Source organism: Barbus barbus (assembly GCF_936440315.1).
Source record: "Barbus barbus genome assembly, chromosome: 15".
Taxonomy (NCBI): domain Eukaryota; kingdom Metazoa; phylum Chordata; class Actinopteri; order Cypriniformes; family Cyprinidae; genus Barbus; species Barbus barbus.
In genome coordinates this window covers 24881532-25152044 of record NC_136743.1, presented here as the reverse complement: position 1 = coordinate 25152044, position 270513 = coordinate 24881532, and the positions used below count along the sequence as shown (strand labels likewise).

The window sequence follows — 270513 nt, the reverse complement described above, 5'->3', positions numbered from 1 at the left end:
TCAAATCAAAAAATATTTTTCCACATGACAAATATAACAACAACTTCAGGACAAGGAAGTGTAAAACCCTGCAGATGAAAGAGCCAAAATAAAGTCTTCCCTCAAACTCAGAAAGTGATTCACTACACCTTTACTAGAGGACAACAGCAGTAACAGTAGCTGTCTCTACTGTTAAAGCTCATCTGGAAATGTCATAAACACAAAAGACATGCTTGAACACGGCTTAAAAGACAACACATGCTTCTGTTTAATAACAAATCACATGGTCCTATACAATTCAGCTTTGTAAGTGATACTGAATATGCCGTTCAATTCTACAGCTCTCAGCTTTTAAGATGTGAAAGACATTCGTGAAACACATTTCACGAACTCATAACTTCTCTACAGTATTTCAAAGAGAAACAATATTCTGAGGGAAATAATGTAGAGCACTACATGATTTTATCCACTAGGATTTGTTCGGTCTGAGCATATATAGTGTCTATAGTGGCATGGCAAAAGAAATGAGTTAGTTTTCAGAATTTATGTATTTTAAGTATTTTGGCATTGCATAATTTTGTTCATTTACACGGCCAGTGCTTCCCTGTGTTTTCACCTTCCTGGACAGTAAAGACACATTGACATCTAATGTACTCATCAATGCTCTTTCATTTTTGTGTTATCCTCCCATGAACAACTGCACTGCATATATACTACTACTGTATATGGCTGGTACATTTCATCATCCGAATGAATGGCGAGTAGTTCCCTGGTCATATTTTTACCTTTTGCATCTTTGTCTGTATAAAAACTTTCTCTTCCTTTCCTATTAGGTTGTCACATACAACTAAGATTATCACTATGAAATGCATCTTGCATAGAATAAAGCTCTTGTTCTGTTTACACATGCATTCTGGGGTTAATCCCAGTAATATTATTAAATTTTTTCAGAATTTCTACCTGCATTCACACAATGTATTCAATACAAAGAAAGTTAAAAGATAGAAAAGAGGTCAGGGTGATATTTTAAATAGAAATAGCCAAAGACAAGTAAGTGAATTAAAAATAAAAGACAGAGAAAAGGAGATACTGAAGTGTGAAGTCAGTTTTGTTTCTGTAGGACTAAAACATTATCTGGATTTCTCAAAGGGTGGATGAGGTCACAGTGCGGTGAGAGAGTGAAATGCCACCAAACACAGAGAAACCGTGTTAACACACAAACAAACACACGCGCACACACACACACACACACACTTACTAACCTATACCCTAAAGGCAGAGCTGAGATGATTCACAGAACCCCAGGCTGTCATGAAAAGATCTACAGACAGCTCTAAAACATTCATTAAGTATATTTACATGCATTTTAAAAAGATTTATTTCAATCAAACTAAAATAATAATTTGTCCTTTTAAAATGTTGTGTAAATACATTAGTCTAACTGAAATCATACCAGTCTTAGATAAAAAAATATTTTTACTTTAACCATTTTTGTGGAGTTGCTAAGCCAAGGCTTCAAATGTCATGTGTGGCGAAAAGAACCCCATACCAACAGTGAAGCACATAAGAGTTGTTTGGGAATGAGTGTCACATGATCCTTCAGAAATCATTCTAATATACCGATTTGGTGCTCAACAGAAATGTCTCATCACAAGTTGTGTGGCCTAATATATTATTGGAAACCATGATGTTTTTTTTCAGGATTCTTTGAATTACAAGTTCAAAATAGCAATATTCGTTTGAAATCTACTTGTTATCTTGTGAACAAGTCAACAATTTACTGTGGCACTTCCGAATAAAAGTAATTTCTTCAAAAAAAAAAAAAAAAAAGCACTGACCGCAAATTACATCACACGTCATAGCAAGCATAGTTGTAAATACCAAGCATACCATGTAAATACATATGCTGACGAACAGACTAATGAATGACAATAACAGTAGAGCACAGCCTGGTTAATGTGTGCAAAGTATGAGGAAATTTAGGACACCCACCACCATGCTAATCAGAGTACCGCGCATCACGTGATGATTCATCCACATGTGGGTTATTGTACCGTCTTACAGACACACTGACACACTTACAGACTCACATTTCTGGCGTGGTTACCCACTGCTGAGCAAGTCATTCTTACTGTACACAGACTGAATAAGCTATGTGTAATGGACATTAAAAATAAATGTCCACAATACTCATGATAAACATTTAAAATAAGTAGCACACCAATAAAACGCTGATCAGTTATCTGGATAGCCTGTAATACCTCATCCTCATCGCAATCGCTGGGCAAACGCTGGTATTCTGCTGTGTCCCCCATTTTAAGGTCAAACGAAGAGTCCAGCTCCGTTGCTCGTCCACTATGCAGTTCAAACAGACATGGATGTGGCCTGTTCTTCTGTGCACAGGTGACACCACTGATTTTTCTGATGGCTGGTCAGTGTGTATTTGTGTGTGATGCCACACTACCAGTTGAAGTCTATCACACACATACACATTTCCTAATTCTATTGTGTACCAAGCAGATCGCACATCCTCTCTCGCTGAGCTGTTTTTCAATCGGGCTCCTTCATCTGAGACACTCCATCCCCTCCCTCTCTCCCTTTCACAAACATCTGTGTGCGGTGGGAGTTTTTTTTTTTTGGAGTCCTGATGGTTTGGCTGATGCCATAGGCTAATCCCTTGTTATTGTTGTCATTTTTTCCCACTAATTACTCCCTCTTTTCTTTTCCCTTGTTTTTTAAGCCCAGGCTGCCGGTCTCTGCTGCTGTGGTGAGTGGTTGCCCCCGACAACGCAGTGGCTACCTCGTCAAGTGCACTCACCAGTGAGCAGTGGGCTTGAGGCTCTCAGCCAATAAGAATGCTCACCGGCTCTGCTTGACGAAGAGGCTTTAATCCAGCAGGCGAGTGCATTCGAGAGAGAGAGAGAGAAATCGACAGAGAGGGAGAGACAAAAATCAGGGCCATCTGGGAGCCCATAGTCCATGCATTTAGATGGATAAATGCAGAGGGAGGTGAAGGGTAGTCTGTTTTAGTGTTGTCAAAAATATCGATATTTCGATAAATATCGATACTGAAATATCTGAACGGTACCAATATTAATTTCCCTAAGTATCGATACACCGATACTAGCCGAGCTGTCACTTTCACTTCTCTCCAAAGGCGCGTGGACCAGCACCACACGTGACCGCACTCGTCTCCTTCGCTCTGGTTAAATAGCAAACGTGAAGTGAATAGAAAGATGAGTGCTCTGGTTGTTAAAGAACACAGCAGGAGCGCTATCTGTAGGGATCTATGATCTCCGCGATGCAGAGAAAGCGCACGGAATCCTGTCATAAAAACGGAATTTACAGTTTAACGCGGAATGTCACGGAATTTGTCAAAGTTTGGATGAATTAATCAAAAGTAGGTCATTACACTTAAATCAAATCGCGATATGGACTAGTATCTGTAAATATTAAGCTGCAAAAGTCGATTTACCGTAAATATGAATCCTGCATGTTCTGCGCGTCTCTGTGTGAATGTGCTGCACGTGCGGTTGTGTTTACTAATGTGGCGCTCGCGGTGATTTCAGCGTCTGCCGTCTCAATGAGGACATAAATACATAAACAATATCTCCAGAACTGATCTGAAAGGCACTTTACGAGCATTTTACCATTTAATTTGAGTAAAACTAGCGTCATATCATACACACACACACAGAACGTTAGAAGTATTCACGGCAACCCGTCAAAATAAAAGTTCGGTTTAACAGCCTATTAAAGACCGTGTGCCAGAAATAGGCTATATTACTATTATTTAGTAGAATGTACATAATACTACTACTTACTACTACTGTTAATTTTTTTAAAGAAATAATCACAAAATATTTTAATTTTAATAGTAAATCCCCTTCATTTGCCAAAAATGTAAATGTTTAATTTTCATTCATTCAAATATAAATGAATTAAAATTGTTTTATGCCTTCATCTGATATCCAGTACAATTTAAATACACAACACAGAATTTCTGAGGGGGAAAACACGTTTCATAAGGCTACTGTAAGAATAAATAAAAAAAATTGTATGCATTCAAATAGCCTAATAGACATGCTAAAACACAGAATTTGGTAACAATAAAACATAAGGTGAGAAAAAAATAAAATATTTCATACGGCCCTAAACGTGTCATTTTTGTTACACTTTTAATAAATTAAATGTTAAATTGTATAATTTTCATGATTTTAATGAATTAGACATGCTTTTAGATTAATAGCATTTAATTTGACCATTAAAAAAAAAGAGTCCAGAAAAATTAAAACGGAAAAAAAACGGAATCCAGAAAAATTTTAATGGAAAAAACTGAATGTAGAAAAAAATAAAACGGAATTTGGGGAAAAATAAAACGGATTTCATAGGGCCCTATATCTGGAAATATTTTGGTTATGAAGCAAATGAGAATATCAACAAATAGAACTTTGGATTTTAATTAGCAAATGTATTAGTAAACATTAGTTTAAATTAACATTTAACTAAGATTAATAAAAGATTAATAAATAAATCAACAAATGCAGTACCTCAAGACATTTTTTTGTTCATGTAAAATATACCGCATGTTCTCGACTTGTTACATTTATCTTTAAATTAAAAAAAATTACCCCCTTAATATTGTGGCAGTTTTTTTCTCCGTGGTATCGAAAATGGTATCGAGTATCGATATTTTTCAAGGTATCGTATCGAAGTTAGAAATTCCAGTATCGTGACAACACTAGTCTGTTTGCCGTCTCGTGTCTCCTGATCTCTCCATACTCTCTCTGAGCAGGCTTAATGTGTGGACAATCTGCTGTTTTTTAGCCCACCCAACCAACGGTCTTTGCTCTTCTGAGCCTGTGAGGCAAAGTCTTAACTAGGATGCCAAAACAACTGCTTTGTCAGCTAGGGATGGCTTAAAACAAGAATTCTGGCTTCAGCACGAAACCATCTGATGCCTCGGTACTGATATTAAATCAATTATTGAATTATACAAAAAGTGCAATCTTCCTATGAAAAAGTAACGTTACACATTACGTAGAACAAGTGGCAGAAATAAAAGTTTAAAACCCTCGCTTTTACATGTTTTGATGTCCACATATTTAAAAAATTACAGTGCTTGTAGCATTTCTGTCGTAAAGAAATGGCCAAATATTAAAGATTAAGTAGACATAAAATGTTTAGTCAATATTAAACAAGGATTAGATTTTGCAGTAAAGTGTAAAAACAATCATCAGGCTGTTGCCACCCTCTGCAGTCATTTGTTATAATGCGAAATGTACATTAGCTCTATTGTTTATAATACATTATGCATTTTAACAATTGTGTTCAATAAAACCATATGATTACTTGCCTATGATACTTTATTTGAACTTTATTTTATTATTGGCTAATTTTAAAGGCTATTGTTCACTTAGGTCTATTTTTGTTACCACAGAAAAACTTAATTATAATTATCTGATTACTCAACTAATCATCAGAATAATCACTAATAATTACTTGATTACCAAATGAATCATTAGTGACAGCCCTAGACAGATGTGTATGACAGTTGCACTTGTGTCTTTTGCACCATCTCACACATGACACGCATTCTGTGTAAATGGTGCCTAGCAATATGAGTGCATCACACTTGACTTGAGCGGTTATTCATGTGCGCCGACATGCGGTTGGATCGTTCTTCTCTCTTTACTGTTATCATTGGAATATTAATAAGTTATTTCATCTTGTGTGATGTTTTCATCCTAACAGAATTGTTGGTTCCACATGAACACTGCAGTCTCTGTGCTGAGAGAAGCATTTTCCACCCAGGTGTGAACACAAGACAGTACACTCGGTTTCTCTGACAACCATCACAGTCACACTGCCAATCATTCTCTCTCGCTCATGTTCCCTCTCTCTCTCATCCATCCAGAAGTTTTCATATGCAAATATCTGGGCCCTGCCTTTCCAAGGAAAGCTCACTTGAAACCACCCCAACTATCCATTCAACAATTGGTCAACAGGATGCCAGTAAGTGCTTTTCAATGGCACTCATTCCTATGATTCTTCTGTGCATTTTATCTACCTCCTGCTCTCAAGGGGTATCAAAGGGTTGTGTTCACTAAAATATGGTTAAACCAGTTCAATGGCCCTCTTCGTTATTGTTCCTATCTACATTCTAAACTACATAACACAAAACACAATTTTTTAGTATTTCAAGTCAGGATGTATAGGATATAGTTCTATCACAACTACATCAACTTTTTGCACAATATATGGACATAATAAATGACAACGAAATTTTAGCCGATCGCGCTGCCTCTGTTTTGTCACTTTTGCTCTGTGTAAGAGGTGGAGGCAGGGCTCAGGAAGCTCCTCCACAACTCCACACTAATGAAACAATATGTCTCATCTCTGCTATTTGCTCTCATCTTCCGTCATAAAAAGAACAATTTATTCCTTCATATGTTTCAATGAGAAATAAAAACATTAAATAAGACATACATTTTTAAATGTAGAACAGGGAATCTACTCTAAGGTAATGTTATACATGAACAAATTCCTTCTTTAGAATAGGGACCGTGCTTAAATTACAAATAATTTGTTGTTGTTAGGCAAGAATAGAAAAGCGACCAATAAGAGTCTTTTCAATTTCCTATAATGACATATACGTTTTTTAAGTAGTTACTATTTGTAGTCACAAGTGTAGTTATTAGTCATGAATTAATAGCGGTCTCGTTTCAGATGCTTAAAATAGTGTTACCCAAAAAAACAGTAATTTTAATATTGACCATTTATTGGTTACCAGTCTTTTCTGTATCGACCAGAATTTAAGTATTAAACTGTTTACTTACTTGAATTAACGATTAAAAAAATTATAATTATATAATAGTATATATTATATATAATTATTATTATATAATAACATTATTATAATATTAATAAAAAATAAGACTTTTGCATATCTTTAACTACATCCATGTAAACACTTTGTCAGTGACAAATTCACTAACTGCTAATGGATTCAAAGATTCAAAAATATAACTGAACAATAAATTCATTAATTTATTCTTTTTTCTTTTTTTTCAAACAATTCAATGCTGATATGGCTACAAAAAGATTTGTTGTTTACATAAACAAAATCAATTCAGACAATTGAGTTGAAAAATTTAAAATTTCGGTGCCCGTTTTGAACAGGATAAAAGACAACCAAATAAAAAAAATAGACTGAAAATATACAACAATAAAAGCTAGTACAGATATTTACATTAAATCAAATCTACTCCGTGTATCCTGGCCAACCCCCTTTACTTGCAAATTAAAGAAGAGAGGCTGTATTAGTGCCAGGTCACTATTCTCATCTGTCTCTTTCAGTGTGTTTCTAGGCTTTGTTTGACTCTCGCTCGGCCTCTGAGCAGATGGCTAAAACATCAACAGCAATGTCATTAAATCCCACTTCACCCACATACACCCCTCCTCCACCCAATGTTAGGAGATATTCTTCTGCTGCCGCACCATAACCGCACGTCAACGTAACACACAGACCAGCGTTCACCCCTACACTGTCTTCAATCATGTAAAAAAATCATGACAGAGGCCAAGTACCATGTTTCACTCTCAATCAACACACTGGGTTTAACTAGACTGATTTGGAATAGCATGTGACCATACAGAAGAAAATCGTAATTACATGATCTAGTTCACAATTATTAAACAAAAAGCCTAGTTGTTTAATGACATGAATTCCTTACCCAACACCAAGAGTGTAGCTGCTGTAACAAAGGGAAAAGATGAAAAGAGACGAAAAGAGAGCAATGGGAACGAGAGAAAGCTGGTTTATGTTACAGTCCATCACCATGGTGCTTCTAAAGCATTCTCTCAGATCAAGCTTTAAGGCAGGGCTATATGATATCCCATATGACCACTCTCACACAGGTATGGAAAATGGATTTAAAGCCTATAGCCTGACCTGCATACTAAACAGGGACTGTTATAACTATGTAAAGTCTAATACATCATCATCCACACTCATATGCAGCCTAGAAATCTGATTTCGAGAGGTTGCAAGTTACAGTGGAGAGTCATTCTCTGTATGTGCAAAAGTCATCTTGTGTATTAAAATACAAACATGCAAAATAAACCACAGAAGGCCACTGGCCAAATTATTTGATGATAATGCTCATGCTAGACCTGACCTGTGCCTCAGTCTCCTCGAAAAGCAAGACTGTTAAAATAAACTAAACCCTGTATACATGCTACTAAAAAGCAAGTGCAGGGACTGAAAATTGTCTCTGATCATCACATACTGTATAAAGGGGATTTATCCTTTCTGTCTTTGGGGAGGGGGTGGGGGGAGTGCAGTTCAGTATATGTGTGGAGATTTATACTGATGCAAAAAAAGTCTATACATTAAGTATTTTTAACATCAAGCATTTAAAAAAAATACATTAAGTATTTTTAACTGATCAGCGGATCGGTCAATTTATCTGCGCCGATGACAGGTCAGCGTGGCACGAACTATGTAACATTGTGCTGTTTCGTCCCACTTTCAGTGCATTTGTCTTCCCATATGTACGGCTAAACACCAGTTCTCTCGCTCTCAGTTACGTTGCTTCTACCGGCTGTTTATTGCTGTAGATATGCAATGCAGAGAGATGTATACGCGACGCCCTCTTCTGGAGACGGGCAGGAATATGCAGCTCATTTGCATTCAAAGCGATACACTCCAAATCAGCTCTTTTTTTAGACACCCCAAAAAATTACATTTTCCAGCTGTTATAATAAACTATCCTGACAGATAACAAAATTGACCATCAACAATTACTTAAACAGCTACACTTACTAGTGATCAACAGAAGAGAAAATTCTTGGACATACTATGCCAAAAAGATAAACAACAATGCTTCAAATAAAACTAAAACAACTAAAATTCTATTTTGCACACATCTTTTTTGTTCAGGAATTACCACAGCAATATGTTAGCTCCCACATTTTCATTTTTCTTTTTTTTTTCAGTTTTTCAGTGTTAATCCCCATCAGGATTTAAAGGTGCCATATAATGGAAAACTGTATTTACCTTGGCATAGTTGAATAATAACAGTTTTGTACAAGGAAATGACATACCGTGAGCCTCAAACACCATTGTTTCCTCCTCTTTATGTAAATCTTGTGAATGCAACAGCCCACTGAAAAATAGGCGAATCAGAACATAACACCGACTGTGATGTTACAGTCGGGATCACTAATAGTTATGAAAAAACAAGCGAGGACAACAGGTTTCACTTACCACATAAACAGTAAGGAGAGATGCCTGAGGACAATGACAAATGATTTACAGAATCCGAGCACCACTGACAAGCATCCGATTTTGTAAAATGTGTGGCAAGTACTGCCGCTCCATAGTATAAACAGAGTATGTGCGATCACGAATCTCGAAAGTGAAACTAAAAAGTGATCGTTCATTCGAAAGCAGTTTCAATGCCCCGCATATTAATAGTGGCTCCCTGATGCCCACATTTTATTTACAATATAATTATCCAACGATATAACTGTGCGAGAAAGTATTGAAATATATATTTTCCCTGTGTTTCCTTCCTGCTGTGTGAGCTACTGAAATGAGCCGCACTGTGAATTATTATTCATGACCTATCCAAATAAAGTAATAACAGACCATTTCATTCTAGGGAGAAATCCTAGGGTTGTAAATGGACATGTAAAACCGTTTCTGGAGAATTTTTGCCCTTACCTAATCCACATCCCTTCTATGTAGATATCAGAGAACAATTTAAAATATTGTATCAATGCATTCTATGGCACATTCAAAAAAAAAAAAAAAACTTTAAAGGCTGATTAAAGGAGAAGTGGAGCAATGTGTCAGTAAATTTACTCCAAGAAACAGAAGGAATCACAGAATGCATGCAGTTAGCTAATGTTTATCAAGGAGCAGCTCTCATGTTTTTAAAGATATGCAATTTTTTACATGGTTGGTCTAGGTATGAATGTGTCAGACATGTATTGGATATTAAATGTCTTTTTTTTCAACATCTTGCATCAGAATCAGAAGAATCAGAATGAGCTTTATTGGCCAGGTATGTTTACACATACAAGGAATTTGTTATAGTGACAGAAGCTCCACAGTGCAACAGAAAGACCACAGGACAGGACACAGATAATAAAAGAATAATATACAAATATACAAATAGTGTCATGAATCTGGCCTACGAACTTCTGTTAACTCACCACCAGAGGTCACTCACTCACCACAGGGACTCTTGCACTACACTAACTGTTGAACGCCACCTCAGACTACAATTCCCATCATATTCCCATCATCACTTTCATCACAGCTGATTGCACTGATCACACACCCTACATAAACCATGGACTTCCTCTTCCTCTCTGCCGAGTATTGTTTAGCATATATCCTAGCAATAGCTACTCTACAGAGCCCTCTCAGTTGTTATAGTTTTGCCTTGTTAGTTTTCTCGTGTTTGATACCTGCCCGTGTTTCCTGGATTAACCCTTTGCCTTGCCGTTCGGACTTTGTTTGCACCTCGTTTGGATTATTGCGGTGTACCTGGATTATCTCTCTTGCCTTGCCCCTGTTGGATATTGTTCGCCAATCGAAGACCCACGCTTGCCCTAGGACTACTCTTTGTCTTGCCATTTATATACCTGTTTGCCAATGTTTGACCCATGTCTGTTTGATGACCTTGCCTTTGAATAAAGCTTGCAAATGGATCCGCACGTCTCACGTCTTGTTCACCTCATAACAAATAGGCAATGTACAAAACAGCAAAAACACAATATAATATAGACAATTATGTGTGTACAGGTCTGATATGTGCAAATTTGAAATGAAAAAATAAGTATGTGGGGTGAATAAATAATGTATAATAGAGTTGTGCGTTCCACGTTTAGTGTCAAGTGTTCATGAGATGGATTGGCTGAGGGAAGAAACCGTTTCTGTGTCTTATCGTTCTCGTTCTCAGAGCTATGTAGCGTCGACCAGACGGTAACAGTTCAAAGAGGGAGTGTGCTGAATGTGAGGGGTCCAGAGTGATTTTGCCAGCCCTTTTGCGCACTCTGGATAAGTACAGTTCTTGGAGAGTGGGGAGGGTTGTATCAATGATTCGCTGAGCAGTCCGGACTACCCTCTGTAGTCTTCTGAAGTCAGATTTGGTATCTGAGCTGAACCAGACAGTTATTGAAGTGCAGAGGATGGATTCAATGACGGCAGAGTAGAACTGTTTCAGCAAGTCCTGTGGCAGGTTGAACTTCCTCAGCTGGTGAAGGAAGTACAACATCTGCTGGGCCTTTTTCACAATGGACTCAATGTGATTGTCCCACTTCAGGTCCTGAGAAATTGTGGTGCCCAGGAATCTGAATGACTCCACTGCAGTCACAGTGCTGTTCATGATGGTGAGTGGGGGGAGAGCAGGGGGGGTTTCTCCTGAAGTCCATGATCATATCCACAGTTTTGAGCGTGTTAAGCTCCAGGTTGTTAAGAGTGCACCAGACAGCCAGCTCCTTAACCTCCTGTTTGTAAGCAGACTCATCACCGTCCTGGATGAGGCCGATCAGTGTGGTGTCATCAGCAAACTTCAGGAGCTTGACAGAGGGGTCTTTAGATGTGCAGTCGTTGGTGTAGAGGGAGAAGAGCAGTGGGGAGAGAACGCAGCCCAGAGGAGCTCCAGTGCTGATGGTGCGGGTATTGTATGTGAATTTTTCCACTAGCTGCTGCCTGTCTGTCAGGAAGCTGGTGATCCACTGACAGACGAAGGTGGAGAGCTGTGTCAGTTTATTCTGAAGGGTGTCCGGGATGATGGTGTTTAAAGCGGAGCTGAAGTCTACGAACAGGATCCTCACATAAGTCCCTGGTCTATCCAGATGCTGCAGGATGAAGTGCAGTCCCATGTTGACTGCATCAACCACAGACCTGTTTGCTCTGTAGGCAAACTGCAGGGGGTCCATTGGAGGCCTTCAAATAAGCCAAAACCAGTCTTTCAAATGATTTCATGGCCACAGATGATAGAGCCACAGGTCTGTAGTCATTAAGTCCAGTAATTTTGGGTGTCTTTGGGACGGGGATGATGGTGGAGTGTTTGAAGCATGAGAGGACTTCGCACAGCTCCAGTGATCTGTTGAAGATCTGTGTGAAGATGGGGGCCAGCTGGGGGCCATACCGTCTGGGCCTGGTGCTCTGTTTCTTTTGTTCGTTCTGAAGACCTGGTGCACGTCATCTTCGCTGATCTTTCATACCTTTCCACACTGAAGCAGAATCACTGGAAGAGAATTTGTTCTTTAGCTTGCCAGAATAATTCCTCTTTGCCACTCTGATCTCCTTTTCCAGTGTGTATTTGGCCTGTTTATACAAGACTTTATCCCCCTTTCTGTAAGCATCTTCTTTGGCCTGACGGCGCCGTCTGAGTTTTGCAGTAAACCATGGTTTGTCGTTGTTGTAAGTTAGACGAGTCTTGGTAGGAATGTACATATCCTTACAGAAATTGATATAAGATGTTACAGTCTCTGTGAGCTCGTCCAGATAATTTGCAGCATTTTCAAAAACAGTCCAATCAGTGAGAGAGAAATAGGCTTGCAAATCTCGCTGTTTCATTAGTCCATCTTTTAACAGTTCTTAATACAGGTTTTGCAGATTTAAGTTTCTGCCTGTAGGTCGGTATGAGATGAATCAAACGTGATAAGAGTCCTAAAGCTGCCCGTGGGACAGAGTGAGATGCGTCCTTTATTGCTGTGTAACAGTGATCCAATATATTACTGTCTCTGGTGGGACATGTAATGTGCTGTCTGTATTTTGGCAGTTCGCGGGAGAGATTTGCTTTATTAAAGTCCCTGAAAATGATTAAAACAGAGTCCGGGTGTTTTTGTTCAGTGTCTGTGATCTGATCAGCGAGTTTCTGTAAAGCTGAGCTCACGTGCACTTGCGGTGAAATGTAGACACTCATGAGAATGAATGAACAAATCTCCCGCGACAAATAGAACGGCTTGCAGTTAATGAAGAGCATTTCTAGATCTGAACAGCACATCTTTAACACTGTTACATCTGCACAACACCTCTCATTGATGTAAAAGCACATACCGCCGCCGCGCGATTTCCCCATTGATTCCGCGTCACGATCTGCTCTGATCAGTTGGAAGTTAGCCAGATGTAGCACGCTGTCCGGTATGTCGCCATTCAGCCAGGTTTCCGTGAAACACAGAGCAGAAAGAGTTGGAAAAATCCTTGTTTGTCCGGGAGAGCAGAAAGAGTTCGTCCGTTTTGTTGGGTAGAGAGCAGAGATTCGCCAGATGGATGCTAGGCAACGCCGTTCTAAATCCGCGCTAACGAAGCTTCACAAGCGCGCTGGCTCGCTTCCCCCGTCTGCGCATCCTGAAGCGGTTGACCAGAGCTACGGCTCCGCCAACTACAATGTCCAGCAAAACGTCTGAATAATCAAAATCCAGTATAAGATTTTGTGGTGTGTTCTGCCGAATGTTCGGCAGGTCATCCCTGGTAAAACTGGTAAAAATATTTGAGAAACAGGAAAAAAAACAGGAAAAACAAACGAAAACAGTACAAACACTGAAGAGCAAAGCACTGTAGCTACCATCTGCGGTGCCATGTTAGAAGTGATCAGGCACTTCACTGTAATGTTTTCATACTGTGCATCATGGTACTGCCATTTGTAAAATACTGCCAGTATTTTGAGACTTACTACAATACTACTGTAGCACTAAAGTGCAACAATCATTCAGTTTTTTTCAGTTCAAATTTTTCTGGACTCCTTTTTAATGGTTAGATAAAATTTTATTAATAAAAAAGCATGTCTAGCTAATTAAAATAATGAAACTTGAAGTTACTCTCAGACCAGTTCTGGAGATGTTCATTTATGTCCTCATTAGTGAGACGACAGACGCTAATATCACCGGAAGCGTCACGCGCGCTTCAGTACAAGTAGTAAACAAAACCACGCGTCTGCGCCATTCATAACACAGAGACATGCAGAATTCATATTTAAATAGTCTTTTGCGGCTTAATATTTACAAATATGAGTGGGAATGTGCTCACTTGTGTGTGCGTGTACGTTTGTGTACGTGTGCAAACTCCACTGTGCGTGATACAGAGAGCGTGACTATGTAATGTAGAGACCGAAATGACATGCCGTCGTGGAAATAAGATAAATAACATAAGGCTATTTAGTTTGTTTAATAAAAGAACAAGGTATTGACCTGTTCTATAGGAAAGGTAACTTTAAATGACTTCTGTTGTGATCTGGCGCTATTATTATTATTACTTACTTAGAAAAAAGAAAATTAAAAGAAAATTAACTTGACCTTCAAGGGGGGCGGGGGGTGCCGTTGGGGGGGGGGGGGTCGCCCCCCTAAAATAATGGTAGGGGAAACACTGAATCATGTAGCATTTGGACCAATCAGACACACAATTATTTATTATATTTAACAAATAATCTCTTATGCCCCCTCACCTAACCAAAGGGCTAACTATGAGGGTCTGTGGACTATGTATCTAACACCTAAGAAAGGCAGAACAGGTCTCTGGTTCCATGGCAACCCATCTGATAACACTTGTTTTATTGCTCACTTCATTTCCCCTTAGGAAAAAGACATTATGCCATAAAAATGGACTCTTCTCTAACTAATTCAAAGAAAAACCTTTCTTTGAATGAACACACATATATTCAGGTCATTGTGTATATTATTACTGTTCTTGTATATGTTTTTGTGTATTGTATACTGTTTTATGCATGCTTATGATAGAACATTAGTTAATATTACCTCACTTATACCATGTTTGGTCTCTATCAGTTCATCTTCGGATGATCTAATTGAAAGTGTATATGTCAATACCTATACAACATATAAGACTTTCCTTTCAACCAAGGATCCCCAGATCTCAGCAGATCTCTTTCTTAGCTCTTTTGCCCTTTCTGCTTGGGAAGAAACTCCCAATTACCACAGAGCCAGAATAACAGCTTTTGGAGTTCATCACCCTTCAAACCCGGAAGATCTTGAAGAATTCCAACACCACCAAACCTTCAAACTAGGGCTGCAGCTAATGATTATTTTTATTGTCGACTAATCTATCGATTATTTTTCAATTAATCCATTTATTATTTTCTTAACAGTAACTTCTGCTATTAATCTTTTATTTTATTCAATTGTTTTCTCATAATTAATACTTTATAAAAATAAAACAATTAACAACAACAAAGAAAGAAATAATAACAAAAAGATAATAAGAAAAGAGAAAAATAAATAACAATAAACAATTAATAAAAAATAAAAATGAAAGAAAAACAAAAAATAAGAAGAGAAAATAAAAAATAATAAATAAGAAGGAAAGAAATTACAGTGATACGATCAATAGAAATGCACATTATGGATAGGACAAGCCCAGTCGAGGCTTGTCCTATCCATCACACAGTTAAACAACTAACAACGACTTTACATGCTTTGTTAGCGAGTGCAGAGAGCGCGTTTGGTGCGTGCGTCTCAGAGCTTGCGCGATCGCACTGACAGCAGCTCCAGTGGCTCTTAAGATGAACACGAATCATTTCTCCTTCTCCGTCTCTGTGGGTGAATTAAACCCGTCATGATTATACAGGCAACTCGATGTCCCGTGCTGTTCCGTTCATTCAGCGCAGCTTTGAATGCGGTTGTGAATCCTGACAATGTAAAGGCGTCAGTTTGGCTATATAGCCTACGGTTCTGACTGTCGTATAATAATAGAATGCTCTATGAACACTATGAAGTGAAGTGATGTTGCCATACTAGCCTTTACCTTCTGCTCGAGAGTCTTGTTTGTGTTAAACATGGCAGAAAAACAGTCTCAAGTAGGGATAACTGCAGGCTCGCGCAATGGGCATGGCTAAAGGTGCGACGCATCGACACACTCCATGCTAATCATCGTATTGTTATAGTCAACGTAATCGATGATGTTGACGAATCGCTGCAGCCTTACTTCAAACCATCAGAACTTTCATCCGAGACTGCATCCGGACACTCGTTCAACGACCAAAGGCATTGCAAGTATCGTACATTTAACTAAACGAAACAGATGTTTAGTATAAGCTATAGACCCCGTTATAAATGGCGCTGATGATTTTATTCAGGTGGTTAACTGACTCTCTTCATAGCTTCATTCTCTGGTTTCCTGATGGTTTCATCCATCAACTCTTACTTGCCCTTTTCCCCATGTATGAGCGATTGTATGTTTGTTTGTTAGACTAGTTTGCGTTAGTGTTTAGTTAATAAAAGTTGTGTGCACAAAATACATGAGTTTCTGGTTCTGCCTTGCAAATTAAATGTCTCTTTACAATTTTGACCCTCGCTACATGCTCCAATACATTAATAGGAAAGTATTTTCTGTGGCCAAGGAAATATCCTTTCTTAAAGTTGATATGAACTTACACTGAATGTTCGCTGGACGGACAGATCAGTTGATGGAAATTTAATTCTGCTACAGTTATTACTGTCAGCCGATATAAATAATTGTAATTAATCATAATTAATTGTAATTATTTATATGCAATTCCCTTTTGAGCTATAATTTGCTACAATCAAATAACCACAAAATGTTTTCAGTTTTTCCCCACATACCCTATTTAATCAAGACCTGCTATAGTGTTGTACTAATATCAGCATGGCTGTGATTCATGATTTCGGTCACATCCAAACCCCGACAACTCAACACGCAGTCACCCATCAAGAAATGTTCAGACTTCAAAAAAAAAAAAAAAAAATGTCTGGATCTGATTGCAACAAACAATAAAGCATAAGTGATTTTTGTTGCTTTTACAGCATTATGTTTTTCAACAGTTCCTTGCTGTATAAGCCAGTGTGTTACTGTAGATTCTGTTGTTTTTACTGTATTATTACTGTATTATCAACAGTTCCGTATTGTGTACACAGCGTACATTGTTACTGTAGATTCGCAATGAATTCTGGGAAATTATTAACAGTTTTAAAACTAAATCTAACGCAAACTGACTGCAAAAAACACCCAAAACGACAATTTTTATATATGAAATTATTTCTTTTGGTGGAATATTCAGTTATATTTGGAGCTCAGGTAATTGTTTGCATCATTTTATGAGTGTTGAATCTTAATATTTTCATGGAGACAGAATTTCCAGTGTAAAAAAAAAGTTTAAATTGTCATTTTGCTTATCAAAGATGAGTTTGAAGGGATAAAATTAGTGATTTCAGGGGGACTTTAATAAAAGTTAATGAAAGATATTGAGAATTCATTATGGGTCATTATAGAAACTTCACATTAAAAGTAGTCACACAGTAAGAAAAAAGTTGTGCTTGGCAACAATTAATCGTGATTAAAGGTGCAATAGGTGATTGTCTTCAGAAACATTTTTTGTTATTCTGGTTGAAAGTCTCTTCACATCCTGATAGCAATCATTAAATTAAGTGGTCTAAATGTATTTATCTGTATTTATATATTCTGTGGAAAGTGTAGTACCAAGAAATGTTCGTCCAATAAAAACGCTCGGTCCGAGCGTTTTAATTGGCTTTCCTACCTGCCTATCAACGTATGTATTTGCATACCTCTGCGCAACCTGTTCACGCAGACAGGATACGTCATCAGCGCGTTCACGCATGCTGTGCAGACAGAGCGAGAATGGCAGGCAAACATCAACAACCCAATCTTCCTTCCTGGTATTTGTAGTACTTTTACTAAGTGTGCTATAAAAATCTCTCACTGGTGAATGACACATGATGTAGCCCAGCGGTTCCCAATTCCAGTCCTCGCACCCCCTGCTCTGCATATTTTGCATGTCTTGCTTAGTTAACACTCGGTTCAGATAACCAGCTCGTTAGAAGAAAGCTACATGCATGAACTGTGTTCCGATTGACATGCTCCCTACACAGTGTTCATTGCTTCCTACTCCCTGAACAGGGAAAATCTGTTGAAGTTTATTTCACTTCGGAACATTCACTCACGGACTGCGCTGCACAGCGTCTTCACACACAGATGAAACTTACTAGAGAAGTGTGAAGTGTGACATAATATACCTCTGTAAATAAATACAATTTAAATTCACGTCTCGCACACTTTGCCCTTTGTATGGAACATATACGCTCGCTTTGAACTGAAATCATGGCGGAATATCTGATGATGTCCACTTCGCAGGACACTTAATGATTTATGGTCGAACAGAACAACCATCGGATGTGATAAGATATGCATATGAAATGTGCAGAGCGGGGAGGACGCGAGGACTGTAACCGTTGATGTAGCCTATTGTAGTAATTTAAATGTTGTCTCTGGTATTCTGCTCTGCGTTCAGGGGGCGTGGCTTTGGACGGCGATTGCAGGGAGGGTGGGACATTCGCTTTCAGTGCTATCAGGCTAAAGTTAGCATTTTCCGAGATGATCTATTGCACCTTTAATTATTGCTCTGTACTAAAAAAAGAAATCCTTATTATAGGGGTCATATGATGCGATTTCAAGTTTTCCTTTCTCTTTGGAGTGTTACAAGCTGTTTGTGCATGGATAAGATCCCTGAAGTTGCAAAGACTAAAGTCTCAAAACCAAAGAGACATTCTTTATAAAAGTTAAGACTCGATCACGCCCACCTAAAACGTTTCATTCAAACACACCCCCTCATGTCTACATCACGGTGTGGGAAGATTTGCAAAACACCGCCCAAATGTATACGCAAAGAAAGGAGGTGTGATTTTTATTCTCGCTGTAGTATTGTTGCTGCCGCCGGTGCCATATCCTGGAGATGGTGTTTCTCGTTGTGAAAGCAAAACTACTTTGTTTGGGCTTCCAAAAGAGGACACAACTAGAAATCAGTGGTTAAGTTGTATTTACAACACTGTTCCAGAACAATTCAACCCAAATATTAGAGTCTGTGCAGCACATTTTATGGAGGACTATTTCCTGAACCTGGGAGTAGCCTACCAGCTATGCAAGAAAAGCCTCGTTTATAATGGGTTTCATTTCAGTCTCACGCTTGAGGTATTTGGCCAAATCACAACGCACTGGATAGCTGGCCAATCAAAGCAAGCCTTGCTTCTCAGAACAATGAGCTATGTAAAAGTTGGCATGTTTCAGAAAGGCGGGGTATAGAGGAGTGACAATAATGTACAATATGTGGAAAATAATGTGTTTTTTGAACCTTAAACCGCATAAACGCATTACATTACACCAAATACACTAAATAATGTTCTTTTTAGCAATGTCATATGACCCCTTTAAAAAGAGATGCATATGCAAAAGATGCATGTCTTATCGCATTGTAGCCCTCTGAATCATAATCTAATAGAATCGTGTGATGCCTAGAGATTCCAACCCCTAATCGTCATGTCTGTCTGCATATCTGGTTAGTGCTGAATCTTAAGATTTTATACAAACCAAAAAAGTAAATAACTCAGCATTAACATTAGTTTAGAACAGTGGTTCTCAACCTTTTTTGGGCCAGTACCCACCATCCATGTTCCAGGTCCTTTAGCACCCCCAACCAAAAAAAAGGGATAAATGTTTTTCCTGGGTGGTCACACTCCACTTTTCGTTACCCTTACTTCCATTCATACACATGCGAATGTGGGAGTTGCAAAGTTGTTACGCATTTTACTACATTCCATAGTTCAAGTTTGGTGAACATTGACCAGCAAATTCATATCACATTTAACCAATAGTGTGACCAATAGCAGATCAATAAGTCATGGCATGACCTTGAAGCTGAATTAAAAGAAACTGCAGCTCTACAGTAAAGTAAGACTCTGCATGAAATGCTGGTTTGGAAGAATGATGTTTCCACCTACACCATCAGTACCATCCTCATCTGGCCCCCACCACCTTCATCCTCACCCCTCTTATTTTTTTCTATTCTAGTGTGCTTTGTATGTTTCTGGTTTACTCATTCCAGAAAACTGCAGCATTTGATACAATTGTTGACTGATTTTAATTTTTAATTACATTTTCAAATGGTCCTTAGTGTTTTTTTTATATATACAGTGTTTGGGGTGGGGGGGTTATTTGATCCCCTTCTGATTTTGTACGTTTGCCCTCTGACAAAAAAATGATCATTAATGAAGAACAGTGAGAGACAGATTAACAACAAAAAAGTCCAGAAAAACGCATTTTTAAAAAAGTTACAAATTGATTTGCATTTTAATAAGTATTTGACCCCTTCGCAAAACATGAGTACTTGGTGGCAAAACCCTTGTTAGCAATCACAGAGGTCAGAATTTTCTTGTGTGCAAACCTGGTGGCCAACTACATCACAGGAGGGATTTTGTCCCACTCCTCTTTGCAGATCCTCTCCAAGTCATTAAGGTTTCGAGGCTGACGTTTGGCAACTTAAACCTTCAGCTCCCTCCACAGATTTTCTATGGGTTTAAGGTCTGGACACTGGCTAGGCCACTCCAGGACCTTAAAGTGTTTCTTCTTGAGACACTCCATTGTTGCCTTGGCCGTGTGTTTTGGGTCATTGTCATGCTGGAATACCCATTCACAACCCATTTTCAATGCCCTGGCTGGCTTCAATGCCCTGGCCCCGTCCATCGTCCCTTTGATGCAGTGCAGTTGTCCTGTCCCCTTAGCAGAAAAACCCCCCCAAAGCATAATGTTTCCACCTCCATGTTTGACGGTGTGCGTGGTGTTCTTGGGGTCATAGGCAGCATTCCTCCTCCTCCTCCAAACATGGCGAGTTGAGTTGATGCCAAAGAGCTCGATTTTGGTCTTGTCTGACCACAACACTTTCATCCGTAGTGTGTTACCAATTGTATTCTTGGTGACTATGGTGACTATGGTGCCAGCTGCCTTGAGATCATTGACAAGATCCTCCTGTTCAAGATTCAAGAGTTTTTATTTGTCACATACACAATTATACAGAGTATAACCTGTAGTTGAAATGATCATTGAAACTCCACAAGGTGAGATCTTGCATGGAGCCCCAGTCCGAGGGAGATTGACAGTTATTTTGTGTTTCTTCCATTTGCGAATAATCGCACCAGCTGTTGTCACCTTCTCACCAAGCTGCTTGGCGATGGTCTTGTAGCCCATTCCAGCCTTGTGTAGGTCTACAATCTTGTCCCTAACACCCTTGGACAGCTCTTTGGTCTTGACCATGGTGGAGAGTTTGGAATCTGATTGATTGATTGCTTCTGTGGACAGGCTGTCTATTATACAGGTAACAAACTGAAATTAGGAGCACTCCCTTTAAGAGAGTGTTCCTTACCTGTATAAAAGACACCTGGGAGCCAGCAATCTTGCTGATTGATAGGGGATCAGATACTTATTTCAATTATTAAAATGCAAAATCAACAATTTTTTTTAAATGCATTTTTCTGGATTTTTTTGTTGTTATTCTGTCTCTCACTGTTCAAGTAAACCTACAATTAAAATTATAGACTGATCATTTATTTGTCAGTGGGCAAACGTCCAAAATCAGCAAGGGATCAAAAAAATAATAATTCCCCACTGTAATTACAGGGTATTACAAGGTTAAAGTTAAGATTTAGGAAAGGGGTTCATTTTTGTCTCCGTGAATGGCACGACCAAAGAAATCTTTAGAATGACCTGCAGTGTGGGGTTTGCACACGTCCATGATTTGGGCATAGCACTGTATTTGACAAAACAATAATGCAATGTTTTGTTTTAGATTATACTGTGAAGCTCCGTATTGAAGAATTTTATTTATTTATTAATCAAAGTATGGGACAGTCGTGACCTAATGGATAGCGCGTCGGACTTGTAACCCGAGGTTGTGGGTTCGAGTCTCAGGTCCGGCATTAATTGTCGGTGGGGGAAGTGAATAACAAGCGCTCTTCTCCACCTTTAATACCACGACTGAGGTGAGACCCTTGAGCAAGGCACCGAACCCCCAACTGCTCCCCAGGCACCGGAGCATTGGCTGCCCACTGCTCCAGGTGTGTGTTCACTACTGTGTGTGTGCACTTCGATGGGTTAAATGCAGAGCACAAATTCTGAGTATGGGTCACCATACTTGGCCACACAGCACTTCCCTTTCCTTTTAAAAAATAATATGGGGAAGTCGTGGCCTAATGGTTAGAGAGTCAGACTCGTAACCCAAAGATCGCGGGTTCAAGTCTCAGGTCCGGCAGGGATTGTAGGTGGGGGGAGTGAATGTACAGCGCTCCCTCCACTTTCAATACCACGACTGAGGTGCCCTGAGGTGCCCACAGAACCCCCAACTGCTCCCCGGGCACAGCAGCATAAATGGCTGCCCACTGCTCCGGGTGTGTGTACACAGTGTGTGTGTGCACTTTGAATGGGTTAAATGCAGAGCACGAATTCAGAGTATGGGTCACTTGGCCGTATGTCACGTCACTTTCACTTTCAGGGCCCAAAAATACAACATCAGAAAATATTTGCAGTTGACATACTTGCTATGCAAAACCCAAAGAATATACATGCAGCTTTGAAAAAAAAATTAAGAGACCACTGCAAAATTATACGGTTCTCTGGTAGGGCTGCACAATTAATTGATTTTCTAATCTTGATTACGATTATGGATGCCACGATTACATAATCGTTCAAAGCTGCGATTGCAAAAATAAATAAACAATTAGCTTATGCATTTATTACAGTGACCAGTCGAGATCACGCGCTAAACAACGCTGAGAAATCCAGTAAGAAGCACTCGAGTTCAGCGCTGAGTTCTCCAGTACAAATCAAGTCTCTTTAATTTAAACTAGTTTAAAGCCAAATAAACACTAATGCAGAAACAGTGCAATAACGATCCAGTTAGAAGACGTTTCAATCCACAAATCACCCACATTTACCATAGTTTTACTGTAGTAACACTAACGGTAACAATGGCACAGTGGCAGAAAAGTAGGATATTCATATTGAGTATTATTAGATTATTAATATAGGCTACTAAATCTATTAAAGGAGTAATGGAATATAATTACATTTTTTTTAATAAGTTTTGGGGGAAAATGTAGCTGAAATAAAGCAATAAAACCCATACTGAATAGCTCTGAATAACACTTGAGTAATCAGTCTTATAGGATAGAATATTTACTTCAAAATGACGTGAAAATCATCCTTCATTCACAGAAAACAATATATTGATTTAAATTTTGTAAGATGTTTTGTGCTAGAAAGGCTGTATGCGAGGGAGTGTCAACAGCCATGAATATTTAGTGGTTCACACCTGAGAGACAAAGGGCCTCCCATAATCGACCATCTGTGTGACTGTAACTTTGAGGCAGGTAAGAAAGAATGAGAGGAGATTGAAAAAAATGGGGTTTTTGATTATTTGTATTTAAATTTACAACACAATAAAATCAAAACATGCATACATACATACATAAAGGTCAAAGACACATTATTGAGCACACTGATCTAACCACATAGATGTGAACAGACTTTGTCATTCCTGAAAACAGATTCTGTTCAACAAGTGAAACAAGTAAACCATAGCTTTCCAATGTTTGCTGCTTCTTTCCACGGATTCAAGAAAAAAAAACATCATCAGTAGTCAAGAAGCTTGTTTGTGTAGAATATCAGTGTAGTTAAACATCTCATGTTGGTACAGCGCTCTCAGAGGAAAACAGTTTGAAGAGACTCAAGTTTAAGTCAGCAGGATTCATCTGTGCTGCAGGTACAATATCTGATCACTAAAAAAAGCAACAGCAAACAACAACAAAAACTATATACATATAGTATGATTTTGTAGTCACAGACTCACACATGCTTTGTACCATCTTAAAAAAGGACATTAATTTTGTTTAGCATGTTATAAACATCTATTCACGAACAGAGTATTAGTCAAGTCAAGTCACAATTATTTGCATAGTGCTTTCAACAATGCAAATTGTGTCAAAGGAGCTTTACATCAGCTTAATATAAAGCCGGGTGGCTTTCAATTAGCTTTACAGTATTTAGACAGGGAAATAGTGTGTCAAAATAGTGTAGGGTTACAACAACTAATCGATAAAATCGATTATTATCGATAATGAAAATCCTCGACATCGATTCTCATTATTGATTAGTCGGGCCTGCCCACAGTGCATATCCAACTTCATCCTGTCGCGTCAAATTGCAGCACTGAATAACGCATTTCCATGGACAAAATGCATCTAAAAATAGTGGAGGAAACGGAATGAGATGCAGCGGGAGAAGTACATGACCCAAGCTACCCAAAACATGAGAATTCTTTATTTTAAGCTTTAAGCCCATGCATTAGTGTAATGGCTTGCCCTGTCAGGCGCTTTGACAGATGCGTGTGCGTCCTCAGCGCAAACACTTTCAGTTTACGGTCACGTCCTTATCTGTAAATGTCACAAATTCACATGAGCATTTCCATTTTTGCATAAAGTTCCGTCCAGACAGTCTGTGTTAAGTGTAAATCTTTACTGAATGAGCGCCGGGTCGGTGCAGCGGGTGCCTGAACGCACGTCAGAAAGGGAGACAATATTTAGCGCAAAAACATTCATTGTGCTGAAATATCTGTTGTTGAACATTAAATTAATGTTTACAAGTCAACATGTAGTGCACGTATTTTATGAATAGGAACTGTAAAGGGATAATTGCATGTAATTGTCTGAATATAAATATCAGACGCTTCAAAGCTGCCTTTTACAGGATAAAGAAATTACAGCATGTGACTGTGATCAAAAAGTCAACATGTGTTCCTGCAGAACAATACTCTTACCTGTTGGTTAACAACACTGAGTTTGTGTTTTTATTCTATCTTTATTATTATCTTAATTTTTGATGAAGAGATTTAAACGATAGGCCTATATACAGGGCTTCATTTATAAACCTTTCATAAATTTGTTTTAAGAAATCTATGTAAGGTCTGTGCCACTGCTGCTCTAAACTATCTGTATTGGTGTTTACTAAAATCATTTTTTAGCTATCTGTATTGGTTAGTCCTCCAATATGCGTAAGCTCTTTAGTAAGCGTAGGCTATTTCTAATGCTATAATATAATTATTGCTGTTATCTATGAAAGAATGAAAGATCTATGAAAGATTTTTTTCAGATACCCAATTACAGTCAAAAAGTACCTAAACAATGCCAGCAAGAATGCCTGCTGTTATGAAAGGCAACAGGCCATTTTTTGTTTTATTATGTGAATAAATACTATTTAGTTGTTTCAGTTTGTTATTTGCCAAATAAATGACAATAACAGTTTTAGATTTAAACGATTTTGACAAATTCCTAAAATATTTGTGTTTTCTCTTTATTATGACAGGTGGTCTTAATAAATTGTTAAGCACTGTATGTTTTCATAGCATTCAGTTGGCACGTTTGTTTGAAGGACATTGGGCAGAATGTGGAAGTAGTATTTTGTCAATAAAATAAAAAAAGAAAATGTAGCGTTTTTTAATCCGATTAATCGAAAAAAATAATCGGCCAACTAATCGATTATCAAAATAATCGTTAGTTGCAGCCCTAAAATAGTGCCATTCTCCTCTGGCCAGATAAAATCAGCAGTTTAAATCTAGACTGCAGCAGAGTCAGATTGTGCAAAGGACTCATCTGGTCCCTGTGGTCTTGTCCCTATGACCATCTAGGAGACGGTCTTCACTGGGGATCTGTCTCTGGGGCTCATCTAGTTGTCCTGGTCTCCGCTGACATTCAGGGCTGTAGAGGTCATCTCTAGGTGCTGATCCACCATCTCATCTGGATACGGACTGGATCCGGGTGGCTGCAGGGACCATCTGACCTGGATACAGTCTGGATCTGGATGGCTACGGTGACCTCGGAATAAGAAAGAAACAGACTAATATTAGTGTAGATGCCATTCTTATAACGATGTAACAAGTACATAGGGTGTTTTGGGAAGTGTTCCTGGTTCCGGTTGACCTAATTAATGCAGCCTAACAATCCTTTTATTGATTGTATATGTGTAAATATGTGTATTATGTGTAAGCCAGGTTAAAGAAATGGGATCTAGATTTAAACTAGATCTAGATTTATTAATAATAAACATTGATTAAACATGCTTAATTCATGTTACACATGTAAACACTCGTATTACTTTTATATCATATTGTTTTATATTATATAGAGCACAAAAACATCCTCGCGTCATACAAAATTTACATACAATGAATTGCATATCATATTCAAAATGTTTCACTCGATTTCAAACATTTTAGTCTGGAATTATAATTTGGGAAAAACCCAACTAGTAAATGTGTTCAAGTTTGTCACAATAACACGTTAACTAACGCAAAAAAGGAACATTACTTACTCATCAGAATGATCTCCTCTGCTGGATCAAGCCACGCATCACATCTTGTTCTTTTTCTGAGGTAAATTCTGTCTTATTCCTCTCAGCGCATCTTCTTCCAAAAACGAACAGTAGTCGAGATAAACTTGACTATCCTCACACTTTGTTTACGGAAGTGATGTGGGCATTTACATGTTCATGCATCTTATGTGGATATTTAAGGGCGCAAACTGCTCGTGGGCATGATCACATTACATATAAAGACCTCAGACGGGAAAGACTGTACATCATGTTGGTAAAATATGGATTACTTTATCACAGAATATTTGTTTTCAATATGACTTCATTTAAAAGTAGACACTCCAAGCTTCCTACAGATATATCTCTCATGTCTGTGTATTAAGTATTTGCTGAGTTTCAGTTAATTTTAGTGACATTTCAGAGAGCAGTTCGCAGACACACCATGTTATATTTTCTTTATTTTACAAAAGCACAAAGTTTTGTTTTTGCGAGTGTACACAAATAAAAGTAGACACTTAACAGTTTCAAATGAAGTATAACACTTATCTGTGTGACAAAAACACAAAATATGACAGTATTTTGGAGAGTATCCCAAAACGTAATCAATGTAATGAGCATTGTTTACATTCAGCATGCGCGCGCTGTCTACTGAACGTAAACAACGCTGATTACGTTCAGCGAAAACAACGCTCATTATGTTGATTACGCTCTGGGGTACTCTCCAAAATGGCAGAAGACGGTAACTCGGGGAGAAGAACTACTGAATAAGTTATGTTATTGTTTTTTTTGCGCACAAAAATTATTCTTGTAGCTTCGTAAAATTACAATTGAACCCCTGATGTCACATTGACAGTTATACCGATGTCCTTGCTACGTTTCTGTGTGTTGATTGTGGTAATATCATTGCTGTCTATGGAGGGTAAGAGAGCTCTCAGATTCCATCAAAAATATCTTAATTTGTGTTCCGAAGATGAACGAAGGTCTTACGGGTTTGGAACGACACAAGAGTAATTATGACGGAATTTTCTTTTTTGAGTGAACTAACCCTTTAATGTAAAGTGTGACCGAACAATAAAGAATCAAAACATTTTCAAACAATATCTAGGGCATGTAGTAGTCCAGATTAAAATGTTAAAAACATTTGAAAATAAATAGCCTATTAAGTCTAAATATTAAGTATTTGCCGCTGTGATAAACACCACTGCGAATACAAAAATTTGAATGGCTATTCAAATAATTTAAATAATACCAGCACGTCTTGGCATGAATCATTGTCCTGCTGAAAAAAAACAGTCCTCAGAGTTAGGGAACATTGTCAGAGCAGAGTTTTCTTCCAGGACAACCTTGTACATGGCTTGATTCATGCACCCTTCATAAAAACAAATGTGCCTGATTCCAGCTTTGATGAAGCAACCCCAGTTCATCACAGATTCACCACCAAATGTCACAGTGGATGCGAGACACTATGGGGCTTGTAGGCCTCTCCAGGTCTCCATTTAACCATTGGATGACCATATGTTTGGCAAAGCTGAAAATTGGACTCATCAGAGAAGGTCCAATCCTCATGGTCTTTTGTAAACCTCAGCCTGGCTCTTCTATGCTGCTTCTTTGTTTTTTTTCTAGCTCTGCACGACTTCAGATCTGCCCCTAAGAGCCTGTTGTGACCCATCCTCATCGTGCACTTCATCCCAGCTGTCATTTCCCTTTCTTTTTGTAGATCTCCTGATGTCATCCTACATGTGTTGAGTGACATTTGAATGAGTTGGTGGCCATACCGTTCAGTGGAGAGTTGTTTTTGCCCTCTGCCGGGCTGTAGCTTTGTTGTCCCCAATGTCTGCAGCTTGTCTTTGAAATTTTAAGAATGGAAGCAATGTGACGTTAACTGTATCCAGAATTGAACCTTTCTTTTCTTCACTCAGAACTTTTTTTTTCAACTCTTTTGGCAAAGTCAATAGTTATTATTTGATTCCAAATGACCCTTTGCAAAGACTCGCCCCAGACTGCTGTAGCAACTCAGTTCAAGCGGCACGTAAACCAATCATCTCTTCCTCTTTTCTAGTTCTAGCATGAAACATGAACGAACATCAGAAGGTATCTTGTTTCAACCACGGAAAGACGTCAATACACACCATTTTTCAAGTTCAAGTCCAATGACGTTAATCTACTTTCCTGTCTGGTGTGTTTGTTTGTCAGACAAAATGGCAGATTTGGTGTTACGATTGGTCAGATTGCCTGTCAATCAAACTCCCAGCAAAGGGTCAATTACTTCTGAGGAACTATTAGCACTGATTTTGCTATCCAGCTGGTCTACTTCAAGAGGATAGTGATAACCACGGGAGCATTTTTATACTTTTCCTCGTTAAATAAGATTTCTCTTGACTTTTTCCAGAGCTATATAATACAAGTTGGTGTCATTTAATTTGCACTTCACTGGTGTCATGTTTTGACTGTCTATATGTGCACACAACGTTGAGAAACTACAGATGTGTGGACACTAAGGCTGCATTGACTACTTTGATTTCTTAAATTTTAATCTATTTTCATTTTGATGAACTGACAGTTTAAAAAATGTTGTTGATCTGTTCATTATTAAATAAATTTAATTCATTAAATTATTCAATTTGTTATTTTCCTTTTTCTGCTAAATGAAAACTTGTGGTGCACCACTAATTAAGAAAAAAAAACAGTGAAAAATCCACAAACGGTAAAAATACACTAAGTATACTGTATTTGTCTATGCTACAAACACAGCATATAATTAAACACAAAAGTGTAAGTGACAAAAGAATGCAGAAAAATACATGTAGGAGATAAAAATAGGTGATCATGGTATGAAATCCAGTCTTAAAATAAAGTATTAAAAATGCACCCCAAAAAAAAAAAAATCCCTGCAGCCTAGCATAGTCCTAACATGGTCTATTACTCCTACTTCCCAGAAAGCTTTACAGTTACCTTTAGTCACAGACAGGGGCACATGGGGTGACAATCCAGGATAAATACACACATCGTGAGTGAGTGTGCAGGCTGACTAATCTCTGCTTTTGTGGCATCTTTCTAGGAAGCCCCGTGCAGCCATGTGAGCCAGACTGGCATCAAAGCAGTGTATGTGTGTATTTGACAGGTGTGGTTTAAGAGGGGATGCGAGGCGAGAGGATTACTAATCTCTAGTGAAGAGTGGAGGGGACAGGGTGACCCAGGTGTATCCTGGGGTCATCACACAAATCCACTGAGGCTGGAGTGATGGCACCCAGCTGTATCATGCTTGAGGGCAATGAGAGAGTAAGAGTGACTGACTTATATGAGGTGATCTGTACAGATCAGAAAGAAGTTTCTATTGCAAATTAACTTTCTGATCTTAAATTAAAAGAAAATGCAGTGTGATTTTAAAATGCTACTTAAAAGTAATTGTTTATCCTATTGTAAATCTTTAGTCACAGTGTGGAGCTGTGCAACACCCATTGTTCCTGACCTGAGAAAGGTTGTCTGCCCTAACAGGAATGAAAAACCTTCAAAGAATGCCTCATGTCTACAGGGTAACATACAAACTACTTGTTGACTGTGGTTGTTCATCAAAATTGAGAGCTGAAAGATTTTTAATTCAGCTGAGAGATATTTAAGGGAATCATGTCAGCAATAAAATGTGAAAGTCAATCTCTTTTATAACCAAACAATGTTTGAACATAACTGCTTTTAGCAATACAAATAAGACTGATTACTACACTGTAAAAATCTGATTTGTAAAGCGCAATATAAATACTTGACATGAAAATACGATACTGTTTGACCGTAGCCTCTGTGATTTGTGCAGTTGTTAATGATGACTGCTGTAGTTCAGACAACTGCCACCGGAGGCAGCAAAGCACTGAAACTAGGATAAAACGAGTAGGGCTGTCAATTTTTTTTTCGAATTTCGAATATTCGTCAAATTTAAAATAAAAATCCACATTCTAATGCAAAAACGCTGCATTCGAATTTTAGATGTGCGTCAGGCAGCCTTATATGTGGTACACAAGATGCGATGACGATGTAGGTGTCGTTGCATTTTAATGTTTTTGTAGCCTATCCAGTTGAACCCACTGGATGCGGCGTTGCTCATTCAAATTATTGCGCAAAATGAGAACATCAGTGTGGAGATGATGTTGTTTACCTCAAAACTGGAACCAAGCCATTCACACAGAGCGCATATTATCGCATTTTCTATAGGGACATCTATCACCGTTGCACTTGCGTCTCGCACAAGAGAGCCGCATGTCTAGAAAGCCATGTAAAATTAATGTAAGTTCAACTTTTAAAAAACATGTCTCGAGACTTTATGGCGGTTTTTCTGCATCCCACTGCATCTCATATTTTTAAATGAAAAACGTAGGCAACTCTTTGTGATTGTGACACGATGCTTGTTGTTTCTAATTGTTTAAGCAATGTAATTATATATGGTTTATAAACATTATTTTAAACATTATGCACTTTTTTCAAAGATAGTCTTGTTTTTTATTGCTTTGAAGAAACGTGCATTAGTACGTTAATATTTTGCTCGATGCGCCCTCTTGTGGCTTCAGGAGAGAAGCCAAAAGCTTTTTTTCCCCTAACAGAAACTATGCCTTTTAAATTCGAATATAATTCCAATATTGATAATATTATAGTACAAAATTCGAATTTAGTTTTTCAGCCAATTTGGCAGCCCTAAAAACGAGCAAAAAGAAGCCCTGAGCTGTGAAGAGTTTTACAGGAAGTCAAGGAACTGGAAAGTGACTTTCCAAAAAAACTTCTCGCAAATGTTAAGATGTAAAATAAGATTAATCTAACCAAATCTATATATTTATATTTATCCATAAACAACATATTTATAGCTATATAATATTTCACAGTTTACAAATGTATTATTCATGAATAGGAGGATTAATTTATATTTAAAGGTTTTAAAACGTGATTTGGTGTACTTTGTGATGGAATTGGCCAGATTTTAACTGTATAACTTCTTTTTCCCATATAGCAAAGTATTATTCTGTGCTGTTTCACACAGAATAAATATATATGTATATACTCACACCTGTAAAACACAATGAATCACATCTAAGCCTGTTTGTCCTAAAGTTGGGCAACCAGGCACCTCTGATCACTTGAGACTGTCATTGTCAAAAATAGATCCTCAGTAAGACTGAGCATTAGAGTGTGTTGCTCTAAAATCTCATTTCAAGGTTGTTAAGAACATGAATAATATGCATATTTTTGACTAAATTAACAGGCAAAAACAGCACTGTAACTATGCGTGAGTGTTAAACACACAACTGTTTATTATTATTCAACTATGTTAATCTATGGGATGTTGTTCTGTCGACCCTTGCCTTTCTAACTAAACCGGGATTTCATATAGACACTGATGTGCCTTCAAAAATGTTTTTCCACACTGAAATGTTTTTTTTTTTTTAAATTTCATATACAAATTAAACCAGGTCCTTGGAGACGCACCAAGCCAGGTGAGCAGACAGTCAGCTGACAGGAAGTGAGGGTGATAGAGACATAAAAGGAGAGAGACACAAAGTGAAGGACAAAACATACAAGATTTTCAAGATGAAACCGAAAAATAAATTAGAATTTTTGGTTTGTTTGTTTGTTTGTTTTTTACTGTATGCTTTCAGTACTGCAACAGTGATTTTCTCTATGGTGCATAACCACACAGGAGCACAGCTTTTATGAATGGATTTTTGGCCATGTGGGTGGCTATTATTGGCATGCCACACTATATATGAAGTGACTGTGTATGTGTGTGCTCTTCTGAAAACAGTGGTGTTCTCTGTAAGAGAAATATCTTATTGCATCATCTCCTGCTCTGTATTATATGACACACAGGGGATAATCTTGTCATTCTGTAACCTGCTCTCTCCTTCTGACATGATGCTGAACTACACATTGCAGAGAGCTGTGAGCTATTCAACATCTCAGCCCAGTTTTTGAATCTTCTGGCTGGTGTCCTCCGTCTTCAATCCCACAGTCCCAGTCTGCCAAGGACCACATTAGGAGCACTCCAGGAAGCCTCATCACCACTGACATACGTCCTTGTGGTGCGAGCACTGTAAGGCGATGCTGTTCCATTTGAAGAAGTGGACAGTGAAACGGAGAGGGGGGTAGACATAGGCGACACAAAGGAAGTGACAGATAGAGTGGTTAAAATAACATAGTACTCCAAGCTCCCTCCTCGTACCTCTACAAAGAGGCCCAGAGTTGTTGGTCTTGGCTCTCCAGTCTCTCCAGGCATTCGCGACACCAGTCCACAAGAAGCACGCTCGCAGCTATTTCGGCACACACAGACATACACTTCCTATGAGGTAAAAATAGTCACACTTCCCCTGATGGGAGCTAACCCCCCCCCCCCCCCCCCCCCCAACCTCTGCAAGCCTCCCTTCTGTTCTGACAAATGCTCATACACATATTCTTATCAACAGTCAGAACTGGTGTGAACTTGACTGATTGAGTTTACCACCTTGTTAAAATAGGTACCCTGAGACCACCAAATCAAAATTGAAAGCCTGACAAAAAGATTTCCTGAATACACAATTCCAATAACAAGCCGAGACATAAACTGCACAACATATGAACAAAGTCACTAACACTGACACATACAAAGGCATTTTTAAGCAGGTGTATGTGAGAACTGCTCCACCTCCAGATAAATGTGTTGGTAATGAACTCTTTAAAACCCTGTTCTAATTATAGAGCTGTTTAACTAAGATTGGAGCCGTGCAGAGAAGATAAGTGTACAGTAATTACATTTAGCCTGAGATAATTTCCTCCCAGCACATAGTGCTGAATGCTGAACGCACACACAGATGTTTTCACTGACTCCAAACCTTTGTACCATGCCAATATGCCAGGCACTCAGACAGTCACACATATATGCGCTGAGCTTAACTCAGCCCAAAACAGCACTGTGCAGTCTCTGTGGTGTTTTGAGAAAAAAATAACTCTCATCAGTTAGATATATGAGACTGACGTGTTTGCCTCCTATTTATGAAGGAAACATTTGACCAGTGTTTTTTGTATGACCCACAGTCACCATTACGGTCTACAATAACATGACAAGCACAAATTTTCATCATGGAATTTAGTGTAGTACATCCAAATCGGGTAATGGAGCCGGATCTCGAAGCAACTGCAGGGGGCTACATTAGGAAGCAGATCTAGGCTGCGGACCACACAGAGGGTGCTTGATTCTGTCTAACACAGATGACAGAGAGTCGAATGACGGAGTTCCAGGCACTGGAGCGCACAGAGTAATAAGATACAGAGCGCTCACCTTTGTTGTCCATTTGACCCTCCACACAGCTAATGATGGATGGGACAAGGGTAGAGAGCCATGTGGCATGTGTGCAGTGCAGTGATACATTTGCAAGAACACATGCACATAGACACACAATAGTGCCTGCTGCATATGCCCGCTCTCTCTTAAAGCTGAAATCAATTTCCAGCTTTCATTCAAAAGCATAAAATCGCTACAAAAGAAAACATACACATTCCCCTAGACAAAAAGACACACTCCAACTCGTTTTCAGGTACTAACACACCTTCATGATGACATGAGCACAACGCAGTATGAACTTACCAGCTGTCTGATCCGTAGGAGGACTGTTGGTCACTTTAGTTTTATGGCCTGTGTGTGTGTGTGTGTGTGTGTGCGCGTTGCACAGCAAAAGGTTCACACGCAGCATGCAGGCAGTCTGTCTGTGCAGTGGCTGACTTCACAGGCTGCTAAGTCCATCAAACCATCATGCACATCTCCATCCATTGGGGTCCACTGCAACTGTAAAAAAAAAAATTATAATAAAAAAAAGAATAATTACATTTATATTGAAAATGCATTCAAAATAAAACATACTGATACTGTTTCTGGAGGCTGCCCCTAAACTACGATTTATCATTTTTACCTACACTGAAAAGTTAAGCTTTAACACTGAATCAGAGTACAGCTGCACAGTTCAGTGGAACAAACTTCTACCAAACCTAAACTCACCATTCCTTGGAGGTGAAAAAAGAACGAGTGATTTTTTTTTTTCTTCCAAGCTGGTTAGGACAAATACTCTGATTAACATGTAGGAGATACCTCCATTTGTTGCATACTGCATCTGGTTAGGGCAGGTATAGGACAAAAAGAGAAAATCATCCACAGGTTGTTGTTTATTTTCTTCATTTCTATTATTTCTACCCTTTCAAAAGACCATTGGACTGGTTCCAATTGGATTCTGTTCTCTGATTAGGGCTAGATGCAAGCAATGTACATGCAGGTTCAGATATGTAATTTACAGTTAAATTAAGTCAGAGCTCTCTCTGGGCATTGTAAGCATTTTTAATATCACTCCTTATCTATAACGGAGATAGAGATACAGAGATTCCATGCAGGATATTACACCAAACAATTTACATCATTATCCTACACCACTCTGCAATCTTTTATTTTTATTTAGGCCTTTTTTTTCTTCTTCTTTTTTGATGCACTGAAATGAAAATTCTTGGCTGAAACCTGTGGCCTGTTGCATGAAGCTAGCCGAACAAACTTGAGTTTTAGTGTTTGTTACGAGTCGACAAAACCAAACAATTTCAACCTGGGTTAGATCAGGTTCACAATGCTCAATTTAAACATTCCATCCAGAGTTTGTGATTAGTAACATGTGCCACATGCATCCAATCACACAGAACAGCTGAAAGAAATTGTTATACTGAAAGAACTGACTATATCAGTGCAAATTAAATTAATCAAATGAATGAACGAGTAATTTAATCATTTATATAGGTTCAGAAAGAGCAAATAAGGTTTGTCATTTTACAAGTTTTATTTTTTAAAGCTTATTTGTATGTATTTATTTATGGGTCAATGACGTGACGCCTACATTTTCTGTTCGATTGCATTTTTTCAGTTCAAAATAGAGTGGCCTTTTATTGTGGCCAGCCTAAAGCACACCTGTGCAATAATCATGCTGTCTAATCAGCATCTTGATATGCCACACCTGTGAGGTGGATGGATTATCTCGGCAAAGGAGACATGTTCACTAACACAGATTTAGACAGATTTGTGAATGATATTTTAGAGAAATAGGCCTTTTGTGTATATAGAAAAAGTCTTAGATCTTTGAGTTCAGCTCATGAAAAATGGGGGCAAAACCAAAAGAGTTGCGCTTATAATTTTGTTCAGTGTATATTTCCATCACAATATTCAAACAAACTTTGTCCGATAATATCCATTTGATGAAATATCATGTGGTGCAACCATCAAGAAACTACCATTTTGGTACTTTTATGTTGAAATACATTCAAAGATAAGACGTTGCATCATATAACAATTTGCCAAGGACCCATAGAAGCATCAAGCAGGTTTGTAACTCTTTTAAATTTGGAAAAAAAATTAAAAAATTTTAAATGGCTGGTATGTAGTTACCATCTTGTTATCTTGTTTCAACTGTGAAAAGATGTCAATAAACACTATATTATTCAAGTTCAAATCCATCGGCATTAATCTACTTTCCTGTCTGGTTTGTTTGTCAGACAAAAATAGCAGATTTGGCATTATGATTGCTCAGATTGCCTGTTAATCAAACTCCCGGAGAAAGGTCAATTGAGCAGCCAAGGTTGGGCAAAGTTTAGAAATAACTGGGTTTAAACAAAATGACTGCAGTTAATGCCATATGCTGAACTTTTCACACATTTCTTTAAATAGATTTTTAATGATGGAATGTCTTTGTGTCATTTGGAGCGACCACTCGTCATGTGGTGCGACCAATAATAGCAATAACTGTATTAAATTAAAAATAAATTATCTAATTTCTGTGGCTGAAATATGAATCACTGCTATAGTATGCTTAAGTGAATGGGATTTTAAAAATATTTCTCAGTTTCATGCAATTTACAGAAAAAATAAGTCTGCTAACTAAAATTAAGGTGGCAACTCTGGAATTATAGAACAAAATGTGATATATATGATATCATTATGTACAAAAACTCAAAAAAATGCACATACTTAATTTCTAAATACTTCAATTACTGAGAACATCTAAATAAAATGTTAAGCGTGTTAAGGAAATTAATTAATTTTAATATAAATCATGGTCACACCACATGACACTTTAAGGCTACGGCTGATTAATCTAAATGAAAAAACACTAAAATCACTTAATATGAATTTAAGTGTACACAACCTCCTTAATGTTTGAACAACTACAAAATATATGATTTTTTTGTATTTTAAAATTTGCCTGTCGAAAATCCTTATACGTCAATGACCCTTATACACATAAAAAAATAATTGTATGAATATATGAATTATATATTACTGTAATCCACGTAATATAATAATTAGCCAAAGATGGTCAATTTTGGCTGTAAAATTCTTTCATAGTAAACTCCTAGAAATATAGGGGAGTGACTTTATTGCATCCTGTGTCAGAGCTGTTGTGAACTCTAACCCAAAGTAAAACATGCTCCAGATCAGGTTAACAGTGTAGCCTAAGTTACCATGGCAAAGAACACCGTTAAAAACCATTCTACCTAATTGAGCCTGAAAACAAATGCTCAAACTAATCTCAAATGTACTCTTCTACTTGACTAACAAGCTATGGACATTGAATGGCTTTCCTGAAGTAAATGTAACATTACGTGACATGATTTACTGCCGTCTTTCTGTAACTGAAAGACTGATTAAGTGATTACATAAGACATGATACATTTCAGTAAGTTGTATTGTTTCTTTCATAATACAGTACTTCTGATGTTCATTCAGGTTTATTTAGTGCTATAACTAGAAGTAAAGAGAAAGACATGATCTGTTCACTAAGAGGCGGCTGCCCTCAAAATCGCTTTGCCACTTGAATTTGAACTGCTGATTGAAACTACTTGAGTTAAGACTTTCCTTCATATTTAAAATAAGTAGAAAGTATATTACGATTACTGGGCGGAAGACATGCTACAAATAATGTTTAGTGAGGTTATGTGCACACATCAACGAAAAACATTAAAGACTGATTCTTGACGAAGGGTTTAACCTGTTAACCTTCGCCCCCCATTTTGGGCCTCACAGGTGAAAATAACCTACCTAAATTAAAACGGTAACAGTTCCTGACAAAGTGTGCTACACAAACAAATTAGGTATCTTTGGAAAGAAGACACTCTAGGCTTTACTATCCATCATCCAGAGTTGGTAATGCTCAAAAAGATAAAAAGTTATAGACACTGACATGCCTTGAAAAATATTTTTCCACATTGAATGTTTTTTTTATTTCATATACAAATACATGAAATAAGTCCTGGAGCAATCCAGAAAAGTAATGGATTGAAAGCCACATGTCTCATGAGTTTATATTTCAAATTTGAAGATACCATGAAAAATTAGATTCCTGCAATATTTTTTCTGAAACTATTTATAGTCCTCCCACCCCCCTGTTTGAGGAAAAATAACCACCAAATGGATTGCAGAATTATACAAACTATTTTAGTCATTATACATATTCCTGCATAGTTTTTCAATTATAAAATAAGACAGAATTTTAGACATCATATAAGTGATTTATTTGAGCACTAAAAAATAAAAAAATTATTATTTGAGTAATAAAAAAGGAAAAAAAATTAGAAAAAAATGCTTTGTATATAGTATGTATACTGAAGTATTCTGATTGCCAGACATGAAGTGATATTGCCAGACATGGTCATACAGTCAGTAATCGCACGCTGATGTGCTTCCATTCAGATGATAATCATACAGATGGGCCATATAATCAATAATAGCTGATCACTGAATCACAGTGATAGTGGTCATAGAGTCGGTAATAAACACACTGATGTCCGTCCATACATATGATAATCATGCAGATACGGCCACATTCCCCACACACACATAAAAAATGTAGAATGTAGAAAAAAAAAACTTTTTTTGATAAAGCAGATCGCAATGTTACGCCCCGCTCAGATGACAGCTGCGTCACAGCGTGCGTCACGCTTCCAGGAGAGAGCGCCAAATTCAAATAAACTATATTCCTATTTTCTGAGACTTTTTTTTCCGTGGACGGTCATTCTGTTTGTAAAACTGTATGCTACAGCACCGTGTTGTTTTTTTACCACCAAGACGCTGTTTTTGAGCGTAATTTATTCCATAACGGACGCGAACAATAACTCCCGAAGAAATGAAATGTAAACAAAGGAATATTCATCCTTATTACAACGTTATTGTTTCGCTGGACTAAAAGTGCTCGCTGGGATGTTGTTCTGTAGACCCTTACCTGTCTAACTAAACTGGGATTTCAGCAGTGGACGCGTTTGTGACTCGTTATTACAATGAATCTGGTATGTAGTGCTTTTTTATTCTGCATGTTTTGATGTGTACTGCTTACACAAATGTAGCAACCTAAGCGAGCACATTGAACACGCAACACAAACACATTGAAAAAAGATACTTTCATGAAATTGCAAGGGGTTGATACTATTTCCTACGCAATGACATTAGCAACTCATAAGCAAAATGCACATAAAATGCATGCATCGTGGTACTCTCCAAAGTGGTGCTAGGGTGACGCGAAGAGGAGAATTGTTGAATAAAGTCATTAATTTAGTTTTTTTAAACAACAAAAAGTATTCTCATAGCTTCATAAAATTATGGTTGAATCACTGATGTCACATGGTCTATTTTGTCAATGTTCTTGGTACCTTTCTGGACCTTGAACATGGTAGGACCCTTGCTGTCTTTAGAGGGTCAGACAGCTCTCAGATTTCATCAAAAATATCTTAATTAATATTCTGAAGACCGAGACTATATATAGGGTTTAAAAATAAATTTGACTTAATTCTAGCTCAGAACAAACAGAAAATGAAAAATTATAGTAATTATAAATTATAGAAATTATAGTTTCAACAAATATAGACATCTACACTATGACTTGAGAAGCCAGAGAAATATAGTATCCATACCACATCAGGGCTCCAGGCTGCGACCACATGGTCACATTTTGCGACCATTTTTTCTGCCAGTGCGAGTAAATTTTGTGCGTGGTCGCACTGGCGCGACCATGTTGTTCAACTCGCGCTGCCATTTCTGTCGCATATGAGAAAGAACAAATGGCAAACAAAACAAAAGTGTAACAAAATCCCGCTACTCGTTTGAGCTGCGCAGTGCGGACCATTTAACAGCTCGGACTGCGACGCAAACAAACTAGTCCGAGCTCAGAAGAGCTTTACTCTTTGATTGATTTCGCAGCACTGCTACAGCACAGATGCAAGAGTACTGCGAGATACAGTGAGAAGCATTTGAATTAGCCGAAGAATGAATAAAGGTTGCTGCGACATTTACTGAGAAGCATTCAAATTCTGCACAGAAATCTCTGTTATAAACAGATCAAACTGCACTAATGTAGAAAACCAAAAGAAGTAACGCTAACTGTACCCATGGTGTTGTGGCAGAAAGAGTCGTATATTACTACATTATTCATTTCAGTTTTTGTACAGCCTTTTGAGAGAGAAATTCAAGCAATTTTCAATGATTTACAAGCATTCCACACAACTGTTTCCAGCACTTTAAAGCTCCTAAATGATCCAATTTGAATGTTATTTTCAATGGGATGACCAAAATATACTGTACAATACTTATGTAAAATTAAAAAATACATCAAATCACCATTATAACCTGTAGATGCCAGCAGAGGAGCACTTAGGCCTATTGGCTTATTAGTCATTCATTTATACTTTTTCCTTTATATTTTGAAATGATAAAATTATAAAATCACTATTATAAAATATCAAATCAAGAAATCAGATTTTGTCAAAGTTTCACTTTTTTGTTTATGAAGTAAAAAAAAAGTCACAGAGTGCTTTGAAAAACAAACTTTTCTTCAATTTGCGACTAAATCACACAATCACTGAAGGTTTCGGACAGTTTAATATAAGATTATAGAAGAATAATGGTACATTTAATAACAGTACAACACATATTTTCTACATAAAAATTAATTTTGCACGTTACTGTTGTTAATAAAATACATTTTGTAAGCTTCCCAGCTTAAGCTTAATGACATTAAGTCAAATGTGTATAAACATGAAATAAACAAAAAATGAACATGTAATATTAGTAACTGCACTTAATGCAAAACAATAGTAATTATCATATCATATATTTATATATTGTCATCTGTCTGAAATTAAAAGAATACTGCACATTGTAATCTCTATGAGTTAACTATTTATTATCAAAGCGTTTGTCAGTCATACAGTTAAAATGGGGAAAACATGTGAATGATTGCATTGCAAGCTGATTTGCCCATAAGATGTGCCCCTAAATATTCTGTTTGTGCTCCTAAAAATATTCAATCAGGGGCTAGTGCTCCTAGTAAAAATAGTTAGTCTGGAGCCCTGCACATGGATTAAAAGGAGGAACTCCTAAAAATGACTGTGTAGTCTGGAATAAAGGTGTACTGCATGCTGTATGTGTTTCTATGATGTCAGACATGACATAGCAGGCGGGCAGTGGCATGGTTGGGAGGGCTAGTGGTCAGTGGGTGGAGTCTTTGCCCAGTCATCAGTGGGAAGTTTAGGAATGTGACCAGGCGCCATGCCTTGAATCAGTCTGATTCACATGGCCACCAAACCTCCACCTACAGCAAGGAACAGGCAGTTCAGACACACCACCTCATTCTATTCTCCTGCACACAAAGAACACTTTTGTCCACACAAATATACACAGTGGTACATTTCCTCTGCAGTTCTGGGTAGCCAGTTGTGGGGACTGACAGCAGATGACTCTTCCAGCCGAAATACAAACATTATCCAATAAGAGTTCAGAGAAAGTGCTGTGTTTGGGGATGTTGTAGGAGGAAACTGTCTTATCAAACTATCACTAATCATCTCATCACAGTGGGCGATGTTGGTTCCACTATTGGTTCCAACCTCTGAGCACAACCTCTGGACAAAATGACAGCACATAGGGATTGCGTGCCTGTGCACATTTCAAAGCACGGAGTGCCATTGACATCATGGCACCACAGTGAGGGCACGGTGCCATGGTGCTCTGCTATCTGCATTCAATGTGCCACAATAACAGCAGTCATTCACTATACCATAGAGAGTTATATGGTTATTTTCATGGCAAGATCAATCTGTTTTAAAGAAACAAACAGTAGTAATGAAAAAAAACAGATTTTTCACTGCAATATCTGATATTAAATAAAAAAAATAAATAAAAAAAAAAAAAACATTAACAGACAAATAAATTTTCCTTTTATAAATAAATTTTTATTTTACTATTTAAAATGGGTAAAATCCTACTTCAGTGTAGGGCTGAAGTTCACGTGCTGACTGGCTTTGCACATCTCTCTCACATGACAGCAAACAAATTAAATCATGGGGGTGTTTCTTATAATTTCTCTTTGTACTTGCGTTCCCATGGAAACGTCATTACCAGGGTTTACTAGGACTTCACAAAATGGTTAATATCATGAACGTCACCTGTAATGTTGTCAGAATATCCATTTTTCAATACATATCAATACTGAAAAATCTACAATGTTTCAATACTCTTTTTCGCAGTATACACAGATACTACCAGCTGCGCTTACTGTCTCTCTTCTCTCAGACATGAACACTGCAGTGTAATGATAACATTTGTAAACACTGTCCATCAAAATTAAGTTTGTTTGGCAACCGAAAAAAAAAAAAAAGAAGCTCTTTCAGTGTTCAGCTGAATAAGCAAACAGACCGAATAAATTGTACACTCTTGAAAATAAAGGTGCTTCATGTTGCCATAGAAGAACTTTTTTTGTCTAAATGGTTCCATAAAGAACCTTTAACATCTGAAGAACCTTTCTGTTTCACAAAAGGTTCTATGTGGCAGAAGAAGGTTCTTCAGATTATAAAAAGGTAAGAAATCAGAATCAGAATCAGAATGAGCTTTATTGGCCAAGTATGTTTACACATACAAGGAATTTGTTGTAGTGACAGAAGCTCCACAGTGCAACAGAAGGACAGTAACAGGACAGGACACAGGTAATAAAAACAAAATAACAAGAAATAGCCAATAACCAATGTATAAAGCAGCAGAAAAAAAAGAGATGGTTCTTTAAATAACCTTTGATTGAATGGTACTTAGTGGAACCAAAAATGGTTATTCGGGTAGCGATTTCAACTAATTGTCGGTGTCCCCCCACCGACAATTCCTGACGGACCTGAGACACAAACCTGTGACCGTCAGGGTTACAAGTCCGACTCTCTATCCATTAGGCCACGACTGCCCACTAAACTAGGGTTGTTTTCCTCAGTGCAACTTACATTTCACAGGTAGAGTATCTCACAAAAGTGAGTACACCCCTCACATTTTTGTAAATATTTTATTATATCTTTTCATCTGACAACACTGAAGAAATGACACTTTGCTACAATGTAAAATAATTCAACACACAGCCATTAATGTCTAAACCACTGGCCACAAAAGTGAATACACCCCTTAGTGAAAATGTCCAAATTGGGCTCAAAGTGTCAATATTTTGTGTGGCCACCATTATTTTCCAGCACTGCCTTAACCCTCTTGGGCATGGAGTTCACCAGAGCTTCACAGGTTGCCACTGGAGTCCTCTTCCACTCCTCCATGACGACATCACTGAACTGGTGGATGTTAGAGACCTTGCGCTCCTCCACCTTCCGTTTGAGGATGCCCCACAGATGCTCAATAGGGTTTAGGTCTGGAGACATGCTTGGCCAGTCCATCCCCTTTACCCTCAGCTTCTTTAGCAAGGCAGTGGTCGTCTTGGAGGTGTGTTTGGGGTCGTTATCATGTTGGATAGGACTGTGCAATTAATCAAAATTCAGTTTTGATTTCGATTTCGGCCTCCAACGATTATGAAAATACAGTAATCGAGATAAAACGATTATTGTGCCCCATTCCGCCCCCTTTCCAGCGGTGCCCTTTTGTTCCTCCATAAAAGGCCAATTTCACGTGCAAATCAGTAAAATCATGTAACGAGACTTTTGCAAAATGGGACGTGCTTGATTTATTTAAGTTGATTAGATTTATTTTTGTTTTTAAAAGCGTGACAGAGAACATGCGCTTCCTCAGGAAGATTACTGTGTATGCGCTCAGAGACAAAACATAACATGGACATGTAGTCATCTTTTAGTGCCTAAACGGTCAAATACTCGCAAAAATGTGTCAAAATGCAGCACTTGGTGATTATTCATGTAAACCCTCGTCTGTTATGTAATAAAAGAACGTAAAGAGTTGAGAATGAAAATACTTGTGTAACAGTAAATTGGATCCGTGCGGCTCTTAAAGTGACAGCGGGCTATATTCCTGCTGCCGACTGTGTGCTTTATATTAATAATCAAACAACAAAAGACAAATTCCAAATCACTCACTGCTCTTGACTACTTTTGTAACTTTAATAAGAAACAAAGGAAGTTTAATTCCCACAGTGAAGACTATGCTGTTTTAATTTACATTAGGTTATTCAATTTCTCTAGTAGGCTGTTAACTGAATAGCTACTTTAGACTTGCATTAAAAAAAAAAAAAAAAAATTGTCTTTTTTACTCTATTGTATTATTTTGCTTTTTTATTACTGACATTGTATTCCTTTGCTTTTTTATTACTGGCAGTTTAATTATTTTCGATAATTTTGAGGACCTTTTTTGTTGTTGTTGTTTTTAACAACAGCGTGGAAGAATAAAAATGCACCATGCTATATGCCTAATATAAAATAACAGATAACTTACAAATTTTAAATATGCATGTAGGCCTATACAAAACTGAAAATCAGTAATATAGTATAGTTGTCTATATTATATACTGTGTTTTTGCTGCTTCTTACATTGCCTATTTGGATATTTGCATATAATTCCTTTATTATCTGTGTCCTGTCTTGTTGCTGACTTTCTGTTGCACTGTGGAGCTTCTGTCACTACAACAAATTCCTTGTACTGTATGTGTAAACATACTTGGCCAATAAAGCTCATTCTGATTTTATATATATATATATATATATATATATATATATATATATATATATATATATGTCACAGTACATGTTGGCATTGGTTCCCTCAATGAACTGTAGCTCCCCAGTGCCGGCAGCACTCATGCAGCCCCAGACCATGACACTCCCACCACCACGCTTGACCGTAGGCAAGACACACTTGTCTTTGTACTCCTTACCTGGTTGCCGCCACACACGCTTGATACCATCTGAACCAAGTAAGTTTATCCTGGTCTCATCAGACCACAGGACATGCTTCCAGTAATCCACGTCCTTAGTCTGCTTGTCTTCAGCAAACTGTTTGCAGGCTTTCTTGTGCATTTAGAAGAGGCTTCCTTCTGGGACGACAGCCATGCAGACCAATTTGATGCAGTGTGCGGCGTATGGCCTGAGCACTGACAGGCTGACCCCCCACCCCTTCAACCTCTGCAGCAATGCTGGCAGCACTCATACGTCTGTTTCCCAAACACAACCTCTGGATATGACACTGAGCACATGCACTCAACTTCTTTGGTCGACCATGGCGAGGCCTGTTCTGAGTGGAACCTGTCCTGTTAAACCGCTGTATGGTCTTGGCCACCATTCTGCAGCTCAGTTTCAGGGTCTTGGCAATCTTCTTATAGCCTACGCCATCTTTATGTAGAGCAACAATTCTTTTTTTCAGATCCTCAGAGTTCTTTGCCATGAGGTGCCATGTTGAACTTCCAGTGACCAGTATGAGAGAGTGAGAGCGATAACACCAAATTTAACACACCTGCTCCCCATTCTCATAACGAGTCACATGACACCGGGGGGAGAAAATGGCTAATTGCGCCCAATTTGGACATTTTCACTTAGGGGTGTACTCACTTTTGTGGCCAGTGGTTTAGACATTAATGGCTGTGTGTTGAGTTATTTTGAGGGGACAGTAAATTTACACTGTTAAACAAGCTGTACACTCACTACTTTACATTGCAGCAAAGTGTCATTTCTTCAGTGTTGTCACATGAAAAGATATAATAAAATATTTACAAAAATGTGAGGGGTGTACTCACTTCTGTGAGATACTGTATATTCTCTATCTGTAAATGTTAGAAAGACTGAGATATTTATATTTTCCTATAAGGACTAGGTTAGCCTTTTGCATGTGAACTTCACAGACTTTAGTGAACAAGCTCCACCATGCGTATACACGGCAAACAGACGAAGGGCAATGAAATAGGAGCACAAGAATTTGGAATCTGAGGGTACAAAAAAAAAATCAAAATATTGAGCAAATCGCCTTTAAATTTGTTCAAATTAAGTTCTTAGCAATGCATATTGCGAGAAGTTAAGTTTTGATATATTTACAGTAGGAAATTTATCAAATATCTTTACTTAATATCCTAATGATTTTTGGCATAAAAGAAAAATCTATAATTTTGACCCATACAATGTATTTTTGGCTATTGCTACAAATATACCTCAGCGACTTAAGACTGGTTTTGTGGTCCAGGGTCACATATTATATAGCCTACATGGTTACATTCACTGTATGTTTTCATAGCCTTTATGACCATTGTTTTATTGGACAACATTGGTCAGGATGTAAAATTTTATGACATAAATTTTTTTTTTTTTTTTTTAAATAAAATACAGATTTTTTTTTAATCCAAATAGAAAAATTTAGAAAATAGTGAGATATATTGTATATTGCAAAATACAGATTTTTCTTTTTTCTCGTATTAATTGCTTTGGAATATTGGAAGAAAAAGTTGAGACAAAAGATGGGCTTGGGCCTGCTTACGTCCTACAGCCCTATTAAGTACAAAGCAGGATTATATTTGTGGGAAAATATAAACTTGAGTTAGTTACTAAATATTTCTATTTTAATGCACTTTAAAGTTGGAAATCACGTTAAGAGTGTTATTTGTACATTGTGAATTATTTGTACAATTAATGAACTGAAAAAATTAGTTTTACAGTCTATTTTCATAAATTGCAGATGAAACTGAAAACGGGGTACTATTTCACTGGTTGGTGGCACTGAAAAGAAAGAGCAAACCAATGTCCTCTAATTTGCAGTGAAAAAAGGAAGATTACATTGAAGAGAAGACCTTTGAGTTGAGCAAGTAAATTATTTATTAGTTGTTAGGGATATGTATATTTCCTTTTTTTTTATTGCAGTCATCTCAACTAAATGTTTTTACAATTTATAAAACTGATTCAATGATTTGATTAATTAATGATGCTTCAAAGTTTTACACTAGATTATTAAATGTTTTTTTTTTTGTTTTTTTTTTTCCTTTTCTGTATGGTGGACACTCCTAAACGTCACTGACCCTTTTAAAGAATATCACATTAACTTTTATGCTTCATGTCATACTGCCGTAGGTGCTGAACTGTGAATGTAGTATATTTTCATCCAGATCAGGTCCCGAAATTGCATCATGCCAGTGTACTGTGCTAGCAAATCACGGCCCATAAGACTCAGCTAGGGCTGCAACTAACGATTATTTTGATAATCTATTAGTTAGCTGATTATTTTTGATTAATCGTATAAAAAGCCTTTCTTCTTTTATTGACAAAATATACTATTCCACATGCTGCCCAATGTTACATTTACATTTTACATTTACGCATTTAGCAGACGCTTTTATCCAAAGTGACTTACATTGCATTCAAGTTACAGTTTTTACATTTTATCAGCTCTTTTTATCAGCTCTTGCTTTCCCTGGGAATCGAACCCATGACCTTGGCATTGCTAGCGCCATGCTCTGCTATTTGAGCTACAGGAAACAACAGGAATGTTGCTCTTCGAACAAACGTGCCAACTGAATGCAATAAAAATACTGTATGGTGAATATATCTATATTTATGCTATTAAAATGTGCAAAAATAGTTATAAAGCACAGTTTAAATGGAGAGTTTAAATAGACAAATGGCAGTTTAAATCCCTACACTAGAAATTGAGATAATAATGAAGATAATAAAGAAAAACACAAACTCCATGTTAACAGATGAGAGGAATGTTCTGCATGAATACACACATTCACTCTGAATACATTAACCTGTTACTGTCATTTCTTTATTCTTTAAATGTAAGGAACAAATTTCAATTACACACTGTTATCCCAGTTAATATCATAAAATGCTTGGATTACATGTTGACATTTAAACCAAAATTTAACATCCAATAACATTTCAGCAAAATTAATATTTTTGCGCTGCATAATTTTCTTCCTGTCTACTGCGTTCAGTATGTTTGAAGTGCTGCCACTTATTCAGTTTAACGCAGACTGTCAGGACGAGCCTTCATGCAAAACAGAAACACTTGCATGAATATGTAAAATTTACAGATAAGGATATAACCGTAAAATGAAAGTTTTGCGCTGAGAAATCCTATCACACATTAAACACGCATCTGTCAATGAGCCTGACAGGATGAGCCACGTTAAACATTATACGCTAATGCATTTCAGTTCAAAAAAAAAGCAATTAAAGCATTCGCGTGTTTTGGGCAGCTAGGATCACGCACCTTACCCAAAGCAGCTCACTGTTTCTTCCACTATTAGATTTATTTAGATTCCTTTCGTCCATAGAAATGCTATATTCAGTGGTATAATTTGACATGACTGGTGGAAGATTTCCATGCATGGTGGGCAGACGAGACTAATCGATAATGACATTAGTTGTTGATTTTCATTATCGATTATTATCGATTTTATCGATTAGTTGTTGCAGCCTTAGACTCAGCCCTATAAATTAACACTTTCAAAAATAACATTTAAATAATTTTAATTTTCAGAAACAGATCGAACAGTCACAATTGACAAACATGAATCATATGAATCATTCAAGTAACAACAGCCTCAACAGCCATGTTATAGTGTTTGAAACTATTGATTGAAAGTGTTTGAGTGTTTGAAAGTGCAGACAAATAAGGAGGAACAGAGCCAAAGGCAGGGAGTTGGTTGAAAGGGCGCTCATGTATCTGAAAAACTACAAGTCCTTAGGCAAACACAGAGTGAACGCACATTCTGTAACTGTATCATGAACAATGGGCAGCTACGCGCTGACTGCTCCGAGACTGCGTGGGACAGCAGGAAATTCATCAACTCCTTTTGGGAGAATGATGTTCACACAGTACACACCTGCCATCAGCGCTGAATCATAAGGACTTGTGCGGAGTAATTCTTTTCATCATTACATATGCAATCAGCTGCATAACGTCATCTTTACAAGAGAGGAGGACCATTCTCCTTAGCCCTCTTTCATATGTCAGTTAATGGAAAACTACTGTAACAGACTAATAAATCTATACCTACATCAACCTTTAGGTCCAGTTTAGACAAAAGAATATTCACATACTTATACAATCAGTTAACACCATTAATTCTGTATTAATTCTAATACACAACAGAGAAACAGTAAATAACTAAATGTAAATACTCTTTTTTGCAGTTTAATATTCACAGACAATAGTCCATGTTGCCGTTTCATTTAAGTGTACTGACTTGCTTTTGATTTATTCAAAATTTGACAAATTCTATAACATATCTTAACATACAATAACTTCCATTATTATGGCTGCATTCCGTGATTCCATCCTTATTTTTCCATAATGAGGAAATCATAGGGCCCTACTTGTGCACAATTTTCAAAGCCCAGTACTTATCAGTGGATCCAATATTACAAAACTGATATCTAGTTATAGAAAAACTTTATATATCAGAAGAAAAGAAAAAACATGGATTAAACAGATTATCGATCAATCGCATTCCATTGAGTTATAGCTTTTTTATGTTTAATAATCACATTAGGTCACAAATCCTGTTTTTCCATTCCTGAATAGGAAATCTTAAGACCTCCTAAAAATGATAAAATTACTTTTGATAAACCATTTAAGATAATAAATACATTCATCACCTACATTTATTTGAACAATTTAAGAAGAAAAAAAAGGAAAGAAAGGAAAAGAAACGGGAACACTGGTTTTATAGTTGAGTAGCCAGTCAACAGACTGGAAGTTTTTCTCCTGCTACCATATCATCACCTGAATTTAATCAGGGTAACTGTGGACTAATCTGATAAAATAAGAAAAAGCTTATTCAACATCCTGGTTACACTGCTGATGATACAAAGAGGTATTGTACTGAATGCCTGAAGAAGAAAAAAAAACACTTCCATTCACAATACAGATGTGTCCCCATGATTAATCAGTCAAAAAGTGACATAACAACCAAGTGTAAAGTGGCAAATCAAAGCATTGCCTCATAGCGCAACAGGATATTCATTTGGAGGCACAACACAACACATTTTCTAAAAGCAAAACCCACCTCATAATTTTGGTTAGCTATGCACACCAAGCTCATCCTTAATTCACCTCAATTTGCTCTTTGTATTTTTTTTGTCTGTTAATTAAGTAGTCAACAGATGTTCTACTTCCTACCAAAAAAAATACAGCATCTGCACTATAGGTTGTAATTAGGTCTTGTTAAACTAATTACACCTTAAAGAAATAATTTCAGCTTTGTGGTTGTAAAGAACATTTGCAACTGAGGATGATAACTTGATAATTAGTCTAAATTACATAAAATGTAACTTACTGTAGTACTACCCATATGAGTTTTTCTAATCCCAAACAAACAGGATTTTGAAATCTAAACTCAAAAGACCACAGGGCTGTGGGAGAAAAGGATCCTGGTTTGGAAAAACTGGATAGCACCTCATCATCTTTCATGCCCTGCCATTACTGGCCAGTACCACACAACATATGTCATGTCCACTGGCAGTGTTCAGTGCCCACAACTGAATATTATCTATGAAAATAAAGATCAAGTGAAAGCAGGATTGGAAAAAATGTTCTTGGCAGTAATGAGTAAACATTGTGGGGGCTGAGAGCTAGGAGTGGGCACTGCTAAACCACAATTACATCATGGGCAAAGCCTCAATATTAAACATGATATATAAAACTGGTGGTGAATAAATCAAACTTCAGACTCAGAGGCAGAAAAACAGTCACACTCATCACAACGAGCCAATACATCCAGTAAGGCATTGATCTGTACTGGATTCTGTGCACAAGTCAATGAGCAGTAAGAGTACTAACTGCTGTGAAATTGACTGGTCTAAATGCTTCACTATAGTAATGCACCAAAATTTCAGTATTCGGTACCGATATCAGTGAAAATCCACGGTTCTCGGTAACAAAGCAAAACACAAAAACATGCTAATTACAAAACACTATTTTTATTAATAAAGTGAAACAAAAATAAAATGTACAAACATCAGTGCCATTCTTTATACTTATTTAAAATTGTGTTTCAAGTTTTAACGGCGACAACAAACTAGAGGGAGAATGTGAGCACTGTGTGCTCAGGCGCTACCGCTCTCAGCGCTGTCAAAATAAAAGTCCCGCCTTGAACGCACAGGCCAAACAGGAAAAGCTTATCGGCCTTGGCGATATATTGGTTGACCACTAGTTATCAGTTTGCTTCCTGAATTTCTCAATCAATTTTTCAAGCTTCTCTCTTTGTGATTGTCTTTTTATACTTTAAAGGGGTCATGAACTGCCCTTTTTTTTATAAATTTGTACTATTCTTTGATGTCCACTTATAATGTTAGCAAGAGTTTTACATCAAAATACTAGAGCCCGACCGATATGGGTCTTCTGGGGCCGATGACGATATTAGGGAGTAAAAAAATATCGATATATCGTCCGATATTCTTTGTGTGTATTTTATAGGACAGTACCAGTCAAAAGTTTGGACACACTTCCCATTCGTGTGTTCAAACTTTTGACTGGTACTGTATATACAGGTGCATCTCAAAAAATTGTAATATCCTGAAAAAGTTTTTTTTTGTAACTTATTTAAAAAAAGTGAAACTTTCATATTGTCTAGATTCATTACAAGTAAAACATTTCAAAAGTTTTTTTTGTTTTAATTTTGATGATAAGACCTTACAGCTCATGAAAGTAAAAAATCCAGTATCTCAAAATATTAGAATATTTCCTAAAATCAATCCAAAAAAAAGGATTTGCAAAACAGAAAAGTTCAAGTTCTTTAAAGTATGTACATTTATGCACTCAATACTTTGTCAGGGCTCCTTTAGCACAAACTCCAGCATCAGTGAGGAATGGCATGAAAGCGATCAGCCTGTGGCTCTGCTGAGGCACTATTGAGCCTTCAGCTCGTCTGGATTGTTGGATCGACTCTCTCATCTTTCTCTTGAAAATATCCCATAGATTCCATATGGGATTCAGGTCAGACATGTTAGCTGGCCAATCAAGCACAGTAATATCATGGTCAGCAAACCACTTGGAACTGTTTTTGGCACTGTGGGCAGGTGCTAAAGTCCTGCTGGAAAAGGAAATCAGCATCTCCATAAAGCTTGTCAGCAGATGGAAGCATAAAGTGCTTCAAAATCTCCGGGTAGATGGCTGCATTGACTTTGGACTTGATAAAACACAATGGACCAACACCAGCAGACGTCACAGCACCCCAAATCATCACTGACTTCAGAGACTTCACACTGAACTTCAAGCAGCTTTGATTCTGTGAACTTTTTCACAATATAAAAATTTTTTTGAGATGCACCTGTAGAATACAGTATGTACATAAACAGAATATATAGGCTACATAAACACATTTTTAGCAATGATAACTGAAATGTGGTGATCAAGCACTTATAATGATGTGACAAAAATATGTAATGGAGGCAGGGAGGGTATTTTAACAATTTAACAATAAACTACAGTTGGGCCGATAGACGATGCCATCGTCCATCGCCGATGGCTGATAGACATCACGATGTTGAGCCGGCATCATGATTCCACCCCCCCCCCCCCACCACAATCTGCCGCATCCCAGTACCGTGTTCGGAAAGAAAATGCCATGTAGCCTACTACGGGACCTCAAAATGGAAAAAATACATGATGGGAGGAAAATATATATTTCAGTAGCCTAATTGCTCTCGCAGTTATATCATTAGGTAATTATACTGTATATAGCCTAAATTATGGGCATCAGGAAGCCGCTATTATGTCTGGCACTGAAACTGCTTTTTGCGCGATCGCTTTTTAGTTTCACTTTCACTTTTGAGATTCATGATCGCACGTACTCCGTTTATACTATGGAGCGGCAGTACTTAGCACACATTTTACAAGATCAGATGTTTGTCAGTTGTGCTCTGGATCTGCAAATCATTTGCCATCATCTCAAGCTGGACGCACACTGGATGAGAAGCTCAGCGTGTCGTGCTACGTCTTTACATTGTTTTGAATCGTTGCTAGGAGACGCAAACAGACGCCGAATGGCACCACCAGTGTGCGTACGCTCATAGAAAATGTGTTTGAATTTTAAAGATGAGGCGCAACACTGCTCCTCTCGTCCAGTGTGCGACCAGATTCAGTCATCTCTCCTTACTCTGTCTGTTTATGTGGTAGAAAAGCTAGTTCATGCATTCATGACCTCTAGACTGGACTATTGTAATGCACTGCTAGGTGGTTGTCCTGCATCTTCAATAAACAAGCTACAGATAGTCCAAAATGCAGCGGCTAGAGTTCTTACCAGGTCAAGAAAATATATCATCATATTACCCCAATTTTACAGGCTCTACACTGGCTACCTATTAAGTTCCGTATCATTTACTAAATATTATTACTTGCCTATAAGGCCCTAAATGGTTTAGCTCCTGCGTACCTAACTCGTCTTCAACCACGCTACAATCCAACCCGCTCCCTAAGGTCGCAAAATTCTGGACTTTTGGTAGTACCTAGGATAGCAAAGTCCACTAAAGGAGGTAGAGCTTTTTCACATTTGGCTCCCAAACTCTGGAATAGCCTTCCTGATCACGTCCGGGGTTCAGACACACGCTCTCTGTTTAAATCTAGATTAAAGACACATCTCTTTAGCCAAGCATTCACATAATGCAACTTATAATCTTGTACTGCAGTTATATCTGATCAAATGTACATTATTATTATTATTCTTTAGCTTGGGTTGAACAAATAATTTTTGCTTTTTGCAATATATAAATATATTGTGGAAACTTAATTTCCTGTAGAGCTGCTTTGCAACGATTTGTATCGTAAAAAGCGCTATACAAATAAACTTGAACTTGTAAGTGAAATTTTATGTACTGTAAAAGGGAACTGTTGGCAATCGTTATTTGTTTTCCTTGCCGTTCTGAATACAGATTTACGCTTCGGGCACACCCCCTAACTCCAAACCCCACCCCCCGATGTCATCGTCCATCGTGATGTTTCACTGCAGACATTGTCCGATGCCAATTTTGTAGACATTGCCCAACCCTAGACATCAGTGCATTTAACAGCACACTTCACATTACTTATTATAAATAACTTTAAAATACAAATAGAACTAATATATATAAAACTGTGTTGTGTATTTTCTGGTAATCAAATGAACATGCAGAACATGAGGATTTGTATTTGTATTTAAATAGCCTAGTATTTTTGCAGTTTACTATTCAGACACTATATCGCGATTTGATTTAAGTGTACTGACCTGTTCTTTATTTATTCATCACAAATATGACAGATTACGTGAAATTCCGCTTTTATGACTGGATCTGCGCTTCCGTCCATGTTTTCTGCATCGAGGTTGAGGAAATCATAGACCCTACTAATGAGCAAACGAGTATGATAAGCTCATTGTGAGAGTAAAAGACGGGGACAATGTCTATTTACTTTATAGCATTGCATCTCACCAACTAGGTGAACGTAGTGTTAAATCACCATTCAACAGACTCAAGCCACCACCACACTAGGGGTGTGCGATATTGAAAAATAATTATATCTCAATATTTATTTATGAGTGTTGAGTGTTATTGTGCTGATATCTGACTACTGTGGACAGCTGCAGTTTTTGATATTCTTCATATTCTGTGTGGTCAGTTCACATCAGTGATTAATTAATCTTTTCATTTAAGTTTAAATTGATTTTTACCTTTAATAAAGCAATTTTTTTTTGTTAAAGTGTACATCTTTTCAGTCAAATTGTTACATTTAATCAGTTCATTATGATAATACACATTTAGGCCCCATCCACACGAAGACGGGTTTCTCTGTATACGCATACATTTTTTACCGTATAGGCGTTTCGTCCACACGAAACCGGCATTTTCGAAGAGTGAAACCGATCATTTTTGAAACCGGGTCCCAGGGTGGATAAATTTGAAAACGCCGGTTTCATGTTTTCGTGTGGACGGCGAATCCGTATATTTTCTGAAACGATGACGTCATCAGCCCACGTCTCGCCCCTAATCGGACACCGCTACGTCACATAACAACAGCGACAACAACAATGTCAGACTACGTGCCTGTGTTCGTGCTGCAGAACCTACTGAGCTCATTAGTTTTATTAAAGCAAAATCTTCTGCTTTGTGTGTTAGTTTATATTCAGCGCGCAAGGTTTACGCACATGGTCCAAGTCTTCTTCTCTGTTTTTTGTGTATCTCTGTGGCAGAATTACAGCGCCACATATTGGTCTGGCATGTGTACTACATCGTTTTCAGTCGGTTTCAGTGATTCCGTGTGGACGCAGATATTTCCTGAGACGACTCCGTGTTTACGGAATTTGAGACAAAAAAAAAGATCGGATACGGAGAAACCCGTCTTTGTGTGGACGTAGCCTAATGGTGCGTTCACACCAGACGCGAATGAAGCGTTAAGCGCGAGTGATTTAGATGTTAAGTCAATGCAAAGACGCGAATAGACATCCTGCGGCGCGATTCGCGCGAATGAGGCGGCGCGAATGACGCGATTCGCGCGGCGCGAATTGAGCGTTTTGAGCGTTTGACGCGCGATTCCCGCAAGTTCAAAAATCTGAACTTTGGCGGATATTCGCGCCGTGCTAACCAATCAGGAGCTTGCTCTAGTAGTGACGTGATTACGAGAGAGGCAGAAATCAAAACAACAATAGAGGACTAAATCATCATAGCTGTATCCGGAGCTGTACTATAGACCAAAGATTACCTGTTAGATTTACCCAAAACAAATTATATCTTATGTTTATCCACTACAGAGACATTAGAGCCAGCGGTAAATGTCAGAAGGACTAGCCGAGGTTATGCTCCTCTCTTCGGGATACATGACCACGAGCGCCCGGTGATCGCCTGGAGCTCACGGCTCCGAAATCGGCGAAGCACATTTTCAAATAGGGGCTGTTTTTATAAATAAACCGCAGATTTGAGTTTTAAACAACTACATTCTCGGCTGAAATACACGCGTCCAGTGTTTCCATAGCACATAAAGGGCTGATTTTATTTGTCAAATTCTGTGGCAGTCATTGTGCCCCCTGGCAGAAGCCCCGCCCATGACGCGAATTCGCGTCTGTTGTGCAGTGAATTTCACGCGCGAATGAAGCGAATTTCACGCGCGAATGAAGCGAGTAAACCCAAAATGTTCACGCGTCCAACTACGCGCGAATAGCGCGATTTATTCGCGCCAGTCGCGTCCGGTGTGAACGCACCATTAGGCTGCTACCAAACAAATGAAACCAGTATCATCAAAATGAATCTTTGCAGAAATAGCATCTGAAGTGGCATTTAGATTTAGTATTTGCACACTATTTAATGCAGCTCAGAGGGACATGCACCAGTTAGAAATGCATCATTTTTTGACATTTTAAACATAAAACATTGAATACTGATATTTAAAATTATTTAAAAAATGAAAATAGACTTTAAATAGAGGACACTCTCCTCTATGTGCACTATGGACACTTTACACTATGGACACTTACACTTTACACTATGTGCACTATGGACACTTTACACTATGTGCACTATGGACACTTACACACACTGCTGCGTGTGCACAATCTCACAAAAGACTCAGCAATATATGTATGTTATGTTTACATGCTCATGCACTACAAATCATCCTGCACTGTTCCCCAACCAGCTGCTGACTCAAATGTCTCTCTTTGCACATGTACAGTATTTGTGAAGCATTCGTATAGTTTGTATTTTTTATCTTCTATTTTTTAGTTTGTATAGGGTAATATTTATGTGAAGCATTCGTATAGTTGTATTTTTTATCCTTTATTCTTTTAGTTTGTATAGGGTAAATTAGGGGTGTGCGATATGACGATTTTTGATCGTGGACGATAAAAATGTCTCCACGATCTGCTTTTGAAGAAATATCGTAGTATCGCGCTACCGCGCACATTGTCAAATACAGTTCTGGCGCCTCCGTCTCTATATACTGTACAACACGACATACAGCAGTAGAGTTACTCAGACAGGACACTGCACTTATTCGCGATCGCAAAAGTACATTATTTGCATACAAGCCTTGCTGGTTAAATGTTTAATTCGCGCGCTGGTCTGACGTGCGCTTGTTCTGAGCGGATACACCTGAAGCACGCGCACTAAAACGCCTGTCTAACAGCGCCTGATTACTCAACTAAGTTATATTTTGCGCTAATACTGTCAAAACACACAAGGTTTACATACAGACTGAGTTGGTTATCTCTAAAATGAAAGTAAATAGTTAAGAGAGAAACGGATGCGTGTCTGTATATTAGATGCGTGCAGCTCTTAAAGGGACAGGACACTAAACGTGCTGTCGACTGTCATTAAAGGGATAGTTCACCCTAAAATTGAATTTCTGTCATTATTTACTCAGTGGAAAACCAAACAGTTGCTGGTCTACATTGACTTTGATAGTAGGAAAGAAAAATCCTATGGAAGTCACTGAGGACCAGCAACTGTTTGGTTTTCCACCTTCTTCAAAATAGCATTTATAAATGTTCAGCACAAGAAAGAAACTCATTCCGGTTTAAAACAACTTTTGAGTAAATGATGATATAAAAATACAACATTATGACAGAATTGACAGACAGATGACAGAATATTAATTTGTGGGGGAACTATTCATTTAACGTTAACAAAATGCAAAGAGAAAAATCACTCACTATTCTTGACTGAAAAACTTTAATACAGTTGCTTTAGGAATCAGTCTATCTAGTGTTTTATTTTTATATTTGTTCATTCAATTTCATTGAATGCTCTGCTAAATACACCTATTGTACCTGGAAATAAAGCACTGTTTGTTTTATTTGTATATTATGTGTATCTTTGTTCTTATTTTTTAATAAGAAAAATAAAATAATGACAAAGATTTTTTATCTTCACCCACTTTGGCCTAAATATCAGCCATGCATCTTTGTCTTTCTAGTTTGGCTGTAATGCTCAGACAACTTGTAAATCCAAAATAGTAAAACTAACAAAGAATCGGGATAAAAATCGTGAATCGTGATATTTCTATAAAAAATCGTGATATGATATTTTTCCCATATCGCCCACCCCTAGGGTAAATACTTATAGTTAAATCTGTCAGTAGGTTAGTAGTGTATAGGTTTATAGTGTTTTTTACTTCATTGTTGTATGTCTGTATTTATGTAGCACCGTGGTCCTGCGAGACACGACATTTCGTTCCACTATATGTCCCCACATGTAGCGGAATGACAATAAAGCTCAACTTGAACTTGAACTTGAACTTAAATGTGAAATTAAAACCAGCAGTTAGGTGGCAGAAAGTCACTGGTAATAAGCGAGTCATTGCGACTGAATTGAATCATTTAGCGGTTGATTCATTCAGGAACGAAGCACTGCTTGTTGCTCAGAGACGCAAAACAGTGCTGTAGCTGTTTGGAATTATTTTTTGTCGGCGAAAAGGAGCAAAAACAGGCAATATGGTGTCTAAAACGTAAGTCTCTTAATATTAACGTATTGTTTATTGAACTGCTGTATAAAATCAATATGATATTTGTAATCATGCTTATTTTTGAAGAAAAAAAGGGCATGAAACGTAAATATATACATTTTCTGCCCCCATATCTTGAATTTTGCGATCATTCTTAATGCATTTTAATAGACTGAATCATGCAGTGAAAGAACACACTCTAAATGCGCACGTGCACTGTTTAACCCGCTTCATCACCACGTAGGCTAATGCAAGCATGCACTCCTTAGGTGTTTTGTTTGGTTTTTGCAAAATACTCAATATTGTCAAATTGCACATCGTTAAAACAACAATTACGATATTATCGCAGACGATATATATTGCACACCCCTACACTGCACTGCCATCTATTGGACTGCAGAAAGATATTAACTTTTCAATCTGCAACGTTACTGTCAAACTATGCTGTGTAAGCATGAGTGATATCATGATGTGATAGGCATGAGTTCTGGGACACAGCGGGGCAGATATAAACAAGCACTGACTGCTGTTATCAGCTCCGGTGGCCACAAACGCGTGCAGTGATCTAACATCTGCTGTTAAAAATGAACCATCCATTCATCATATAATCATGCTAAACTAAGAATTAGAATCATTCTAATGTGAGGATCAAATATAGGTACGGGTGGGTGACGGACGGATAATTTGAAGCAGCGGACTTGCGTGAAGTTTGAGCTCATCTGCGCATCTCTACACTACACTAACCTGGGTCACCAGTAGCAAACAATGGAGTGCGCTCTGCTGGACAAACTAAGTAATTACACCATTTAGAAGCATTTCATCTGTGTAACGGTGCTCATCGTTTACTCAGGAAAAAGGTCTATATGTTCTGTGAAAAAAAAGTAGTAGTTCATATCGGCGCCACATTCACCAATACCGATATATACGCAACAGACTCATATCGGCCGATAAAATAACGATATATCGGTCGGGCTCTACAAAATACATCATAATTTAGAAGTAATAGGATATTTTCTGACCTGTTTTGACCCCCTCATTGGAATTCTATACTTGAATAGGTGTGATGGATTGTAGATTCAGAAGTAAATGCCTAATGCTATGATTGGCTAACAGTTGTGTATATTTGAAAGCCTACCTCCTTCACAGACGGACGCTGCTTTGATTTATGCTAAAAATGCTGTACTCAGTACATATCAAACGATCTGTAATAGCAGACAAATCAATAGAGCTCACATAATAAAACCAGTTACTCACCCTTTTGTGTGGTGCGACATCAAATCCAATATAGATATCACAACATCGTCTTTTAGTTTCAATCTTTCTGACAATCCTGCGTTGAACTGCACCTTATTTGTAAACGAATCCACGGTAAAATGAAGTGAACAAAGGACCAAGCTCTTATTGGGGCAGCCTGGCACTTCATTAAAAATAAAGTTTATCAAAAAAGTTTATCATTTGGTTTCTGCGTAGACCTGCGTTTGTCACCCTTGTCATTTACCTACTATATGCATGAATCAGTGGGCGTGGCTAAACAAGCGGTGATGTAGAAGCAGACGTTGATTTTCTTCTGCGGAGGCAGTGTTTAGCTGCAGTATTACGTGCGTTTTGGCAGATTAGCTTCAATACAAGCTGTTTATAGACTAACAAGAAAGTTTTGAGTTCTGAAACTTACAGAATGTTTTTATAGCACAATGACCTCTTATATCTCAAAAGATCAAGGGAATTTTGATTTCTCAGTTCATGACTCCTTTAACATCTGGTGCTCAGTGAAGTCAAAGGTACAACATAGACCGAGCTGGTCAAAAGTGTAAGACACTAGTAATGACACTGAGGGAATGGTCTAGCTCCAGTTAAATTTAGATGTAATCAGAAGGCTGATCTGCAGGTATCATAGAACAAATCTTCCTTGGGGCGAGAGGATGTATCTCTTCAGTCCGCTTGTTTCTTCACAAGTAAAAAAGAAGAGCCGAGCAGCAGTGGGTTTTGTGGCCTGGCTTGCCTTTACATGCAGGGATACTTATCACAACTAGACCAAGATACAGGGCCTTGGGGCAGCACTTATTGAACAAGTCTTCATCTTTTACACACTGAGCGCTAGTAGGAAAGGCAGCACCCTACACTACAAGCACACAAACTAGAAACTAACTGCACAGACGGACTCAAACCATTCATCACCTTGCAAACACACTGAAGGTCTGCAGCAGGCATCTTCCTCTCTTAGAAAAACACACACCCCTACCTGCAGGCCTGGATGAGTCACGCTGTGTGCCATAATACAAATAATGACCCTTTTATGCCCGTCATTACGCAACCCACTCACATTTACATGCTGCTGCAATGTAGGTTAAGAGCAACAGCTGCAGTTATACGTGTGACCCTGAGTTCTAAAGCAGCCATGCATTCTCCATCTGAATCAACCTTTTGTCCTGCTCGACTGTAATTCAGCATCCATCACAAGTGAGTCTTTCTTTGCTCACAATAAGAGGCAGTAATGCAAATAACAATGGCTGGTGCTTTTAACGTCACAAATTAATGAAGATGCAACAAGCATTACTGAGACTGAATCATTTTTTTAAGCCTTTAAGGAGCCAAATTCCCGCCACTGACTTTCCTAACATGCAGGTGAAATCTTGAGATCAGCTCGAGGACCGAGATATGAGGAAACATTGATATGCTCTCTTAATTTGTGTTTATCTGTTCAATTCCACGCCCTTGTGAAACTTATTTTTACAGCAGTGACAGGTAAGGTGTTATAATAGCCCGTGATAAGTCCTACCTGTTCACTCGATAACGCCAGGTGTCTGGTGACTGAACAAAACTTCACTCTGGGTGCTTCAGTCCTGGGTGTATACGGCAAAGTTCAACGGAGTTCTGAAGTTTTATAAATTAGTTTTAGTGAGTAATATGCTTTGCTCTATAACCGCTGTCGCGTTCTCACTCATTTCTGCCTCGCGTTTCTGTCGCTAAATGAATTTACAGCAGGACTCTACCGTCATTTCTCAATCTCACTCGCGCTCGTGCTTCTATTGACAACCCACTCTTAAAGAGACAGGACACTTTCATTTTGACGGCAATAAACTATCACATATGTGATATATATCTGAAATCAGCTAACTCTAAACTTAATTTTAAACTCTACTCTATATTTTTAACGCTGAATAACTGGTATGGTTTTAAGTTTGTATTTAATATAGTATATTTCTGCAGGCTTAGGGGAAGACGTATTTTGCTTTTAAAACGCACATATTATTATGAAGCCTGTCGCCATCAGGCGGTTTAAAGAAAGGGGAAAAATCAATTCGACAGCTGTTAAGATGCGAGCTAAATTTGCAGATCCTCTCGCTTAATTATGGCAATCATAAGATATTCAAAGTCGAATTCTGCCAAGTACTCTAGCTCCACCATGTGGTCATATGAAGAATTGCAAACAAGTCCGTGGGACACACAAATACGGTCTTACGATTTTATAATAGCACAAGGAAACATCATGTGTGCATATTTTAAAATCATAGACATGACCTAGGACGTCACTGTCTACTATTTGTACATATTTGTTTAGACTTAGCTGAAAGTAGCCAGCTTTTAAATTATTTTATTTATTTTTGACTGAACTCATGCCAGTTTGTTTTGAGGATAATTTTTTAAAGAAAAACATATTTAACTTATTAGTACAACGCATTTGTTTTATTATTGTGGCATGCCATTATACATACCAGCTATGATTACAAATTATAAAAATAAAAACATTTAGCTATTATTTGCTTAATTGAGTCACATTTGAGGTTCAATAAGTGATGAATAGAACAATTTTAGTATAATTTAGTCAGCAATCTTGGACGAGAATTCTGCTGTACTATACGCCACGGTTAGGTAACTTAAAAAAAAAAAGAGCTTGCACAGGTCACAGTAGAGACTTCACAGTTTAAATGAGTTGTTCAAACTTTTTATTAATCACTTGCAGACTTGTCATAAAACTGAGAATCAGTGCACATGTAATGCCATAAATCAATTATGTCTACAACAAAACTACTACTGACAGCATTCTTCAAAATCATGTTTTAAGATATGGATATACATAGACAATCACGAAACTGCAAGTCATCCATTTTCATCTCTTCCACATATATGAATGAATGCGTGTATACGAGAGATATATATATAAACAGGACCTGCACAAGACCTATTTCAAAGTCTTACACGACGTGTTTCCCAGCTGAATAGTTTTGTAATTTAATCTCACTTTGATTTGCAAGTAAAACAGCAAGAATTAAGTTAAATACAAAGAAAAGAACAAAGAAGAGGAAAAAGTATTTTAAAGGCTTTATCATAATCTACAAGGCACAAATAATAATACACCAGAAACAAAAGAACTATGAAAACCGAATAGGAGAACAGGACAGGATCTTACAGAGAATGTTTTTATAGTTTTTCATTTCTGCGGTGATCCTCACCCATTCCATATTTGATTAATCCAAGGCTAAAGAAGGTATCAGCACTTCATTGTGTATGAAAAACTGACAGATTACGTGACTTACAACAGATAACTACTATGGTAAGAGTGTGTGAATATAGATGATTTTGTACATCATCATGGGAAACACAGTTCCCAATAATTACATCCACATCACAGTGAAATATGAGGGGCACTGCCCTCGATATCAACACATCGGTAGGCAAAAACTACCATCATCTTCGCATTATGGAAGGCACTGCTCCCGATAATGATTCTGGATCAGGTATAACATTGATTCAAAAGGAGGATGCCAAAGACTGATACATACCAGTAACTTACTGATTTTTTTAAATTATAATTTAAGAAATACAATGTAGTCTGTGGTCATAGCTTTTGAAAACAAGGTTATCTCCATAGCAGATGCTGCTTTCACATTTCGACAGTATAACTGCCATAATTATGGAAGGCACTGCTTCCGATAATTATACATTTGTTAAAAAAAGTGTTACAAAATACTATTTATAGTGATCCCTCCCAGACAGCAAGCAGTGTTGACCCAGATCCAGCCCGCATGGATTTTACACGGGCCAGATCTCGGCCAACACTATGTTACTCTCTGGGCTGTCACTGATAAATAAAAAACTAATAAATAGAATTTCAGAGCCACATAGGAATTATTTCTATTATTTGACAGAAGTGATCTGAGGAGCCCTTGAAAAGTGTATCCAACCTGAAAATTGGAAAAATACTGTGCTTTACGAGGTGTTTTATGATCACAGGTAAGTTAGGGTACAAACATTAAAATGTCAGTGGCTGATTGTCTAACTGGAGTCTGTTAAAAAAAAAAAAATCTAAATACAGACTGTTCAGGTATTATGCAAGAAGTTCCTAAAAGGAGTCTGAAAATTTTGAAAATAAACCAGTAACACATTCCGAATTTGTATAATCTAAACTAGATCTCAAAGAAAAAAAAACTTCCTCCAAGAACAGAAATTCTGGGTTATCTACCTTGATGTCAATCAAACCCCTTATGAATTTTGATCTGTATGGATTCAGAGGACGAAGTATAGCACATGAGTGATATGAGCTACCTTTATATTTTATGCCCTTGTGTCTTTTTTGAAGTTTGATAGCTCCAGTAATTTCATGGAAAAGATTGACTAGAACATTCTTCAAATATCTTCTTTTGTGTTTCACAGAAGGGGTCTGGAATGACATGAAGGAGAGTAAATGATGACACAATGTTCAATTTTTGGATCAACTACTGCTGTAAATACTGATGTAAACCACTTATCCTAAATTCATGTTAATAGAGCACCAAAATCATTTTCTGCTTTAATTTTCCTTTTTTTTCCTTGAGTGATGGTTCACAACTATCAAACAGCTAAAGATGTCAGCTGAATCTGCTTGTCTAAATTTCATTATCCATATCCCATACTTCCCCTGCCAATGCATTGGCACAGCCCTGGATGGTCCAAGTGGCAAGAGCAAACTGATTCTTGAATTGGTCAATGTCAGCAGATTCAAGCCCTCCTTTAATGGCTTCAAGGTGATCCACCAGAGCTGCCAGTGTGTGTGATCCAGAGCCCAGCAGAATGTGCCGGAATAGATTTTCCCGCGGAGACACAAAGGGAGAAAGAAAACTGCCTTCCACCTTCAAACAGACACATCATGTCAACATACACATTGTAAAACAGCAGAACTACAGACAAACTACAGCTGCTGCTGTTTCTAAGGTCGTATATCCCAATAATGCAATATGAAAAACCTTTCAAAGCATTTTAAGGCTGGCATTTTGCTGCTTTTAGCCCATATCTATTAGCTTTGAGGTACTATGCTGTTGCACCCCAGAAGTTGACATGCTTAGCCATTACACTCATTTAATATGCATCTAACACAATTAGCAATGATATGCATTTAAAATGTATCTTTCTGTTCTGAGAAAGCGAAACAGAAATATTGATGATTTTTTCCAATAAAATGGCCCTCTTCCTAAAACCACTTGCTTCTAATTATCAATAGCAGCAAAGGCTAATGAATATTTGATATTCATTATTAAATATATTCACTTTGATATATTCCATCTCAATTTCCTTTTTCAACAGGAAAGAATGAAACGGTTGACAATTTTTACCCTCATAATGCGATTGTTGATTATGCGACACTGCTCCATATCATCAAGATCACTGTTCCGGATGGCAGAAATAAGAGCGCTGGCAGCACGATCATATGACCCATGAGCTGAGAGAAGCCACTGCATCGTCACAGTGGAAGGAAGGCGGCCCGACTTCAAAAGAATAATGCAGAAAGTTAATTACATCTCCCTGTAGCCTTTACAGAAATTCATCAAACATCAAGCTTAAGTTCTTTGGGAGTCGCAAAAAGACATAACCACAGACTCACCATTTGGCGTGATTCAACTTTAGACCTGATTTGGGACACATAGTTGCGGATGACACTGGTATACTTTGCCACGTTTAGCTTGAGCAAGTGGTCGTGTACCAGCCGAATCGTAACCAGTCCGACCACCTCACCTGCTGTCTTGGCAAGTTTCAGGGTGTTGTAGGAAGTGTACCGTTCCAGATTTTGATCTGTATCCTCAATAGTGCCAAAAGGGTATGACTTTGTACTCTGAAACACATCAGGAACATTACTTCCTTATGAAACAAACTCCACCTGAATTTATTTTACTTTATTTTGACAGCTTCAGTAAAACCTTGATACTTACCGAAGTAAATCGAAACGAAAGTGACGGGATGCCTGAGAAGGTCTGGAATGGATAAGCAGAGTGAGACAAACCCATAGGCTCCATTCTGTGGGGAAAAAATTTAAATATATATATATATATTAGTGCTGTCAAACGATTAATGTTTACATAATGTGTGTACAGTGTATATTTAATATGTATATATAAATACACACATGCATGTATATATTTAAGAAAAATGTGTTACGCTTATATTTTAAATATATATAATTTGCTTGATCAGAATATTTAATAGCTTAACAGTGTTGTTATTGTTAAACTAAAAGGATTAAAAACACTTTTAGTTAACTGAAATGAAGCAATAATAACATAAAATATAAATATTAGCTGAAAAACGTCATTTAAAATGCAAGTTTTTAGTTGAAGCATTAGCATTACTAAAATTGAAAGAAAAGTAAAAGATAAATAGAAATATTTAAAGTAATAAAATAACAAAAGCACGTAAAACATACAACAAACTAAAAGTTCATTCAAAATATGAATACTAAAAGTATAAAATAGTAATAAATATAGTATTTAAATAATAATAAAAATAAATAATACACTGGTCCTTCACCACATGAAATTACAATCAAACTGTGGAGCATATAAGCAGTGAGGGACGAACTTACACAGACTTCTCCCAGTTGTATCCAGCAAACTGTTCATGCAAGGATTTGGTTCCATCAACTGGAGATGAGACCTGTATGGGGAAAAAGGTTATTTTTCTTTTCAGGACGGACAAAACAGCTTTCTTGCAGATTATAAGAAAATTTAAGATGAAGATTTAGTATTTGTAATATAGCACCTGTTTCATAGTGCTCTCAAGTAACTCATACAGCAGTGGACTGGCAGCTGCTTTGAAAGTGTCAAAACCTAAAGAGAATGTCAGATGATCAGCATCAACTCAAGATCAAAGTTCCTTAATTCTTGAAATGACTCTTTACAAACCTGAAATAACTTCATCAAGGCTGACGTAAGAAAACATTTTCAAATTCAGGGAAGTCAGGTAGCCCTGAGGGTACAAAAACACAAATATATTCACAGACTTACAGTAACTGCTGAATGCACAGGCTGTTTTAAATACTAACATACTACAGTACTCTTACTGTTTCTGCAGTGTATGTGTATTGTGCACGGATATATTCTGTATATTCTGTTTTTTATTAGATCCCAAATGAGATATTTTGCACAAAATGCATTATTTCCAAGATGATATAACTATAATGCAATGTGACGATAGACCAGTTTATTGTTGAACAATCCCCAATTGCTGTTCAAATATTTTAATTGCTATTTTTTAAATAGTAGGCAGTGTACACAATGCAGTTTTTACTAACTAGTACTCCATTAAAAAAAGTAATAACCATATACACACTGCAATTAAATAGAGTAATTACATTCATAATTAAAACAATTCTTGTTATTGTTGTTTACTTTTATTTGTGTTGTTCTAATTATTTGTTGTTGTATCATACAAACACAGTATTTACTCCCATATTTAAAATGGTTATTGTTTAACAGAAGGCAGGTAAAAATGCATTCATACCTCCAACCACTCAGTGGCCCCAACACTCCCAAATTCACCAGCACTCCAGCTAGCAAAAATTATGCTCCTCTTTGGCTTGAATCCATCTTGGAAGAAAAGAAAGATGCACTTGAAATCAACAAATTTATTCTTAATTAAAAGTTAACATATATTTCATTATATAATGACATTTATCTACGCATTTAAAAAGACATCACTGCTTGTACTTAATGTACCATTCTTGATCATATCTGTGATAGTTCTGGCCAACTCCACTAGTAAACTAGTGCCAACTGTGCTTCTGGCATATCCAGGGCCCCATGCATCTCGCTGGGCGCCAATCACCATATAACGATCTAAAGCACAGGACGAAAACCAAAATTAAGAGATCCATGACCAGGACCAATTAATTGTTTGACGTACACAGCTGTTTAAAGCAGAATATAACAGAATATAGTACCTGTATCCGTATAACCTTTAATGACTCCAAACACATTGTGGATTTTTTTCTGAATAAGGACATTCTTTACTTCCACTGTAATAATGTCACCATCATCGCCGAGTTTGTACATGGTATCCCGAAGCATCCCATCACTCCAGCTATCAGGGGAAGTCCGACCACCTAACTTACTGTTTGAGGACAGGGGCAAGCAAATGTGACAAACACATAAATACAGGAAATATTGACAAACCTCATTGACAGGACTATTGAATTGATCTGAATCTTCTGATTAAAATGTGAGTGGTGCTTAATAGTAATAATAATAATTATTATTATTATAAGGACGGTTCTTGTTGACAGTATAGTGTCCCCATAACTACACTGGGGTGCTAGGACACACACAGACCACAGGGTGAGCACACCCTGCTGGCCTCACTAACACCTCTTCCAACAGCAACCTAGTTTTCCCAGGAGGTATCCCATCCAGGTACTGACCAGGCTCAACCCTGCTTAGCTTCAGTGGGCAACCAGTCTTAGGCTACAGGGTGATATGGCTGCTGTGCTTGCAGATGCAAAAGTTGCTGCCAGGATGCTAGGGTGATCTGGATGAGTTCCAAAACTGAGTGTTTTAAGTGCATTGTTGCATGGGGTTGATAGACAGATGTTTCGCGTGGTTGCTGGCAGTAGGTTGTTGCTGGCTCAAGTCAAAAGCCCAACATTAAGCCCATATTACACTCTGAGGCTCTTGATTTACATTTACATTCTTAAGAATAAAATTCTTCTTAACAGCCTTTTTCTCATTGTTTTATAACTAAATAAAGTTAAGAATATTTTGTATTCCCAAAAACATTTCTTAAGAATGGTCATATATATTCTCTTAAAATTGTTCTAAAGACAAAACATAAATTTAATTCCTAAAAAAAATATTCTTAAAATAATTGTAAATAACTTCTTAAAAGCTATGATAACCTCCAACTTGTCTAAAATCCCAAATGGTATGTTCAATATAGTTCTATTCAAATATTAAACATTACAACTCTAGGTACATATATATTACTAAGGATGTGCATAAGTACACTGACCATTAATGTAAACAACAATGATCAGTCATGATTGATCGTGATGTGCCTTTCTGCTGAATTCGGATTTCAGTAACAACTCTACAAGTCAAATAGGGACATATCAGTAACGGCAACAGTGATAGTTAATAGCATTTACCATCATAAATGCTATTTACTACCATTCATTTTGATAGGAAATGAATGGCAAACACAACTGCACCTCATGATCTCAGCAGCCTGTCTTATGGTTATAGTTTGGGCTGGAATGCTGGGCAAGCCAGAGGACTGAGCCGGGGGGAACTGGGTATGATTGAAGGAAGGGAATCCTGGAGTGTAGGGATCACCAGTGCCGAGATGGACCTATGAAAAGAGCGTTTTAAAAGAGCAGTGAACATGAACTTCTAAATGCACAAATATTCTGATAAAAGAAAGTTTCCACAACTTACATGGCCAAAAAGAGCAGTGTCGTCTTTAATATTGTAGTTAACAGGATCTGGATAAATTAGCACAGCACTAGCATTCAAGCTAGCAGCATTAGCAACCTTTATTAAGCAAATGCAAACAAAAGGATAAATAAGTAAATATCAATAATAACGGTCTTAAAATATGAACATGTGAGAGAACCAACCTTTTCAGCAAAACTTGAGAATCCAGCTCTAACCAAGACGACCTTTCCATTTATGTCAACATTTAGTTCTTTTAGGCGCCTGAAGTCTTCTGCTCGTCCATAATGGGCATACAGAGCTGCACCCTATACAACAGAATAAATAATACGGAACAGGCTGAAATGTGTCATTATACACCGAAAACTTTTCCTTCTATTTCTACTTGTATCTCAGTTATATTCACATTTGAATCCCGGGAGTATGAGTGGAACACAAACTGAAAGTTTTTGAAAAAATAATCCATCTCTGTTAGTCCATATAATGCAAGTGGATGGGCCCTCAAAGCTGACACATCAAAAACTAATCAAAACACGACCATACAACCCCACCTTAAGAATCAATGTCTGCTGAAGTGAAACAATAAGTGTGTGAGAGAAAACTGCTTATGTTTTAAACTTGTTTTTTTTTCAGCACATTGTGAACCATGATGTAAACTTGTGATATGATGCTCCGCACATGTATAAACTAATTTTATTATACTTTTATGGTGTTTTTTGTCAGTTGGTTGTCAACATACATTCCCTTTCAAAACTAACCTGCACTGCTTTAAGTGCACTGTATGCCAAATAGCCCTCGGTTGTTCCCACAACGTTACCACGGAACAGGACTCTGTTATTTGAGGAACCAGGCTCATGGACTTTCACATAGTGCTCATCGGTCCAGGTATTCATTCCAAAAGTTTTGAATTTCCCCATGATTTTATTAGCAAGTGCCTCATCTCCTGTGCTTCCTGCCTGGTGACTGGCGCTAGAGAATTCTCTACGAGGAGGAAAAACAGAAAGGCAAAATAAAACATCTTTAATTTGAATACCTGCACAACTTACAGTATGGAAAAAGCAACAGTGCAGTTGTGTGTATTTACTTGAGGTTGCGGTTAATGTTGTCGGTTGTCAGTTTCTTTTTCAGCAATGCCCTGAGATCACTCCAGTCCAACGAATAAACTGCTTCAACTGGGGCAATCTCATTAAAGACCGGACAGTCTGACTTGATTTCTGTTTTGGCTGTGCTTTTATTAGACAGGTAACCAATGAGGTATCCTGAAAGACAAACATACGAGTTGTTTTTGTGCACAGAAATTATTACAGTTTAGTGGTCATTGTACAAAAACATTTGACCAACCAGAATAAAGAATTCCAGAGGGCCACATAATAAGCTTGACTATATACCAGCATATTGATTTACCAATAATGAAAAGGAACAGAATGCCAATGACATATCCGCAGATGGTTTTGGGAGAACGCTGGTTCAGTTTGCTGGGGTAATACGGATGATTATGTTGGTTTGTGTTTTCCCCAACACCGTTAGCCTCCACTTCATCATCCATGTCAGATGACAGCTTCATCTCCACGTGGCTGTTGTCACCCTCCATGTTCTGGGTCAGGTTAAAGCGAGTGTAGGAGCGCGGCTCCCCATTGAACTGGAAAAATACAGTTACAAGACACCATGATAAAATACTGTCCTTGGTTCTCTTCACTGTAAGAACACTTAAAAGGCTGGTCGTGTTTAAAGTCATGAGGTTTCAGATTTTCTCTTGAATATTGAAGGTTTTCAGCACAAACGGTAAAACCGATATCAGGAACAAATTAAGAAGGTTTCAGTTAAAGTGCTTAAAAATCTTCTCAGCTGAAAATAAACATTTAAATCTCAGCAGTCACAGATCTCGTCAAAAAATTTGCTTTCTTTGTTATCTCTCAAATGGTTAATGATTGGTTCAGATGATTAATATGTATGAAAAGTATGTCTTACGATTTTTGAAATTGTTGTCCTGGCTTGATCCATCATGCCCTCAATTAACTGCTGCAAGAGAATGAGAATTGTTCGTATTGGTCATATTGATCATATTTTTAGGGCAGGATAAATGTGGTCACTATGAACGGTCAATAAATGATAAAAGAACTGCATGAAGATTATTTTTTGTAGAATTTTTTTTTTTTTTTTTATGTAGATAAATTTATAAATGTGTGTATATATAAAAAAATGAAATTATATAGTTTGAAAAACATGACTATGGACTGAAAGAGATAAGGACTAAATGTATTTTTTCAGAGGTTGAAGGTTACAAATTAATCTAATAATCCAAAACACAAAAGAAAAACACTGCAGGCAAGATAAACATGCATCCTTGAGACAGTCTCATTCAAAAAATGAACAAAAAGAGTAACAAACACTACATTTTAAATTTGTTCAGCAACTAAAAGGCATTAAACATAAAAAAAAGTCACACTGAAGCAATGCACCAAATGTGCTCTGCTAACTAGCTTGGACACATGCAAGCTAGAGATAGGAAAATGAATTCAGGCTACACCCTACCAGGAAAGAACTTGCACACAATCAGATCAAACCAATCCCCATGTCCGTTGGGGCCTGACATGTAACCCTTACTGTCTTTTCCTGAGAAACTGTAACAATATTCTGGGATCCTTAAGAATGGCCCACAAATCTTCATTCCTTGTCTGAGCAATTCTATAGGTACGTAAACAATAGTGCTTACCTATTTACTTCTACATGTTATAATGGGAACAATGAGAGCCAAATAAACCCATCAAAAAAAATTGCACTAGGAGAGAAAGTAAGTGTTCAAGGACCAAGGACAAGCCAGTCAATTTATTTATTTTTATGGGGAAGAAAAAAAAAAGAAAAGAAAAAACACTCTCCATGAGTGGCTTTAGAATCCCAAATGATTTCATAAAGTGCTGGTTTAATCCATTCATGCAATACACCCAGAATTTAAATTACTATCTAAAGCTTCTTAATCATGTGACTCTGCCACCATCTCTTCAATATTTTTTTCTGAGAAGTAAATGGATGAAATAACCTTGTGCCATTTACTCACAATTAAAAATAACCTCTGTACTAGATGCACGCTATAAATGTACAACTTTATTTTTCTGGCCATCAAACTATTTTGGTTCATAATCTACATTCCCAAGAATTCCAGACATTGTTGATTAATCTTTACAGAACTGGCAAAGAGGATTAAAACTTCACTGTAGCAAATCATGTGATGGTCACAGTGTGAAAACACGGTAAAATGATTTGCTAGGTAACTCAACATCTAAACTGTTTTTATTCAAGTTAAATTAAATATGAGTGCAATTAATTTTATAGGATCAGGTCAGCTACAATTAACTTCATTAAGTAACAACTGCACATTTTTGCACAATTTACAAGCAACACTAAAAAAAAAAACTACAATGAAACTAGTGATAATTAATTTAGACAGATGAGCATGGTAACAGGTGACACGCACAACCCAAAAGGACTTGGGTTAACTGAGAAAGACAAGAGTTCAGAGCTGACCCTGAAGAAAATGTCACATCCATCTGCCAGCAAATCACAATGCAAAAATTTCAATTTAGTTATAGCTACTAAAACAATAATTTGAACATTTAACTTGAAACACAACGAGATCACTTCAATTATTAAATACTGAAATTGTATTAATATTGAAACTAAAAATATTTGACGTCTTTTAAATTATCACAAAAAAGTACTTTGTTATTAATCAAATTGTTCAAGTGAAACGATCACTATCTAATATCAGTTTGACAGAATCTGCGTGAAGGTCAGCAAAGCACGTGCATCTCACTGGAGTCAAATAAAGGCTAAGTCTAGTCCGCACCTGCTCTGTACAAGACGCTGCCATACGAATTAAAAGTGATTATTATTATCATCATTTCACTTATTATTTATTTATTTTATTTAGTCATTTAGCAGACGCTTTTATCCAAAGCGACTTACAAATTGTTAAACAAACTGTGCGGAATAATCCTAACTAAAGTGGTTCAGAAAGCAAAGCACCGCTACTCTTAAAGTATACATGCCCCGCAGTCTCATTCAGAAGCCAATGCATTTACATTAGCAGACCATGAAGTGTATGAAGATCTTACCAATGCTCTCAAGCTCCTGTCTTACTGAAGGAGAACGTCACGACCACCGCGAGCGCTGCACATACACATAATAACCTTGGAGACCCTGAGAGATTGTGAAGTGCTCCTATAGAGGGAGGCGGGTGCTTTGGTGTCACTTCCTGTTTTCTATATTAGGAAATTATTTATTAAGTATGAACATCAGTTCAAGTGCGACGAAAATTTGCTTTGTATTAAATGCTTGGTTTTAAATTTAGCCTCAAATTTGCATTTACATTCTGAGAGTTTTTAGAATAAAATGTGGGATAGTTATGCTACATAAGAACTGAGTAATACTGGTTATTATTGTGCATTGCGTTTTTATTGCTATACAAATAAATTACAATAACATGTACTATATGCAGGGTAATGTAAAGTGTGGGGTTTTTTTAATCGTCTACCCAATTAACAAAAACAATACAAAAAAAACGTAAATATTCTCATTTTTTAAGTAATGAAAAGATTGCTTTATTTTCAAAGTGCCTGCTCAGCAGACTCGCACACCAACATCTGTAACTGAGCAGGCAGAAGAAGAACATGTGGGCCAAAGTAATCTAACTCGGGAGACATTTTCCAGGAGCAGCTCAGGAAAGTAAAGGACACAACCAATGTGGGTTTTCTTCAAAATTTACCAGCACCTGTGAAAATACTGTGAATAATATGGTAATTCAGATTTAGTTTTAACTGCGTGTCCACATGTTGGAGAGGCTTCAATCTCTGACTGCCGAAGCACATTTAAGTAATGTTTATGTCTATCACTGCTGAGATTAGCTACACATGCAGGAACACAGCAGAAAACGTGACGGTGTCATGTTCATCAATACACTATGATTAATATTTGAAATTTTAAAATGTAATCAATTAGCAATAAGCATCTGTTTAGACAATTAAAGAAAATATATGCTGTAAAATTGATTGTATTGAAATAATCACTACTCACACTTTTACCAGTTCAGACTGCCCCCAAAACAATTCCCTTTTCGGTTGAAACATCTTATGCCAGGAACAGTCACCATGATGTTATTAGGTCTAGCTCAAGGGCACAATGATAATATGAGAACTGCAGCCGCATTTTTCTTTATTGATTTGTGTGCATTTATTTTTTGTGGATATCAATCATTGATTGATTATTGTTTAGAGTGACTTATGTGTCATAGGTCTCTTTTGTTGCTAGTATTAAGGTAAACCCCATTTTTGCAAGACTCCAAAGCAGGTTTCTTTACAATCTCAGACACAATGGGTGGTCTATGATTTATGTCTCTATAATTAACTATTGCTGTGGTTTAGAGTGAATCCTTCCATTTCTGGTGCTCAGCTGAGCCATTTCTTCCAGCTTTTATAAACAACCCATGCACAAACTTATTTTTTCCTTCATGATGATAATCACAGTAAAGAGATTTTTTCAGTGAAATGCAAGAAAGCTGTAACATATGTTTGGTGAGCTTTCAGAGTGCTTTATTTCTTTCCAGCAAGTCTCCACAGAAGAAAAGGACACTGAAATGTTATTTATGTGTACAGCAAACCTTCATTACCTTGGTCTTTTCTTTTACCCAGACTCTGAATTAGTTTCAGTAAATCACTGATATACAGAGTGCATGTGCTGCCCTGCTGTTCAGCACCAAGCTGGTTTGCGTTTCTCATTTCTTCACCTTTTCCCATGAAATAAAATGCATGTCCACGCAAGCACTGCTGACGCTCTCACGGTACTACTGTAATTCTTCATTCTAGAAAAGTTAATTCCATGTCTGCCGTTAGACAAGCAGATCAATAAATTCTCAAAAACAAATACTCCCACTGCTCTGTTTGATAGTAAACACTGCTGCAGAATACGTGAGAGTATTGAGGCAGGATATCAGAGGATGTACCAGTCAGAGAAACTCATAACAAGTCTCACCCTCGTCCACCTGTGCAACATTCACACATGGATCATATAAACATCTACCCACAAATCCTGGACCTGCAGAGCAACACATAAACGGTTTTCATTCCTCATCTGAGGTCATCTGCAGGTCCTGAAACAAATAGTAATTAAAAAAAATTAGGAAGTATTCATTTTCAATGCATACAGCATTTGAAAGAATATATTATTATAAGATTATAGCAGAGAAATCAATCAAATATATAATATAATACTGAGTAAAATAACAATATAATATAAAAACATCTTTATGTCTCTTGTTCTTTATTAAAGGGATAGTTTACGCAAAAATGTAAATTTTGTATATGAAAAAATTATAAATAAATTAGGGGTGACCCCGAATAGTCGACGATTCGATGCTTTGATATGAGGAGCCTGATTCGACTCCCAATCTCATAGTCGAATATTCGCGGGGTGTTAGGATCATGCCATTTTGGAAATATGGGGGTGCTCAAATCTTTGATTTCACATAAAACTACCAGTTTTCTCCCGGTAAGTTAATATACTGCCTAGTAAAATAATGCTGTAAATAAGAATCTGAAAAGAAGCAAGCTTCAAATAAATATTTTAACATGCGTGAATAAATCCAACAATCCAGATTTAAGCTTCACTTTCCAAAATCCGTGACCGACAGAGAAGCATTTTGGCAGCAGGGATTTAAAACTTTAACAAGACTCAAATTGACACAGGCAGAGTTAAAGACTGGATTTTTTCCATCAGGTAGGGTACAATTTACCGATTTCAAAACATTTCAGCCGGTTTAATCGTGATTTTAATCGAGTTGTCCTGCAGTAAAGCGCTGCATTGAGGTATGGTGATGATCCCTTCAGCGAGCAGGACAAACAACAATGAATGCAGAATACAGTGCTTGAAGTGGAAAAAAGAAGTGCCCCCCCCCCCCCCCCCCCATTTATTTATTTATATTAAATAAGTACTTTTTAATAATTCACAATGTACGTATAGTGCCACAATCAATCAATCAATAATTAAATAAAAGTTTTCAATACAAATTACCACAGGTCAAGCTGCAATACCAATCATGACCACAGGGAGAGCCAAAGAGCACTAAATCGCCTGCCTTTAATATACGGATCCATTCAGAATAGCTAAATCTCTGACCACCGCATAATCAGCATTCATTATAAAACACTCTTGCTTTTAAGCCAAATACACGCTGAAAATAATAATTTTACTGACATCTGGAGGTAAGTCACTATTCTCTCCGTAATCGCTGATGAAATCGGCTGTGTTTTCTCTGCATTAGCGCTGTTTTGAGTTTACTGTTTGAATTCGTTCACTGGATCCTTGGACTTTCCAGGAGTTTACGGTTTAAAATGATGTGATTGCAAAAGCCTGCTTCTTTTCATTTTGAGATATGATTTTCGTTATAAAGTACTGATTCAAATTAGTAATCAAATTATTATTCTACTGCTCCGTGCACCTCCCCTGACATGCTCTTGCGCACCACACAATGAAGTAGACCGACTCTGCTTGCATTCATTCACGTGATTGGTCGAGATGAGAGGTGATCCCGCCTGAGTAGTGTGATTTACGTAGTTTCTATATAATTTCTAATCATATATGCGATCATATAGCTTAATCACCCAGACCCTGACGATTTTACTCTGAGTACCGGCAACATGTCAGAAGTGCCAGTAGCTACGCACAAAAAAGTGCAGGTACTCTAAAGGCTAAAATATAGAAGTGACCGTACCGGTGCGTACCAACCCACTTCAAGCACTGCCAGAATATTAATAACTATGACTGCAGGGGAGTGCGGTGGGTGCTTGAGCACCTGCCCCCTTTTTTTTGTAATTAAATGCCCTTTTGTGAAGACCTGCCCAATCTAACTATTAGTAAAATTAATTAATAATAGTTTAGCCGTAAATTAAATTATCCACATGATGACCTTTCACCTGACGATCTCATCCAGGACGATCAGACACCTTTAGGATGCCTTCAATAACGTCCGTGGCTGCCTGTAAGTTGATGCTTGTTTTAAGCTTATTTTAAGAAAACGGTGTGAAGAGATCATGCACAGCTGTTGTTTATATTGCTGCGTGTAGCCTGTGGAAGCATGGTTAGCTGCAGCAAGGGGCTACAATATTTTTGTTCAATGTTTTCCTAATTACAATTTTATGATTGGTTTATAAATGCTACTATGAAGACCCTTTCCCCATTTTTATCACAGAATAATTCAGGAAATATATTTTATAGTTTCTATACTAAATGATATGTCAATCAGTACTGCATTTTTCATATAGTTTATTTATTTATTACCTGAAGATGAAAAAAAAACACATAAACCATATATTTTCGCAATCGTGTGTTTATTGTCTTCACTTTTCATCAGTAAAAACGTTTCTGCTTTTTATTCAGCTCAGCTACAGATAGCCCTGTGAGTTTGTCCATATTAGGGATTTCCTGCACGCCAAAAGTTTCTGCTTGAGAGCGCCCTCCGGCTTCGAGTATGAATGAAACATGCACTGCACGAGAGTGTTCAGCTCATTTTGGATACGAATAAAACGTCAGGTCATGTCTCTTTTAATTTAAATCTAGAAACCTCTATGTGAAAACACCTGCTCGAGCTCGAATAAAGTGCGGGGGACGAAATTACATTTTATTAAAATTAATATTAAATATTAAAAATGCAGCTAACGTAGTTCTACAGCAATAAAAACAAAGGTGCTTGTTCTCTTTCGTTCTTGCTGTTTAATTGGGAAAGGTTTAAAGCGCGTCGAGGTGTCTTGTCTTTATTTTATCTGACTAAAAACTATTCACACTTTGAACTATTATTATTACTGTCACGAATCCTGACCATGCACTTCCGTTCACTAGCCACCAGAGGTCACTCGTTCACCACATGGACTCATACACAGCTGTTCACAATGATCACGCTCACACCTGAGAACCATCTCGCAATCACCATCACCCAAACACACACTATATAAACCATGGACTTCCTCAGCATCGGGTCCGAGTACTGTTTAGCGTTTATCACTCACCCAGCGATAGCTACTTTACAGAGCCATTGTTATAGTCTAAGTCCTAGTCTTGCCTAGCCTAGCCTGTTTACCTGTGTTTTTGATACCTGCCTTTGTTTCCTGGATTTACCCCTTTGCCTTGCCGTTTGGACTGTGTTCGCTCCCCGTTTGGATTATTGCTCTCGACTCTGGATTATCTCTCTGCCTTGCCCCTTTGGATACTGTTCGCTGATCGTCGACCCACGCTTGCTCCACGGATTGCTCTGTCTTGCCCTTGCCATACCTGTTTGCCACTGTCTGACCCTGCCTGTTTTCTGACCATGATTGGTAATAAAGCTTTGCAAATGGATCCGCACGTCTGACGTCTCGTCAGCCCCGTAACAGAATACTCGGCCACACATGGATCCAGCGGCTTTTCAAAAGGACATTGGCCAGGTATGGAGTCTGCATGGATGCTATTAACCCTCGAGCAGGGCTCGCGACCGCTCGAGGATTATATTCAGGAGTACTTAGACCTCGCCTATTTTTCTGATCTGCCGGACTACGCACTTATTGACTTTTTTTGTGAGGGCATTAATCAGCCGCTCCAGTCAAGGTTAATCCGCGAGGGTCCCCGTTCATCTCTGTCAATTTATGGACTATGCTTTACTGTGTGTGGGCTCCTCTTTTACTGTGGGTGTCGTGGAGGAACGCGACACCTCACTCACTCGCAAAATGGCGGCAGCAACAGCACCCCTTCACGTCGTCGCCGTCAAGCCAGAGTCTGCTCACGTCATGCCTGCCAAGCCAGAGTCTGCTCACGCCGTCGCTGCCAAGCCAGAGTCTGCTCACGCCGTCGCTGCCAAGCCAGAGTCTGCTCACGCCGTCGCTGCCAAGCCAGAGTCTGCTCACGCCGTCGCTGCCAAGCCAGAGTCTGCTCACGCCGTCGCTGCCAAGCCAGAGTCTGCTCACGCCGTCGCTGCCAAGCCAGAGTCACACCACGTCTCCGCTGTCAAGCCAGAGTCACACCACGTCACAGTGCTCCAGCCAGAGTCTGTCACACCCAAGGATTTAAGGTCAGTCCTTCAAGTTCCCTGTCTGATATCCAGTGTGATGGACCCACCACTGATGTCAGTGCGAGTAGCTGGCATTCCCAGGGCCTCAACCCTGTCTGTTACAGAGACTGTTCCCCTGACCTCAGTACTTCCCGTTATGGCGGTTGCCATTTTGAGTGTGTGGGCTGCACACTGTGCTCCTGAGGCCTCTCCTGTCCACGAGTCTGCTCCAGTGCCTCCAGAGGTGGCGGCTTCCGCTGCAGAACCTCCCGAAGTGGTGGCACCCGTCCCTGAACTCGCTGTCTGCCCTGTCACGGCCACGGAGGCCGTTCCTGACCTCATGGTCTGCCCTGTCACGGCCATGGAGGCCGTTCCTGACGTCACTGTCTACCCTATCACGGCCACGGAGGCTGTTCCTGAACTCACGGTCTGCCTTGTCACGGCCACGGAGGCCGTTCCTGACCTCATGGTCTGCCCTGTCATGGCCATGGAGGCCGTTCCTGAACTTACGGTCTGCCCTGTCACGGCCACGGAGGCCGTTCTTGAACTCACTGTCTGCCCCGTCACGGCCATGGAGACCGTTCCTGAACTCACTGTCTGCCCTGTCACGGCCATGGAGACAGTTTCTGAACTCACTGTCTGCCCTGTCACGGCCATGGAGGCCGTTCCTGAACTCACTGTCTGCCCTGTCACGGCCATGGAGACAGTTTCTGAACTCACTGTCTGCCCTGTCACGGTCATGAAGGCCGCCCCTGAACTCACTGTCTGTCCTGTCACGGCCAAAGAGGCCGTCTGTGAGCTCACGCCCTGTTTTGTCACGGCCAAGGAGGCCGTCTGTGAACTCACGCCCTGTTCTGTCACGGCCAAAGAGGTCGTCTGTGAGCTCACGCCCTGTCCTGTCACGGCTAAAGAGGCCGTCTGTGAGCTCTCGCCCTGTCCTGTCACGGCTAAAGAGGCCGTCTGTGAGCTCACGCCTTATCCTGTCACGGCTAAAGAGGCCGTCTGTGAGCTCACGCCCTGTCCTGTCACGGCTAAAAACGCAGTCTATGAATCCTCGTCCTGCCCTGCCACGCCCCCTGAGATCATGAATGCTCTCCCTGTATTGTCTGTCTCTGCTCTCCCTGTGTTGTCTGTCTCTGTTTCCCCCAGATCTCAGACTCTGCCATGGTTTCCTGCCCAGTCTGCTTCCTGGCGAGGGTCTTCTGCTCAGGTCTGGTGGTCCTCTGCCCCGCCATGGTGGTCTTCTCCTCGAGTCTGGTGGTCGTCTGCTCCGCTGTGGTGGTCTTCTACTCCGGTCTGGTGGGCTCCTGGTCCGTCTACTCCGCCCTGGTGGGCTCTTACCTCGGGTCTGGTGGTCGTCTGCCCCGCCATGGTGGTCTTCTGCTCGGGTCTGGTGGTCGTCTGCTCCGCCGTGGTGGTCTTCTACTCCGGTCTGGTGGGCTCCTGGTCCGTCTACTCCGCCCTGGTGGGCTCTTGCTCGGGTCTGGTGGTCGTCTGCCCCGCCATGGTGGTCTTCTGCTCGGGTCTGGTGGTCGTCTGCTCCGCCGTGGGGGTCTTCTGCTCGGGTCTGGTGGTCGTCTGCTCCGCCGTGGTGGTCTTCTACTCCGGTCTGGTGGTCATCTACTCCGCCCTGGTGGGCTCCTGGTCCGTCTGCTCCGCCCTGGTGGGCTCTTGCTCTGTCCTGGTCTCTGGTTCCGCCTGGGTGTCCTGCTCTGCCGGTTCTGCCTCAGTCCCCGGTCTTCCCACTTCCTCACGGACCTGGCCCTCCATCCCTCCCCCTGTTCCGCCTCCGCTCCACCGCCCTCCTGGACTATATAGGAGCGTCTGGAAGCCGCTCCTTGGGGGGGGGCCATGTCACGAATCCTGACCATGCACTTCCGTTCACTAGCCACCAGAGGTCACTCGTTCACCACATGGACTCATACACAGCTGTTCACAATGATCACGCTCACACCTGAGAACCATCTCGCAATCACCATCACCCAAACACACACTATATAAACCATGGACTTCCTCAGCATCGGGTCCGAGTACTGTTTAGCGTTTATCACTCACCCAGCGATAGCTACTTTACAGAGCCATTGTTATAGTCTAAGTCCTAGTCTTGCCTAGCCTAGCCTGTTTACCTGTGTTTTTGATACCTGCCTTTGTTTCCTGGATTTACCCCTTTGCCTTGCCGTTTGGACTGTGTTCGCTCCCCGTTTGGATTATTGCTCTCGACTCTGGATTATCTCTCTGCCTTGCCCCTTTGGATACTGTTCGCTGATCGTCGACCCACGCTTGCTCCACGGATTGCTCTGTCTTGCCCTTGCCATACCTGTTTGCCACTGTCTGACCCTGCCTGTTTTCTGACCATGATTGGTAATAAAGCTTTGCAAATGGATCCGCACGTCTGACGTCTCGTCAGCCCCGTAACAATTACAGTATTTATTTAAAAAACGTGCCTTAAAAATAATTATCACATCACTGGTAAAGCAGGCTTATACTGATTTTCTCATCCTCCTAATTATATTTATCAATCCTGTTTTTATAATCATTATCATTCAAAAAATGAATAAATTCAGAGCAGGATTAGAATAGAATTCTATTTTAAATAAGACAGGGATATTTTTTTCTACAACAACAACAGTAGTGTTTATAACAGCAAAACCACCATACCCTGTAAACTCAATAACAACAACAACAACAATAATAATATCATTCCAGAGTAATTAAGAGGTGCAAAAAATGTCTTTAATATTTAAACTTAAAATGGTCTTTTCTGTTCTGTGTTTCTTTTTCAAACCTGCGTCATGGCATTTGCTGCTGTATCAATACAGAAGCATCCATTTCGATACACATATCAGCAAGGAGTACAGCCCTATTAAAAGCCGTGTTCCATGTGCCCCTTTTATACTTTGAGCACCTGCCCCTCCAAAGGTCTCTGCACGGCCCTGTATGACTGGGACTGTCATATACATAACATTATGATAGCATAACATTTTCCCTGTGTGTTAACGTCGGTAATTATGACTGTCTGACTTGATTCTTGGTAATGTATTTTGCCCCGCCCCCAAACATATGATTCGACTATCAGTTGAATATCGGCAAGATTCGAAAATTCTGATTCAACTATGAAAATCCTTAGTTGGGGATTAGGGACCCCTAAAATAAATACAGCATAATTATATATTATTTTCATGTATGACAACTTACTTCCTTCACGTTTGGTTTTGATGTCTGGTACTCTGACAAACCACTCTTTCTTAACTAAGCCATAAATAACACTCTTTTTTTTTTTACTGTATGATATGCGGCTAGTTAAAGGCTAGCAGTCAGACTGTTGTCTCTTGTCCTGCATGTGATGCACAGCTGTGGTGGACTCTTTTCAAGGCCTTTGTGTACTGGATATGAGCACCAGACACAGCTGACCTTCAGCTTCAGATACCCGCCATGGCCGCACACCTCAAGTATGAACTTTTCCAACAGCAGCTGAACACACACGTTTTTGCACACAATCCTTTCGCTCGTCTTTCTGGTGAGGCACACACCCAAGGCCTGAAAGGACTTCCTCATTTTCTCAGAAGATCCTGTTATCAGGGTCCCACATGCGGGGGGAGAGGTCTGGCATAAAACGAGAATGAGATCAGAGAGAGAGAGAGAGAGAGTAAAGGAAGATATCTGCTTTGCCCTTCTCTGACCCCTTGATCTGACCACCTCAACTGAAGTTTTCTCAAATTGTAATCTAATCTATTATTTAAACGGCACTAGCAGATGGAGCAAAGAACAATGAAGGTCTGACTAAAAACTATGCTTACATGCTACGAAAATTAAAATTAATTTATGTTGTGGTGCTTTTGTGTCCTTTTTGAAGTTTGAAAGCTCTAGTAATTTCATGAAAAAGAGCCACTGGTACATTCTTCAAAATATTTCTTTTTGTGTTCCACAGAAGAAAGTGAGTGATTAATGACAGGAATTTTAGGGCCTATAAGTGATAAATTAAAGTGTGGGAAGTTCAAGCACATAATTCTTTGACATTAACATCTTAGTCTGTGAAAAAAGATTATGGACTTGAAGAAACAGTGTTGCTCAGTCAGTGTATAATCTGATGGGAGCGATTTCATTAAGCGATATTTTGTTGTTAAGAACATTTCAATTTCTTTATGTTTGGTTTGGTCAGAGGTGAAGCCATATGAGTGTTTCACTCACAGCAGAAAGTGTTATTGTTACAGTAAATGTGAGCCCACAATGACATGCTGTAGCTTCACATGGAGTTCATGGAGTTTAATGGAAAATGCATGTGAGTATGTGAATACAGCATTGTTCAGTGGTAAAATTATTCTTATTTAAAGGTTTTCCTGTTTGGCTGTGGCAGCTAAGTAGGCAGAAGTGCACCTTAAGCATTCAGTCATGTTCAGTCAGTTGATTCAGTCAGTCTTGTTTTTCCTTGCACATGTACACTCGTTTTTACACTGTTGCTTATAATGTTAGGGATTTTAACAAACCCTTAACCCTTTAGCACATAACCCGTCATGCTCAATGCTAACTTAAGCCTTGTTGAGGACAGTGTGGTATTACTTTAGGTGATCAGACTGATATACACTCACCGGCCACTTGTTCACCTGTTCAATTGCTTGATAAGACAAATTGCTAATCAGCCAATCACATGGCAGCAACTCAATGCATTTAGGCATCTAGATGTGGTGAAGACGACTTGCTGAAGTTCAAACCGAGCATCAGAATGGGGAAGAAAGGGGATTTAAGTGACTTGGAACATGGAATGGTTGTTGGTGCCAGACGGGCTAGTCTGAGTATTTCAAAAACTGCTGATCTACTGGGATTTTCACGCACAACCATCTCTAGGGTTTACAGAGAATGGTCCGAAAAAGAGAAAATATCCAGTGAGCGGAAGTTGTGTGGACGAAAATGCCTTGTTGATGTCAGAGGTCAGAGGAGAATGGGCAGACTGGTTAGAGATGATAGAAAGGCAACATTGACTCAAATAACCACTCTTTACAACCAAGGTATGCAGAATACCATCTCTGAACGCACAACACGTCGAACCCTGAAGCAGATGGGCTACAGCAGCAGAAGACCCCACCTGGTGCCGCTCCTGTCAGCTAACAACAGGAAACGGAGGCTACAATTTGCACAGGCTCACCAAAATTGGACAATAGAACATTGGAAAAACGTTGCCTGGTCTGATGAGTCTCGATTTCTGTTGCGACATTCAGATGGTAGGGTCAGAATTTGGCATAAAGAACATGAAAGCATGGATCCATCCTGCCTTGTCTCAACAGTTCAGGCTGGTGGTGGTGGTGTAATGGTGTGGGGGATATTTTCTTGGCACACTTTGGGCCCCTTAGTACCAATTGAGCATCGTTTAAACGCCACAGTCTACCTGAGTATTGTTGCTGACCATGTTCATCTCTTTATGTCTACAGCAGTGCTTCCCAAACCTGTCCTGAAGGACCCCCTGCCCTGCACATTTTGTATGTCTCTCTAATCAGACACACCCAATTTATTTCTTGCAGTCTCTACTAACGACCTGATGAGTGGAATCAGGTGTGTTAGATAAGGGAGACATACAAAAGGTGCAGGGCAGGGGGGCCTCCAGGACAGGTTTGGGAAGCACTGGTCTACAGTATACCAATCTTCTGATGGCTACTTCCAGCAGGATAATGCACCATGTCACAAAGCTCAAATCATCTCAGACTGGTTTCTTGAACATGACAATGAGTTCACTTTACTCAAATGGCCTCCACAGTCACCAGATCTCAATCCAATAGAGCACATTTGGGATGTGGTGGAACGGGGGATTCGCATCATGGATGAGCAGCCAACAAATCTGCAGCAACTGCATGATGCTATCATGTCAATAAGGACCAAAATCTCTGAGGAATGTTTCTAATACCTTGTTGAATCTATGCCATGAAGAATTAAGGCAGTTCTGAAGGCAAAAGGGGGTCCGACCCGGTACTAGCAAGGTGTACCTAATAAAGTGGCCAGTGAGTGTAGTCACTTGTATTTCAAATCTTAAAAGTACATTTAAAAAAAGATTTTTACTCGCAGATAATAAAATATAAAATAAGTAAAGAGAGATACTTTTTATGACTATAAAAAAGGGCACACTGAAAAAAAATATTCATTAAATTTATTAAAAATGTTAAGATAAGTGGTTGCAATCATTTTATTTTAGCTAAATTTGTTTATTTATATGTAGCTAAAATACATTTTTACAACCACTGACCTTAAATTTAGTATCATTTTTTTTTCAGTGCACTTTTCAGTAACGTTAAATACTGCATGGTGTTGCCCTCAGGCTACGGAACGTTTTTCTTATGCCCCATGTTAAGTGCATGTTTTTTTAAATGATTGCAACCAATTAAAATGTTTGAAAAGTATCAAAGAATAGTCCAATAAGATGTAGGCGTCACAATCAAGCACCATTTGAAGGTGGAACATCCTGATGTGACGCATGGTCACAAGAGCACATGGTGTGAGATGAAGGCAAGATTATTTTCTTTAGTAATCTTATTTAAAATGACATGAACTGTACATAAAAAATATGCGTGCGTGTGTGTGTGTGTATGAAGGTGTAGAGAAGACTTTTGTCAGGTTTTATGATTTTTATTTTTATTTTTTTGCATGTTCATAAATTCAGTTTTTCTTTTCATTGTGCAATAAGGGGTAAGGAAGCAGGGGTCCACAGCTCCCATCCCTAACCAGGATTTCCCATTATGTGTGACAAAAAGGGAAGATGCAAGGTTCCTAAGGAACACCAAAAGTGATGTGCAAAAAGTGTAATGTGCACCTCTGTTTCACAGCAGAGAAGAAGTGCTTCTTGAAGTTTAACACGGAGTAAAATCTCATTCAATGATGTACATTATATGACACGACACGCTACATCAGGGCTGGAAAACTTTGGTCCTGGAGGCCCACTGTCCTGCTGAGTTAGCTCCAATCTTAATCAAACACATCAGAACAAGCTAATGAATGTATTTTAAGATCCCTAGAAAGCTACAGACAGGTGTGTTTAATTAGGGTTGGAGGTAACTCTGCAGGACAGCGGCCCTCCAGGACCAGTTTCCCAGCCTCGCACCACCACACAAGCCTACGTCTGAATCAAATTCAATATATCAATGTGTTTTAAGAGTTTTTCCCTTTTCACTTAATGATTTCTTGACATTTTTTGACAGATTTGTGATTTTGAATTGCTCTCTGAACACTGTCTTATGATAAGTGAATGGAGAATTTCCTCTGTAATTCTGTACCATTGTTGCCCTGAGTCAACGAAAAAATATTTTGGGATGGAGGGTGAGGGGTGGTCAAAAAAAATGTTTTATCAATAAAATGTTCCCAAATAAACCAAAATATGATGTGGAATAATTTTTTATCATGTACCATCAAAATGCATGCAGTAGAGGGTTCTTTTAAACTGTTTTAAGAATCATTTATCATGCTTTTAAGTGTACTTATTTGCTGTGCTGACTAACCTAAAAGGCCTTGCAGTATATTCTCCTAAGGCATAGTTATTTCCATAAAAAGTTAAAAGATATTAAAATGTAAAAAAAAATTCAAACGCAAAGTTGAGTTGCAAACACAAATTAAGATTTTTTTTCTTTTTTTGCATTACGCTGTATGGAAAAACTCTTCTTTTGTGCTCCACACAAATCATCTGGTGGATATTTTCATAAAACAAGTGAAAAAAGGCCAAAGCCATTGTAATGCTGTAAGGCATGAAGAGCACTGAGCATGAAGAAAACTGTGAGTGGAATGACTTTTATATAAACAGGTTATAATTTAAGGACAACTGCACAAGAACTGTCATGAGGTGAAAACCTCAAAATAAAGATGGAGGATAAACTCGGCTTCTGTCAAGGCTGAAGAAGTACGTTCCTTAATTTGGCCCACCTCAATGTAAAAAGACACCCCCAAGGATGATGCAATTCCCATTAGAAGTGAAGCACACTTGGACGTGTGTGGGTCGTGCTGACAAGTGTTTCTAGGAGATACACTATCAGCTCTCTACAGACCAAGATCACAAAGACAGCTTTTTTATCAATTAAAGTGTGGTCCTCCAACGCCAAATGAAATGCTCGGTGTTCACAATAATTGTATTGAATGGCTAACATATATATACATATTTATGTATATGTGTGTGTGTGTGTGTGTGTGTGTGAAAAATGGGTTTAAGCCAGTTATTTTAATCTTTTTCTGTAGTGTGTCAGTAGGAAATATCAGTTTACATTTCGAAGCATCTTTGAGATGTTGCCACAATTCTTCTGGATTTAGTCTGTCTCAGTTTGTTCTGTTTCTTCCAGACAGACTGGATGATGATGGGATCAGATCTCTGTGTGGAGCACTGGCTGGTGTCAGATTATTACAATTAATGGCAAAATCAATGTTTGAAAACGCAAACTTATATTTCCTACTGACACATTACAGCAAAAGATAGAAATAACTGACTTAAAACTATATTTAGCTGGTGAAAATACTACAGTTCTAATAATTTGGGCCATCAGTGTATGTAGCCTATGTATGTGTGTAGCCTATGTATGTGTGTAGCCTATGTATTGGCCCATAGTTTTATCGATCAAAGTAGTTCTAATCATTGTAAAGTCAGCATTCACGATACGGTTAAAGTAACGGTGAGATTGAGAGAACGATTAAAATATTGAAGATATTGTTTATAGCACAACCTGCACGGACACGCTTAGAAACTCTTCTTTAAATTAAAATGCATCACTCTCCACGCCTGTAGAGGACACTGTGGTGAGGGCACCGTCGAAAAGACCCGCTCAGTCGCGCGCAGAGTAGTCGATTGGGGACCTTGGAAGGTAATGTATTATTTACCTAAGGAAATATATACCAATTGTAAACCTGATTAATATCAGTGAAATCTAACGTAGATATTTGTGACAGGTTCAAAATGGTGCTGCGACGGATCTTTCATGCTTTGATAAATAACGCTCAAGTGGTGGAGAAGCTCTCGGAGTCTCGAGCTATCAGACGCGCGGCGCAGATCACGGCCTTCGCCATCACTAAAGCACAGATCGCCGGGAAACACGCCTCGACCAAGCTGCTCGGATCCCAGACTGCTCGCCAGATACGCGAGGAGACGTCGACTATGCCCAGGGATGTGGACGAGTTGGGTCGGAGAGCTACTAGACTGCGAGAGACGTTTGTGAAGGAAGTGAGAGACGCCAACAGACAGATAAAAGACAGAAAGTGACTGAATGAGTGAACCTTATATTAATAGATTACGATTCCACCTGTGAATACGAGGACAGCGTTATTAAAGACTTCATTACTGTAAGACTGGGGTTTTATGGCCCTCAGTAAACTGAATTAAATATCACTGTAAATCTAGAATATATGGAAATGATGCTTGACTGCATGTAAGTGCCTTGCGTTTAGTTATGCCACCTTGCTGACAACATTTGAAGCCAGATTATTAAATGAAAACATTTGAAATCTACACAAATTGAGCTCCAGCGTGACTGTACTGCGGATATGACATAACCATCAAGAATATCTGAAGCTTTGTTCAAATCAAAACAGAAATACAAGTAAATGTAGTGCGCTTTAGAGTAAAAGGGTAAACGTGACATTATATCTCACAATGTGACCTTGTTTTAAACGTTCTATGCTCCTCTTTTTTTAGCTCTGAAGCGAAAACGGGTTTCCATAATACATAAAGCATTAAAAAAAATATTGGAAGAATAACTGCATGTGCTGTCAAGGCAATAAATAAGTGGACTGAAACAAAACTATTTGAAACACTTATCTAAACAAGCCAATACCTAAACAACTTCCAAATATTATTTAACTGGACAAGATGCTTTCTATTAGAGTTGATATTTTGTAAAAACAAGCACTGGGACGTTTTACTATGTTTGTTTTACACACAATTACAATCACATGGTTGAAAATACTGTTAATAAAAAAAAATCCAGCCCTAAAATGTAACCATGAGAAAGAAACTATTTTATGAGGTGGCATGAATACATATTATTTGATTTATATGGGTGGGGTGGTTCAAGAAGGTCCACCCCAACTCATAACCATCAGTGGGGAGTGAGCAGATCTCCAACTCTGCTCCTATAGAGCTACTGTCCTGTAGACTTCGGTTCCAACACACGGCTGTAATTTTCAGATTACCTTGATTATCAGGTTCAGGTGCATTTGATTAGAGTTGGAGAGCCCTGAATGAACCATTAATTCAACACAAAATAGTTACAAAATGTCATGAGAGTGTTTTGGAAAATCACCCTCATGTCAATCCAAACCAGTATTACTTGCTCTTATTTGAAAGTAAAATAATTTGAAGAATGTAAGTAACCTAACAGCTTTAATGAGCACTGACTTCCTTTTATACAGCATTCCGTTCTCCAAAAATTCTAAAAATTATCTTTAATGTTCCACAGATGAAAGTAAATCATACAGGTTTGGAATGATATGAGGATGAGCAAAAGACATAATTTTATGTTTTTGAGCCAACTATTCTTTTAAGGTGCCATAAGGCCTCACAAAATAACATCTGTGATATAACATGACAACTTTTCAGAAGTGCACTGATGTGTACAGCTAGACAGAATAATGTGTGCCAATAGCACACCTTATAAAAATCCTTAAGCCCTCCATCTGAAGGAATACTCACACCAGCACTGTGCTGTATGAGAAAGATTTTGTTTTATTTTTCTTGAATTAGCCATTCTCTTGTTCATTTTGATCAATGAAATGAATCAGATCAGTAGGTTATTTACATGTTTCTTTTTTCCAGTCCCAAAATGTCCCCAAAAAGCAGAGGTGGTGAGGTGGTAGAACAAGCAGTCTTAGTATACAAAACAATCATGTCATAGGAAGAGCAGGCAAGACCCCCGGCACGGGTTTAGAAAAAAAGAGTCTCGGTGGAGCTTCTAGCTGGATAACATCAGCCCTGCGCCAAAGCTTCGTCAGCCCTGTGAAGCTCTTCTTCCAGCTTGAGACGGTTTGTGTCTGAGAGGGGGACGGATAGATCGTTCTTCTCCACACAATGACTCTGATGTAGCACACTTGGAGCAGATGATGTTGAAATGGTGGGCAGAGGGGAGGAAGAGGCAGAACTAGCTTCAAATAGCACGTTAATCATGCGCTAGGCTCTGTTTTCTCCGCATTCCCCGCACTGCCCTGCATATTGTCATTTGTTTGAGTTTAGGAAAATAAAGGGTGGTAACAGAAAAAGGGGAAAATATATATTCACACCATTTCATTTTTTTTTCAAATCTCTTGCTCTAATATACATTTTACGATGTCAAGAAAATAACTCCCATCATAATAGTGCTTAAGTAAAGCTCAATATAGACTTTTATTATAACAAAATAGGCAGTTTATGGAGGGTTAAATATCTGTTAAGATCTCATTGTACAATAAATTTCTTCCACATATGCGGTGGCATTTTATTGCCTCTTAAAAATATCAGTTCCTTACAAATAGCAGACTTTCCTAAATGTAAATCAAAGTGTTGAAAACACATACTCTGTGTAAGACACTGATAGTAGACTCCGACATTCTAACAGTGGCGGCACACGTCTCACATCTGTGCAGCGGGACATCATCTAAACACAATGGCTCCATAACGCAGACAATCAGAACGAGGAGAACAATACGCATGCCAGTACAACAGTCAAGGGAGAAGTAAAAGAAGAAAATCAATAACGTGTGGAACATACGGGACTATGGTGGAAATGAACAATGAGAAAAGGGCTGAAGAACACCTGGTCTTAGAAGCTACAACGTGCAAAGTTTTGCTTTTTTGTGTGTTTCTCACCATTTTAATGAATCCGATGCCTGAGACTTGAGCTCCATGTTACCATTTCCACAAAAAACAACAATGGGTAAAATGAAAAGAGACTTGTCAGAAAATCCAGATTGCTGTCTTTGTCCTTACAAAGTAACCTCCCTTAAACATTAAGGAACTGTACCGTTTCCAAACCCCTGGTAAACAGATGCTGGTCTGGCATAGCTTTGCTTTCTGTAAGCATGGAAGCAGTAAAGATCTGAGGAGGTCAGATCATCTTCTCTTGAAATAGCTACTGAGGAACTAGAAGTAGGAGGTGAAGATATAGGACTGAACAGAGACTGAAGTATGCTGGATTAAGGAATTAATCTGTTGAGTGAATTCTGTCAGCTGGAGAAACCCAACTGAGATTACCAAAAAGAAAAAAAAATACAGAATCAATAAATAAACCAGGCAGCGAAAGGGGATGATAAACTCCTGAAGGTGTTCATAGTTTCTCCTTGGACTGTACCCATATGTATGGTCCAGACTGTTCCTCAATTATCTGCTTGACTTGATCGTAGATCTCTTCCAAAGTGTCCCCCTGAACAAGAGCTGCAATGCAGAGATGATCACAGTGAGGAGACAGCGGTGACAAGAATCAAATAATAAACACAAACAACCCAAGATTTGATCTTCTAAATTAGGGTTTACAAATACAAAATATGTTATACTCAGTCTTTCAATCTGCATTGTTTATCCTCATGATCTTTCATTAAAATTCAATTCGTCCAGGCATTTATACTCCTGTTTGACAAGAGTATAAATTAGTGCTGTCAAGTGATTAATCGCATCCAAAATAAAAGTTTTTGTTTACATAATATGTGTACACACTGTGTATATTTATGTATTTATAAATATACACACATGCGTGTATATATTTATAAAAAACCGTTGTTTATATATTAAATATATATATTTATAATATAAATTATATTAATGAAAATATATACATGTAAATTTTCTAAATATATACTGTATGTGTGTGTATTTATATATGCATAATAAATATGCACAGTACACACAAATGTTATGTAAACAAAAACTTTTATTTTGGATGCGATTAATCGTTTGACAGCACTAATATAAATAAGGTAACACACAGTTCAAATTCCCTTAGTCATCCATCACAATGAGTAAAACCAAAAAAATTGTTCTGATGTGCAGCAAAAACGGTGGAGCTTCACAAAATAAAACATGGCTTAAAAGAAAATAGCTAAAGCATTGAATATTCCCATGTTCACCATCAGGGCAATTCACCTTTATTTCCTTAGCACTCTATACAAAAAGATAAACAGGAAATAGCAGAAGCAATTCTGGAAACTTATCTATGGAAACAGTTCACATTCTGCTGTAAAGCAGCTCTAAAAGACAGTACAGTTGTTTTATTATTTAGCTCAAGTCAGTTCAGCTCAAAAACAGTGTGAAATTAAACTACTGTATAGAAATCACCTATAGGCAGTTCTACAAAAATGAATAAGTTCCAATCAACTGGATGTGTTACAAAATCACCCTGGAAATGGATGTGTGTTTATGTTGTCTTAATGCACGTCCACTTAGGATCGTTTGAGTGGTCAAAGATTCTCCAAGGATCTTAGGGTCAGAAAGTCATATATCAATGATTTTCTCTGCTAGAAATCGTATAACGGGATGGATGGTTGGATCAACATCAAAATCAACAGAAAAATGGGTGAGTGAGCAAAAAAGGAAGATTCTGCCATGGTCAAATGAAATTTCTGTGAATATTTTGAATAACAGAGCAAAAGGATAAACATTGCAGATTTTTCACAGCCCTCTTTGCTCATATTTACCAAGTAGCCTGATAATTATGACCACAACTCTCTCTCTCTACAGTATATTTTACATACATATACATATATATATATATATATATATATATATATATATATATATATATATATATATATATATATATATACACACATATACTGTATGTGAAGAGTTAATTTGCAAAAACAGACAACTCAGTTTTTAACAATTCTCAGAAATCATGATTTTTCATTGTGCATTCCGATTAATTTCAATCAAACTGCAGTTGGGTTATTTTGACTATAGGTTAAAAAATAACAACAACAACAAAAAAAGCTAATTACCACAATAAAACCTAACATTAAAAAAACATGATTTTTGAAAATAAACAGAGTTATCTGTTTTTTCAAATAAACTCTTCATATATATATATATATAACTACATTCAATTAGTTTGTGTTTCCTGGGGAAAACCCTAACCTTGTCATTGCTACATACAGTGGTGTGAAAAAGTGTTGGCCCCCTTCCTGATTTTTTATTTTTTTGCATGTTTGTCACACTTTAATGTTTCAGATCATCAAACAAATGTAAATATTAATCAAAGATAACACAAGTAAACACAACATGCAGTTTTTGAATGGAGTTTTTTATTATGAAGGGAAAACAAAATCCAAACCCACATGGCCCTGTGTGAAAAAGTGCTTGCCCCCTGAACCTAATAACTGGTTGGGCCACCCTTAGCAGCAACAACTGCAATCAAGCGTTTGCGATAACTTGCAATGAGTCTGTTACAGCGCTGTGGAGGAATTGTGGCCCACTCATCTTGGCAGAATTGTTGTAATTCAGCCACATTGGAGGGTTTTCGAGCATGAACCGCCTTTTAAGGTCATGCCACAGCATCTCAATAGGATTCAGGTCAGGACTTTGACTAGGCCACTCCAAAATCTTCAGTTTGTTTTTCTTCAGCCATTCAGAGGTGGATTTGCTGGTGTGTTTTGGATCATTGTCCTGCTGCAGAACCCAAGTTCGCTTCAGCTTGAGGTTACGAACAGATGGCCGGACATTGTCCTTCAGGTTTTTTGGTAGACAGCTAAATTCATGGTTCCATTTATCACAGCAAGTCTTCCAGGTCCTGAAGCAGCAAAACAGCCCCAGACCATCACACTACCACCACCATATTTTCCTGTTGGTATGATGTTCTTTTTCTGAAATGCTGTGTTACTTTTACGCCAGATGTAATTGGACACACACCTTCCAAAAAGTTTAGCTTTTGTCTCATCAGTCCACAGAGTATTTTCCCAAATGTCTTGGGGATCATCAAGATGTTTTCTGGCAAAACTGAGACAAGCCTTTATGTTCTTTTTGCTCAGCAGCGGTTCTCGTCTTGGAACTCTGCCATGCAGGCCATTTTTCCCCAGTCTCTTTCTTATGGTGGAGTCATGAACACTGACCCTCTTTTTCACACAGGGCCATGTGGGTTTGGATTTTGTTTTCCCTTCATAAAAAAAACCCTTCATTTAAAAACTGCATGTTGTGTTTACTTGTGTTATCTTTGATTAATATTTAAATTTGTTTGATGATCTGAAACATTAAAGTGTGACAAACATGCAAAAAAACATCAGGAAGGGGGCCAACACTTTTTCACACCACTCTATATAATCAGGGTTTAAAGCAAAAAAAAAATCCTGAGCCTGAACTTTTTTTCCGGGGGCGAGGTGGGCCGGGGCTGGCGGGCAGCACATGCAAAGCATGCAATGACTGTGGCAACTTAAACATTTGAAAGGATACTATGGCATAGTTATTGCTTTCCTTATTCAAACTGATTTTTTTTTTCCGTGAATATATGGTTGACCTGAAGAATGAAAGCTCTATAATACATTTTGAAAATTATGAGCTATATCACCGCTTATCGACACTAGGGGTGTGACAAAGCACTTGAGACAAAATACAGATACTTGGTTCACTAGAATGAGACAATATTTTAATACTATTTTTAAGAAATTTTCAATAAAAAATTTGTCTTTTAATTACAAAAAGTCAAATAATGCAGTTGTAATTTGAAATATTTTAACTAATCTAGGGCTGTAACTAATGATTATTTTGGTAATCATGTAATCTACTGATTATTTTGACAATTGAGTAATCTGATATTTTTTAGTAACACAAACAGGCCTAAGTGAAAACCAGGCTTTTGTATGACTATTTACTATTTATATATAAACTAACGATGAAGCAATAATATAATATCCAAATATAGTAACTGCATAGTTTTACTGAACAACACTGTTAAAATACATAATGTAATATGCCTATACATGTGAACCAAACAAACTTAAGTGCATAATGTATTATAACAAACACCTGCAGAGGGCGCCAACGGCCTGGTTCACTTTACAGTGTGATTTAAATCCATTAAATTGTAATATTTGGCCACATGCAGAAACTTTTATTTTGAAATCTCGATGTACAATAAATGGCATATTTTGAAATAGGTTGATGTATGCATATATAAAGCACCAGGACTCTGTTTTGGCAAAGGTTTATAAATGATTTACGTTACAAATCTAGTGAGATAATGCACACTGTTTTCCAAGATGAATGTTGAGCAATTCAAATTCACAGCATATATAAAGGAAGAGTTTAGCCCCTTTCACCCATAACGTACAGTCTTTACTGGTAAATTACCGGCAAGTTACCATTAAGAGACCGTGTGTGAACAGGACCTTTTCAAAAATCCCGGTAAATATGTTTTGGGAATCATATCGTTCTAATAGAGATGACATGATTACCCTGAGCTGTTTACAAAGCTCCGCTGCTTTCTAGTTTTCCATGTAAATATGCGCTAGATGGACATCTTTGGCCATTGCGCCTTGCAGCTTTTTCAACGTGTCGCGCTTCTCCATTCATAAGGGTTGCGACTCTGCAGGATACTATTATGCGCGTTTCGTGTTTATAAGAGCAAAAAATTCTGATTGGCTAGTAATGTTAGTTTGGTTGAGAGTGAAAGCTGTGCCCCTCTCATACCATTGGTAGGCGAACTCATGGACTCGAAAGTGATATCAACTATATCAAGTTTTTTTTAAATGTAGGATGTTGTTTTTTTTCACAGCCAAACACTGTACACCGGAGACCCGGTCACCGCGCCGGAGAACTTTAAGCCCTGTATAATGTATTGAAAAATCAGAAATGTGATGCCTATATGAGAGCCACAAACAGACCTGTGAAGTGCTCCATGAACTCCTGTTCCAGCTTCATGGCTCTGTCGTATGTCTTCCTGCCTTGTTCCTCTGTCAGTCTTTTATTCATCTCCCTGAGGAGAGAGCAAAAAGCATTACAGCATACTTATATTATAGTGCTCGCAGGGGACAAAAAAAAAAAAAACTTATGTATTAGTGATCCTTGCATACTAAACTATTTTAACTTCTCCCCAAAGAGTTTGACTGGGTACAGTTTATGTAATATGACACAATGGTAAATACGGTACACTGCTCATTGATAGCGTGACATTGTTTTTAATAGACAATGATCTTTGTAAATACTAGTTGGATTCCTTGTCTTTTACTCACATGATGTTCTCCATTGATTTTGGTTTGATGAAAATAGCGACGGGGTAAAGCACAGCAACTTGCAGTCTCTTTATGGCATTGCCTGATACATCTAGAATGCAATGTTTGCCCTGAGGAGAGCAAAGACAGTGTTTCCATACAGTAAGAAATAAGGCTGCATGTTATGCATTAAAGTCCCATGTTGTCAGCAGTTGTGCAGGTGTATCATGCTTATCGTGCCTATTTCTCCTGAAACAATACTTAGCTCCTTTCCTCAATAACACCTTATGTAAACATTGGGTAATGGCATTCAAATCTTTGCCTTGTATGTAATGTTTGTAGACTAAGTGTTTCCCCTAGATTTATGGCTTTTGGGGGGGAAAAATAAAAAAAAATAAAGAAAATAAAATTAACTTAACCTTTAAGGGGGGACGGGGTGCCCCCCTAATATAATGGCAGGGGAAACACTGAGACTTAGTGTTGTTAATACAATTCACTTCTTATGATGAGAAATAAATCTGGATCTCACCTTTTCCGCCACCTCTTTGACAGACTGCACACTGGTTCCATACAGGTGACTGTTGTACTGGCCTGCCTCGATGAACTTGTGCTCCTGTATATCTCTCTCCATCTGCTCTCTGGACACAACAAAGTGGTAGTCTCTCCCGTCCACCTCATAATCTCGCTTCGGCCTTGTTGTATCTGAGACAGAGAGCAGCATATGCTACAGGCTTAATTTCTGTACTAAACTCATGGTTGTAGTAGAATTACTAAATGCAGTTTACAGGTGTTTGACAATACAATACAAATGTATATGTGTATTTAAATGCATAAAGCATTAAATCCTCATAGCTACTGCATCTATGTTTATTCTGCCCTATGACTTTTCCAGTTTTTCAAGATTTACTGAATAAGGATTAGGAGAAGGATTTTTGAAAATATTTTTTTACTCACAATCTCTACCCGATTAAATTTTTCAGAGCTTGTCATAACTAGAAAAATTAATATCTGGATTTGCCTTATCTTTTTAAGTGGCATTTTGCTTTGGCTGCCTGGTTAAGAACCACTGATTTTTTGTAAGCTATAGCTGTCAGTACATGGGATTTCTTCTCTTGTCTACTATCGGCTGTTCAACAAACATGCTTACAAACCTGTTAGTATGAACAGATTAAAAAATATTTGGAACTGTGAATTTTTTTTAAATAAAGAGAACATGGGGTGTTTTCTGTATTCTAAATGCACATTTAATTTAAACCACACCATTAATAGTCTGAGTCTATTATATTTTGGAAGGCACAGCACACACTTACTTTTAATTAAGTAACAGTTATTCACAGTTTAATAACCTCACTAAACCATATAGTCAGATTCATTGCGCAGCCCTATCAAACAGACCCCTGGGAAAAATACAGTGAATTTATATCACTTACTGGAATTATTCATTATTTAAATCTCAAAATAATAAAAGATATTCAACCATGTCAATGCAGCCTTAAATGCCTTTTTATTTGACATGCTTGCAACTACACTGTAATTTTCAATGTAGCAACTGTAATAATGTGTCCCTCCCTCAACATGTTATCTAATCAGTTCATATAGTGCACAGATACTTACGAGGAACACAGGAACCAAATTTGTCAGGGAACTCCGAAATCAGGTCATCGTTTACTCTGTCTTTCATCGGACCCAAGATAATCACTGGTCGTGCATAGTTCACTGTTGAAAGACCATTCATGAAATCAATTACATTTTCCTAAAAAGAATCATTGATGTGACTTATTCAATGAAATCTTATGGGTTAATGTTGCTGATATGGACAATCGTTAGCCTTTTACCTTCCTGCTGACAGACTGGCTCATAAGACAGCACATATTCCTCTTGACCACCTGATATAGGAACACACATACAGTTAAGCTTAGAAAAAAATCTCTTGTACAATTCATCATTTTATGTTATGTTTTATGATATCACATCCAGTCAAGCATATTAAGACCCTGAAATCGATGCAATACTTTCTGCTCATGCATTATTATTAAATGTGTGAAAGAGACAGCAATATGAGATCCACTTGTGGCCACTAGAGGTCCTGTATGCCACACAAATGAATAGTGAACAGCAATGGAGTTCTCCTTCATGGTTAGTATGAGACTGTCATAATGATTAAAGTGGAGCTCTTTCTGTGGATCTCAGTAGTGCGCTATGAGTTAGAGGCGAAAAGCGTTGATCCCACAGATTCAGGTGCCCTTGCGATGTTGCAACGTATAGAATAGTGACACAAAGTGTACCGTACCATGCAGTAGCTGATAATAGCCTGCACTAATGCATAGTCTGTTCTGCTGATCACAGCGGTGTGTAGTATCTGCCCCCCGTGAGACAGTATATATCTTTAGTGCCTTTGATATAGCACCACTGTGACTATGACTGTCTCTGACAGAGAGAGGGCAAGGGCTGGGAAGTGATGGGGGGGGGGGGGGGGGGGGGGGTGCACTGTTGCTATGGAGACTGAGCCAGGGGCTGGCAGAGGGCTCACTGATTGATTTTGGTATTGTATCTGTGTGGCTTCTGGAACATTACCCAGCCTGTCTCACTGCAGTGCAGCTCAGTTGAGGGGGCAGGCATTAAGCAATGTAAGCTCTTGATAAATTCACAACAGCATTGCTCGGTAATTTATTAACATTGGTAATTGATTTATTATGTTGCATTATAAAATGGATTTCCCATACATGTTAATGCATAGCAGAGAGGATAAGAGAGAGAATAGGTGTTAAATATGTGAAAGAAAAGCAGACGAGAAAGACGGATGAAGGGCACAATGGAAGGAAGAACTTACGGTAACTACTCTCACTATCACTGGCATTAGAGGTGACATGCTCTGAAATCATAACAGAGGGGGAATGGATGATGAAAACCAAGAATAGGAGCACACGATGATGCATGAGGTGACTTCAAATAAGCAAGAAATACCAGTCCTGAGTCTCACCATAGTGGAGAAATAGTCACACCACTAAGGGACCTTCTGAGATGAGTTTTGTGGCTTTTAGTCCACATCTGGTAGTTTTGAGGTCATATGCTACTGTGCTCTTAATAGTTGAGTTACGTAGCACAGGTCATAGTAAATAAATAATAATTCCAAATAAGTTACAACTACATAACTTAATTACGGTTTCATTCTGCTTTCTAAAGACTGGTCAGAATTAATGATTAGTCACCATTTTGTTTTCTACTATCAGCCATTGATTCGTGTATCTCTTCAGGTTGTACATCTAAAAGCACTCCAATTAAATGTTAATGTTATAGAACCTAAATATTTTCAGCTAGTTTGCCCTATTTTATTTTTTATTTTATTTAATTTTTGGGATGGTCCAAAAATGAAAATTCTGTTGTCATTTATTTACTTGTTCCAAACCCATAATTTCATTCATCTTTGGAACACAAATTAAGATATTTGTTATATTTTTGTCCATTCTTTCAAAGTCTATGCAACCACAATTTTTCAGCTTCAATAAGTTCATAAAGACACCATAAACGTAATCCATATGAATTTGAATCCAATTAAATTTTGTGACAGAATTGCTTCATATGATTAACAGAATAAAAAAAGAATAAAATAAAAGCCTAAATTAAATCTCTTCATCATACAAAGCTTGTTTGTCTTCATCTCTTCATCTCCATCTGAATTAAATCTCTTCATCTTCCTCTCCAACCCTGCTTTTGGAGTTCAGCTCCAACCCTAATCATATAAACCTTAACCAGGTAATCAAGGTCTTCAAGGTAACTTGAAAATGACAGGCAGTTGTGTTGGAGCAGGGTTGGAACTGAAGTCTGCAGCCAGGGCCGGCCCAGGCTCTGTTGGTGCCCTAGGCGAGACATACTAATAATGTACTAATAACTAATAAGTATTAATATAAGTATTAAATAAATTGTGTATTAAATAAATTTGACTTGTCACCCGAAGAATCATACAAAAATTTAATTACAAATTAAAGTGCAAAAAAATATTATATTTTCAGAATTACAGAACAGTTTCCAAACTGAACACGCCTGGATTTCATTGCAGCAAAGTCATCAATGACTGCATCAAATGACAAATTCTGAGAAACATCATTATTGATTCTGATGACAGCAAGTCCACGAAGACGCTCTTGAGCCATGGTAGACTTCAAGTAGGTTTTAATCAGCTTGAGCTTTGAAAAGATCCTCTCTGCAGCTCAAAAGTTTCAAAAGACATTTAGTGCACTTTTTGGTGAATTAAAAGCAAGCAGTAATGTAACTGAAATTAAAACAACATTACAGAAGCTTAAATTTATTTTAAAGAAAATAAAGTAAAATTAAATAAGCAGTTAACTCGAGCAAAAACGTTCCACAGTGTCAGTGTTGCTAGTTCAGATGTTCTAAAAAGGCTATTTCAAAATACTGCATAAACATCATGGGCTGGTTCAAATATATCTGAATGATAGGTTTAACAATATTGCTCTTTTTTTCTGCTCCTCTTCTTTGCGTTGCTTCCTGTCTTATGCCCCTGATAATTTTCTTTTTCCACAAATTTTTTTAGAAATGATACTTTCAGAGCACATAAATGACAAAACTATTTTAACCGCGTGCGCAATGCATAATTAATGCGTTATGATGTATTATAATTACGTCATGACGCAGAAAGTGTTGTCAAATCTTATGATTTTTCGTTTATGTCAATTTTATTTTATTCGAACATTTTTATTTTAATCAGTTCGATCAGTACTAAAACTGTTAACTGTCAGTGATCATTTTGCTTACTATATGTGTGTAGGAGCGCACGATGGTCACGAGAGAAAAAAAAAAAAACATTTTCGTGCGGCGCCCCCCCCAAGCATTTTGCACCCTAGGCAACTGCCTATGTCGCCTATGCCATGGGCCGGCCCTGTCTGCAGCTTACAGTTGGAGACCCCTGATATAAAGTGACTCTTCAGAAGACTTAGATAAAAAAAAATATATATATTTTTTTTTTGGTCCAGTGATGAAAGTCTTGACATGAGGGTATCTTGACATAAGTCTTTATCTTCCAGCAAAAGAAGACTCATCTTGCATAAACAGATGCATTCAAAGTTTTGTCCAATAATATAATCTCTAGACTGTCCCCTCAATCACACATTAAGAATACAACCTCCAACCAGAAACAGCAAATCGTGGTTTGTTTTCGGCCATGCTCGTATTTTCTTTTCTTTCCCAAACCTAATTTAGTTACAAAGTGTCTTCAATGCTTTTGCCCATATCAGTGTGGTTTTACGGAGTTAACAAAAACTACTGGATGACAGCCACTGTCAATATAAAATATGCCAACCAGAAAAAAACTGCACTTGTCATCCCAATGGCCTTTGTGGCAATTGAGGAGTTAACAGTAAACACAGTAAACTGTAATTAGATAATAGTTTGATCTAGAGTATGATGGCAAATAATTATCAAATTAACATTTTCTCATCAAGAGAAAATAAAATATGTAGGTACTGAGTGAGAGGAGATTCCATAGAGCACAGCGTGACAGTGAGAAAAAACTAAGTTTCACCTCCACCATCAACAGCAGAAACTGAAAACTCTTTGTCTGGTACAATATGAATTATGAGAGCGAGGAATGAAATATGTGAGAGGAAGAGAGATAGCGTGGAGGTCTGGTCCAGAGGTGACCGAGTGGGCATCTACATGGGGAACTTACTCTGGCCTTTGGATAGCATGTCATCTGGGTTGTCCTGTGGATCGGTCAGGAAGGGAGCAACAAGAGAGACAACAACCACAAGAGTATAAGGGTTACTGAGACACTCTAAGGCCTGGTCCAGCCACTGAACACAGCAGGCACCAAGCTGTCTCTGTCCACTGGTGTTGCTATATCTATAGTAGGCGCTGATGTCTGCTGTGTCCAGTGGAGCAGTGCCCACCTCTGTCCGTATGACCTGCTGCCCTATTCTTGCCCAGCATTGAGCTGGAGTGCTGATTTCTGTACTTACGGTCCACATCGTTTGTTTCCTGCTCACTCGCCTCCTTGTTCTTGTAGAAAGGGAACTTGCGGGAAAACAGATTCTTTTTACGCTTGTCATTGAGGGACTGTTGAGGAAGAGAAGGAAAGGGAAGGCAAAAGAAAGGAAGGGGGAGAGGGCTGTCTAATGTCCATATGGAAAAAAATAAAAGATGATAGTTCTCTCTCGACTTTGTGGACCTCTGATGGCTTAATCAAATGCCATTGATACAATTTATAGGTGTTAACTCAATTAATGGAGGATGTCACAAAGTTAGAATTGAATATGAAATGCACGAAGAACTGAAGTGGACAAATAAATGGATTTGAGTCATAGACTCAAAAAACAGCTGGCAGCAGGAAATCTCAAACACAAGAGAAGCAGACGGACAGATTTACATGCAGAGGGTAAGAAGCATTGTGAGTGTGTCAGAAGTATACGGAGGCCTATAACTGCTTTGGTTGTGGCTGCTTTCCTTATCAGCAGCAACATGCAACAAAACAAAAAGTTGGCCTGATTTTCTTTCGTTCAAGGGCAGGTGAATATAGTATGAAATACTTTTGCTGTAGAAACAGCCTGTTTGTAAAATTATTTAAGCATAACTGTATGGCTTTTTTCTTCAGCAGTGATGCAGCACCAAGACTACAGGTGCATTTTCATTCTTATGCAGTGATCAGTTATAAGCCTGGCTGGTTTACACTGCAGCACTATGGATTATTGGCGAGCATTGCAAGGTAGGTAAAAAGAGGAAAGTGTGAGGATGAAGGACAGGAGAGGAGGAGGTGTGGCATAAAGAAGAATGAGCAGTCCGACATCAATGGCAAGCGTATTTGTCCTTCGTTTTCCGATCATGCATATTTTGTCGGGCTGTTAGATAACCTGGTGTTTTGGCTTCTATGCCTCATAAATGAGTTATAGATGTATTACAGTATTGTTATATGCGTTTTTGGGCCTGCGACACTTGCAGCTACGCATGCTGTTAATTTAGACTGGACCATTCATATGGCAGACTGATTAGTATCAGAATATTACATTCCACTGAATGCACTGAGCATTATTAACTGTGAGTTAATATCAAATGGTCAAACTTTCACAGAGGTAGGAACATTACAAAATACTAACTTGTAAAGCAATTTAAAATGCATTTCAATGTCATTCTAGACAGTTTAAGCAACATACTATAGGAGCTTTGTTCCAATCCCTAGTGAGTTACCTACTTCTAAAGCATTTAAAACATCATACTCCTGATGAAAAGGTTGTTCCGTAAGGAAGGAAGCAAGCACTGTGCTATATGTCCGAACTGACTGCAATGAATTTTAAAATTCCTTGTTTTTATTATTTTTATTCCCATGTTTTTATTGATTTTTAATGTCTATTTCATTTTCTTTTATGTAAAGCACTTTGAATTACCCCTGTGTATGAAATGTGCTATATAAATAAACTTGCCTTGCCTATTAAAATGCTGCTTTCTAGGATGCCTCGTTTTGGCCAAAATCTAAGGCAGCATGCCAGTGTAATTAATCAGGTGGTTGGGGTCAGTAAGATTTATTATTATTATTTTTTTTTTTTTTAAAGAAAAGACCGTCTTTATTTAGTGATTATGCATTAAATTATCATTTATGTTGTTACTAAATATTTCTATTTCACAAAATGCTCTGTTCATCAAAAAATCCTGATAAGGGTCATAATATTAAGCAGCACATCTGTTTTCTACATTTACAATTAAAAAATTATTTCCTGAGCACCAAATCAGCATGTTAGAATGATTTCTGAAGGATCATGTGACATTGAAGACTGGCAGACAAGTTGAAGAAATGTTGTGCTAGAAAACCCTAACACAACTGAAAGGGTTACTCCACCCCAAAATGAAAATTTTGTCAATCACTTACCCTCATATCGTTCCAAACCCGTAAAAGCTTTGTTCGTCTTCGGAAGTTATTTTGAAAACCGGGAGGCTTGTGACTGTCCCATTGACTGCCAAACAATTAACACTGTTAAGGCCCAGAAAAGTATGAAAGACATCGTCAGAATAGTTCATCTGCCAGTGGTTCAACCGTAACGTTATACGGCTACGAGAATACTTTTTGTACGCCAAAAAAAAAAAAAAAAACTTCAACAATTCATCTCTTCCACGTCAGCGTAGCACCATTTTGGAGAATATCCTCTGGACGCAAACTGCGTACACTGTTCTGTGTCAGCTGCACTGCACGAATACACTGTTTTCGTTCAAATCAAAGCGTAAATAAACGTAGAAGACATATCCGTGAGGTGCGGCTGACACAGAACAGCATACGCAGTTTGCTGACTATGTCTTTCATACTTTTCTAGGCCTTGACTTTTAATTGTTTGGCAGTCAACGGGACAGTCACAAGCCTCGCAGTTTTCATCCAAAATATCGTAAATTGTGTTCCGAAGACGAACAAAGCTTTTACGGGTTTGGAACGACATGGGGGTAAGTGATTAATGACAAAATCTTCATTTTGGGGTGGAGTAACCCTTTAAAATACAAATTAACTTAGTATTTGTGTGTGCACGACACAGCGTCAATGCAATGTGTTGCAAATCAGTTACTTGCAAGGCTCCAATTCAGTCAGGATGCGGTCTTAAAAGACATGTAGCTAGTAGACAGCAAAGCAACTCGCTTGGTTTTGGAACAGAGTATTCAAATTTTTTTAGGTATGCATGTATAAAAAGATTCACTCACCCCTTTTTCTCGCGACTTGGAGTTGAACTTAACTGTCTTTAACCTTGCTCTCTCCTTCTTCTCCACTCTTGAGAGAAAACATAAGGACCACATCTTACATTAGCTGTTATTCACTATTAATCAGTTACACTGCATTTAATTCTCCTTCATCTGAACATTTCTAAGACAAGCACTTGACGCTCCTGAGAGTAACCTATCAGCTAAGCATACACGATGACAAACTCAGGTCCGGTCAAAGAAATCTGGAGGACTTTGGTGGAATGGTGCTGGGGGAAGTATTTATACTATTTAATACAAACACAACACAAGTCAGCATGACCTGCATCCAAGTAAACCTACCAGCCTAAATGTACCAGCAAACTAATTATTTTTGTAATTTTATAAATTTCCATCTCTCACCTTCTCTTGCTGGGGATAACACCCATTTCCTCCACCTCTCCTTGAGGAGTGACCTGCCGTGCCTGCCACCACTCATCATCTGAAGCATTCACCACGTGCAGTATATCCCCAAATTTGAAGTTCAGGCCTTGGCTGGGAAGCCCAGAATCCTTAGTTTTATCATAATCAAACAGTGCCCTGCAGAAAACAGTCAAAGTAAGACCAAAGGAAAAAAGATACTTGCTCCTTTATCTGAGAGCATATGGTAAAGTCTGACCAGAAGCTTCAAAAATTTCTAAACCATTTCGATAGATGTGTGTAAACTGCAAATATAAGATAACTTATTCCAAATATGCAAAAAAAAACAGCATTTAAAGTTGGCATGAAATGGAAATTGTGATCGTCTTTTCTTCCATACAGTGACCTATATCCATGTGAACGAGTTTCTTGAATAAGTCAAATCAAGTAAAAATGTAGGACTTGATTTAATCCATCAGGAATCGACTGGACAGTTGGATTGTTGTTGTTAGCTCTCAAATTGCTGTGATCTCATGTGAGTGAAAGGTTGTTGGAGAGGAGGTTTTATTGCCCAGCTCTTGCGCCGGTACACATATCATCAGAAAAGGGACATCATTGCGAGGGGGAGGGGAAGTTAATAATATTACGAAAGAAAAAAGTAAATAAAAATAAAGTAAATTAATTGATTTCATAGTGACTTTATATGCAGTTTTTCAATTCCTTGTAGAATATTGTACATATTTGTCCAGTACCTGACGTATAGTGATCTCTTCTGACTGGTCCTCAGGGACCCTGAGCCTGAGCTGATGCTGCTGTTCATCATCTGCTCTCTTAGGTCATGGATCTTAGCTTCAAAACGGCTGTACTCTGAAACACAAGGCCAAAAATATCACCCCCATAAGGCATTGTGTGTATGAGAGAGAATAAAAGACTCATGTAAAAAGAGTGTTGCTGAATATTTGTGCATAAAAACAATGTTATCAATAAAGCGCATGATCAAAGTTAAACAAATAGTATTGTCATGATAAGAAGCAATTGTTCACATGGCGTAAATGCCATACAAACGTAAGTGATGCAGAACAACCATTCACTCTAATCAAAATGTCAGAATCAATACTTTAAAAATGCGAGCCTATCTGTGTTTATCAAGGGGAGTGAAAGAAAGAAATGTAACATCATTGTTAAGAGTATAATAATGGACAGGTTGAACAGTCTAACAGTCTCAGACCTGGATGACTCAATACTCAAATTAGAATTTTTATGAGACCTGATTGATCTGACCTAATGGCAATAGAAGGCTATACAACTGGAGTACTGGCTTATTAGCGTTTTACTTCTCGCAATAACACAGCTAAGAGGCTCCTGCTGATCACTGATTGCAGTTTTTAACGAGTGGTCAAAATGATTGACATGGCACTGTTTTTCATTAAGTAAGACTCACCCTCAGGTCTGTACTGGGCAACGATGGTGACTGTTTGTCCGGCGTTCTTCAGGGCTGCTGCGGCCTGTTCATGAGTGGCACCGCGTAGGTCTATTCCATTCACCTAAGAAAGGTACAGCCATTTTTATATCAATAGGATAAGCAGTATGATAGTGGTCTGCACACCGAGCTCAGTGTGTCTGCTGAAAGCTGTAAGAAAAACTCCTGATTAGATGCTCATCTTCAGTGTGGCAAGGCAAGGTTTCAGTGGCCACTGTAATACTCACAGACACCAAGCGGTCTCCTTTCCTCAATTCTCCACACAGGTCTGCAGGGCCTCCAGCTAGGATGAAGGAAATAAATATACCCTCTCCGTCCTCTCCACCCACTATGTTGAACCCAAGCCCTGTAGAGCCTCGATGCAGCACCACCTTCCTGGGTTCCCTGCATAAGCAAAAAATAAAAACGTGTCCTTATACAACCACATTAAAAAACTAAACTTACAGACTCACAGCATCATATACAAGCTGTTCATTTTTGTCTGAAATAGCAAAAATTATTACAGCTAGCAAAAATTATTACATTGTCCTATATCAGGAAAATATGCTGTGTTCTCTGTATTGTACATGTCATACAGCAACATTCTATAAGAGTTAGACATATTAGCGACAAGGACACCTGTGAAAAAGAAGTCTCTTATGCAGTAATTCTGATGTAATTTTTTCATAGTAATACTGTGAAATATTTAATTGAATTCATTTAAAATAACTGTTTTCTGTTCAAATATTTAACATAGTATAATATGTGAACATCATATTCCTGCTTCAGGTGGCATGAATGCATTGTATCTGTACACCCAATTCCGTAAGTGCATTACTATATGTGACCATGGACCACAAAAGCAGTCTTAAGTCGCTGGGGTATATTTGTAGCAATAGCCAAAAGTACATTGAATGGGTCAAAATTATCAATTTTACTTTTATGCCAAAAATCATTAGGATATTAAGTAAAGATCATGTTCCATGAAGATATTTAGCAAATTTCTTACTGTAAATATATCAAAACTTCATTTTTGATTAGTAATATGCATTGCTAAGAAGTTCATTTGGACAACTTTAAAGGCGATTTTCACAATATTTAGATTATTTTTGCACCCTCAGATTCCAGATTTTCAAATAGTTGCATCTCGATCAAATATTGTCTGATCCTAACAAACCATACATCAATGGAAATCTTACTTATTCAGCTTTCAGATTATGTATAAATCTCAATTTCGAAAAACTGACACTTGAGACTGGTTTTAATAATTTCAGCTATTTTTTTTTGTCTTGTGGACTAAATAAAAAACATGGACAGCACTAAATAAAAAATAACATGCATTTTGTATGATCTCTCTTATTTTGTAAAAATTATTCACACTTTTACAGATTCTGCAAGGGGTTCCCAAACTTGCCACTGTATATAAATGACCTCTTGGAGGCACTGCTGGTCTAGTTCTACTACACACAGCCAAAAAACATCCCTGTGGCTAACTTACAATACTGATACTGTAAAATCAAACACCATTTTATCACATCATCTCTTGCCTATTAAATAGGGCATTGCTATAAAAATCAACAATGAACACAATGACATCTAGTATGGGCCACATGCTCCTTTCAGGCTGTACTGTATGTTTGATTGTTGCGCTAAACTTCAAATCCTAATGCGCACCTAAATGGTCAGATTAATAGAATCGTTTGTTCTGCTGGATTACAACAATCTTGTTTCTGGCAAGATGGCTAAGAGGCTTGATGATGCGCTGCAGTTTTTATGAAAATGAACCCACACATGACGTGGATGGGCTAAATTTGGAGCTTATCAAATTGCTAAATCGGCAATGATGTGTCATTTTGGGTCAGATTTCTCTGTGTGTATAAGTGTCTGGTGCTACATCAGGATAAATTGTATAACCACACGCTTTTTTGCAATCAATCAGATTTTTGACTGTGCTCTCTTAAGTGGGCCAATTCTAAAATTAAAATAGATATAACCTTGTATAATTATCACATGTTTCTCAGACACGGATGGTATGCTGAAAGGGGAACTGCCATCTGCCCTCACAATTGACAACTCCCTCAGTGAGGCATTGCAGCTTGGGCCAACTGACCTGAGTAATAGTAAATAGCAATTCGATACTCCAGTGAACTATATCAAAAAAGTTCAGAGCATCTCATCTTCTAAACAGGTCATGATATCATCCTGAATATCACACGTGAGACTCAGAGCACTGACTTGCTCTGGCATCACATTATAAAAATAATCATGAACAGCATGAAGATCCCCTTTTATTGAACTCAAACATTAGGCTTATAAGTACAAGATTAATCTGGTATTCATCAGATGATACTAAGTATATCACAAAATAATGGCAGGAAAACACCTTTCTATTGAGTTGCACAAAATAATATACAGCACTATCAATGCAGTCTTTTAAAAAAACAAAAAAGAATATTATTAGCTGTGCCTTTAATTAATCACTGAATAAGACTCACAAACTATTCTTTCATTAAAGATAGGAATTAAATCAGGAAATCTGTATCAATACCCAGCCGTAATAAGGACCAGTTTTAAAGAGTAAAACGTTGATCTATACACACAGACAGCATTGCATCGTTTCTCATTGCATTATGGCAAAAAATCTTGTATGAGCATCATCGTAGATTTATGTAGACAATTTTTTACAATACCTGTTTCCATCATCATCCCCCACCGTGGTTTTCAAGGTTGGGGAGTAGCGTCCGGAATGCACCGGAGGCAGCGGCTGGCTCAGATAGCTTGGAGGGCTGATATGGTTTTCCATGTGTTGCGAATAGGCTGGGAAAACAGGCACAAACATTAAAACAGGTCACAGAAACAAGTCTCAAACATCTTGAACTGCATTACCTAAAAGCTTGCACCAAAGAGTTTCAAGATCTCTTTTTCCTAATCCTCCAGACATGCACAATTATATGCTATTCAGTTTGCATCCCTATGAGAAACAGACACACGCTGACAGTAAATGATACCCTGGGATGAGCTTTTAGCACCTGGGCCTCCACTGCGGCTCCGCTTACAAAGATATCCATGTGGGGGAAAGAGACCTGGTGGTCAGGGTGAATCTGAGCCTAAACTATCCTTATTTTAACCGTCTTTGTCTCTCTGTAAAGGTCTCATTTGAAGCAGACTCATGACAAAAGGCTATCGGTGCATCATCACACAAGCTCTGTTGACTGGAAGTATGATCCATAATTGCATAATCACAAAATGATGGTAAAACGGGGAAAATAGGTAGTACTGAATGATTTTCCCAACTATCCAAAAGAGCTTTTATATCTGTCAGTATTTGCCATCTGCAGTTACTGTTGTAATGTCACCAGTGTGGAATGCATGCTTAATTGTGATAATTGTTGCAATGGTGATATGATGAAACAAAACTCTTCTCTTCCCTATAGTGTCCACTTCATGAAACACTTCTCTTACCCGTGATGAGATGTGACATCTTTATTTGGATGAGAGAGACCAGATACAGTATGTGCTAGCCCTGTGCTAGCCCTTTTACATTATAAGGTTACAATTAGGCGTAACAACTTAACCTAAACTTAAATTTAATTTCTATTTATTTTTAAATAGATGATCAACACTCAACTTTTAAAAAAAAAAAAATAGATAAAATAAAAAATGATGCAAACATGTAAACTGCACATAATGCAGTTTTTATATTAACTTATAAATAATACAATTTCTAGGCTATTTGTTAAAATATAACACACTGGCTGTCATAGCATGTTTCATAACAGATTAATTTAAACATACATTAAATAATTAAGACTAACAAGTTTAGTAAAATATAATGAATATATGGTGTAATATTTCGCTAAATGCTCCTCTCTAGACTTAATTTCTCTAGTGAGCTAACGAGATGTGGACACTGATGACTTGCTGTGGTAAATTAAATGCTATGTGACATTTTATTTCCATGCTGTTTTGTTGATGTCTTTCCGTGGTTGAAACATTGATTGAGCAATTACATGAGGCATGAGATGTTCAGTCATGTTTATTCGCGTTAAAACTAGTAGTACAGAGGTCTGGGCATTTACACGGCACAAGTCTGCGGCGTGTCACAGCTCAGACATGGGAACCGGAGCTGATCGCGGCTGCTCTAGTCAATGCTTGTGTTGGGTTTATACATTAATTCAGGTCTTATTCTACGATTTGTCCTCTGATATGAGCTCTCTGACAGTTGGGAGATGTATATTTGGGCCCAGTGGGCTGGGAGCAACAGTGGCAATAGCATTCTCTTTGCAGTACTGCACTACAGCCTATAACAGAATGAGAGGCTTAGCAGCAGAGACCTCGTTTTACCCTCAGGCGAAGCAGAGTGGCACGAAAAAAAAAAGAAGCCCAACAGATGGTAAAATGCATGCTTTATGGCTCTCCATGGGGACAAAAATATAATCTACTGACACAAAGGCTCCCTCTCTGCAATACACCAACCAAATCAAGCAGATCAGTGTGCCCAAAAAGCATCGTCAAAAAAAAGAAAAAGAACAGCACTTGAACACTATCTACAAGCTATAAACAGCATTATTTCCATTCTGAGTCAGGCTGCTGAATGATTGTGCACACTTAACAAAATTAACTCCGATTTTTGAGGCCCGAGTACCACCGTTCCACATGCTGCCTTCTTTGCATTAAGATATTGCTGCTTGGATTAGCAATACAGACATGACTATGTGATCCCAGCCATGATTGAATTTGTGATTTGTCTTTCAAGTCAAGTAGAGAAAAGCAACCTTGTCTGCTGGCTCCACTATTATGGTATAGATGGGTCTCAGGAATGGTGCGAGTCTTTCTGCATCAAAATCAATCCTAACTATCTTCCACAACCCAATGAACTGCCTTGCTGTCTTTACAAAAATCAGAACTTGAAAGAAACCTCCTAAGTGACTGATTTGAAATGTGCTACAAAAGCAGTAACTCTGTGCATCAAACAAATATGCATAGGAGAATGTCAATACAACAACAGAACAACACAATACTCGAACAGGCATAAAATATAAAATGAACACAATTTGGGTAAAGTGGTTTTTAATTATTTAACTATTTTCTATCAACACTTCTTACCACTGAATGAAACAATGAATGTTTGTAATTAATGGTGGGGTTGCCTCTGCAAAGGATACATGTATTTTCCTGTCCTAAAGTCACAAAGTAATAGTAGTGACAGATAATTTCTTCCCTATTATGATTCTGAGTAAAACTAATTATCAAAGAAAAAAAGCAGAGCTGGGATGTGTTTCTAACCAACTGTTATTGATTGGATGAAACCTCATCTGAATGTAAGCTTCTACACACAAAAAAAAGCTAAATGGTCATGCTATGATATATCATCTATTGGTCACAAGTTTTTATACGATACAAATTTGCAGGTCAGAGATCACCAAACTTGAACTCTGTTCTAGTGATTTTGAACTGATTTATTTATCTAGCAGGTCATAAATTGTTACCGATTTGGGGAGGTTTTGTCTAATTGCCCCATACACAGGGGGGATCAGAGCTAACAGCAGAGTTGTGCAGGCTTTGACTTTGAGACAGGAGTCATCCATCTTCATACTGGTGTACATGGCAAGCATCCTGTTTAAGGATTAAAAACGTGTCTCTTAAGGGAGTTATGTGGGGTGCATCAGAAGGGGCAGAGAGATCAAGAGCTTTTTATGACGAAAGCGTGTCTGATTTGGTGGTGTGGTGTTATGTCTGTAAGTGTGTTACTGTGTGTCTTGGGTTAGAAGCCTTTGAAGAGCTTAGCAGTGGAGAATGAGGGTGGTTGATTATGTAAATGTACAATAACTTTAAGGTAACTTTCTTTGACAGACTTGAGCTTACTAGGAAATGATTCTGCCTTCAAAAGTCTAAATGTTGTAGGTCAAAAGCTGTAGTCCCCACAGGACTGAGGGCTTTGAAGCTACAGTACAAAGCTAAAGTCCCTTTCACATGTCTTGCGTCAGGCTTACATCTCTCAAAACAAGCATCCTGCAGTGCTTTGACATCCACATGAACAACACTTCAGATTAGGGCTGTTTAGACATGTTTCAACAGCAAAATTGTTTAAGTCTTTTTATTATTGTCATTGTCTGACGCATTCCTATGAACACCATGTCTATGACATCTTTAACCATCCTGCCACCAGTTTTTTCAGTGCTATTAAGATACAGTAGGGGAAAGAAATTATTTGATCCCCTGCTGATTTTGTACATTTGCCCACTGACAAAGAAATGATCAGTCTATAATTTTAAAGGTAGGTTTATTTGAACAGTGAGAGACAGAATAACAACAACAAAATACAGAAAAACCCAATTCAAAAAAGTTATAAATTGTGTGTTGTAAATTTAAAAAAAGTATTTGACCCCATAGCAAAACATGACTTAGTATTTGGTGGCAAAACCCTTGTTGGCAATCACAGAGGTCAGACATTACTTGTAGTCGGCCACCAGGTTTGCACACATCTCCGGAGGGATTTTGTCCCACTCCTCTTTGCAGATCCTCTCCAAGTCATTAAGGTTTCGAGGCTGATGTTTAGCAACTTAAATCTTCAGCTCCCTCCACAGATTTTCTGTGGAATTAAGGTCTGGAGACTGGCTAGGCCACTCCAGGACCTTAATGTGCTTCTTGAGCTACTCCTTTGTTGCCTTGGCCGAGTGTCTTGGGTCATTGTCATGCTGGAATACCCATCCACGACCCATTTTCAATCCCCCGGCCCTGACGGTACATGGCCCCTTCTATCGCCCCTTTGATGCGGTGGAGTTGTCCTGTCCCCTTAGCAGAAAAACACCCCCAAAGCATAATGTTTCCACCTCCATGTTTGACGGTGGGGATGGTGTTCTTGGAGTCATAGGTAGCATTCCTCCTCCACCAAACACGGTGAGTTGAGTTCATGCCAAAGAGCTCGATTTTGGTCTCATCTGACCACAACACTTTCATCCAGTTCTCCTCTGAATCATTCAGATGTTCATTGGCAAACTTCAGACAGGCCTGTACACATGCTTTCTTGAGCAGAGGGACTTTGCAGGCGCTGTAGAATTTTAGTCCTTCACGGCGTAGTGTGTTACCAATTGTTTTCTTGAGATCATTGACAAGATCCTACAGTGTAGTTCTGAGCTGATTCCTCACTGTTCTCATGATCAAACCACTGTTCTCATGATTCAAACCATCTTTGTCTGGGGGTGGCCTGGGCTGGTCAATGAACGTATAGTGAGATTAGCCCTGCTAACACCTGACCAACACAACTCGCATCACCTGAACTGTCCTGTTTAGGCTATGGTGCAATTTTTGGGGAAGTCGTGGCCTAATGGTTAGAGAATTGGACTCGTAATCGAAAGGTTGCGGGTTCGAGTCCCCGGCCGGCAGGGATTGTAGGTGGGGGGAGTGAATGTCCAGCGCTCTCTCCACCCTCAATACCACGACTGAGGTGCCCTTGAGCAAGGCACCGAACCCCCAACTGCTCCCCGGGTGCCGCAGCATAAATGGCTGCCCACTGCTCCAGGTGTGTGTTCACGGTGTGTGTGTGTGTGTGTGCATTTGTTCACTACTCACTGCTGTGTGTGTGCACTTGGATGGGTTAAACGCAGAGCACCAATTTCGAGTATGGGTCACCATACTTGACAATACGTCACGACTTTACTTTACTTTACTTATCATTGAAACTCCACGAGGTGAGATTTACATTTACATTTATTTATTTAGCTGACGCTTTTATCCAAAGCGACTTACAATTGCTATATATGTCAGAGGTCGCACGCCTCTGGAGCAACTAGGGGTTAAGTGTCTTGCTCAGGGTGGATTCGAACCCGGGTCTCTCACACCAAAGGCATGTGTCTTATCCACTGCGCCATCAACACCCCGAGATCTTGCATGGAGCCCCAGTCCGAGGGAGATTGACAGTTATTTTGCGTTTCTTCCATTTGCGAATAATCGCACCAACTGTTGTCACCTTCTCACCAAGCTGCTTGGCGATGGTCTTGTAGCCCATTCCAGCCTTGTGTAGGTCTACAATCTTGTCCCTAACATCCTTGGACAGGTCTTGGTCATGGTGTGGACAGTTTGGAATCTGATTGATTGCTTCTGTGGACAGATGTCTTTTATACAGGTAACAAGCTGTTCGTTGCCTTTATAAAATCTTGCTGATTGATAGGGGATCAAATACTTATTTCACTCATTCATGCAAATCAATTTATAACTTTTTTGAAATGTGTTTTTTCAGGATTTGTTTTTTGTTATTCTGTCACTGTTCAAATAAACCTACCATTAAAATTATAGACTGATAATTTCTTTGTCAGTGGGCAAACGTACCAAATCTGAATCTGATGAATGTGGAGAAAGGATAAGCATCTTGAGCGTACTGAGTTTATATTTGCAATTGTGTCATAAAACAATCTCAAAATGCACAGGATCAGGCCACCAACTACGCAGTAATTAATCATTATTTGACTGATAATCATTGCCTGGGCTTTTAAAAGGTCAACAACAAATAGTGTTAAAGTTGACTACATGAATCATGTTTTAAAGGCGTTAAAGACATGTTCACCTGGGTTCCATGCTGTTAATCTTTTCAATAAGACGACACATAAATAATGTCGACTGACAACTGAAGGAATGGGTCACGTTGATTGACAGCCAAATTAGTCGTCCAACCACTGACTTGTCGATACTTGTCGAGATGGACTAGCTCTTCTGGATTTCTTTTTTAGTTTTTGATATTTTGGCATGTTAGCATGTTAATAGCGTTTCATGCTTTAGGTGTTAGACAACTTTAGACACTTTGCATAAAGCTGATACTTTAAAGATTCTTTTTGTTGTTTTGTCTTTATTATGATATGACAGTGGAGAGCAGGAAATGAAGTGGAAAAGAGAGAGGGGAGTGGGATCGGGAAAGGTCCTCGAGCTGGGATGCCAAAAATTAACGTCTGAAGAACAAAAAATGTTAAAACTAGAAATGTATCCTGTTTTTCTTGATCAAAACAATTGCATAGAACATACCTGTCCAAGTGCCATAAATATTATTTTTCCAAAGTTTGCATGCCTGTACTGTACCGCTAGAAGTTTTAAACACATCTCAATATCCTTTTAAATTAGGGTTCTTCATAAATTTTTCTTTTGTAACCTTCATTTTTAAGGCCCTATTTGATTCATTCCCAGAGACATGGGGAGCCCAATGCGACTTAATGTCCAGATTCTTGAATTTTACCAGTTAAAAAAAATGTATTTAAAGAATTGTATTTTCAGACAATGTATACATTTAGCATTGCCAACTTTTGATTGGATCGACAAAAACACATAAGGTTAAGGCCCATGACTGTGTAAGCAGGAAAAAAATCACATGGATTCCGATATTCTCAGATCGGTTTCAGGCCTCATTCATATGTGGAAATAAATCAAGATATGAATCGAATACATGCATTTGCACCTGCCAGTAAGTGGTCAGATCGGATATTCCCCTGTAAATGCAACTCTTACGTCATTGAAAAGTGAGTTTTTTTAAGCATTTCACGGTACAGACATACCTGTAACAAATGAAACGTCTCTAGTTGAGTAGCAGAGTATTAATTTCGTTCGCTTGTGTTAAATAAAAGGCAAGACCCTGCCTATGATATACAGTCACTGATGAACGCATTTGGTTTTAATTACTAAAAAAAAAAAAAAAAGACGATGTGACATGCTTAATAATATCTAACACCTGAGTATTATTCCACTCGCAAGCTTTCAGCGGAGCTGCGTACATCACTGTCCTGAAGAATTTAGTTCTAGGCTACAGTATAATTATTTTGATAGATGTAACTATTGCATTAAAAACGTTTCTATATGAATTCCATGTCAATAAATTAAACTCAGTGTACTATTCAAATTGATTTGTGATGTCATATATGCTATTTTTGGCTTGTTTCACCAAGTGCAGTGTAAAACGCACACATCGGATACGGGTCACTTTTGAAAGAAATGTAAGCATGTCGTCTAAAAAATCAGATATAGTCACAAAATCGGAATTGGTCATCAAGACCTGCAGTGTAAATGCAGCCTTTTATTTTGGAATCCTCATAATGCCCTATATGGTTAAGAAATAATAGGATCTGCAGATCCATGTACAAATTGTTGAATTTCACCCATTATCAACAGTAAAAATCCAAATGTGATTTTGTGTTTATCCAGTCATTACTGTTGACACTGCACATATGCAAATAATAACATTAACCTAGTGTTTTGGAATGTATAGTGTGACACATCAGATTAATTACCAGGATTAATAAAACGTCAAACAAAATAAGATTAGCAGAGGTTTATGATAATGCTAAATGACCTAGTGTTAATTATTTCAAGTGTGAGATCTTTTAATATTTCAAAGTTTCAAGTATCAGTGATTCCTCCAAATATGCCCCTTAGCAGTGGATACTATTTGATTTATGACTATGCATCACGTTATAAAAATAGGAAATTCTAAAACTTAATCCAGGTGAGGAAAATCTTGGTTTATTGATGTGAATACAATGTGTGGGGAGAGCAATCACATTTACCAAGGATGTGAAATTTGTTTTTCGAAAGTAGTTATGATACTGTATATTTGAATTAACAAAATTCCTTGTTCCCCATATCCAAATATATTTAGATATAGAATCTTATGAATGACTACTAAGATCAAGTTAATGTGCCTCAATCAAACAAGCTACAATTCTAATTTCAAAATTACCTTTTCATTCCCCTTTAAATACAATAAGTATCAGCTGTATGCAAAGTGACCCACATTTGGTTTTTGACCATTAAAAATGGCTAATATTTAAAAATTGGAACATGAAGCTGCATTGAGATCCCCATATATCTGGAACTGAACTATAAAAGGAATGAAGATTCCAAAAAAAGCCTGCTAAGAATCATAATCTAAAATCATCTTGAGATGATTTTAGTTGAGAACCACTGGTTTAGCTGTTTGCAAGAATGCATTCTATGTAAATGCCCCCTGAGAAACACATCCAGTTGGGCTGTCTTAAAAACACTTCCACAGAGTTCAGACAGATCACAACCCTCAGCATTACTGAGTCATTAGTGCTGTGTTTAAGGGCAGGAAGACACACGGAGGGGCATTTGTGCAGCAGTGCCTTCACCTCTCCTGCACAACGTAAGCTTTAATGGCTGCGGGGGCGGCACGTTCAGACAAGAGCGATCGATAGTAGTTTAGTCCTCTCCTCTGTGGCCTATTAGTGCTCCTGCTGGCAGGGCTACGAACGGAGCACAGATCAATACGACCACTGCCGGGCATGGGCTTCACACACTGCAGCAGTCTGTACAAGTAAGACACTTTATCTTACCCCCCATACTCCCCCCATGTGGAACTCACAGTTGGTAATGTCGGGAGGGGCAAAACTGTCATTCATGAAGACACTATTGGGTTTAGTCACTTTCAAGGAGACCACGTCTGGGGTATTTTTCAAGGCAGTCACGGCATGCTCATGGGTAACTTCCTCCAGGCAGGAGCTATTCACCTATGACACACACCAAAACACACACAGACAATAATCTATTTAACAAGCACACAGTCATCAACAACAGGCAATAGACTAGTTAGAATAGTTTCCTTACAGCAAGAAGTTTGTCTCCTATCTGCAGCCTCCCATCTTTGTGTGCAGCTCCACCTTCAATAATCTTAGTGACGTAGATGCTATTGTCCCCTGGGATGTGCTGATTCCCAACACCCCCTGCTATACTGAAACCCAGACCTGGCATAAACCAAGAAAACTTAGATTTAGCTGCATCTCCTAAAACATCTCATCATGCAAAAAATACACCTAGACATCATAAGAAAAATGAACAGCAGTTAAATAATCAACAATATATTCCATAATGAACATTCACACACAACAACAACATAAAATGCTATACCGTAATCTTTTGATTTGAATAAACAAAAAAGAGAGAGATAAATTGATAACTGCAAACTGTGTGTAAAGGTGAGAGAGGAATGTATCCATGGCAACAGCAGCTTAAGGTCTTTTTAAATGCTGTTCTTTTTAACTTTTTATTAATCAGAGAATCCTAAAAAAAAAATTCACAGGTCCCCCAAAAAATTAAGCAGCACAACTGTTTCAAACATTGATTATTCAGCATATTAGAATGATTTCTGAAGGATCATGTGACACTGAAGACTGAAGTAATGATGCTGAAAATTCAGCTTTGATCACAGAAATAAATGATATATTAAAGTATATTAAAATAGAAAACTGGTATTTTAAATACAGCGTGACTTTAACAATCATACACTCTTAACTCTGATCAGATATTAATCCCAAGAAATGATTTTGCAGCACTCTTGTTTTCTCAGTATAATGCAGGGAAGGTTAAAAATATCAAATTTGGTTGGGTGAAACTGAAACTGTTCTTCACCATGCTATTAATCTTTTTAAATAGAGCAAGAGCCACAATTATAACTTTATACATAGAGCCTAGTCAAGCCAATGGTGAAGGTTTTCTGCCGAGCATAGCTGCAAATTGCTGTGCTTCGCTTTGAGGTAACTAAAGATTTGTAGTGTTTCCACTTTGTGTTGTCTCTTGAAATTTACATGTTTTACATATAACTTCAGTCTGCATGTGGTCATCCCTTTAAAAACCAAAATACTGCTATATCTTTGAGGTGCTTCTTCATTCTGGCACTAAATCGTCGGCAGCAGCTGTGGGTGCCTCGGGCTGCCTCATCTTATCAGATTAGCTCGCTATGAAAGCATCGTGACTTGTTGATGTCATGCATCAGAGCACACGCTCATATCCCAACTAACATCCGCATGCCAGATGCTATATTATCCACATCCACTTAAAACTTTGACCATACATAACTTTTCAAAGTATTAAATCACTCATTTATCTTTATGACTTTTAAAATCCCAGGTACACTGTCAAAGCTGCACCAATGAAAAATCTACAGCAATAATGAGGAGTTGGCTGGTGTTACTATACCTTTGGGTCCTTTGATAAGCTTGATCTCCATGGTTTTCTCCGATGCAGACTTTCTCCTCCTGACATAGAGTCTGACCAGCGACCCCGCTTCCTTCAATGCCTCCACAGCCTTACTGTGAGTCACATCCCGAACATCAACCTCATTCACTCGCAGAATCACGTCATTCACCCTGTGAAGTAAAGCACAGGTCAAACATGCACATGCAACAGTGCAGTGTGCGAACATATCAATCTCAATTAACTGCACAGAGTACACATCATTCAAGAATCATGAAGCGATCTTACACTGAGGGTGTTACATCTTTGTTACATTGTAGAACAAAAAGTTGCCTTCCGTGTTGTTTTACAAGTACAGCTAACAAAAAACAAAGGTAAAACTGTCCATCAACAGAAAATTCTAGAGTTGATGTAACTTAGTTTAATACTTGTGATGAACCAAAATTTCAGCAACCAAAAATTCTCTTTCGGCCAAATATTTTTGGTTGCCAAAATTTTGGTGCATTACTAGTATAAAGATAGGATAGGAGAAGTTACATACTCCTCAATGTTCAAGCAAAATGGCTGGGCGCACATGAACTGTTGAACTCTTCCTCTTTACTAATACTTACAGCAAAAAAACACACAAAAAAAACACTTGAATGAATATCATGGATGGATCATATTATGGATGACCTTAAACCTGTCCAGGATCCTAGAGCCAACAAGTCTGAAGCTACCTAACCGACCACCTCTTTCACAGCTTAAACAAAGAATCCAAAAGAAGAAGGTTGTCAAATCAGGGAGGGTCAAAGAGACAAAACACCATGACCATCATGAATAAAATCATGATTTGAAGACTTCCCTAGATTGGTTTCCCCCACACAGGACAGAAACCAGACTTAGGGCGCTTTCACATCTGTAGTTCGGTTCATTTGGTCCGGACCAAAGGCAAAAAATTATAAATTGTAGCTATTTTTAGCCGTTTTGGTTCCTTTTCACACCACACTATTTGCTCTGGTCCGAACCAGCTGAAACGAACCAAAATGCAGTCACGTGACAACATCCGCTTCACTTGTTGGCTAGATGTGTCTGTGAACGAATTCCCTAAACTGCTTTTCGATTGGTCAGAAAGAGCGTGCGGGAAAATTCCAACGGTGCTCCTGGAAGTAAACAAAGACAGGAGTAAAATGCAGCAGACAGCACACTGCTATTACATTATTATAAGTTTGTCCGCGACCTGCCATGCTAAACTGCAAACTGTCAACAAATACTTCCTCATCCCATAATGCACAGCGCAGCTGACTACGGCAGCTGGTTTAGTCCAAAAACGTGCAGTTCTTTTTGCAGTTGGGTCTGTTTGAGGTTGGATCGCGTTCTCACCACAAACGAACCACTCCAGGGTTCGTTTGAAAGCGTGCTGAGACCACCTATTCAAGGAGGTCTCGGTACGCTTGTTTGGTCCGCTTTTGGTGCGCACCCGAGTGCGATTGCTGCTTTCTCACCTGCCCAAACGAACCGCACCAAGAGGGAAAACGAACTCTAGTGCGATTCAACTGAACTAAATGAGGCAGGTGTGAAAGCACCCTTAGACTCCTAAAACCTTTTTGACCTCTTCCTCACAGAACTGAATTCCTCAGCACTCACAGAACAGCACAGAGACTGCCTTTACATATAATGAATGCATTAAATCATCCTAAAATTATGCTAAAAATTACGGCGATACTATGGTACCAAGTCGGTATAAACATTTTAAAATCCTGCCTGTACTTGTTTTTCTTAGGTAGCGTAACTACCGATGGTACCGAAGGTGGTATTTTGGTATCATGACATCCCTATACCATTGCATAACTTTATATCATATATATAACCCATACGTTTGACATGTGACACATTAACCATGTTTTAATCACGCATACTTTAAGTCCTAATGCATAACTATTGAATAGTTTATAAGTATATACTCGAGTTTGGTATGTGTGTGTTTGATAACTTGTGCTTAAAATATTTCTATCAATCAATTCTTGGTCAAATATATTATATTCTTCTTATGGAAATCATGTCTAAATTACACTCTGCAAGAGTGGGAAAATTTGGACCACGTGACTAAGATAACATGTTGACTTATGTATTGGGAGGAGAAACATAGCAACACCCCAAGCTATCAACATTAGGGATGTGTCTAACAGCCAAGTTTAAAACCCGATGACATGAACAATTCTGTGTATTCGTTTGTTTTTGTTTGTTCAAGCTTGCCTTTGTCACCATTTTGGGATTTTGGGCTTCTTGGCCCACATGCCTGCTGCTTCTCTACAAACCATGAGAAGATAAGCCATCTAGTCTGGTCACACACTTCTTTTCTTTCTTTCCACTAACACAGTAAACCTCCAGATTCTGAACTGGTGCATTTAATATAAAGTTTCATAGCCTCATAGAAAAAGGGTTAAATGAAATGATTGATGGTTGTTCAGGTCTAAGCAATTGCACATATTGTTATAAACTGGGGATTTAAATTTTTTTCACATTCTTTCCACGCTTTCTTTCTTTCTGCCACCTGAGTGCATGTGTTTATGTGTTAGACTAGTTTATACGTCTTAGATTTGTCCAATAAAGTCTTGCTCTTATTGAAAAGAAGTATCTTGTGTTTTGTGCTTACAAGTTCATGTATTAAACTGCTGATCTTGTTACCGTGCTAATAAATAGTGTTTTTCAGTACACACCGATATTAATATCATTTGCATAACTGATAGTTATGGCTATTAAATTAATCGCTAGCCGATTCAGTTGATCAGCCGTAAAAAGAGTTGTTCTGTCAAAATTCCCTATAAATATCATAATTAATTTCCTTTGAGCTAAATTTACCTGTTTCCCTTGTCATGTAACATTTGATTTACCTCAGAAAAGCCATTCAGACAGAAAAAACTAAAGTGCTAAATATATGCATTATTATGCATATTCATAATTGATTTACTTAACCTGTTAAGCCATTTATGACCTTTTTTAAAAACTATTTTACACATTTACATGACCACGCATGCTGTTGTCTTATTAAGCATAATTGGTTTAAAAATGTGCATGTAATTGCACTCATTGTGGCCTGTAATGCTATCAAAAGATTGCTGTTTGAGCATCCAGACCAGTCTGACAGTAACATTGGATTCAACACAGCATCTTAGCACCTTCACACAAGAATAGAGTATTGACCTAGACTACAATTCATTTGTCAGTGACAGCTCTTAATGGGCACGAAAAATTAAAAAACTATCAAAGTCATCACGCCTATTGAAACATACTAAATTTATACAATTATACATCACATGGTCTGTAAGTGTCCCAAAGTCTTTATGATCTACAATCATTAACTCTCTCACACACAATTTAATACACAAATAATGCAAACAGTCGATGATAGGGCTCTTTATATTCTCCCTCTCTCTCTCTGTGTGTGTGTGTGTGTGTGTGTGGAGCTGTCAGTGCGATGCTGTCAGGTTAATGAGCCTCTGACAGCACTGAGACACTGGAGGGCTCTATCACTTAGTAACACCAATTCAAAACAGGACAAATCCGTCCTAACACAAACAACAATGCATGAGGAGGAAATCTATTACTATGCTCAATAGTCAATACAATTCAATCTCATATCTTGCAATGGAGTAACTTCACTGAAGTCGCATTAAATTTTTTTCTAGATTTCATTGCATTAGATTAATTTGTATGATAATGTTATGTAGAGTATGAACAGCAACAGGAAGAGAGCAGGAAACAGATGAGAACCGGAGCATTACCGCAATCTCCCGTCCTGAGCAGCAGCACCCCCTGGAATGACTTTGGTGATGAAAATGCTGGGGTCTTCACCAATGTGAGGGTTATCTGTGCCACCGGCGATACTGAAGCCCAGGCCTGAATTCCCCTAAACAGCAGGTGAAAGAAAAGCTGAGTCTGCATTACAGTCAGGAAGAACATCAATTAAAACACAACACTTTAGTCGATGACTATTTGAGCATAAAGCAGATTCAAATTCAACTAGCAATGTTTCTGTATTTGAATTCACAATTCAAAAAGGAAAATTCAAATATATGATTTTAATACATTGCAAAATGTGATGTACTTCATTTATTAAGGCAATAATTATAAAATTTAAGAAATAATCGATATAACTGTTGGTAAGTTTAAAAACAATTGCTACAAAATAGAGTGCTACAGCTTGTTCAGTTCTGTCAGCTAGCTTCATATCGATTTGCATTGGCTTTACTGATTAGTTGTTGCAGCCCTAGACAGAGAAATAGCTCTTTCCACAGTTAGAGTCAACCCACAGTCACTACCAATGCACTGAGCAACATTTGTAATAATACTAATACAACTGTAATTATCTGACTACCTTTTACAGTGCTAATCAAAACACATTTAGTTGAATGCTCTTATAAAGTGAATTTTCAGGCAACACATACTAATTACTATAAGCCAACATGCAAGACAAAGAGCATGAAGAAACGATGCACAGACTCTAAAACACCTTTAGTCTTCAGTTGTGGATTGCAATGAGTTATTACATTATTGCAAATAAGAAGCAGGCTTTACGCTGGGCTGACAGCTTGTGGAGGAGCATTGTTTATCTATGCAGAGTTAATAAATGTGCACTACAGAGCAGTGCTGAACTGGGTCACAAAAAGGCTGATGAGAAAGGGGGGGGCCTTAGGCAGAGTCAGGGATTAAGACTTGACTGTGGAAGGCAAGATGGTGCTCTTTTTTTCCTCCCTGGTAAGTCTGTAAAGATAGAGTGAGTAGGTTAGGCAGAAGACTGTTTCTCATGCTTTCTCAAGTGCTGACGGCTCTGATGTGTTGCATTTTAACTGACAGCCTTTCAGCTGCAGAGGAGTATTTAAAGATTTGGCTGTGTGGCTGCTTGTATTTTAGCAATGGGTCAGTGTTATACACAAGCTGTTCAGAGGAAAAATAACAGAGATCTGTGAAAATACTAAAAAGATTCAGATACACACTGCTAAGATCTAATCTGCAGTTTATCATTGCCCTGTAGGCAAAGACAATTGTCATTAGTCAATACTAAATTAAATTTTGATTCTCTATTTCATGAAATAATTAAATCTGTCCCTTAAAGAAATAAATCTGTCTTTGTAATATTATAATAAAATGAATGCTGACATGCAGTTTTTGCCATTTAAGCCATAAACTCCTCTCTCTTCCAGCAATCTGTAAAAATGGCTACTTTTCACAATCCAATTAATTTCCAATGGATAAAATAAAGTCTCTGCCTAGACGGTTTCAACGGCAACAACATAGACAAACGTTACAGTGCATGCGCGCTTTTTGTGGCCCAAACTTAACTTCCGCAAAGAATCGATAACAACAGCACCCCTCTAGAGTAGATGATTTCTGGTAACAAGCAAAACATATTTTCTGCGTAAATCAGACAGTTTTATTTGAAAATGCAAATTCATTCTCTGCCAGCAGGTGCTGCTTTTGGAGCTGCAGAGATAGAGGTTTCCCCCGGTAACTGCTGTAAACAAAGCAGCATTGAGCTCACAAAGACTGCTTTATCAGGCAAGATGAAATGAAAATGACATCGAAAAATTTTAGGAAGACAGTCAGTTTCCTTATACAGTGATATAAAAACTAGGGGTCGACCGATATGTGTTTTTCAGGGCCGATGCCGATACCGATTATTACAGACCAAGTAGACCGATAACCGATATATTGAACCGATATATATGTCTGGTGTAAAAATGAAAATGAATGTCAAAATTAAGAATAACAAGGGCTCTGACAAAAACGGCCTTCCCTAGTGTTGGTTGCACTTCTTACTCTTGTCTTCCCCCATGCATCCATCTACAATAAGGGTAATATATAAAGAGAGAGTTAAAAGTGGGGCCACTGTATGCTTCATGATTAAGCCTATGAATACTAAATACTACAGCTAAACAGCTTGGGGAAATGTAAGTATTTGGCTTCAATAATTTGCATGTTAGAAATGTATGTGTAATAGCATAACCTCTCATAATTCTTCATTAATTATTTTCGGTTGACTAAATCATAACCTACAAGAGGGGACTATTCAATTCATCATCTAATGCACATCAATTGATTAATTTAAAAAGCGCAATGTATATAATACGTGTAAATAATTTAATTGTCTTCATAGCTCCATTGTAGAAGTTGCGAAGAAGACCGCAACTATTTTAATGAAACTATAACACTAATAGCCTGTTATAGGCTCACTTGGTTCAATAGCCTATTGAAATGTCCCAATTTCCGTCATCCTAATCTTGGCCTATGTGACAGTAACTTAATCTTGGCCTATGTGACAGTATCTTAGTCTTGGCCTATGTGACAGTAATTTCCATTAGTTTTCATTTACAGAGCAGTGCAAATGAAGGCATAAAACATTAATTTAATTTATATTTTAATCAAATGAGAGTTGAACTCTATTTTTTGGCAAACAAATGTGTTTACTATTCAAATTAAAACATGTAAGAAATAGCGTATTGTGTGATTGTTCTTTTAAACAAAAGTTGTAATAATTGTAGTAGTATTAGTAAATAAACCGAACTATTTTGACGGGTTGCCATGAGGACCTCTTAAATTTCTGTAGCCTATTTATGATATGACAATCGTTTTACTCAAACGAAACAGTCAAATGCTCATGAAGTAACTCTCAGAGCAGTTCTGGGGATGATGTTCATGTATTTATGTCCTCATTTAGTGACATGGCAGATGCGGAAAACACCGCGAGCGTCGCGCACTTCAGTGTGTGTGAGTGTGTGTGAGTGTGTGTGTGTGTGTCAAAACCGCGCGTCTGTGCCATTCACATATACAGACACACGCCGAATATGCATAATTCATATTTAAATAGTCTTTTTGCAGCTTAATGTTTACAGATAGTCCATATCATGAGTCGATTTAAGTGTACTGACCTACTTTTGATTAATTCATCCAAACTTTGACTAATTCCGTGACTCCGCGTTATACAGTAAATTCCATATGACTGGATTCCGCGATTCCCCCTGCGTTTCCCCTATCTCGGAAACCATAAATAGATAAAATTGAGGTTTTTACAACTTCAGTGTAGTGGATTGTAATTTATTGCAACTTGTGCAAGGTCTGCTGCTGCCTTTGAGAGAGAACTGATGCGTGAAGCAGCACCAGTTAGCAAGTGCTTTCGGTGTGAGAGTGCCTTTAGTCTTCCACGTTGATTGGTTGGACTCCTGACTCTCAACAAATCAGATGCGCGGTGGGCGGAGACTGCTCTAGGCCACAGAGTGGTGAGTTCCGACAGGCTGCATCAGAGCCAAATAGCGCGTTTCAAAATTAAATAATTTTATCGGCACATCGGTTTTGAAAATGACCGATGCCGATTATCATAAAAATGCTTAATATCAGTGCCAATAATCGGCCAGGTCGATAATCGGTCGACCCCTAATAAAAACACCCACACCGCATTTTGATTTTGAAACGTGCAGTGCTCATGTTTATTCAACAAAGTCAAAGCCTTGGAAAATCTAATGTTATTTGTGGCGGTCAGTTTTGATATTTGATATTTGATAATAAATCAATGTATGGGAAACATTGCATCCCACCGCACAACAAATTGAGCCAAACTTCAGTTGAGACATCACCTTAACTTTAATAGCATTTGTCGTCGGCGCCACTAGCCAGACCGATAAAGAAACACAGACCGGAAGTTAACTTCGAGCCAGGCGCATGCGCCCGATGAAACCATCTATACTTCACAGAAAATCCCTTTTCACATGGAAAAAACGTCACATTTTGTCAGTAAAATTAATAGTGGCGTATCTGTCCTCAATCATGCCTGCGGATGATCCTGTCATAAATACTATGTCTTATGGCGCTTTTCCACTGCGTGGTACGACTCGGCTCGGCTCAGAACAGCACGACATGGCTCAGTTCGGCTCGGGTTGTGTTTGCACTGTAGTTTAGTACCGCTTTAGAGTGGGCGGGATTATTCACGTGTCGTTATAGCAGCGCCGCCTCTACTGCCGTGACTCCTGAAAAACGTTTTAATTCCGCGGCGCTCCATTAAGCTCTTGCTGGATCCGCTCCTCAGCTATCAATGAGAGGAACGTCTGTACTTCCTCAACGAAACGGCCATTATTTGGTTATTAAAAGAAAGGTGCGCTCATTCAAAACAGTTGTGTTCGATCCTTTGCAGACTGCGCTGATTTAAATCTAGCGGGTCTGTTGTGTCTCGTGCCACAAGTTCAATGACGCAGGCAGTGACAATTTTCTCCAGCCAATCAGTGATCAGCAGAGTTTACACGTCACGTTTTGGTAACGGTACGGCTTGCTTGGAACCTCGGCCGAGGTGGTACTAAAAAAAGTACCAGGTACCAGGTACAGTACACCCAGTGGAAAACCCCCCAAAAGTGAGCCGTACTGAACCGTACCATGCTGTACCATGCAGTGGAAAAGCGCCATTAGTGGCCTATAGGAACTATAGGAAATCTTAGAGAACAAAAGAAAGAACAGAACAGCAGCACTTGTCATTCCACTCACCCTTTCCAGTGTAATCTCCTCATACTCAAAGTCAGCCTCAGTACCATTAACCTGTGAACAAAACAACATGTCAGAGACTATTTACATATTTCAATATTCAACAATTTATTATCTTTAGCAGAAAAATGAATGAGTGTAGAAGAATTTCGTATGTTGGGTATAAAGAAAAGCAATGAGCTACTGTGTCCATTCAGGTAAAACTTAAATGCAAACAGACCGACTAAACTCTAGTGCATAGGCAGCTGAATCATCATCACTTGTCTTACAGCACTCTGTTTCTTTAACACACGCAAGGAGAAAGGTCTTACATACCACAAAAATCGACACACAACATGTAAAATATTCTTTGTTGTTCTTTTTCCTGTCAAAATGACTGAGCTCGTTTATAATTATTAATCCTTTAAGAACAAGAACAAATAACTGTCAGTTCATTCCATAGTGGGCAAGAATAATGATCAAGTGGCAATTTCATCGGCTAGCACCAACCTATTATTGCCACATTTTGATTTCAACATATCGGTTTAAGCGAACACAGACAAAGTGATTACTATTTCCTTAAGCCAGCAGCTCATCACACCTTTGAACATTTAATAATGTTATTAGTTGTACTAGTAGTATTATCATATCAGTATTTTGGTTTTACAGAAAATCTGAATGACCAACAATGTATGAAGCACCACCACTAGTCAATATTTTTGTCCATAAAGTTCTGTTTAATATGACAAATATGCATTCATTTTCATTCAAACATGGTTGCCAGGTTTCAGCTCTAATTGCACTTTTATCATAAAATATTCGAATGACTGATATTTTGTAAAACTGATAGCTTTATAATTAAAGTTGTAATGCTTTCAAATCATGTAACAAATGAATGCATCTTTGTAAAAAGCTGTGGCTGATTTGTTTTGGAATGTATATAGCCTGGCGAGTAAACTAAAATAAACATGCACAAATATATATCCAATATCTGCTAATATATTTAAATTTAAAAACAATCACTAACATCAACCAGAAATCAGTGAAGCAGTTAATATATTTTTAAATATATTATAAAAATATTCAATAAAATATTTTTAAATATATTTTAAATAAAACTGCTAAAAATGTGAGACCAAAAATTATTCACACTTTGACCTGACCATGTTTTGCTCAAGTGTTTTTTCTTTAATTGCTAATGCAAACTTTTTACACCACAGACTGAACAAAATTAAGCATTGCTTGGTAATTGGTTGACCTAAATTGGTATTATCTAATCGTGTACTTAAATTTAACAGCTGACAGCTGACAGCTATTCAACCTAATTCATTTGTGAGACAGTCTAACAGAAGGATGGCATTATCAACATAAATTTGTTCTGACACAGTTTAATAATAATTTTGATAGATAGATAGATAGATAGATAGATAGATAGATAGATAGATAGATAGATAGATAGATAGATAGATAGATAGATAGATAGATAGATAGATAGATAGATAGATAGATAGATAGATATAACTCAGCATTGATTATGTAACGCATAGAGGGTTTGGACCTACGTATTCATTAGCACTGTAGCTGGCTGCGTCTGGTTTGGTCTCCATGGACAGTGCCACAATGAGCAAGGACATAGGACTCCACTCAGTGATTTCTACTCATTTATAATTAGTAGTTTTGCAGATGGTATATTTTTGAGTAGATTTAGTACTTAAGATAAAGGACTTAACTGTTTGTACAATGTACACCTTTTGGGTTAGCATGTGTATATAGTATACTATATAACAATACAGTAAATACCGAGCATGAAATCAGCATATTCAAATGATTTCTGAAGGATCACGTAACACTGACAAATAGAGTAATGGCTGTTGGGAATTCAGCTTTGCCATCACATGAATAAATTCTATTTTTAAATATATTGAAATAACAAATAATATTGAAAAAATAACTAATCTTAACGACCCCAAACTTAAAAATCTTAATGACCCCAAACTTGTGAACGATACTGAATATTTTACTTTGAATTTGCCATAAAATTTTTGGACTAGGTATGCAGATTCCTTTTGGTAACTATCTAAATAAATATTCAACACATTATCACAACAAATTCAGTGACAGAGTCATTAGCCTTGATTAATTCTCGTCTTAACTGAGCGACACTTCCCATATACGTAATGTAGTTTCCTCTAAACAAGCCAACCTAAAAGCATTATTCTCACCCCGCTTGCCTTCACGACAATTTCCACATGAGTCAATTACAGTCCCTAATCACATAAGACAAAACGGCGGCGAGTCCTGTGAGAGTCCCGTATGCTACCCAGAACCTGCGGCACTGCTGATACAGCACAAAGGCTGAAGTGAAGGTTGAATGTGTGGTGCTTGATAAGACAAACAGACGTAGTGCTCCTGAGTGGCACAATCAAGACTACTGACCTCACTACTCCACATGCAGACTCAAGGGAAATGAAGCGGAAAACAAACCCAAGAGATGTCATTTCACTACAGTGCTGAATGAACACCACCCTTGACTAATGGGCCTCACAAATTATATTGCAGACATTACGCTAACATGAGGTCCAGAGGTACCTGGTACAAGCAACATGATTAAATCTTGTCAACGTGTATAAAATATTGACTTCCTTATTGAACATGTACAATAATTTCCATGCTTAAAGCACCTAAGATACCAGTGAACATTATCCCATTTTTGACTTCATAGTCTTTCAACAACATGAAATAATTTACTTGGACTCTGAAGCGACTTTCTGCTGAAGTCACCCACGCCACATAGGCTACTGGATAATATAATCCAATGCCTAAATAGGTACATTGTAAAAAAGAAATTTGCAAAAAGGGCAGTGCCCTAATGCATTTGCATTAAGGGCAGTGCCCTTAATGGGACAACTCTGTATCTTATTTACCCTTAAAAGGTGCATATTAGTAACCTTGAGTAGTAATATATACTCTTAAGGACGTAAATAGGGTACTACTATAAAACAACAGAAAGTTATTTTAATTTCTAATAATATTTCACAATATTACTATAAAATAATGAACCACTAAGATACCACTACAAAAAGGTTATTAGCTCTCGCGGTACTTTGACGTCATGCACCGATCGGTCTGTGCAGCTTCAAGTCGTACACACTTATTGTTGTATTTAGGCATCACATTCTATCCTCCATTCTGGCATATGATGCCTACTTTTCTCAATCCAGTTCCAAAGATATAAAGTGCCATCTATATATGTTTTTCTTGTTAAATATGCAGTTTCACTTGAAAACACATGATAGTACATAAGTAAAAAAAGAAAATGCCATTTCATGTTGAATTCAAACTGCCACAAAGCAAATCTCAACCTATTGCAATTTTTTCTGTTGGCATCACCTAAAGTCATGCATGCTGCTCTGAGGAAATATAGAAATCCAAAATGTAAAAATAAAAATAAAAAGTGTAAACAAGTGAAAAGGACACTTACATATGGAGCTGAATCCAAGCTCTCTGTATTTACCACAACAGGGGGGGGATTTGCCTGCAAGAGAAAAGAGTCCAGTTAAGGTATGTATTTCAGCACATTTCCCGTTCCATCCATTTCCATTCCATTCGTTGCGTTAAGCAGATAAGGTAACTAGAAAAAATCATATTAAGCATAATTCTAGAAAGGCAAAGGTATGTTCACTTACTCTCCTCATGACGTTACATATACCATCACTGGCTCTCACACCAGATTAACACAGCGCTGCCAGCATACGTACGTACATGGCATTTTATACTGCAGAACATGCAATGCTGAAGCATGAATGCTATTATGAGCCAAAAGTAGCCTAAAATTAAATCCACTCTCTCGCTTGCTTGCTCAATCTCTCTGTCTGTCTTTCTGTGGGGCTTTCCACTTCCTCCGGCTGGTTGACACGCAGATGCTATTAGTCAAGGGGAGCCGTGGTACTTTACCCAACTCTGGGGCTGATAATCCTTCAGGCCCATCAACAAGCAGTGGAATGGCAGGGATCAAGAAAAATGACCAACAGGAAAAGAGCAAAAAAATAAGGGAGGGAGGGGGTGTAGAGGGAAAATAGAGAAAGAAAAAAAAGACCTGTGACGTTGATGAAGAGATGACAGCGGGCTCCGCAGGGACAGCGGAGATTGGGATCACAGGGATTAGAAGAGTGGAGGGTGGGAGAGCATCTGTCGGCTGAACAATAGCATGGAAGGGGAGAGGTCAGGTCACATATACATACACAACAACATAACATTGCATGGAACTGCATTGGAATCGCCATGGGGGATGGGTGCAAGTGGGTGTCTGTATGAGTGTGGAGCTACAAGATGCTCCATATGTGATTATTGGAGAATGAAAGGAGAGAATGGAAATGAGCATGTGAATGATACTGAGACCATAATGCACATAGCTGCACATGGTACAGTTATGAAAACAAACTGGCCGCATATATCTGTGGCTAGATTGTGCAATGCAACTTCCACACAGAGGTTGCGTTAACCGAAAATTCTCCGTCATTGATGGAATTTTTTAGCTGTGATGGAAAAATCTGAAGGCAGTCTGTCACTTTGACATTACATTGAGGGTGATCTATTGTAATTTATAACTGTAATTCCCACCCCTGTCCAGTTGTTGGCGAGTGCGCTCCAGTGTGGGATCATCAGCTCCAGAACAAAAATAAAACTGTCACGAGTCTTTGCTATTCCTTTGATTTACGCACAGGCGAGTACACACTAGTAAAGTGATCAGTTCATTTCAGTTCAGTTAAAGATGATCAGTTCATTTCCGCTGTGCTTGATCTGAGGTGTCTACAGAGATCTATCACGCCACATTAAAGAGCGCCAAAACAATATTTATTGCTTGAATTTCCAAATAAAATGGACAGAATTTGAAATCTGAGACTTTGTTTCATATCAAAAGTAACAACGCACAAAGCTTAGCCTATTGCGATTTATTGGATGGGAGGCGCAATCACTGATGAAAGGTTATTTTCGTAAATGAAAACTTTGAAAAAAAAAAAATTCATAAACTGAAATAAAAAAAAATAATTTTAAAAACTAAAACGAAACAAAACTAACAACAGTTATTGAAAACTGAAATAAAATAATTAAAAATAAATAATTGTTTACGTTCTCACCTCTAGGCGGAAAAATATATGAGCTGTGTGTGACAGTTTAGGGAAATACCTATAAATGGAGCATCATGCACATGGGGTTATCTGATGGAGAGACGCAAAGCAGTATAAAAGCAGAGTCCTGCACGGGTCCTGTATGGTAAACGTGCACCATCAGTACTTAACAGAACACCCGACCCGTTATCCGACAGCAGCTCTAATTTATTTCTGTACCAGAGCAGAACCGTTTGACAAAGACCCGAACCGCACCATTACATCAGGTAGGCAAGATTATTTCTTTTCTCACGTAACACAAGCAATCAAACCAACATTAGGCAAGTTAGTGCTTTGAAGAAATTATGTCAGACACAACATGATAATTAACAGAAAAAAGATGAGAACGCGTCTTTCTGTAAACAATACAAAACTTGGCCTAGCATGATCACTGCCAAACTTTCGAACAAATATGCATAGGCTAAATCACATTATATACACGCTTATGATTCTTCATGAATAAAGAAAAGAACGTATTAAAATATGAGCCTTTACTGTTAAATACGATTGCTGTTATTATTGAATTTCATTAGTCCCAGTTATGATTTATGCGCGGCTGTTCACGGAAAAGTGAGCAAGACACGACAGTTACAATATCATGATTATGGTTAAATAAGAAAAAAGATATAACCAAAATAGGTTACATTTACTTTCATATTAAATATCTCAACACACCATTAGATATGACATTAAGCGGCTTGACTTCGTCCTTTGGTGTATATTTGTATACTTTTATCATCTAATCAATCTCAGCACGCGTTAATTGTGTGTCGCTAAACGTTTGCCTCACTAAGGTTAAATTATGCCTACGTCTTTCTTTGGCCTTCGCTCTGGAAGTGATCTGTTGATTCTGCTAAACTTAATTAAAACTGAAACTAAACTATAAAAACTAAATAAAAATGTGTTCACAAAATAAAAAACAACTAAAACTAACAAAAATATCAATGATCAAAACTAGCAAACTTGAAAACGATATTAAAATAAAACAAATTTAAAAATTCTAATCTATAATAACCTTGCACTGATTTGGGCACAATATATGTATTGTGCATTCATCAAATGAAAACAGCATCGACTGGGATTTAAGAATAGATATTGATTCATAAAAATGATAATCTATTAAAGAAATCTTTTTTTTTCCCCAGCCCTAGCATATTTTGTTGTTTTAGTGGCCTCTGCTGTCACTGCAGGTGTGGTGTTGAACATGAAAAGTGACCCACAGTCTCTGTTTATAAATAAATAAATGCATAAGCCTATATGCTCGTCCTCTACATTCATTATTAAAAATGAAAACGTACAAAATAAAAGCAATTAAATGTGTTATAATTAAAAATTTAATTTAAAATGACTGGTATTAATAGATTATGACGGAATTTTTACGACCCTGTCCATCAAAATGACAGACTATATTAAAGTCTCTGCTTCCACAGTATATCATTCATGTTACTGTCAGTATTTTTCCATGGCTGTCTTTGTGAAAGCTACATGGGTCTCTAGAAACTGCATTCTTGCACAGTCTGCAGTGCTAGTGAGCAGCACCACAAACACTCCTGACATGCAGTCACTCTAGTGCTTGAGTTTTTATAGTTACATATTCATATTTTTCAGATTTGTAAAGAAAAAGATTATCAAGTAAAATAGTTTAACAAAAAAAGTTTATGAAGAAAAATCGCGAAGAAAAAAGGATTCAGAAATTTCATAAAGACACTGTAAAAGTAACCTGTATGAACAGATTTAATCCCAGTTTAAATCCACTGAAGAAACACAATTACTTTATATGATGAAACGATCTGGCTTGACACACGAGAACTAACGAGGTTTCTAATGTGTAATGCAAGTGTAGCTTAGCTGCCACTGACCATCTTTGATGTGTTCTATGCATGTGCGTTGATTGATGATATGTGAATAAAAGCAAAAACAAATTTGTTTCAAAAATAAACAGAAGTATTACAGGTTGGAGTAATTGATAACAGTAGAATTTTCATTTTTGTGTAAACTATCCCTATTAATGTTGAGCCACGGGGTACTTTGCTATGAAAACTTCTAGTCCCACATAGATGCAGATGAATTTGCAGGTCTGGAACCGCAAACACTTCTAGCAATATAAGCAGAACCCAAGTCATAACACAATGCAAACATGCCTTGCATTCTCATAGTTACAACAACAGGTGCCATAGCAGGAATTAGCATCAATTTCCTTTTTATGTCAACTATTGTCTTGGCAGAAGAAGTTTTAAAGAGTTAAGGTACTTGCACAGAGTCTGAAATTTTCGTATGGGCTTTTTCATATTTGTTATCCTAAAAATTCGTCTCACACAGAAACCTTGCACACCGAGTCCGATGCGTATTAATCAGTTGCGAAAAAATTCGCAAAACAGTACTAAATGAAGTCTAAGCAGTGAGGATGATTTTGTTCATCCAATCCTGAGATACAGAGAGGAAGGAGAGTTCCCCCTCCTTATTAAGGAGCAGTGGGATTATCACGGGCGATTCAAAGTTTTCTTCAGGATGTCAGTGGCTCAGTTTGATGCTTTGCTAGCAATACTAGAGCCACATTAAAAAAGACGACTACCATTTTCTGTAAACTCAGTGTGCAAGGATCTTAACAGTGCTTTGTGCTGCGAGACGAAGTGGATGAACTTGACAATCGCCAGTCTGGATTTTGGAGTTCACTTGTACAGTGGCTCTGAATTTTCAAAACTTTCAAAATGCTTGCTACGGATGCGAAAAACGCAGAAAATCAAACCCCATAAAAAGCATTTTTTTATGACAGACAAAAGTTTCGGAGGCAGTGTGAAAATGTGATTGACACAGCATGAGGTCGTATTTTTATTTTTTTCTAATGTGCGAAAATTTCAGACGAGAATTTCAGACTCGGTGTTAAAATGGCCTTTAGTTAAAAGTTAGTTAAACTGTCAACATATTTATAGTGAGCAGAATACTGGCACAGACATTTGATGTCAACTCTAATGCCACCTTGTGTATTAAGGTTTGTTAACACCACAGTACCAGAGGAACGCATGTTAAGTAGGTTACAAGGGGCATTTGCTTGCTAAGTGGCTGCATTTGTGTATTTGCATACGTTTGTGGAGTGTTACTGAGACTGTTATTGAGACTTGTGCTACTTGTTTTCTGAGCTGTGATGACAAGCAGAGGGATGAACTCTCTCTACATATTCATGGGTGAGAAAACACACATTGTAACACTATGATGGCAGTAGTCCACGCCACACTCTGACATCCAGCCTGGGGAATGGCTTGGAGGAGTTTGGCTTTCTCTGACACAACACTCACACACGACAGGCGATACTCAGCCAACGATGAACAATATGCAGAGATTTATAATATATTTATATTTTAATAATATTTTACATTTGATAACCAAGTTTCCCCATTATTGTAATAATATATAATATTTTAAAACATTCTTAATAAGTTTTAATAGTTTCACAGTCACAAATACAGTTATTAACAAAATGTAAGCCTATAGCTACAACTGATTAAGCAGCAGTTTAACAATAAATGTAATGTGTATATGTCTCTCTGAAATCTGAGACATCCCAGTTAGGCTAAATTCACACTGTCAGTATTTGGGACTGACAACTGCATTTTCTTTACAGGTGTGAGTCTCGAAATGTCTCGTTCACACAGCAGCTTACAGTTGTGTTTAGAATACTGTCTGTATGAACGAGCAACGGGAGTCAAGCCCGTATTCCATACCAGTAAACATAGCGACAGTGGCCAAAGTAAAATCAAAGATGGCGACGTCCATAAAACTGAAAGTCTTATCACTTACTGACACGACAAGAGTCCAATAGAGTCGCGAGTTCATCCGTAAAAACATCATTAACCGACAGCAGCTTTTAAATTTGGGTTGGAGAGCGGAGCATTTGAATCGCGCACAGAACACAAAACCGACGGGATCTAAAACTTTCAGATGACACAGCTCATTTCTCCGTCACTGTAAGTTATCGAAATCACACATGACAACTCGTAACACACGGTAGACGCGCGTTTGTGCAGCAGAGTGGCTCTCTTGCACGCTGTATGATGTGACAGACAACTAGCTGTCCAGTCCTGTACCGTTCACACAGCACGTGTTTTCTGAGAAAACTGTTGTGAGTTTGGTTACAGAATGCAGTTGTCATTCCCGTAAATAACCGTACTGCGTGTGAACATAACCGCATTGAGGACTCAAATACAGGACTGACAACAGTGTTCTGCTGCTGTGTGAACGTGGCCTTAGTCAACCAATATGCATTTACATAATTACATTTTATTACACGCACTACAGTATAGGGCTGCACGATATTGGAAAAAACTCACATTGCGATATTTAGTTTTTCCTGCGATATACACTGCGATATGGAAACAAATAAATAAATTCACCAGATGATTTGAATATCTCTATTTGGAATAAAAAATCAAAACAAATCAATGGGTTTCATTCACTAAACATGCGTACGCACAAATTTTGTGTGAAATGTGCGTACGGACGTTTTCACAAATAAATCATGATTCATCAAAAACTTTCGTACTAAAATTTATTCTAAATGTACGAAAAAATTCAAGAACAACTTATACCACACGTACGCAATAATCATGTACGCCCGGGGCCTTATAAGCATGAATAAAGAACCCTACATATAATTAGATATGCTATGTACAGGGTGGGTGAAAAGTAACTAGACATGAAAATTGATAATAAAGTATAATTAGAGGTCCAATTATATAAATAGATATATATATAGAATTAGAGGTCCAAACAACAAATCACCTGATCTATCCTTATATAAACGGTGATTATTGTGTCTCACCTTGTGTTTGGAGGCATGGCACACTTGGTACTGCTTGAAGACATTGCGGCGCGTGCTCTAAGAGAGAGCGCGTCTTTAGAGAGCGCACAGATATGTTTGCTGAAAGTGACGAATGGCTGTTTAGTCTAATTTAAATAGCACATTTTTTCTGGCTTCCACCTCAGACAGCAAAACCTCACGTTCATTATCGTTAAAGTTCTTTTTCTTTTGTTTTTGTTTTGGGTGTGTGCACTCATTTAGAAGACTCCAAATTCACTAACAGAAGAACGAGTTTAAGAACAAGCTCATGTGCGTACGCACGTGTTGTGAATTAGGCGGAAAGTTATCGTGAGAAGTTCAAGTGTGCGTATAAATACGAAAAACGTATGCAATTATTAGTGAATGAGACCCAATGATAGGGGTGATTTTATAGGTGAGTAAATCAGCATAGAAAATAAACAAATTACAACCATAGCTAATTATAATAGAACAAAGATACAAAATGAAATAAACTGGTAAGTCTAATAGTATTCAGGTACAGAAATTGAATACTCAAATGTAAAATAACACTGCATAGTCTTAATTGTATAAATTAAATCTAATAAATTTGTGTTAAAGCTACAAAAGTGATTTTTCTCTATGTGTTTTGTTGTTTGAGTAACATTCATGACACAGAAAGCAGGAACAGGAACATTAAACTGCTGTGAATATAGCTACTGTTACACATCTATTTTCGTTCTCAGTTGTTTACCTTCACCTAAGCCATAAGCAACTGTGTTTACAAGGATACTTGCAAAGACATGCATTTTACATAATTTTGTGTGTGTGTGTGTGTCATTTCAGGCACAATTAGATGCGGAAGTGAACGGAATTCAGTGTTCACGTGCATCTGCGTGGCTCTTACGTGTCTACACCTGACGCGCGCGATGCCACAATATAGACAGCATCACTGATTATGGGTTCTACACTGTCTACACTGGATGCGATGCGCGGCTCGACAAATTCCCGCTCTAATCCCAGTCTAAATCCCAGCTCTAACTGATGCCTCGCTCTATTTATGGCGTACTGACACAAAGTTCAAATGATTTGTAACGGTCGCTTTGTTGCGTCCAGTGTAGACAGACTTTGGGGCCGTTCACATGTCGCGGCTAACAACGCGTGGAAAATGCCGGCCGTGGCGCTTTCTCTTCTTTTCCAAAGCGCTCGGGAGCTTGCACTTTCATGGCGTCTGCCGTTGCTAAGCAACAGTGATCAGCACTCTCCTCGACGACACGGAAGTTTCAGCAAAGGATAAATGGATTTCCAGCACTGAAAATCGCTTGCAGTAGCTCTGCTATTAAATTTATTTAAAAATGGATATCTCTGTACAGCTGTCGTGTCTGGTGTAGACGCAGTGTCTGTGTATGAGCAAAGAAAACAATCAGTATAAATATAACGATCAGTATAGACCTACTAAACATCGCACATACTGCGATGTGACTATCGCGGATGCGCACATCGCGATATCGATGCTGAAACGATATATCGTGTAGCCCTACTACAATACAAATGTTTGGTCAGTAAGCCTTTTTTCTGAAAAAAAAGTTTTTTATATAGCAAGGAAGCATTAAATTGATATAGAACTCTATCAAAAAAAATCTTAACCCCAAATTTTTCATCTGTCATGTATAAAAACACACATACATTGGGTTTACTTAATTTTAGACAATATTGATGGAACTTTAAATGTTGTGGTGCCTAAACCCCAAACATACGGTCTGCACAGAAACTAAAATTAGAGCTTGTCAATAGCATTGACTGGAGTACCACTTAAACGTTCCTCTATAGACCTATAATTGTGGGATTAATTGCTCTAAATGATTTTAACATGGAACAAAACAACACATTAGCAGATAAAAAGCTTGGCATCGACCTGACAATAACTGACATTCGAAAAGGAAAAAAGATGAATATGTAATACACAACAATCCAATATGCTAAGACAATATAAGGAATGCAGGACTGGAAAACCACAAAGAAATACAGTAACAAAACAGAGGCACTCTGAGACACTAATGTGATGACAAACACCACGTCCAGTATTGTGGATGAAAGACAGACACCAATGAGCGAAAATATCCATTCGAAGACCACAATTTCCACACAACCAGTGAAAGAGATATGTCTGAGTCACCAAGATCAACAAAAATGTGACAGAGCACACCAGTCATGAGTCTAAAGGAACCCAATTTAATAACAACAAGATACAGAAAAGCATCAAAGAAGGTCTAAACGCGAAGCTGCTCCTTTCTCTGCTCTATCTTACCTTATCAAATGACACAGAGGGCCAAAGAGAAAACCTCTCCCCCGGTCCGCTCACTTTGGCCGTGCTCTTAGTGGGGCTCTTCTTCACACTGTCACGCAGATTGAGAAACTTAGTCCTGGTCTTTCCTATGTTTAACGGCAGGGTGGAAGAGTTGTAGCAGATAGGGTGGATGGAGCCCTCCTGGGTCACCATCTGCTGGAGATGCGTTTGCTTGAGGATGGAGGTGGACGGCGGGTTCTGTCTGAGGTTGACCTGCACATGAGAGGCGTTCCTCCTCTCACAGCTGTCCGCTCTCTGGCATCCGTACTCATGGCTGGAGTAGAAGGTCGTCATGGTCAGCACGTGAGCTAAATGTGAGGAGACGGTGTTGAATTTTAGGACAACCAGGTCGATTGTGAGAGGGCTGCTGTATTTTGGTGCAGTGCCTTGGCAACAAACGGAGGGAAATTCAGCCCGGGCTCTCACACGTTTGTGTGCACGATGATCCTCTTGCGCTCTCTGTATCTCTCTCATTCACCCATCCTTTCATCTCTTTGCATTCTCATGCCAATTAGAGAGCACCAATGGGCAAAGGCATCAGGCGCGGAGTGGCTTTTTCCTGGCATGAATAATCAATGCTGAGCTCCGATTCACATACAAAGCCAGCCTGCTGAAACAGTGCCAACACACAGAGCAACTGTAACCTAGTGTGAGGGGGCTCCATATAGTAAACAGCTCCTCACCTACATAATTAATAATATCTGACCTCCCTGCGTTCCTCGAGTCAGCATGACATTTAAAGGGGATCTTTTCTGTGTTGTTGTGTGAGATCATAGTCAGGTTGAATTAGATATTCTATATAATTTAATTAATCTGAATAGCTTTTGATGTTTGAAATGTATTTTTGTTCAATCAGAGTCACTTAATATGAAAAGATATCATATAAAGCACCACACAAACTAATGCATATTGCATATGACCACTTTTGTGACAGATGGCTTGCCATAGTGTATAGATGCAAAGGATCTTTCCTTTGGGAATATTATGAATAGATAAATGGCCTAGAATAGCTGCGTTGACATGACAGCTCATGGTGATTGGATTGGAGGCTGATTTTATAAGTGGATTTGAATTGATGAGTGTGAGTGCACCAAGCTGTTAACAACCACTGCTTCAGCATTTAGAGTAGTACACATGTCAGCTGGGATTAACTTGAATACAATGAGCAGTGCATTTTAATAATGTAATATTACAGTGCCAAGCCCAAAGCATTAGATTTCTGAACGAAGAAGAGAGAATCATTCATAATTTGAAAATCGCAGATTTGAACCCCCTGAAGGCTTCAAAAATATATTATTATAATAGTAAGATGGTAATATTAATAATAATTATGTGGCTCTCTGTAGACCATGTTTTAACCAACTTCTAGTTATAGGTGCAGCTGAGAGGTTTTAACCCAAAAGATGCAAAGATGTAGTCAGGATTTGGATTAACTGTACAGCGTGCCATTTCACCTCAGGAAACAATGCAGTTCTAGTGCCATCTACTGGCCACACAACCAACAATTTTGCTTTGATGATCACAACTATCTACAGATAATACCAACACCTGTACATTTTAAACAGAACCTACAAAGTACAGAAGGTATACAGTTTCCCATATGCTAGGATCATGACTTTGTTAGGAATCACTTCAGATGACATAGCACTAGGGTGAACATCAAGCAATCAATTTATCTTAAAGATCAAACCTATTTTAATTTTTTATGTGACTTTATAATACAGTAATTAAATTCATTGTCCGAACAATGACTTTTACTTATATAAATACTTTAAACATCTGTTATCACTTAATGATTTATTTCTATGAAGAATTACTTAAAAATAAAAACACGTTTTTGAATTACAGTAATGACAATGAGATTTTTTTGTCACAATGCAACAAACTTTTTTTTTTTCTCAATTTATTACTACTACTCTATTGCTGCTACTACTATTATAGTGAGATTCACAAGTCAATTTTATTTTGTAAAAAGTTTTTCACAACACTTTCAAAGTAGTTTTATTGAGAAATTATTGACATTCACAATAATTGTCTACATTTAAAAATCAAAAATAGAACTGGGCTATAGTTTGGTGAAAGACAAAGCAATTGAGATTTGCTTATATTTAGTGTTTATTATTTTATGTGAGTGTGCTGTATGCATGCAGATAAATTGGACATACTTGTAGTTGTATGTTGGTAAGATATTTGTTCATGTGTTAGATCACCATATGAGGGATTACGAAATCTTCTATTTGTTGTAGTGACAATCCTAATAATTATTTGGTGATGATGTGCATCACTGTCACAGGTAATAATATACATATAAATTGTAATATTTAAGATTCTGGTCATATTGTCCACCCCTAAGAAGTTTAATTGAAAAGTTATTTGAAATTAATTAATTAATTAATTACTTACTTGAAGGCCATGGCATAATATTGACACATGCATGTATGTTTTAGAGACTTATCTGTTTCTTTTAGACTGTATAAGGGGGATTCGAGTGTTCATTTATCTCTCTGACCTTCAGCTGAACTGCTGCTATTATATCAAGTCATATTCAGCTGACTACAATTACGAAGGAACAACAGAGTTTCGGCAAGAAATTCTGCTAGCACATGTAGTGACATTATCTGTGCATATTAGCATATGCGCTGATCACACAGTATAAGGTAAAGCTCACTGATTAAAAACAATTATTAGGATAACTAATCATACAGCCTGTCATCTGACAACTAACTTTCTCCGCTGCAACCATCAGTGGCTGCAAAGTGGAACCTCATTTGCTTCAAAGTCACAGTTATACCGCAGAGCTCGGACTTGAATCCATGCAATGAAACTAAGAAGTTTGAAATTTAAGTATTTTTAAGAATTTTTTAGAATTAAAAAAAATATGCAAATCACAAAAACTGCTAGCTCAATTGTAACAACCATGACTGAAAACCGTAGACTGGCAGTAAACCCTGAAATGCACATGTGTAGCATGCAAGTTAATTTGATAGAGAGAACACATGAGTTAAAAGCTAACAATATCACTTGAAGTCTGTGTCCCATGGCACCTATGCATGAGCCTATGAACTTACCTGACTTGTCCTTGATACGATGCAATCAGTGAAGGTATTGAGCCGGGTGAGGGGAGCGAGAACACGGCGCCAACGGGACGGCGTCTGTTTTGCAGTCTCCTCAGAGGAAGTACGTATGGACCACTGTCTGAACTTGGGTCCAGATGAGCCACCATGGGCCGAACTGGTGCTGCTGCCTCGACTTCCCCTGGAGTACAGGGTGTTTCCACTGAAGATGTAGTTCATCGCTGCAAATGCACTATGGATGCACGCCAGTCACTTCTCAGGAGTGTGTTGATGACAAAGACAGGAAAACAAATATAGCCAAAGTCTAAGAGCTTTTCCAAACAACTTCCTTAATTATGAGCGTGGCTTCCTGTACCAGACATATCGGAGGATTTCATCAGGACATAGCCTCAAGTGTGCTGTGAAGTCATGACCCTAGATACTCCATTCCGCCCAAGACTTACTCCGCGAAACAGCAACAACCTTCCAACACTGCTTAGATTCAGACGCACCAGACAGAATGAAGAAAAGAGAAGAAAGAAAAATATTCTACACAAAGCTAGCTGATGTTTTTTAGCCTCAAGATGCTGGGGATACAAACTCAAAGATGCCGATCAGTCGCTGGACAAATTACGAGTTGGCACTACTTTGTTCCACTGAAACCATCTGTCCAATTCAAAGAGCTTCCAAGATAGTAAATTTAAAGGCCATCAGATGATTAACAGCTGTCTGTCCAAGTCCAATTGGGACTGTCACTCTGCCCAACCAACAATGTTTCCGAGTGTCAAAAAATGAGGCCAAGTGAAAACTGGACCAAAAAAAGTGCTTCATTCTGCAATGAAATTCAATCTCCAGTCTTCCAAGAAGGCTTTCCCATATGATCAAAAGTGTAGACGTTTTTGTCAATTACTGAAAAAACAAAGAAAGGTATGAAGTATTCTCCAGGTCCGGATTAACATTTGATGTGGATACAGTGCCTGACCTTTAACAGTGGCACTCAGAAGATACCTCTTCCATACAACAGTTTCGTAGATGTGCCACAGGTGCCGGATGAGTTGGCTGATTTTGTCACCAGGCTCTGCCTCCACTCCCTTGGGAGCTTAAAGCCATAGCAACTACTCGCACATCTAAGAGAGCCAGCAGGATTTCCCGTGCAGGCTCCGGTCCCCTGTCTTGCACCAGAAGCCACAGTAAACATGCTCTTCGGCTTCATCTGTTGATATATTCATTAGTGCACTAGATCCTACAGCAGGGACTGGATGGTGCGAAAACATTATCATTCGCATGTCAACACCACGCTGGCTCGAGCACTGTGATATTCGTGCATGCCTCCATGTAATCAGACAAAGCCCTTTGCCCATAAACACCAGTGAATTAAACTGAAGAATTGGCTTGTCAGGATTTAGCTTTAACTATTGATCTAGAGGGTAAGATGGCATCCCAAACAACAATACTAAAGCTCCTCCCTCTGAAAAGATTGCCAATAGATATGGCAGGACATCAATAATACATTCCAAATTACCTCTGAATACACTGTGTGCATGTCTAATGAGATGCCAGCAAAACCCATTTAGAGCCACCTCTCAGAACCAAGCCTGTCACCTTGCTAATTGACATTTAGACCAGCACGATGCAGCACTGAGCAGCACAAAAAATCCACATCAGTAGTACTAACGGATGGATCTGACCAGGTTAACACGTTAAGAGTAAAAGAATGAGATATCAAAAAATGTGTTGGTGCAACTGTAACAGCTACTGCACGAAGGTACCGACTGACTCGTTCTACAGCTACAACGGGCAACTAACATTGGATATCAGTTTTCAAATCTTCCATAGGGCACACAATGGAATGCAAATTAGGCTGGCTATTGACAGGATCAGACTGCTGGTCAGCTTCTCAATAGATGTTGAAAGCAGGGTCAGGATCCATAGATGTTGTCTTGGCTATTCCTGTTACCACCTTTTCTCTTGATTCGGTGTCTAATAAAAGCCTGTTCTGTTCGGGAAACATGAAAGAACTGCTGCTAATGACAACCTTGGCCACAACTGTGACCCATGAAATTTCTTTAATCAAAAGAGAAACTCAATCCATAAACTCAATCTATAATTAACAGGTTCCCAACCCAAATAAATGCATTGTCTAATGTAGGTCCTTGAAGAGCTGAAACATATTGAAGAGCAATGTGACAATATCATTTTATCTGCTTATAAACATAAACATTACTTGTACATTATTAGCAGCCTATCTGTAGCTTCTCCATCAAAGCTCCTTATTTGAGGAGAGCATTTTTCAGATAGTAACTGGATGCCGATTCCACCAGACAGAATCTGCAGACTTTTCTTGCATTTTAAAAATTGGCATTCACAGATCTTTTAACTACAGTAAGACACTTCTAGATCTTTCTACATGTTTTCCTTGTGCATTGCATGCAAAAACATGGAACGTGATCATTGTTTTCTGATTTATGAATAAATAACTGTTATGAGCAGTTTCTTTTTCAGTGAATCAAAACATGCTATGTGACCAGCGTAATTTGGTTCACAAAATTAATTATTGATTACTATTAATAACATCTTTTTTAAATTACATTTTTAGCTTTTTTTTCGCCTTTATTTGAGAGGACAATCGAACAGAAAAAGAAGAGAGGGGAGGGCAATCAGGAAAGGACCACAAGTCGGGACCCTCACTAGTGTCACTTGAAGCACTGTTGCGCTCTAAACAAGGCAATGGCTCCACACAAAAAAAAAAAAAAAAAATTACTTTTATTTCTATTTATGAGTAAATAAAGTTGGTTATTGAAATGCTACACCTATTTTATATTTCCCTGAATAGTTTACATAAATAAAAAAGAAAACTGCAATATTCCTAATGAATCTAAAATAAATAAAATCACATCAAACAGAGAGCTTATAAATCAGAATCAAATAGGGAAATCTGTATCGATAACCAGCCCTTAACGACACACATCCCAATTATGTGGATATTTGTTGAGCTTTGTAAGGAATTCTGTGTGCAGATTCCACAGAGGCCTAATGCTAACAAAACATCTGTGGACAGCCAAACACTGGGATTGTTTATTACCCTTTCTCTAAAGGAAACATGTTTAATCCATCCTCTTTGAAACCCCATTAAGGTTACATTTACTCACGTCTTCAACCTGAACAATGACTTGTTATCTGCAGGCTTTATTATCCAGATAATGTAGCAGTTACATTATTTAAATTACTAAAATGTAAAGAGGCCAATTGCAAAGAATCTGTGTCTTGATACAGGACTGGAATATATACACAAAATAGCAAACAATACCTTCTAACAACCCAGCAATAGGTACGGCCCAAGCTATCATGTGGGTATTTAAACATGTAACATGCCTTTGATAACAAATTACATGGATCATTTGGCGACTAGGGACCATAACAGTAAATCTGACCAGTTAAATGAGCTTAAGCATTCCAATGTGTACAACAACCATGATCAGATCAGTGGCAAAGCATCACTGCCATTCATGTCTGGAACGTACACATTTTGTGCAGCGCATGTGTGTGTGCGCGAGCGTGTAAGACACTGCAAGCACTGCTGCATGACAGAGGCACGCAGGTTGCCAGGCAGCAGAGGGAAGAGATATGTGCTTTCACATTTTCTCATTGAAACACAATGACGTGCCAGACATCACACACTCACGCAGGTTACTGCTACAATGTAATGCAGAACAATGCTCATATTTCACACAACAAAACAAATGACTTTACCGTGGCCTTACGAGACAGTCTGTCAATCAGTGCCTTTCAGACTCCATGACGTACTAACAAAAAATGACGCACCTCTGTCCATTATATAGTCCATTCAGTCTTTTGAGTGGAAGGACATTTTACTTATAATGAATCAGATTAATGCAGTTGCAAATGATGCACAATAAATTGTTTTATACAAAGCAAATCAAGTAACTTGTGTCAACATCGAAAACTACGTTTAAGCATTTATCATTTGCTTTACCGAGAGCAAGTTCTGTATTCACTGCAGTGATTGACACGCAGCATTTTCTTGTTGTGGAGTTCCAGACCTACCAACAAGTGCAGACGTCGCCTCTTGGTTCTCCTTAGTGTACCCATGATCCGGCGACCCATCTTTTTAGCATACCACACCGAGCTGAGCATTGTGGGCTGAGGCTGGAGTGTGTGTGAGGGGTTCACTCTTCGGTGAAATAGAACTCGTTTCCCGACTCTAACCTGCCCCCCTCCACCTCTTCTTATGCAGGCATCTCAAAGCCAGTTACTGCACATAGTGCGTGCCGCCAACAAAAACATACGATGCAGGTAGCTAAGAGCAGAAAAAAAAAAAAAACAGGCTGCCTGACGTACACAAACTGCAGCAGAAATAAAGAGCTTCACAATCTGTGCAGCCCCCTGTAACGCTACTCGTTTCACCTTCTCTCTCTCCTGGCACGCTGATGCGATCGCAGCTGTGCAGTGGTGGGATGCGAGCTCAGTGCAGACGGCTGCAGGTGCCTGCGTTCGTCTCTACCAGCTCAAAATGAGTCAGCAGGAAGCTGAGAGAGTGCTTGATTTGGCTAGCACTGCCTGCGCTCCTCTATGATTGCCTGAAAGAAATTAGTCCAGAGGCTTCCGATGCAGACGTTACTCCAATGCTGTGCCTCTCTGACAAACGGCTGCAGTGTCCAATTGCTACATTGTGATAAAAGAGAAGACGATGTTTTCCTCACGTTGTCTTGGAAATGAGGCAGGGTAACATCCTTCCCTGTGCCTGTGGAAATTCCTGGGTTGTAGGGGACAGCGCTCTGGCACCTTGACCTCTTCGCATTTGTCGTGCTCTCCTGATGCTTCCTTGAATGTGTGATCAAGCCATTCAACTTTGCCACACGGGGAGATATATCAGGACTGACGTCAATGACGGAAAATGGGAGGCAGCTCAAGGCTCATGATTTGGATGAGAAAAGTGACTGAAGGACACAGCCTCACCTCAAACCCATACCAACACCGCATCATTCTTAGATGCGTGTGGCAAAAACTGTTTTCAGGCCACCTTTTCACATCCACCTCATAAATCCCAAGACCAGAAAAGTCATTCAGAAAAGGAGTCAACAAGGAATTGGCTATTCATCTTATATAATGACCATTTCATGCAGTAATGAGGCTTTAATCGAAATCTTCAGCACAAGATCCTGAAGCTCGAAAAAACATTGGCCATGTCCTGTGGAAGCAAAGGTGCTTCCGTGCATGACGGCATGCACCAACAGATAACAAATGCAACAGCAAAGCTATCGTTGCAGCATATGAAGCCAAACAACTGTTGCATTTAAAAACACAGGTCTATCATTTAACTAGAACCCACGTGCGTAGATTCTAGCAGGCTCATGCACCTATCAAAATGAAATATTGCTTAATAGGAAGGACAATGAAAGGTACAATGCAAGAGCTGCACTGTACCCTCTAGTGACAGCATTAAGCCTGTCTGATCAAATGTATTCAAATCATCATGAAACGATGAAAATCTGCATCGACCAGTCACGCTGATCACATGGAGATGACCGACACCAGACCGCACATGACTGACAGCCATATGACAAACACAGAATTGGCAAGCTGCAGGTCCTACATCAGAAGAACATAAAGATGCTTGCCAAGTCAGACGACAGACTGTTACCTGGACGGTCACAGGACTTTGAGGGTACGGGTTGGAGAGAGGAGTAGTAGGAGGCGGAGGACTCTCCTCGTTCACTACAGTGGATGGCCCATCGAAGATGTTTTCCAGCGACTCAACCTACAGAGGGGCATGAACTCACTGTATTACAATACAAGTTTGACTTGAAAGTGCCAACATTACATCATCACAAGAAGATAAAGAGAGACAGACCATAGAACAAATGGGAAGTAAGGATCTAGAGCTAGTGAAATGTTCACCTTGACAGAATTTTGAGGCATCATGCATGTTTGAAGGCCTATGATACCCAAAAATGCGGTCCCTAGGCAAGCTCACTAGGTTTTGAGACAAAGCCTGAGAGTCACCAAAACAGAGAGGATAAGGATGCTTAAGTTGATGAAACACAGACCACATATATATATATACATATACATATATATGTGTGTGTGATGAAAGACAGAGGACAAAAGTATACTTTACATTAAATTATGATAAGACTCTTGGGACAGAATGTCAGCCTATAACCTAAATGGACCATTGCCAACATCACTCCCATCTCCATGAAAACCATTAAGAACAGTTCAGAACAGTTCACAAACAAAATAAATAAATAAATCTGGTTCCCCACTTTCTTCAGAATATATCTCTTAAAATATCCTGTTTTATGTTAAGCAAAAGTAATAAATTCATACAAGTTTGGAAAAACTTGTGGATAACTAAATTACAATTTTCCTTTTTGGGGGAGAACAACCCCTTTAATGCAGTGGTCTCAAACTCAATTCCTGGAGGGCCACAGCTCTGCAGAGTTTAGCTCCAACCAGCTCCAAATCTCACCTGCTTGGAAGTTTTAGTGATCCTGAAGAGCTTGATTAGCTGGATCAGGTGTGTTTGATTAGGGTTTGAGCTAAACTGTGCAGATCTGTGGCCGTCCAGGAATTGAGTTTGAGACCAATGCTTTAATGCATGAACACATAGCAAAGGTATTTATATTGATAAATCATTACCACTAGAAACAGCATATACAATTGCAATGACTACTACATAACACAAGGTGGCAATGGAATCCACCACAGATGAACTAATCCCTAAATGTTTTCCTCACAAAGTATCCTTACCAAATTGTTATATGATAAATTACAGGGGCATTAATACCTAAGACAGTCCACAGTATAAAAAAATAAAAAATTACAATATTTAAAAAATGTTCAGAATCAGTGCTAATGTTTAGAAATGTACCCTTTTTATTTCATATGGTTTTGAAAAACTTTTATACATTTTTGTGCTTTTACTGCACCTTAATATAGTTTAAGAATATATATTTTACCACCATCATGAATTAATAATTATTTACAAATGTGGAAATGCATCACATGACATTTTACAACCTGAAATAATCTGAAATGATTATATTTTAAGAACCTTACATATCTTAATATCTTTTTATTGTCGACATTGTCGATGTCAACTAATCATTTCAGCCCTATTCAGTAGACACATTCACCACAATGTTTGCAGTGGTTACAATATTAACAGACAGTACCAGGGTAGGAGCACCGTTTTAAAGGTTGGTTCTCAACCAATGGGCCAGGACTAACTATGGGGCTTAAGCAAATTCCCAAGGGAAACGCAGGATAACAAAGTACCCAAATGAATAAGTTATTAATATATTTCAATAATCTACCTAAATAATATTCTCTGATATTTATTTTTATTTTCACAAATTGATTTTTTATTTAACCTCATGGTTAATATAATATATTAAATGAATTAATCACTTTAATTAATTGAATATATTAATAGAAAGTTTGAATACAAGCAGCTTTGTCATGATTACAGCAGAAATACCAGAAATATCTGCATATACAGCGGGGACCTCATATGGGGGGATGGGTTGGATGCTGTTTAGAGGGTCTCTGAGGAGATGCGGAGGTGACTTACAGATAACCCTAGGCCACAACTGTAGTGTAAGGGTGTGTCTGAGATGGATGGCAGGTTGTGAAGAGGCTGAGGGAATGAAAAGGTGCCAGTTTAAGTGTGAGTAGTAAAGGTTATGAGAAGTGGCAGGTGTTATTTCTCATCTGTGGTTTGTTGTGTGCATGCTTCTGGCTTAGGCTCTGATCAGGACTGAGGGGGAGCTGTGGGATCATAAATATAAAGGCAGAAGAGAGCACTGGAGCACAATAGGAGCAGGACGAGCGCTTGTAAATGTTGACACATACATAACTACTTTCCACCTCACAGCAAATTCATAATCTCTGGACACAGTTACCATGCTGCCTTCCACTCAACACACATAAACGGTGTTTCATCTGGCATGTTTCTTAATCACTGTAACGTGTCAATAACTTTAAGAACTACCGCAAAGTTAAAAGGAATTTAAAACATTAGATAAAACACGAGAAAATCGATTTTTGAAATTTGTGAATCAATGCGAATCGGTAGAGGATAAAATTAACCGGTAATCGGTAAGCCCCTCCCCTCGAACACAGACTAGCCAATGGCAGTCGAGTATCAGTTGGACGGGGAGCAGAACTCGGCTATCTTTAGGTTTCAGCGCCATAGAGAAACATTAGATAATCCGAAGCTCGCATCGATTTTATGGGGTTTATGCTTCAAAAATGGAAAAACGATGTGCATGGGGTACTTGTAACACTGATTCCAGGTATTTTATTTTATTCTATTTATTCTATTCTATTCCCAAACTAAACAGAGCAAAATGTCCCTAACCATTCAACCCCAATCCCAATGAAGACAAAACGTTCATTTTCTTGTTGTCATACTCTCATAAAGCAGTGTCATCTTGCATTTCAGTAAGGTATTTCTGGCTAAAACTAGCTAACGTTAAACGTAAGTGAGTCAATGCTAACGTTCAAACCTAAATAGCGAACTGTAGGGCAAAAACATAAACGAAGGTCTACATATTTCTCTTCATAGGTCTCTTTATATTAAACTGGTTAAATGTAAATTAATAAAATCTTACCCTACGGTACATGAACAGCGTTGATGCGGGATTTTTTCATCTGCAATCGTGACGACCATAATATGAGACTTTTCCCGCTTGCATTGTGATCTATAAACCTCCGCTTCCAAATTAATACCCACAATATTTATTTAAAAATCTTTTATATATCCCTCCACGAGAACCAGAACAGCCAGACACAGGAACAGTTTCTTCCCTCAGGCAATCATCTCATGAACACTTGACAATAAACGTGGAACACACAACACTATCATACATTATATATTCATCACACATACTTATTTTTTCATTTCAAATTTGCACATATCAGACCTTTACACACATAATTGTCTATATTATATATTGTGTTTTTGCTGTTTTGTACATTGCCTATTTGGATATTTGGATATTATTCTTTTAATATCTGTGTCCTGTTACTGTCTTTCTGTTGCACTGTGGAGCTTCTGTCACTACAACTAGGGATGCACCGATCCACATTTTTTCACTTCCGATCCGATTCCGATACCTGAATTTGGATATCTGCCGATACCGATACTATTCCGATACCAGAGCTCTATTTGCTTTAATATCACTATGATTATTATCATTATTGTTGATTTTATGAGGCTGTAATAAACTTCTCTACAAGCAAGTCTATGTATGTCCCAAAAAGCAACTTGAGGTAAGTATGAGGTTAGAAAACGGCAGAAATCCCATCCTGAAAACAAATATGCAACTTTAAGGGTTTAAATGGATATTTATTTAAATTTCAAGACAGGATTACTAGATACTAGTGCAATATACACCATCAAAGAAACAAACCCTGTCATATGAATTAAACATCACAGATATTAATCACCACTAGGCAGCAACACAGTTTTAAAGTGTCAAACATGAAATAAAAGGGTAAACTTCCATACAACCACTCTCCAAATAATACAAAGGGCTGCTTCATCCGATCAACACAAATTAAGTACACTGACTCTTGTAGCATAAAAAAAGGTTTTCAAATATCAAATATTTGAAATAAAAAATAAATATTCACACTATCAATAGAACAATGTGCATCTGATCAACATAAATTCAGTAAATTCTTGCTTGTGTAGCAGCAACAAAATAAGGTTTTCAAATGTTAAACATTTTGAATAAAAGTGCAATAAGTGTACTGTAAACATCTTACACAAACACTATCAATAAGAGTGTGCATCTTAACGGCACAATTCAAGCATGGGAGGTTTGGCATTGAAGGTGACCTGGATAAGCTTAACCCCAGAGTCTGTGTAACTATTCTTGAAAATAAAATAAAAAGTCAAATGACTGAGGGAGTGACATGGTTTTCAACAAATCTCACTTAAACATTGGCAGGTTCTTTTTGAGGAACCAGACCATTATCTTTATTTAATGAATAATAAAGATAATGCATTTCAAACGAAAGTGACTGACCAACGCAGCCGGCGGGGGCTGGTTGCCAGGCTGCAGGATGACTCAACCTCGCTCCACGGACAGTTTTTTATGTTTTATCAGACAATAACTATTTAAGACTTTGCTTCAGTATAATTTTCGGGACAATTAGAGCGGGATTCGGAATTCGGGACAGCAGCTTAGATTTCGGGACTGTCCCGAATTTTTCGGGACGTCTGGTCACCCTAGCTGGAAGTTTACTTTGCTTTTTGAATGATTCCAGAAGTGATTCTTGGCGGCTCTTCTCTTCTTTCTCCCCCCCTGGTTAAAAAGTCCTCGTGCTCTCTCGAGTGGTGCTTTTTCAGGTGTTTAATTACATTTGTAGTGTTGAACGTCGCGGCGGAGGTTCCACCTCTTGGAACAACGGCTTTGCAAACATTGCACGTTGCTGTCTTACTTTGCGGCGTTTCGACCGTAAAATATTTCCACACAGCGGACATGTTGTATGGCGCTCAATGCTTAAACTGCTACCTGCAAACTGCAGAGGATTTCCTGAAAGGAGGCGTGTCATCTCTCTCAGTGTCTCATTGGAGCACAGACACGTCACCTAGCCCACGTCACAGACACGTCATTTCAGCAGACAGCATTGTAGACATAACTCTGGATCGGTTTTGTGCGTTGATATTGTTGAAGTGTGTTCTTTCACTATTTTAATATTTTTGTTATTCGTAATAATTATTGTTGTGTTTTTAGTTTATTATTTTACATTGTAAACTGAATGTTCAAATAAAGCATTTAAAAAAAAAAAAAAAAAAAAATAATAACTCTGGATCGGACATTTCTCCTGGTTGGATCGGAAATTTCCGATCCGTTAATTAAGCTGGTATCGGAACCCGATACCGATACTGGATCGGATCGGCCCCATCCCTAACTACAACAAATTCCTTGTATGTGTAAACATACCTGGCAATAAAGCTCATTCTGATTCTGATATTTAAGTACCACTTGAAAGGTAGTCCTTCTGTGTCCAAAATTTATCAAAAAGATATAGGGACAAGGTTTTCACACTGACAGCTATCATTGTAAGACAGTTAACAACTCTGCTTATTTGTCCGAGTTCACAACAGTAATTAAGGGGGGCAGGGCTTACCGATAGGTCAATTGCGATTCATATGTACATCAGTATATCATAGGCACAATTACTTCCTGGTTTTAGATAAGCCAGCTCAGTCATTTCCAGTCAACTGTACTGTGCCGTAAGGGGAGCGCTCCTTTGATCGGTTTCTCTACATAATCCATTCACAATTTGGAGAAAAGTTTTGTTCGTCTAAGACAGGGATGGGCAACTTTGAGAGTGACGAGGGCCAGCATTTTTTCTCCTTTTTACCAAGGGGCCAGATTACTAATCCACGTCCACATACCTTTTACACCGTCTTACTCAATTTCCTTTTTATTGAAAGAAATGAAAGTATAATGTAATTTGTTTTTAAGGATTTTATTAACTATAAAACTTGTGCAGTTATGCTAGTTCAGAAGGGAAATTTTGTTGTCAGTTGACAGAAATATTACCCAACAAGTCAATGTAAACATCTCAACTGACCGTTCGCAAAAACCGCCCACCCTTAGTTACTGTTGCCATGACCGACAAACAATACCGCTCTCTACACACGTTCTCACGCAGTGAAAAATACATTGCAGAGCAAAGAGGAAACTGACCAGCGTTGGGAGTAACGCGTTACAAAAGTAATGCATTACAGTAACGTATTACTTTTTGATGTAACGCAGTAGTGTAAGGCATTACTAATAAATTTTCAGTAATATTTTACTCGGTACATGTTCAGTAACGCTTGCGTTACAACACACTTTTAGCCCCCAATTTTTTTTTATTATTATTTTTTTTTATTTCAACTGGGGCTCCAAATTTTTTATGTCCCTAGGGCCGGGCTTCGGGCCAATATTCACGTCATAGTTCAGACGCGGACCGGTCCTCGGGCCTGTTTTAGGCTTCTCCTTATCTTTATATTTTAGACATCCATCAATTATTGATGAAAATAAATTGCCGCGCTGGTGGAAACAACACGAGTCCGTGCTCAATGGTGTTTCGTGTCCTGCAGCAGCAGCGAGCCGTCAGCACAGCTGAAGAGTTCTGCGTTCAAATACACACATTAAGCAAAAGTAATTACCATGAATGTGTCCGGGGGAAATAGTAAGGATTCGCCATCTCCTCGTTAGACGCGCCTTTAGAGAGAAGTGCATCTTCACGGATAACGATTATATTAAATAGTTTTTGTTTTCGTTTATTTCGTTAAGTAGTAATTTAAAGCTTTCTATAGATATATTTATCATGTCTGTGAGGCATGTATTCGCTGACTTTAGGTTCATTTTTGTGAAGTTCTCCTGTTCAAGATAAAAGCACGACGTTTTGTTGATATCGTGAGTGCACACAAATAAAAGTAGACCCTTTACAGTTCTGAATGATGTATTAATCTTACCTTTATGAGCAAAAATTATGACGCAAGTTGTTGGTGCCTCCATGTCCTGTGCTTTAGCTTCCACTCTCCGCACAAACTACTGGATGCAGAGCACATTTATCTAGGTTTAACGTTTTAACATTGTTATATGCTTGAACGGTTTTAGTATATCTATAGATTTTATTTTAGGCAAGTCATGATGATTTGAGAAGGCTAAATTGATCACGCATAAGCTATGATCAGCCTGCTGGTCTGCCGATGGCCGCTTGGTGTTACTTTAAGAAAGAAAAAAATTATTTAATGAACAAAAAATGCTCCAAACTTTTTTTCTAAATGAACTTAATAAAAAGCCAGAACCAAATATAAACACTTTGCCATTAGGGCAGGGTTCTAGTACATTTTGTCATTTTAGAATGTTAAGTTCTACTTCTGTAGATATTTTGATGAAAGTAACTCAAAAGTAATACAGGAGTCATGTAACGCATTACAATTCTGACACAGTAATATTGTAAGGTAATGAATTACTTTTAAATAACAGTAACATGTACAGTACATCTATAATGTATTACAGTTTGGAAGTAACTTGCACAACACTGAAACTGACAACACAGGTTACTTCTGATATGAAACAAGGTCTCAGAACCCTCAGCTTTTAAATTGTGTCATTTTTAAAGAAATTCAAACAATAAATATCGTTTTGTGTCGTGACAGATCACTGTATTGCCTCAGTCAAACACGTGAACCAATCATCTTTTCATATTTACTTAAAGCACGAAATGAACATAAATAAACATCGGAAAGTGTTTTATTTCAACCGAGGAACACACCGTTTTTCAAGTTTAAGTCCACCGAAGTTATCTACTCTCCTGTCTGATTTGTGGTAAAGGCTAGAAAGGATACAGCTGCGTCTATACCAGGCATGCATATTTATATATTTTCTGAGCCGACAATATAACGTGAAACCTATAAAAACGGTTTTAAAAAGCACATAGTGCCATAGTTTCATCACTTTAGAGTGTCGCAATGACCGTCTTTTTGCTGTAAAGGACCTGTCATAGTTTAATGAGTGGGAAGATAACATGAAGCAACATGAGGAGAGCTGCATTGACAACAGATGAGCACACATGTGCATACAGCTCCCGATCGGGGCCAAGTTCATGGGATTTTGTCCACAGAATGATAAGAGCACACGTTTTAACATTTTATTATTTAACACTCAGTATTTAACTTAAGCGCTGCAAGACATGCATACAGAGCCGGACATGACAGATTTTCTGGTACGTAACAAGTACTTTAGAGCAGTGGCTCCCAACCTTTTTTTCATGGGCCCCCCCTACGTACACATATGGTCTAATTATTCATCTAATATAATCTAATTATTAAAATTAACCATTGTTCTTCCATAGTAGCACATATTTACATCATGATAACCAGAGTTAAATCCACACATATAGAACCTCAATACTGTGGTAAAAATGCAACTTATGGCTTCTAGGTAGCCTATTTATCTGTAAAACAGTAGTCTAAATACATTTATTATAAATGCACAAACGCTAGCCCCACATTTCTGCCACAATACCATGGTGCAGTTAGTGTTACTACTGTAAATCCATGGTAAACGAAGGCGATCTGATTTCTGCTGTGTGTCAGCGCTGTTTTATCTGGATTTAAACTAGTTTATATCAGTTGACTGATACTAGTTTATACCAGTCATTTGTGTTCTTCGCTGAATTCCAGCGCTTCTCACTGGATCTCACAGCGCTGTTTAGTGGTTGCGTGATCGGTGAGTAAACACTCGATCTGCGCTGGATATGATCCGTGTGGCACGGTTCAAATGAGTAGCGCTCTTTTGTTTCGCTTTTGCCGCATAAACATTAAATTGAATATTTATCGAACTTGGTTTTTCGAGGACAATTATATCACTATATAATTATAGTTATTGTTTTATCGCTCAGCCCTACCTCAAAGCATATCTGCTCCCGCGCCCCCGCTGTGAACTCTGGCGCCCCCCAGGTTGGGAACCACTGCTTTAGAGGAATACCTTAACTTATTACCGTTACCGTGGCAACCAACAGCAGCACAGCATAAACCACTGCACATTTTTATATTTAGTTATATTGAAAAAGTTTCAGTCTATCTTTTTACCCTGTTTTAACATGGATTTCTATGGAGACCTGTCGTAGCTGTTGGGCTAGATGGCGGATAGCAGCGGCGGCACATAATATCCGCGTTCTGATTGGTCAGATCGTATGCCAATCAAGCTCTTTGCGAACGGTCAATAGGCCTTTATCACACTTCCGCGTTCAAAAAGCGGAAGTTTCAAATAGTAGCGTACAAGTACTTCCGCTGCAGCCTCTGTCAATGGCTGTGCCCATAGCACGGCATTGTTGTGGATTATTTATGTAGAATTCAGCACATACACATCTTCTAAACACACCAATCTCAGTTTACAACAATTGAGTATTATGAAGCGAAGGAATGTGTTGTCACGATATCCCGATGCGTATTTCCGGACTTAAACAGAAGCGCGCGAGCCATACTGTATGTGTATACGCAATTCTTCACTGTCTGATCACCTTATTTCATTACAGAACAGCGAGAAAACTATACAAACAACATATCACATTAGAATTAGCCAAAGCTTAAAACATTAATTATGACTAAAGGCTGTATAGAAGGATTCAATTAAAGGTTTATGGCAAACTTGTTGTATTAAACATAATGCTCTCATTTTTTCACGCGCCGACTTTATGATGCAATCAATATTATGATGAAATCAGTCGGAGCATTCCTCTGGCAGTAACTGCGTACTCTTCATTACTCAGATAGGCTCATGTTACACATTGAAACGAAGGATGACATGATACATGGTATGGAATCAGTATAAATACGCAGTTTTAACATTGACGTTTATTGCGTCACTGTTCAACTAAACTAAATTAGTTTAATTTTTTTCACAAAACTGGCGTCTGTCCATTGGCAATAAAGCAGGCGGAAATTCCTTTACGCTACTAATCGGAGCTGGATGTGACGACACGCGGACTGTGATAAAGGCCATTGTCTGTAAATTTGCAACAAACAAATGTACAGGGGTCATATTTTTTTATTAGTGGCCTACAGAACATTCTCAAAACAACCTAACAGGACAGTTAAAATGGGCTTATTCAAAAAAATAAATAAATAAATAAAAAGTTATTCCAAATGGTACCATAAAATAACCTGGTATCTGCAGGAATTTCAAAATTAATTTTAAGACCTTTAAATAACTTTTTAAGATCTGCACTTCACATTTCAGTGAAATGTGTCTAATGGGTCTCAATCAGGCTCAAACTGATAAGCAATATAGATGACGCCATTGTTTACAATATAACCGGAGCACAAGCCGCTGAGGTGAGGGTCGGGACGTTTAGACGCACACTAGAGGTGGTTTAGCTAATCACAACACACTGGACACTATTAACACATGTTAGACTGCACCCCATAAACACAATCAAGCCTAGAAAAAAAAACAGTCAACCACCCCTTTAAAACAGGCACATGGTGCCATAGTTTCACCATAGTGTCGCAGAGACCATCTTTTTGCAGTAAAGGACCTGTCATAGTGGGAAGATGACATGAAGCGACACGAGGTTATAGCTGCATTGAAAACAGATGAGCACACATGTGCATATACAGCTCCCATTCACGGGCGAAGTTCACGGGTTTTTGTCCACAGAATGATAAGAGCACATGTTCTAACATATTATTTTTATTATTTAACACTCTAACTAGCCGGACATGACAGGTTTTCTGGTACGTAACAAGTACTTTAAAGTAATTCCTTAGATTATTACCGTTACTGTGGCAGCCAACAACAGCACAGCAACCCTGCGCACATTTTTATACTAAGTTATATTGAAAACTGTTTTACCCAGTTTTAACATGGATTTCTATGGAGACCAGCCGTAGATGTCGGGCACACAATATCCGCGTTCTGATTGGCCAGATCGCCTGTCAATCAAGCTCTCTGCGAACGGTCAAATGTCTTTGAAAGAAGTGAGGGTAGCAATACATGTATTTGTATCCACTATGCCAGTCTTTCATATTGATCAATGTCCATTCAGCAACACAACAGATTATGAATCAGCCTGTGGGCCTTGCAAACCCCTCTGCGTTTTAAAGCACTCTGTACACTAATAATGAGATTTCCATTGAACCAAGTGCATTGGTAGATTAAGAGCCTATAATTCTATTGGCCCAACATTTTTTCATCCTGACCTAATAGTATGCTTAAGACAAAAGTATTCATTTTGATCGCACGTGGTAAACAAAATCAACAAACAAGTTGACCATACAAAAGCAATTCTTATGGCTGTCTGACTGTTTTCTTGAAATAATCCAAGGAGGGGAAATCATTCTAAAAACCTAAAGGGTGTTTGTGTGTGTTGTGTGGGTAAAGACTGAGGCACACACACAGTTATAACAAACTGTATGGTAGAATTTGGACAACGAGGTGATTGACAACACAGCAAATGTTAAAATATGTGAACTGATCAGGAAGTCTAGATTCCAAGACCAGGACCTACCTTCATTGGGGAAATATGTGCATGTGCCACATAACCATGGACGTTCTCAATCTGGGAGAGGTTTTTCTCAGCCACTTGGACCAGCTCTGGCCCAGGAGCCTCATCAGTGAACTGGGGCGAGCTCTGCTCCTGTGGAGATCCTGTGTCTTCATCATGGTGTCTGTACTTCTGCAGAAAACAACAGATACCAGTCAGATAAGATAAGATGAATACCATGTTGTAAGGAGATTTGAGACCTTTTGAGGTCTTAGTTTCCCTTTGACAACTGCTTGGTTTGTCACAAAAACCCTATATTCCAAAACCAAATGACCTTCCTACAGAGGCAGAATTTTAAGCCACATGTCAGGTAGGTTACTTAATTATGCTGCCTCCAAAGACCATTTTGGCCTTTTCAGAGAAGGCAATCCTAAAATGCATTATGACAAAAAATAATAAGTTGGGGTGCCAGATATTGTCAGACTGATATCGGAATTGGTCGATAATGGCTTTAAATGTAAATATCGGCATCGGCCCGATATGAAAATATATGCCGATATGTCTTGCCGATAAGAGGAATATGTTAACTCACATGTGCTAAAGGTGTGCTAGTGTTTAGATCACGTCAGCAGTGTGGCTCATTTTTGAAGCAAAGTTTTGTCTGAATGATGATTAGATTGACTGTTTCGGATCGCTGCATTTAATCTGTGAAAGCATGTACAGAATGGCATTCGGTGTGTGATAGATTGAACAGTAATAGCAGATGCAGTAGCAGCAGTAACAGCCTCCCCGGGGTCCTAATGCCCGTTAGGTAAGGAGTTTTAATCTGTAGGGGGCGCTGTTGGCCTACTTCTAATTAAATTAAAAGTAAAATAGCCTACACAAATAACATTTAGACTGTGTTTCTGATTAAATAAAGCAGTAATTCATGTCACAAAATGCTATAGCTTACATGACAAAAAAATAAATAAAATAAAAAAATCACAAACATGACATTAATTAAATACTTTTATATATACACTGATTTATTCATTAATGTGTAATGTTTTATTTTTTAAAACAAATCATTAGCTCTAAAAGATTTTCAACATTTTGACAACCCTTTTGCTTTAGACCATCTACAAATGTTAGATAAATCTTAAAACAAAATGTTAGAGTTAACACTGCATCCTCCTGGGGGGGAAAAAATAAAATGCAGCAATTGATATATATCTTATTTTCAAAGCTTCAACGTACTGTCAAAAAACCATCATTGTTGTTTATTTAATTCTAACAAATAAGTTCTTGTTAAAAACTAACCAAAATTAAAAATACTTTGCTTAGAATTTCTGCGCAAGTGAGACTTGGTGTTGCTTCCAAACAAAAGGAAATATATCGGTATTGGCCAAAATGATTTATAAAATATCGGTATATCGGCAAAAATCTAATATTGTGCTTCCCTATGAACAAGAGAAATATTCTAAGCTTATTTCATTCAATACCCAGAAGTTACAATAAAAATTAATTTGGGGATTGTTAGGATGCTGCCTTAGAACTCTACAAAGTAGGCAGCAAGACATCTCACTACGTTTTGGAACAGCTTAGATATCTGAGACGTATATAAACAATCATAAACATGAAATGTGGAAGACGTTAAAAAAGACTGGAGGTTTATGTTTTAGTTCACTATAGTAACCACGTAGTCAGTGCAAAAGGATGGAAAAGGAATTTGGTTTTGGGGATGGCAGATACTTTAATATTGAAATTTATGGAAAGCTCTGACTGAAAGTAGAGACGCACTGAAGTGTCTAGTTAAAGGACTGTAAGGGAAGTGTCAGCAAGCTCATGTTTAGCTGATACAAATACTTATGGCCTTATATGTAAACCTGGATATGACCTGAAAGTAAACATACTAAAAACACAAATGAGATTTGAGAACTGCAGTGAAGGACAGAGTTTAAGGGTAATAAGGACTTGTATTCAGAAGACATAGGATACCCAGGAAGACTTAGACCCAAGAATGAGCCGCATATTAAGTTGTATAGACTTCATGGTGCATTTTTGTCCTTTTCAGAGCCTGAAAGGTCATGATGCCGTGTTTTCCCATGTAAAGAAATCGTACAGCATCACCATTCTTCAAAGGTGTTCCAAAAAGGTCACTTAATATTACATATATATTACTATATTTTATATTAATCACTGTGTCTGAATAGAATGGTTTGGGGAAAAACAAAATCATACAGTTTTAAAGAAAAATAAGGAAGTAAATATTATAATTTATACTCCCTCATTTTTTATTTTTTAGGTGAACATTAGACAATATACTTTTTGAAGTATCATATGTTGTAACCAACTACACCGATCCACATTTTAATTCTAGAAACACTGAATATGATCAAACCATACATACCGTTGCACTACAGTAGTGCTTTCACATGACAATGAATGGGTTTCCCTTCCTCTAAAATAAACAGTGGTACATGCTTACACAGAAAGGTAGCTGATGAGCAGTTTCCACACAGGCAGAGGATGGCCACAGTTGCTATGCCAACAGGTTTATCAGATACAGTCTACTTCTCACTATAGGTAAGCCAGTGATTCAAGCAGCCTTATTTAAAGCTAACACATGGGTCAATTGTACTGGTTTACCCACTAAGATTTATGCATTTGCATTAAAAAAGCAATTAGGAATTGACACTGAAAAGTGGGTTTTCTTCCCATTACGCAAATATAAAAGAAATTTTATACATCATCCACAATGTTTTTGAAAATATAATAATGGGCTTTGAGGTCGACCTAGATAACCATCTTATCTCTCACTCTACATAATCATTGCATTTGCTTATTAAAAATCATCTCTCCATCAGACAGTTAGGCCTATCGTCATATTCTTACATAATTTCCTCTGCTATCACTTACCTGTGCAAAATGTGCACATTCATTACTTCCTCCCTCATGGTCAAAGGCTCAATCCCAAATAAAGACATTATGTCAAGAAATTAAATGTGTCGTCCATTTTTTAAAGATTTTAACTGAGATGAACATATGCCTGAGAGAGTATCCAGAAATACACAATGAATAACAACAGATTTTCAAACCAGAGTTCAAGGACCCCATGGGACCACAAGAGGGCGCTGTGGGTTCCATTTAATTTTATAGCCCTAAATTTGGAACATTATTTCATATCTTTACGTTATCATGTTTTGAGTATACATTATTTTCTATGCATAAAATACCTAGCTGCCTTTATATTTTAGGAAGGGGGTTCCTGGTATCAAAACGTTTCAAAGGACGTAATTGCGCTTGTTTTGTTAAAAGTACTTTCAAGATTATGTATGTATATACATTCCATAAAATTGTTATATTTACATGAAATACAAGAATATTTACATTTGAGTTTAAGTGCAAGTTACTTCATAATTTGGCAGCAACATATTAAGCTATTTAGGATGAAATTTCTAAACAGTTCTTCTAAACAAACTGCTCAACCACCTATAACTGCAGTGTTTCGTTGAACTGACAGTAAGCAATCCAATTACAAAACACACTGTGACTAAGCCTTGTCAACATTCAAAAGTCACAGAGGTGTCCAAAGACGTAGCTTTTTCTTTGTGCATCTGGCCACAAGTCTTTCCCTAACAATACTGCCATGTTACGTAATTTTCCTCCAACATCCATAAATGGAAATATCAGCAAGAAATGCTATCATTAAGACTGATTTGTAGGTGTTCAATGTGTAGAGCATGTGGGTGGAAGCACATGACAGAAGAGGAGAGCTCACAGTCTTCCCTGATGAGAGCATGAGGAGGAGGATCTCCTGGCAATCACAACCACTCACTATTGAGTCATGGTCCTCTGTGGCTGAGGTAAGCAGCTCACTATTCAATCTGGAGCTTTCCTGGGATACACCGTGTACTGCCTAGTAGACCAGGACACACACACAAAATTATTTCAAGACAGCACATTCCTTAGCAGGAGTTAAGACTTCCAGTCCCAGCATCTGCATTTGACTGGCTGGCCGATTTCCTGCCCTAAATCTCCTTATCTCAGGAGACCTCTAAAACCCAGGATAAATTTGAGGGAACATCTGAAATGGATTTCGAACAGAACCTTCAATGTTGTTCCTGACCGGTTTACCATAAATAGAAGTTGCATAATCAACAGTACAAAGCGTGTGGCATCTGGAAAGGCTCCAGCCCTGATACCTCCTGATCGTTTAAAGCAGTAATTCAATGATGGTATCAACACAGATGATGGTTTTACAACAGACGTCCGAGCTAAGAAAATCCCCAGATCTCCATCCGGAGTGACATTCCCATGACCTCCCGTTTCTCCCCAGCGAGAAACACACCTTTTCTTATTGGCAGAACAAAGAAGATCGGACCTTTATAAGTGTTCCCAAAAGGACAAATAATAATCGCTGCTGCTATTAAAACAATATACTCAAAAGTAATATATACAATATATTAACAATATATATTCAGGTTGTATTTTATGAAATTAAATTAAGCTTGCTGTGTTATTGGAATCTATGTTATTGTTGTAAATCTCTTGATGTCTAATTTTTCCCGATCACTATTGTTTAGTTTCACATGCTTGGTGTGATTATTTAGAATTTAGGATTGTTTAATCTATGCCTTAACCGCGTAATAGATAAAATTTATATATGTACTTTGGGTATGCAAAATACTTGGTGTTTGATTTTGAATGAAAGCTAGTTGCGTCAGCAATAATTTGGTGTGGATGAAAGTTTACTTTTCTCATTGTAATGTATGATTAAAACATGTTCTTCATTTTATGAAATAACTCAGCAAAGGATTTACGCACGGAAAACTGAGCCGTGCGGGGCGGGGCTCCGCCCTACAGAAACACTTGTGATTGGATCAAACAGAAAAAGGGGCAGACTGAAATCAGCCCAATAAAGACAGACACCCAGCTTCGGTGTGATGTTGTTTGCTGCTTGCTCGCGCGCTGTTTGAAACTTCGGCTCCTCATCTGATCGCGCTGTTCCTTCTGGCGAGGATCCACACATGCCTTCAAAGTTCTGACCAAAGAAACTTTAACACCTGAGGCCGAAAGAACTCTAAACAGACTTCCTAAGAGCGTCATCACATCACAGAGAAACCAACCAATTGCAAGGGGGCATCCCCAGTGACATCATGCAACAGCGATTTCAGCAGCCAATCCGCACCCAGGGTTCCCTCAACCACGAAAGGAATGAAACAACTCAGAGCAAGTAATCAAATAATTCTCCATAATTCTGCTGGAAACTGGTTGCATTCATCTTTAAGAGTAAAGATAGTAAGTTCCTTGCTTGTGACTCCCTCAGGTTGAAGTTAGAGCATTCTTGGAAACGAGCATTAGAACCTTAAACTCTCTTCAAATCAAAACAATTCATTGCCTGCAGCGTGTATGTGTGTTTGTGTGTGTACGCATTCTGTTTTGTGTTATTTTAGCTTAGTAGTGTTGTAGAGTAGCAAATAATCTTTGATTTATTAAGAAATCTTGTGTCTGGTGCTGTGTGATTTTCAAGTCTTAAACTATTTGCCAAAGATCGCGTTACCTATGCTCATGAATTTTCTCATCTCAGGTTTGTTTTATCGTTGGCCACGAATAAGATAAACGAAATTGTTAAAGATATACTGAATTTAACGATTCGCTGGACGAGTCTTTAAAACCTTAGAAATTATATGTTTTGATTGATATCATATCAGTATCGAGTCTTAAGAATAGATTCCCTAAAAGCTAAATTAAAATAAGGGCTAATCCTTACAACCGGATACTTCAACTCTGCAAACTGGGATCCAATCTGACTCCAGTTTTTGACTCCAGTTTCCACCTCAGTTTGCACATTTTGCCAATATTCACAGCTTTAAATAAGAACACACACTGCAATAACCTGCTTTCCGTGGCAATTTATCAGTAAGATGAAATGCTTTACCCACAGGTTTAAATTTCATGTGATGAAATGTCAAAAAATTATTGTATCGTTCATTAACGTGGCACAAACACTGCTAGACAAGTTATGTACCAATGTTTAATACGTTAGATTAGGGAGTTGCGCAAATCGTTAATCTTAAGTATGAGCAACAGTAATAGTGATGCTAGCAAATACTTCTAAGTAGAACTGAATTAAAAAAAAAACACCATATAATTCCATTTCAGAAAAAAAACTAAAAGAAACAGGAAAGCAGGTTTTAAACAAAAGAAAATGGAAAAAAGAACGTCAGGTGAATTTATGTGCCACAAACACTCTTTGCCACCCAGTGATTTAGGCATTCCATATATATTATTACTTATCGAGTCTGATCATGGACTATTCACAGGGTGAGGTATGACAATTGTAATTATATATATAATGTAAAAAATACAAAAATAATGAATGTAAAATATAAAAATATTGCAAATACATTAATATTGCGCAAACTTATGTCTGATTTGAGAACAAATCGAGCATAGCTATAGTTCTGGCAGGCCATGTTAGTCAAGCTCGCATCAGCTGACACTCAGCTGATCCACGTTTACCTATAGGATCACGACACCAATCATAATTCCCTTCATAAGGTCCCTTCAGTCATTGTTCAGCAGCTATCGCTTCGCTCAGGAACTAATCACCCACCTCCATCCCCAGCTCCTCCTCTCGTCCAGTCAGGACTTGGCAGTGAATATATCATTGAGTCAGACACCTGAATCATGATGTTAAAATAATCACGTAGAACATTAATGGCATCTGCTACATTTATCATTGATGTTGGTTCTGTTCTGTTACCTTAGGGGGGGTATTCTGCTCTCCCTGCTCCTATCCATGCTAGGCTGCGTGGATGGGCAGGGAGTGTTTGCTCAGAACAGAACCATTCCCCCAACCTAAAATGTATGCTAATCGTAAATTATATTGACAATAGTCCTGACAGATATGAATTTTAAGAAATGTTTTTAAGGTTGTAAAAATCTGAATTCACAAAGACATATAGACAAATAACTTAAGGATCTTCAGTTTCTTTTCAGATCAAGTGGCTTACATCACTTATCAGTTTGCAATCTCTGAAGAGATTTGGCAGTTAGTGTCAGAACAAGTTAACGTGCTTCAGAGATCGTCAAAATTTTACTGACAACATCCCACTCACTAGAACATAAGCCCATCCTTAAAGGTTTAGGATTTTAAAGTAGACAGTAGACAGACTCTTCTTTCCTCCTCAATAATATAGGAAAGCACCCAGTGCCAACGCTAGAACAATAAGGGGGCAAATTTGATCCATTTGAATCTGCATGATGTAAAATTTTAAATGTTCATATTTCAAATGTTCTGTGAACGCACTGTCATATTCTACTGATAAAAAAAAATACCACTATAATGACATAACCGGGAGCTACAACCAATTTTGTATAATTTCTTGTAACAGTTACATAATGCACTTTAGCTCTAAATTTGTCTAAATGCATTAACCTGCAGGATAAGTGCTGTCCTGCTGTTATTACATGGTGACCGTATGGCAATGTTGTAAAGTGATGCGTTACATTGCCTGTAACTAAATCCTTGTCGGCTCCAGTGCTTTAGGAGAATCACTGGAAATGGTTCTAACAAAATCTGGGGAGACATGACATGGCATTTGGGCAATCATCCCATCTGTGTGATCAGATGCTAAAACTGTGCGGTCAATCTGAGTCTGTACAGGTCTAGAAAGCAGCATAAGCTCCTCTGCTCAGCCACTATTTTTTCATACGCTGCCCTTCTTGTCATCAAGAAAATGACACTGAGTACAGAGAAATGACTAGTTTCGATCATTCTAGTCCAATTTGAGATCTGCCGAATGTGCCAGCCTATATATCTAAGGCCTCAGATCGCAAGGACAATTTGTGAGCAGTAGACCAGAGAAATTAGATTGAACACAGAGATAGTGGCAAGTGTATGGGTTTCTCTGGTTTAACTGCGAGTGTGAGGTGTTGTGCCCCTGACAAATTTGGATAGATGGCTTGACTTGCCATTATTACATCAAAGGATCATGGTAGAAATAGAGAGAGAAAAGAAGCCATCATACCCTTCCATGTTTTCTTAAAAAACTAAAAATAGAAGCTATGCATTCAGCCAGCGTGTTCTGGAACAAAAGACGATTGACTAAGAAATTAGTATTTACAGGAGCAGCAGTCCAACAGCCAGCATAGGCTCCCTCATAAATCACTGTCACGCTGCTGTTTTCCCTCCAGTTTAATCAGAGAAATATCTAAGGTCATTTAAAACAGTCATTGCTTAAAGATGACCTAAAAACAACTTTTCCATGTTTAAACCAATATAATATTTACAAGCACTAAAATCCTCCAAATGATCTACTCATCTATAGAATATTAGTTGATATGTTACACTTATCTCAAACAACAATTTCAGCACCATTATTTAAAATGTTTTTTATTAAAATATAGAGCTTTCAAGAATGGCTAAAGTTCACAATGATCTTGAAGTATTTCAGCTTTTCAAAAATAAATGTTTTTAACCTTTTTACCAATTGACAATGAATTCCAATTGAACGTCAATCCTGAGAAGAGCATATGACATGTAATCCTATGGGCTTTGCATCAAGCATTTGAGAAGTTAATGCCATGGTGGCACTGATGCCATACGGCACCCATACAGGCAGTCATCATGCCAGAGGCCAAAGGTCGCTGGTTAAACTAAAGTCTTCTACTTATTGAGTGACTACATGATCATTTAAATTAATTATCCCTCCATAGGCTTGATTGTAAAAAAAAAAAAAAGCATTGAGACAGAGCAATTGAGATTAAATCAATTCATCACAATCAGCTGTTCTGAAACATTTACAAAAATAATAGTTCAACCAACAATTTCACAATCATGCAGTAAAAAGCATTTCATAAAAATCAATATAAATAAATGTGAAAATGAAGAAGTTCCATACATGAGATTCTGTAAGTGTTTGATAAGGAGGTTCTTGTGCTCGGATAATGTCAGAGCTAACGCATTACACGCTCTCATTAAGCACACGCAGGCTTTACCCTGAGCTAATACAATGAAATGTGTGCAGTCTCCATCATTGTATAGAGAGTGATTACTGGTGAGCAGAGTGTTAACTACAGTAAGAGCAGAGATAAGACAACGACTGATTAAAAGAGAAAGCATAGAGGAAAGACACCCCTGACATGTGTATCGACAGCCCTAATACCTAATCAAGCAGTTGTAAACAGGCTGGTAGTTATCATCGAATACCTTCAGAAAGTTTATACGTCCTGAGATGTGACATGGAACATTTTATCTAAAACTAGTATGAACAAAATTTGACAATTGTTTTATAATTATTATGCATGCAGCTTTTATGAGCTAGTTTTTATATGTATACGGTGTATGCACACATAAGAGCTGTTTGATAACCGGGACCCGGGTGCAACCTGGGTCATGCCCAGATCCCACTTTGATTTCTACACTTGACTTTTCATATAAATGAAGGAAGAGGTTAAAAAAAATAACCTAAAAGTAACTTAAAAGGACCCAATGTTTGCACCTTCCCCTATACATTCATATACATTTTACCCATCTTCATGTTGGAAACATGGACGTGTTTTATGTCAGTGAGACTCTGTGAGAATATCCCTACTATGTGCCTTCGAGTCTGTACTCCTCTGATTTTTCTGGCACCTGTACAGAAGAAAATTTTGGCAGCAACACCTGGATGCACATGCTGGACAGATTCTCACAGTCTGTCCTCTAGCTCTGACACAAAGTAAACCAGAGAAACTGAGCAGAGAGCTCCACGACCCACCTTGCATCCAAACATGAGCGAGATGGTGCTGTTCGTACAGGCCACTTTGCAGTGACACAGCATGGGCGAGAAACAGTCCAACTTCTTAATGCTGGGTGACATTTTCTCGCCACTATGGCAGCTGAGCCGCTCAGCCAGCGAAGAGCCGGAGACTCGCCTCCGTGAGCGATACTTGCTCCTGCCTCTCCGGCCACCTCCTGCTCCACCACCTCCCCCCGCACCTCCTCCTCCTCCTGCCCCTCCACTGCTGCTGCTGCTGCCCGCTCTCACCATCCACCCTCATTCCTCGTCTCACTCCATCACGCCAGGGAAGGGACAGCCAGTCTGCTTCCTTCATCCAGCGAGTTTTCCACACGCCCCCCTCTCTGTCACCACAGCTTCAATATTCCGCTGTCTCTCAGTGCCGTTCTTCTTCTGCTTCACTTGCTTGAAGGAAGAATGTGTCTCTCCCCTTCCTACCGCTCTTCCACACTCTGTCGTTCTCCTTCTTGACCAGCGACCTCTCAGCTGTCAGTCACGGTGGAGATGTTTACACAGAGGCCTCGCAGGAGCCATGCTGCGTGAAAGAAAGCGCAAGCTTGTGGATCTTTGAGTTAAATCTTCTCCATCACACAAGACACCAGACAACCGCCTCGTTCCCAAAAGAGAGGTGAAGAACGGCACAGTGAGCACAGCGCAGTGAGTTGTGAGGAGAACGAGGGAAGAGGAGGAGAGATGTGAGGGGAGGAAGGGAGGGGACGGTAAAGCTGTTGCAGCGTGTGGTGTTTGTCACATGGGCTTCGTCAGACAGGAGTTGGGTTGAGTCTCTCTCCGTCTCATCCTCAGCGTGGGTGCTCTACGTCACCCGATAGATTAAAGGGAAGGAAAAAAGCTAAAGCAGTTACCAGTGAGAGGAACAGCAAATGAACATCCTCAGGGAGCACAGTCTTGCATGGAGGAGGAGGAGCATTAATGGAGTGGCTTCCTGCACGTTTACATGGAGGAGAGAAAAAGTGCAGGGGGAGGGGGAGCTCAGAGACTGGCCAATAAGACGAAAGAATGTCATTGGCAGCTGACTGGACAGTCTGGCTGTGACCTTCTGAGAAAGGTGCCATTTCTGGATGGAATCCATACGATGGAGAAAGTGCACCATGACAGGTCCACACAGAGAGCTACTTGAGCTTTACTGTAGTCTATTTTTACCCATTTCATTAAGATGTCCGTGGAACATTCACACTGGACGAACCACTTGAGTCACTGGGCAATAAGAGGCAGCAACATGGGGGATGGTCTGCAATGACAAAGATCTCTCTCATGACATTGCTTCAGGAAAATTTTAAATCAGCAGTCAAGCTAAAAGGGATGTAGCAAAATGCTGCCATACACACTAATCTAATCCTTAATGCTAAAGAGATCCTGTTCGTACGCAACGTGCGCATACATGTGCTACATCATGTCAGTGCAGAAATCCAAGGGAAAATAATATTGTAATAAGCAGCACATTTTGTTGTACATTTCTTTTGATTTCCCTGAGATCTTTGAGATTCTTCTCTCATGCATATCTACAAATTGTGCAAATGTGAAAGGGCTCCAAGCCAGTAGTATTACTAGCGTCAATTACCCCCATTTTATGTTACTTCGGCTGTCAGCGTGCCTCACTGTCCAAGTGTGACTCAGATGCTGCCGTTCTCTATGTATGCGACACTCAACGTGCAACACGACTATGCTGGCAAACTCCTTTCAGGGTTATCCGATCACCCAAATGCTCGTATGCTGCTTCATGGGGACGCATATGACACACTTCTCTCTGAACAGCACAAAGTTATGCATGTAATTAGTCTTATTTTAGAATGCTATTTCTGTGGCTACAAAGAATTTCTCTAATTTACATTACTCAAGGCACTGGGCATAGAGTCATGAGTCTCGGGGAAAAGAGGGACTTTGACGCTTTCCTCCATTATTAATGGCCTATTCCAAATTGCAGCTTGATATAGTACTGGCTGCTCTGGAAGATCTCTGTCTCTGAGAGCAGGTTTAGTTGATTTAGATAAATGAAAGCCCTTCTGATGAGTGGTTCTGTGTGGTCAGAGGTTTCTGACAGTAGAGAGGGAGAGAAGGAGAGAAAATTACTAGAGCTCAACAACTACTAATAAGCAGATAGCAAAGAAGCTTTAGAACGACCTGACCCGACCTGAGCTTGAAAATTTCATCATCTCTTCAGTAGAGTTGGGAATCGAAAATCGATTCCAGAATCGGATACTTGTTGTCAAATTAAAATTTCGATTCCGCTTATCGATTCCTATGCGCTTTTTTTTTTCTTCATCTGTGAGGACCGGTGTGACCTAGCGATCTGCCAGGACCTTGCTCGCTAATCTAAGAGCTCCAAAGTGCCGCTACATTTGCGATCAGAAGCCAAAAAGCTAAGTATAATATCTGTGATAGCTAAACATGTTGCAAGAGAGGCGGTCACCACCAACATGACATTAATTTAATAGATCGTTAAAGATCGCGAACATGATTCAAACACCAACGTGATTCTATTCCTAAATTACAATAATTCATCCGTTTCATTCCTCAACCTTTGTCGTGTGCGATCACAATGTTGTGATCACTTGGTTCGTCCGTGTAGCGTATGATTACATCAGTGTGATTTGATCATTTAAATCTGCATTCGCACCGCTGCTGACCTAAAGAGAGCAGCTGTCATGTATATGAATGAAACAGCTTCACAGTCTTTTCAACCACACACAGTATCATTATTTCTGTGTTACAAACATTCAAATCACAGAAGCACTGTTATAAAATTTGATAGTTCAGATATAAACTCTGATATGTACGGTAGCGATTAAAATAGAGTAAATCTCCTTTTGAAAGTAATTTGACACTTCAAATGAAGATTTATCGATTACATTGTTACGCCAGTAGGTGGCGAAAAGGGTCTGTTAAAATGTATTTGTCTTTAAAACATACAAGAGATTTGTTCAAGGACGCCGATTCATCCAATAATGAAACAAGTACATCCTGAGTGAGTCATTCATAAATTACATGTGATTTTGTTTAGTTGTCTAATATATTTTTCTTCAGAATCATGAGAGAACCACAACTTCCATTGGGAAAAAAAGAAAAAAAACTCAACTGATCCAGAATCATGCTGTTCTATTTTGCACACAAACAGCTCTTAAAGAGTCAAGTTTTTATGTAGCCTGTTGATTTTTGTTCATGGTATTCAGCTCCAATAAATGGTTTGCAAGAATGAGACACAGGATAAATGTTTGATATCATTATTTAATCACATTGGAATCGAAACTGGGAATCAAAAAGAATCGGAATCGATAAAATTAAAACGATACCCAACCCTACTCTTCATATTTAAAAAGCTACCACCTGTGATGACTGAAAAAGAACCACCTAAACCCCTGAAATAAAAACTTGATTACTGTATGATTACTGTATTTTATGACTATGGAACCAACCATAATCCTTCATAATAGTACTTTATTTGGGCAGCTGCTTGCTAACATACTACTCTTAATTTCACCTACGAATTGAGGTACAGATTGTTCAGACCGTTTCAGGGGACTCCGAATTATTACAGCTAATCATTTCATGGTTTCAGCCTCTAATGAGCATGTAAGCACTTCCAGTGAAACCTAATTTAGCACAATTCTCACTACTAGCCCAACACTGACACAGCAAGGTTAATATTCACCCTCTATACAAAAAAAAAAGTAATTCTATTAATCAGGTCCCTATTTTTTAAAAGGTAAGTAAAACACATCACCAATCTAACCAAGTAATTGTCTTATTTGCAAATCTCGACCTGAAAGCAATGCAGTGATTGACAGAAAAGTATGTTGCCTTTGGGGAGCATAAAATAAATGCACAAAGCTCCACCTTGTGGACTGTATGCATAGCTCAAGAATCTAATGCTATGAGTCAGAGTTTTCATATGCTCTATTGCACCTGCTGCACAGAGGTGAGTATTTATCAGATGACAATGAGGGATTCCATCTAACTTTAAGCAATAAAAGTAGATGATCTACTCTTTTATTAGTTTACTATTAGAAACAAGCTTGTGCAGTACAGTTCAAACACACACACACACACACACACCTTTACAAGAAGCTGGACGTGCCTTCCTTCAATTAATTTTATTGAACAACTAAAGATATTCAGTATGTAATGCCATAAAAAAATACAGGAGAATGATGCAAATTAACACAAAAAAAAGTATCTACAGTTTCCAGTGACCAAGCTAGCGTGTAATTTAAGAATTGAATCAAGCAGGCCATGCACACTGCTAACCCACTGTAGACTAGACTACAAAATGTGTCTTTTATGTCAAGCACGCTATGCTTATGAACACACATAGATGATCTTGCCATATTCGAACACAGTGCTAGCAGGGGCGTGTTTAGTGTTTTGGGGGCCCTCAGCAAGTGTTCCCGGAGGGGCCCCCCTTGGTGGATTTTGCGATCGATTCTGGGGTAGGGATGGGTAGCGTTTACATTTTATCGATACTGATACGATACTTATCAATACAGTTATCCATACTACTTTCTATAATTTGGTGCATAAAATAAATGATGTAAAAAGATGTTGAAAATTTCAAGTTATTTTATTACTGCAGTTTACAAATGCCTCCAACAAACAGAAAAAGGCTCATAAAGCACATTTTTAAAATAAAAAGGCCCTTCAGAGAGAGAGATTTCCTCAGCATACCGGCATAACACAACATATTTGAACATCGTGTGCATAGGAGCACAACAGAATGTAATAGAGAATTCTGGCGTCTCTAGCTATTTTTATTAAAGAAAATTTAAATATTGACTTTCTCAGGGAGCGGGCGTGATTTCTCCTAACAGAGAGTGTCCCTCTATGTTTTAGAGGGACTTTTTTATCTGATAAAAAAGGCGTCTTTTTAACATGTAGACTTATTTATAGGGATTCTCCAATCAGGATTTTTACAGACATTCATTCAGGTCCTGAGATTCATTTTTGAAAATGGGGTGAATTCCCCTCTTAGATGACTCTTGTGGGAGGGAGGATTTATTAGGGCCCAAGCCAGTAAGGCGCAGGGCCCTATTGTTCTTCTAAGGATTATTATTTTTTTTTTTTTTTTTTTTTTTTTATTTCAATCATCCGGGCACTTTTGGGGGCCTTAACGTGCCCGAAAACTCTCGAAAATTGGCACGCACATTGGAACCTGCGGCCATTAGGACGCCGCTGAGGCTGGGACCCGGGCGTGGCACAGGGGCTCTACGGCGCCCCCTGGAAAATTGTCAGAAAACTTGATGTATAGCTCACACATACTTGCACGTATTCATATGAAACTCGGTACACATATAGAACTCATTGAGCTGAACAACTTTCACGCAGCATGTCTTAGGCTCCGCCCAACAGGAAGTCGGCTATTCAGGGCTGTTTAAAAAGCGCATGCTCTGGAATTTGATATACTCCTCTGAGGATTTCCATACGATTGCCACCAAACTCGGTGAACATGATCTCAGGACATTGGGGACGCTAAATTGCGAAGATATTTTTGATATGTCGAACGGTTTGCCCGTGGCGAGGCGATGAAGTTATGGCGAAAAATGAGACCCAGGAAATGCCTAATAACGTCCACATACATTGTATGATGTAGATCAAACTTCAGTGATTTGTTCTTTGTATGATGCCGATCGGATAGATGTGACTATTATGACTGAAAGTTATAGCGCCACCAACTGGCTGCAGGAAGTGTGTCGTTTTCAAAATGCTTTGAATTCAGCATCTTATTTTTACTCGATTTGCTTCAAACTTCACCAGAATAATGTCAAAACACGGCCGATGTAAAACTGTGAAGGGAAGATTGATATCTAAAATTATGTTGCCATGGCAATGTGTCAAAGTTGAAAATTCGTTTCTGGTGATTTTGAGGCAGATAACATGTTTAGAATGTCATGAAACTCAACACACATATGAGTATTAATGATAGTTAGACACTGGAAAAAGCTCATATACGGGCGTGGAAGAGGCACTCTATAGCGCCACCTTTTGTCAAAAATGAGGGGGTTAGTTTTAGCTACAGACCCCAAACTCGGTACATAAATTGTTCTAATTAATCCGGACAACTTTCTAATTTACAGTCATTAGCTACGACCAACAGGAAGTCGGCTATATTTATTTTAATGTGGGTTTTTTTTAAAAACGGGCTGTAAACAAATTAATACTCCTCCAAGCAGAAACACGGAAATCACACCAAACATTTTTTATCATGATGCCAAAATACTGAAGATGCTAAATTGCGGACGGATTTAGGATATCTTGAACGATGATTTAATGGCAATTTATTAAAGTTACAGTAAAAAAGATAATTTTTTTTTTTTTTTATCTTTTAAGAGCAGCTTCCAAACACTTCATAAAAAATTACATACACAGAACAATACAGTCTGAGGATATGTGATTAATTTCATGAATTTACAATACACTATGCAGAGGAGAAAATTTGAAAACTATCAGAGAGTTAGACTTAGACTGCTTCTGAGTGAGAGATCCCTGTCAGCCTGCAGCTGAGTGAGGGGTGGGGTGTGAGTGACTGTGTGAGTGACTGTGTGGATTGAGCCAGTGGGTGAGAGAGAGAAAGAGAGAGAGAGGGTCTGTTTTTTTAAATCTTTAAAAAAATGCTTATAAATCATTAAAGATTTTGATAACACTTTATAATAAGGTCTCAATTCTTAACATTAGGAAATGCATTAATTAACGTGAACTAACAATGAAAAATATATTTTTACAGCATGTTAATTCTTCCATGATAGTATGAACTAACAAAGAACAATTTTTTTAAAGCATTTATTAATCTTTTTAATGTTAGAAAATTAGTCATGTTCAAAAGATAAACTTTAAAATGTAATAATATATAAACACATTTTGGAATTAATATTGATCAACATTAAATGGTATATAATTATTAATGATTATATATATATATATATATATATATATAATGATAGCTACAGACACCAAACTCGGTACATAAATTGTTCTTATTAATCCGGACAACTTTCTAATTTACAGTCATTAGCTACGACCAACAGGAAATCGGCTATTTTTTTTTTTTATGTGTTTTTTTTTTTTTTAAACGGGCTGTAAACAAATTCATACTCCTTCAAGCAGAAACCAAAAATTCACACCAAACATTTTTTCACATGCTTCCAAGATACTGAAGATGCTACATTGCGGACTGATTTAGGATATCTTGAACGGTGATTTAATGGCAATTTATTAAAGTTACAGTAAAAAAGAACACTTTTTTTTTTTATCTTTAAAGAGCAGCTTCCAAACACTTCATAAAAAATTACATACACAGAACAAGACAGTCTGAGATATGTGATTAATTTCATGAATTTACAATACACTATGGAGAGCAGAAAATTAAAACTATCAGAGTTCTCCTGTCTCTGTGCTTCTAATGTGTGCGGTAGGTGACTGGGTGGGTGACTGACTGTGTGAGTTCAGTGAGTGTGGAGGGGGAGAGAGAGAGAGAGAGAGAGAGAGAGAGAGGGTCTGTTTAAACTTCTCAATAAAATCCTTAAAAAATGCTTATAAAGCATTAAAGGTTTTGATAACACTTTATAATTAAGTCTCTTTTGTTAACAGTAGGGAATGCATTAATTAACATGAACTAACAATGAAAAATATATTTTTTACAGCATGTTAATTCTTCATTGATAGTATGAACTTACAATGAACTTACAATGAACAAAATATTTTTAATATTAGAAAAATAGTCATGTTCAAAAGATAAAACTTTAAAATGTAATAATATATTAACACATTTTGGAATTGATTTTGATAAACATTAAATGGTATATATTTATTAATGATGTAAATTAACAACAGTTAAATAATGTTGTTTTTAACATTGGTTAATTCACAAATAACATTAAATATTAACAATATATGTTTTACTTTATTCATTTGTGTTAGAATAAATTATTCATGTTAGTTAATGGAAAAATAAATCATTAAAAAATGCTTATAAATCATTAAAACCTTTGGTAACTATAATAATTTCTCATTTGTTAGCATTAGTAAATGCATTAACTAACATCAACTACCAATGAAAAATATATTTTCACAGAATTTAAAGTTTTATATGTTGTTCTGTGTGTGTGTGTTTCACAGAGTTGATGGTTTGGAATAACCCTTTAATTGCCGTATCCCTTAAAACCAAACTGCCAGAGGGTTACTGTGATGCTTCTGCTCGCTGGGCACCGTTTTATCGATGCCACCGGGATGGCGTATGCTGACGGCTTGGGCCCGTCATCGCTGCTCGCAGCTATATTTATTATTTTTTTTTTTTTTTTTTATTTCAATCATCCGGGCACTTTTGGGGGCCTTAACGTGCCCGAAAACTCTCGAAAATTGGCACGCACATTGGAACCTGCGGCCATTAGGACGCCGCTGAGGCTGGGACCCGGGCGTGGCACATGGGCTCTACGGCGCCCCCTGGAAAATTGTCAGAAAACTTGATGTATAGCTCACACATACTTGCACGTATTCATATGAAACTCGGTACACATATAGAACTCATTGAGCCGAACAACTTCCGTGCAGCATGTCTTAGGCTCCGCCCAACAGGAAGTCGGCTATTCAGGGCTGTTTAAAAAGCACATGCTCTGGAATTTGATATACTCCTCTGAGGATTTCCATACGATTGCCACCAAACTAGGTGAACATGATCTCAAGACATTGGGGACGCTAAATTGCGAAGATATTTTTGATATGTCGAACGGTTTGCCCGTGGCGAGGCGATGAAGTTATGGCGAAAAATGAGACCCAGGAAATGCCTAATAACGTCCACATACATTGTATGATGTAGATCAAACTTCAGTGATTTGTTCGTTGTATGATGCCGATCGGATAGATGTGACTATTATGACTGAAAGTTATAGCGCCACCAACTGGCTGCAGGAAGTGTGTCGTTTTCAAAATGCTTTGAATTCAGCATCTTCTTTTACCTCGATTTGCTTCAAACTTCACCAGAATAATGTCAAAACACGGCCGATGTAAAACTGTGAAGGGAATATTGATATCTAAAATTATGTTGCCATGGCAACGTGTCAAAGTTGAAAATTCGTTTCTGGTGATTTTGAGGCAGATAACATGTTTAGAATGTCATGAAACTCAACACACATATCAGTATTAATGATAGTTAGACACTGGAAAAAGCTCATAAACGGGCGTGGAAGAGGCACTCTATAGCGCCACCTTTTGTCAAAAATGAGGGGGTTAGTTTTAGCTACAGACACCAAACTCGGTACATAAATTGTTCTAATTAATCCGGACAACTTTCTAATTTACAGTCATTAGCTACGACCAACAGGAAGTCGGCTATATTTATTTTAATGTGGGTTTTTTTTAAAAACGGGCTGTAAACAAATTAATACTCCAAGCAGAAACACGGAAATCACACCAAACATTTTTTATCATGATGCCAAAATACTGAAGATGCTAAATTGCGGACGGATTTAGGATATCTTGAACGATGATTTAATGGCAATTTATTAAAGTTACAGTAAAAAAGATAATTTTTTTTTTTTTTTATCTTTTAAGAGCAGCTTCCAAACACTTCATAAAAAATTACATACACAGAACAATACAGTCTGAGGATATGTGATTAATTTCATGAATTTACAATACACTATGCTTAGGAGAAAATTTAAAAACTATCAGAGAGCTCTTAGACTGCTTCTGAGTGAGAGATCCCTGTCAGCCTGCAGCTGAGTGAGGGGTGGGGGTGGGGTGGGGTGGGGTGGGGTGTGAGTGACTGTGTGAGTGACTGTGTGGATTGAGGAGCTGGGTGAGAGAGAGAAAGAGAGAGAGGGTCTGTTTTTTAAAATCTTTAAAAAATGCTTATAAATCATTAAATAAGGTCTCAATTCTTAACATTAGGAAATGCATTAATTAACGTGAACTAACAATGAAAAATATATTTTTACATCATGTTAATTCTTCCATGATAGTATGAACTAACAAAGAACAATTTTTTTAAAGCATTTATTAATCTTTTTAATGTTAGAAAAATAGTCATGTTCAAAAGATAAACTTTAAAATGTAATAATATATTAACACATTTTGGAATTAATATTGATCAACATTAAATGGTATATAATTATTAATGTTTATATATATATAATGATAGCTACAGACACCAAACTCGGTACATAAATTGTTCTTATTAATCCGGACAACTTTCTAATTTACAGTCATTAGCTACGACCAACAGGAAGTCGGCTATATTTATTTTAATGTGGGTTTTGTTTTTAAACAGGCTGTAAACAAATTCATACTCCTCCAAACAGAAACACGTAAATCACACCAAACATTTTTTCTTATGATGCCAAAATACTGAAGATGCTAAATTGCGGACGGATTTAGGATATCTTGAACGATGATTTAATGGCAATTTATTAAAGTTACAGTAAAAAAGAGAAAACTTTTCTTTTCTTTTTTTCTTTTAAGAGCAGCTTCCAAACACTTCATAAAAAATTACATACTCAGAACAATACAGTCTGAGGATATGTGATTAATTTCATGAATTTACAATACACTATGCGGAGGAGAAAATTTAAAAACTATCAGAGTTCTCCTGTCTCTGTGCTTCTAATGTTTGCGGTAGGTGACTGGGTGGGTGACTGACTGTGTGAGTTCAGTGAGTGTGGAGGGGGAGAGAGAGAGAGGGTCTGTTTAAACATCTCAATAAAATCCTTAAAAAATGCTTATAAAGCATTAAAGGTTTTGATAACACTTTATAATTAAGTCTCATTTGTTAACAGTAGGGAATGCATTAATTAACATGAACTAACAATGAAATATATATTTTACAGTATGTTAATTCTTCATTGATAGTATGAACTTACAATGAACTAACAATGAACAAAATATTTTTAATATTAGAAAAATAGTCATGTTCAAAAGATAAAACTTTAAAATTTAATAATATATTAACACATTTTGGAATTGATGTTGATCAACATTATATTAACAATATATTTTTTACTTTATTAATTTGTGTTAGAAAAAATTATTCATGTTAGTTAATGGAAAAATAAATCATTAAAAAATGCTTATAAATCATTAAAAGCTTTGGTAACTATAATAATTTCTCATTTGTTAGCATTAGTAAATGCATTAACTAACATCAACTACCAATGAAAAATACATTTTCACAGAATTTAAAGTTTTATATGTTCTGTGTGTGTGTGTGTTTCACAGAGTTGATGGTTTGGATTAACCCTTTAATTGCCGTATCCCTTAAAACCAAACTGCCAGAGGGTTACTGTGATGCTTGTGCTCGCTGGGCACTGTTTTATCGATGCCACCGGGGTGGCGTATGCTGACGGCTTGGGCCCGTCATCGCTGCTCGCAGCTATATTTTATTTTTATTTTTTGAGTGGTGGAGGGGGGATTTTTTAGATTTTTTTTCCCCAAACAATATGTAATTAAATGTTTGATCATGCTATGTATTTTTGTTTTTACAATGGGGCAATTGTTGAGCGTGCACACTGGAGAGCGCACGAGTGCTGAATAGTTTAAATACTGGCAAACTTAAAGAAATGCAAATTATAAACTTTAGTGATAAACTGTGACAATTCCTGTGTCAATCGTGCAGTGTGTAGCTCGTTTATAGTGCAGACGCGATGTGGTGATATAAGGCCATTTGCGCATTTTGAGAGGGAAAGACAGAGAGCTCGCGGAGAACTCATGCTGTTTGTAAACTTACGCCTCACAGAAAGTTTTCAAATTATTTTATAAGTTATTTAATAAAGAAATATGAATTGTACCTCACTTTCAGCATTCTAATTATTTTGCACACACCGGACAGAGTTTGAGACTGTGACGCTGCATGTCGTGCCAAACCTCTGACGGAAGACAGCTTGATATCGGTTTATGAGAACAGCTTCTAATTCGTCATTAACACAGAAGTACGGAGATAAAACAACGCACGTATCGATAACAGTATTGTTTGTCCTCAAGCTTATCGGTAGTCCGGTATTGACCCAATTACGACAGTTCTCAATTCCCATCTGTAAAAATCGCGTGGGTTGCGTGGTGCCTAAACACGCTACTGAGTGCTAGAAAGGTTTTAAGTCAAAAACTTGTTTCTATTTTATTAAACACTTTACTGAACAAACTGCTTTCTCTCTAAATGAAGTCTGTCATCACTGTTGCAACCGCCTGCAGCTCTTCATACTGCAGTTTATTGTGCTGCTGTAAATGGGGAAAGAGATTTAAATGTCTCACATCTGAGACATTTTTCCTGCAGCAGCTCACTTTGTGCTGTTGTTAATTTAATTTTCAGATTTGTTCACAACAAACTATATTAATATCATTACCCTAGTAGCCACACTACTAAAAATATAAGAATCTTTTAATGAATATTCTCAATCAGATTAGTAAGGAGTTTTAAACAAAACAATCTAACTCTTCACTGTTCCACTAATTGAAATTAAATTTGAAAAGTAGTTAAGAAGTGAAGTGTTCAACGCAACAATGTCTCTTTGCCAACCCTTCTTTTCTCACTTTAAGAATGGGAGAAATTAAATGAACAATTTTCTACATCTGAACTCGTAAAACATATACACAGAAAGCAGAACCCCTATGATCCCTATTGCTAAGATATTGGACTGGTCTCTGTGGAGGTGCCAGCAGCTGCACTGCACAGGTCACAAGAGAAGAGTCCTTCATCCCATTCAAACTCCCATGATACGCACAACAGCCCTCTGGCAAACAAAGCAAATGACATCTTCCTTTTCTCTAGTCCCATCAGGCTAACACTGCATTTTAAATTGCTGAAACATGATATGAACACAACAAAAATAACATTATGACATAAAGGGGGAATGGTCCAATCTAGGAGAAATCTTTTCCAGGTGAACCTGGTAGTCTACGTTTTAAAAGGAAGTTCCACTCAAAAAGACAATCTAATAATTTAAAATCATAAAGCTGCTCTATTAATAATCCTTATCTGCTTGTTTGACTGAATGAGCTATTCATGTTTTCCTTCATGTTTTATTTTCAGGCATCAGGGAAATAATGCTTGATATTTTAATGTGGCATGGTATAAAAAGAATATCTATGGCAAAAACTCTTTTCTGTCCGCTATATTGTTTTCCTCCAAATTATTCTCTATTTTCCTTTGTATTCTACTGTAAAAATATGAAAAAAAAGACAATACTGTGCATTTTTGGTCTAGCCTCCCGATTTAATTTACTGACGCACTGGAATGCACTAAGAATTTCTCTATTTCCTCCTCAAAAAACCTCACATCTATTTCCAGGTTTGTTTCCAGCATATGCTTTAAAATGACTCCCCTTTTCACTTCTAATCCCTATAGAAAGTATTTTTAATACAATGTACTGTATGTAAGACAATATAGAAATACTATACAATGATATTTAACATGCCCGTAATATTGCTACAGAAATATCAAAATTTTGGGGTCAATTATAGTGAGTAGGGTGAGTAGAATAATGTTTTTTGTAAGTTTTTTAAAAAAGCTTATTATTGCATTCATAGAGCAAACCTTTGACTGATTGCTTACAATTTAATGGAAGTTACTCCCGTAATTTGACGGGAGTACTTGTGTCAAACAGTTTAAAAGATGAAAAACACTATCGTTGCTTTCAGTCATGTACATTTCAAAATTACAGAAATGTTCTGCACTAAAGGAATCTTTATTACTGAACTTTTTTTAGTAATGATATTTTAGTTTGCTAAAAGGTGTCAACTTTCAGGAGTGTACTCGTATAAATGGTCTTTGTGCTATCAGACATGGGCTGTGTTTCTCAAAAGCATTGAGAGATAAGTTGATCCTAGGGACTACTGGTGGCAAAGGATCTATGATCTGCTTAGACATACGATAATGTTGGGAAATGCAGCCATAGTCTAAAACCCAAATAAGTCCAAAATTGATTTCATGGGGTCTTATAGACACTCTGAACATATGACTCTGTTACTGTGATCCACTTTTTATTTAGTAGGACACGGACAATTGATTCCATCTATTTGCATTAGTTTATCTCCAACTGGGCACTTTTGTTCATACATTATCCAGCAAGTTTGCATATTTTAAGGGCACTTATGCAAAATTCACTTTTACATGTTGTTTGAACATAAATTTGTGTTGGCAATGTGTGTACATAACAACCCTGCAATGATAAAAATACACCGCTCCTTTTTTTTATCTCCATAAATCATAAGCAGTGTCTCGGAACAAGCCATTCACACAGCATTGAGTGATTTTCTGCTTTTATTTTATTGTTTGGATCATATTAACAGCATAGACAGCAGTATAGGTACTGTATATTACGCTGTTGTCACTTAATGCACAGACATAATATAAACATGCGATTTCTTTTCCAGCTGTTTACTTTCACAGACATAACCGACTGTGTTTTTGTAACTTGTGCGCGTTTTTAACATAAGCTTGTGTATATTTGATCATTTAAGCGCAATAAGACATGAAAGAGGTCTTAGATTAGTACTTACATGCCATGTGACAGCCACTTTCTGTGCACGCGCTTCAGATGTGTGCGCTCAGAAAACCTTAAATCAGACGTTTAAACTGTGATGCGACAAAACAAACAGATATGTTCAAACAGCTGACAGAAACAAACAAATCAAACATCTGATTTCACTAGGGCTGCAACGATTCCTCGAGTAACTCGATTACAAAAAATTATCGAGGCAAATTCCTCTGCCTCGAAGCCTCTTTTAAATAATTTTAAAGCTCACATCACGTTCTTTCGCAATTATTATTTTTTGTATGACACAACGCGCTTACGTCACCCAAAAAGCGGAAGGAGACGCAAGTCGTTAGCGGTGTTTTGATTTGAGAGCGCGGGCAGCAAAATGGAAGATGGGAGCGGTAACAATGAGCAAAGAGAAGACTCAAACAAGAGAAAATGACAGAAAATGTCCAAGGTTTGGGATAATTTCAAATTGAAAAGTAAAGAGAACGCCGTGGTGTGTGTATATTGCAAGATCGAGCTAGCATACCACAACAGCACGTCGTCCATGCTACAGCATCTAAACAGAAAGCATCCACTCTACTCAAAGACCGGAGGACCGTCACCCGACCCGAGACAAGGTAATAAATTCAATGTAGCGTTAAATCAATGTGATTGCTAGTCGAGAGGAAGGCTGTTAAATAATGTACGTTAATTATGTAAGGGATAAACCACAACGGCCAGTGCAATTTAATGAAAATATACCGCACGACGTTGTGATGTGTGATGCGGTCACGACGTGCCGTGGAGGTGTGGTATATTTTCATAGAATTGCACTGGCCGTCATGGTTTATCCCTTACATAATAAACGTACATTATTTAACAGCTGTGGTATAAGGCAACTAACCAAAGGAAATAATTTACTGTCAAAAAAGTTGTGAATGGCTTTTACGATGAAACATACTATATACTTTCAGGGCTAGATTACAGCATGGCCCATACACAAAATAAATATATTTGAAATATGTTTTCACAATATATCTGAAATATATTTTTTGGAATATATGCAAATATTCGAAATTGGCCCAATAAATATATTTTAGTTATATTTATTTCAAAATGATAAATATAAGTGAACAACAATGCAAATATATTTCAGATATATTGTGAAAACATATTTCAAACATATTTCTTTTGTGTATGGGGAAACCTGTTGTGCATTTTAATAAGCTAAATTGCTTTTCCTCTTTTTCTCCCTCTCAGCACTTCACAACGGAGTTTGGACAGCTTTGTTCGCCCAGCTCAGTCATGCACTGTTCAAATGTTGAAGTTTGAATAAATTTTTTTTTTTTTTGAGAAATAAAAGCCAAATGCTTGATCATTTTACAGCCACATCATTTTCGTTATGCATTATTTGTTTTGGTTGTTTAAAAACACAAAAAAAGTTTTCATCCGATTACTCGATTAATCGATCGATGAAGTGCTAGATTAATCGATTACAAAAAGAATCGATAGCTGCAGCCCTAGATTTCACTTTTTATCGTCACTGTAATTAGGGCTGCACAATAAATCGTAATGATATCGCAATCGATATTAGGCAAAAGCTGTGATAAGTCATACGCATCTTGTCAATGAAGCACGGTTCAGTGATCAGTAGTAAATCTCCCTCCGAAGGCCAGTGGGCGCTCTCGCGCAGAAACTACAAATATGCCCCACAGAAGAAACCCAGGAAATGTCTATAGCGGTTACTGAATAAAACAGATTTAACTGCTTTCATTGATTCAATGTGACTAATAAACACACGACTAGGACAAATGGTTTATCGGAGTTCTTATTATTATAATTTTCCTTATAATAAACTATATATTAATGCAATGCCTTTATCACTGCTTAGAATACTATGAAATTATGTTGCATGCCTTATTCTGTGTAAGAAACACAATCATCTCACAGAAGACTACATTTACTAATGAAAGGTATTAAGAGTAATTGTTGCCTCCTAAAAGAAAACTGAGTCAAAATCCAAAGAACCCGCTATGAGTGAATTTAGGGCTTTATCAATAGACTAGGTACATAAGATTTATTACCACATGAAGACTCTTCCCTCTTTCAGCAGTGGCCATACCTTTCGTCACGCTACACCACATCTCCACCGAGAGCTGTGGGTCCATATGGTCTAACAGCTGATGTGAAGAAAACACACATCAGAATGTGGTTTTGTGAACTACATTTTTACAATTATTTCAACAGCCTTAAACATAGGTTTAGCCTATTAGTACACAGAGGCATTACTCCATCAGAGCTAACCAGTAAGGTTCTTGACACCAATAAACAACCAATGTATTTTTAGAAGAGGAGATATTGTGCTCCAGCCTGATATCGCAGAGCCACTAAATGCATAATTCAGCATAAAAGCACAAGGATAAAAAAAAAAAAGCTTGACATCACCATCATGCATAAAAATGACAAGAGTAACATGGACCTGAGAGACAGGACACATGATACAGTATGGCACTTCACATTTAGATAACAATGGAGCTTCAATCGTTTATTTCAATATATTAATGCTGTGAGACCTCTCAAGACATTATCAAGAATAGTCATGGTAGACTGACATCAAAGATATAGAGCATATTTAGAGGAAGTGATTAGCACAGACTGTAATGCCCAGAGGAGAACAGGCCATATCAAAGCCAATGAGTCACTTATTTGCGTGGATTGAGATAATGTGACATTTGATGCAGGCTATGCTACAGTGACTCCCACACAGCCCCACTAAACCAGATTTAAACAGTGCATACACGAGCACAAATGAGTTGAATTACTTGTGTCCGTTTAATCCCTTAGGCCAGTCCATGGCTAATTTTTTATTACAGAGCTCTTTGGCACTACTGAGTTTAACAGACCCGTAGACTATTAAAAGCATATAAACTGAAAACCCTGATTTAAATGTTTCAGAGTGCATAATGTTGACAAGCAAATATCACGTGGATGGTTGGGTCGGTAATGTGATGGGCAAGCAATGAAAATGTTTAAGAGGGTAGTTTAGGGAGGAAAATGATACTCAATGCTGATAATATAATAAAAGTTTGTGAGAAAACCAAGAGTGTATACAAAAAGAGCTTCTTCCTGACTTTGTCTCCTGGTCCTGGGTGAAGTCGATGCAAAGTCCACATGGAAATCTATGTGCTTTTAACTGCAAGTCTGAAATGCCCTGAGGCTGGCACAGACCAGAGGAGACATGGGCATGAGCAGTCATGCATGCAAAAAACATGCAGTCACTGCACACCACTGGAGACCATCCTCTGTGATGCCTCAAAACCAGGCCCTCTGAACAAGGGGCGGTGTGTCAGAGGTTAGGAAGAAAGAGGACGAGATAGAAAGCGAGAACTCTTTGAGAATTCCCAAACAGGGACACAAACCCTGCTGCTCTCTTGAGCAGAAATAGCCTCATCTGCAACATTTCTGCCAACAAAAGCTCATAGGTTATTCATCGGTTTACTTAGAAATGTCATTTGAGTAGTCTATATTTAGGGATCAGAAATGTAAGCGTACGCTGCAGCTAAAAAAATTATAACAAACTTTTCAGAAATTAAATAAACAGCAGTTTAGTGCAAAACATCACTCCAGGCTGAGCCAAACTGCCTATAAACTGCTGTAGCTTGCACTCTGCAGTGCAATCCAACTTATTTTACATAGTCATCAAAGGTCCAGATTACAGTCTGGATTTCTTGTGAGACCAGTTTTCTAAAAATAGTTTGTTACATTTCCGTAAAACAGAAGAAAAGCAGCAACTGGGGGCAGTCAGTCAGCCAGCCATGATCACAAATTGCAAAGGTACAGTCAGATTTACCATTGTTTGGTGAAAATTACATGGGCGAAATTTTGTCATTTCAATCGCAAGCCACGCAACTGGAAATTTCGAATGAGGGCAAACGATTTCCCTATGAAATCTTCACAACAGGTTTAAGCTGGTCACGCAGATAAGTTTACCAACAGAAAGCTGCTTGATATGAAAGTGACTTTTTTGTGAGCTGTGCTTCATATATTGACACTGACAATGGTAAATGTTCTTGAAAATTTCTTGAAGTTATCTCAAACTATGGGTGATAATATATCTGTTCTGGTCCAGTCACAATGACTGCCTCATATTGCCCTGTTTCCCAAGACACGTTACAGTGACACAATGTTCATAATAATAATACATATAATAATACACTGGCTCAAATCAGTTTAACATACAATAACAAAATTTGACCAATTTGACCCCAAAAAATACTATTCATATATTGTTTTGATAAATCAGTTTGAGTCATATGAATCAAACAGTAGGTATCACTTCAGCCAACAGTTATGAGAGACTGTACCAGAGATCAAAGACAGAATGTCAGCCTCCTGAAGGTCAAGATAAATGACAGCAAAGCCCCTGAGATAAACAGCATTAAAGCAGGGTGGAAAAGACTTGCATACAGAATGCCAGCTGCTGTCCAGACGTCCTGCTGCCATCTTTCTTTCTCTCAAACAAAACTGCAAAAAATGAGCAATTCAGCATTGCATGTTCAGTCATATATTAACAGATATACATGACATTCAGTACTAATAAAATAATTTGACTACAGTACAGTGAGAAACCATGAAAGTGTTGTGACATCACACCAGGCATAATATAATGACAGCACATCCCTAAACCTGTTGATAGTATCCATAATAAATATTAATAATAAATGAAAAATAAAACGTGAGCAGAGCACTGAGGCTGAAAATATGAGGATGCTATGAAACAAATAAATGAGTTTAAATGGCACATAGCCTCAAACTTGGTCTCAAACCAACCATACATACACCAGACAACAGACAGGTGGTGCAGAGAACTGGTTAAACTCATGGCAATGACAGGGACACTGAACAGTCAATCAATATAGTTTTTCAATGGCAGATTCTAAAACTTTTAATTTGATTTTGTCTCCATGATCTTGAATATTTAAATACAGTGTTGGTTAAACAACAATACCTTCAAAAGCAACCAAATGACAAAATACTATAAACTTCCATTATCCCACTGTATTTTCTTGTGAGCAGAAATATATTCACTCAATAACACTGAAAGTTGGTACCAATGTCTCAAATTGAATGCATTTGAGGGTGCTCAAACAGGACAAGTTAAGATCATGAAACTGCCATAACTATGGCTATTATAGTGTGTATAACAATAAAATGCGATAAATGCCTTCATTCAGATAAAATCACCGTTAATCTGTGCGCTTACCTTGGTCGTAACAATACAAATGCAGTCCATTCTCTCATATCGGAAAGAGACCTCGCGCCTCTCAGCATGTCATTTCGCAACTCTGAATCCCTTCATAAACGCGGAGCTCACAGCTACTCCTTAAGAACCGAGAGTAAAACAAGAGCGAGCCACGTGTTTTTATTTCCTCTCCATGTTGGCCCTGTCAGTGAAGTTCACATAGAGGGAGAGAGATGCGCACGTCTCCAAATGATCCCGAAAGCGCAAACGAGAGAGCGCGCTGCATCACACCACGCCGCTTTACTCTCTCGCTGCTGCTCCAAGCATCTCACTGATTAAACTTCGAGTAAATGCCTTTACTTCTTCATGACAATCAAATCTGTTTAAATTAAAGCGCTGGAGACAGCCTCACACTTTCTGGAAGTCCGTGCACGCATTTATGGATTCTGCGCAAAGACTAAACCACGACAAGAAAAGGGTAATTATCTAAAAACAAATGGTGGGTTTTCGCGATGTGTAATAACAATAACAATATTCAGTGGTCCGTGACATCTTTAATTATAGCTCAATCAGCACCTGATAAAATCGAAAAAGACATCTAGTGCGGCATAGCGTTGCGATCCAGATCTGACTTTGAGCAAAAGCACGTTATAATGACTTTGCATGGATCTCGGATGGGTAATAACTCATATTAGTGCAAACATTTTTCATAGCTATCACTATTGTCTGATTAATGGCATTGCTGGAACGGAGAAGACTTTTCAGGATAATAAAACTTAAAGAATTTACCTGAACTTTATCATGCTAGTGTTAATTACAAATTCACTAACATATAAAATTACACTGCAATATTTCATCCACAACAGAGTGTTTCACATCCTGTAAAGACTGACAAGTGCAGATTTGAAAGCGACATCTCATTTTGGCAGATCTCAAGCATGTTCCCAGCAGATGCAGCACCACCATCAGTCACCTCACACACATTTTAACACTGAGCCAATGGAGTAAAAGCAGCCTTTATATAACTCATACTGTAGATTGTCCTGAAATGCAATGCAAGACTAAATATTTGATGTGCACAGTGATTAGCCCTTCCCTTCAGAAGCAGCCTTAGTGCATGCTGCAGCTAGGGTTTTGGATCAAAGGAAACAAAAAGAACACTGCATGGGTAATAAACATCTCTTACCCAATTTCTAACAAAATAGTGTTCATGTTGAAGCCGGAACTTGGCTGGGGGGTAAACAAATTACTTAGAAATAGCCCACTTTTCCTCTGACTTGCGAGATGAATGCTGATGTTACCAAGTCCAAAAAACACATGCGTCGTAATCTTATTAACATTTCTAAACATTTTAACACCCAAAGTAACTTCAGTGTCTCTGGGTTAAATACACAATTTTGAGATTTTCACAAAAGTGAAAAGTACATGTTGTATTTGCTAACAGTGTAATAGGATATTATATTTTATTAAAACAAATCATACTGTTTATAAAAATAAGATATCTGACAACTAAGCGAGTGTTGCATCAACACACAGGGCACTTAGCTTTGTTGCTCATAATGGGAGTGATTTAGCTTTGTGTATTTAAAAGGTGCACTATGTAGACACTTTCAATTGCTGTTTGCAAACACAACATTCAAACTTGGCCTCTGTACACAACTATAAGTAAAGGGTGCGTTTCCCAAGTATTGGTCTTTTTCAAACCAGGCCAGGCATTTTTTTTTTTTTTTTTTTTAAACAAACCGATCAAAAAACGGAAGCCTAAAGAGGCCATGAATTATTATTTTCTTTCTTGTTTTCTCATGATTGCACTTTGTTATGCCTAGATCATGAGAAATCAAGAAATAAAAAAAGATAATGCTGCATGCCTTATTTCCATAAAACTGGGGGAAATGCATTCTGAAAATCTGTTCATAAATACATGGAAACATTTTACTCTTTTTTTTTTTTTACTTTTTTGTAACACTTTTTCAGCGATTGCAATTAAGGATAAGGTCAGACAAATGAAATGTGTAAGTGAAATATAGGCTGAAAACAGTAGCTATATTATGAAAATTATACATTTTGCCTTATGCTGCTACAAGTGTTTTATAATATTTGATGAGCTTCAAAATAAATGAATAGTGCAGAAAACAACCTATGGCTCGTGAGAAACAGAGAGTGAGAAGAATACATACGTTATATTAAGGCAGCGGCTATTTACATTAAGTGTAAATAGCAGTATTTTTTAACGATATGCTATTTACACAATGCAAATAGCTATAGATTCTATTTACACTATGTTAAAATAGCAAGATTTTCTGCTATTTATGCTACTTATTGCAAATAGTGGCAATTATCTGCACCTCAGTATTGTAGTACATTATAAAACAGTACGCAATAATAACGTACTGAGTGTAAATTATAATTTTAATTCAAATGTATTAAATGGATGCCACCTTATTGGGACAATAAAGCCCTCCCTACACCTACCCGATACTTTATTTTCAACTTTTTGATTATTTCCTTCATTTTTATTGAAAATAAATGCCTTTCTGATTCGATATGAGATTTGAAAAGGGAGAAAAAAAATGTTTGGCAAAAGGTGGACTCGAACTCGGGTCGATCGCGTCAAAAAGCATGCGCCTTACCATCTACGCACTGAAACTGATGTTGAGCTAACTTCTTTTTTTATTGTTGACTAACTCAATCACACGTTAGTGGGCGGAGTTAGTGTAAATAGCCTTTGCCAACAAGATGGGCTATTTGCACTTAGTGTAAATAGACACTCCGTTATATTAAATCTCTCACAGCTGATTTAAATCTGATTTAAATCTAAATCTCAGTTTTAATTCTGGTTTCAAATGTTATGTTAATATTGTAGGTGTATTAGTTGTTGTTTTTATATCAGCAACACATACAAAAGCACTTAATTGCATTGGCGTATCTTACTCTATAGTATTTTTCTGCATAAGCTTTATATTTATTACTGCTATTTAACTGACCTTGTAACATGCATTAATATAAAGAAAATGTGACCTGAAATGATGACTCAGAAAACTTTAAACAATAGGATTACTTTATTGACCATACAGACACAATGATGACTGATGACAAAACTAAAACTGAATGACAAACAAATTCACCAAATCGAACAGTGAATGTTCACTAATTTTAGTTCATGCTTGATTGTGAGTAAGTAGATTGCTTTGCAAAAACGTTAAACATCTGGTACCACAAACCATATACATTCATGTTTATTTTGTGCTTTAATGTCCCCCTGTGGTCAAATATTTTATTCCTGAAAACTCATCTTTGATCATCAAAATGACATTTAAATGTTTTTTCTTGTGAAAATAATTCTCATGCCTTAAAATAGCTTGAATATAACTCTACACCCTTGCCTCATTTTCTATACACAGAACTATGAATATGCAAATTAGCCCCACCTCCACTCCCCCAACAATTAGCGCCTCCTGATCCTCTGAACTGTAGTAAATGCGAAACAATGGCATGCATGGATAATGACTGATAAAACTGTTTTTACTAGCGGACAACTACAGTGAATACTGTAACATTTGTTAAAGTTTGTTACTTGATGATGTTGTGTCCTAAAATGACTTTAAGGCTGAATGCAGCCGTTTGTGATTCCAATTCGTGCCTGCGAGCATACGCGTGTGAAGTGCAGACGCCGATGCGGGAGAGGTGGGTCACCGCGTTTCTGGGTCAGCCTTTGGGAAACTACAGTTTTAAGGAGAAAATACTCAGCAATGGTGTTGATTAATGGATTGGAACATGGTTTGTCTGAAGGCATATTAAAAACACCACATAGACGAATAAACAACAAAAAAACTTGAATTTCACAACAGGGGGACTTTAAGTAAATATAAAAAAGAAGAGTTCACGTGCTGCTTGAACTGAGGCAATACAGTGATCTGTTACAACACATTAAAGAGCCACAAAACTGTATTTGTTGTTTAAATTTCTTAAAAAAAAAAAAAAATAATAATAATAATTTATTAAATTAATAAAAATTGTTACATACAAGAAGTAACTTGCTTTGTCTTGTCTGTCCGCGTGCTGTCGGTTTCCTCTTTGCTCCGCAATGTATCTTTTACTGCGTGAGAACATGATGTGTAGTGTAAGAGCGGCATGGCTTGTCGGACATAGCAACAGTAACTAAGGAGGGTGGGGTTTTGAAAAGGGTCAATTTCAGCAAATCAGGTAATGAGGTTGAAAAACGCCTATGCCGTTTGAAAATGCCTTAAAATTGGGAAACACCTTTTTGTTCTGCAGAGACCTAATACTCCTTTCACTGGTACACTGTCAGAAGCCACGCACCCAGCCCCTGACGTGATAGTTACTAGAACACATGGCCCAACCGACTCACAAAACTGTGGGAAGATGAGTAATGATGCATTTCGAAAATATCATGTTTATCATGCATAAATAGCCTTTTTTATAGAAATGAACAGTTACCCTAATTAGATGACTGGCTGTAATTTGCAAGAAGTTTAGCCATCTTTAGTCTAGTCACGTGTAGCAAGACCTTCAAACTGACGGCTGAAGGTCTGGAATCTATGGTAGCTTTCATTGGCCAAGGCCCGCCCAATGTCAAACAACCAATCACAGTTAGTTTCATTCAGCGTCACGTTTCGGGACGTGGAAATGTCACCACAATAACAGACCGGTATGTGAAACTCTGATGTATTTTAAAGATTCTATGCCACAAACTTTAAATCAGGGTTGCTCAATAGGCGGCCCGTGCTAATTTCAAATAACGTGGCATGAAAATTCAAACGCCAGAAATGACATTAACTTACATCGTGTCTACACTGGACGATAGCAGCGTGGCGCGAAGCAACAAAATACAATAAAACTTCTTATAATCAGTGATGCTGTCTACACAGGATGCGGCGCAGCGCTGCACGACAAATCCCCGATAGTAAACTGCTGACTCGTTCTATTTATGACGTACTGACACTAAGTTCAAATGATTTGCAGTGCTTTGTCGCATTCAGTGAAGATACTGTGTGACAGCAAAAACATGGCAAGTGTGAAGTAAAGAAAAGTGGACATGGAAAATAGATGATTCAAATGTGAATGGACTGAACAGTTTTGAGTGAGTGAATGAGACCATCTTTGTTATGGATGTTGGTTCGCAGTGAATTCACAGTTTTAATGTAAGTTTACTTTATTGTCAAGATCTGAGGTAAAATATCTATTGTTGCTTTCACTATGGCTATAAACCTCACGCAAAATAATATTCAAACTCACATTAGACACTTTTAACGTTGAATAAAGCACATAATCATTACCTGAGTCCTGAGATTATCACGTCATATTTTGTATGTTGTTCCTGCTGCGATGTCGCAGAAAATAAAAACCATTTCTAAAACAAATTTCCGTTTCCGGACACAAATGACATGACAAAGATACTTATTGCATCGCGTCTGGTTGGGACACACGGCGTTACAGTCATATCTATGATTGTACCTGCATGAATGGTCATGTGACATGCGTTTTCGGTTGTGTAGTGTAAACGGAGATCGTTTCGGAAACGCCAGTATAAACGTTGATCGTTTTCATTCTAAAGCGTCGTTTTAAAATGAAAATGCAATAGTGTGAATGGGGCCTTAGAATGAACACAAAATTAAAGACAGCCCAAAAGTCTTATTATTCTAATTCACTGATTAAATGTAAGAATTTTACTAAAAATTAAAAAAATGGAATGGACACTTTTAGAAAAAATGGCTTCATAATTTCAAATTTGGAACATGAAAGTGAACTACTTTATAATAACATTTAATGGGATATATGGGGTACATGAGAGACCATAAAAAAAAAAATACTACTTTTGTATTTCCATTTTCATTTGCAATTTCCATTCCATGATTTTTTATATTTTATTTATTAGTGCTATATTTTATTTCATATAATCGCTTAAATTAAATATACCTAGAAGCTCCTGTCACCAAAGACAAATTCACCGTGTGTGTGTGTGTGTGTGTGTGTGTGTAAACATACTTGGATAAAGCTCTTTTCATTTCTGATACGTCAGTCACAAGCTCAGCTATATTATCGTTTACTACTTTTTTAGCAGTAACTTTATGCTGTTGAATAGAAGACAAAGTACAGTGTTATAAAAATTAAATATTAAAAACTTTACAATGTTAATTATTGCAATAGAAATGTCTCATCACAGTTTGGGTCAATAGTGAAATTTAGTTTGACAAGGACATCAAGGTATAATCATTCTACACAAAAGGAAAATGTCAACAATGCAAAATTTTGGTATAAAAAAAAACACAGCCCTATGATAAGAGATTTAAATACACATAGGTAAAAGGAGATTTTGAAACCAAAACATTTTCACAATTTATATTAAAACATTAAGTACAATTCCAGAAATTATAAAAAGTTATCAGCTGTATCAGGCTGATTACATTCAGAAAAAAATGCCACATTTCAGAGATTAAGGATTCAATGCAGCTAACATATTTTGAATCACATTTTGCATTTCAAAATTGTGAAAATGCCACCCACAGCTTTTGGCCACCAAAACTTCATCCATCGATAATGCTGTGACATTCATCCACTGCAGACCCATATGGCGAGCCTAAATGAATGAAGCGCAATGACACATGAGTCCCTCTATTCTTGGAGTAAACCCCATCGACGAGGCTTGACGAGGCTTGGGGAACACGGTAGGAGGAAATGAGCGGCCCAGACATGCGGCCATGGGGGATGCCCAACCCACCAGACCCGTGCCGGTATGATACTTACTTGGTCCAGCTCACTGGGGGAGGATTTCGCTTTAGCGAGCACATGAAGAATTTCATTTAGGAGGGGAGAGTCCTGAGAGTGGCCATTTTATTAACACAAAGAAACAAGAGGGAAAAGAAAAAGGACATTGAAATACATAGCAGAGGGGCAAGTTTATTTAAAATGACCTATATTTCACTAGTTATGAACTTCAAAAGCCTGAAAAAAGCAGCAACTAATATTTTGTTTGTATTAAACAAAATATTAGAGAGTACTGTAAATTACAGTGGAAGACAAATGAGAATAAACCTAAATAAGTGACTATTGCATTAATGGTATGACAGATCATTCCAAGTCGCCTCTTTAGGGCTCAGATTTCCAAGTTGTAGTGATATAAATATGTACCAGTTTATAGAAAGAGACCAGTTTAGTGACTAACTCACACAGAAAAATAAACATTTTATCTTGTGATATAGATCATTCTGAAAATGTTATATTGTTGTTAGTGGAACATTAGTCGATCGGTAAAGGTCCTTTTTCACTAATGTGAGGAGCCAATGCTGCTTTGCTAAAAAAAGAATACTCTGTTCTTTTATAAATTTTGTACATGTCTACACACTGCAGGCAGGTGGTGGTATTGTGACAACTGCCTTCAAAAATAAAACAGACTGGTCCAGCAACATACTTATTACATCAACATAGTTCACACCTCTCAGTCTAACTGCTGTTTGAATGTTTTCATATACGGTGAAAAACTGTAATAGATCTAAAAGGAAATGTAATGCCATTTTAAAGTAAAATATTGTTATGTGTAAAGTTGAGGTAAAAAGAGCAGCCCATCCTACAATTTACAATGAAAAAAAAAAAATTACACTTAAAAGGAAATTCCCTGTGTGACACTTCACATTTTATATATTTTTCAATGAAAAATATTTCCTCTTAGCTTAACTTCTTATCAATTATGTACATTAGGGTTCCACGTTTCATCTTATGTTGTAAAATTCATGTTTACTGCATTATTTTATGTCATGTGTTAAAGTGATAGTTGACCCAAAAATGAAAATTAGTTGTTAATTTACTCACCGTCAGGCCATCCAAGATTTAGGTGACTTTTTTTCTTCAGTAAAACAGTAAGGAAGATTTGTTTAGCTGAAACCATATTCCTTGGTGATTCATAAAATGCAAGTCAGCAGCTGACCGTATTTGAGAATAAAAAAAGCACATCATGGAACACAACATTAAAACCTGTGGCTCACAATGATATATATAATAAAGTCTTATGAAGCGACTGGTCTGTTCAAGAACGGAACATAATTCACAACAATATTACCTATAATTCATAGCCTCAGGCAAACGACTGCTTGCATTTTATGAATCACCAAGAACCATGGTTTCAGCTAAAAACGTCTTTACTGCGGGTGAGTAAATTACCAGCAAATTTTTTTTTATTTTGGGTGAACTATATCTTTAAGGGTCGGTCACGCTACACTTTTCATTCCACTGACTTCCATTCATACGCATGCAAACATAGGAGACAGGAAACGCAAGCTCACACGAATTTAGTTTGTTGCAGTGTTCAAGTTTGGTGAACTCTTTGTTGACCTGCGAATTCGTATCACACGAAGGTGTGTGACTCGCTAGTATAAGATTGGTGTAACCTGTGAGCTGAAATAAAACAATGCTAACTTTAAATCTGCAGAATTGGAGAAGTAGAATTCCAAAGTGACTAATAGATTGATAGAAAGATTGCATATTTTTACATTTTGAATGTATTATATGTTGAATTATTTTAAATAAATATATATTATTATTATTATTATTATTATTATTATTATATTACATATATTATACATTTTTTAAAAGGACACAGAGTGTCACTTCATTCACACGTCATTTCTCACATTTCTCACTAGCAACGTACAACAACGGACATACATCACAAGAGAATTCTGTCATTGCGGTGTTTCAAAGCATTTTGTGGTGGGATGACACTTAAAACATCTTTGCAATGTACATTTATGGTTAGAAAGCTAGTTTCATGGCTAGCAAGTGTCCTAAAAACACAATTACATTGTATAAAAATTAGGGCTGGGCTTTAACACAAATTTCAGGATTCGATTAACATTCTCAAGCTTGCGATTCGATACGATTCCCAATTTGATTCGATTAAATATTGATTATAGATACAGTGCATGCCAAATTTCTAGCTGACTAATGAGTTTATGGTCATAAAACATGTTTTTTTTCCAGAGGTAAATGTGACGTTACCTGACATTGTTTACAAGCCATTATACTGACGTTTTTTGCTCAGTTGAAACACTGATTGAGCGATTACATGAGACAGGATAAGGATTTCGCTGCTGCTTCTCTTGAACTGAGGTGCTACCGTGATCTGTCACTCCATAGTAAACAGCGCCCAAATGGCATTTATTGTTTGAATGAATATTGTAATAAAATGGACAGAATTTGAAATCTGAGACTTTGTTTCATAAGCTTTTTATGATTTATTAGATTGGAGGGGTGCTATAATGTTCTGTTCATTAACTGAAAACAGGCTAGACTAATAGATTCTTGGAACTTAAGAATAGATATTGTTTCGTAAAAATGAGAATCGATTAAAATCGAGAAATCAATATTTTTACCCTAATAAAAATTTATATTTTACACACTTCATATTTTCACATTTTGTGCATAATTGCATAAAATTGGTAGTTTGATTAGAAATTCACACACCAAAAAAAAAAACTGTTTACTAGTGATATTTGCCATTTACCATTAAATTGCAGATATTAAATTATTGGAGCATAATGAATTGTGAGCTTACAAAACTATGTATAATAAGTTTGTTCATTTTGTTGCATGGATATTCAGGATATTCTGCATAAGTACAGTATTCTGTTCCTCTGGATCAGGGAAAGAGAACATCTGCTACTAAAGTATTCAAGTGTACAAACAGCACGCACAGAGACTGCAGTTAGAGCCATGGAGCGTAAAGACTCATTCGTCGTATTTGTTTTCAACCACGTCACGCACAGCTACTGAAACCAATTTGCTCTCCCTGAATCCAGGAAGACAGAGTGTCTTTTCTGACAGTTTCTGTGAAAGCATCATTCTGTACATGATTTCCAGCAGACCCTTTTAAGATGGATTAGAGTACATTTTAGTATCAGTGATCATTGTGATAGCATGCAAAGCAGGACGTCAAATTCTCTGAACTGATGATTACATAGAGGGTGTGACTATAAAAGCATGTGCCCATTCCCCATTCAGAACAGTTGAAGTTTAAGACTGCCATTAATCCCCAATAAACATGTCAATCAACAGTAAACCATGTTTGGTTGTTGCTTTGTAATCTGAATACTAGCCTATATAATTAAATGAACATATTGTGGCATGATTGCTTCATGACTTGTGAAAAACAAAAAGCATGCCATTTTCTGAATTTCTTAAACATTAAAATGTTTTTACACCGAGATGTTTGTGAGATGCTAGAAATGTGTTTGCAGACAACAAAATGACATACAAAGTTTTAAACAAAGCATCAATCTGAGCTAAAAAATAAATCAGAGCTCTATTCAGTAATCAAATTCAGATGATTAGAAATGGAAGCACACTTACCTCTATGCTGGTGCTAAGGCTGAGCAGGGTGTCTGAAGTAACCGTTGTGCTTTGAATGCTGGAGAAATCCCACAGGTTCACTGGGGGTATTGCAACGGGCACTTTCACTGATTCCCCACATCGCTGATTATCCAATAAGGTCACTTCATAAAATTCCTGGATATCTGTTAAAAGAAAAGATGTGTTTCCTTTTTTCTGTAATACCCATATCTGAATAAGTTTACTAAAAAGAAAAGGATAAGCAAGATACAGTGGCCCCACAAAATATGTAGACACTTAGGCCACATGTAAATGTATGAATTTCAAAAATTAATTTTTGCTATTAATTCTAAACAACCAGCACCACTGTGATTTTTTTTGTGGATGCATGGCATGGAGTCATTTCCATTCAAGTTCACACAGGGCATTGCAGCCACAGGTGTAGTTCATCACGTTAACTATGAACATGTTTCACTAACATTTGACAACCGGAAAGTGCCCAAAAAACTCTTACATTTTTAATTGTGTCTTAAGTGTCCAAATGTCTTTTAGTGGGGCACTGTATTCGCAAGATAGATATATAGAAGTGTTTTGATGGTCATTCAAGGGCATTAATGATCAGGGTCTCTTTACTGATGTGATTTAGTAGCCAATGATAAGTATCTAAATACACATCTTAGAGTGAACATCAGTTTAAAGATTACAAACAAGAGTGTGGACAGAAGATTTAAAAAGATTTCAGATTTAAAGTTCGTTCACAGCTGTTACAACATTCATCAGGTTATAATAGTAATGATACAAGGGTCAGCAAGCAAAAACAACAGATGGACCCCACAGTAACTTTTTTATTATGAATATTTATAGCACTTATAAAAAAAGCCACCACCCAGTAACGAGCAAACACAGTGCATAATTATGTAAGTACATTGCAGATAAGACAGAAGCTCAAACCACTTTAAAAATCAAACAAACAGTAGCAATCCACGCAAAAGGCATATGTGCAGTTTAAAATAAAAATAGGGAACTAGTCTCTTCCACAAGTAGAGGGGAAATGACTGTTTAAGAGAATGGCTTGCTGTAGTTGGCTATGCTGTTCAACACTCGGCCGAGAGAGAAAAATAGCAGAGGTATATAGCTCTTCTATGCATGTCAGAGATTGGGTAACAGGTCTGAAAATACATGCTGGATCACATGGAGCTACACAGCAATGAGAATAAATATTTTTATAATGTACACTGGTGGGGGTGATTCCCTCATCTCTAGTTTCCCTTTGAAATCCAGTGACTTCACAGCCCCTCTGAAAAACCACTGCAGGCTTGTAACTGGGCTCCCACTAGTGAGCATTTGTCCTGTGACCATTAATAATTTAGATCTAGCATATTTTACGCAATGTTAGGGTATGTAATTAGGGCTGCATTACAAATCGCATGTGATATCCAATGCACATCTTGTCAGTTGATGACAGCATTGTTCACTGACAAGCTGAGTGAACAACACTCTGTGTAGTAAATGCTGCTCTATCTGAAAGCACACACTTGATGGAGATTTACTACTGATTACAGAACCGGCTTTACTGACAAGATGTGCATTGGATATCACATGCGATTTATCGTGCAGCCCTGTGTGTAATGCTTTTCATAAAAATTTTTTGTTATACTGGTTCAAAGTCTGGATAGCAATAGCTTCTGTGGAAGTCTCAGGACCTTAAAATCTTTGTCCAAATGCAATGATAAAATGTCTAAACTGCCTGTCGTTATATGCATCTACTGCATACCTCCACAGACCCAATAGCGAGAGTTTTTGTGCATGGCTACTGTCCAGGCTAAGCCAGACGGTGTTTAGCCTGTGTAGAGAAAGAAATTCAGACACCAGTACAGAAGCGCAAGCCAAAATTCTAAGAATTGCCAAAATACACAGAGATAGACAATGGGGTAAAACAAGGGTAAACGCTGGCAGTGTTTTTACAAGATGGAGGAATTTTATGGAATGTTTGGGTTTCAACTGATACAAGAAACTTGCAGCATTTCTTCTTAAAAGGCAAGATCAACTTCAAGTCAAATAATTTTCTAATATGTTGGACCTTTTTATTGAAAGTAGCCTTTTACCTGTCAAGACATGCATTTACTTTTTATAGACCTGTGAAGGACAAAATAGGCATTTGTAAAGAGTGTCTGAAAACATGCTGTGACACTAGTAACACAGAAACTGCATTCTCCACCTTTAAGGTTGGCCAAAAATAAAATAAAACTTTTGTCCCACAGACACGAAAGTTCTGGTTGGGCAAACTAATCCAGGATTTATTTCTTGAGATTAATCGCTGTTTTTCACTTGTCAGTTCCCCTGTAAGCCTTAGAGAAGCTATAGAGGTTGTCACAGAATCCAACCATTTAACATCTGACTGACCTCTCAGTCATGCAACTACTCCCAAAATAAAAAAACACGTTTACTGAAAACTAAAGACAGGAGTTATTCAGGTGAAATAAAAGGGCCTTCACGTCACCTTATTGAAAATATTGTTTTGAATTGTTTTGAAAAACCATACAAGTGATCACAGATCTTTTTCAGTCTGACTACCTGGAAATGGAAACTTCTAACATTTAGAAACTGATATTTCTATTTGTGTGCCAGTGACTGACATTATTCCAAAGCATGTCTTGGTTATAACACGTAGTGACATCTGATAGCAGGTAACTGCTGGCTATGTGACAACTCTTTAAAGTGTTAGAAAAAAAAAAAAAAAAAAGAATGGTAGAACACAAGATGTCAAGAGCAGCTTGAAATTTGCAACCAACCTGTAAAAAGTAGGGGAAAAAATTAGAACAAACTATGCTCTCTTATCCCCAAAAAGGGCAAAACCATAATGAGACCTCAGAAAATTAATTTGTTGTTATTTTCCATCTTATTGGAACACAAATAACACAATTTCATGATTTATATTTGATTTTAAATGTCGCCCCTTTAGGGGAATAAATTCACTGACAGCAAAGATAATGTAGTATACCATTTATTTTATTTTATATAAAATATGTTGCACTCGAAAATTTCCAATAGGGTCTGGCTGCAGACTTGCACTCTCAGTACATGCACTTCCGCGAGTGACGTCACTTGCAGTCTTTTGATTTATTATTTTGTTACATTTATTGATTATTTTTTGTTTGAATCTCTCAACATTTTACAACAGTAGCCAGGTGGTGAAAAAAAACTAAATTACAATGTCACTTGCAATTTCCGCTACCTGCGACGTCACTTGCATTCGACACGAATCATGTGCATTGCCAATGGAGACAAGACGCTGTGGTGCTTAAACTATTAAAACTAATTTAGTAGAATAACGAACAGGGTCCTGCAAGTCAGCTGTAGGAGAAAAAGACAAGACCCGCAAATCTGTGGCGGGGTCATTGACGTATAAGGATTTTCGAAAGGCCAATTTTAAAATACAAAAAATTATAATATTTACTGTAATTGTTCAAACATTAAGAATGTTGTGCACAGATAAATTCATATTACAATTTAAAATTAAGTGATTTTAGTGTTTTTTTAATCTAGGTGAATTGGCTGTAACCTTAAAAAAAGTGTCATGTGGTGCGACCATGATTTATATTAAAATTAAATAATTTCCTTAACATGCTTAACATTTAAAAAAAATGTTCTCAGTAATTAAAGTGTTTAGAAACAAAGTATTTGCATTTAATTTGAGTTTTTTGTAAATAATGATCTCTTATTTTTGTTCTATAATTTCAGCGTTGCCTTCTTACATATAGTTAACAGATTTATTTTTCCTGCAAATTGCATAAAACTGATAAAAATCTTATATCATTAAAAATCTATTTAAAGAGACATGTGTGAAAAGTGCAGCACATGGCATTAACTGCAGGCATTACTTTAGCCTAGGGCTCACAATTAATCGAATTTCTAATCGCGAGTACGATTATGGATGCACGATACATAATCGTTCAAAGCAACGGTTACAAAAATAAATAAACTATTAAAAATGCCCACTTGCATTATTCTGTGTGCTTAAGAGGTGTTTGCAGCGCGGGGTTTAACAAACTCAAACACACTGGATAAAAGACATTTTGTCTAACTGATAGTCTGCTAACTGATAGTCACTCTGTTGTGCATGATGGATATGTTAAACACCAAACGTGTCAAAAGCGGAACAAAATGGCACTACTTGTGTGAACTGTGCGCCACACTGACCTTATATCCGCTCGCCTCAAAAGAAAACAGCGCAGCGCGAGCTTATGCGTTTATTACAGTGACCAGTCGCGATCACGTGCTAAACAACGCTGTGAGTTCTCCAGTACAAATCACGTCTCTTTAACTTAGACTAGATTAAAGCCAAATAAATCGGAGCTGTTGTTCTCATCAACACTGATGCAGAACGCAGCAGAAACAGTGCAACAACGATGCAGTTAGAAGACGTTTCAATCCACAAATCACCCACATTTACCATACTGTAGTAACACTAACGGCAACATTGGTACTATGGCAGAAAAGTAGGATATTCATATTGAGTATTATTATATTATTAATATACTAAATATTTTAAAGGAGTAGCCTAATGGAATATAATTACATTATTTTGTTAATTATTCTATAAGTTGATTTGTAATTGACTGAATGTCTCTAGGCTACTGTTTTTCAATGCAAACACCATAGAAACCATATAGTTAGGCTACTTTTTTTACCATGATAATGAGGTGCTGTACTTTTGGTTATGTATAAAAGATGAGGCTATTACAGTTTTCACAATAGTACTGTCAAATGTACATCTGCATCCCAACTCAAGCTCCTGCTACTCGGATCTCAAGCTCCTGTTCTAATGTCCATTTCTAAGAGACAAAACTTGTAATATTACATGTTCAGTGCTACCAAATCAGGTGCTGGTGCCACTGCTCGAATGTTAGTCTGGAGCCCTGGTAATATAAATTGTATTGTAAAATGTTACTGTAAAAACTGTAATACTGTAATTCTCCTCGCTAATGTCCAATCCTTGGAGAATAAGATGGACGATCTTAGAGCCAGGATTAGTTTCCAACGGGACATTAGGGACTGTAACATCCTTTGTTTGTCAGAAACGTGGCTTTCGTCCTCGGTCCCGGACACTGCTGTAATGCCGAGTGATAACTTCTCTGTCTTTCGGACGGACAGAACAGCAGAGGCCGGTAAATCCAGGGGTGGAGGAGTATGTTTCATGATCAACAAGAAATGGTGTGATCCCAGGAATATCTCCATTCTGTCACGTTCCTGCTCGCCTCATCTGGAACATCTTTCCATTATTTGCCGCCCATTTTATCTGCCCCGGGAGTTTTCATCGATCATTGTTACTGCCGTGTACATTCCACCACAGGCGGACACCGGCTTGGCCATGTCTAAGCTTCACGATGTGCTCAGCGGCTACATTAACAAACATCCTGACGCTGCCTTCATCATCGCGGGGGACTTTAACAAAGCCAACCTCAAGCAGGTCATGCCGAACTTTTATCAACATGTATCCTGTCCAACTAGAGGACCAAACACACTGGATCATTGCTACACTCAGTTCAAGGATGCCTACAAAGCCCGCTCACTACCGGCTTTTGGCAAATCGGACCATGCCGCCATTTTTCTAACACCGAGATACAAACAAAGGCTCGTTCAGGAACCTCCGGTGCAGAGAGTAGTGACGCGCTGGTCCTCCCACTCAGAGACTATGCTGCAGGCGGCGCTTGATGACGTCGACTGGGACATGTTCCGGGCGAGTTCTTCTGACGTCAGCGAGTTCACGGATGTAGCATTAAGCTTCGTAAACACGCTAACCGAGCAAGCTACAGAAACAATAACGATAAGGACATTCTCCAATCAGAAACCGTGGGTGGACAGAACAATCCGTGCCGCGGTTAACACACGCACTGCCGCTTACAATGAGGCTCTTCTGTCTGGGAATACGAGCGAGTACAAAGCATCGTGCTATGCTCTCCGACGCGCAGTAAGAGCCGCCAAACACAGATACAGAGAGAGAATTGAGTCTCATTTCCAGCTCAACGACTCTCGACGGATGTGGCAGGGACTGAGGACCATCTGTGACTTCGGAAACAAATCCTCCGCGGAGGTGAGAGCAGATCCGTTGCTGGCCGACGAGTTAAACATCTTCTACGGCCGCTTCGATGGCAACGGCGGCGGCGCGTTTCTGCCGACCAGCGCGTTTCTGCCGACCAGCGCGTCAGGAAGCAACAGGCAGAGCAGCGATGATCCTGTAATCACCGTGTCAGAGGATGAGGTTCGGAGGGCGCTAAAGAAAGTGAACGTCAGGAAAGCAGCCGGACCTGATGGGATAACCGGCCGTGTTCTGAGGTCCTGCGCCGATCAGCTCGCTGGTTTGTTCACTTCTATCTTTAATGAGTCCCTTGCTACCGCCGTGGTTCCCACCTCATTCAAAAAATCCATCATTATCCCTGTGCCAAAGAACAATAAACCCTCTTGCCTGAATGACTATCGCCCAGTTGCCCTCACATCTATAGTCATGAAGGTTTTTGAGAGACTTGTAAAGAGCCACATTTGCTCCTCCATCCCTGATACTCTGGACCCTCTTCAGTTTGCCTATCGCCCAAACAGATCCACGGACGATGCCATTTCTCACGTTCTCCACTCTTCCCTCACACACTTGGATAGCAACAATGGAAATTATGTAAGGCTGCTATTCATTGACTATAGCTCAGCTTTCAACACTATAGTCCCCATCAAGCTGGCATCTAAACTCACAGACCTCGGCCTAAACTCCTCACTCTGTGATTGGATTCAAGACTTCCTCACCGGCAGACCTCAAGTGGTGAAAGTTGGCCAGTTCACCTCAAACTCCATCACTCTGAACATAGGAGCCCCACAGGGCTGTGTCCTGAGTCCCCTGCTCTACTCTCTCTACACGCATGACTGCGTGTCCTCTCACAGCTCCACATCTATTGTCAAATTCGCTGATGATACTGTGGTTCTGGGCCTCATCTCCAACAACGATGAGACCGCATACTTGGATGAGGTAGAGAGTCTCACATCATGGTGCCAGGACAACTGTCTCTCTCTGAATGTGAGCAAAACTAAAGAGCTGATCATGGACTTTAGGAAGAGACAGCAGCAGCCCTACACACCTCTTATGATCAGTGGGACCCCTGTGGAGAGGGTGAGCAGCTTCAAGTACCTCGGTGTAAACATCTCCGAGAACCTGACTTGGACTACACACATCCAAACACAGGTTAAGAAAGCCAGGCAAAGACTGTACCATCTGCGACAGCTGAGGAAATTCAGGGTCTCACCAGCAATCCTGAAAACTTTCTATTCAGGGACCATAGAAAGTGTATTGACTCAGTGCATCTCAGTGTGGTATGGAAACAGCTCCAATCAGGACTGCAAAGCACTACAGAGAGTTGTGCGCTTAGCTGAGCGCATCTCAGGGTCTGCTCTCCCCTCTCTGCAGGACATCTACCTCAAACGCTGCAAAAATAGAGCTGTTAAAATCTTCAAGGACTCAAATCACCCTGGTAACCAGCTATTCACTTTGCTTCCATCTGGTAAGCGCTTCCGTAGCCTGATGGCAAAAACTGAGAGACTTAGGAGGAGCTTCTTCCCCCAGGCCATCAGGCTCCTAAACTCTAACTCTGTGTCATAACATCACTTGACTCCATGTAAATATCACCATATCAATAAGCTATTCATAATTTTTCTCTACCTCATATTGCTGCTATTTATATACCCTGTACAACTTTTTTGCACATTATTTTTGCACATTCCTCTTAGTACTATTTAAGTCAACAACATACTGACCTGCACATTTATATTTATATTTTTTATCTTATCTTTTTATTTTATTCTTTTATTTTATTTAATTTTTTCTACTTTTCTTCTCTTAATATTTGTATACTTTATAATTGCACTGTCCTTGGAGCGGACCTGACCTACATTTCACTGCTGGTTATACTCTGTATAATTGTGTATGTGACAAATAAAACTCTTGAATCTTGAATCTTGTAATTTGAAATTTTTTTTTTGTCTGTTTAATTGTAAATGAAATGTATAGCTTTAGTAAACCATGTTTTTCTTTTTTTCTTTTAGTTTTAGTGTAACATTATTATATCATGCATAATTTTACCTTTATTTGTTTAAAGAAGAAATCAAACCAATACTTGACATTTGAGTCTCAATGCTATAGAAAAGCAATAAAAGTTCAGAAAGAGTGTTTTCAGCCTTTTTTAAATATATATTTTATATAAAAATATGGCATGCAGCTTCAAACAATGGTATAAATCTGTTCAAAATAATCGTTATTAATAATCGCAATTACAATCTCAAGGGAATAATCGACAATTATGATTTTTGTCATAATTGTGCAGCCCTACTTTAGCCCCAGTTATTTCTGTACTTTGCCCAATATTGGCTGCTCAATTGACCCTTTCGCTGGGAGTTTGATTAACAGGCAGTCTGACATATTATAACGCGAAAAACAAACCAGACAGGAGAGTAAATTAACGTCGGTGGGCTTGAACTTGAAAAATTGTGTGTACTGACATCTTTTCACGGTTGAAACAAGATACCTTCTGATGTTCTTTCATGTTTATTTTGTGCTATAACTAGTAAAGATGAAGAGATGATCAGTTCACGTGGTGCTTGAACTGAGGCATTACAGCGATCTGTCACGACACGTTAAAGAGCCACAAAACAGTATTTGTTGTTTGAATTTATTTAAAAATATGATAACACTTTTGAACACTGAGGCTTTGTTTCATACTAAAAGCTCTATCTTGTCTGTCAGTGTACTCTTTGCTCCGTGATGTATTTTTGAATGCGTGAGAACATGATGTGTGGCATAAAAGTGCCATGGTTTGTCGGACGTAGCAACAGTAACTAAGGGGGGTGGGTCTTTGCAAAAGGTCAATTTAGAGTAGGGAAAGGTTGCTGGCTCAGGTTCTGAGATGACAACATGAACATCTTTCTTATAGTAGAAAATGACTTCTGGAGTTTGTGCTAGACTGCAGGGTCAGAATTAACTTTTAATTTTTATTTTTATGTTTTTTTGGTATTTTCTCTCATATTGTACAAAGATTAAACAAACAGTCTGAAATGAACCAAATTGCATAAAAATATATTCCAAATTATACTAAAATAAAGTCAAGTATTCTATGTATATAAACCATCAATTGAATATAAAAGCAAAAAACTGCCAATCTGGGACATATATTTATAATGGAAAACACTCTGCGGTGGTCGCACAACATGATATTTTCAAATTCAATCAAAATTTACAAGCACAGAATTGGTCACATAAACAAAACAAGCCAGCTTCCCACAAAAGGCCACTATGAAATTTATAATGAAAATAATTGCAGAAATAACTTATTATTCATTGTTTTTTTTGAGGTCATACATGATATCCAAATGTGGTAACTACATACCAGCCGTTAAAAATATAATTTTTTTCCAAATTTGAAAGAAACTTACAAACCTGCTTGATGCTTCCATGGGTCCTTGGCAAATTGGTATATGATACAAAGTCTTATCTTTGAGTGGATTTCAACATAAAAGTCCCAAAATGGTAGTTTCTTGATGGTCGCACCACATGATATTTCATAAAATGGAAATTATCGGACAAAGTGTGTTTGTATATTATGACAGAAATATAAATACAAATGCTTTGCAATTTTATACAGTATTACAAAACACATTGGAAATTATGCCAAATAGTGCAGAAAATTTATCTGAATAAATTTAGGGTAATTTCAAAGATGTTTACAAAAAAAAAAAAGTTATGGCCGGACAGTCGCACCACATGATATTTTGACACTTTGAATAACAGAAAAACTACAAATAACTAATGTTTTTTGAAAAGTTAAAGTGAGTTCATACATGGGAGAGGCTCTTCATATACAGTGAGGTCAATAAGTATTTGATCACCCTGTGATTTTGCAAGTTCTCTTACTTAGAAATCATGGAGGGGTCTACAATTTTCAGCATAGGTGCATTTCCACTGTGAGACAGAATCTAAAAATAAAAATCCGGAAATCACATTGTATGATTTTTTTTACAATTTATTTGTGAATTACTGTGTCAAATAAGTATTTGATCACTTGAGTCAAAAAAAATTTATATTTGGTACAGAAGCCTTTGTTAACAATTACAGAGGTCAAACGGTTCCTGTAGTTCTTCACCAGGTTTGCACACACTGCAGGAGGGATTTTGGCCCACTCCTCCATACAGATCTTCTCTAGATCTGTCAGGTTTCGGGGCTGTTGCTGAGCAACACGGAGTTTCAGCTCCCTCCAAAGATTTTCTATTGGATTTAGGTCTGGAGACTGGCTAGGCCACTCCAGAACCTTGATATGCTTCTTATGGAGCCACTCCTTGGTTTTCCTGGCTGTGTGCTTTGGGTCATTGTCATGTTGGAAGACCCAGCCATGACCCATCTTTAATGCTCTGACTGAGGGAAGGAGGTTTTTGCCCAATATGTCACAATACATGGCCCCGTTCATCCTCTCCTTAATACAGTTCAGTCGTCCTGTCCCCTGTGCAGAAAAACACCCCCAGAGCATGATGCTTCCAGCCCCATGCTTCACTGTAGGTATGGTATTATTGGGATGATACTCATCATTCTTCTTCCTCCAAACAGTTAAATTAAGACCAAAAAGTTCTACTTTGGTCTCATCTGACCACAGGACTTTCTCCCATGACTCCTCTGGATCATCCAGATGGTCCCTGGCAAACTTCAGACGGGCCTGGACATGGGCTGACTTAAGCAGGGGAACCTTCCATGCGATGCAAGATTTTAAACCATGACGTCTTAGTATATTACTGATAGTAGCCTTGGAAACGATGGTCCCAGCTCTCTTCACGGCATTGACCAGCTCCTCCCGTGTAGTTCTGGGCTGATTCTTCACCATTCTTAGCATCATTGATACCCCACGAGGAGAGATCTTCCGTGGGGCCCCAGTCCGAGGGACATTGACAGTCATCATTAGCCTCTTCCATTTTCTGACAATTGCTCCAACATTTGTTCTTTTTTCACTAAGCTGCTTGGCAATTGCCCCGTAGCCCTTTCCAGCTTTGTGAAGGTCTACAATTTTGTCTCTTGTGTCTTTTGACAGCTCTTTGGTTTTGCCCATGTTGCTACTTCGGCTGTGTCCAAATTCAGGGTCTGCATCCTTCGGAGTACTCATTTGAAGGATGTTACGTCACAGCGCCGCGACGAAGGCTGTCCAAATTCGTAGGATCCTTCAAATGCGGCCCACAAATACGTCCTCCTTTTCCCCGAATTGGAAGGATGGGTGTGGTGGATCCTTTCCCATCCTACCTATCCCATAATTCTTTTCGGCAGAGCGTAATGGCGGACGAAGCGAGCGGTAGCGGAGTGGGAGAGGAGTTTCTCTGACAAAACAAGCTAAAGTTTATGCTTCGGCTCAATGAATTTGAAGGAGAAATTAGTAGAATACTTAAAAACAAATAAAAATAGGCTATAATGGTTTACCTGGATGTGACTGTCTTGTAGTCTGATATAAAAAAACTCTCCGACAACGAGCAAAGAACGTATTTAATTTATTTAATTGCTTTATTTCTTCCAAAAGAATTAAAATGAGGAGAATAACTCTTTGTTTGTCCATTTTCCCGCTTCTTGCTTGGCGCTGTCACGGTTGCTAGGCGACAGGTTATGAGCAACGGGTAAGGGAGGGAACTGAAAGAAGGGTAGGCTGTCCAAATTCACAAACACCGACTTCCGGGTTTTGCGGACGTCGGAGGATCCCTCCTCCTTCAACCGGGTAGGAAGGATCCTAAGGAGGATGCAGACCCTGAATTTGGACACAGCCTTAGACTTTGGCTGATTGTGGGGTGCACAGGTGTCTTTATGACAGCTAACGACCTCAAACAGTTGCTACTAATTTAGAATCATGAGCAGAATGTAGCTGGACTATTTAAAAGTAAAATAACAGGTCTTTGAGGGTCAGAAATCTGGCGGATAAGCAAGTGATCAAATACTTATTTGACACAGTAATTCACAAATAAATTGTAAAAAAATCATACAATGTGATTTCCGGATTTTTATTTTTAGATTCTGTCTCTCACAGTGGAAATGCACCTATGCTGAAAATTGTAGAAAGTGCTGTTTCTCTGCCGCTCACTGCACAGAACAGACGCCGAGAGCGGCGATACTGCGCCGGGAGAGTCAGACCTCACGCTCGCGGGGCAGTACTGGAGATATCTTCCAACTGAACGATAACAAAGGTTTTTTAAAAAAAGTCACTAGGTTTGTCAGTATGTACCTGTTATGGGGAAAAAGCCGCCAAAAGGGTCTGAAATAGTGATCGGTCGTTCTTGAACGAATCTTTAATGTGACTTGGGAAGAACGAATCGTCTCGGGAGTGATTCGTTCAGTCGCGCATGCACAACATCCTATAGGTTCTGCCCTGAATTAGTTCACCTGTTTCGAGTCTTCAGGTTTTTCGAGTCGTTCGTTCATCACGTGACAGCCCCATGCAAGTAACCTATGCAGTCTGAGCCGGAAAGAGAATTGATTAGTTCATCTCTCGAGTTTTCGGGTTTGAGTCGTTCGTTCATCACGTGACAGCACGTAATATTTTAATTATATTTTGCTAAAATGAACGAAATGACTCAAAAAAAGATTCGTTCATTTTGCTGAACGAGACTCAAAGCTCCGAGCCAGTAAAGAAGTCGTGGCCTAATGGTTAGAGAGTCGGACTCATAATCCAAAGGTTGCGGGTTCGAGTCTCAGGCCGGCAGGGATTGTAGGTGGGGGGAGTGAATGTTCAGCGCTCTCTCCACCCTCAATACCACGACTGAGGTGCCCTTGAGCAAGGCACCGAACCCCCAACTGCTCCCCGGGCGCCGCAGCATAAATGGCTGCCCACTGCTCCGGGTGTGTGTTCATGGTGTGTGTGTGTGTGTGTTCACTGCTGTGTGTGTGCACGTTGGATGGGTTAAATGCAGAGCACGAATTCCGAGTATGGGTCATAACCTTGCTTACAATATCGCAATATATCGTATCGCAACCCCTGTATCGTAGTGCCAGATTCTTGCCAATACACAGCCCTAGTCAACATATGAGATTGTCTGTGGGAGTGTCGACAGTTCTTGAGCACACAGAACAAGCAATATGAAACGCGTAGGGCAAGGGGAGATTTTCCACTAGTTAATCGATCACGGATGGTTTCATTATCTCGGGAGGATAAAAAAAAGGTATAAGAGATAATTATAAAAACAAAAATGTGTCACCAAATATACTTGGGCGGCCGTTAATATACCCAGGTAAAGTCTATGTGTGGGAAACACGGCTTGACTGTCAGACCTTTCCAACGATATGTGTTTTGTCAAGATTACAAAAAGATTCGATTTTCTATCTACATATTCACAACAAACACTAGGGCTGTGCGATTAATCGAAATAGAATCGCAATCGTGATTTGAGACGTTGCGATTTGCTAATCGCAAAGCCTGCGATGTGGACGTGATATTACTCTGTTCCAGAGCATATGCATGACTGCCAGCCTTGAATGGTGGTCTTATTAACCAATAGAGTGAGAGCACCTTCTCCCTGATCAGCACTGCTCTAGCCAACTGCGTAAACGCCCACCATTTAAAAAGGGTCAGATCGAAAGTTAGGAAAATTAAAACTAAAGAAAAGCGTATGTAACCACTGCTTCGAAATGACAGACAAAGAACAAAAAAAGGTAATTTTCAAGAGCATATCAAGAGCTCCCTTACTGGTTCTGCTTTCAGTACTGGAGAATAAAAGATACATTTTAGATGTTTTTATTAGTATAGGCTATATGAACTTTCTCTTACACATTTTATCTCCCCAACAGATTAATTTGAAATAAGTTTATAATGCATGTTTGCTAATTCAGAAGACCGCACACACAGCCTGTGTCTCTGAATGCTTCTCATAGTCGCTCCGTTCTGCGCGTCTCCCGCGTCTCACGGACGAGCCGCACACACGCAGCCTGTCTCGTATTGCTCTTTTATACTCACGGTCTCGCGCCCGGTTCTGCTCTCTCACGAGCGCATCTGGCAATATGGACGAGGCCTGACTCACGCGCGCAACCCGTGTCAACTCACGCCTGGCTCCGCGTTTAAAACGAATGTAAATAACTACTTGCCAATTTCACAGGGATGAAATTAAACATTCAGCACATTTCCCACTTGTTCTTAAAATCCCAAATACTTAAAAATGAATGAATCAGCCCGTGTAACATGTAATACTTTAATAATTGACTAAAGAAATACAGTTCTTTATAAAAAAATTAATCTTTCCTGTGAAATTCAGTAATTTTGTAAAAGTAGTAATACCATAATAATCTTCCATGCAGAAAAAAAAAACAAAAAAAAACAGTAGAACCCTTCCAAAACACAACAGAAAATGTAATGGAGTTAAGGGTTATAATGGGAATTGTATTGGTTTTAATGTAAACTATAATGGTGTCTACTGGTATTTGATGCATTCTATTGGTGGGATGTAATCTAGTAGAACAACAGTAATTCCTATTGGAATAATGCCCAAAACAAAAAGTTTTTTTTGTATTAGTTTTTATGGAAATTATAAGAATTTCTGTGATGGTTTCTATTGTTTTTTTGTTTTGTTTTGTTTTTTCAGCAGGGTAACGATACTCATACTGTGCTGCACATTATTGACAATATTGAGCTGAAGCTTGACTTTGCAAATTTAAAAATCACAATCGCACTATGTCAATAAAAAAAAAAAAAAAAAAAAAAAAACCCGCAATTAGAAATTTTCCCCAAATCGCACAGCCCTAACAAACACCCTTTCAAAATGAAACCAAGAAATAAGACCTACACTTTCACTGCTTCTCCCCACAGCTTCTCAAATGTTTGTACCCCCCAGGATTAGGGCTGGGTATCGAGTTCGATACTTTTTAGGCACCGACCGAATTGCCTCGATACCACCGAGTATTCGGTACCAAATTTCGATACCTAAGGGGTTAATCTCATCACCGTCAGTGAGCCAATAATCCTGCAGCACTAGGTGTGTTTGACTAGAAGCGGCGCTGCGCTGATTGATCAGTGAGTGACATCCGCGAGAGCAATTATAAAGCGTATGGAGCAGTCCGCTCTCTATATCGCGCGGTTTGTTTATTATACACAGACTGAAGCTGGCGTGACGCTCGCGGTGATTTCAGCGTCTGCCGCCTCACTACATGAGGACATAAACACATGAACAACATCTCCAGACCTGCTCTGAAAGTCACTTCTTGAGCATTTTACCGTTTGATTCGAGTAAAACTAACGTCATATCATATACACACAGAACTGTAAAGGTATTCCAGGCAACCCGTCAAAATAAAAGTTTGGTTTAACTTGGAAGACACTGCAGCAGAAATATATTCATATTGTTCAGCAGACAGTACATACTGCTACTACTATTAAAATTAAAACTTTTTTTTTTTTTTTTTAGTAATGATCACACAACAGTTATTCCATGTTTTAATTTTAATAGTAACCCCCCTTTGTATGCCAAAATAAATAAACTTTGATTTTCAATAATTTAAAGATAAATTAAATTAATGTTTTATGTCTTCATTTGAAAACCAGATACAGAACACAGAATTTCTGAGGAAAAATAAAACATTTCATAAGGCTATTTTAAGAATAAATTTAAATAAACTAAGTTGTTTTTATGCATTCAAATAATTAGACATACTACACCAGAATTTAATAACAATAAAACATATGGTGAAAGAAAATAAAACACCCACTTATGAAAGTGGATGAAGATTTTAAATTTCTTGAAGTCTTTAACAACCTAGAAGTGATGATGTGTTTTAAAATGAACACGCACTAATGTAAACGTAGCCTAACAGATGTGTAAACTGAAAACTATTTGAACTTTATTAAAATTATTTATTTATTTATTGTGTTGGATATATTTTGTTCCTTTGTGCATTGGCTCAGGAGATGAGGCTTTGAGTCTGTATAAATATCAACAAGCTAAAAAAAATATTTTTTAGAGATAATGTAATCTTATTAAAACTGATTTCATAAAACTGGTATCGAAAAAAGTATCGTTCAGGAACCGGTATCGAACTCAAGGTATCGGTATCGGTATTTTTGAACGATACCCAGCCCTACCCAGGATACGTTGCCGCTTTTAGGGATATTGAAAACAATCTGGGACAAATAAATCAAAGGTCCTACAGACAGCATTTAGATTTTTCAAGTGCTGAATCATCATGCATCAAACTAATTAAAATAGAAGAGTGTGCGTTTACAGCACTCTAGCTGAGTCAGCTGCATTATCTGAGCAAAATATTTCATAACTTCATTTGTAAATCCCATTGAAGCACATCAGGAAGCAGATGGTGAAAGACCCTCATTTGCAAGCAAATCATTTATGTACAGTTGCTGAACAAGTATAACTGACACGATTTGTATATTTGCTAACAATCACTCGTGGGGTATTTAAACTTGGTACACATTCATTACATTTACATTACACTTGGCCACATAATTCAGTCTCTGCAAATGGACATAAATCTGATCTACTGCTCCTGCGCTATAGAATTATGATCAGAATTATTTTCTATAATGGTGTTAAAAAGTTCTCTCAACACCTCTGGTGGCAATCAACACTTCATATTTTTTCTTGAGGAGGTCTGATGAATTCGTATTTCTCAAATGTACTTTGCAATTTTAACTGCAACTCAAATGTTGTATGAAGAAAACATCAAACTAAAGGGTAAAACTAAAGGCTAAAAACTGTTTTCTAACTAACTACTGGGGAAAATTGAGAAATCTAATTTCATCTGGATAGGAGAGTCTGAGATTGTGACGTATACTTTTATAATGCTTTTCACATTTATTTTTACCTTCATCAAACACCATAACTAACTACAGCTTCATTTGCTGCTCTGTGCGCTTGTTGGCCAACTTTGAGTAAAATAACAGTTGGTGTCTACATACTGTTGGAATCCCATTTGACAAAAAGATCTGATTGTTCACAGACTATTCAGAAAGGCCACTGGAGCAGCCGTGTGAGGTATGATCATCATCTTAATTCATCCCCTTGATAATAAATGTAATGTAATTATTATAATCACATATATAAATTGTTCATCTGAATGAGTTGTATGACACAAATATCCAGAGCACATTACCTTCTGTATATTCCCCCACAGGCCACAACCAGACACAGAAATCCCAATCCCAATCAGTGTATAAAACTGCAGACGGCCTCCATTAATAATTAATAATAGCCCAAACATCACTGGAAAACTAATCCCATTCAAATGTACTAAAAAGCATCTCTCAAATCAAGCCTTTAACTCCAAAATCATTACATCTGTTTGTTCTATCATAAGCAGCCAAATGTTAAACATCATAAACCCGTCTTTTTAGGCAAGAACCAGAGTGACATGTAGGCTAATAAAATATGTTTATCAGGACGAAATTTGTATTTAACATGATTACAATTTAATGAAAACATTAGAAATTGATAATTCTATAATGTTTCCTTTCCACGGTTATTCAAACAGATTCAAATAAATTACAAACAGAAAGTGATTATCACTAACTTTGATCTATTGCCAGTTTAAGCACTCGCAAAAAAAAACAAATATCGTTATAATCACTGAAGCTGTCTACACTGAAATTAATCTCTTATATTGTACGTGCATCTGCGCTTTGTTGTTGATGATGAGAGAATTCACAAGAGTCCGGATGGAATTCAGTCAGCGAACGCATGTGCACTCAACAAAACTGACAAGTTTCAGCGATGACGCATCTGAACGCCTCTGATTGGCCATTTGCATTCCTAAACTCAACAGAATCGTGTGTGATCGCTTATAATGCGCAACACTGTGAAACGCCTAAAATGAAATACAGTGCAACATGAGTAGATCTCAATTTAATGTCGCAGTTGACACTTTCTATTCATTTTTTCTTTGTTAGCAACAGAAGTAACATATTTAATTTGTTTGTGCAGGGGTATTTTTGTCCAATTTAGTGGCATGTTTGCCCCAAGTCCCCGTAGCCTTACACACGCTCAGCCTATGTAAGCAGTACAGACAACAACATGGCCATCCTCAAGCTTTTGGTCAATCAGGACAAAACATGCATATGATGAAAGAAAGTAAGGGCGCTTTAAGACTGATCTTTAATCTGGTCTCTGGGGCAAATCAGTCTGGCATCAGATGAAGTTATGACTGAATCAAATTACTAATAAGCATGCGATTCTGAGTGAGGTACACAGAGTTTTAATCACTGTTTGAGAATCAGCTAAGAGGTTAATACTGAATGTTCCACTTTGCCCTTAGTGTAATACCAGTGTCATTACGAGGGGTTCTGTTTATTCATGTCAGTTCAGTGACCCCATCCATGCTCTGCGAGTACGCAATGTGCATGATAAAAATGGAGCTCTTTTAATCTCTGCCTATTTTAGTAGTACTACAATGAAACATCATACAAAGGGTCTTGTTTCACACAACATCTTTATATCATCAGCCCAAATGTGTCCAGGTGCACTGTTCAGAACCATTAGAAAACACAAGCTGTATCAGACAATATAATAATTTAAAATCATTTATAAGGTCCACAATGATCAATGGAACCATCACAAATAAATCTGATAGATATTAGAATTTACAACTATTAGAGAACTAGACTAGAACTATATATGACCTTTTACAACTAAAGTTGAACAAAACTGAATATAAAAAAAAAGTTAAATAAAAAAAGACAGTTAATTTCCTTAAATTTGCTATACTTGCTATAGTGGAGATGACTGTTACAGTTCATCGGAGACTAACCCTCTCTGTTGAGCCAGTCAAAACAGAGCCGATTCCCAGGTTTCTCTGAGTCTCATGTTCACTTTTCTCCCTGTGGAATGAGACCTGTGGTAAAGCAGCCCTTAAACAGAGTGCTGTATTGACGTCTGATTAACAGACCTCTGCAGCCACAGGATAGAATTTCCACAGCTCACCAAGTCTGCCGAGTCTCTTTAACTCTGACACGTCTTCATTATCTGATGGCTCATTTAGAGACTTTGGAATGCTAATGCTTTCTGTAGATAATTAATAAAATTATTGTGATGATCAACTTTGGAAATTACAATACAGCACCACAATAAGCACATGAGGAAATAATACAAAATGTATAATATAGTTCAGTTGATGTTTTTTTTTTTTTTTTTAGCAGGCTTGATGCTCGCCAAAATGATTACAATGTGCTTTAGGAGATGCTTCCTTTCTACTTGAGGAAGTGATTTTAATCCATTACATATTCTGTTTCAGACAGGACCTCTGAATAAAGATTAGGCAAAGATATCGCCCTGCCAGTGTGATATCAAATTCACTACTCCAGCTCTTTATGAAGCACTAAGAGCCTTTTAAAAAAGGTTCTTCTGTGTGTGAATAAAACCTGGCCATTATCTACTTCAGATAATGTAATTTAATCTTACTCATACTCTGAATCTCATTTTCAAAACAACTACCTAGGAACTCATGACGCAGGTGTGTTCTGTCAAGGGTAAACCTGGTCTATCTTGTGACCCACATTTTGCATGCAGGAAGAGACCTGCCCTGCTCTGGTTAACTCTTCTTCTCTGGCATCCAGGGAGGGATCTTAAGGATCTAATCGTTGTCATACATGAACAGAGACTGCAGTGATGCTCTCTCTCAGAGAAACCATCATAAATCATCAGCCTACGGATTAGGACTAGGGTAATCATGTCAACAGACGGATTACATTTTGTTTGTCCTTTAGAATACATATCTGAAGAAAAGTCAAATTGGAAACGGTCACTCCAATGCATTTTTCATTAGTCGGCGCTCTTAAGAACACGTGCATGTAGGACATATATGAGAAGAGGGATTTCTGCACGTAACTGTGTGAACGTGAATGACGCTATGCATGAGAGTGATTACACATGTATGGTGTATGAATTTAGCAATACTGAGCACAAACATTCATCATGGCAGCTCAGAGTAAAACGGTTTTCTGAGAACAGTGTTGAGACGCACATAACATTACTGCGTAGCACTTCAGCCTGGACAATAGAAGCAAATATTTACAGCTTATCGTCTTGTGATATGCAATTAAAATATCTGTTAGATTCCCTCATGTATTACTAAGTTTTTCTGCTTTTTACAAATCCAGTTGGCTTTTAAAACTGAAGCAAGACACATGAGTGAAATCATTCACAAAGAGGAAGCTTACCAGTCTCTGTCCTAAAACATGTGACCATTTCAGTAGACAAATCTAAAACATGTAACTAAGCATTCCTTAACTAATACTCTTCACTTTCAGCCACTCAAGCAAAAGCTTCCATGTTTTTTTCTAAAGAATAGGAAGCAGAGGATGAAATTATTACAGGAAGCCTCCACACCTTGAGGGTCAAACACAGAGAGTCACTGGCACATGGCCAGTCAAACCCCTGAGAAACTCAAACAGGCTGTTCAGCATTCCTCGTGGTTGCCTTTCTTACCCAATTTGCAATGGCTGGCCTAAGAGAACTAAGAAACACTATTGCGGCTCCTCAATCACACAACTCAGATAATATTTCATTATACAAGACCATCTTGAAATAATATTTTAGATAATAGTTTATACTTAAAATAAATATGAACACTGCTTCAAACCATTCATTCCAAATTTACCACTGACAGCACAGCACAGTGCTACAGGTACTCTTCAGACAATATATGAATAGACAGGAAAGCTGTTAAAGTCAAGAAATAAAGTTAAATGCTTTAGTATCATGGTCACCTAGATGTCAGTAAGTTCTCGCCCCTCTGTAAACAGAGGCAATGGTAATTAAATATCAGTATAGCTTGAATAACACATCCCCCTGATTGGCTTTTACTACTCAACACCTCTGTGTAACAACAAGCACCCACCAAACTTTTGGAGGGAGAATGTCACAACCTCCACAGTCTGAATAGAAACACCCCATGAATAAAAAACTGATACTGATTATTTCCTACTGTGCTCATAACAAAGTCACTTGTCTTGTGTCACCCTATGAAAATAACATTAAATTACAGACAGACAGACAGACAGACAGATAGACAGATAGACAGATAGACAGATAGATAGACAGACAGACTTCATGCAACTCATGGCGATAAATAGCAGCTGTGACAGCATGACACAGTACTTGCATTATTACTAGGGCAGTGCTGTTGTACCTATAAGCGCGTGGAAGAGGTTACTCTGGAAGATGTCAATGACTCTCTGGATGGAGTTTCTCAGCTGTCTGTCTTCAGTGTTACTGAGTTTTGACCGGTATTCCTCCAGCAGTATAAGAGCCCTCTGTGCATCTATACCAGGCAGACAGAAAGTGTTCATGAATTACATAATAACACGATACTGCAGCAGACAGCATAACGCGAAATATCTAAAGCTCGTTTCTACGTTGACGTTGTGAGTAAATAAAGTTTAAATAAGACATAAATGACTTTACTGTAAGTTTTAAAACCTATGTGGTGTTGACTGGACAAAACAACAATGACAGAGACCTCATTTCCAAAAAAGAGTAACGTTAGTTTACATTCAGTTACATTGAGATAAAGCTCGGTAAACAACAATATCTTAACATTTTACAGTGTGAAATATTCCGATAAGCCGCAAAGCAGTGAGTTACCAACTACAATGACTGTGTAAAAGTATATCTGAGTTTCAATGAGAGTTTTCTCACCTTTTTTCCTTACTGGCATGTTTCGCTTGGGCTCTTGCACGATAACAAATCTAGCAGAGCACGCGATAGAGATCAACAACGCACGCGATAATAAAATGCTCCTCTCCCAGCACGAGTCTGTCCGGAGTGTCCAAGAGGAGCAAGTCGGACGCAGTTGGCATGAAACTCTAATGTTTATCGGGTAAACATTGGGGATGGTTGAGGCTGATGTGAAAACGAGCCGCTGGGGTTTAGAGCAGAGCGAGAGCTGCACTTCTTCAAGCTGGCAGTCGCGCGACACAGACTTGAGCTTTACTCCACTGACAGCCCTGCGCTTCCATTCAAAGACACACAGACTCAGACTCTGCTCCGCGTCTGCGGGGGGAAACTGAACATATGTCGCCGCCAGTTGCAGGAGGGCTTCCAAAAACTCCCCAAACTGCAAATATACACCTCCCTGCCGTGTGAACACAAGCGATTCAAATCCTCACGTCCGCAGTTTGCTACATTCTTCTTCGCCTTCGGTGCAATGAGGATTGTTTTCCTAAACGTCAAACTTCTTTCGTTATCTCCTCCTCTTTTTTTCTTCCTATGTGTCAGAAATTCCAAACTTTCCACCAAAATGGCGTCCCAGGGTTGGAAGAATGTCACGTGATTATAGACCCTACCCTTGACCGCCCAATCATGGGACTGAGCTACCTTTCAGCTCAGGGTTGGGAAGGTGAGACTTGACACTATCTTAAAGGAGACTCACTAACTCAAGCAGGCAAGTGGTATAAACAAGGGTCCATATGAGGATATAGGCTCTTACAAGTTAATGCGGGACTTGTTATGATTTAACATTGCTTTGCCTAGACTTTGTCTTTGTTGATTTACCAATCCGCTGGCAAGAAGTTGTAGTAGCTGTTCACGTGGAAGCTCAACTGAGGGGCATTATGTAAAGCCACCCAGAACCTGATCTTGAAAAAGTTCTCTGTGTTAATCCAGGGGTTTAATGCTCAACCTCTGTGTTAATCCAGGGGTTTAATGCTCAACCCTATAGGGTAGAACTATTTTGGTGTTGGTATATAAAATTTGTTTATTTATTTGATTATATATATATTTTTTTTATTTACGATATTTTATAATTTTTGTGCATTTGTTGCTAAATGCTGCATGCATATAAAAATCTACAGTGAAATAACCTAAACCAGGTTAATGTATTAATTTTCTCACATATTAATGTTTTTCCATCCCAGAGCATATAATTAAGGTTGTCTGACACCACAAACACTTAATGAATCAGCATCTGATGTGGTTTAAATAAATCAAATCTGACATATATCGACACAAACAACCAAAGCAGTGGCCCAGATTGGAAAGTAGACACGTTAAAAAGAGGATTTTATTTTTAGATGGTTATGTTTTATGAATGATCCTCTCTGATCTTGAAGAGGCTACCTCCTCCTTGCCACAGTATACAAGAGCAGTCAGGTTTGCATTGTATCTTATGAACATTATTGATTTGCTATGAGTATTTATTTTGATTTTGCCTTCAGGCCAGCGTATCAATCTCGGTGACAGACGTGCATGCTTTGTGTACAAGTTCTTGGGAGTCTGGCCTTTTTGTGGAACTTTTCATAATTTAATTTGTTTAAATTATGTTGTTTTAGTTTAATATTAATGAACTGTGTCAATATAATCAACATGTATTACCATTTGAGACTGGGCATATTCTCTGTGACAGAATGTGGATCTGTAAGCAATATGACATTGGCGCTTCCCAGCACATGTCCATCCCGTCTGGCTCTCTCATACCGAACAGTGATTATAGCAGCTGTTTTTGCTGTCATCTCTGGACAAATTGCTCACAATTAATCTTGGCATAAATCAGGATTTTGGCAGCAGTGTTGGTAAGCGTAATGACACAAAATTTTGTCAACAACAAGGGAAATAAAACTGAAATGGTGTAGGATTTTCTCTGGGCGGTTAGTGCTGCATGTAATCATTTGTGACTGTTTTGATTAGTTGTTTTTGCTTTGTCACCAATAATGATAATGTGATGCTTTTGTGTTGCTGCATTGAAGTCATTATTACCAGTATTGCTCATTTTATTATAATCAGTCTTTTCAGTATTATGATAATCGTACAGCAGCATGGCATATAATTTGATTTTATTCTCTTAATGTGATGATGGCCTATTAAACAAATCCCAGCCTGTAAACAGATAATTATCTGGCATAATTTCAACGGGCTGTCAGAATGCCAGGACATGATCGATCCAAAGTAACAGTTTATCCTTCATTTGTGCTGCATCTCAGCACCACATCAGAGGTGCTCTCCCCATGAGAAATGTTAGCCGTAGTGCCAACACTTGACGTTTCCAATGATGATTATGTTGTGATTCCCTGAGAAGTCAAATTTAGTGATTCTACATGCACATTTAAATGGATTAATTTTGAAACATCATCATTTAATGCCATAGCATTCATCTGGGGATCCATAAAAGTCCTGCCAGGGGCTATGAAGGGATAAATAAAACTTGTAAGGAATTTAAAAAAAAAATACATCCATAATTTTTCCAAACTTACTATGTATACTATGTCGCAGGGATGCTGGAGCCTATTCCTGTTTCTCAGCACATAATCCAGGGAAATATGGATGGATGTACATTCACACTCTCCGGAAATTTCTTGCCTCCAGTTCACCTATCCTGCATGTCTTTGGATTGTAGGACAAATCAAGAGCTTCTGGAGGAAACCCATGGCAACATGGGGAGAACATGCAAACTCCAGCCAGAACTAGAACGTATAATATATAAAACCCTCTGTTATGAGCTTGCCGTCCATCCAGGGTGGTTCCCATGATCCCAATGATCCTAAGTGGTTTGGAGAATGGATGTCAAGTCAGTTCAGGTCACCTTTATTTTTGCTATGTTGTAGAATACAGAAATCAGTAACGGTTTCAAGTAAATCAATCAGCAATTCTACAAAAGGCAGCAGTGTCATTATTTATAAAAAAAAAAAAAAGTAAAAGTCGTGACGTATTGTCAAGTATGGTGACCCATACTCGAAATTGGTGCTCTGCGTTTAACCCATCCAAGTGCACACACACAGCAGTGAGTAGTGAACAAATGCACACACACACACACCGTGAACACACACCCGGAGCAGTGGGCAGCCATGCTGCAGCGCCCGGGGAGCAATTGGGGGTTCGGTGCCTTGCTCAAGGGCACCTCAGTCGTGGTATTGAGGGTGGAGAGAGCGCTGTACATTCACCCCCCCCACCTACAATCCCTGCCGGCCGGGGACTCGAACCCGCAACCTTTCGATTATGAGTCCGACTCTCTAACCATTAGGCCACGACTTATCTCAAGTGAGTTCAGTGTTGGTCCAGTTCAGTTCAGTGCAAGAGCTGATGCTGCAAGATGTGACTCATTAGTAAAGCAGCCCTACAGAAAACAGTAATGCCATCATCCAGTTTAATACAGTTCAAATTTAGCTTATCCGATGTTGTCAGAATGGATATAAAACATATAAAAGCACATAAAACAAAACGTACATAAAACACCACAAATGTAATGTAATCTAAATGTACTTTAATGTATACATTTATATATTGGTTGATTTCTGCATAAAATAAGAGATCTTATGGTTGTTTAGATGCAAGATAAACACTTTATTTTCTGACAGTTTTCTTACATCACAGTATCTTCGATTTGACTGTAACAATGTATATTCACACTGTGTTATGCAGGATTAGTAATAATGCTGTTTGCCAGACTTAATTATCTTTGAACACATTCTTATTTAATGAAATAACTTCGACCTTAGGATGGTGGAAAACACTTTTGTATTGCAGAACACTCATAGTCATAATAAAAAAAAAAAAAAAAAAAAAAGTAATTTGCTACTTGCTTCAAAAGACGTAAGACACAAATAAAATATATGTTTTGCTTTGTCCTCTAAACATTTCCAATATGATTTTTTCAAGATAACAAATTAATTATACCCAAGTATTTAAATGAAACAACCTGCAACCTGCTGGAATATTTATTTCAATGGTGAACCAACTGCATTCTCTACTGTTTTATTTTCATTCATCTTAAGAGCATTTTACCACATCATTCACTTGCCACTTACTGCACACAGTGTTAGTGCATATCAGGACAGCCAGAGGTAATAAAAGATATTAATACATAATATAAAATGTATTTATTAGATTTGTGCGACAGTCATCAGTATGAAAAGTAAAAAGTACAGGGGAACAGCAACATTGGCCGTAAAAGACAGAGTTTTGTTAACTTCTGTTGTCTGTACTTTACCATTAAGAAAAGAGTCATACTATCATACTATATTTTGCTTGCATATGGTTTGATAGTTGTTTGGCTCTCATGTGAAGGGATAATTTCTTGTAATCTATTCCAGCCCCTTGATCATGTCATGATTAGATGATAGGGGAAGGGGCTTAGAGTGGATGTGAATGGCCAGATGGCACTACAAATCCCACCTTACATCTTAAAATAAGTCTGTTAATGTAATCTCCCACAGTAGTATTAATACACAAGACAGGAAATCTTATCAACATCCTTGCAGGCCTAACAGAGCACTATAGGGAGACAGTAGCACATGATTCTGGAGTAGTGTCTGCAAAAGCATAGCACAATAACTGAAGCAGAGGGGTTGTTTTGCCACAGGTGTGCTTGAAAATGGAAAGAATATATATATATATATATATATATATATATATGTATATATATGTGTGTGTGTGTGTATCATGATGCCATTTATGAATAAATGTTTGTTTTTTTTTAAGAAGAAGAAAAGACAAAAAAGAAAAGAAAATGAGGGTTTGTATTGTTTATCAATAAGTTCAAAGTTAAATTTTGTTGATCAGTGCTCATACATTGCCAAGCAGTACACATACCACATATAACATATATCAGTAAACATATAACAGCTGAACATCTACATACTGGTGGGACTGGGATACTTTTGCATAAGGGAAAAAAAGAAAATAATAAATAAATCCTAATTGTTTAAAGTGTATAAACATACTAAATTCTGCAGTTATGAATATGGGTTTAATTAGGATTATATACATGTGACATTATAAGCCATTTTATTTTATTACTGATAAAGCATTATCAGATCATTTCAATTAGGCATGGCAGATTATATCTTGATCCAACTTTAAAATGTCTAGTGCAGACATAACATAAAAGTTCAAGTAAATGGGCATCTTCAATGAAAACATGACTGCATTAAATATTACAAGCTATGTCAAATAAATAAGCGTATTAATTGTAGACTACTAATTGGAAATTAAGTATGCAATATATTATAGCAGTATTAGGGTCTAGCCTACAGGAACATAAAAAATAGGTCAAAATAGTACAAAAAAAAACTTTTATCCAAGAATGCACAATAAAATAGTTTTTTCCAATACTATGGAAGTCAACTAGGACCCGTAACTCTTTGGATACCAACATTCTTTTAAAATATCACCTTTTGTGTTCAGCAGTGAAAATTAAAGTCATACAGGTTTGGAATAGAAAAATATAGGAACTATAATAAGAACAACATTCTAAGCTGTATATACAGCAGCAACTTGTTCTTTTAGAAAAGCTCTTGATTTGTATCAGTTAAATGAAGTAGCACAATGTATATAAGTCTTTTTTTCCTCAGTGGAGCTCAGTCATGATGCTACATAAATGGTGTGACTCATTTTAATGAAAGAAGAGTAAAAGCATGTCATATCGCTGATTGTTTCATGTGGACATATGCCAGTTGGCATCTTTAGAAATTTGGAAATGAGACAGTCCTATTAAATCTTCCAAAAAATATTTGTCTTAATAGGAACAATTTATTATTGAGAGTGACAGTCCTGCTTTTTTTGCAGTGTAATCTGAGCATACTTGATTCCGCTCTTGATTTGAACAAATCCCAGCGGTGGACAGATAATGATTTGAATTAGCTTCTTTGACCTCAGGGATTAATCCCAGAATAACACAACAATAGGTCAAATGCATGTGAAAAATGACCATAAAACCAATTTTTTGTGGATTAAATATGCATAGACCTATACAGGTCTAACCTTGTGAGAGTGTGCACTGAGGACACATTTATGAAAAGAAAAAACAGTATTTGGTTATTAGAAACAGTAGTTTGTCACATATTATCAGACATTTTGCTCTTAAAACTGCTCTAAAAAAAGTAAACTGGGTCTATTACACTGAGTGACTGCATTAAAAAGCTATTGTAAGAGATTAGATCCATTTCTGGCACAGTACGTTAACTCACTCTCGCACATCAGTTTCATTGTCCATCACGTTTATGGGTCAGTGCTGTCTAACAGGTTTTTTTTTTGTTTTTTTACAGAAGGGATTTGTCATATTTTACTGGCAGGAAATTCATCACTGTGACCTATCAGCATAGCATGCATCTATAATGCCCATACTCATCTGACGGAACTTACATGTTCTATCATATAATACTCATATATTACATGTTACGTATTCTGTCCCAATTCAAAGGCTTCTTCAAATGCGCCCTTTTTTTCCTGGCCATGAAGGATTCAAAGATGAATCCTTCATAGCCCAGACTAAATGTGACCATTTTTTTTTTTTTTGAGAAAGATACATTTTCAGATCACACTTTTAAATGTAAGTATAGAGTTTCAACTTAATCAAATATTTAACGTTACAATAAAAATACAAATAAAACTTTTTAATTATTAAATTAAGTTTAAATATTTTCTTATATCTATGACTTGATTTCATAGATTTATACTTTATTATGTACAATAAATGGACCATGGTGAACATATTTAGGCGACAAGAGCAATGCTCCGTAAGTTAGACCTTCCCATTTAACAACGGTAGGTTCCGCCCTTCGGAGGTGTGGCCTTTGAAGTCTGCATCTTTCAAAAGATGCAACCTTTGAATTGGGACACAGCTAGTAAGTCTCTTAAAATATCAAATAATTAGACCTTTTTATGACAAGACAAGGTTAGTTTAGGTTGTAAAATTGTAAAATGTCATGTGGTGCAACTTATATTCATTCATTAATTATTCATGATATTTAAAAAAAGAGAAATACTTTTTTCTCTAAAATGTTAAAAACTAAAATGATGTAATAATGAATAAAAAAAATTAAAATTAAATATCTTGGTTATGGTATTAAAAATGTGGCACATTTCAGTGGCAAGTCTGTTCTGTGTCTTAGACTGTATTTTCCACTGAACTCAACGAATATAGTCTAGCCGCAATACACTAATCCAACCAAAAAGGCAGAGCAAATCCTAGTGTGACACTCTATTTTAGAGATATGTGTGTGGTGTGAGAGTGTACTTTGGGCGTTGACCCAGTCTGCGCAGCTATGACCACATCCCACATAAGGAAAACGAGGCCTTGTGCCAGTAAAGCCAGTGAATGAGCACTGGTCAGAAGGCTGTTTCTACTAATGGAAGGCACAGGGAGCCCTGGTGTCTGGTTGCTGTTGAGAAAGAGTGAATGGAAGGGGAAAATAAAGGACAGGGAGCAGCACCACAGAGCCGCCTTGGCAGTCTCGTCTCGGTAACCATGTACCAGGCTGTACAATAGCTTCCTATGTTCAAGAGAGAGAGCACTAAGGGATGGGAGCATTGTGTGAATAGTGTGTGTTAATGTGTGCGAGCTTGTGTTGCCTTGCACACATATTTGTTTAAGCATGCGCACTCACACCCGAACACAAAACACACCCTTTATCAGCTCTCACAATAGCCTCATAAAACTCTTCAACTAACCTTGTTTTCTTCTAAACTAATTTGTATAATCCGTGGCACACTACACCAATGCATCATTTACACACACCATTCTGTGTTTTCTGCTAAATGTGACCCATGAATTCCCACCGAGTTGTACCAATGTATGGTGAGGAGAAACATCAGGCCTGTTTTTCAAACAGAGCCATTGTGAGCGACTTCAGTAATGTGATCTAATGACAATAAGGTGGGGTGGGCCACTGAAATGTAAACCCTTATAATAGGAAGTTTACTGTCATTTTGAACCTATGTCGCTCCAAGACAATGTTCCTAGAGGATTTCTGTCTCACCAAAATTTGACACTTCAAAAGTTAATAAAGAGATTGTTAGAGAAATCCATATTTAGTCTGAAGAGACACTTTATTATGTAAGTCTAATATTTATTATGTAGTGTAGGTTTGCAACGAAATGAAAGTGAATAAATGAGAATTTTCAGTTTTGGTTGAACTAGCCCTATAAAGAACATTCTTGATGTAAGTCTAAAGTGTTAAGTAATTAAATAAATTGACACAAAAAGTGTTAACTTTCGAGTTGTCAAAAGTCAGTGGAACATGTTCAAGCGATGAACTAGTAGTTTTTCCAGTTCTGGAAAAAAGTTTAGCAGTATTTGTTTGCAGATGCTACTTGGTTTGAGATCTCAACCTCAACAAAACATTTACTCAACTTTTACCATATCACATTTAGTTTAAAAAAATGTAAAAGCACATTTATAAAGCACTGTAATTTAGTCTACTAGTCACAACACACTAATGTTTAAACTACAATAAATCGTAGACCCCTCAAACCCAGATTTTGCTCTCATCTGACCTGCCTGTTTGAGTAGAGCCAGTCGTTTGATGTCCTTTGGTTATGCTAATCACAAATGACCTCTGCTTCCTTTTCTCCTACAGTGGAAATGAGCCATTCATTGTGTCTGTTCTCTTACATGCACTTCTCCTCCATCCTATTGAAGTGTGCCTTTGAAGTCCTGCAACTGATAAAGAAATAAACCGAAGCAGAATGAAAGCATTGATTTTTTTTCTTATAAAGAACAGCAAACAAGAAATGTATTTTGTTTAGGATTTAGGAACAGTGAATATTGACTATTCAATCTCAGTATACAGACTTTTACACAGCAAAACAACACTGAACAAATTAAACAGTATATATACATCTGCTCATGCTATCCATTTAAGCTTACCATAGCAGCCACAGGGGGGTGGAGTTACCCCTGTCTCCTAGTTTCTCTCATTTTGGAAAAAAAAAAAAAAAAAAACATTAAATAAAAAGCTATATACCTTTTAACCTAGGCATTTTATACTTGTGTCTATTCACAATCCATTATCTTTTGGATGGTAAGATTGAGTGCCACACTCTTAGCGTTGCAATACTTTATAATGATATCAAGGACCATTTGCTTATTATAAATTATATATCAGCAGTACTTAATTAAAATGTGTGGTCTGCAATAATGCTTTACTCATCAGAAGTCTGGCTTACAATAATAAGCATAACAAAGCTCATCATTGTCTTTTACACCTGGTGTATTGTAAATATTAAATCAGCAGCAGAGTTGACATGCTAATGATAGCTTGACGATGTAAGCATGATGTTCTAAACCACCTAATCAGTTCCACAGAGTTCGGGTGGTCTTCAGTTCTACTGACGACTGACCAAAACATGCAGCAAAGCTGCTTATGATGACATGGACAGTTCAAAATCCTCACTAGGCTTGATAAGCTGTTCGCACTTTAGATTCACAGGACAAGGAAGATGAATTTGTGCTTATTCGTGATTTGCAGAATTGTGGATGGCAGATGTGTCACTGTAGCACATATTCTTTTACTAAGGCACCTTGGTAAACTGATTCTAGGCAAACTGTTGATTAAAATAATGTGGGTTTGTCTAATATGAGGCTTGGTTTAAAATGGATAAGCTGGTGGAGAGAAACACATGAATTATCTTGCATATGTGACCCTGGACCACAAAACCAGTCATAAGGGTCAATTGTTTTTTTTGTTTTTTTAATAGAATCTTATACATTCAAAAATAAATAAATAAGCTTTCTATTGATGTATGGTTTGTTAGGATAGGACAAAATTAGATACATCCATTTGAATATCTGGAATCTGAGGGTACAAAAAAAATCGCCTTTAAAGTTGTCCAAATGAAGTCCTTAGCAATGCATATTACTAATCAAATATTAAGTTTTGATATATTTACGGTAGGAAATTTACAAAATATCTTCATGGAACATGATCTTTACTTAATATCCTAATGATTTTTGGCATAAAAGAAAAATCGAATATATATGTATAAATGTATCAATTTTTAGCTTAGTTTTAAATGTAAAATTGTTATGATGTAATCATTGTAATGATGGTCATTTTAATTACATTAATGGCTAGGGCTAGATTTGAAATTTTTCCAAAACTTGGGGCCAGACCTGACATGAATTAAAAAAAATAAATACAAATTTAAGCTATTCTGGTTTGATGTTTCAGAAGGAGTACTTAAGCCTTAATGTGCAGGAGGTCTGCCACTTTGGCAGTGTATTAGTAAAAGGTACAGCAAGAGAGTGTACAGTCTATGTTGTTTTGGGTGCAAAAAAAACACCATAGCCACATCTGAAAACTGCTTTTGAAATCTACTTTAAATACACTAATATGTAACGATTTAAGCACTAAATTTATCAGAAGCAGCAACACTTTTTAAAAACCACGAGAATACAAATGTGCATTATAAACAATTGAAATCAGCACACAATGTCAGATCAAACTATGGTAAAATTTTTGTTTTGGCTCTCCTGAAAAGTTGGTGCAATGTCACTTACGCCTTTCCTCGATATGGTAACCACAAAACTCAAAAAACATTACAGAAACTCCTCTAAATGTCAAAATAACACTTAATCCCCAAATTTACTCTCCTAATGCAGTCCCTTGCAAAGCACTACAGTGAACACAGTAAAATTCATTTGTTGCAAAATCTACTAAATCATTTTACTTTATTTCACTTTAAATTAATTACACTAAACATGGCAAAAAAACAAACAAACAAAACAAACTTCATGTTTGAGTGTGATCTGTATCAAGCTGATCTTTTTGACATTCTTACCTTTTGCTCCATTGCCGACCCTACAATTCTCTATGTAAACATGTTGCTTATCTTCTGTGGAAAAAATATTGGCAACACCAGTGCAGTTCCACTCACTCTACACCAGTGGTCATGTGTGGTTTCTGATAGGACTGTGGGGCAAAAAAAACCCAAAACAACAACAACAACAAAAAAAGGTCAATTAATCACAATTGACTTATGACCATTACAGGGAAAAAAGGTTAATATATAATGACAAGATTAGGTTGAGCAAATCAGTACATGCCATGAGGTCAGCCAGTCTGCAGTGATGTGGCAGGCTAGGACATGCGACATTACTACAATAATGTGACATACAATCAATGACTTGCGAGGCTTGTGTGAAAACATTAATTGTGTTTTCATGGGCCATGCTGACCTTTGCTGACCCCTTCCTGAATACACCCTGTAAAAAAAAGAAAAAAGAAAGTTCAACCAACTTAAAATTTTAAGGCAACCAGCTTCAGCAGATTTTTGAGTTCTCTCAACTTATTTTTGTAGGAGATTCTCAACTTTTTCTTGTATAAACTTAAAACCACAAGTTGAGAAAACTCAAAAATCTGCTGAAGCTGGTTGCCTTAGTGGGGAAGTCGTGGCCTAATGGTTAGAGAGTTGGACTCGTGATCCAAAGGTTGTGGGTTCGAGTCTCGGGCCGGCAGGGATTGTAGGTGGGGGGAGTGAATGTCCAGCGCTCTCTCCACCCTCAATACCACGACTGAGGTGCCCTTGAGCAAGGCACCGAACCCCCAACTGCTCCCCGGGCGCCGCAGCATAAATGGCTGCCCACTGCTCCGGGTGTGTGTTCACGGTGTGTGTGTGTGTGTGTTCACTGCTGTGTGTGTGCACGTTGGATGGGTTAAATGCAGAGCACGAATTCCGAGTATGGGTCACCATACTTGGCTGAATGTCACTTCACTTCACTTCACTTCACTTAAAAGCACCCAGACTGGGCTGGACATAATAACAGTGGCTTGACCAATGTGAATGTGAACAGTGAATTTGGGTGGAACTACCTGTTTGTCTTACCAATAGCAGATAGGGAGTGTTTTTGAAGCAATAATGTGCAATTCTCTTTAGTAATGCAGGTGGTGCAGAAATGACACACTTCATCTTTAAAGTTGTACATTTTGGTCAATTAAGAGTCAGCAGTGCCTGTGGAGTTTCAGATGACACACTCTGCTGAGCTCTCTGCCCACTCAACTGGAACCCAACTCTTCCATCATACACACACTGCAACACTCACCCTCACTCATTACACATCTCTTACATATGCTTTATAATTGAGGAATTCTTATCCCCTCACCTAATCTATTACTTTCTATAATGATATACAGATACAGTATTTAATCTCTGTGTCTCACATCATCTTGTGTGGGGAAGGGGGATAATTCATGTATGGTGCGGGAATGTGACTCCTTTGGGGAATGATTGGGGGAATATCCATCTGCCCTTCTCAAAGTGAATTATTGCATTTCACAGGCTGTTTCATTGAGCTAAAGCAGATGAAGGTTATCTGTCAGCTACATGCTGAATGTCAGATAATGCCTGCATCAGGAGATACAGTTTTCGAAGAAGTGGCATTGTTGCTCATATTTAGGGTTAGGTTTTTTAGGTGTGCTCTTGCTTGAAGGAAGGTCCTGAGGGATGTCCAGGGACCAAAATTTAACAGAGACTCTTCGACATTAGCCAATAAGTAACCACCAAGAAAACCAATCAAACACTTAGCAACCACCAGAGCTCAAAAGCCACTGCATTGCAATGCCCTGGCAACCAGATGCAATCATTACATCATGTTTATACTTTGTTGGATACAGCGAGTGAGTCTACTTTATATGTACACTTCAGGCTGCTCCATAGATCACACTGCAACACAATTGTGACATCACCACAGATCCCGTTTAATTTACCCCCACTCCAAAGAACCTTATGTTATACCTATATATACATATAGAACCCCATGCACCTATACATATAGAATTTTGCATCAAACAAATTCACAAAATAAATAAATAAATAAGGTGATTCAAGTGGCATAAAAAACAAAGTGGAATGCAGCCAGAGATGTCTGTCGCTTTCACCAGAAGGTCCGGTTATGCTATTTTAATTATGCATCACAAGGAAATTTATTTTAAAAAGAGTGATAAGCACATGCACGGATTAATTATTCTTAACAAAATATACAACAATCATTTACAGATCAGGTATAGGTCGAGTATAATGATTCAATTGCTCATTCGTAAAAAGTCATTTGTCGCCTCCTACTGTTGTAGCCTGCCATTAAAGTATGGCAAGCCGTTTTGACTTTTATTCCTTCTCAGGATATGAATTCTAGATATCAACAATTCAGTGTTCACTAGTTCAAATGCTAATTCTTGATATCAGAAATTGGATTTCTACTATTAACAATTGCAATTTTTGATATCAGCAATTACATTTCCACTAGTAACAATGTTAATTCTTGATATCAACATGAATGTAAACATTGTTACTAGTAGAAATCTAATTCCTGATGTCAAGAATTAGCATTTGAACTAGTAAAAATTTAATTGTTGATATCAAGAATTCATATCATGTGAAGGAATAAAAGTCAAAACGGCTTGCCATAATTAAAGTCACTGAAAAATCATCCCCACTAATGCACTTGACAGTCTGTCTGGAACATGCAAACACAGACAAGCAGAGTGATGCAAACAAAGAAAAGTCCCAGTGCAGTTGGTCTAAATATCAGCATTCAAATTTGATAACTAGAACTAACTTTTGTATAATATTTATTAACTTTAAAGGCATTAACAAAAGAGTCTGGTCCTGGATTAAAGGCTAGATGCTACCTGTAGTATATTGTGGATGCAGCTTTCACTTGTGATCTGACAGCAAGATAAGACAAAAGCACTGAGACGGAAGGCAGAAGTAACAGACACACTAGGATATCAAGTAAGCCGATTAACAGCCAAGCTTGGAATAGGATCAGTGCGGGTGTCACAAGCACAGAGAGACACAATCCCATCCATGAGCTCACATACACATACTCACACGCTCACACCGCAGCACCTGGAATCCTACCAAAATCTAATATTAGAAAGCAAGACTCATTCCCTGTGGTTCAGAGGTGGGAGGAGATGACGTCATTTACTGTGATCCACCCAGATCGCAACGGCTAGGAAATTAGCAGCGGAAATGTGAAGGGACCCGGGGTATTCCAAGGCAGGATTAGTGATGGCCCCTGTACTGGAGGGCCCTGTACACCTCCAAGTGCCCTGAACCTCCATTATTGTTTCATTTCATATGAATTATTCAGATGCACCTTCCAAAAACAAAACAACAGAGGACCCCATACTTTCATCACTGCCCTATCTTCCAGCAAAGGGACATATCTATGTCATGTGTATTGGGTTTAGTTTAGCTTTTTCTCTGCATTCCTTTTCTCTGGCTTGCTTTCTAATCTAGTCGTCTAATAAAACTGGTATTGTATATTACAAATATTTTTTGGGCTTTCTGACAATTTGCCTTTGTTCTTCTTTGTAAAAGGATTTTGGATAAATGCATGAAAATAAATGAATAAATGTTAACTAAGATGTAAATCCTATACAGAATGAAAAATAAATAAATAAATAAATAAATGCACAAGAGTTACATGTTTGGTTTGGGAAGGCCTTGTGACGCCTGTGCCAGTTGTACAGTTTCACACATGCTGACCCTGTGAGAATTGTACAAGTGGACCACCTAGTGGTCAGAGAACGACACACAACTTGCATAAAGAGATGAGCGTCTCTCTTTACATCAGTGTAATAAATCATATATGTATATAGATATATGTAACTCAAAACAGCGTTCTTTTGATCATAAAATCTTAAAATACATGCCTAATAATCCAGGGTTATTCAAGTGCCCATGAATGGAGTTGGTTGCTGTGTTCATTAATCCTAATTATGTCACCCAAACTCTAATAAGAGGGGACCACCTACATCTCACCTTTATCTCAAAGCTATCGTGTTTCACAAGGACACTCATTACAATTAATCTCATTGGGCTGGACAAGCAGCCACACAGCTTTGCCTTCAGGGACAATTAACTCCTGCCGTTTGCTTTCAGTGGCACTTGACGTAATCCAACACAAGATGTCCCTTGACTATACGTTTCTAAGCAAAGGCTGCTTTGGTTCAAGAAAGGTGGGGTAACAAAAGGCAATCTGGTGTGCATGTAAGATGGGGATGGAGGAGGCGGTGATGGTGGGGGAGGAAAGTAATGATAGTGGTGGGGGGATTTTGCCCCTCACCCAATCCCCAGTTGAATGCATCAACGGGTACAGCTGGTCATGTCTCTGTTTTAAAAAAGCAACTGGCCACCTGCATTTGTATAGAGTTCGGAGACAAAGACGTGTAATTTACCGTGGCTAGAATGTAAAGTTTGACTAACAATTGCTCAATAAAAGGTTGGAAGGAGGAACAAACAAAAAAAGTTTCCACAAAGCATGGATGTACTTTGGAGTATCAAACTTAGTTTACGTCTTATTAAATGACTCAGAATAATTCATATTATTATATATATATGAAAAAAAATCTTAGGCAAAAAAATCTTTATTTTCAAACATGATGAAACATGATCATTTTGCATAATGTTCAGTTCCTAAAGATATCGATTTTATTTGCGTGTGTTATGAGATGTAATCTTTGATCCGGGTCACACAGAACTTTCAAAATAAGTTTAACCTTTAAAGACGGCTCTCGAGACCCTTTCCATCCACCCTGATGTGACGTAGCTGATGTGCAATGGCTTTGGTTGCCAGTAGGAGGCAGAAGAGGACGGGCTTTGAACGAGACGAGCGGTGGACGATTTATTTGTATAGGATGCGCTTCACTTGGTCATATGTACCGAGAGCTCCTGCGCACCGCCCAGATATACATGATAATGAGGATATAGACAAATTATTATTTTACAAAAACTTCAGTATGACACGGGCCGTGTTTTACATGTGATCTGTCCGTTTTAATTATCCGTAAAGCGTTTTAGTTTTTAATTTGGCTGTCATAAAGGGAAAAAAACATTGATCGTGGAGAATTTTTTAAAACTGGATATTCATCGATTCGGGGCGTTTTTATTACATCTCTGCATATTTGGTAAGATTATTTAATAAATCTTAAAAAAATTATAATAAAATATTAAGTTAGGCTATTTGAACGTCTAGGCCTATCCGAGGCAGATCTTTTTAACTTTTTAATTTGCTAACCATGTTTTGCAACTGTGTTGCAGTTTGTGCATGTTTTTAAATGCTCACTTCTTCATTTCCAGTTCATTGCCAACTTAAGTGCATACTGAAGTGTTATTTTGACATTTAGAGGAGTTTCTGTAATGTTTTTTGAGTTTTGTGGTTACCATATCGAGGAAAGGCGTAAGTGACATTTCACCAACTTTTCAGGAGAGCCAAAACAAACATTTTACCATAGTTTGATCTGACTTTGTGTGCTGATTTCAATGGTTTATAATACACATTTGCACACTCATGGATGACAGTATTTTGCCAGTAGAAAGAGCTATTTAGAGCTTTCATTTGATGTATATTTCTCCATTTCACCAAAAATGTCACTTACACACCCTTCTGGTTCTCATCCCTCGATATGCTAGTTCACTGAATCTCAGTTGCCAACATCTTGACGTGCATTAACACGTGTTTTATAGATTGCCTATTGAGATGCACTTCAGTGAAGGCTGGTGGACAGCTGCCATCCGGTCTAGACTAAGCAGCTCTTCTCTTATCAAGATCAAAACACATGTTTGTGCTAAAAACTGGTAAATGTGTGAGAGATATTCTGACATGAATTGGTAAGACAAAATGTGAGGTGAAAAATAAAATCCAAATACCATGTGTAATATTTAGTATTTTCATATAAGCTGCTGTTTTCTGAGCTGAATGGTGTATGGAATCATAGAAGTTTGAGGATTTCTAAGTAAATATCTCTGAAACCAATCAGCCATATGCCATTTTTTCTTCAAACACATCCACACTCCTTCACTTGTTCTACAGTCTAGACCACAAATATTCACTCTCCTCAAACCTGACCCTGACATACAAGCCTGAAATAGACATGACATCAGCCAGTGTTTTAGCCAAACACACACACACTGTACATGTCTGCAGAGCCAAATGACCTGCGCTTATAAGTCTAGTGGGGAAATCTCAGATGTGAAGGCAGAGGACACGGATGTAAAAGCGTAATGCATGTCAAAAGCCTGCTTCCGGCAGTATCATACTAGCATTCCCTTTCTAAACAAATGTGTAAAATCAGCATTTAGAACAGAACACCTAACAGAAAACCTGCTTTTTGAAAGAATTATACATGGGAATTAAATTTATGAATTGAAGCGTCTCATGAACTGAAATAGGTGGATCATCAGATGTTCTTTGAGTCAACGCATAATGTTGAAGGATAGGCATTATCAAGACATCTTTACATTTTTATAGCTACACCTATTTTGGTCTCACGCAATGAACAGCAAATTTGTGATTTTGAAACAAACAAGAGGTTTAACTCACAAAATAAAAGTTTATTGTTGAACAACAAACTCCACACATACAACAAACAGGCCAAGGGAAAACAAATAATGTAGACAAAACAAAGTCAAAAGAAACCAAAACTCCTTTTCTTTGGCCTAGCCCTCCCATACAAAAACTAATTTATGGTACAACTAAAGTTCATACATAAAATTTACTGGAATGCTCTGAGTTCAATGGCTGTTGATTTTATACATGTTGTCTGTGTTGAAATATCGAGACATGGTCAAACAAGTAAAATTTCCATAAAGAAGCACCGTTTTGGTCACAGGAGATCATGATAAAGTGGCTGATCTCTTCACAATATGTACAAAAATATAAAATGTAAATAAAAATACAAACAAATCCTTGTCTTGCGTATTTCGTTGTGAACGCTGGAAATCTGAGTTGTGGTCGGTCCTCTAGAAAATTTTGAATTGGGGGGTCAAGTTGGTTGACATGGGTGACAAACTTGAAAATGACCATGTTTTATGTATTTGAGTCCTTTATGCCACTGGCTCCAACAGTTTGGGTTAAAACGGAGGCGTCTACACCTGCTCAGCAATATGAAACGATCCTTTAATCATCGGTCTTCTGCTTCTTGGGGTCAACATCATCCTGAAGAAAAAAAAAAAAAAAAAAAAAAAAAAAAGTTTTATTTAAAATTATTTACTTGTACTATGACGACAATACAGTATTCTTTAGGTAGCAATTCATGATTGTACCTCATCATCATCTTCATCGTCGTCATCAGCAGTCCGTTTTGTTCCTCCACCTAGCTCATCATCTTCATCCTCATCTTCATCACCTATAGTAGTTGACCAGTAGCCACATGATTAAAACAAATTAATTTGTCATGTCAGAAAAATTTGAATAGTGTTGCACATACCCTCTCCTTCCTCTTCATCTTCCTCATCCACCTCATCGTCCTCTTCATCATCAATTTCAGGCTCTCCATTTTCTTCATTCTCCTGTTCACACAATTTCGAAAAGGTCATTGTAAAGGTGCATGATCTCTATGAAACACTCAAGTAGTTCAATAGTAGAGAGGTCAAGAACATTAACCAAGCACTTATTTAGGCTACCTTTCCATTAGTGGCCTCTTTTCCATTTTCCTTCTCCTCAATGAGCTTCTTCTCCTTCAGGTCCTACATAAAAAAAAAAAAAATTATATTTTGAAACATTTGACTTCGTCAGGTTGGAGCCGTCTGTCTCCAATAGGCAGAGTCTATGCAGATAACGACTGACGTGAGCAAAACGCCCCCTATGCGCACAAATTTAAATTGCATCTCTAATGACGCCCCTCTGACATTGACGCCTGATTGGCTGCAGCAGAGAATTTAGCTGTCCATCATCGACTCCTGCCTCTTACCCAGTGATGAGCTCGTTTGTAATCTGACACTTAAGTGGGATTCGGCGGCTGTTGGGTATTGTAAAAGGTAAATCCAATAAACAACCATATTTTGGCGAGAAAGCAAAGGCTCACATCGCGGCCCCGAAAAAAGTAAAATTTAAAACGCCAATCAAGAAGGATAATTCAGAACCAGTGTTCAGTGGTTCAGTCAGTCGATGCGAACTCTAATGAAGGACAAAGAAAGCACACGCATGGCTTTCACGATCTGTTCATACCTAACACTACCGTCACGTTAACCTGGATTTATTTCGCGCAGTCGCAGAATTGACAAGAAACCGTAGGCAAAACAACAACCAACCTGTCATAAATGGCATGATTATCATTGGCTCTTTGAATTTGCCTTGACTGCTTTCGTTTCAGTTAAAGTTTTAGCAAAAGCAGTTAAACAGCCTTACCTACGCAAACATTTTCATTAATTAGTTTATATAATCTTTAGCCCTTAAGCCGTTTAATCAACCAAATAAACTAGGACCGCCCCTTAAATACACCGATGTCTCTGGCTTCAAACTAGTAAAGCAACGAGCCCACGCTGCCGTCACACATAGAAAAATAACTCTTAGGAAATATACAGCGACAGCATTAGACAGATTATTCAATGTTTGGGCTATCAAATCAACTGGAAGTATCTGAGATTAAAGGGCTTTCGAGAGACGTGCGGCACCGCGTCAAACGGTTCGAGTAAATCATTTCTGCGCTCGTTTGTTCTCCAGAAAACTTCAAAACTGTGCTTTTTAAAACCGATGCACTGCAGCGTCTCTCGGCTGCCTGCATCAGATTCAGTCGTTATCGGACAAAGAGTTAAACCCGGACAGCGGTAATTACTTCTAAAAGTATGCTTCTTTAAACCCATCAAATGTGCGACCAATTAGTTTTATCATATTTGAGATTTCCTATCGATTGATGCTTCAAGACGCCTAGACGAACCGGCAAACTTTCAGCCCCGAAGTATCGACTGATCAAACGCGTCCTCAAACCTGCAGCAATGTCTGTTTGCCACAAACTAACCGGTAATGAATGAGAGGATTTACAAGTAAACGAGTGATCAAAACATTGTTCAACGGAAGTGTAACAGAAGCCATACCTACAAACAAATGTGCAAACTGTGGAACATATTATATAGATTCAAGATCTGAAAAACGAAATACAAAGAATTTAGTATGTATCATGGCAAAGCAGATACACATCGCCCCGCTGTTCAAAGAGGAACCGACACGCTTCTATAAACAAAGAACCCGCGCGCAGACTGTTACATTCCGGACAATGAGAAACTGCGTTTGAATGCGCTCTCATTCCGCACGCGCTAACGAGCTCGATACAAATGTATCCACTTAAACCACTTAGAGAGCGGTTATCGTGTACTTTTTCTTGTTTACTTGTAATAATTCATCAACGATTCTTCCCGGTTACAGCCAAAAATAGGCTACACGTTCACGTTAAATCTGAACTAGAAAGAGAGAACATGCTTTTGAGAATTTCGTGTCTCCAGAGGCGTCTTTTCTTACCTTTGCGGAGATTTCTGTCGCGGAGTCAACCTTTGTGTCTGCCATAATTAGTATTTTGTTTCAAAATTCAGAGCGCAGGAAACAGCAAGAATAATCCGCCCGTATCCTCCAACAATCAAGTAATGAAGCTTTCTTATGCCGACGGCATGTGATGAAGGAGGCTTTATTATAGATTTGTGGGCGGAGCAAGAGAGGCGGTCGCTTGCGTTTGATAGGTCAGCGGACTCCGAGGGGGCGTATTTTTAAGGCAATAGAGTGGAACAATGGAAAGTATTTCTAAACGTAAAAGGACACACCCCCAGCCGGTATTTCACCAGAGAAGACACACCTCCTACCTCCGCTTTTCTCGCTACAGACATATCTTATCTGTGCTACGCAATTCCACATTTCCTCAACAAATACATTGATACAACATGTTAAAATATGAAGTCGTGCCTCTCATCATTATAATCAGTAAGTTAGCAAATGTCGTATGTCCACGAACTGCTTAGACATATTGACCCCTAAATCACCTCCAAACACAGCACCTACATCACAGGCAGTTACCATGCCGAAGTGTGAAAGCCTCTGGCACATTAAGGAAATGTTGTTTTTAAAGCATGGGGTGGCATTTGGGAAACGTTTTCATGGCAGATGCAGCCCCCCCCCCCCCCCCCCCCCCCCTTTCTGTGAATTTCGCACTAAACTTAGCACTACGAGTAAACGCAGAAACAGCTATTTTCACACACACACACACATTTTTTTTTGACGATGCACACAAAACAGACAAAACTTTATCAGACACGCCGTTGTAGTTTCATAACCTCTTACAGAACAGGAAATCCATATTTAGTAGATCAGCTTTTTATAACCGAGAGACGAAAAAAAACTAATCACGATGTAAAACGGTGCAACCACTAGCGTGTTATATCATATTTTAATGGAAATGCGTCCTCCTCAAGTTGTGTTCTGTAAATAATATTGTTTAAACATGTATTTAAGAAAAAAAATTATGTATTGTGCTTATTCGGGATGAGTAGCATTTAAACAAAGCAGAAGCCATAACCTCGCCGGCGAACATAGAGGGGAGGGGAATTTCGGATACTTCATCATAACCTACATTCAAATACTACTTTGACGACGACACTTCTTGCAGTCGGGCGCATCTCATTGGATACCCAGGCGACAGATTCTGAGATTATTGGATGCCAGAGATGTCAATCAAAGAAATGACCCACAGCGCGCGAGAAAGCCTGGAAAATGGATTCCAAAAGATTTCTGGTCTGGATGCTGATTTATGAGATCAAATCGTGTGGCGACGGTGTGTAAATTAGTGAAGTTTAAGAAAAATGTTCGACCTGGCAAATAAGAGGGATAGTAAATGTTTGAACATGAATAATATGGAAGAACACTGGCTAAAGTGAAATCAACTTGGCACATCTCTTGCAAAAACCTGTTCCCACCAAATAGGTCATCTTGCCAATCTAAACATTTAGTTAAGAAAAATAGGCAATTTAAGTTCGTCTGTTTGTACAATCAAATTACAGATTCTCATCACTTACTAAAATAATCAACTACCCATTTTTGTCTAACATTTATAGATTTATACACAGTAGCCTATACATATCTGATGTTATAATACTGTCAGTGAAAACATTATAACCTGCTTTTACCTTAAAGAGATGCCTAAATATTAAAATCTGAACACTTATCATCCTTCACACCCAATGTTCCACTTTAATTCTATAGCATCAGGCCAAATTTCCTGCTTTTCAAGCTAATCTTCCCTGGGGCAGGGTATATATTGCTGTACAAGATAAGAGACACAGAGAAACGCTTCCTCATGAGTAGGCAGTGAAGACTGTGCATGCGTGGACCTGCAGGGAGATGTGGAGGAGGAAAGCACTGCTGTGAAAGTAGTAACTCAGATGATCGTGTCTGACTCTGAGGTTTCGGACTTCTAGCAAAGGCAGATAATCGGCCGTACGAGATATCCAGGTAGACATCAGTCATGAGCAGTGTCCAGGGTTATCTGGCTTTAGAAAACACAATCCAGCTATCAGTGTGCATTCCTTCACCATGAGGTTCTTCTCCTAAATAAAACAAAACAAGACATGCCCCTCATGAAATAATTAGGCTGTTTATTTGCATCCATCCATTTCTTTCTTCTCATATAAAGTGTACTGGATACATGAATGTGTTCCCTCTAGTGGAAAAAACATATCATAGCAGCTACTGGCATTTTCTCTGCCTCAGTGATAATATTAATACTGTCTCATTTATTCTCCTGTAAGTCTCGGTTTCATCTTTGCCCTCTTTGCTTTAATCTTTGCTTTCCTAGAAGAATATGAGTGGCATTGAACTTCCCCTTTAGAAATGTTTTGGAACAGAGATGACATTTCCGCAAGGAGAAAGTGCTAATTTGAAAGTAACAACACTGGCCTGGTGTATTTTAAGCATAATGAGAGCAAGCAGACTCTGCTGATCCCTAGCAGACAATTACTGTACAGCAACGATTCTGTTAGAGGCTCAAAATACTTCCAAAGAGAGGACAATTTTTCTTGTATACAGTGATATTAATATTACACTAGCAATATTATTACTCTTTTGGGCATTGTGATGCATTGTAACCTAAATGCTCTCAAATAATTATACAGTGTATATACAGTGATATTTGTATTAGAATAGTATTATTTGGGCATAATAATATATTGCATGCTCTCAGATATTCATAGTGTGCTGCACAGGAAATATTGGAAGATATTTTGAAGAATGTCTCAGTGTATTTTGTACATTCATTCAAAGGTTAATGTGGTCCAATGAAAATCAGATGCATACAAATAAACATGGCACAGTACAACAAACAGAAAGAGAAATTCTGGACTTGAATGGTTCAGACAGGGTGAGGTGAAACCCAATTCTTCCTGTCCTTCCCACAAGAGTGTGAAGTCATAAATTAGGCATGGTGCACTTGGTGAAATGATCAATAACAAGAGAGGAGGAATGAGATAGGATGTGAGATATACCTTTACAGAAAGCATGCCAGTTTTTCTTTTTAAATAAAAATATATATAACTAAACTATCAACAAAGAATGTCAAACGATTTTATAACCCATCACACATTGCTAATAATAATTAATTTGCCTTATGAAAACAGTGGCCTCACATTACCCCATCTCAAAGACTTGAGTGTCAGTGTTTACTGTCTGGATCTACCCAATGCAAACAAAGCATGATTGAACTGTTCTGACTGCCATGTTTTACAAACTACTAGTGAAATAATCTCTATACCATTTTTGCTGTATACTTCTGGATTAATACAAGCAAATACATAGGTATGTACAATGTACGGGTAAACAGGTCTTGGAGGAGCAGCACCCTCAAGTATGATTCTCTTCGATCCTTTACATAACTTGTTAGTAGTTGCAACATATCAATTAACAAACCTGAATAACAACATGATATCACATATCAATTCAACTTTCCCTCCACCCTCCCCTTGCGGTCTCTTTAAAATGGGGTACCTTACAGAAAAGTTAACATAAAACCAAAGCCACAGGATTTATAAAACATAAATTCCAGCAATCAAGAATGCGAAAAAAAAAAAAAAAAATACAGCATTAAGGCATTCATTCTGAGTCCTGATCGTTGTTTTGTGCAATATACTTGGAGATCTTCTCAGCAGCTAGTCCAGATCTTTAATGTAGACATTTGTGCCAAGTTCATCCGAGCCTTGGATAATTCAAGCATTATAATGTCACAAAGTTGTATCAACACTTGTACATATCCAGGCTATGTGGTGGAAGCCAGTGTTGCGTTAACAGTTTTTTTGTAGATGTTAAGCCCGTCAGCCAAACAGTTTTTTGTAGCTTAGAGAAATTCAACAGAGAATCGTCACTCAGTAATATAGAGGGATTCACCGGTATAGGATAATCAATCATTTTTGATAAGATAATACACACCTCATCCCAAATGTTTTTCACATTCCCACATCATATGAAAAAAGGATCCGAATTGTTGGTCAGGACAATTATCACAGAAGACTAAAGGAAGAGTCGATACGATGTCTTGAGTGGGGTCCAATAAGTTCTGTGACAAAAATGATAATGAATCAGTTGGTTATTGGGATTTTTAGATGATGAAATAAAAATGTTCTGCCATTCTCTTTTCCAGTCCGTAATCCCCTCCTCTTGTTGACAGTCTCTTTCCCAAGTACGCTGTTATAGCTAAGCGTTTTGTTGTAGTCTCTAAGGCCTTTCTGTATATCCATGAGGTGAAATGGCTAGAAGAGGAAACTTAACATGCAATTAGAACCCGAAATATCTTTCAGTGTATAAATGCCTTTCAGCATCCAATCTCTTGAGAAAAATGGTGCACCACCAGAACAAATATCATTATTATACCAAGTTGGTGTATGGGTGTGCCAATTATGTGAATGTTGAATGCATTTTTCCATCAGTTTAATATTGACTATTGTATTGGCAATAATTAGACCAAAAGCTTCCATACAGTGTTTATTGTTTAGCCCAGAGAAGAGTATATCTTGTAACCTATATTTTTCTACTAAGCAGTCTATAATTTTAATGGTAGGTTTTAGTGCTGTCAAACGATTAATTGTGATTAATCGCATCCAAAATAAGAGTCTTTGTTTACATAAAATGTGTGTGTACTGTGTATATTTATTATGTATATATACATACACTCACATACAGCATCTATTTGGGAAATATTTACATACATATACATTTATATTCTTATATTTTATTATATAACTTAACATATTAAATATATACATGCATGTGTTTGTATTTATATATACATAATAAATATACACAGCACACACACATACATAATGTAAACAAAAACCTTTATTTTTAATTGTCTGACAGCACTAGTAGGTTTATTTGAACAGTGAGAGACAGAACAAAAAAATAAAAATAAAATTAAGAAAAACGCATTTCAAAAAAGTTATAAATTGATTTGCATTTTAATGAGTCAAATAATTATTTGACCCCATAGCAAAACATGACTTAGTATTTGGTGGCAAAACCCTTGTTGGCAATCACAGAGGTCAGACGTTACTTGTAGTTGGCCACCAGGTTTGCACACATCTCAGGAGGGATTTTGTCCCACTCCTCTTTGCAGATCCTCTCCAAGTCATTAAGGTTTCAAGGCTGACGTTTGGCAACTTAAACCTTCAGCTCCCTCCACAGATTTTCTACGGGATTAAGGTCTGGAGACTGGCTAGGCCACTCCAGGACCTTAATGTGCTTCTTCTTGAGACACTCCTTTGTTGCCTTGGCCGAGTGTCTTGGGTCATTGTCATGCTGGAATACCCATCTACAACCCATTTTCAATGCCCTGGCCCTGACGGTATATGGCCCCGTCCCTGTGAAACACTCCCAAAGCATAATGTTTCCACCTCAATGTTTGACGGTGGGGATGGTGTTCTTGGAGTCATAGGCAGCATTCCTCCTCCTCCTCCAAACACGGCGAGTTGAGTTGATGCCAAAGAGCTCGATTTTGGTCTTGTCTGACCACAACACTTTCATCCAGGTCTCCTCTGAATCATAAGCAAACTTCAGACAGGCCTATACACATGCTTTCTTGAGCAGGGGGACTTTGCGGGCGCTGCAGGATTTTAGTCCTTCACGGTGTAGTGTGTTACCAATTGTTTTCTTGGTGACTATGAACCCAGGTGCCTTGAGATCATTGACAAGATCCTCCAGTGTAGTTCTGAGCTGATTCCTCACCGTTCTCATGATCATTGAAACTCCACGAGGTGAGATCTTGCATGGAGCCCCAGTCCGAGGGAGGCTGACAGTTATTTTGTGTTTCTTCCATTTGTGAATAATCGCACCAACTGTTGTCACCTTCTCACCAAGCTGCTTGGCGATGGTCTTGTAACCCATTCCAGCCTTGTGTAGGTCTACAATCTTGTCCCTAACATCCTTGAACTGCTCTTTGGTCTTGGCCACGGTGGACAGTTTGGAATCTGATTGATATTATACAGGTAACAAACTGAAATTAGGAGCACTCCCTTTAAGAGAATGATCCTAATCTGTATAAAAGACACCTCGGAGCCAGAAATCTTGCTGATTGATAGGGGATCAATTACTTTTTTCACTCATTAAAATGCAAATCAATTTATAACTTTTTTTAAATGTGTTTTTTTCTAAATGTTTTTGTTGTTATTCTGTCTCTCACTGTTCAAATAAACCTACCATTAAAATTATAGGGCAAACGTACAAAATCAGCAGGGGATCAAATAATTTTTTTCCCACTGTAAATAATAATAATGATGTTTGTTATGATTAGATGTTCATATACAATTATTTATTCATATTTGATAATACTTATGTATAATAATAATTAATAATTTAATAAAAAGGCCTACTGTGTGCTTCAGAGTTTTCTTAATTCACATGGGATGGTGAACGTTTTATTAAGAGAACATAAAAGAAATCATACATAAAAGGTTCAGGAAGCTTTCCCATCCTTTACAAAAAAAATGCTCTTGTGCGTTTTGACAGTGAGATTAACTTGAAAGGTGAGTTGTGGGAATTATGTAATAGTAGCAATTGATATGTCTCAAGTTTAGGACTTCAGGCAGATCTTTTTGTACAGTAAAGCCGACTCAGTGTATTTATCCTGGGCTGTTTTTATGTAATCTCAGTACTCTATTAAAACATATCTTCTAAATTTACACTGCTCTGTTTCCCCATTCTTTTGTGTCTGAAGCAAAAGGGCCTGTTCACACAGAAAGCGTAGCACAGAGGAATTAAATTCTTATTAAGTTCTTTCAAGTTTATATGCCATTTTAAAAACGCAATGGTCGTGCAGGATGCTGAGAGAGCAGAAAAGTGGGTACAACAGTCAATGGAGGCTGTTGTATGTTTACACAGAAAAACCATTAGATCACAGGGACTAAAAAGACGTGTTTTGTATGAACTCTTGAGGTCCATATCTAACTCAGATATTCCAATCACATTTGTGCTACTTTTGGATTTTTCCTAATCTCTTACATTTTGAATGAACATAGGCACATTTTAATCCATTTTCATAAACCTTTAAAAAAAAGTGTGGTGAGAGTGAACGTAAAAAATATAGGCCTGAATATAGACCTTATGTCTACAATTTGTGGGAAAATGCTTGTTCACACATTTCTGCTTACATGTACCTTTTTCATTTTTTGAAGTGGTTGAGCTCAAATTACTTTATGGTCTAACATAAATAAAGTGCAATAAAGGATTTGGAGTATGCAGCAGAAAGTGCCTGAAGCTAAGGAGTTTTTACATAGCTGATCAGTGAAGCGCACTCACCTGCAGTACATATTTAAAGTGCTACAACTCATATAAATGTATCTTACAGGAGTGATGAACAAGCAGTCAGCAACAGAAGAAACAGAGCTGTGACCACATGATTCTTCATTAACATTACTTTGTAGTCTGAAAAGTGGAACCAAAAGGATCAAATTTATTAATGTCCCAAAAAAACTTAAATGTATTGCTGATAAAACCATGACATGGTCAAAGGTTGAATTTTCTTAAAATCACATGATCTTACTTTAAAATGAAACTAAACTCTACATTTTCAAGTATGACAATTTTTTTACTTATAGTTTATGAATGTAGCAGTATCTCTCTTTTAATAAACCTCTTGCAGAGAAATCCTGATTCTCCCCCTAAATGTATTTGCCCTCTTCTCCTGATTTACCTAAACTGTTTGCAGAGACTGCCCTCATGTTGTACATTGTCTGTTGTCTGGTAAAATCAGATCATTGCAGTCAGGGATGTTATTCTAATGTTGAAAATAGTTCACAGGGTCGCTGCAATATTTGTCTAACCAAGATGCAACAAATAGTATCAAAATATGAAACATTTCCCTCCACTGGACAAGGTTATTTTCATTCCCAGGACATTGAAGAAGTCCTCTCCTCAGCTGCAACATACATGATGTAATGAAACTATAGGAATGTCACAGGCATAATGGCTGCATTGTGTATTTATTCATTAGCTTTAAAAAGAAGCATTCACAGTCACATAGAAAACAAAAATAATAGAAAGAAACAGCGACTGGGCATCAGGGACAAGAACTGAGCTTATTATACATGAGCTTATTAAGTCCTTAGAGCAGAGAGTGAGGTTATATTTTTCAGTTTGTCCACAAAACCACATTTCCTCACAGAACTGTGTCACTAAAACTGAGACTCGGTGACACGTTCTGCACTTTAGAAATAATGATTTCATTTATTAATGAGAAAAAGTTGTCCAAACCTACCTGGCCCTACATGAAAAAGTAATTGCCCCCTAAATCTTAAAACTGGTTGTGCCACCCTTTGCAGCAACAACTGCAATCAAGCATTTGCGATAACTGGCAACGAGTCATTCACATCACTGTGGATGAATTTTGGCCCACTCTTCTTTGCAGAATTGTTTTAATTCAGCCACATTGGAAGGTTTTTGAGCATGAATGGACTGTTTAAGGTCATACCACAGCATCTCAATCAGATTTAAGACCGGACTTTGACTTGGCCACTCCAAAACCTTAATTTTGTTTTTCTTGAGCCATTCAGAAATGGACTTGCTGGTGTGTTTCGGATCATTGTCCTGCTGCATAACGCAAGTGCGCTTGAGGTCTCAAACTGACGGCCAGACGTTCTCCTTCAGGATTTTCTGATGGAGTGCAGAATTCATGGTTACATAAATGATGTTTTATTAACAAAGTTCGGGAGGAGCACGTCAGATACTTAGCCTAATTAAACACAAGTGGTACGCAATCAAGTCAATCAACTCACGGACATAAATACAGCTGACATGCCTCCACTCATTTGACGGTCTATCAGCATCCCTCCACCACCCCTTCTCCACCAATATCACTAAGTTCTCACCATACCACGGGGGGATACTCTGGGTTCGGGCCATTCCCGAGCTCAGAGCCCTTCCCCAGGACAGCACGCCAACTACGTATTACCATACTCGCCAAATACGCATTACGTAACTCGTGCTAAATATATGTAAGTGTGAACTCGTGAAATTATGGCAAGTCGTCCAGGTCCTGAAGCTGCAAAGCAGCCCCAGACCATCACACTACCACCACCATGTCTGACTGTTGGTATGTTGATAAAGAGCTGATAAAATGTAAAAACTGTAACTTGAATGCAATGCTTTTGATAAAAGCGTCTGCTAAATGCATAAAATGTAAAAAAAAAAAATTATTTTTATTAAATGTTGTGTTAGTTTTATGCCAGATGTAACGGGACACACATCTTCCAAATAGTGCAACTTGTGTCTCATCAGTGCACAGAATATTTGTCCAAAAGTCTTGGGGATAATCAAGATATCTTTTGGCAAATGTGAGACGAGCCTTTTTGGTCAGCAGTGGCTTTTGCATTGGAACTCTCTCATGGATGCCGTTTTTGCCCAGTCTCTTTCTTATTGTTGAATCATGAACACGGACCTTAATTGAGGCAAGTGAGGCCTGCAGTTCTTTAGATGTTGTTATGGATTCTTTTATGACCTCCTGGATGAGTCGTCGTTGCGCTCTTGGAGTAAATTTAGTAGGCCGGCCACTCCTGGAAAGGTTCATCACTGTTCCAAATTTTCTCCATTTGTGGATAATGGCTCTGACGAGTCCCACAGCCTTAGAAATGGCTTTATAACCCTTTTCAGACTGATACATGTCAACTATTTTGTTTCTCGTCTGTTCTTGAATTTCTTTAGATCGCGGCATGATTTGTTGCTCTTTAAGCATGCTTTACTTTGTCAGTCAGGTTCTATTTAAGTGATTTCTTGATTCAACAGGTCCGGCAGTAATCAGGCCTGGGTTTCTAAAATAATGTGATTAATCACAGTTCTTTCATGATTTAACAAGAGGGGGCAATTCATTTTTCATGTAGGGCCAGGTAGGTTTGGACAGCTTTTTTCCCTTAATAAATGAAATCATCATTTAAAAACATTTTGTATTTACTGGCATTATCTTTTAATATTAAAATTTGTTTGATGATCTCAATCTTTTAAGTGTGACAAATATGCAAAAAAAAAAAACAAAAAAAAAAAACAGGAAGGTGGAAAAATACTTTTCACGGCACTGCAAAAAACTAAAAAACAAAAACAAACAAACAACAAAAAATCAGTCTCAAACTTTAACCCTCTTTGGTAGAATAAGCTGCCAACCTCCACCCGAATTGCTGACACCAACACCTCTTTCAAAAAGCAAAAACTATTCTCTGTGTTTCTCCTGTTCTCTAGCTTGCCTCCTATAGTTGTTTAATAAACCTGGCATTGTATATTAGGAATATTGTTAGCACTTTGATGAATTGCTATATTTCTCCTTTGTATGTCACTTCAGATAAAAGTGTCCGCTAAATGCATAAGTGTAAAAGCAACAGTAATATTATTCTGTTGTGGACACTGACACCATTTTCTGAGGTTAGAGGACAAGGAAGAGGAGCAGAGGACTTTCCCATGGACCCTATCACAACAGTCTTTCCTTTCAGATTAAAAATTAATGTACTCTCAGCTTGGCCCTCAATGCCATGTATAACTCTCCACGGCTCTCTCACATAGGGGAAGTCATTTTTTTTTCTCCTTTAATTGTCTTGTTTAAACAGTCAAAATATCAGAGAATATGATATTTAGTGATCATTTTAGTTCTTTAAAATAAATGCACAGGTACTATTTACCAAAGGTTACTTGGTAGACACTGTTGTCTACCATGTATTTAACACGGAGTGGGGGATAAAGACTTAATTTTTTACTAAAGCAAAGCAATATACCTTGATCAAACTAGAGCGATCAGACCACTTTTGGAGCTCATTCAAGTGGGCAGGAGTTGGACTTTGTTCTTAGTAGTTTATTTACTGTCATTATGCACATATGCACTTTATGCTGAAATGTCGCCTTTTCGAGATAGATTCTGTAATTTAATTCCTTAAAAAAGTATGCAATATTTGACTAGATGTTTTGACTTTCACGCAATGATTAAACCCAAGAACAAATTAACAGTGACTGGCCAATTAAACTGCTCTTCCTTCCCACTAACTCCCACACTAGAGTCTGTGCCCATAAAACAAGCTGCCACAGGAAGAGCTATAAAGACTTCAAAAGATTTCGTTTTGTTAATTTTAGTGCAATCTAAAAGGCCCCACATTCGTAAATCCACGTGTCTGTGATCTCAGTGCTCTAGCCTCCTCTTGTGGCCAGACAGAGCAACACATGAAGGAACAAACCAAACCTATCACTTGCACCATGAACTGAAACTGACCATGATAATGTGACGGGTATTAATAAGAGTGTGAATTCATAATCTGAATTAATGTATTTCACTAATGATCCCTCCCTTTTGATTTTCATGCATTTATTTTGTATTCATTTGTTTACGAAAACGCTATAATTTAGTTTTGTACTTTATTTGTATTATTTGGGAAAGGAGTTTTATATTCATTTGACGTGGTGACGTCATTCCCAGTTAGCCCGCGCTGCGTCCTCAGACCGCGTTGAGCGCGCTGAAGAGAGGTAAGCAGTTAGCGGTGCTCCTTCAAAATAACTTATCAGAAGTTTTATTAAGTACTTGATATGCAAAGATATTGTTGTTAAGAGCGTTACAAATGTACTAAGAAGCATTTTATGTGCGGATGGATGAGATTAATAGTGTTTTTACTGAGTACAGCGGTGTGAGTGTATGTATGTGCGTAAGCAGAGCATGGTGATTTTGGCTGGTCAATTGACTGGTGTTTGGTTTGTCCAGGTGGAAAGATCACCGAAAGTTTCTCAATCTCATTGTTGTACTCTCTCTCTCTGCTCCATCCAGGTATAGTTCTCTGTGCATTTGTTTTTCTTATTCATGTGTATCGATTTGTTCTCATTCAATTTCATGTTTGATCTAAAGTTAGTTATGGAAAATTAAATCACATGACGGAGTAAATAATTGTAACACTTTGTTTTTCATTGTCGTTTGTGACATGTTTATATTGTTTTATTTTGATATGTTGTCATCGTGATGTTTGCTCAGACCGCGTTGAGCGCGCTGAAGAGAGGTGGAAAGATCACCGAAAGTTTCTCAATCTCATTGTTGTACTCTCTCTCTCTGCTCCATCCAGAATCGGCATTCCCATGCCAATAAACTCTCTGCAGCAACAGTTCCAGTGGTCTGCCTCATCATTGTACACAACGCAGTTCGTAACAGTGACGGTTTAGACCGGTTACAGTGGTGCCGTGACCCGGATGAAGGTCAGCTCACCTCGGATCTTCATCCAAGGATCAATGCCGTTTGGTCACCGGTGGATGTTGCACTTCAGTCAAGGTTTTGATGAACAGTAACACAAAGTAGTGCTCTAACAAAGAACTGGACACTTCATTACACAATTAGCACTACTACTATTCTTCTTCTAGTTCTTTAATGATTTTGCTGTGCTAGTGTTTAAAGGGTTTTTGTCATCTGAAAGCTTTACTCAGTGTTTGATAACTAGTTTGTTAAAGAGGAAAGATGGCATATAGTTTCAATGCAGAGAATTTTAATGTCGAAGGGGACATGTCAGATTCAAGTTTTGGAAGAGGGAGACTTCTCAGTGATCGCTTATTTACACCTTTCGTAGGGAGGGGTAATACAGAACGAACGCCTGAATTCTGTTCGACTCGAGTCATTGAACAAACACCTAGCCAGTTAAGGAGTAATCCATTATCTGTCAGCCCAGACTTAAATGATGCAGCATGGTATAACCTCATAACACATATTGCTCAGGAAGTAGGACAGACTATAATTTCTGCTCAAAGTGGGGAAAGGTGTGGGGAAAGAGAAACCAGTAATGCACAGGCTCGAAGTTTAAGTGCAGGTCAGTCATTCTCAGAGGCACCCTCTCTTAATTTGACAGGAGTTAAACTAGTCATGCAGTCTGAAGTAAGAGAGCCCCCTGTTTTCCGAGGAGATGGAACTGATAAGTTCAGTGTGCATGAATGGGAGGATCTTGTGGACACTTACTTGCGGAAAAGAGGCATACCGGTGTCAGAGCATCATCATGAAATCCTTTCAAGGCTGCTGGGTAAGGCCAAAGACATTGTCAGAATAACCCTCCGCAGTAACTCTTCCCTAAGACCCTCTGAGAACCCCAAAGTGATATTTGATATCCTGAAACAGCATTTCAGCGAGGTCAGATTTTCCTCTATGCCTTTAGCTGATTTCTACGGCACAGTACCTGTTGTGGGAGAAAATCCAGTCGAGTACTGGGTCCGTTTAAATAAGGCTGTGGATGTTGCAGAGGAGGCTTTGAATAGGCTTGGGCGGCAGATGGAAAACCCATGCCAGGAGGCAGCAATGATGTTTGTGAAATACTGCCCGGACCCAACTTTGTCAGCCATTTTCCGCTTGAAAGCACCAGATAAGTGGACACCAAGCGAAGTACAAGAGCATCTTGACAGATATCAGACTGAGCAAAAGGAACAGTTAGCGGTCAAACCTAAGCGTAATGTTGCTGTGAGGAATGCTACAGCTCATACCCAGTCACCTATAGAGAATGAGATTGCAGCTAGTGGTTCCCCTGTTGCGCCGTCTGATAATGTTAATGCTAGTACTCCATCTCCTCCACAGAATGATGATAATTGCATGAAAACGCTTATCAGTCTGCTTGACCGTGCTCTTTCCCAGAATAGTCAAACGGAGATGTGTCCTCGACCAAGCCAACCACCTATGAGAGCATGTAAGGTATGCCGTTCTCATGAGCACTCAACTTTAGCACACTGTCGACGACAACGACTCTGCCTTGCCTGTTTCCAACCTGGCCACATAAAAAGGAATTGTCCAGATAGCCAACCCAGAACTGACAACCAGTTTACACAGCCGCCTCAGGGTTCACCGACTTTAAAATAGTCGGCCCACACTTGGAGAGGGGACGTGTGGGTGGAGTGGAACAAACCCTCGAAAATGCGGATATTAAGCAAGTTTATGAAAGTGCATGTGCGCAAGCTCCAGCTGAAGTTAAAGTAATCGCACAGAATACACAAACTCTTGAAGTGTTTGATGAGTTGTTTTATGCACCTGTATATGTGAATGACAGATTCCAGATGATGGGAATGTTGGACTCGGGATCTATGGCATGTACTTTCAGTGAAGCAGTAGAAAGTAGAATGCTCAGTGAAGATGTGTTGCCAAAGCCCACACCATTGACACAAGAAATTATGTTAATAGGATGTGGAGGTAAAATAACCAAGCCAAAATGCATGTATGAAATTGAGCTGAAAGTGTATGGTGAGAGATGTTTGGTGCCTGTTCTAGTTGTACCAGGACAAAGGGATGATTTAATCATCGGTACCAATGTGATTAAGTTCCTCATGCACCGAATGAAGATCAGTGAAGATTACTGGAGGATTCTGTCTAACAGTGGTTCAGAGCCACCTTCATCATGTGATCAATTCTTGGATGTTATGGCAAATACTTGCCGCTGGAGAGGTGGAGAACTACCGCACAAGGTTGGGACAGTTAAGCTTCAGCAGCCAGTTACTCTAATGGCTAAACAAGAACACCTTGTCTGGGGAAGGCTACCAAGTGATGCTGCCATGTCACCAGGGAGCACTGTAATCGTGGAGGCCACTTCTTCCAGAACCATACCAAAGGACATCATCATAGGCCGTGTTGTTACGCCTCTGTGGGGAGATCGTTGGGTCCCGTTAAAAGTTACCAACCTTTCGGAGAAGCCGGTCACCCTCAAAAGGAACCGTAAGTTGGCTGATGTGTTCCCGTGCCTTGCTGTGGAAGATTTTGAGTTGTTGCAGGGTTTCAGTCATGCTCAGGTGCCCACTTCCAAGAAAATTTCCCCACCCGGTGTCACAGGTGATCTTAAACAGAGACTTGGGGCTGCAAGCCTCAGCGACATTGACATTGATTCATGTTCTGCCAGTGACACAGCAAAGGAAAGGCTCGTCCATTTGCTTGAGAGTTACAATGATGTATTCTCCAAACATGCTCTGGATTGCGGGGAGGTCAGCGGTTTTGTTCACCGCATCCGCTTAACTGATGAGCGTCCATTTCGACTTCCGTATCGCCGGGTACCGCCCGCTCACTATCAAAAATTACGCCAAGTTCTCTCAGAAATGGAAGAGCAAGGAATAATCCGTAAATCAGTAAGCGAGTATGCTTCCCCTTTGGTTTTAGTATGGAAGAAAGACGGCAGCTTAAGGATCTGTACGGACTTCAGGTGGCTGAACGCCAGGACCATTAAGGATGCGCACCCGCTCCCACACCAATCAGACTGTCTCGTCGCCTTGGGTGGAAATACCCTCTTCAGTACTATGGATTTAACATCAGGCTTTTATAACATTCCCATGGCTGAAGAAGATAAAAAGTACACTGCGTTTGCAACTCCAGTAGGTCTCCATGAGTACAATAGGATGCCTCAGGGGTTGTGTAATAGCCCAGCATCTTTTATGCGTATGATGCTAAGTATCTTCGGGGACCTGAATTTTAGCAGTCTGCTGTGTTACTTAGACGACCTACTGGTTTTTGCGCCTGACGAGACCGCAGCTCTGGAGCGGTTGGAGATAGTGTTCCAACGATTGAGGAGCCACAATCTCAAATTGAGTCCGAAAAAGTGTCATCTGATGCAAGCGTCCGTTAAGTTTTTAGGCCACATCATCGATGGGAATGGTGTTTCCGTTGATCCTTCAAAGGTCGAAGCCATAGCCAAACTGTCAAAAGCTGACCTCATGGAAGAAGATGGGTGCACTCCGTCTGTACGGAGAATCAAATCTGTTTTGGGGATGATCCTCTACTACCAGCACTTTATCCCTAATTGCTCTTCTGTAGCCAAACCACTATTCTCCCTAACAGCTGGGCAGAAAAGGAGGACAAAAATAAAAACTGAGGCTAAGGTAGGCACTTATCGGAAGCTGAAGCCGGCTGATTGGACCCCAGAGTGTGATGATGCCCTTTCTAAGTTGAAAGAGAGCTTGCTGCAGAGTGTGGTCCTAGCGCATCCCGATTTCTCTCTTCCACTAATTCTGTCAATCGATGCTTCTCTGGAAGGTCTTGGTGCTGTGCTGTCGCAGATACCAGCAGGCGAAGAAAAAGCACGCCCCATTGCATTCGCGAGCAAGTCTTTAAGTAACTCTCAGAGAAGATACCCGGTACACAAGCTCGAGTTTTTAGCCTTAAAGTGGAGTGTGTGTGAAAAATTCAGTCATTGGCTAAAGGGCCACACGTTCACCGTATGGACAGACAATAACCCACTCACTTATATACTAACGAAGGCTAAACTCGATGCTTGTGAACAGCGTTGGGTATCTAAGCTTGCCGCTTATACTTTTGACCTCAAGCATATCGCTGGAAGTAAGAACACTGTAGCTGACGCTTTGAGCCGTGATCCTTTCGCAAGAACAGTTGGTCACAGGCTTATCACGGAGCGATATGGAAGTCTACTTACTGAGGCTGAAAGTATCGACAAAGATGGAGTTCAGGACACCTTCCGTTTACAAGTGAACAGCCTTCATATATCAACTCAGTCAAGCCCAGTGTCCTGTGACCACACGACAGTTAGAACCCTGTTGAACCTTTCCGATCAGTGGGAGACTGTAACTGAATTAAGGGCCATGCAGACAATCCAGTCCATTCAGGATGCAGCAACATCTGGATTTGATGCAGTTTCAGCAATCCCTCTTGGAGAGATCCGAAGGGGCCAAGAAACAGATCCGACAATCTCTAAGATAATACCCTATCTGGAGAAGAAGAAAAGACCTTCAAGGCGAGAGATGGCTGGAATGGATGTCGGGGCTCTAGTTCTTCTTAAGCAATGGGATCGAATGAAGGTTCAAGATGGAGTAGTCTATCGTGTTTCCAAAGATCCGTTGAGTACTCACAAGAGGTTCCAACTTGTACTTCCTGCTAGTCTTAGGGCTAAAGCCTTAACCGGCGTGCACAATCTCACCGGACATCAGGGAAGGTCGAGAACTCTCCAACTAGCTCGACAACGCTTTTTCTGGCCTAGAATGGAGCGTGACATAAGAGAATATGTGAAGTGTTGTCAAAGATGTATTTTGGCTAAAACACCAGAGCCATCTGCTCGTGCGCCACTCGTGAACATCAGGACTTCAGCCCCTATGGAGCTAGTGTGTTTGGATTTTTGGAGTGCTGAGAACAGCAAGCAGCGTTCTGTGGATGTATTAGTTGTGACGGATCACTTTACAAAGTTGGCCCATGCTTTCCCGTGCGTAAATCAGAAAGCAAAACAAATTGCGAAGAAGCTGTGGGATCATGTCTTCTGTATTTATGGGTTCCCAACACGCATTCATACGGATCAAGGAACCAACTTTGAAAGTACCCTTGTCGCAGAGCTGCTTAAGCTAGCAGGTATTGAGAAGTCGCACACTACAGCGTACCACCCTATGGGGAATGGTGGAACAGAGCGGTTCAATCGGACCTTGGGTAGTATGCTTCGCTCTTTGCCTCTCAAGGAAAAACACAAGTGGCCCGAGCAGATACAGACTTTGACGTTCGCATATAACGCCACCGTACACGAGACTACTGGTTATGCCCCATTCCAGTTAATGTTTGGTCGCATCCCCAAGCTGCCAGTCGATGTCATTTTTGGGCAGGTGTCGCACGACCCTGTGATTGTTGACTATGGCAGTTATGCGAAAACACTTATGTCTTACCTTCATGAAGCTGCGAGCATTGCTCAGAAACATACTGAGAAGGAGCAGAAAAAGCAGGCTAAGAATTATAATCGGAAGGTCAAGAACACATGTTTGAACATTGGAGACAGGGTACTTCTTGCAAATAAGAGTGAACGAGGAAAGAGAAAACTCGCCGATAAGTGGGATCCAACCATCTATACTGTAAAAGACCGGAACCTTCAAACAAACATATACAAGCTGGCTGATGAAGGTGGAAAATCTAAAGTAGTGCATCGAAACTTGATTCTGGACATCAGCTTCCTACCAATTGAACCGCCTCAAGATGACGAGGATATCCAGCCTAGTCATGCGAATGTGGAAGCGGAGTCTCCTATGTCTGAGATGTCTGATTTATCCGAAGAAGGGGGTTCTGATGATGGAATGGAGGCATGGATGCTTGATGGACGGGATGAAGGTGAAGGTCAAGAGCCTGTGGGAGGTGAAGATTTGGAATCTGATTACTTGACCCAAAGTCGAAGAAGTGTCTGTGAACAAGAACCCAACGAAAATGAGGTCATTGAGGATTATCCTGATGAAGTATCTGATATAGAGACTGAATCTCCTGCTAATAACTCTAACCCGCAAACACAGACTGTGAATGACTCTCATGCTAACTCTATGCCTAACACACAAGCACAAATTCCCACTGATAAACAGGGTGTTAAGACCCGTGCGGGAAGGGTGGTCAAGAAAGTTAGCCGTTTGATTGAGTCCATGGCTCAGAGGCCATTTTATGTTCAGAGGGTGGGGTCATCCTTAGCAAAGAGGTCAGGGTCGATTCTTTCTTTATTCTAGACGGATGTTTTTTTCTCCAACCACAAAACTGTGAAGAGGTATGTGTGATGTATGGATTTCATTAAGTGAAAATATACCAGATTATTTATGTTGTACAAGGCAGCATATTGTTCTGAGAATGTCAAAGACCTGATCAACCTTGGGCTTTTCTCAACCTATTAAGTGGGTAATTTACTATGTTGAACCGCGAATGAGATTCGTTGAAAATCTGGTTCTGTTGGATCAATTTTGTGTCATTTTGGTCAGGATATTAGTGAAATTCAGGAGGGGTGAATGTGACGGGTATTAATAAGAGTGTGAATTCATAATCTGAATTAATGTATTTCACTAATGATCCCTCCCTTTTGATTTTCATGCATTTATTTTGTATTCATTTGTTTACGAAAACGCTATAATTTAGTTTTGTACTTTATTTGTATTATTTGGGAAAGGAGTTTTATATTCATTTGACGTGGTGACGTCATTCCCAGTTAGCCCGCGCTGCGTCCTCAGACCGCGTTGAGCGCGCTGAAGAGAGGTAAGCAGTTAGCGGTGCTCCTTCAAAATAACTTATCAGAAGTTTTATTAAGTACTTGATATGCAAAGATATTGTTGTTAAGAGCGTTACAAATGTACTAAGAAGCATTTTATGTGCGGATGGATGAGATTAATAGTGTTTTTACTGAGTACAGCGGTGTGAGTGTATGTATGTGCGTAAGCAGAGCATGGTGATTTTGGCTGGTCAATTGACTGGTGTTTGGTTTGTCCAGGTGGAAAGATCACCGAAAGTTTCTCAATCTCATTGTTGTACTCTCTCTCTCTGCTCCATCCAGGTATAGTTCTCTGTGCATTTGTTTTTCTTATTCATGTGTATCGATTTGTTCTCATTCAATTTCATGTTTGATCTAAAGTTAGTTATGGAAAATTAAATCACATGACGGAGTAAATAATTGTAACACTTTGTTTTTCATTGTCGTTTGTGACATGTTTATATTGTTTTATTTTGATATGTTGTCATCGTGATGTTTGCTCAGACCGCGTTGAGCGCGCTGAAGAGAGGTGGAAAGATCACCGAAAGTTTCTCAATCTCATTGTTGTACTCTCTCTCTCTGCTCCATCCAGAATCGGCATTCCCATGCCAATAAACTCTCTGCAGCAACAGTTCCAGTGGTCTGCCTCATCATTGTACACAACGCAGTTCGTAACAGTGACGGTTTAGACCGGTTACAATAGCACCACACAAAACAAATAGTATTAATTTGTGAGCCAGGTGGAATCATCTGTGCACTCAATTTGAACTTTGGCAATGAAGATATCAAGGGGGACATCAAAGAATCAAAAGACATCAGAAGATATAAAAAAAGCATACTGCCTGGATATAGGCCTACTGTGATGTAAGCTATTTAATTATGGAAGCTACTGTTCATAAATGCATTACAGAGGAATATCAGTTGCACACTCTATAGCAATCAAGTAGCCTATATTATGGATTATTCAGTTTCATGCAGGTTTACTAATAATTGTACTTAGAATTCTACATCAGTAAAGCAACATTCTCAGAATGTAAGTCAGTACCCATTTTTATATTAATACTGTGAATTCCCAAATAAAGTTTCATGAGGAAAAAAAATGCAATTTAGCTGTTAAATTTGGTCACAAAGGCCAAAACCTTGATTATTCACATCGTCAGTTAAATTAGATTTCATTTAAAAAAGTGATGGGAATGTTAGGCTACTATTATTAAAAATGAAAGCTGGCCGTACTGAATTGGCATTTACTTATGAATCATTTGTCTGTCCAGTCTTTTATTTAAAAAATGTCCTCTATTGCCTAAAAGTTTGAGAAAGACAATTTAGTACCATCTAGTGTTATCTTTGTGACACTGCATGAAAAGATATTACACGTACAAACTTGGCAAAATAGATCAGTCTTTTCATTTTTGAAGACAGTTGTAAGGATAGCAGCTAACTTATGTAAGAATTAATAAATAAAATGGTGTGGGTTTATCTATTTAAACCAGTTTCACATTGTGCATCGAAGGCAGCAGAGATTGTCTGCTTTATCAGAAGAACATCAAAGCCTACAGGGCTGTTTTCCTAAAACTACCTATTTCAGATTACAGACAAAAATATTATAAAGAAAGTGGAAGATTAAGGAGCCTATAGAGAACTGATATAGCCTACTGTATGACATTTGAGGGGGGAAAAATCTTTTGTGCAAAAAGTTAAGCTTTCTTATGAATATTCATTCAATTCTACGCGCTTTGTTCAAAAGACCAAAACCTCTACAGCAATTACATTAGAATGCAGTCTGGCTGTTTTTCCATTTAAATACACCCATGTGAAATGCAAAGTACAAGTAGAACGACGCCCTTTCCTTGCTTTTGTAATGTATTAGGGTTAGAAGACACAATACAGGTTTTAACAACTTGACTAAATGATTTTCGCTCCACCCAAATGCCAAGTGTTTAATAAAATACTCGAGATAAGAACAAACTACAGGGGAAGTAGCCTATATATTTAGGAACATTATTTACGAACTGGAATGATAGCCTATTTCTCAAGACGATTCTGCTTAAGCTCAACATATTCAGCAACCAGAAACGTTTAGGGCTCATAAGCTTACAAGTTGCAAAAAACGCCAGTCAAAATGGTCCTGGTATTTATTTTTGCATCATTCCCAAAATTTACCACCTAAAAGAATAAAAAAAGTAAATAAAAAACGATTTCCGGTACTGGTTGTAATCTCAAATAGGGGTGCATCAAATGAACAAAGTCAGAACCCGCTGTTTTCATTAGTATTTTATCGACATGCAGAGTGTATCGTGTATTTCGATGTGCTGCAGTGAAACAAAGACGCGTTATTGTTCTTCCATGACGCGACTTGCGACGAGCCCCGAGGAACAACTCGAAATGGCGGACAGGAGCAAGCAAGGGGACGCTGAAAGCACAAAAACCCGGACCGGAGCCCCATCTGGATCCGCTTCATCACAAACCTCGATTGAATCCGCTTCACACCACCCTGTAGAAACATAAGTTCACCTGCGGGTGAAAGGAATGTCACAGGTGCAGTTAATCATGTTCTTGCATGATTTGTTTGAGTGAAATCCTGTGAAATTTAACTCATTGTTATGCTTTAACCACGTCCTATAATTTATCTTTAAAAAAGTAGCCTACCCTACATATGGTGTTTGTTGTGCCTTGAAAGTACTTAATTTACACATTTGTTCCCTTCCCCCATTACTTACAAAAGCAAATACACTTTGCAAGAAGGCGGTCCAACGTATATGAAGGTTGAGTCCTTACAGAAGTTTCAAGAAATCAAAGATGTTGTGCTAATGTGGCATATAGAGAGACACCAGGGAGCTATTATCATTATAAATCACTGCAAGTAATTCTTTAAGCTTTGACTATAAAACTCTGGGATCCAAAAACAAAGTCATTAGGGATCAAATGTAATAATATAATTCCACTCAAGAAGAAAAAAAGTATATATATATATATATATATATATATATATATATATATATATATATATATATGTATATATATATATATATATATATATATATATATATGTATATATATATATATATATATATATATATATATATATATATATATATATATATATATATATATATATATATATATATATGTATATATATATATGTATATATATATATATATATGTATGAAACATACTTGAATTGGTTTAGAAAAAAGGAGGGAAAACGTGCTTTTCAGTGGCCCCTCCCCCCTCTTGTGGTAAGTTGAAACCCTTGGGGGCCAGCAACAGAAGCACTGGAGTGTCCTGCTGAACTGCTTATTAAATATTCATCATAAGTGAGAGTTTATACATTATCACAGCATGGCTAGAGTAATAGTAATATTTGTTGGCTGAATGATGTGCTGTGTGATTGCAGTCATTAAGTTTATGAACAAACAGAGCTGATTTTGAGGCTCAAATGTTGCTGAGGTGAATATAAATATAGGGAAAACGTGTCTCTTTGAGATGTAGATCTACACTGCAATTATGGTTAGTATACAATTATTCACCTAATTAGAGCAATGGGTTTTAATGACAACTAAATGTGCCCCGTTTAATTGTAAAGCAAGTCATCATAGGGAAAGTCCTCCGTATTGGCTTTAGGCCATGTAATCACACGGGAAGAGCCCTGAGAGACTCCGTTAATCAGCCTTGACTCAGTGTGTCAAAGCCTGGAGACTCTCAGTGCTCACCATCTGTGCCAAACACAGAGTCATTAGTGGGAGTAGACCTGATAAACACACAGGGGTCTGTTTAACTCAAAGTAGAAGGAAGGTAAGATGCCACAGATCCTATGACATGTGACAGAGCCTTGTACCTTTCCACTGAAAGACACATAAAACTGTAATGTGATTGTACATCTAGCAGAGCCAGAGATATGATATGGAGGAGGAGTTTGCTCAAATAAAAATGAACAAGAAAAGTCATACACAATATGGAAGCTATAGAAAGAACTGTCTTAAAGTAAGGTCACTTCAGCGAAATTGTGCAGGCAAAAAAGTACATTGTGAAAAGTTAAGCAATGCAAGAAGCACAGCGGACATGGAAGTCACTGTCAAATCAAGCAGATTTCTGTTGGTGAATTTGTGTGACCAACCTGATCCCAATGTGAAATCTTCACAAGGAAATATTTTGCCCCTAAAGGGGTCATCGGATGCAAAATTCACTTTTCAAGTTGTTTGACCATAAATGTGTGTTGGAAGTGTGTACACGCATCCATCCTATAATGATAAAAATCCACCCAGTGTTTTTTTTATTTTAAAATCCCCTTTCTCAAATCGGGCGGTTCTGAGAGTCCTGTCAGAATGACGTAGTTCTGTACAGATCTCTCCCACGAAAGAAGATTGACAAGCCGTCTTACTTAGACCCGCCCTGAGTGAGCTGAGAGCTGTCTGCCTCTGGTGTATATCTTGTATATCTTTGAATATTCATTGATTATTATGGTGAATGCGAGATGGCTGACGCGTCAACGTATCTGGAGCGGTCGAATAGGGAATCTACATATATCTATGGTGTGCTCGTCACTCCACTGAAGAGAGGGGCAGAGTCAGCAGAGCTCACTAGGATTTAAAGAATCATGAACTAGATCAGCATGCTGAAGACAGAGCTGATTTTGACAGGTTTAAAAAGGTGTTTTTTACACTACCATTGAGAATCTTTAACCAAAGTATGTTATAGACTTTTCATTAAGACCCTACAGAATCATATCAACTTGTGTAAAATGGGCATCCGATGACCCCTTTAAAGGTGTCATTTGATGCTTTTTTAAAGATCATTATTTGGTGTATTTGGTCTAACAGAATATGTTGACATGCTTTAATGTTCAAAAAACATTATTTTTCAAATACTGTACATTATTGTAGGTCCTCTATGCCCTGCCTCTCTCAAACGCTTCGTTTTCTACAAAGTCTCTCCTTCCGACAAGTGCAGTCTGCTTTGATTGGCCGAACACCACAAGCACGAGTCGGAAATGTAACGCCCCTCTCCATAATCGCGAGCATTAGATTTCAAAATAAAAGTAAAGAGTTAATAATGTCCTTAGTTTTACCATCAGTTCAAGCCCGAAAGGGGAACAGAGTCGTGTGACAGACACAGTGATGATGCGTTTGCAGTACACAAGCTGCGGTTGTGTGACCATGTCTCCCTCTCTTAATGATTCCTAAATGCATCTACTTTCGGAAGGTCAAATAAAGTGCTTTTGCTTTCGCCTAGAAACAGTGTCTCCCTGACACGACTGCATCAACACTACTGCGGTTACTGAAACCACACCTTCTTTCTTTGTGTAGACATTTGGGCATTACGCAAATATTTCCACATCGTGACGTAGACATGTGGGGGCGTGTTTGAATGAGCCGTTTTAGGGGGGCGTGGCAGAGTCTTAACTTTGATAAAGAATATCTCTTTGGTTTTGAGACTTTAGTGTTTGCAACTTCAGGGATCTTATCTATGCACAAACAGCTTGTAACACTCCAAAGAGAAAGGACAACTTGAGGTCGCATCATATGACCCCTTTAAGCAAAATTCCAGATTCTAGAAACCATTTTAGAGGTTTCAGTTTTTCCTCATTCAAGTAGATATCACCTTACACTTGTATAAGTGAAAACAGCTATTGTGACCTATTTATCCATTTATGTTTCAACATTTTATTTGACCTCATAGTGTTTCATCAAAATGTCATGACTCAATCTTCTAGTGAAAACAACCTTTTTCTCTGGTTACATGTATACCCAACTTCTCCGATCCTTTTGTCTGCATAAACCCTGCATCTCCTCGCATTAAGATCTGCCACCATCCAATGCAAAGGAACTTGGATTTTTTTTCTTTTTTTTTTAAACTTGCTAAACTTGCCTAGATGGAAAACCTCTCAAAATAGCACAATTAGAATTGAGTGACTTTATGAGGAGTTGAACAGGAAAATGTCACAAGCTGACTAATGTTAGCAGGGCCATTGTGCTAAACGCAGTCAGAATTGAATAGGAGTTTCTATCAGTTGTCCACACGGAGGCCAGCCACGTGCACAGAGGCTGATGTGCAGACATTGTACCTCTGGGAACCGACATGGAGGGACTGAGGGCCTGTTTCCTGATATACAATGAAAGAGGAAGCTGCTGCTGCTACTTTGGAAAAAATATGATAAAACCAACTAGCTTTGTATTTCAGAGAATGCCGGGAGACAATTTCAACTAAACAAGAAAGATTTGCAGAAATAATCTTCAATGTCTTTTTAACAGTTAGTTTTACAGATATCTGTAGTTCTCAATTTAGGAAGAGGGCCAAAATATAAATATTCCTTAATAAGCATGTGGCTAATGTACCGTAACATTCGAACCTTTGGTGCAGTTGAAATATTCCATGGATATTAAAGGTTCTTCATGGAACCATAGATGTCAAGAAAGTATCTTTATTTTTAAGTGTTTAATCATTATTCATGAATAGAAATGAGAAAGTCATATGTAACAAACTAAATATAATCACGTACTAAAGTATTCAGTCCAAAATTAGTACTAATTCCTCCTGTCCCTTAGAAACTCACATGAACAGCCGTACACATTGCATAACATCTCTCCATGATGTGTGCGAATCATCGCTCCTCACACAAAAAGGCATGATTCAAATTTTGTACCTACTTGTGAACGAGAGGCTAAGGTTAACACACTTCCAATATTCCACTTAGCATTCTTGTTTTTCTAGAAAGAAACAAAGACACAAGTGTTTCCTTAGGTAGCAGGAAGCATAAAAAAACCCTGTTCATCCATTTTTCAATGTTTCAGAGAGTCCATGGATTTGCAATTAGAGCACACTTTTAAATGGGGGGGGGGGGGGGGGGGGGGGGAGTTGTCTATAGAATTCCGACACCTACGAACACCAAAGCCAGGCCAGATCTCTGCATAAGCTTGCCTCGAGTGTGACCTAAACAATGGCAAACAGAGGAAAAAAGGAAGACAAAAAAGGAGCAATATTAACCAAACTAGGGCAAGCTTTCCAAATCCCTTTTGACACCATAATGAGGGTACCACAAAAAAGAAACAGGTTAATTAAATCCACTCAGTATATTAATGTGGAAGCCTTCTCTGACTACGGATGGCACCAATTCATCAATTCATCTCCAGGGGAGCGAATTCAACCTGGAAACGAAAGACCTGTAGCTTTTTTCTCACCAAGCATTACCTAACTCACCTTCAGGTTAACTGTGGTTGATGAAAACCACCTATATCGATTAGTTCTAGTTTAAAATATATATTGAAAAAAATATTTTTTTGGATCAAAGCAATGTTTTTGTTATTTTACAATACGATTCCATAAGTTGTTTCCTTCAATTTTGGAAACTTCATTTGCTTGCTATTAAACTTAACTAAGAGGTGCAATCAATGCACTAAACATATCATTTCCTTAGGCTTGCAATGCTCAATTGTATTACGAACATAAAATGATATTCGTCATATGAGGTGCATATATTTATGCTGCATTCTGTTTAAAATAATGAAACGTTTATACAGTGCAAATGACTAAGCAAATACTTCAGTGTGCATTTCTGTAGATCACATTCTGAGGCAAGGACACCGCAGACAAACCGCAGAGCATCACGACTTTGAAGTGGGATGTAGGTCACACATCTAGCATGAGCGTAGTTAGCAAGCGCTAACATGGTTCTTGGGCTGCAGCACAGCAAATAATTATCTACAGCGCATGGTGGGAAAAAACAGCATGATCTGAGAATGTTGTACTGGTGACTTCCAGAAATAGAAGCAAAGCTGCATTGTGCTATAGGTAAGAGAGACCAAGTCTACTGTCCTGGCGAATCGCCATGGTGACTGGCCCAGATCTCTTGTCCCAGCATGAGGTCAGCGTTTCCATGGAGATGGACCAGCTGAGTAGTAATCTGCTGTTGTTTATATATGGCCAGGGAGGGGAGGGGCAAGAGAGGATTGAGGAGAGGGAGGGTGGGGGGTGGGTATGTGACAGCCATCTCCTCCGTTCAAATTTGCATATTAAAACGTTCACCGCAGCACGTTCAGCAGATCAAACCAGAACCAGTTTAGGCATAACCACACAAAAAGAGGATAAGAGAACAGTGGCACTAGATATATGGAATATATTCCAATAACACAGGTGCCACAGGCAACCTATAAGACAAAATGCAGCCACTCACCCATCGAGGGTTTCTGCGTTCAAAAAATACCAATGAGTTCTATAGGCTGAGGTAAAAAAGAGGTGTGGTCTTATGCAGTATTTCACTGGCTCCACCCTCTCCATACTCTCCTCCTCCACATGAATATTACCAATGGAATAATGCACTAAGCCCCTTCAAACCCCTCCTGAAGAGCGCTCACTCTAATCCAGTGAGATTTTAATAGTCACAAGAGACCCTATTTTTGAGGATCACGTTGAAACGTGCTCTCAAGCGTTCAGTAAATCCGTGGGTGTGTTGTGTACCACAGAGACATGCACACAAGCAGACAAGTCCCTTTGCCACACCTCTTTCTCTACATTAAGACTCATCTTTATCTCCATGGTTCCAGAATTCCATGTAAAGGACATTTTCAACAAGAAACTACTGGCTTTGTATGTGGCGCCACCCACTGACTAAACATCCTCTTTGGTGAAATCAATGTCTGTTCACCTCATGTTGCTGTCTGTTACTTGGAATCCTATTTATAGGTTTCTCTTTAAACATTGCTGAGTATTACAACCTCAAAAATCCCCAATTTGCAAAAACAAAACAAAAAGTCTGAGACTACTGAAAATCTGAGATTTTTTTGTCAGGAATGGAAGGTTTTATGATTTTTAAACAAAATTAAGTCAATATGTTTGGATTACATACAAATACTAATTCATTAATGTTTGTTTTAAAGAATTCTCTTCTGCTCACCAAGCCTGCATTTATTTGATCTAAAATACAGGAAAAGCAGTAATATTGTGAAATATTTTTACTATTTTAAATGAATCTATTTTATATTAATGAATCTATTTATATTATTTTATATTAAATTTGAATTTTTAAAATGTAATTTATTCCTCTGATCAAAGCTAAAATTTTCAGCATCATTACTCCAGTCTTCAGTGTCATATGCTCCTTCAGAAAATCATTCTATTATGCTGATTTGCTTTTAAAGAAATGTATTATTATTATTTATTATATTAAATTAATTATTATCATCAATATTTAAAGCGGTCATCAGATGCAAAATTCACTTTTCAAGTTGTTTGACCATAAATGTGTGTTGGAAGTGTGTGTACACATCCATCCTATAATGATAAAAATCCACCCAGTGTTTTTTTTTAAATCCCCTTTCTCAAACAGGTGGTTCTGAGAGTCCTGTCAGAATGACGTAGTTCTGTTCAGGCCCCTCCCATGATAGTTGATTGACAAGCCATCTTACTTAGACCCGCCCTGAGTGAGCTGAGAGCTGTCTGCCTCCGGTGCAGGGGAAGACAAGATGTCTCAGATTAAGCGATTGAAGTGTTTAGTTGCTGGATGCAATAATGAATATAGCAGTCGTCATTTACTCCTGACATCTGAGCCGCTGAAGACGCAGAGGATTAACGTTACTTTCGCTTTGAAGTGAATGCGCCGATCCCCGATCTGCCTAAATGCATCTATGTTCGCACAAATCATTTGTGATCTAGCTTTATCTACAGAAGAAGTGA

At 38.2% G+C, this 270513-nt stretch overlaps 5 protein-coding genes across 9 annotated transcripts in view; 1 reads left to right on the top strand and 4 right to left on the bottom strand.

The window, feature by feature from the left end:
• Positions 1 to 61787: 61787 nt before the first annotated feature.
• LOC306881763 (transferrin receptor protein 1-like) lies at positions 61788 to 72730 on the bottom strand. The gene is made up of 20 exons (XM_079436028.1): positions 72646 to 72730; positions 70502 to 70552; positions 69938 to 70172; positions 69618 to 69792; positions 69292 to 69514; positions 68719 to 68841; positions 68537 to 68632; positions 68311 to 68450; positions 67048 to 67217; positions 66824 to 66943; positions 66609 to 66694; positions 66011 to 66074; positions 65868 to 65935; positions 65692 to 65762; positions 65042 to 65126; positions 64717 to 64944; positions 64448 to 64600; positions 63752 to 63967; positions 63405 to 63519; positions 61788 to 63043 (listed from the first exon to the last, which is right to left on the bottom strand). The coding sequence occupies exons 2-20, from the start codon at positions 70535 to 70537 to the stop codon at positions 62997 to 62999; spliced, it is 2451 nt and encodes an 816-aa protein (XP_079292154.1). The 5' UTR covers positions 70538 to 70552; positions 72646 to 72730; the 3' UTR covers positions 61788 to 62996.
• A 14634-nt stretch (positions 72731 to 87364) lies between these two features.
• On the top strand, positions 87365 to 89380 carry LOC306881637 (protein NCBP2AS2-like). Its single transcript, XM_079435815.1, has 2 exons — positions 87365 to 87418; positions 87504 to 89380. Exon 2 carries the CDS (start codon positions 87511 to 87513, stop codon positions 87811 to 87813), a length of 303 nt encoding a protein of 100 aa, XP_079291941.1. The 5' UTR covers positions 87365 to 87418; positions 87504 to 87510; the 3' UTR covers positions 87814 to 89380.
• LOC306881632 (discs large homolog 1-like protein) lies at positions 89256 to 222230 on the bottom strand. 4 transcript variants are annotated; one of them, XM_079435806.1, is made up of 25 exons: positions 221589 to 222230; positions 221080 to 221211; positions 199929 to 200092; positions 160126 to 160293; positions 131807 to 131905; positions 131192 to 131245; positions 127735 to 127785; positions 122991 to 123115; positions 119230 to 119399; positions 117862 to 117998; positions 117620 to 117764; positions 108948 to 109074; positions 106506 to 106662; positions 106240 to 106342; positions 105551 to 105665; positions 104802 to 104978; positions 104403 to 104469; positions 101401 to 101434; positions 98545 to 98586; positions 97550 to 97600; positions 97329 to 97430; positions 96244 to 96416; positions 95736 to 95845; positions 95388 to 95479; positions 89903 to 90954 (listed from the first exon to the last, which is right to left on the bottom strand). In XM_079435806.1, exons 1-25 carry the CDS (start codon positions 221605 to 221607, stop codon positions 90848 to 90850), a joined length of 2721 nt encoding a protein of 906 aa, XP_079291932.1. In that variant the 5' UTR covers positions 221608 to 222230; the 3' UTR covers positions 89903 to 90847. The 4 variants fall into 4 exon arrangements, with proteins under 4 accessions (XP_079291933.1, XP_079291934.1, XP_079291932.1 ...); XM_079435805.1 differs by lacking the exon at positions 101401 to 101434 and adding an exon at positions 101690 to 101786 and having other exon boundaries at positions 89906 to 90954; XM_079435807.1 differs by lacking the exon at positions 98545 to 98586 and having other exon boundaries at positions 89256 to 90954.
• Positions 222231 to 238985: 16755 nt separating this feature from the next.
• LOC306881135 (prothymosin alpha-A-like) lies at positions 238986 to 242042 on the bottom strand. Its single transcript, XM_079435055.1, has 5 exons — positions 241903 to 242042; positions 240072 to 240134; positions 239876 to 239957; positions 239712 to 239794; positions 238986 to 239604 (listed from the first exon to the last, which is right to left on the bottom strand). Exons 1-5 carry the CDS (start codon positions 241945 to 241947, stop codon positions 239566 to 239568), a joined length of 312 nt encoding a protein of 103 aa, XP_079291181.1. The 5' UTR covers positions 241948 to 242042; the 3' UTR covers positions 238986 to 239565.
• A 19645-nt stretch (positions 242043 to 261687) lies between these two features.
• Positions 261688 to 270513, bottom strand: part of LOC306881260 (prohibitin-2-like) — a 21038-nt gene continuing 12212 nt past the window's right edge. The window contains exon 11 of one of the 2 annotated variants that reach the window (XM_079435266.1): positions 261688 to 263337. The gene's annotated coding sequence lies outside the window, so the exon portion shown is untranslated. Of the gene's footprint in view, positions 263338 to 267247; positions 267552 to 270513 lie in introns of those variants that run through there. The other variant, XM_079435267.1, reaches the window with a different exon arrangement.

Excerpts from the sequence above, each read along its gene's own strand:
- LOC306881763 (XM_079436028.1), bottom strand. The coding sequence starts at position 70,537 with ATGATGGATCAAGCCAGGACAACAATTTCAAAAATC. Across the intron at positions 69,793-69,937 it reads TCTGTTCCTTTTCATTATTG|GATACCTCATTGGTTACCTG; the intron begins GTAAATCAATAT and ends TTTGTCTTTCAG. Across the intron at positions 64,945-65,041 it reads TTTCGTTTCGATTTACTTCG|AGTACAAAGTCATACCCTTT; the intron begins GTAAGTATCAAG and ends GATGTGTTTCAG.
- LOC306881135 (XM_079435055.1), bottom strand. The coding sequence starts at position 241,947 with ATGGCAGACACAAAGGTTGACTCCGCGACAGAAATCTCCGCAAAG. Across the intron at positions 239,795-239,875 it reads AGATGAAGAGGAAGGAGAGG|GTGATGAAGATGAGGATGAA; the intron begins GTATGTGCAACA and ends CAACTACTATAG. Across the intron at positions 239,605-239,711 it reads ACGATGAAGATGATGATGAG|GATGATGTTGACCCCAAGAA; the intron begins GTACAATCATGA and ends TTTTTTCTTCAG.
- LOC306881637 (XM_079435815.1), top strand. The coding sequence starts at position 87,511 with ATGGTGCTGCGACGGATCTTTCATGCTTTGATAAATAACGCTCAAGTG.
- LOC306881632 (XM_079435805.1), bottom strand. Across the intron at positions 97,431-97,549 it reads GCCAGTCTGTCAGCAGGAAG|TGAACTATGCACGACCAGTG; the intron begins GTAAAAGGCTAA and ends GTCTTTCAACAG. Across the intron at positions 90,955-95,387 it reads GTTCATGGAGCACTTCACAG|CTCTTGTTCAGGGGGACACT; the intron begins GTCTGTTTGTGG and ends TCTGCATTGCAG.